This window comes from Sander vitreus, chromosome 7 (genome assembly GCF_031162955.1).
Source record: "Sander vitreus isolate 19-12246 chromosome 7, sanVit1, whole genome shotgun sequence".
NCBI lineage: Eukaryota > Metazoa > Chordata > Actinopteri > Perciformes > Percidae > Sander > Sander vitreus.
The window spans coordinates 28,892,637-29,180,994 of NC_135861.1; the positions used below are offsets into that span (position 1 = coordinate 28,892,637).

Here is a 288,358-nt window from a genome sequence, read left to right on the forward strand (position 1 = left end):
GGCATTTTAAAATTAATCAGCCATATCAGCTATAAGCCTGACATCATCGACCCAGCCCGCTAAGGCAGTGTTTTATTTTTTTGCCATTGGTTGAGCTAAGGTTGTTGACCCCTGGTCTAGCATGTTAGCATGCTAACATTTAGGCCCACAAAGTAAAGCTGAGGCGGATGGGAATGTCATTTGTATAGCAAATATTGGAGGCATCAAACATTTTATTGATGATGGTGCTAGAAAAAAAGTTAGGAAATCACAAAATGTATACAATTCATGCCGTAGTAAGGGAACATGATGTCTGTACCAAACTTTCATGGCAATCCAACCAATAGTTATGCAGACATTTCACTCGTTTGCAGTTTAACAAAACAATTCTATTCGGGTTAAGGCAATACCCCCGTTTTTTCAAATGCCATGGAACACCTTACCCCGGCTAAAATGGGAGTTTTCATTTCCCGGTTTACAGACCTAGATAACTTCTTTAGTAACTATACACCTTAACCGGGGTGCGAAATTACGAATCACACTATGGCCACGCCAAGACCCACCCTACGAAGCAGCTTGATTGGTTGGGGTTAGGCATTTGACCTTGAGTGGTTAAGTTTAGGATAGCTGATTGGTCAGGGGATAGGACCTGAACAAATGTGGTTACATTACCTTGTGTAAGCATGGACGCCTGGCCAATAAATGCTATTGAAGGGCGGGTGTTGACGTGGCCATAGTGGGATTCGTAATATCACAACCGGGGTAGGCTCAGGTTACGCGTCTGTGCATGCGCCGTAGTGGTATTTGACGCGGAAATAGATGAGAGCTGTTGGAAGCAACAGCGGCAAAAACAACAACAACAACAACACAAGCTTTAAACCTTTAAACCCACGGAGGACTTTGCCCTGGCAAGTGCTACCAAGAAGACCCATTTCTGGACGGACGAGGAGACACAAAAGTTGTCCATGTTCTCCCCACTCTCCAAGGTGTTGTGATTATGACAAAGGTCAACTGAAAAAGAAAAGCCTTATTTCAACCAGTTGTAGGTTGGCAGAGCACCACCTACTGTACCGGAGGTCATTCTTCCCTTTCTTCCCAACTCATGTATACGGGGCGAACTAGCATAACCCGGTTATTCACTTAACCGGGGTAAGACCATACCCTGGTTACTGCTGCATGTAAACGCACTAACTCAGAACCACAAACGTTAACCTCATGGATTAGAGGATTGATCAGAAGATTACCAGAGTTACTGCAATTCATCCTGAAGGGACCATGAATGTGTGCACCAAATTCCCCAGCAATCCATTCAATAGTTGTTGAGATATTTCAATAAAAAACTAAATGTTAATGACATGGTGGTGCTGAGGAAAAGTCAGGGGATCACCAAAGTCATCGGGATACATCGTCTGGGGACCATGAATGTATGTACCCAAAGGGCAATCCATCCGATAGTTGTTGAGGTGTTTCAGTCTGGCCCACAGTGGTAAACTGACAAACCAACTGGGTCAACATTGAGCGCCATGCCAATAATGACAGAAAGCCAATGCATCACGCACCTGTGAGAGCCAGCCCTCCACGTGCCACTCCAAAAAGTGCGATTTCTAGGTCCAGTTGTTTCTCCTTGCTACAAATTTTAGAGATTTTTTTTTTTCCGAAAAACTAGAATGTCAAAAGACTAGGGCAACTCCAAAACAAATGGTACGGAGTGGCTTCATCCTGATGGCAGCGGCGGGAACAGGTTATTAAACTAGATTATGTACTATGGTGCGAAGTGCCTCTAACATCTGGCGTGCAGATGTTGAACAGACATGCAGACTTCTCGCCTGTTGTCATTTTCACTGAGTGCAGATGACACATGTCTCTCCGTGATGAAGGTCAGACACATTTCACAACTCGCACATCTGACCTCACTCCCTCCTCTTTGGCAGTAAAGGGACGAGGTCAAAGGGCAGAGGGTTTCAGACACACACACACAAACACACACACACACACACATACACGTTAACCCCTACAACCTCTCACTTTGGAGCTTCATGGTCAGCGTCATGGTAGGGGGCGAACATGATTGGAGGGGGATTCTATTGAGCCGTTTCGTCTAGTAAACCTTATCTCCCAGTGTTCAATAAGGGGAATTCCATGTGTAGCCGTGCTGCTGTCAAACAATGCCTTCCAGCCATCACATGTAAGGATCAATATTTATTGTAACAAGCCACGCAACACCAACCAACCACTCTTGTTGTTTAATGTTCAGTCACATGGGAAATATTTGAATGTTGATTGATGCTGATTTATCTTCATTCTGTATCAGGAATGAGCATGGTTTTGATTTGATTGATTTGATTTGATTTATTTTGGATTTGACATCCAAAGGATAACATGTTAAAGTGTGAACACTTATTTCCAACATGGTCCTTGGTGTTAGAGCATTTAACACATGACAAAGACCTATTGCAGGACAAAGACAATAACATTTAAAATACATCATCCAAGTTGCAAGAGCATTCTAAAATCAGAAAATCACAGATCACATAAAATAATCAGTCTACTCTAAAAAGATTGGTTACTCTAGTCCATAAAAATGCCTTAACCTGATGTCTAAAAGCCCCTCTGGTATTTACAATTTTGAGGGAAAGCGGCAGATTATTCCACAATGTTATATCTGTATAGAAAAAAGCACTTCTGTATCAGGAATGAGCATGGTTGGAGGTCTTTTTGAGAGAGTTGGTAGATAGATAGATGGATAGATCTGTATCTGTGGCAACACATGCAGACCTCATGTGATGTCACAAGCACAGTTTCCCCTACAGGGAATATTTGCTTCACTTCTTGCCCTAGAAACCCGTGCCCTTTTACCCAAACAAGCCCTAATCTCCAAAAAAGTGATTTCAGTAGCCTCATGAATATGCATTCTGTCATCACTGTGGGAGTTAACCTGGCTCCATTAGTGTTTAAATTGCAGGACGTGCCCTTGTCTTTCTGCCTGCAAACGCCTGACTGGGGGAACACTGAGGAAAAAGTCAGAGCTTGGGGTCTGCTGCAAAAGTGAGTATCTGCCTCTCAGTATCAGCATTTTATGTTTATAGTTTTATTTTTTTTTAAAGGATTTCCAAAGTAGGCTACTTTGTTTTAACACTATATCAAAAGAGTTGTTTCAAGTTACATGTGTTGCTGCTTTTTCTCTATTGCACTTCACACTTTTAGTATATTTACTATGGTATATGGCATTGTGTTTATTTATTATATTTTCTACTTGTCAGAACTAATCCTCATGCTTTTAAATTGCCCCCAGGGGATAAATAAAGCCATGTCATTATAATTGAATTGAATTGAATTGAATTGAATTGAACTGAATTGAATTGAATTGAACTGAATTGAATCGAGAGTTTTTCTGACAATTTTCTGTAACCAAACTTCTGTGTTTTTTTTCAACAGACTAATTGCACACTATGGAAACCATTGGCGAGATCATCCCCTTCGCTAAGGAGATGCTAAACCAGAGGCCAGGCCGGAGCATGTTGAAGATCTACATGCTTGGCTCCACTCTGGCCATGCTCGGAGTCGTTGGCGGACTGGTGGAGACTGTTTTGCTGCCATTTGTGCAGGAGCAGGAGACTGTTGATGAGGACACGTCAGCAGAGCGGATTGGGGAGATGATGATGAAGAAGGAGAAGCACACTACCTTGGTTAACCCTGAAGGTGTGGACGTGCTGGAGACGGTAGAGATCAAGGCCAAACATGTGGTGACTGCTTGGCAGAGAAACTCCAACCGCTTACATGCTTCTTAAAGAAACCCTCCCCTCCTGGTGTAAATGGACACAACACTTGCAATGTTAATGCTAATGGTGGTAAATTAAATCACCACATTGAACGGATCACTTTGTACCCGTTCTTTTATGTCAGATTTGGTTGAATATGCAATTTGCCCCCGTTGACTGGAAAAAAATGAGGAGATACACTGAAAACTGCAGGGTACAGTAATGTCTGGCTGCTGGGCAGCAGATATTTGTGGATGTGACTTGCTGAATGTGTTGGGAAAGAAATGGAACTTGTGTGATTAAATTCATTTTGCACTCTAATAAAGCTATTTTTCGGCTAGCAACAGTTTCAGATCTTATTTTAGAGTAATATAGCCCTTTGTACATGTTGCAAGAAAATCAAAGATGTATTTATAATGACATGTCATACATTTCTAGATTCCGCTTTAGGGGCTGTTTAACTAAACTACATTTAACCATGGCACATTTGATCTTCTGTGTGGGAAATGTAGGCTATGCTTAGGATAGAGATTGTTGTTAAAATTACAACAGCATAAAAATAAAAACAATAGAGTCATACATGTAAAGTGTATAATGAATAAAGCTAACACCAGTGCCTGATAGAATCACTACAAAATAAGTAAAAATGTAGTTTAATAAGTAAACTAAAATAGAAACAAAATATCCTTGTACGCTGATGATATTCTGTTATTTATATCCCAAATGAAAGTTACTATGCCAAATGTTTTATAAGTTATTAAGCTATTCGGCACCTTTGCTGGATATAGGATCAATTGGGGTAAAAGCGAACTGATGCCCTTAAAGCTAGAAGACTACAACTGGCTCAGGTCCCTCCCTTTTAAGATAACATCAGAAAAATTCACCTATCTGGGAATCGTCATTACTAAAGAATTAAGCTCTATATTCAAAGAACATTTTCTTCCCCTTTTAGACAAACTCAACAATAGAATTCAGTTCTGGAGGACTCTTTCATTATCCCAAGTGGGCAGGGTGAATACAATTAAGATGTTTTTTCTCCTACAACTACTTTACCTCCTCCAAAACATATCAATATGTCTCTCAAAGTCATACTTTCAAAAGTTAGACTCAATAGTTCTTCTCTTTGTCTGCAATTATAAATCCCATAAAATAAAAAAAAGTGTGCTGGAGATTGAGCGAGAGGACTGTCTGCCATACTCAATCGGTGCTGTAATTTTATCTCCGATTCCTCTTAACAAAACATGTTACAAGCCCAACCCGGTAATACCTGACACAATAAGGACTTGGAAACAGATATCAAAGAACTTACAACTCAGAGCGATCTCTCTCTGGTTGCCAATAGCAGCAAACCCTTCCTTCCCTCCTTCTTGTCTAGACACAGCCTTTGATATGTGGAAAGAGCTCGGTGTACGTAACGTAGGGGATTTATATATAGAAGGATCATTTGCATCTTTTCATCAGCTACAACAAAAATATGGTTTACCCAAACACCATTTATTCAGATTTTTTCAAGTAAGAAATTATGTAAGAACACATCTTCCTCAGTTTGAGAAAGCAGGGCCAGATAAGCTGGATGATTGCCTAGGTGAGTTAGGGAGGTCAGATCACAATATATCCTGTTTATATGATAAATTGCAAGAGATAAGCCGCCCAACTACTGCTACTGTTAAAGCGGATTGGGAAATGGAGTTGGGTACGAACATACAAAATGACCTATGGGATGAGAGTTTAGCATATATCCACAAATGCTCCATAAACGCACGTCATTGTCTAATACAGTTTAAAATCCTACATAGGCTACATTATTCCAAAGAAAGTTTTTATTTATCCTTATTTCCATTCCTTATTTTTGTTTTTATACTGTAAAAAAGAAGCACTGTAATAACAATTTTGTAACTTGATTTTTGAAATTAAGCTTCATAATAATAAAAATATTTGAAACGAATAAGTAAACTAAAATAGAAAAGTAATATTGCCCATGATGTTGAAAAGTAACAACATAAGAATAAAATCATGTGCACTGATATTGCCACGTGTTTTCCGACGTATGTTACTAATGAGAGGAAAGGCATCTGCATATTCATATCTGTGCAATATTCATTCCCCCCCCCCTCTCATTGTATGCTGTTTCTTAGCACCAGCATCTCTCACAAGCAGGTTTGGAAAGAAGTGTTCTAATCCTTTACTTAAGTAAAAGTAGTAATGCCACACAGTAAAAATACTCCAGGTCCTGCATTCAAAACCTTACTTAAATAAAAGTAGGTAAGTATCATAACAAAAATGTTGGCTACTTAATGTTTTAAAAGCACTCATTCTTCAGAAGCAAATTCTCCCTGTATGTGTTTAACTATTATATATGATGGTTTTTAATACTGCTGCATTATTGTTTATGTTGTATTTTACTGCATTACATTTGTTTAAGGTTGCACTGATTCTATTACTATTTATAACTACTTTATATTGTTTAAAGTTTAATCTACAGCAATGCAAAGTACATAGTAATAAAGCTGTCAGACAAATTTAGTGGAGTACAAAGTACAACATTTGCCTCTAACTAAGATGTAGTGGAGTAGAAGTATAAAGTTGCATCAAATGGAAATACTCAAGGAAAGTACAAGTACTTCAAATGTAAAAGTACAGTACTGGAGTAAAAGTACGTTTCATTACTGTCACAACAAGTCTATCGATACATTCAGTGATGAAAATCCATATTTTGATTGACTTCTTGAAAATGTAGCAGGTGTAATTCTACATACAACCACTAGAAAGCGGTAATAAATAAAGTGCGGGTTAATTTTGACTTCCGCCCCAGTGACGGAAACGACGACATAAATTCACACCGTGTTTACTAATGGCGGCTAAAACGGCCGTCGGAAAAATTACGTTTTTTTCACTACAGAGTTAAATTAGTTTACTCCAAAGAGCAGAGTACAAATAATCACTTATGGCGGATCCTGTGGTTGCATCTAGAGGTTCCTTGAATGAAGGAGGGGTATGTTAAGAGACGGTTTTCTTCTCCCGTCATTAGCAGGTTGTAGGCTAACGTTAGCTAACTTATCCGTAGGTTCGCAGTGTTTAGCTAACTGTTGGCAGTCAGTTGGAAGAGACTCGTCTGTACTGAATGTGTCTCAAGGAGTAATTTAAATAATTACTCTTGAAGCCACAATGAGCCTGCTGTACTTTATCACAGACGACAAGGTTAGCTACTTCATCGTTTATATAACGTTAGTTAATTTGTCTGTAAATGCTAACGTTATTGAATGATTATTTACCCGTCTGGACAAATGTTAGTATGTGTTAGCTAGCTTAATTTGCATGTCGTGGTCATATTTCTGTACAGACTATAACCGCAGTTACCCGCTAACAATATGAATAGCCTGCAATGTGTAATACGTTTGTGTTTTATTTGTCTGTATTTGTTAACCCTAACGTTACACCTGCTAATGCGTAGCTACATGTGCTGCTGTAAATGCAGCCTGTCAATTAGCAGTGGCGGAAGGTACATTTACTCAAGTACTGTATAATGTTAACAGACTTGTAGTTGAGTATTTCCATATTATGCTACTTTAAACAATACATTTCATATGGAATTATTGTGCTTTTTACTCCACTACATTTATTTAACACTTAGCTATAATTATTGTTTACTATGGCTGCACGATATGAGGAAAATATCTCATTGCGATTATTTTTGACTGATATTGCGATATGATTCACGACATTGGAGGGAATCATTCTTTTTGTATCGTTATTCTCATTTTCATTGTAAAAATTACAATGATTAGTGTGAGTTTTGTTTTTTGCGAGGATCTGTACCAAACAAATATGTTTTCTTATGTTTTATTATTCTGTAGGACAGGATTTGTAGGCCCGGGCTGTCTCTGCAGAACCACAATACTTCATTCAGTATAGTTTGACACAAATTTTTGCCATTAACAAATATTGCGCCCCCTGTGATTTGGTTATTCCAATAGTCCATATTGCGATTTCGATAAAACTGTGGTTAATTGTGCAGTCCTACTGTTTACATACAGAATTATATGCTATCTAAAATTGGCTCCACATTGACCAACTATAACATTACATGTTGGTGATAAAAAACAAAATAATATAATATTCTATAATAATAATAAAATAATGTGAAAGATGGAATGTAACCAAATACATTTACTCAAGTACTGTCATCAAATTTGAGCTGCTTGTACTTTTTTATGAGTATTTCCCTTTTAATGGAACGTTATACTTCTACTCCACAACATCTTGGAGGCAAATATTGTACTTTTTATTCCACTGACAGCTTTAGTTACTTTTCAGATGGCAGTTTTCCATCCCCTATGCTGTCCAGTGAAAACCATGTATCTCCAAATGTGTTAATGTTGAATGTTTGTGATAAACTGAAGGATGAAGTGTTCCTTTTTATAGGTTGAGAAAAATCTCCCTCTTCTCAAGCTAAATAAAGTCTTTAAAAAGCCTCCTGGATCAGCTGGAAAATGCATTGTCACAAAGCTGAAAACAGGGCTGTTTTTCTGACACCATGAAGAGTTTTAAATGTTTTTAGCGATACGTGATTCTTACAGGACCGCAACGCTACAAACATATGATGATTTTATAGGAAAATATTGTTAATAATTGCGATTTTTCTTCCAGATATTGCAATTATGCAAGGATGAGAACATAGATATGAATTGCCAGCAATAAGTGTTTTTCTTTTAATAAGCATGGACAGAAATGTATTACAACAGCAGCATCTACATATTGCACTTTCTATGATCATGTTAAATAACATTTTTAAAATAATAAAATAAAATGGTCCACTGAAAATAGGATATTTCTGTAAAGAATCTGTAATATGCAACATTATTCCAGCATTTAACTTGTGAAAAAACAGTAAATAAAATAATAAAAAGAGGAATAAAAAAATGTTAAAGATATAGTGCATAGTTTCTGTCGCCCCCATGAGGAATTCTAAGTAATGACAACAAAGCCGTCGGCTTTGTTGTCATTACTTGTTTCATACTTTAAGTACATTTTACTGATAATACTTATGTGCTTTTACTTACATTTTAAATCAGTGCTTTTACTTAAAGGTGCTCTAAGCAATGTTGGGTGACTTTACTTCTTGTTGACGTTCGAAGTATTGTCAAACAAGCTCGCCCCTCCCTCCTCCTCATCCCTTCCGCGCACTAATACATCCATGGCACTAACCCCCACCCCCAAATCCTTCTTGTCGGTTATTGGCTGGAACACTCTTTGTTATGTTTGGCGGTGCAGGTTGGCCAGTTTGTTTTTGTTGCCGTTTGTGGAGCCTGGGCTGTCTACAGAGACCGCGTTGTTTTTTGTTTTTTTTACAGTGTGTTCAGGGGACAGGCAGCTAGCTGATAGTGAGGAGAGATTTGCTGTATGTGACAAAAAATGTTGTGGCCTAAAAAACGCATCCCATCGCTTAGAGCCCCTTTAAGTAAAGGATCAGAGTACTTCTTCCACCACTGTCAACTAGTAAAGGCTGACACGATGAGGCACATTCACTCCAGCATTTGACTTATTGTGAGAAGGTCTCGTGACGTAAATAAAATACTGAATTACTGTTAGACCAAAAACTGACACACCCCTTGTTTTTAAGAGTTTCTCGTAACTCGGCCAAATAGGAGATGCAAGCCTTTTACGTAGCCTAAATGGTAATACTGTGTTAATGTTTTTATATTCTCAATTCATTTGATTGTTGTAAGAGCTTTGTACCTTCATACTCAATGTTATGTTTGTGTGTTTCATGCTGTAATGAGCCTGTTTATTCTGGTTATTATTGTTTACTGTTCTAATGCATTTTGTCTCACCTACTATATTTTTTCATGTGTGTTTTTCAGCGTGGGAGTAGTGGTAAAGCAGCTACCAGCCCTGCAGAGAACTACCACCTGGCCCGACGTCGCACCCTGCAGGTTGTTGTCAGTGCCCTCCTGACAGAGTGTGGCTTCGAGAGCGCGGAGAAGGCAGCAGTGGAGACACTCACTGAGATGATGCAGAGCTGTATGTATCATTCCTAAAGTAGATGTGCCCTTGTTCATTTTCCTCAGAGCTGCATATTTTAATATTTGTGTGTTAAAATTAAAGGGCACAATGCTTTATTCACCAATTGGTTTTGTGAAACAGTCTTTTATCAGTTTAGTCCTCAAAGCATAGACTGTAAAAAAAAAAAAAATAAATAAATAAATAAAAAAAAAAAGATGGACTATGCATCTCCACTTTCTCACACTCTACAAAAGTGAAGCCAAAATATCCCGGATACGGGCACTGCCATCTTGTTGTTTTGTCCTGCTCTGGCTCTTCCCTCTGCCGATGGGTGGTAGATCTTTAATCATGTCAGCAGGGCGATGAAGATTCTGTGTAGATCAGGGGTGTGATTCTTCCGGTAAACACAATGACCGGTCACTGCTGTCAACGTTTTTTGTGCCTCTGATTCATATCACTCCGCAAGTGGTCCATTAATTTGTCACAAAGACTTCATTCAAAGCAGAGTTCCACCAAAGAGCCTGAAATCGTTGCGGAAGGTTATCTGAATAAGACTTTTGGACGTGTGGGGGCGAACTATCTTCTTAGCTGAAGCCGACAACGGGACAATATTTTTATTTTATGTTGGCAATGCAAGCTGAAGCGACGTAGCAGATGACGTTGAGAAGTTGCAGTGCGGAATATTTTAGGAGCACCATTTTCGGCAGTGCAGAGAGGTAGTGGCCCACACTAACTTAACGTTGAGCTGGGAAACATGGCTAAAGGAGCTTTACAGCGAACAGATGTGCTGGGCGAGCCGTCCGTCGGTGGAAGCTAACAGAAGCTAGCTGGCGTAAGCTGACAGCTGACCAACGCTACCAAGTGATCGGCGGCAGGGGCGGATTGGCCATCTGGCATTTCTGGCAAATGCCGGACCTGCTGCTGACGGGCGCAGAGCTCCGCCGGAACTCCGACTGCTGTCTGTCCGCGCGGCCGTCTGACGGCATCAGCATTAAATTGAGAAACGTTTCGTTATCGCGTTAAATAGTAGTCTAATTCGGTACAGTTGGTTTTAACGCCTGATGCGAAGTGTAGGCCTATAGGAGTACACATGAAAACCCTGAACAAGCAGCGTCGCTCTGCTCCGTCTTTCTGCTGTGCCCCATTCATGTAGTGTTTAGTTTTACACTATGAGTGTTTAAACTCTGCAATTAATCCGCGGTTCACATGTATACATGAACTGTGGTGGTCCGTTACACTGTAGGCTATATTCAACATCACTGATTAAGTAGCCTAAGTCAATCCTACATTTTTCAACTTGGGAGCAAAAGATGCTCCTTGGGGGAAAAAAGTTACCATGAAGCCCTGTTCATGCTAGTTAAACAACTGGACTTTGGGGTCAAGTTTTGTCGTATCCGGCCCACGTCCCAGATGTGAAAGCCCCCTTACTGGACTACTGAATATAATAATATTCCATTATATTTTGTATTTTGAATTGTTACCTGCCACCAGAATTTTGTGATTTCCTTGCAATAAATATAGACATTTTTACCATAAATTGTTGCCTAAAAATGTATCAGAATGCAGGAATTGAAGTCTTTTACCTTCAAAATTTCCTGGGGGAGGACCCCTGTACCCCCCTACTTTATGTGTTCCCCCAAAGACCAATTGCGAGCAAGGAAAAACCCTGAAGTATAATCACAGACAGCCATAAAAAACATTAAAATTATAAGTTAGAGAGTTAAAACTGATGAAAAGATGGAGAACCAGACAGACAATATTGAATGTACAGTGTCAACGGAGAGAAACACGGACAATCGAACAGATGGACAGTGACAACAAAGAACAACATACTGTAGATAATGACAGCATACAAACGGCATAAACAGACAGTATGTGTACATTTGTTATAAACGTGTGCTCTTTAACATTAGTAACATAGTTACATAAGGTACTGCTTATATTATTTCACCATCTGTACACAAATTGAATTCATTCATTCAATTTTATAGCATTTGAAAAAAAAATGTAAATGGTTTTAAAACAGTATCCTGACTTTAACTTAAACTTTAACATACACCAGTCTGTGATCCACTTGTCAAAATAATTCATAATTTCTGCTTTTTTTACCTAAACAAAATGAGGTATAATGTCATATAAAATCGGTTTATTGACCATGAATAAAGAAAACTTTTTTTGACAAAAACATTTTTAAAAATTGCCAGAAAAAAAACGCTAAAAAAGTGATTTTTCAATTTTGACCCGGAACATACATGTAGTAAAACATATAATTTCATAAAAACATCATGTGAATTTTTATATACACACATATGGCCACAATTTCTGTACCTTCCTTTTCAACTAAACAGTTAATTTTATTATGTGGCGCTAATGACATTTTTCCTCAGGTATTTGGAGAAACCAACAAAAATCTGTATATTCTCAAATAGTATGGTGTTAGCCACTGTTAGTTGTTGTTCCAGACAGAGTGAAGAAAACATTCAGATAGATAAAAATCAGTTTAAAGAGTTTTCATTTTTGCCTAAAAACCTACAACCTAAAGTGCTATTTGCTAAATCACCCATCAACGGTACTATTACACATCTCATAAAGAACGTGTGCTGAGTATGCAGGTTAACAGTCTGGCAGATGCATTCAGTAAGTCTAAGCCTTCTAGTGGGGGGAGGGGGGGTGTGTGTATATTTTCCTGCATTTTTGTCCTTTGCCAATCACACCTATGGTAGATATAGTTTGAACATTGTAGCTGCAGCTGATACATCACTTCCTGCATATGCGTCAATGTATTATTGCATTTTAATGTGAAAGCGGTGGTATGCCTTTACTGTGAAACTAGAGCTGTTGATAAAAAATATTCTGTTTAGTTTTTCTAATAATACACATTCAGAATGAGATATTGCAGGGTCAAAATAGTTTTATTATATACGTTTAAGAAGGCATGAAGGAGAGTGTTTCAGAAAATCAGGACTGACATTACATCTTATCAAGACAAGGAGACAAGAGCCATGCACAACGGGTACCGGATTGGTAGATGCCCTGAGTTCAGGTGTGTCGGCACCGTGAACTTCCACGTTATTTTCTAAATCCCAGAGTTTCTTTTGCCTCTTTTACAGATATAACCGAAATAGGTCGGTGTGCTAAAGCTTATTGTGAACACACAGCCAGAAGCGTCCCAACCCTGGCAGATACAGTGGTCACACTCATTGAAATGGGTGAGTACGGGAGGACGCCAACGTATCACTGAAGCCTGGCTAACACAGAGGACATCATTTGATCTGTTTGTGTCACTGCAGGTTTCAATGCCGACACCCTGCCTGTGTATGCCAAGAGATCACAGAGGATGGTTATAACTGCCCGTAAGTAGGCACTCTGCTTTCCACTGTTGGTATGGATTACGAAATAGACTAGTAATGGTAGTTTCACTTTCTACATTGGTTCGATAACTGAAAAAAAAATTGACATAGATGTGAACTTCTTTTTTTCTTGGTGATTGGATTTTATAAATTTCAGCTCCAGTGACGAACGCACCTGTGACTCCCAAAGCCCTGTCGGCCGGACAGAAACGCACACATCCGGCTTACATCCCCAGCCACTTCCCAGAGTTCCCGGACCCTCACACGTACATCAAGACACCCGTGAGTCAGAACTTTTCTTGGTAGTTTTAGAGATCCTTAACCAAACCGGGAACTAATGTTCTAATTGGTAATATTATATGTCAAGATAAGATGTAATCTCCCTGAATGACATGGAAACACCCTTCAGTTTCTCCACTGCAGTCCTGGCATGAATCAGCAAGCCGTTCATTATGTGTAACATATGAAATTCAGAAAGGGAAGTGTGTGTGAGGTGTGTTTTCCTTTGTGCCCTTAGACGTTCAGGGAGCCTGTGTCAGACTACCAAGTGGTGAGAGAGAAGGCAGCAAGTCAGAAGAGAGACGTGGAGCGAGCGCTCACACGCTTCATGGCCAAGACAGGAGAAACTCAGAGCCTCTTCAAAGACGACATCACTGCCTTCCCATGTGAGTGATTCCACCAAGTGGACATTTATTTATAAAAGCGGTCGTAAGATGTTGTTTACTAGGGGTGTACGATTCAGAAAATGTCACGATTCAATTACGATTTTTAGGCTCACAATTTGATTCAATATCGATTCAAAATAGATTCACAGTATGTACACGTAGTTACTTTTCCCATGTATGTAAGCTTAGTACATTCATGTGGATTTTTTATTTAGTATCTTTTATTTTCCATATTATTCATGTGGATTTGTGGATTTTAACATCCTGTTATGATGTGTGTGTGATACTGGGACTTTGAATTTCATCAATAAAGTATCTATCATGTGATTGCAGTAGACATACAATTTATTTAAAAAAAAAGAATCGATTTTTTTTGCACACCCCTATTGTTTACACATTCAAGTCTGTCTTGTTCCCTGTGTGCCTGCATGTCTGTCCAACTACTGAAAGCATGTTTTATTTATGAGTTTTAATCCCTGTGAGTGTGTTTCCAGTGATCGCAGCACAACCAAGCAGCATCCCATATCTCAGTGCCCTCCTGCCCTCGGAACTGGAATTGCAGACTCTGGAGGAGACAGACTCCTCGGAGCAGGACGACCAGACAGACAGTGAGAACGCAGCAGGGAACCTCCTCAATGTAAGTCTTTACTACAGTGTCTGATATAGTGTGTGTTTTTCTACCGTCTGGGTCTCTCTCTGAGTTCCCAGAGATTACGTCCTGGGGCTTGGCCACTGTTTCCACACATTTGTGCACATTAATTCAGAAAGACTCATTTTGATTCTTTAAACTCTGATTTACTTATCAGTACCAAGTATCAAACCTCCAGGAGCTCTATTTAGGTTGGCTTTGGAAAATGTCATGTAGAATATACAGAAGCTCTATTATGAAGATCTTCAGTAGGTTTGTGTGCCAGGAATTTAAATGTCAGTATTACTGGGAATTGGTTTAATAATTTGTATCCAGAGACATTTATTTGTAAATGTACAGTGTATGACCATGTTAGTGCTGACCTGAGATCATTACTGGTTGAAGTGGAAAAGAAAGAATATCCCTCGCAGCTCAGCAGAAGGTTGATCCAATTTTATTAATAAGTTTGAACATCAATAGAATCAATGAGGTTTGGAGAAGGCATCTTTGTTTCAGTACATGAACACACAGATGCTAAAAAACAACAAACAAATCAATCCTGTCTTCCTGTGGGTAATTTCCCCAGGAACTGGGAGCAGGTTTTTAGTAAAAATTTCAAGGAAATACTGGGATCCATATTCCTGGAACTCAAAACCCACTGCAGATGTTCATAACAGGGCTTTTGTATATTAAAATGCAAGTTTCCAAATTAAGTAGTGCTCCAGGAAGCCATGGTACTGCCAAGTAAATGTGAGTTTAAAGAATCCAATTAGCCTTTTCTAAAACCATTTAAAGCAATAGACATTTTGTGAAATAAGCTTGTTCACTTTATTGCCGAGAGTTGGATGAGACGATTGATACTACTTCATTATCCGTTTGAATGTCGCTAGAGCCAGGAGTAGTTTAGCTTAGCATACAGACTGGAAACAGCTAGCCTGGCTCTTGACAAAGTAAAAAAAAAAAACCTTCCTGAACCTCTGAAGCCTGCTCATTAACTCATCATATATCTCACTTATTTAAGTCATACATTTCCTGGCGTTGCATGCTGTTACTATTTCTTTGTCGGGAGCAGTGACTTCCACTGCTGTACTGATATTACTTTAGAGCCAGACTAGCTGTTTCCCCATTTCCAGTCTTTATGCTAAGCTACGCTAAGCCTGCTGGCTCTCATGCTATACTCAACCCACAGACATGAGAGTTGTATCAATCTTGAAGAAAAGCAAATAAATGCATGTCAAATTATTCTTTTTAAATGTCATGTGCAAGTATGTAGTGTTCAATGATTGCTGTCACTTAATGCATCTGTTTCCCTCACTCAGGATGATCCAGGAGGTGACAAAGAGAACTCCATGCTTCCTCCCAGTGGCGTTGTTCCCTCCGCAAAGGCCAGCGAGGACAACGTGATCGACAACCCGTACCTTCGGCCGGTCAAGAAACCCAAAGTGAGGAGGAAGAAATGAAACCGATATGAACCAACAGACACACTTGCCACAGTGGTTGGCGCTTTCAGCAGTGCAGTGATTCCCTCCCCAGAGAGGAGAGGAGAGGGGCACGGCGTTGAAGCGCCTGGGACCAGCCCCGCTGTTGGTTTTTTGTATATTGACTGACTTCTTTTGAAGAGACAACTTTTTTTTTTTTTTTTGTTGCGTTACGTTTCAGCAAGCACCAACTTGGTAAGAACAGAAATCAGTCAGTCATTTTGTGAATAAAGATAATTAGTTGTTTGTTTTTTTACTCTGAGATATCTAACTTTTCTTCTGACAATCCAGGAAATGTCTGTAAATAATTTGACAAAGGCACCATTTTCACGTCAGTATCGCGGTTGGAATTTCATCCATCAGCTTTAGAGTTAATAGTACAAACTCAGGTATGCCACCTTGCTTCTGTGCTTCAGGAACTCATTTTCTTTGTTTAGCTGAAGGAAAACGAAAAGAGCATTAGATGTGTTGCTTAACATGATGAATATATCCAACCAAATACAATTCCTATGGAAAATAGTGCAATTATTTAGCAGCAGCTGTGTGTAAGTTTGGTGCAGAATTTGGGATCGTTAACAAAACATGCATTTTTATCTGCACATTAACTTTTTTTTACAGAACTCCTCGACATTTTGGGAAACACTTATTGGCTTTCATGAGAAGACTGATCGCACGTTTCTGTATAGAAAGTGGTATAAAGTAACAGTACGTTCACTCAAGCACTCTTAAGTACAAATTTGAGGTGCTTTACTTGAGTATTCCCATTTTATGCTACTTCTACTCATTCACGACTACATTTATCTGACAGCTTTAGTTACTTTCCAGATTACAATCTTTCATGCCCTTCTTATCCAGTCAAGTATATCTACAAACTTGGTGATTCAGAATTTCAAATGTTTCAGATCAACTAAAGGGTTCCTTTATGGGTTGAGACAATTCTCCTACTTCTTCAGCTAAATGAATAAATAAAAGAAATGGGTTTGCAAGAACCGACTGCCTCGTTCAGTCTGTTTTACGTTTTGGAGTTCAAACCTTACCTTCACCCTGAGTGACTTCTTCTGCGTCTGAGGCAGTCTGGACCAGTCTGGGTTCCCGAAGCACATCGGCCAGCTCACTTTCCTGTTTGTCACTGCATCGTGAGCGTAGGTCCCAGGCCTGTATCACAAAATGACCACGTGTCAGCTCAGTCCCGCACTGTTACATTGGAGCTGTGTGTCTCTGTCTCACCCTGGGCTGTCCTCCGCTGTACAGGACATGCTTCTGAACCTCTCTCTGGTTGAGTTGAAAGGTGTTTTGCCGGGAGGGGGGACTCTGGACCGGCTTTGATCCTGCTGGTACTGCTGTGGGGAGGGCGTCGCTGTCTGGGGATAAAAATTGTAACTAATTAAAATAAACTTGACATGAAGAGGTATTCCTGCCATTTAGCACTTGCAACTCACAAGAGGCAGATTTAAAAGAAGAAAAAAATAAGGTCATATCAAAGCAGTAGTGGTTATGTTCTGATCTTAGTACATCTATACTTTACACATTAAGATTTTTTACATACAAATCAAGAGCTTTTAAAATATGATGCTTTGTACCAATTAAACTATCCAACAGTAAAAACAAGTACAGCTGAAACGATTAGTCAATTATTTGTAATCATTTAGAATTTTGTACTGTTGGATGGTCAAAACAAACATTGGGAAGGCATCACTTTAAAAGAAGATTGATCTATAATGAAAATCATTTGCCATTTTATACAAAACATTTAAAAATGAGCTCCACCTCAACCAACAACAGTAAAAGCCTGCTTTTACATATTAATGTGTATCTAATAATCTAATGATACAATATATAAAAGTAAAACAGTCAGGGGACATTTTTCTGCATTGAGTACTTTTACTTTTGATACATACATTTTCCTAATAATACTGACACTTTACTTAAATAACACTTAACTTAGTACTGTTAGTAAATGATCTGAAGACTTCCTCCACCACTCATTTATTCCCTTTCATGGGTCAAGCTCCAAAAATAAAACAAATTCCCATGATGCAACAAAATAGTATCTTTCATCAGACCCTTTGCGACCTGGTAAATGCTCACTTCTTCCTAACCTCACACCATCAGTTTGTAATGTTTTTTTAAAAATTCTATTAAAAAAAAGTCAAAGCTGGGGACAACCAAGCTCTGGAAAGTGCCCTTAAGACGATATTATACAGCTGTTTCACAGGACGAGTAGACAAATAAACAGCTCCACTGATCATTTAAGTTGAATGTGCTTGGTGTACCTTGCTACAGGGCGGAAAGCGTGCTGCAGTCCTCGCAGAGAGACCATATCCTTTCTTGCTCCCCGGTGTCCTCTGTAAGTCGTAGAGTATGGTGCCAAACTGCAAAGGAAATGAAGACCTCTTTTAGTTATAATCATACAACATAACACAACATGACACAGGGCTGTAATCACCAATTTAACATTGAGGGGGAGACCATTTTCAATTTAAACTTCACTGAGGACTGAGTGCCATTTTAGGAGCCAGCATATGACATTGGCATATGGCATTTTCCCAACAATATTATACTATTTTCAACATACTACAATATGACCTGTTTTTATGACTTTCAACATGCTATAGTATGACTTATGACTTTTTTCGACATACTATACTATGATTTTTTTGTGACTTTTTTCAATGTATACTATGACTTTTCAATGTATACTAGCATGACTTTCTTTGACATACTAGGACTTTTTTTCAACATACTATAAAGTACTATGACTTTTTTTCGAAATACTATACTATGACTTTTTCAACATACTATACTATGATTTTTTGCAACTTTTTTTCAATGTATACTATTGACTTTTTTTCGACATACTATTATTTTGTATTACTTTTTTCAACATTCTAAGTACTATGACTTTTTTCAACATACTACACTATTTTTTTGGACAATCCATACTATACCTTTTCGACATACTATAATTTGATTTTTTTCGAAATACTATACGACTTTTTTTTTTTTTTTTAACATACTACACTATCTTTTTGAAATACTATGACTGTGACTTTTCAAAAATACTGACCTTTTTTGACATAGTATACTTTTATTTTTTTCAACATAACATAACATTTTGACTTTAGAAATACTATACGACTTTGACATACTATACAGTACTATGACGCACTGACTTTTTTACTTTTTAGATAGACAGCCCATATCTATCTATCAAAAAATGTAATCTAATTAATTACATACTCTGATTAATTAATCGCATACATACTTTTTAAGAAAGTAAAAAAAGAAAAGAAAAAAAAGGTACTAAACAACAGTTGGTGACATTAAAGAACGGCTTGTTTATTGCTAAGGCCATATGGTCAAAATTAAATGATTTAACAATAATGTATAACAATAACTTATTTCACTAGTAAATTGCTGTTGAACGACAAAAACAACCACCAGATGGGAAACGGACAATTACAATAACTTCAAATGCATCACGAGACTGTAGTTTACCAGTTTCATTGAACGCACCGGCTGTGTTGTTTCTCCAACAGCAGCTGCAGATTGTTACATACCGGTGTTGAATCCTCTACAGTAAAACAGTCAAACTTTACACCGTTTAGCGTTAGCTGTCAGCATTTTAACCGTGTTTAATCCAGCTACTAGCTACAGTAACGTTAATACAGCATGTCGGACTCGGAAGAGTCCGACATGCTAACGGGAGTCAGAGGCACCGCAGCGTTCGCTAACGTTAGCTTCTTGTCTCATCTGGGCTCTGATAAACAGTAAATTAATCAACTTCAGTGTCCACAATGCTATTTTCCAATAAACTGTAGCTGTCATTAGGCCTGTCGCGATAATAAATCAATTAATCGCACGATAAAAAGAAATTAGCTTGATAATTTTCATGCTTTCGTTTTCCTCGTCTCTCTACCAAAGAGACTGGATGGCCACTCTCGGTTCCTTAGCGTAACGAGGAGTGAATCCTCTTGTCAGTCGCATGGTCTTTCTCTAGGGAGGAAGGACTCCTGGGAGAGAGAGAGAGAGAGAGAGAGAGATGGGTTGAGAGTTGAAGCAGGGTTTCCCGCAGCACTTTGCGGTTAAGGCGCCGTCAAAAAAAGAAGTATAAGCGATAGCCACCGTGTTACTCTGCGTTTTCTCCCTTTCATTCCAAACCACACAGTTGACAACCTGCAAGTGGAGGCGGTGGAGACAGGCTCGGATAAACGCCACGGGCTGCTTTGTACTTGTCAGTCAGTCTCGAAAGCGGTTTCAGGAATGGGCTGCACGTGTCCGACAATGCACAGAACATTAACCTACAGCTGTCAGTGTGTCAAAGAGGCTCCCGGACGGTGAACTGAGACTCCGTTACCTGCTTGTCAAAAATCGCCACTTACTAGCTAATGAATTAGCCTGAGGTAAACGCTAGCTATCAGTAAACAGAAGTGACATGGTGGCTGGCGTGTGTGTGTCATTATATTAGATGAAAATGGTCTCGGAACGACAATATTATCCTTTATCGCAATCATTTCTGGGACAATTTATCGTCCAGCAAAATTTGTTATCGTGACAGGCCTAGCTGTCATATTTCACAGCAACCGCGTGAGTGCGGATTTCATGTCGCGACTTTGCCTAAGATTGAGTGACAAGTGTACTCACCCTGTTTATTTGGTTGCCATGACTTTGCGAGTGATGACGTCCTGTCACTGTTCCAGTTGCTCACCCTAAGGGGCCGTGGCAGAGGGGTTCAGTAGCTAGAGCAGACGGCTCTGCAGAGTCGTGTAATTACGACTTTAGGACTTTTCATTAACAGCTGAAGGAGCGGCGGTGCGCTGCTGCTACATGTACGTAGCGGAAACCCTGTTGTGCGTCTGCCCTATTTCTGATACTGTGGCGGCAGAGGAAAACAAGCACGCAAATGGAAATTATCGGGGCCGGAAAAATGATCGAGCTCATTTTTATTTATCATGCGATTAATTGATTTATTGACTATCGCGACAGGCCTAAGTACCATGACTTTTTTTTTTTTTTTTACGACATACTATACTATGACTGACTTTTTCCAACATATTATTACTTTTTTCCCAACATACTATACAATACCATGACTTTTGACAACTTTTCAACATACTATGACTTTGTGACTTTTTTTTCAACATGCTATACTATGACTTTGACATAGTACACTGATTTTTTTGCAACTTTTTTCAATGTATACTATGACTTTTTTCGACATACACTATTAATTTTTTCCGACATACTACACTTACTTTTTTGAACATACTACACTATTTCTTTTTTTCGACAATCCATACTATACCTTTTCGACATACTATACTTTGACTTTTTTCGAAATACTAAACTATACCTTTTCAACAATCTATACTATGACTTTTTTAATGTAATCTATGACTATTTTTAGACATACTTTACCATGACTTTGTGACTTTTCTAAATACTGAGCTTTTTCCACAGTATACTTTAATTTAACATACTATACTTTAGAAATATACGACTTATTTTCGACATACTATACCATTACTTTTTATTGCTTTTTTTGTTCAACATACTATACAGTACTATGGATTTTTTTTTAAACTTTATGACTTTTTACCATGACTTTTTTCGACATACTATACTATGACTTTTTCAACATACTATATACTATTACTTTTTTCTAACATACTATACAATGACTTTTTTCCAACACACTACACTTTTGTTACTTTTTTTCTAACGTACTATAACTTCCTGGTATGGGAATTGTACAGAGGGCGACCAGAAAAGTCTCCAGAGTCATAAAAACTGCCGAAAAATTATTGGACTCGCCCTGCCCTCTCTGGAGGACACCTTCAGGACCCGCTGCCTCCGCAGAGCTAACAACATCCTGACAGATAAGACCCACCCGTTATCACCTGTTCTGTCGGATACCCACTGGGAGGCGTTACAGAGCACTCAAAGCTCACACCTACAGACTGAAGGACAGCTTTTATCCAAGAGCCATCATTGAACTTCAAAAATCAAAAAAATCAAACATTTCCTTACCTTGGTGTCATGAACTATATTTGCAATAATACAACCAATGCAATGCTGTTCACATGCTTTTAAAATGCTTGTTCATATATTTATTGACTGGGATGACTGCATGCGTGTATGTTAGAGTGTATGTTAAGAGTATTTATTTGTATATTTGTTACTTTTGTACTTTTATATTCAGGTACGGCACAGCAAATTTCGTTGTACACAAGCTTGTGGAATGACAATAGAGTCTATACTACTACTTTTCCCGAAATATTATACCATGACTTTATGATTTCTTCTGGCAAACAATACTATGACTTTATCCGACATACTATACTATTACTTTTAATCGACATACTATGACTTATTTTGTAATACTATACTATGACTTTGACATTTTTCGACAGACTATCCAATGACTTTTGTGACTTTTTCCAACATACCATGACTTTTTTTCAACATACTTTACAGTACCTTGACTTTTCCCGACATACAATTGTAACAATTCTGCCCTACAGGTCTTATGAACAGCGCTCAGATTTGTTTACGTACACTCAATGTGAATGCTCTCTATAATGTATGTCAGAAATGTGTTGAGTGTGTGACTGTCTACTTGCATAAGAATAAAACACTGTAAATGTGTGGATGATTTCACTTGCACTACACCATTAAACCCATATAAACAATATACCTTTACAAAATATACTTTACTGCACCTTTAAAATTAGTAAATTAAAACAAACCTAAATAGGTCTCAGAAATGACAATGGGAATAAAATAAAATAGTCTAACTGCCAAATTACCAATCTCAGGAAAATTTCACCAAAACAAATGCAGCAGTTGCAGTTTTCAACCTATTGCCCTTAAGTCTAGCAGCAAACGTATAATAACGGCACTTTAAACACCCTCACCTACAGTTATGTCACTCAAGTTATGCCCCCGATGAAGGCCTGGCGTGCGTTGGGCCACAGAAAAAGTCGGCCGATGAATGTGGCCGCGATTGTATGGGTTACTCACCCCGCTGATGTTCAGGTTACCTCGGTAGCCTACTAGACTCAGTCGTTGTCGGCGGAGCTGGTCAAAGGTAAACACTCGAACAGTCCGGTAAAAAGAGACTCTCTCATACGATGTCGCCAGAGGTGCAGCTGGGCTTTACCTGGTCACCCAGTGCGCTACCTGGTTCTCTGTCGTCTTCTCCAAAGCTACAAAACTCGCTGATGATTAGCATCTGAGCTAACGTTACTGAAGTTCATGCAAGCTAGTGGCGGCGTGGCTTGTGGCTAAGTTGGCGGCTAAACACACGACTCCTTCAGTAAACACACTGCACTGTAACTCCTAATTAACAGCGGCTGGAATTTTATCTTTCACTCGATTAGTAGGGGTATTACATAAGTCTATGCAAAACGTAAGCACTTCGATATACGCTTTATGAGTTTTCTTGTCGTCTTCTCTCCGGTCTTTTCCTCCTCCCATAGCCGAGGTGGCTGGATACCTAGAGAGTCGCGACATGAGATGCACCGACGAACTGCTCTCACACACAAACCTTCACTAGGTGTTTTCCCGCCCCCCAACCAATCAACAGCTAAGGGACATTATGATGTCTAATGACTGACTAATTAGAGGTTGGATACACAAACAGCATGATAGGATGCGAAATTCATCAGGTTAGGTTTTTAACACACCATGTGTAATTACCTTGTTGCATTCACAGTCTTTAGGAAATTCACTAAGACTTTTTGTCTACATATGTGTTCAGCTCTATGTTACGTGACAATAAATATTGTCAACAAGTTTTTGAATTGTACTGAATTAATTTGATTTGACGGTCAGTTATTGATTACATTCAGATGTTGATACAATTACTAGGCTACTTAAATATATATAACACTAAATTGTTAGACATTATGATCTTCCGGACCTTTGCTTAAAAACATTTTCTCTAACTGGACCTTTTTTTCAACACACTTTACCATGGCTTTTTTATCACTTTTTGGGACATATTATGCTATGGCTTTTTTATCACTTGTTTCGTCATACTATACTATGACTTTTTAAATCCTTTTTGACATACTATACTAACACTTTTTTGTGACTTTTTCAACATACTATACAGTGCCATGACTTTTTTGACATTCTATACTATGAAATTTTGGGACTTTTTTCAATCTACTATATTACAACTTTTTTCGACATATACTATGACTTATGTATGACCTTTTTTGGACATACTATACTTTGGCTTTTTTATCACTTTTTGGACATACTATACTATGGCTTTTTTGGACATAATATACTATAGCTTTTTTATCCCTTTTTGGACATACTTTACTATGACTTTTTTCAACATATGTTTTTCGACATACTTTACCATGGCTTTTTTATCACTTTTTTGGACATAATATACTATGGCTTTTTTGGACATACTATACTATAGCTTTTTTATCCATTTTTGGACATACTTTACTATGAATTTTTTCGATATACCACGCTATGACGTTTTTATCACTTTTTTTCGAAATACTATACTATGGCTTTTTTCGACATACTATACTATGGCTTTTTTCGAAATACTTTACTGTGGCTTTTCCATTTTTGGCATACTATACTATGACTTTTTTATCACTTTTTTGGACATACTATACTATGACTTTTTTGGACATAATATACTATGGCTTTTTTATCCCTTTTTGTTTTCTACTTTACTATGAATTGTTTCGACATACTATACTATGACTTTTTTAGACATACTATGCTATGACTCTTTTATCACTTTTTTGGTGGACATAATATACTATGGCATTTTTTATCACTTTTTTTGGACATAATATATTATGGCATTTTTATAAAATATTTTGCCATGCTATATTATGGCTTTTTTTTATCACTTTTTTCAAAATACTATAGCATGGGTTTTTTTTAATCACTTTTTTCAAAATACTATACTATGACTTTTGTATAGCTTTTTTAGCACTTTCTTCAACATACTTACTATACTATGACTTTTTTGGACATAATATACTATGATTTTTTTGGACATACTATTCTATTGCTTTTTTGGACATGCTATGACTTTTTTATCAATTTTTTCGACATACTATACAATGACTTTTGTCGACATACTGTGCTATACTATGACTTTCTTCGCCATACTATACTATGGCTTTTTATCACTTTTTTCGACATACTATACTATGACTTTTTTTCGACATAATATACTATTACTTTTCAACATACTATACAGTACAGTGCTATGACTTTTTTGACATATTATACAATGACAATTTGCAACTTTTTGCGATATACTATATGACTTTTTGTGACTTTTTACTACATGCTATACCACATTTTCGACATATAATACTATGACTTTTTTCGACATACTATACTATGCTTTTTGTGACTTTATTTGACATACTTGCTATTACTTTTTTTGACAACTATGACTTTTTGTGCCTCCCCCCCAACATATTATACTATGACTTTTTCGAGTTTTTTATGACTTTTGGCTAACTATATGACTTTTTTCCACTACCATGATTTTTGTAACTGAAAGTTTTGATGACTGGGTGCCATTTTAGGGAGCCAGCATATGATTGAGGGCCACACAGGACATTTATTATTACATAAAACAGTCATGAAGTCCTATGACTGTTTAATGACTTTCCATAATATGTCATAAAAATGTCTATGCCGAATGGAGCGTTTTGAGAGACAGATAACTTGCGTTCACCGTTGCGCTGGAAATGTCTATTAGTGACAAATGTTATATAAAAAAAAGTCGGAATCGTTACGGGGGGGCGCAACAATTTCATACTTGTAGTCTACTCCTAGCTTGTAATGGCTACACGTATCATCATAAAGCAAACGACCTTAGCTATATAGCTAGTCTTTGCGTGAAACCCATTGACTTTCGTTTCAAAATAAGTGACAAAGACAAATTATTCTGAAAAAATTATGTGTGGCAGGCGCAGATATTAAAGACACGAACCTCGTGGTTGTCATAGCAGCCAGGGCCGATGTGTGGCGCTGGCTGTCGAGCCATTTGGTTTCCCAGCCGGTCTGGTGCATGGTGGAGGGGAAAGAGTTTCCTCTCCTGAGAGGTGCCAAAAAATACTCTCTGAACAGGAGCTGCTGACATTTCGGAAACAACTTGTAGGCAAGAAACTTGCGAAAACTGTACCAAAAAAAGAAGAGTTTCGCAACCACACAGTTAGCTCAGGCTCGACCTGCCATGACGTCGTCGTGTTTTGACTTGATGTAACTATGGCAACCGTGTTGGTACGGCTGTTCCTTGTTTGCGTGAAGGATTACACATGACGTATGGTGTGTCTTACCATTCAAAACAATTTGAATCACAATTTATAGACATCTTTATTTTCAATTACAAGACAATTTACATTTCGTGGCAATTGCACATTAAAAAGCAGAACTGAGGCACTGTTATTAAATGAAAGGGCGAGCAGTGAAAGTCTTTTTATATGAATAAATAACTTGTCAAGAAAATATTGGATTTAAGTGGTGGCACTTGAGTTGGATAGTCTGTAAGAGTGAGAACAGAACTAATCCCATTTTAAGTATTGGCATATTTTTCTAAGGCAATTCCAAAACAGTCACAAATAGCCATCTATTCTTTATACACAGGCACATCTTTCATAAGCAGTAGTCTTTAAATTACAGTTGAGTTGAAAAAAAGAAGTAAGAACTGAGGTCTGAAACGGTCCTACAGCATCCAGCAATCACATTCATGTTAACACAGAAGACATTCTCTGGTACGAGAAATTATTGCTAATTATTTTAGTGAAAATAGCCACTGTGTACGGCCAACAGTGGCACAAGAACATGTCTTAGCACATGCACTCACAACCAACTTGTATAAAAAGGTGCATCCACTTTGGCACTTGCAAATGGGGAGAGATGAAATGGAATGCGTCTTCAAGACAACAGTATCCCAAAGACAGTTGTGGAAGGATTTAGGAGAGAAGTCTACAGGAGAGGTTATCAGAGGGAAGGTCTATCTGCCGGACAAATATCTTCAAAGAAAAAGGCCCAAACTCACACAAGCTACAAGACAGGGAGGGACTCTCCTAGCAGGCACTGAAGGACTGAGGAGTGCGTGCGTGTGTGTGTGTGTGTGTGTGTGTGTGTGTGTGTGTGTGTGTGTGTCATGAAGCACTTCACTCCGACTGAGGCACTGAAATCGATGGACCTTTGGGGTCGTCGAATCGATCCATGGTGTTCAGCTGCATGATCATGTGCAGACCGTACACGAAAATTAACAGCATGAGCAGAGAGGTCACCAGTCCCATCCAAATCCCTGGGGTGAAGAAGCCTGCACAGTCACTGGCATAGGAGAAATCTGTTCCGTTGGACAAACCGAAGCCCTGAATCTGTATCAGAAAATGCAGGAATGAACAGGAAGACACACGTGATTATTAAAAACACTGCAGGAATATGGAGTGGCAGGATGTAAAATGCAGCGGTATATTCGTACCTGGAAGTCGACAAAATTGAGCCTCCACTGCGTGGTGTTCTGGTTTGTGTTGTTTGGCACTAGCAGAGTATCTCGGAAGCTAGTGACGGACTGGCAGTGGAAAGAATACTCTGCAGGGGCGTAGATGTTGCGTCTCCCAATGAAAGACGCGGTTAGGCCGTTTGCCTGCAGCTGCACAGTGTCCAGGGTGAACCAGTTCCGTCCAGACACAGGAAAGAACCGCTGAGTCATGGCAAACCTGGAGATCAACAGAAGATAGTTGCTGAGCATTTCCAGGACAGCATGTCAATGTAAAAGACTGTAAAATGCAAGAATTGTGACAAATGGTTACTATTGGCATTTTACTGCATTGCACATGCACATCAATCATTGCGCTTTTTGCCTGTTGGGCTACTTGATATGCAGGGGAACTGTAGATATATTCTCACTGTACATGTTTTTTTACTTTCACGCGTTTCCTTTTTGTGTGCGTTGCTGTAATGGTTTATGGTGCCTGTTTGAATCCTTTTATTTTATGCACTGGAACTGAGCTACCACGCTGTACCAAAACAATAACCGCTAACACTGTTGCGCAGCAATCATATCTAATCTAATTAATATATGGCTTAATTGTTTAATAAATTACACCCCTGTGCGTCGGATCTAAAAATTCCTGACCAAACCGTAGTATCAAAAAAGACTGAGACACACAGCTTTACATTGCACTAACCCTGGCAAATTTATATACAATTAATTTAACATTTAACATAAGAAATAAGTAGTCTAAATGTGAATTTTGCTGAAGAATATGGTCTACAATTTACAGGGGCTGACACAACATTAAAGGCCCTAAAAACATGATGAAACAGCTGAGATTTTGAGTGTTAAACTCTTAATAAATATTACCTAAGGATGATGCTTTTTAATCAATAATATTTACCATACCAGAGAAATACTTAAGATTTGAAGTGGAGTTTTCAGTGGCTTTAAACAAGTGATTAAAGTGATATACTATAGTGAGTAGTTTCTGTTGCACCCATGAGGAATTCTAAGTAATGACAACTGTCGGCGCGTCCACATGACGCAAGCCTTCAGTGATCGTGCACCACCCCCCGCCCCTCCTCCAAGCAGTTGTTTAAGGAGGACACAGAGGATTACAAAACATGATGGACTCTTCAGAAGAGGTAATTATCTGGTAACTGTTTTGTCCCCTTTGTCTCCAGAGTTTAACGCTGCTGTTGTCCTTTCTCAGCGGTGACGTAAAAACGCGTCACTCGAGCTGCTGCGTGCGAGAGTCGCCGGACTACACCATTTAGTAAACATATCCATACTGAGGAATACAGAGATAGTTTTGTGGAGCTGATAGGCTTGAATAGCTTTGTATCAACTCATTTGGCAATGGCTTGAATGTAACTGACATCCATTAGTATAAAATAGTTGCGCACTACAGCTTTAAAGAAATTACACTTATTTGCTGTATTTCGATTAGAAGATCGATACCACTCTCATCGGTTAGCTTAGCTAAGCATAAAGACTGGAAACGGCGAAAACTGCTGGCCTGGCTCTGTCCAAAGGTAACAAAATCTACCTGCGAGCACCTCTAAAACTCACCAACACTTTTTATGTTGTTTGTTCAATCTCTGAAGTGTAGTGTAAACCAGTGGTTTTTATTGGGGTTAATGTGCGTGGGTCTATTTCTTGGCCAGGCACAGGGGAGTCTCTGCTGGTCGTGTGCCGAAGTCACTGTGCTCGGCCAAGAATCACAGTTTTTACACTTCTGTTGTTGAACCGATTAAACAAACGAGATATAACATGTCCATTAGTGAGCTTTAGAGGGGGAGGAGGATTGTGTCACCTTCGGACAGAGATAGAATAACAATTTCCAGTGTCTGTGCTAAGCTAAGCTAACCAGCTGCTTGCTGTAGCAACATATTTAAAACAGACAGATAAGAGAGTTATCAAACTTAAAAAAAATAAATAAATAAATACGAGTTCCCAAAATGTCCAACTTTTCTTTTGAATTAAATGAGTGCCTTACCTTAGTGTAAAGTTTGCATAGCTGAGGACCAGCCTAAAGTGAGAAAAGAAGAACACGTTTAAAATGACTGTTTTTCCTTTAAATAACACGAAAAAACACTGACGGTCTCTTGAATTAACAGAAAAAAAGGCTAACATGCTGGCTATCTCACAGTGAGTTGCTGTTGTTGCACAGGGATCCTGTCAGGGAAGGTGTTTGTGCAGCAAGATCTGTCCACTCTGAAGTGCTTGACAGGCTGACGCTGAGATTCTGAGCCCAAAGCATTATGCAAGGGCCACTGCCGGTTCCATTAAACATGATGGGCGCTTTGACATCGGGAACTACTGCTTGGAGCAGGGAGCGCCCCGCAGGCTGGCTAGAAAAAGAGGTCTCTGATATCACCTGCAGAGATAAGGAATCAAAATGAATAATGGAATGCTTTACGTCTTCATATGACATGCCTGTTGCCCATTAATATATTGTACAATTCTGGTACATGATGTGCTGATTGGAATATCTTACTCGTGATGGCTGGAGTCCTGTGTATATCGCAGTGTATGGGACATTTTTGTCTTTCATGATACTCAGAACTTTCCCGATAATTTCATCTGTTGAAAGCAAAATATACTTGAGTTACACATTGCATACGTCAGAAACACACACACCCCACACACACAGTTCCTTAACAGTAAAAACTTACCATTGTCATGTAGGACTTTCTTGCAAGACTTGTCCAAGCTATAAAAACAGTAAACATGTTTACTTTCACATTTTTATTCGTGAAAATTGTCACAAAAAAAAACTGTACTTCCACAGACTGATATGCTGCAGAACACAAGTCTCACCCACCCAGTACAATAGGGAAGATTGATGAGCAGCAGATTGCTGGCAGATGTGTTGACGCTGAGATGTGACAGAGTGTCGGCGTCGACGAGCAGAGGCGAGACAGCGAGCTTCTCTTGCAGCAGAGCCAGGACGGCAGAGGAGTCCGACCACTCTAAAGCAGGCAGCGTCACTGACGAGGAAGAAGACTGCATTGCAGCCTGAAGACGAGTGAGTGGAAAGACTTATCATTATTATTAATCGGACAAAATCATCTTCATTTCAGACCCGTGTATATTTTATTATACATAAAAACCTACCTCAAGGTTTTGAAAGGCACTGTCCTGCTTGTTTCCAAACACTCCACCAAAGACTGTGAAGTCATCTTTGCTTAACTGAACACAAAGAGGGACAATAAAAAGATCATAATTGAATTACACGAGCAGAGAAATGGAAAAATGTGCAAACGCTAAACAACTAAAAGATAAATCGGTCCCACTGAATCAGTCACAACAATGAGGATCCACCACAGAGAACAGACCCCAATGATGTGTTGAAGAGGAACTGCCAAAGGGGGAAGTAATGCCAAAGCTCATTGTCACACCAGAGTGAGAAGACTGTTACACAGAGTCACAGTGCAAACTGCACATGACTCATTACTACCCTGTTTTACACAACTCTGTACATATCCAAGGGCTATCTTTCTAATAGAAGAACAGTAAAAATTAGGGCTGCACGATATGAGGAACATATCTTACTGCGATTATTTGGACTGATATTGCAATTGGGATATGAGTAACTTGGAAGGGAATCCTGTTGCAAGGATCTGTACCTAACAAAGATTTTTTTCTTAAGTCTGTATAATATTACTTTAAGGTTGGGACATCTCTGCAGCACCGCAATTATACTGAATTCAGAATGGTCTTTTGACACATATTTTGCCCCTGCGATTTGAATATTGCAATAGTCCATAATGCAGTTTCAATAATAACTGCAATTAATTGTGCTGCCCTAAGTGAAATCTATAAAAATCTGTCCAAGCTGCTGTTTTAGGTACTTGTGAACCTTAAGCTGCAGACACACTGACCAGACGGCCGACCCTCGGCAGAAAAGGCAGTTGGACTGATCAGTCTCCCAGAGTTGGTCAAAAAAGTGCCTCAGAACACACCAAAGCGACGAGACGTAATACGTCTCCATAACAGCAGGCGGCGCTAATCGGTATTGTCGCCCAAAAATGAAAACCGGCAGCTGATTGGACGAACGCGTCACGTGGGTCTGGTTTCTCCGGAAATTCAAAGACAGACTGTCACGGCGGCTTGTTCAGAATACGATCTCATATTGTACCAAAATAGTTCACCGAAACGTGTTTCTGAAAACATTTTAAGCGAGAAATAGGCCGTGCAGTTGCTGAATCTGTCTTCATTTCAGATCGACAAAGGTCAGTTTAAAAGATTTTCGTCAGATTTTGAGAGACTCTAGTCACGCTCATTCCGCTCCCCGTTTCCGGGTTAGCACTCCACCAATCAGATGGGTCATTTGAGTCTGACTGCCGGCAGTGCCCGCCCCGCCGATTATACATGTCAAATCGGCCAAAATGAAGGACGACGGCCCCTCGGACGGACGACGGCACGGAACACACCGAACAGACTCGAGTCACTGACCTCGCCGGACTGTCCGACGGCCGATTATCGGCTCTGTGTGTCAGCGCCTTTAGTCTGTCTTCCATAAGCTATGTGAGAGTGTGAACGTCTGGTGAGCGGGTAAATGGGATGGGTACAATTATTTCTGCCCGTCATCTTCTGTGCAAAAATAAATAAATAATTTGATTCAAATCTGTACAAGCCGAGTCCTTCTCCTCAACACTCTTCACCCTTAGCTCCAATGTGTTTAGTGACTGTAAGCATGTTTGCTGTAGAGTGTCTCGGGTCGGGGACTGACCTTGTCTTGCAGGAACAGCAGCACAGTGTGGGGGCCAGAGCCAAAGGCAGAGGTGAGGTAGGCAGTCAGCTGTTCATTGGACGTGATGTGACCAGCTGCAGGTGAGGCCAGTGGTGGTAAACTGAACACACAGGAAAGATGAAGTCAAATTGTGATATCTTATGCAGTTGTCAGAACATTAAAAGCACAACCATCACTTCAAATCAATTCATTTGTCTTGCAAAATGCCATCACTCACTCATAACATTTAACTTAAATACACTCATTAACCAGTTCAGCACTGCCTCAGAAACGTAATTTCTGTTTAAGCCAAGCCATCAAGGGAACTGTGTCAATATAACAGATCACACTGAAACTGAGTTGTTGCATTTAATTCTTTATCAGACTTACAATAACTAGGGCTGGGTTCCAAATTCGATACATTTTTTTCAGGCACCAACCGAATTGCCTCCTTAGTATCAAATGCCTTGTCATTCAATACCACATTTCAATACATAGGAAGCTAATCTCATCAGTGTCAGTGAGCCAATAAGCATGCTTCTATCAAGATCTAATCTATTTCATCTCTGATATTTGTCCTTACAATGCAAAACACTTGTTGGCATAGTGAGACCCTCAGCTAGTTGTGATGTCTTCTTCCTCTGACCAAACTAGAGATGGTCCGATACCATTTCTTGCTTCCCGATACCGATTCTGATACCTGAACTTGCGTATCGGCCGATACCGAGTACCGATCCGATACCAGTGTGTCATATATTTTATTATGTTTTAAGAACTGTATACTACTATCCCTGTATGGATGATATGATGTATAACAGCTGTATACTACTATCCCTGTATGGATGTGATATTATTTCTATCTTTGTTGTCGGTCTGTCTCAGGTTAAACTCTTTGTGATACATGAATGCCACAGAACGTTCTTTTATTCCATCAGTTATAACGGAACGTTAATGTATTTTTTCTTTAGGGCTTTATTACGTGGTATCAGATCGGTGCATAAACTCCAGTACTTCCCGATACCGATACCAGCGTTTTAGGCAGTATCGGAGCCGATACCGATACTGGTATCGGAACATCTCTAGACCAAACCACCTCATACAGCAGTATACTTTCATATTTTCCTTCCGTATGAGCAGCCTGTCTGTTTGCTCAATAGATTAGGGAACTGTGCTACCTATGATATCCGCTCCTGTAATGTAAATGTGTTTGAGTCCCTTTAGTTTACAGGTGGCTCTCAGTTCCATTTGACACTACAAGAATACTAACCATTTATGTCACAGTGTATTACAGTGTAAGGTTAATTGTATTTATCCTGGGAGAAATTGAGAAGTGCATCTATGTCCTATGTTCCCCAGCTCAATATCCCATGAATATAACTCGTTAAGAAGACCTTTCAATGGGTTTTTATGTTCTCAGCAATGCTTTTTCCCCCTAGGTCAAATGTTCAACGTATGTTTCCCTGGGTCAGTTATGTTGAAGTCTGCCAGCTACAGCTTATAGCCTACTGATGTTATACTTCTGGAAACCTGTGTCCTCAAATGTGCAGATAGACAGTTTTCTTCACTTCAAATATTGATATCTCCACAGTGGCTGACTGGATTTTTACCACTTAAACTGTATTTGAAACATCCATCTCCCTTTCCTGCTTTTGCTATTTGATCTGCGAATACAGCCCTTGCCAATCTCTTACAATGAGGACCCTGGAAACACAGGGATGAGCCCGTATAATTGCTGTGCAGCAGTTGCAATACAAAGTGACATGAGCATGCGGATAAACATGTCTGAGAGCAATACAGACCATTAGAAAAGCAGTTTAATACACTTAGATCCCAGAGGCTAACTCACTTCATCACTGGATCATTTAAATATGTATAGAAGCAACGAATAAACGCATTCAATTGAGAGACATTAACTAGGGATTTATACATTGTTTTGAGATGCTCGTGTTTTCGTTCGTTGTACCAACTTAACTGAGAACAACGAGTCAAAACAAACACATTGTTGTTAGACTTAAAACTATGAATTTCAGCTAGCCGAGATCGACAAGCTTGTCTCATCTGGATACAAGTAGAAACACAGTTAGCAACAAGTGTTAGCATTAGCAATGACGAACAGCCGTGACTGTTACAGTGAGTCTTACTTGACAAATTAATAATAATAATAATAATAAAATGACTTATTACCCGTCACTGGACCACATTAAAAGTGGCACTTGAGCAGCAGAGCTCCGTGTGGCGAAAAGGGCCAAGAAAAGGCCAATAACAGCCATTACTGGCACTCTACTCGAGCTCCTTGAGCCTGACATCTTTCCTTTTTCCGCAACGCTAATGCTCACGTGACGCAAACCAGCTGACAGTCATGTGCAGCAGCCGAAAGACAGACAGAAGGAAACTACTTCCTGCTTCTTTTATTTGTGCCTCAAGTGATCCTGATCCGGATCCATGGCCTGCCCACAGCTGCTGTCCTCAACAACACCACAACGGGCTGCAGCTTTGCTCACTTTGTTGAAATACTCAACAATAGTTTAATTTGGATACAGCTAGTTAGCATTAGCTCTCAGGAACCAACTGTCACTGCTGCTTTGTTAGCTACTCAGAATCAGAAAAGGGTTTATTGCCACAGTAAGTTTAACTTTCGTGGAATCTGCCTTGGTGATTGGTGCCTACATGCACAAACAAACATATTAAACATTAATAAGAAATAATTACAAAATAGATGTTTAGCATAAGAAAAAGGAGACTGAATGGGTTGAGTGCAGAATGCAAAAAATATATAGCCTACTTTGTGCAATGGCCAGATGTATAGTCCAGGATGAAGGTTAGCGCAAAGTGTAGTGGAGGGGGGGAGGGAGGGGGAGTCAGTGCTTGTCAATGCTAATGCTTGTTAGTGGAATGCAGCTAAGTACATTTACTCAAGTAGTATAGAATAGAATAGAAGGCCTTTATTGTCATTGTACAGAATACAATGTAATTAGGAGCGCCTCTCCTGATCAGTGCAGCTAAAGACACAAGAAAAACATTATCAAAAACAACTTGCGCATACATACATCCACAGCTGACAGCACAGGTTCAATAAGTAAAATAAATGAATCCATAAACAGCCATACATACAGCCTACACAATGTCTACAATGCAGCTGAACTGCGCTTTATTAATGAATGACAAGGTACACCTTGGCAACTGTCCATGGTGCTGATACACACTTAAATTTGGGCATTTCACTCCTCGTGTCATCACGTCCCCTCCTCCACATATGATGATTTCACAAGCACTGTGAAACAGAAACAAAAAAAAAGTTTCGAACTGTTATGTCTATTGAAAAGGGCCTTCGTGCGGTCAGTCAGTAAGCAACTCCCATCCACACACACACAGCTGTGGTGGCGGAGGGATACCACTGCCTGCGTCCGCGCAGCACTGCGTCTACAACTGGAAAGGAAGGATAGAAAAGGAAATAAAGAACGCACAGACTTGGACAAAATGTGTTTAAAATGACATTACATGTTAAAAAGTTAAAGTATGAAACTGAACATGTGTTTATCGCTCGGTAAAGCTAGCTCGGAGTGGGGGTTTCCTATTCCACTCAGCTTTTCAGTTGGGAGTCCATTGTGTGGCAGGATGGGATGAGAGAGAAGGAGGATGCGCACTATTTCCCGACGCGCACTAACATTGTTCTAGATTGCTCCACGATCAGGGCCATCTTTGGTCGTCCTCGCCGGTGACAGTGTGGACAGTTTATTCCAGTGGTCATTTATGCCTCATGATTCATTGATAAAAGTTCATTTTGAACGAGCCGTCTAAAAGCACTCGGGAAGAGAAAAAAGGGAGCCGAATCCCCGTTTTGTGTGGATTCACTGGTAATTCCTTCATCCAATACCCTTCATTTCTCAAGGCACGAAGAGGGCGAGACGGGAGAGGCGGTGATACAACATGGATGAGGAATATGATGTGATCGTTTTGGGCACCGGACTCACAGTAAGTAGTCAAGCTTCATTTGCGTTTTGCACAGAAACTCTTGATTGTGCGAAACTTCCATATGGTTATTTTATCCATTTAAATACTCTTCTCTATCCGAGCCCAGCAGTGAAAGCCTGCTGCATCCCTGTACGTGTGCTTGTGACATAAAAAAAAAAAAAAAAAATAGCATTAAAAAATATATATATCAAAATGTACTTTGACCAAGCATTTGTTCACGACAGGAAGCAAACGGTGCTTCCAGAGTGATTGGATTGTTCTCCCAACCGGCCCAGTGTTGTGTTCCACCCAGTAGCATCTTTTAGGCGTAACCCCAATGTGTCATGGTCCTCTTTGCATAGACAGGCCTCCATCCTGAGGTTGGCGCAGGCCTGAGTATTCAATGACTGAGCTCTTCACTGCAGTTCCCGTCACTTATCACACCCAAATGCGGCAGAAACATGCCCGATACATTTATGTGGTATTAATCTAGGTTTTCGCGTACATAAAAGGCGACATTTTTCTAGGTTTAGGCTATAGCAATTGTATCAAATGTCCTTTTTGTAAATGCATAGACATAGGCTAATCCATTTTATTTTATAATGGGATAATGTCATAATGTTCTTAAGGTTAAACACTATTGTTATTATTACCATTATTATTATAATCATTATTATTATTATTACAGATACATGGGTGAAACGATCTTATCGCGCATGCGCACACCGTCCCTTCTATCCTCCCTGTATCCTTCTATGAAAACCTCCCAACCGGTGTTCATGTCCTCTATTAAATCTCTCTTTCCTTTTCCTCGCTAAGTTTACTGCATTTGCAAATTATGTCATTGGCGCTGATTTTGGGTGTTAAATCTTGTTTTATGCAGGAATGCATTCTGTCCGGGATCATGTCTGTGAACGGGAAAAAGGTTCTGCACATGGACAGGAACCCCTACTACGGCGGCGAGAGCTCCTCCATCACCCCTCTGGAGGAGGTAAAGGGCCCCTGGGATCTATGAAAGCGATCAATGTCTTTGATACCCCTCAGCACATCTCATTGCACTTTCCCGTGCCATTGTGCATCAGTTTTTATTGCCTTCATTTGCTCAGCGCCTTTGTCCTCCGTGATGCTGTAGCTTCTGTCGTAGATTTCATCCTCCCAGGATGTTGTTTATGTCGCTCTTTACTGTCGTGTCGTTTCCCACAGCTGTACAAGCGCTTCAGTCTTCCAGACACCCCGCCCGAGTCCATGGGCAGAGGGAGGGACTGGAACGTTGACCTCATCCCCAAGTTTCTCATGGCCAACGGTCAGTCCCACATCACTGGTTTTTGTCCATAAAGCTATGAATATATCACCATAAAACTCATCATTTACTGAGGAGATAGATGGACACTTAGTACATTATTACTATTCCTGAAAAGGCCAAGGAATAAGGAATGAACCATTCAGACTAGGGCTTGGCAATATATTGATATTGTATCTTTATCAAGATATGGGACTAGATATTGTCACAGATTTTGGATATGGATGTGGTAACATCGTAATTAGTCATAAGTGTAAGTAAGTGCCTTACATTAAAGTGATGTAATGTTCTGAACTTACCAGACTGTTCTATTATTTGCCTTTACCCAGTTAGTCATTATATCCACATTATTGATGATTATTTATCACAAATCTCATTGTGTAAATACTATATTTTGTGAAAGCATCAACTGTTAACCCTACGATATTGTTGCAATGTCAGCATCGAGGTATTTGGTAAAATATCATGATATTATACATCGCCCAACCCTAGTTCAGACTAGATGGGCGAAGTGGCATTCTCTGTCTTGATGCTATCACGGCAGAATGTTTGATTGTTGGAGGAAACAAAGAGACGTGACATGTGTTTGTCTGTGTGCTCGCAGGTCAGCTGGTGAAGATGCTGCTATACACAGAAGTGACACGGTACCTGGACTTTAAAGTAGTGGAGGGAAGCTTTGTGTACAAGGGAGGAAAGATCTACAAGGTGCCATCGACCGAGACGGAGGCACTAGCTTCAAGTAAGCCGCTCCAACGTGGAGTAGAGTATTGAAATCGCATTCAAGTCATCATGTACTACATCATAACGCCTTTTGTTTGAATTTTTCCAGATCTGATGGGAATGTTTGAGAAGCGAAGGTTTCGGAAGTTCTTGGTCTTTGTGGCCAACTTTGATGAGAATGACCCCAAAACGTTTGAGGGCGTGGACCCCAAAACCACAACGATGAGGGATGTTTACAAGAAGTTTGACCTGGGCCAGGATGTCATCGACTTCACGGGCCACGCCCTGGCCCTCTACAGGACGGACGAGTAAGAACAACAGCATCATGGCAAACATGACCTATTGTCAGCTGCATTTCAAATTTGAACATGGAATAACTAAATAATATATGCTTTAATGAAGGTTTACTGTAATTAAGATTATTTTGAACAAAACTGTATGTAGACTACCTTTGGCTGTGAATATGCATAGAATTAGAGCAGAGATCTTCATCTCAGGGGGTCCACTAAATTATTGTTTGAACCTTTTGAAGGTTTTTTCAAAAATTAAAATGTTGAATCCAACATATTATTGGCAAATATAAATCAGCCTATTTGTGAAGAAAGGTAAGGTAAGGTAGTCACTAAGATAGCCACCCACAGATACAGTTAATCCTATAAGGATTTTAACATTAAAACAGGATTTGTTTTTTTTTTAAATCATGCCAACAATTATTTTAATAGCTTAGTATTCTATGCACTAAAAATGTAGTTGTAGAGGCTTTAGGCCACCCACAGGTTATTGTAGGCCCAGTTTAATATGCAACTTAATGTTATACAATAATTGTAGTAGGGGGTCCCTGATGTGTGTCTCTCTCAGTTAAGGGGTCCTTGGCTTAAAAAAAACAACCATTTAAGACCCCTGAATTAGTTCATTCATTATCTTCCTTTGTTGTTTTCTGTTCTCCTTCAGCTATCTTGATGTTCCCTGTTTGGAGACGATCAATCGTATCAAGCTGTACAGTGAATCGCTGGCGCGGTATGGGAAGAGCCCCTACCTCTACCCCCTGTACGGTCTAGGAGAGCTGCCGCAGGGATTCGCCAGGTTATTGTTAACATATTTTCTATCTAATAGTGCTTTTATACTAAGCCAATATTTCACTTTCATTGATAGTTAACAGCTTGTATTTAATAGTAAATACAGAAGTGCAATCCCACTCCATAATTTAACAGTTCTTACTGTCACTTTAGATTGAGTGCAATCTACGGGGGGACCTACATGCTGAACAAACCAGTGGATGAGATAGTGATGGAAGGCGGCCATGTTATTGGAGTGAAGTCTGAGGGCGAGGTATGGTGATTTATTGTCCACGATTATGCAAATTGAACAATGGCATCAACTTTATTAACTTATTTTTCAACCTGGACCCTATTTTCTAGGGGTCGATACACCATAGCATCGCGATATTTTCCGTGGCAATACTCTATCCATACACGTACCAAGTATCGATCTTTTATTATATAAATTGCACATGAGAATTTAAAGTTTTTGGTACTAGAATAACAACATCAATAGCTTTTTTTTTTAGTCCACTAGATGGAAACTCGAAGTGAGATGAACAAACAGAGAAATGTCTTTTGGGGGGCATAACTTCAAGTTGGATAGAAGGTTGGGCCAGTATTGAGCAGGAGCTCTGCAGCCGCAAAACGGGGGAATTACACACCGTTAATGTACGTCCACTAAAAGTGCTTGTTTATGCCACTGACTGGCTCAGTTTAAAAAAAAATTATAAGTGTCTTCCTACATTTTGGAAAGGACCCAGCAGAGAAATAAGACGTTTTTCTTTAGCTTTCGCTTGTTTGTTATTGTGTCTAACAAATTCTCTCACACACTGTTTGCACCACTGTCTTATGGCAACAAGTCACCTCTCGCGGGATTTCAGACTGAGACTTCTCCTTGAGCGAGACTTGGTTAGACAAATCGGATAAAGCGACAAAGGTAAAGAAAAATGTATCATTTCTCTGTAGGGTCCTTTTCCATAATGTAGTCAGACACTTATAACAATAATCTGAGTCTGTCAGTTGCAAAACGAGCACTTTTAGTGGACGTAAATTACCATTGCATAATTTAGTGGAAGTAAATTACCAGTGCATAATTGACTCGAAGGATTACATTTCACCATCTGCTGCAGAGCTCTTGCTCAATACTGGACCAATTTCAAAAACTGTTGTCCCCGTTTGTCATGTAGGCACACAAACATGGGAAAATAGGGTCCAGGTTGAAAAATACTGAAGTTTTACCTTGAGTTTATTCACGCAGAGGGGATAAGAAAGTAGGTCCTTTAAAATGCTGCATGTTGTGTCCTTCCCGCTGCAGGTGGCCCGTTGTAAGCAGCTGATCTGCGACCCCAGCTACATCCCGGACCGCGTCCGGAAGGCTGGCCAGGTGATCCGCGTGATCTGCGTCCTCAGCCACCCCATCAAAAACACCAACGACGCCAACTCCTGCCAGATCATCATTCCTCAGAATCAGGTTAACCGCAACTCAGGTAAGAACCATTTGTCACTGTTTAACTAATCAGCTAAACGCTAGAGCGCTCGGTTCTTAGGAAGTGGAGCAGAAAGATCAATAACAAAGATGGCCTTCCTGTTAAATGTAATTGGGGGGGGGGGATAACTGGAGATATCAAGGAGCCACTTTATAAAGGACATCTCCATATCTCTAAGCATTATAAAAACATGTTCGATATCGACATACTAGCATCTTTCCTCACTCTGAAAGCGGCTGTAATCAGTGTTCTTATATTAACAATGGATCACTTGTATGTGAAAGGGGTCGCTCTCATAATAACTCTACAGTTCCCCTCAGCTCGCCGGAGTGTTTTATCATCTTTCAGTTCATTGTTTGGGTTTCCTGAACCAGAACTTAATTGATTAAGATTCTGGTTCACTTTCAGCGCTAGCATCAGCTAAAAACCAGCTCTACTGTACGCTTCCTGCCCAGCACCACATGACTGACAGAGTTTGCAACTACAATGGTGAACATAGTGGAGCATTTAGCAGCTAAAGAGCCAGACAGAGCTAAAGGGATAGTATGGATATTGGACTTACATTCATCACGACTAGGAATAAATGCTAATGTTGCTGCCTATCTGCTGGGTGTGTAAATAAGCAACTGTTTGTTAACAGGTTGACCATAACAGCTTTTAAAGGGGATAATACATTAGTGTTGTGTTTACAGTAGGGCTGAACGATTAATCGTTTTCAAATCAAAATTGGGATATTTAATTCAATTCAATTTTATTTATAGTATCAAATCATAACAAGAGTTATCTCAAGACACTTTACAGATAGAGTAGGTCTAGACCACACTCTATAATTTACAAAGACCCAACAATTCCAGTAATTCCCCCATATATGAATATGAAAGTATGCGTTTAGCTAAAGGTGAAGACCGCGATTAATCCAATGTGAAATATTTACATTTCATGTTTGGTTGTAACATTTGATTTATATTTACAGATTTTTTTTACATAAGATACATACTGGAATCATGTTACATATAACAGATTGTTTACAGTAATGTCCTATTTTCAGGTTGTTTTTTTTTATTACTTTATTTAACATGATCGTAGAAGGTGCAATATGTAGCTAAACTAGAATCACAAACCGAATCCTAATCACAATATCTGGCAGAAAAAAAACCCGCAATTCGACCCCCCCCCCCCCCCCCAATCGTTCAGCCCTAGTTTATAGCTTGTTTCCACTGCCCCCAAGTGGTGAAAAACCAGTGTATGCAGCTTTTAGGTAACTCTGAATTGACTTTGTCCTCCTCTTAACCCCTTTGTTTTTTTTTCGTCACTTCTCCAGACATCTACGTGTGCATGATCTCCTATGCTCACAACGTGGCCGCCCAGGGGAAGTACATAGCCATCGTCAGCACCACAGTGGAAACCAGCGAGCCCGAGGCGGAGATAGAGCCGGCCCTGGAGCTGCTGGAGCCCATCGACCAAAAGTCAGTCATCTAGTCATCAATGATTCAAGAAAACTAAACACGACAATGTGATATAAAAATATTTAAGAAGCCTTGTGATTAATAACCAGGTTTATTTAATGGTGTTTTTTTTTCTTCTTTTTTACAGGTTTGTGGCTATTAGTGACCTTTATGAGCCCACAGATGATGGTACTGATAGCCAGGTAAGACGAAAAAAGTTGCAACTATAAATAGCTGAAAAATAAATGTATATGATGTGGATGGCAATGTCGGCCTGAAATATCTACAACAGCTATTGGATGGATTGCCATGGATTGTTTTTTTTTTTTACATATATTCATGGTCACCAGAGGATAAATCCTACTGACTTTGATGATCATCTGGCCAAAATCTCAATTTGCCCAGTACTAATAACATTCCCACTGGCCTCAGCTTTGTGTTTAGGGTTAATTGGTGGAAGATAGGAATGCTTACAGGCTAAAGTAAGATGGTGAGCGTGGTAAACATAACCCGTTTGAAGGACAATTCTGGTGCAAAATGAACCTAGGGGTTAATAACACTAGTACCGAGTCGACCGTTCTCTGGGTTATGTTTTCATGCTAATCAAATGTGTCTCTGGCTTGAAACAAGCTAGCGCAAACAGCTGATTAGCTTATAACGCTAGTCTTCGGGGCACTGGTAGAGTAAAAATAAATAGCTATTTCTATTCCACTTACAAGGCTCAAAATAGCACCACACTTCAACAGTAGCATAATGAGGGTCCCTACATGCATTGAGAACTTCGTAAGTGTACAGACAGTTTATTAAAAAGATTTTATAAAGACAGTACCGTTCGCGTGTACAGGGAGGCGCCATCTTGGGTAAACAGTCACGACCAGTCGAACCACGAATGCCGTGCAACCAGTAACATAGCTCAAGCACGGCGTTCGTGGTTCGACTGGTCATGCCCGTTTTCTCAAGATGGCGCCTGCCTATATACGCAAACGGTAATGTCTTTATAAAGGTTCATTTTGCGCCGGAATTGTCCTTTAACATCAGTATGTTAGCATTGTCACGGTGAGAATACTCAATGTTAGCATTTAGCTTACAGCACAGCTGTGCCTACGTCTCCCAGAGCCTCTAGCGTGGCTGTAGATTCTCAGTCGGCCCGTTGCTTTCTCTTTCCCAGGTCTTCGCCTCGAGGTCCTACGATGCCACCACTCACTTCGAGACCACCTGCAACGACATCAAGGACATCTACAAACGCATGACCGGGAGCGACTTTGACTTTGAGAACATGAAGCGCAAACAGAACGATGTGTTTGGGGAGGATGAGCAGTGAGCGGTAGAAGGTCTCCAGAGAGAGGGGGCGGGGCCGGGAGAGGAGGCGGTGGCGAAAAGGAGCAAAAGAGGCGGCAGAGCCTGCAGGTAGAGGGCCGGGGGCTGCCTGAGCAGTCCTTTAAAAACAGACGGGTGGGAGTGGGGCGGATTGGGGGGGTGTCTCTGGGCTCTGCCTGCCCTCAGCTGTTTGCCTCCTTTTCCTTACGTCCCTCTCTCTCTTGACACACATTCAAACACATAAATGCTCACAAACACACACACACACACACACACACACACACACACACACACACACACAAACACACACTCCTTATCTCTGTCACTGAAAAGCAGGGTTGATATGGTCTTTCATTCCATTGTAGACTTTACAGTATAATCATGTCTTAACTATGATCATTAGAGGTGAAGTTATTCCTTGTTGTTGGCGATTTTCAAAGCATTTCATTCTTTCTGTAACGTCTTTCTTCTCATATCGGAGGTTGGCTGGATGGATGGAAGATTGAGGGCATTGAGAGGTGTGAACTGCGAGCTCTGACATGAGAGATCTGTAATGGCTTAGTGTAGAATCCTCTGGAAGGGTCCCCTCCAGTTGCATGCATCTTTTACACACGGTAGTATTGTACATAGACTCAAAATGACACTGCGGTATGAAGGCTGGACCATTCCACGCATCGCTCCTGTCAACCCTGCTTTCACTTTTCTCTTACTTGGTCTTTTACCTGTGTTTCGTCAAAAGACACCGCTCCTTTTGGCAAAATCTGTTGGTCAGGCAAAATGTAATGAGAAATTACATATAAATGGGCTGTTCTGTCAACTGATAGTGCTCACTTTGCAATGCTGTTGTGTTCCCTGTGCTAGCAGGCAAGTTAACCAGTGGCTATTAACTGTCAACCACTCCCCCGCCCCCCCCAAGAAAAAAAAATGTTCCTTTGTTTATCTCTGTGTGATGTCAATTTTGAATTTTAATAGTTTACTTTCTAACATTTTTAAGTTATTGAAGAGTTTTATTTCTATATATTTGGTGCACATTTCACTGGCTGAAGTTATGACGTTTACAGATCCGAGGTTGAAACTGTGGTCTTCAAAAGTTGAACATAAAAAAAAAGGGAAAGTCAGGAGCAAAAGAGGCACAGAGAGGATTGTTCTAGTGTAAGGCGAGGCTTTCTACGAAGTATTCTGGAAGATTTGGAATGAGTGATGAAAAACAAATTGACTATGGAAAATTGTACTTGTTGAGATGCGAGGGAGTGTGGCACGGAGGGAAAGAATGTATGTGGGGAATGTTTTGGATTTTGGAAAGTTTCACTTTTGAGTGAAGAGGGTGAAGACTGAAATTTCGGCTCAAAGTGAAAGCACCAGATTGTGTCTTGGTTGTTTCAACCCTTGTGTATGTCATGTAGGTGAGTCATTCCTATGAAAAACAGTAGTCGTTAAACAAGCTGGATACTTTAAAAGGTATGGAGCCACAGTTGCAGGTTGCCGCCCCACAAGAACGAACCAAGATGCTTTTATTTGATCGTAGCCTTAATTTGGGGTCTTATTTAAATGTTTGGGCCCTTTGCAAAAGTTGCAAAGGGCTAACTAACGGCTAGTGGCAGGTCAGTCTAGTGCCAAAAAACGGTGTTGCTGTTATTGGCAAAAGTTCCACACATGTGAAAAGTGCAGTTTGGTAGTGCTTGTTGCTCTGCAGATCTGACTGAATACTATAGAAGGGATGGGCTGTTATTGTACACCTGACTGAAGGCTCATATATCTCTGCAGTGGACACTCACTCACTCACTCACTCACAGCCAGACTGATCTGTGGCACGTTACACACCCACAACAGAAAAATCATTCGCACATCTACTCACATTATACATAATGGGAGACAGGTGCGTCGGAGGGGGACGAGTAGGTGAGGAGTTGCAAAGAAACTCCCCCAAACTGTCTAACTTGAATTCAATAGCTGGCAAGGTTTCGGTACTAGACCTTTATCAAGCAAAAGGGATGTTACACAACAGACAGACGCCCTGATCGTTCTCTTTAAAACACTGACACAGTTCCAGCTCACTTCATCCAGCTCGACAAATCCCTTAGCAACTCTATACAAAGTTATGGCGTGTTCGGCGTGTTGACGTGTCTTATTGTTATGCTCTATTTATTTGAATTTCACTTCCGTATTGTGGAAAGAATTTATGTCAAATGCTGAATATGCTATGCTGTTAGATTATGTTCTGATACACAATATAAAATGGATTTTAAAAGTGATGCACACTCAAATAATTTTGTTTTTGTTGCTGTGTCTTGTCATTTGTTACGTCCCCCTTATTCAGTGATCATTCCAGTGTTGCGTCGCCATTTAATACGGTTATTAGCATTACTAAGACAGGTTTTGATGGAAGGATAACAGCAACAGTCGGTCACGGAGCGGAAATCAAAATCTATACAGCTGTGTGTCCAACGTTTTCACACTGCATTATTCGACATTGTGTGTGCTCTTCATCCTGGAAACATGTTAACTGATAAAAACTGGAATACTGTTTACTCTGAGCATATCTGAAGCCCTCCCTCCCCTGCCCTTCCTCAGCATCAGATACTGTCCCCTTTTCTTTTTTTATTTATTGAAAAAGAAAGCCTCATGTGTGGTTGTACTCTTTTAATTTCCATCCAGTTTGGCCTTTTTGGAAACCACTATTGACAATATCCCTTGAAATTGACAAAAGTTCAAAATAGTGTCAGGCTGAGTAGTAGAAAACTTACTGTCCTTGTTTGATCACTAGTACGTGAGCAATGCCTAATGTCTTGTGTAACAAATAAAATGAATTAAACTATGAATGAAATGATAGAACAATAAAAAGCACATGGCAAACCTGGAAAGACCCGGATTTCTGGTTTGTGTTTCTTCTTGAACATCCAGGTGAGTTTTGTGTCTATACATACATACATACAATAATGTTTTATATACACTTGTACTAAAAACATACAACTTACAGAATGATACAGTTTGAACAATGACAAGAATCTGGCTTTTGCCTAATAATCATTCCACGATGACATATAAGAATAATCTGATAAACATCTTCGAGGTTGTGAACAGAGTTAGTGTGCGAGACATTACGGATGAAGCGCAAACTGCTGCAGCACAAATGGACATTTTGTGGTTGCCATGCCAACTGCAGGACACTGTGTCTGTTTCAGATACCGAACGCACGGCTTGAATCAAAGTCCAACTCACTGACAGAGAACAGCAGCACTGTTCAGCCCTTAGCCACTACATTAGTCGAACCATACTTCTTCATTAGGGCTGCACAATTAATTGCGCCTGGATAGCTCACCTGGTTAAGCGTGCGCCCCATGTACAAAGGCTCAGTCCTTGACTTCCGACCCTTCGCTGCATGTCCTTCCCCCTCTTTCTCCCCTTTCCTGTCAATAAAAGGCCTAAAAATGCCCCCCCAAAAAAAAAAAAAATCACACTACAATCATTTGAATTTTAATAATTTTCAATGAAAATGAGAATAATGATACAAAAAAGGTTATTCCCTCCAATATCTTGAATCATATCGCAACAGCAATATCAGTCCAAATAATCGCAATTGGATATTGTCCTCATATCGTGCAGCCCTATTCCTCATTACTCCTTCATAAAGTGTCACCCTCTTTTGTAAGCACACCTGTGTTATTATTATTATTATTATTATTATTATTATTAGACAATGTGTGGCATGTGACGTGTCATTTTAGCCTCACGGAGTCCCAGTTCTTGTTCATGCTTTTGTCCATTAACAACGCCATGAGAATTGCTGTGACCTGAGCTGTGCAGCAGAGAGGCAACAAGGCGGAGCAGACTCGGCTAGAATTACCCATGATTCACCACGTAGCTCTCGTACGGGTGACCCAGCAGTCTCTCTATCTCTGCCTTGGGCACCACCCAACACTTGCCCATGTGGCGTTTCCGCACCGTGTCTTTCAGCGTCTTGTCCTGCAAGGTGAGCGCCATGCTCTCCGATCCCCACCTCAGGATCCCCCTGGCTGAAACCGCCTCATGGCGAGCACCTCCACCCAGATAATCCTTCACCGCTGTTACACGCATGTCAGCGTGCTGAAACTGGCCTGTGGGCAGATAAGGGACAGGAGGAGGAGGGGGTAACTAAGTGCATTTACTCAAGTCCTCTATTTAAGTATAAAACAGACTTGTACTTATTTTGTCTTGTGTTCTGAAGGGGAATTCTATTCTAATAAATGCAACATCTTTCCAAAAGTCAGTGAGTAATCGTGTTAAATAATCGCAATTTCAATATTGACCAAAATAATTGTGATTAAAATTTATTCCATAAATCGAGCAGACCTATTACATAGGCTACTTTTACTTACTGTTTTACAACAGCTCTGTATGTATGTATGTATGTATGTATATATACATATATATATATACATACATATACTATATATATATATATATATATATATATATATATTATATATATATATATATATATACATATATCTTAAGCTGTTTACATTCAGTTTATTCATATGCAATTACTGTCTTATTTATTTTACTTTTTATATTCTATTGTTCTATTTATTGATCCCTTATTTTATCTTGCACTATTTCATGTTCAGATTCTCATTTTGTTTTCACTTGCGTGATCCTCTTTTCTTTTTTTTTTTAAATACATATTTCATTAGCAATGTTGTAAGGAGTCTGAGACTTGAGATTTTTGATTCCCAATGACTACTTCTCTGAAACGAAAAATAAAAAAATAACTTAAACTTGAATTTGGATGTGAGTTGAACAGTGAGAGTGGACATTGAGTGTGTGTGTGTGTGTGTGTGTGTGTGTGTGTGTGTGTGTGTGTGCACACGGTCCAAGATTTTCACCATTTACAGCCAAATGCTGGTAAGATGTTAAAGTGGCTGGTAGATTTGCTTCACCCACCAGTCAGAAAAAAAAAAACATTGTTAATCAATTGATTGGCTGGCTGGAAAATTTTTTGGTGGGCGAAAAAGTTAAAGGACAAATCCGGCGCAAAATGACCCTAGGGGATAATAACACGTGTACCGAGTTGACCGTTCTCTGGGATTTGTTTTCATGCTAATCGAATGTGACCACTTTTAGCGCAAACCGCTAATTAGCTTATAACGCTAGTCGTCGTGGAACGGATAAAGTAAAAAGAAATCGCTATTTCTATACCACTAACAAGGCTCAAAATAGCACCACACTTCCACGGTAGCGTAATGAGGGTCCCTACACGTAAACCGAAGCACTGAGAACGTTATAAGTGTACAGACAGTTTATCAAAAAGATAGTTTATAAAGACAGTAGCGTTCACGTATACAGGTAGAAGTCATCTTGGGAAAACAGTCACGACCAGTCGAACGACGAACGCCGTGCAACGTGCATTCATTTCAGCTCAAGTTGCACAGTTATAAGGTACTTAGCGGTTTGCGATAAAACTGGTCACATTCGATTAGCATGAAAACATATCCCAGAGAACGGTCGACCCCATACACGTGTTATTAACCCCTAGGGTCATTTTGCGCCGGATTTGTCCTTTAATATTGAACCCTGCCATACAGAATGTCACTGAGCTGGTGTGTGCATACGTACCCAGCAGGCCTTGGCTTGAAGCAGACAGCCCCCGCCCATCTGTGATGTAGAAGCCCAGGTGAGCCATCTGCAGGTAGCTGGGCTGTTTGTAGTGGTGGAACAGAACCAGGAAGCGCACGTCCTTGGCCAGCTCGATCCAGCAGCTCTGATGGTTGTCCACGGCAACTGTCACCCCCTGCCTCATCACCGACCCCTGCTGATTGATGGGAAGATGGTCCCGCCCTTCCCCTTCCACTACCACAGCGTCCAGTGACAGGGTGATCATGATGTCACCGGAGCCGCCCGTGGCCGAGGAAATGGTGAGCCGGTCGAAGTATGTCCGCGTGCGCTCTTCAGCACCGTGCTTGGAGGGAGCGCCCATTAGATGGCCGTCAACAATGATACCTTGTGGAGGAAGGGGACACACATTTAGAAATGGGGCTCGGGTTCGACTCCGACCCGTAGCATTTTGCCCCATGTCATCCCCCCTCTCTCTCCCCCCGTTTATGTCTTCAGCTGTCCAATCAATTAAAGGCCAAAAAGCCCCCCCAAAAAAAAAACTAATGCGTGTATCTTGTATGTTAAAGGTGCTGTAGGTAGGATTGTGAAGATCCAGGACTTAACCAAAAAATTTGAACATCAACAACTTCTCAGTCCCTCCCCCCTGTCTGCTAAAGTCCAAAATGGTCTCCTAAGCCCCTCCCCCCACAAGGGAGAATTAATGCGTGTGCATGAGCAGTGATTGACACGCAGTTAGACACCCCCCCTGGCCCTGATTGGTGCATCTGAACAGGGAGCTGTGGATTTTTGCAAATTGCACTACAGCCTGTTTTTTACAAAAACGCTTGCTACGGGGCCATAACGTGAGGTACAAGGTAATGGAGCCTTTTATACATTGTTGTGTTTCTTTAGAAATAAACAATGGACAAATAAAGTCTTTAAACGCTTCAGATGTAAAGTTATTCGCTGTCAAAGTGGCGCCAAAATGAATGGCAGTCAATGGGATGCTAACGGTGATGGCTTGTTAGCATCAAAATGGCGCCATAGGAGCTATGCGTTCCGAGGAGAAGCTTACCCCCTTGGCAACAGCCTAACCCCTTGTCAACTTCCTGTCAGATGATATCATTTACACAGGAACAGGAAATCAACTTGGGGCCATTTAGAATGTTTATGTTCACATATATGAAAAGGTCTTCTGCAAATATGTATAATGCATGTCTAATATATTATATATTATTGTATTATAATACATTTAACTTGTGTTGTTCTTTCGTACATACAATTCAAATGCTTGCCCATCTTATCTATACCTGTTGGTTAAATCACATATTCCTTAATGTCCCTTATATTTGTGTGAAGTCCAGAGAGGAAAAAGGCACATTCATTTTAGAGTTTATGGGAGTGTACAAATGTAACAATTGACCCTTCGCTAAGCCACGCCCGAAAACCGACACAGGCCAATCGTGGCTTAGCAACCGTAACTAGGCGCGGGAGGTCTGTCAAGCTTTCGAGCGAGGGAAACACCGTACGCCGAAGCGTTGTGCAAATCTGATACCCGATATCCTAAAAATTTGGACGGGGTGGTGGAATTTTTTCACTTCCCGAAACCTAAAACCCAAGGGGAGAAAGGTTGGCTCAAGCAGTGTGGGAGGCCCCATTCACAACTAGCTAGCTAAATGTCGACAGTATTAACAAAAACACATACGTTTGCTCCAAGGCAAGAACACGCTAATGTTAGCTAGCTAGCTAGCTAACTCAGCACAGCATTGCTTGGAAATAATGACAGTTCTTTGTTCATAATACATATATTTGAACGTAAAATAAAGGACAATTCCGGCGCAAAACGAACCTAGGGGTAAAATAACAGATGTGTACCCACTCGATCGCTCTCTGGGACGTTTTCATTCTATTCGAGTGTGTTTGGAGCTTGAATCAAGCTAGCGCGGACCGCTGATTAGCTTACAACGCTAGTATTCGGGGCACAGGGAAAGTAAAAACAAATCGCTATTTATACAACTAAAAAGGCTCAAAATATCACCACACTTCAATGGTAGCATAATGAGGGTCCCTAAATGTTAACCGAAGCATTGAGAACTTTGTAAGTGTACAGACAGTTTATTAAAAAGATAGATTATAAAGTCGTGTTCTCGTATACAGGCGGCCGGCGTCTTGGGAGCTACTGTTCATGTTTAAAGCAATCTGAAAATCTCAATAAAAATATGTTTTAAAAAACAAAAAGTAGATTTTTACACTTAAAAGGTGCAGTAGGTAAAACTAACTTTCTGTCATATTTGCTGAAACTGAAAGGGGGGAGGGACTGAGTAGTTGTTGATGTTCAAATTTTTTGGCTAAGTCCTGGATCTTCACAATCCTACCTATGGCACCTTTAAGTGAAATGAGAAATATTTGTGAGCATACCTCTCTCTGGGTCCTCTACCAGTCTGAGGACATCATTAGCTCTGCCGTCCACGGTGAAACACAGGTTCTGATGCAGCTTTGGCAGCTGGACCACGAAATGAGGATCTCCATCAACTACAACAGACAACATCGAGCATTAATACAACAAGAGTACATCAAATATATTCAAACACATTTGACGGTGTAATAAAAAAACATGAACAGTAAGTTGTTGACCTGATGAGGAGAAGACCCGGATGGTGCTCAGTCTGGACGGAGCAGCATCTAAAAGCACAAGACATTCAACTAAAGCACTGGTTCTCAAACTGTGGTACTAGTACCACTGGTGGTACGCGAGCTCCCCCTAGTAGTACGCGGATGGAATCTTTGATATATTTAAAAAAAATGAAATAAAATAATTTAAAAACAATAATAATTAAACTATAATCACTTAAAAGTAATTTAAAATGAGGGGTTGTATAACTAATATTTTTTTGTTTTGATTTCAGCTTGCTAACGTTACACAGTTACATTCATGAACGGAGTGCGCACACATCCATAATTAGTTACGAGCTGGGATGGCGAGATAGTAAGCAGAGGTAAAATGAATGGTTCAAAAACACTGCAATCGTGGCTCCAAATAGAAACTATTAGGAAGAGAAGTGCAGATAAGGGGGGAATATTTCGAGCAGCCTTGTTAGTGGACGAGGGTTAGTTTTGGGTTAAAACGTAATGCCCGGGATGGGCGCTGCGAGGGGACCACTGGTGTGAATAAAAAACTTAAAAACCTCCTTAAAAAACCACGTTCGGTTATATAAAAGCTGTTTAAAAGAAAGCCAGATATTAAAAGCAGGTTAAAAGAACCACTGGACAGGACAGACAGCGGGAGAATACAACTTTAAATAAAAGGTCACCTCCACACCTGCCCTGGCCTCTCTCCTGGAGAGATTACAAAATAAATAATTTAAACAAATAAAAAAATATATAAAATTATGAAAATAAATGCCCCGGCGTCGCAATATAAAAAAATATTCTCCCAATGTTAAAGGAATATTATTTAACATTAAAAAGGACTAAAAACATTTAAAAAGTCTAAAATACTACCTAAATTACTTGCCCTTGTGGTTAAAAAGTATACATACCATTAAAAATTAGTAAATGCTGAGGTTTAAAAGTGCTTAAAAAGTAAAAGTGCCACACAATAATGAACCATAAATATTTGTATATAACAATAGATAATTTAAAATAAGGGTAAGCAGTCGCTGAAGTCTCCACAGCACCTGCTAGAAGCAAATGATCCAAAACAGTAAGGAGATATGACCCGAGTTACCTCAAATTTGGATTCAGTTAGCAGGACGGAGCAAGTACAGCCTGGCTGTCAAATTGTAATAATTGTTTTTAGCGTGAACTGTCCGTTGCTGAAAAGGGTAGGCCTATGCTACTCTATTTTAACGTGGACCACGATGGTGGTACTTACAGCGTCTAATCATATCTGAAGTGGTACGTGGTGTAAAAAGTTTGAGTAACACTGAACTGAAGGACAGCCCTTCTCAGTGCAAAGCACTGAAACCAATGACAGGACTATGAACAGATATGCAAGCAGTGTCTCTACAATAAATCACATATTATTTATTGTAAATAACTCCCACTAAATACCAGTGGTAGAAGAAGTATTTGTATCCTTTACTTAAGTGAAAGTAGTAATACCACACTTGGCATGAAAACACTCCACTACAAGTAAAAGTCATGCATTCAAAACATTATTTAAGTAAAAGTACGTAAGTATTAGGGCTGTGCAATTAATACATTTTTTAATCGTCATTACCATTTCGGCTCCTAACGATCACAAAAACAATGTATTTGAGGGAAACGAGTTTTCTGCACGTTACGTTTTGCAAGTAAACTCTTATATTGTCTTGTTCTTTTCCTATGGGGAAAAGTATTTTGGAAAATTTCACAGTTCAAGGTGTGTTCACTGTTGATTTGTTTACACTGTTTTTTAAGTTCAATAATTGCAACATCTTTCCAAAAGTCAATGAGTAATCGTGTTAAATAGTTGTGATTTCAATATTGACCAAAATAATCGTGAGTATGATTTTTCCATGGTCGAGCAGCCCTAGTAAGTATTATGAGCAAAATGTACTACTTAAAGTACCAAAATACAAATGTAGTGGAGTAAAAGTACAATATTTGTCTCTATAACGCTGTGAAGTGGAAGTATGAAGTATAAAATGGAGTACCTCAAATTTGTCCTCAAGTACAATGCTTAAGTAAATGTATTTTGTTACATTCCAGCACTGCTAAATACTTACCAAATGATCCGGTGTCTGCAGTATCATCCCCTAGAAATAAGTCAGAAAATGTATTTGTAATGCCTGAAAAGCAGCTGCAGTACAATTCTTGCCTCTAATGAGAATTTGAAACTCACAGGCGTCATAGTTGAGATCGTAGTCGTAGTCATAGGTTGCATCATAGTCTGGGAAAATAGAGGCAAGCAATGAGAACACAAGTTTAGGACACGTCCCGCTGCTCAAGAATACATTTAGATTTGACAGAAAACGACAGGATAAGAAGCATTAATAGCGATACACTCACCTTTTACAAGATCGATATCTATAGGAGATAGAACACAAGATAGATTTATATTCAGTTCCAATGCTGTCATGTAGCTGATTAGCATGGTATATCATAATCAAACACCTCTCAGAGTATATCATTACATTTTAATACATTTTTGTATCAGATAAAATGAGATTGAAAGCTCAGAAGAACGTGATCTGTCACTGCAAAATAAAAAATAAAATTCAGCTTCACCTTTCCTCTGAATGAAAGTGGAGACATCTGGTGGAGAGATGAAGAACATTCAGTTAGGAATAAATATACAAAAGTCTGCTGAATATTCAGCTTGTAACTTGATTGATGATAGACTCGACTGGGTGTAACCTAGTCTGGATCAACGAAGGTACATTTCCAGGATAGTTGCCTGACATCCGGCAAGTCAAACTCTGTTCACTTGGGGAAACAGCAAACTTCGAGCTAGCAAGCTACACGCTGAAAATGGTAACCTACCCAGAAGCCCTGCTGCTTCCCACAGCCGCGGCCCATCTGTGACACCAGGCATTGGAGCAAAGGTGGCCGACACAAAGGTGGCGATGCTCAGGTCAGTGTTGTTGTCGTCCACAGCCGGAGCCGGTGCCGGGGGGGGAGAGGTGAGGGGAGACAACAGTTTGTGCAGGGCGGTGGTGATTTCAGGCACATCTGGAGCAGATGTGCTGCTGTTTTCTGCCTCTGTGGAGGGCACAGTCACTTTGACAGGAGGCAGGGCTGGCCTCGCTGTACTGGGCTGTGGGGTAAGGGGTCTCCCTGGAAGGGACGCAGGGGCAGTTGTGACTGAACTGAGTGGAGGTGCGGTGCTGGTGGTGAATGTTAGCATTGTGGTGGTTGTTGAGGAAGTGGTTGTTTTCAAGGCTTTGGGCTGGGGGGTGGAGACTTTTCCAGGTGTAGGGGGTGGCGCTGTTTTTAGAGCATTAAGCACAGAGGTGGGTATCTTACCCGCAGGAGGAAGAGGGGGGGGAGGGAGAGGGACAGCTTTGGATTCATTTTGAGAAGGAGTGGGCTTTTTACCAGAGAATGGAGCTGGGGCAGTTTTGACAGAGCTCGGACTTGAAGTTGTCGTGGTTTTCTTGGATGGGGGTGAAGTTGGGGATGAGTGTTTTTTATTCTGCTTTGGCGGTGGCTGAGGAGGGTCTGGTTTTCTTTTGTTAGGCCTGGCGTTAAAAGGTGTGCTGGGCTTCTTTGCCGCACCGGCAGCAGATATTTTGGTGACGGCAGTAGTCATTGCTGTCGTGGTTGTAGTTGCTGCCGTGGTGGGTTTTGCGGTGGTTGGAGTTTGAGCTGCTTCATCTGCATCCGGTTTAACTACGACTAAAGAAGTGACTGGTGTTACAAAGTTGTACTTCAGGGATAGGTTGGTGGCCTTGTCCGCCAGTAGCCTTTGAGTTGCAGGGTCAGTAGCGTTCAGTTTGGCCAGGAGCAGCTCCTTGATGGTGTAATACGCCCAGAGACGGTGCACAAAGCTGGAGATTCCTTCCAAGTCTCCTGAGCAGTCGGGTAAATCTTCACTCCCGTTCCCCTTTGCATAGGAAATCAACACATCGTTCTCCAACTTGACGTGTTGCTTTGAATCAGTGGCGGACATTGACACCTTAAAATCCTTGACCCCTGGTTTGACTCTCCCAGCCACCACCAACTCTGAGCCTTGGAAGTAGTTGGGGAAAAGGGAGCGGGTGATGTCAAACGCCTGGTCATCCAGGTACGACAGCTGGATGTCTGATAGCAAAGGGCTGGCTACTTCGTCGTAGAAGCCCTTCAGCTGCAAGTCTGCGTCTGCATCCTCGTACACCATCCGAGCCACGCCGCGGTTATCCAGAGACAGGCGTTTCAGGAGGAGGAAGTCGGCGTCGTCTCCAAAGGCCAGGCCAAACAGAGAGGAGGAGCCCAAAGCTTTCTTGGCGTTGTTAAGGATGGTGTCACCAGCCGTCACTCCGATGGTTGCCTCCCCGTCCGTAAGGAAAATGACCAGAGGGACGCGGTGCGATGAGGGGTGGCTGGAAGAGGCAGAGGATGGAGGGTTGACCAGCTGGGCAGCTGAAAGCAGAGCTGCATTGATATTTGTCCCTGATACAGAAGAGTGGGACAATCAGTGTTAAAGGAAGAGGACAAACCAAACATAAGGAAGTTGAAAACAATCAACTTCAGATGAACTATTGGAGGAAGGTTCGTCCAGTATACAAAGCTGCTCCATTAGCTCTAGATACAGATTCATTCAATTTAAAGTCTTACACAGACTGCATTACTCCAAACCCAAATTTGGACAGATGTGATATCTCAGAGGGATCACAGTCACACTTAATTCTGGCACTGTCCAGTATTAAGTAATTTCTGGATTGACATATTCAACTATCTTTCAAAACAATGCCAGACAAATATTCAGCCAGATTGTAATATGTCTATTCTTGGTTGCTCTGACAGTACTGAGGCCCTTCCTCCCCATCATAAGGCAATTATTAGAACAGGCAAGGTTGCTGCTAAAAAATAAATAATACTTAATTGGAAGTCTCCACTGTCCCCGTATTATAGGAGTTAGCTCAATTTTGGCTACAATGCCACAGCTCCAACACTATGTTGATGTAACAAAGCATAGTGAGTTGGTTAAAAATCCATATAAATGTGTTAAAGGACAAATCCGGTGCAAAATGAACCTTGGGGTTAATAACACATGGGTACCGAGTGGACCGTTCTCTGGGATATGCTTTCATGCAAATCGAATGTGACCAGTTTTATCGCAAACCGCTAATTAGCTTTTAACGCTAGTTGTCGGGGCACGGGTAAAGTAAAAAGAAATCACTATTTCTATACCACTAACAAGGCTCAAAATAGCACCACACTTCCACGGTAGCGTAATGAGGGTCCCTACATGTAAACCGAAGCACTGAGAACTTTGTAAGTGTACTGACAGTTTATTAAAAAGAGATTTATAAAGACGATATTATAAAGTCGAACAACGAATGCCGTGTAACCAGTAACCAGTAACATAGCTCAAGCACAGAGTTCGTCGTTCGACTGGTCATGACTGTTTTCCCAAGATGGCGCCTGCATGTATATGTGAACAGTACGGTCTTTATAATCTATCTTTTTAATAAACTGTCTGTACACTTACAAAGTTCTCAATGCTTTGGTTTACATGTAGGGACCCTCATTATGCTACCGTGGAAGTGTGGTGCTATTTTGAGCCTTGTTAGTGGTATAGAAATAGTGATTTCTTTTTACTTTACCCGTGCCCCGACGACTAGCGTTATAAGCTAATTAGCGGTTTGCGCTTAAACTGGTCACATTTGATTAGCATGAAAACAAATCCCAGAGAACGGTCGACTCGGTACACGTGTTATTAACCCCTAGGGTCATTTTGCGCCGGATTTGTCCTTTAAGGTTACAACCGGTTTAGATTTTTTTTATAAATGAATCGCGATGCAATTTTTAAACAGCCTAGGACATAATCTACTTTTGATTCCACGTTTGTCTTCAGACGTCACTATGTGTTCTTAGTTTAGAGATTTATTTATTTAGTTATTTTGATGTGGGATTTGGTTTAAAAATCATTATTATTTTTTCCTTTGCTATTTAACTAACACACAATCTCAGTTCAATTTTGATAAGAAGACACATATGTAGTTTTGAACAATTTATATTACTAAAGGAATTTTTTTTCAGTCATTTGTCTGCAGCTTATTCTGTAAAAGAATTGTGAGAAAATAGTATCGTGAACTTAAAATCATAATGAGTCAGGAGTTAAATGTATCCCTATCAAACAATATCACATTTCAACTCACATCCTTCTGCAATAATCCTCTTCACAAAGTCTTTGGCGTCTCGTACATTCTGCCGAGTCGCCCGGACTGTTCGTCCTTTCTTCCAGGTGTGAACTTTGTCTGAGAAGGTGATGATATTGAAGTGGTCTCCCTCTCTCAGGTCCCCGAGAATGGTGCCCATGGCCTGCTTGGTCTACTGACAGAAATGTTTAGAATTATTGACAGAAATACCACATTCTTTTTGCAGAATGAAGATAGATAAACCGTGCAGAAATAATGTGATACTGTAAATATATTTTACTATTTATTCTCTTAACTTATATTTATTTATTGTTTGTTTATCTTTAGAGTGTCTTGTACTTTCCCCCCCTTTCCCTTGCTGCTGCAACAGTGTGAATTTACCAATTGTGACATTGATAAAGGATTTTGAATCTTGAATATTGTTATTATATTATATTTTATCTATCTGTCCAATCTGAGTTTTCTGTTGCACGACTAAAACAACTTTTGAACGTACACGTTCCACCAAAACAAGTTCCTTCCCGAGGCTATTTTGCAGAGGCACCGTTGCTCTGTCCGGCACTTAGCACCGCCCAAGACGATTGTGATTGGTTTAAAGAAATGCCAATAAACCAAACCATCCCTGATAGCTGTGTGGACTAGCCAGACCTTCCTTTGCAGCTCAGCGGTGGAGGAAGGTCTGGCAAAGCGAGACTACAAGATTAGTAATGCTGTTTATGCCATATTCCTACCTACGTTATGGAACTTAAAAATAGAAACATCAGACAAGTTTTGCCCCTTTTTAAAGGACAATTCCGGCACAAAATGAACCTAGGGGTTAATAACACATCGGTACCGAGTCAACCGTTCTCTGGGATTTTTTTTCATGCTAATCGAATGTGACCAGTTTATTTATTAGCTTTATTAGCTTTTAACGCTAGTCGTCGTGGCACGGGTAAAGTAAAAAGAAATCACTATTTCTATACCACTAACAAGGCTCAAAATAGCACCACACTTCCACAGTAGCATAATGAGGGTCCCTACATATAAACCAAAGCATTGAGAACTTTGTAAGTGTACAGACAGTTTACTAAAAAGACAGTTTATAAAGACAGTACCGTTCACGTATACATGCAGGCGCCATCTTGGGAAAACAGTCACAACCAGTCGAACGACGAACGCCGTGTAACAAGTAACCAGTAACATAGCTCAAGTAGCTCAAGCACGCCATTCGACTGGTCATGACTGTTTTCCCAAGATGGCGCCTACCTGTATATGTGAACAGTACAATAAAACTGGTCACATTCGATTAGCATGAAAGCATATCCCAGAGAACGGTCGACTTTGTACCCATGTGTTATTAACCCCTAGGTTCATTTTGCGCCGGAATTGTCCTTTAAGGTGTCAGGTGTGAAAAGGAGTACTCAACATTTGTTGTGTTCTGGTTTCAGACAGTTGAAAAACAATAAGATACAGTACAGGATGAAGGCTCTACAGGATGATTCTTTGCCTTGGCAACTATCATGTTTTTCCCATATGACGTACAGATTTGTTGGCATATTATTATCAAATGGCTTGAAAAATAGTGCATATAGCTGCTGCCGTAAATGGAGCACCGGACCCCGCCCCCTAGGTTTGGGCTGAGCCCCGAATGTTTACAACCTCTGGCTCCATGTCCCCATGTCCACTTTACCTGTTTCATCTTAGTGCCTATCATTGAGCCACTGACATCAATGACAAAAATAACATCCTTAGGAACCACAGGAAGCCCTCTGGGAGCAAAGTAATGCACAAAGTAGCCGTCATACACCTGAGAGGAAAAAAAAAAGACAACCTTTAGTATTTTTGTATTGTGACAAACAATCACACTCATGTGTATTTGACAGGCCAGAAGTAAAAATCCAATGCTGCTGACCTGGACTTCACCCATGAGGTCTTTAAGATCCACATCATACTGGATGATGAAGTCTGCGTTTAGACCTTTAGAGGAGATGCTGTTCTGCTGCCGTAGAGTAGGACTGTAGCGAACCTGAGCACAGCAGGCGCTCTGCTCCACATGAGTGGAGGCAGGAGGCTCTGTGTCACCTTTAGGAACATAGGACAGGGTTAAACCCATGTAGCCGTAGTCTGAAATGGTTAAAGTAATCATCTATAACATTTCCATTTTGAGAAATACTCTTATTTGGAGTCCACGCAGCATTCCGGGATGGGAAAACGTGCTCTGGTTTATTGGCATTTCCTTAAACCAATGACAATCGTACGGAGCAACGGAGACTAGCAAATAGTATTATAATAGTTATTATAATTATAATAGATTTACCCTGCAGAGATCTGAGGAGCAGTTAACCATAGTCCTCAGAAATTCACTGGAGTTTAGAGTGTAAAATGCCAACACAAAGAAAGCCCAAGGCAATGTATATGCAGCCTAAATGAGTGAAATCCGGCGGAATTTCCGTCTGCAACAGAGCAATCCCGGAAGTGGAACCATCGAGGATATAGACTACCTTTGGATAGAGCTAAACTGAGCTAAGCCAGCTGCTGGCTGTAGCTTCATATTTACTAGGGTTGTAACTCACACGTTTTATCACGATACAATATTATATCAAATCTTTGGACAATGATACACTATTTACTGATATCACAGTCTGCCACGACACGATTTATTCGCTTTAGGGCCCTGCGACTGATACGAGACGATACATAAGCCCATTTAACACAATAGTTTACATTTATTTACAAAAAGCGACCCAAAATATGATTTGACAATTATATTACTAAACTCTTCCATTTACATAAAAAAAAATACTCTATTTAATAAAAAGTTAAAAAATTGGGAATTTCAAAATATAGGGGCATCTTAAAGATGATGATACTGTATGTAGAGGCTAAGCCCAAGCTTTAAGCCCCTGAGGTGCTGTTCCACGGGTAGAGTAATTGACGCACTTCTACCTTCTTGATCAATAAAAGTCCAAGTCATATTTGCAGTTAAAACCTTTGGTTCCATTTATTTCCGTGAGATCTTAGTTGGGTTTCCAGACAAATCACTGCTTGTATGTATGCCTGTGTAGTGTTGTGGTGTTGGTGTGTTCAAAAACTGTATGTGCTTCCGGGTTGCGCCCGAAGGAACCAAAGATTGGTTCCTATTTATACCAAGGGCACTAATTGGCTCTTACACTGTATGCATCGATATTTTCACTTTGTATTGATAATATTGGATCGTTGAGGATTAAATCGGTATATCGATGCAGATCGATGTATCCCTGATGTATCCCCCTAATATTTACTGTACAAACGTGAGAGTGGTACCTGATGGTCGGTGTCCCTGTACTTTAAAACAGTGTAGAAGTATTTTAAGATTTCTTCTTTGAAAGTTGATCATCCTAATGACCCATCTCAAAAATATACAGTATATCGACGTGTAATAACTCAGATTTTACCTTGAGCAGTGTTGGAGAGCAGTCGGTTCGTCTTGAGAGGAAAGGCTTTGATGAAACTGATGCCCGTCCGCTCCATTATAGTGACGTCTAAGGTGAGGTTCTGCACAGGCTGTCCCGGCCTCAGACCCAGACTGAGCTCGTAGCGGCCGAGCCGCCGAGGCAGCAGCTCCTCGTAGCTCAGGGAGAAGGACATCCGAGCTCCCGACGGCACGCTCACCGCCACACGGAACTTCTCAATCTCCCGCTCTCTGGAACACCGCACAGTAAAAAGGGAAGGAAAACTCACAATACTGGATTGTCAGTCTCTGTGTAAGAACAGGTTCACATTAGAGCTGGGCGATATGGAGAAAATCAAGTATGTAATATCATTTTGACCAAATACATGAATATCAACATAGTAGGGTTGACAATTGGTGCTTTCACAAAATATTTACACAATGAGATTTTTGGAAAATAATTATGTGGATATAATGACTGAGTGGGTAAAATAATAGAACAGCTAGAACAGTCTGGTAAGTTCAGAAAATCACTTTACTGTAATGTAGCCTTTATCTAGACGGTATCTAGCCTCATATATCGATATATCGATACTGTATATTTCCCAGCTCTAATTCACATTCAAAAATGTTATTTTGTGGAAGCTAAAGAAATAAGAACAAATTTGGGACTGACTTGGTAGCAACAAGTCCGGCTGTTTTTCCTTGCTTCTTAGCGGCATCGTAAATCTTCCTGGCAGCAGCTCTTTCCTTCACCTGGGCCACATACACCTTGCCATTGGAGGTGCTGATGGGATGGAGGAAAGAGGAAGAAGAAATAGCTCTCTGTGTGACTCACAGTGGCCAGATTATATTTCAGTCACAAACACGCCTGGCCTGCATTGATTGATTTTATTTTGCTCCATGTATTTCCAGAGTGATCACAAAGCTGCTTCACAAACACGCATCATGCTTGTTTGCAAATGGAGTTTCTACCATGGGAAAAGGGGGTGGGGGGGGGTCATAAACAGGGCGAGGAGTGGAAAAGAGTAATTTCCCTCTGAAAACAGCGTTAATGAAGAGAGATCCTGCAGGCCGATGACGCTGCGTGCTACACCCGGCAAAACCCCAACCAAAACCACCGCTCCAAAGTGGGATCCAATTCACACAGTGCACTTCCTAGACTTCGGTGACCGCTGATGGCACGTGACGAGGTGCTAAATTAAGGTCAAGCCCTTTGAACAAATATATCCAAAGAGAAAAAAACATCAAGGGTTTACTAAAATAAACCCACAGGCTTGAAGCGGGTCTTGTTTGAGAAACAGAGCAGAATGGCAAGAGTGGAAAATGGAGCCGCTTGTATTTATATGTGTGGCTGCCGGCCGGCTGGCTGAGGGGGTAAAGGAACGGCTGTACATCAGTTACTTACACATAGAACACAGAGTTCTTAGTTTCAGACACAGAAATGCCAAAGAACTAATGTAACACATTTGCCACAGCTTTTTTTTCCTCCTTTGGGGTATTTGGTGATGTGCTGACGGCTGTATAGGTTCTGAGTGTGAAAATGTGTGTAAGTGAGTCTGTGAAAGACAGAAGCCAAGGATTATGGTTGTAAAAAATAAAAAACTGTACCAACTCCAGACTCACACATAGTTAAAAAAAATCTAAGTCTACGTCCACCTCCACGTAGGCACGCATACTGTATGTACATTTAGGCGTGTGTGTGTGTGTGTGTGTGTAGCGTATCTAAACTGGCAGGCTGCCTCAGTAAACTGTGCGGGGGAGAAAAGGGGAACTGGGCAAACTCCTGTCATTTTCTCTATTAACTTTCTGACTTCCATTTACAAAGCCTGGTATTCATGTGCCCTGAGGTTCCCCCTCCTCCTGACCTGCTTCCGCTCCCAAACCCAGCTCCAAGTTTGGGGTTTGGCCTGCAATGTTGACTTGTTTGTTTTGTTTATATTTAGCCAGTTTTGAAGAAGAGCGGTCAGCAAACCCTCTCGGTAATCAAATTATGCATCTCTCCTCCGGACCGGAATTCTAGTCCCTTACATAATTCCTCTGAAGTTTTATTTCTGGATTCTGCCCAGGAACGAGAACATTACTTTTATTTATTGCAATTCCCCCCCCCCCATATAGCAGGGACTTATTATTTAATGCTTTTGACTCAGTGGGTTTGAATAAAGGGTTTGTTGTGAGGAATTATCATCCAAAACACAGTAAATGTAACTGTGATTGTTTGCATTTCCTGGCTTTCAAGGCAATGTTAGAGATTAGAAGTACAGGAAATGAAAGGACAGACACTCAGGCTATATCTACACCACTATGTTTTCATTTTGAAGAAAAAAAAGATCTCCGTCCACACAAGAGTTTTAGCTCCAGTAGCAGAACTAATCTCCGTCCATATAAACACGTCTGACAACACATATCACATGACCATTCTCATGCACTGGGCATGTGCGTGCTGGTGTAAACAGGAAGCAGATTGTTGGACATTACTCAGGTTGGAAATCATGGATGTATAAGTTGAAAACACAGAAAATACTTTGGAGAAAGAACACTAATGGTGAAAAGTAAGATCAGGGATTTATTAGCTTGGAGCGACGGCGAGGTGGAGCTGTACTGTAATCCTACCTAAACGATAAGACTGACTGATGTGCGTCGCTGTGTCCAAAGGTCTCCGTTTGTGCCCGTCCAGACTACAAAGCAACGCCGGAGTTTTCAAAGCAAAACCGGGGCAGCCGAGTTTCCAAATGTCTCCGTTTTAGAGGCTCGGAAACTCTGGAGTAGTGTGGACGCGTAAACATAGCAAAAGATATTCGTTTTTAAATCAAAACGTAGTAGTGTAGCATTCAAATAATACACTTATAAACAAATACAGGAAGTAGTGATGTAGAAGCGCTGTCTACTGTGGAAGTGAAAAGACTTACATGGTGAAGTTGGAGATGAAAGCAGAGGAGGGCAGGTCCACCTCGAAGGCAGCCTCCTTGGTGATGGGCAGCTGGTTCCAGACTGAACTCTGGACTCTGGTAACAGCGTAGCGGGACACCACGGAACACCTCACATGGTAGTCTGTCACCTTCAGCTAGTGACATCACAAACACATGCACAAATCCCTACAGAGGCTGGAGCAGAAAGCACTGGAGCTGAGGAGGCATTACAAGACAGCACAGTGGCCCAATGGTTAGCACTGTGGCCTCACAGCAAGAAGTAACCGGGTTTGAACCCTGATCATCTGTGTGGAGTGTGCATGTTCTACCCGTGCTGTGTGGGTTTTCTCCGGGTGCTCCAGTTTCCCCCACCACTAAAAACACATTCTCCCTCTGTGTGTGGTGAGCCTCTGGCGTCATAAGGCTGTCGTGAATCACCCAGGTGGGTGCTACACATTGGTGGTGGTAGAAAGTAGTCACCCCCCCCCAACCCCCCCAAGTGTCTATGATAAAGCGCTATATAAATGTAATGAATTATTATTACATGGAGGGACAAGACCAGTGGTGGAATGTAACTAAGTACATTTACTCAAGTACTGTACTTAAGTACAAATGTTGAGGTACTTGTACTTTACTTGTCTTTTCGCGCCACTTTCTACTTCTACTCCGCTACATTTCAGAGAGAAATATACTTTTTACTCCACTGCATTCATCTGACAGCTTTAGTTACTTTACAAATTAAGATTTTTGCACACAAAACACATGTAGTTTATAAAATCTGATGTTTTATTCTAAATAAACTAGCCAACAATATAAGGACCTACAAGTCCAGCTGAAATGATTAGACCATTAAACACACAACTGTCTGGATCCTTTCCAGTCTCTAAAACGGGAAGATTTTTCTGTATCGAGTACTTTTAATTTTAATACTTAAAGTACATTTTCTTGAGGATACTTACATACTTTTACTTAAGTAACATTTTCAATGCAGGACTTTTACTTGTAACAGAGTATTAGTAATTGTACTTAAGTAAAGGATCTAAATACTTCTTTCACCACTGGACAAGACACATTATTGTCATCCACTGAATGCAAGAAAGGTGGTCTTTGAGGGCTGATGGCAACGGTGGAAGAAGTATTTAAATGTTTTACTTCAGTGAACGTACTAATACCCCACTGTAAAAATACTACAAGTAAAAGTGTGCAAGTATTATCAGCCACATGTACTTAAAGTATCAAAAGTAAAAGTATGTATCATTGTGCAGTGACGTGTTCCCTGTCAGTGTGTTCCTCTTCTATCTGATGTTTCTGGATTAATATTCCTGCTGCATTCATGTGTATGTTGTATTTTACTGCTGTAGATGTTACAGGTTGTGCTCATTTGAACTCCTTTATATACTGTTGATAGTTTAATCTACAGCCATGCATCATATTCTATAAGATCATCATATGTTTGTAGCGTTGCTGTCCTGTGAGAACCACGTATCTCTAAAAAGTTTTTAAAAAACTTCATGGTGTCAGAAAAACAGCCCTGTTTTCAGCTTTGTGACGGTGTATTTTCCAGCTGATCCAGGAGGCTTTTTAAAGACTTTATTCAGCTTAAGAGGGAGGAGAACTTCCTCAACACATAAAGGAACACTTCGTCTTTCAGTTTATCACAAACATACAACATCAAAACATCTGGAGATGCATGGTTTTCACCGATCAGGAAGGGGATGAAAAACTGTCATCTGAAAAGTAACTAAAGCTGTCAGAGAAATGTAGCGGAGTAGAAGTATAAAGTTGCATAACGTGTAAGTAATCAATTAGAGTACAATCACATTGAATTTGCACTTAAGTACAGTATTTAAATACATGTAGTCACATTCCACCACTGGCTGATAATGTCGTTTTGCAACTTATTAAATCATATTTATTTAGTCATTAAGTCATCCCCACAGATCCTAACTTCATGGCACATTGACACACTGCTGGGAGAGCACCAATCAGATCTGAGTATAACAGACAACTGTGATTGCTTACTTAACCCCCCCCCCCCTTATGCGTAGGGAAAACAAATCATAAACCTCACACACAACTTGTTCTTTGTTTTGTCCCACACCGCGGTCGGCCCTGCGTCGCTCTGACGAGTCAACCAAACAACACAAAGCATTTCCCTGCATGCCGTCTCTGTCCTCGTTTACTGGCGTGAGCCAATCTGGTCAGCGCTGGCCACATTACTGCAGGACGAGGCCGGACGAGGCCGGACGAGGCCGGACGAGGCGACAGGCAGCAGGAAGAGAGCCACATCAGCCCTCCTGCTCACTGCTATTTAGGAAGGCTGTGGTCTGTGCTGTACAGACTGTATTACTGTGTGTTTTCAGGGGATTGCTTCACAGTTAACACTGAAGCAAAGTGAGGGGAAACCACAGTGGAGCTACGTATGACACCATGGAAGCTTGGTCTGCAACTCACTTTGTAGGCCATCACTGGTGGAAAGTAACTCATTTTACTTAAGTACTGTACATAAGTGCAATTTTTAAGATGCCTGTACTTGACTTAAGTATTTTCATTTTATATTCCATTATACTTTCACTCTACATTTCACAGGGAAATATTGTACTTTTTACTTCACTGCAAAGTACTTTACTTGAACTAAAAGTAAAGTTACTTTTCAAGTAGTTTTATACAAAAAAAATGTTTTTCAAATACAATTTGTTAACGCCAGCTGGTCTAGTTTGTCCTCATTGTGTCAGATTGTTGACTTTTCCCCTCTAAACTCTTCAGAAAAAAAGCTTGAATCCCAAAGAAATCAAATCAAAAATCAAAGATTAGAGAAAAGCTTAATACAAATGTGTGTAGCAGAGCTTAGTTTTTTTCCCTCTCTCTCACATTTGTAGATATAATAAATGTTTAACAGGGACTAAGAAATTGTGTCTCATATGTTGTTTCATGAGGAGCTCCAATCTTACACTAACAGTCAGATTCATATTTGACATTTAACGGCAGTAACCGGATAAACTTACCACTGCTTTTGTTGGTTTGCTTTGACGTCTTACTCTCTGGAAAAGAAACAAGACAAGCAAGTCACTCAAGTGCATGGGGAGTTTTGGCAAATGTGATTTTAAGAGGCCAACAGCACACTGTGGTGATGTGACACATAATACAATGTATTAGTACCACTGTTTGTTCAAAACTCCTCCTTTTTGAAGAAATCTCCACAGTCTGCCTATGTGAGGGTTGGGTCAAGATTTTGTGTCGAGATAGTCTGAATCTAAGTCATTCACGAATGGAGGGGAAGTGGAACTGGAAATAAATGCTTTCACTGTACACAGGGCCAGTGAGGGTTGCACGATTTGCTCTCAAATGTTAATTTTGCACACAAGTCACTGCTGTGTCAATACATTACCACATATCCTGGTCATTGCTGGGAATCTAACATTAACAAATATGTTTAAAAGTGGAAAACCTTTAGAGGAAAACGTATAAATCATATCATTTATATATATTTTTTAAAATATTTTATGTTCTGGCCCAGTGAGTATTGGTTGCAAAATCTCACTTTGGGAAACATATACTACTCTTAAATTCTGGGTATGGTCACTAACAGCATTTTGCAGTGTTACCAATAGTTTTAATTCTGCAGAAGTCTTACATTATATTTGCGATTAGGGTACAGATATTATTCACATACAACATACAGTTCTGTGTTATTGTTACACTGTGTTCCTGCCTCGACTCAGCCTGCTTTAACAGAGGGGTGTGTTTCACAAAGTAGCATAAATTGTAGCCATCAATGATTTTTGACACATTGAAAAAAAGGTAAATAAAGAAAAATATACCTGTAAAAGAACACTTGCTCCCAGGTTTGCTTCATAATCCCTTGTTAATCCCTCTTGCACATACAAAGTGAGGAACACTAGAATGCACTGGATCCGGAGGTTCATCATGTCCATGATAATTCAGCTTTTAGGCTCTCAGATGAGGTGCTCTCAGGTTCTCAGCAGTTGTGCACATACCTCACATTTTACACAAGTTCTTTTCTGCAAGGGGCCGGCTTTCTCCTCCCTCACCTCGGCTTAGTTTACTTCCACCGCAGTGATAATGAAAGAAGTTACGATACGAGTAAAACATCCGTCTGGTGTTGTGGGGGGGAAAAAAAAAAGCTTAAAAAGCATGAAGTTGAGTCAGAAAGTTGCGTGAGTCCCACTGGCTTTAAAGAAAGCAGCTCCCAGCTTGTATGCTTGCATACTGGAAATTTCGCAGACTGCTGCCACCGAGGTGCACGAGAGAAATGAGGGATTGTTAACCCCTGCTCGGCTATTTGGGGAAAATACACCGCTACCAAAACACCTCCCCTTCCCCCTCTCTGTAGGAGTGCTCCTAAAAAATGCTGAGTTTTATTCCCTAAATTACTCCCAAATGCGTGTTTTCATTTCCCCTGAGAGCTCTTTCCCAAAGAGCCATTATTGGCTGAATGGAACAGAACATTGGTGTGCTGTGGTACTTTGTTCAATTTAACTTCTCTGCGGGGGAGTTAAAAACATAAGAAAGCTGCCAGGCAGCCAACACAAACAGGACTTGAGAAGTGGACTCCGTTTCCTTTATTTATTTATTTACATTATTTCATTCAAACCCACCTAAAGTTTGGCGTCTTATCTACATTTCAAACATTACAGTCAACATCTACAACATGTTTTCTTTGTTTGGGTGCTGTCCATGGTGCTGGTTCGCATCTTTATACTTAGATTATCAACAACATATTATCTGGGCAGCAGTTACACTAACAACCTCCCTACATAATCTTTTTTTTATTTATTGTTTTTTTACATAATTTCCTCTTAACCTCAAAACATATCAGGGTACCCCCAGGGTTCTCCACGTTAAATGTAAGACTTTTAAAGACATTTTCAATACCACATAGGATGAAATTTAATGCCAAGACGTTTTTTTAAACTTCTAAGACCCCGTGGGATCCCTGAATATTATGCAGTCTTTTTTCTCTCTGTATCATTTGTAAACAACTTTTAAACTGTAGTCAGATAAGACAACATTTCACAGTCATGTTGCAAACAGAAGCTCCTGTATGAGCCATGTCCTGTCCTGTGCAGCAGGAGTCTGTGTGCTTCTGGAGTAATGTTTCCACAACCTCGTCCCATTTCTACCATCTAGTCTTCCCCTGCCTCAAAGCCCCATCGTCTTTCTGCTTTCACACAATCAACCTTTAACTGGAGTGCATCTCTAACATTTAGTGACGCTAACAAGTAGCAACACATCCCGCTTTACATGATTGCGACCTCTCTCTCTCTCATAAAACCAGCATTTATATGTGGTCAGGAACAGTCTGCAGAGCATCCTCAGGATTTCTGTTGACGTCGACATTCTGCAACGACAGCAAAGACTATTGGCATGTCTCAGATCCATACTACACATTTATTCTAAGCAGTTCTTTTAGTATTTGGTGTGTCCACACTGGGAAAAGTGACAGAATTAAGTATACTCAAACAAGACACCATGCAAAATATGGTTTGCACTATTTTCCCATAATGCAATGCAGAAATAAAAAAAAAAATGCAGAAAAGCAAACTGGAAAATAAATCTGGGGAAACAGTTCCAGAAAAGACTTCGGAAAACAACAAATAAGTTATCTTAAAAAAAAAGAAAAGAATAATTTGTCTAAGTTGCAGTCATTGGCCCTCATTTATCAACCTAACGTAGAAACCAGCGCAGATATGAGTGCAGAAATCCTCTTACGACAGGCTTCACGTGTGATTCATGAACCGTTCGTATCGCACCAATCAGAGCATGAGGATGGTCGAACATTGATAAATGCAGCGGCTGGAAACGATCGTAATTTCAATTTCACGCCCCAATATATTCTGGGTTTTGAGGCCTCGCCCCTACAATTTACGACACGGCGAAACGTAATCCGGCTGAGAAGCGGCACTTTTCAGAGGTGGAGATTGAAACCCTGATGTCTCAGGTTCATTTGCACCAACGTGTGTACTATTTGGCAGCCTGAAAACTGGTATTAAAGGCTGTAGAAAGAATGGGGAATGGAAAGAGATCACTGATGCAGTCAACAGTGTTGCCGTGGTAAATTGGACTCCAGCTGAAGTTTATTTAATATACAGGCTTATATTGCGATCTCTTAGGCCTATGGTGTACCTATATTTAAATAAACACACAGTAGCGGAGTTTATGCAGTGTCAGTTTTTTTTTCATCATTCACTTGTGGCCATTAACGACACTTTAAAAGAGAAACGAAAACCTGAAGAATAAATACAAATGTTGTGCATCGTCATGTTTCCTGTATTGAGTATCATTGCCAAACATAACACTATACCTTTTAAAAGTGAGGAATACTATCCTGTCTCCTTCGTATAGCCCCCAGTTGGGGCTGTGCTGGACGCTGCTCTCTGGGCATCGGCTCATCTGGCTCCATCACTACATTTATGGCACCCTGTTTTCCTACACGATGTTGTGCAGAATCCCACAGGCTAAAACAATGTTGCAGATTTTTTTCTGCCGTGTATAGTAGGGCCCCCCCCCCCCGCTGATGCAAGACAGAGCCATCTGCCCTTAATCAATCCGATGGAGCGCTCCACCGTGGCCCGTGCACGTACGTGTGCACTGTTGTATCGGCGCATAGAGGTCCTCTAAAAGAGCCAGATCTGCCATTGCTGATAAGTGGTCAACTGATGATTTCTCCTTCTCCTGTTAAACTGATTATATGCTGCACCGCAAGTCCACACTGACTCGAAAACTTGCGTACACGAGTTCAGACCAGACGTGAGATTTTATCGCAGCCTACGCTCACGTTCAAATTGATTACTGCCTTGCTTTGCGTAGGAATCGGCGTACGCCCGTCCTACGCCTGTTTTAGGTCGTAAGCACATTTCATAAATGAGGGCCATTGTGTGTTCACATTTATTCTACTGCCTACACTGTGTATATCGGACCTGTAGTGTATTCATATCACACCTCCAGCAGTTCATTCTGTAATCTGCACTATATTTTCACTGCACCGCTGCACATGTTCTAGTGTTAATTATGTATATCCATATCACACTGTCCATACGGTTTATATCAGACCACTTATTCTTTCACCAGCTGTTCGAGTACAGCCCCTTTACCGTACACTAGCTACCATAAGCTACTGGTCATACCAGACCAAGTGAGGCAGCAAACATCAAAGTGTGTACTCAACTTCAATAAGTAAGAGTAAGATTTTGACATTTCTTTTTTTCCCAAAGCTAAGTAGTTTTAAAACCTGAGAAGGTGGTGATTTTCACTTTAATTCTTTTGCTTCTAATCATCCTAATATGGAAACCAAAAGGAAAAAATATCAGTTCAGCTATACATTTGCTCATTCCTCACCACCACACATATTTCCTCAATACATACAAATGACTAAACATTACTGGCTGCCATTAGATGTATGTACCACAGAATAGTTGGCAAAGCTAAGTGTCTATTAAGACGAATGTGTGCTTGTGGAAACTCACCACTGGCCTCTCTCGGTGTGTGTTGACTGCTTCGATATTGAGGAAAAACGACTCAACTTTACAGCCTGAAATTGAGACGAGAGTCAGACTGTCTGAGAGAGATTTACAGAGATATAATTATGTCACACACTCAAGCTTGTACCACCTACCATAAGCTATTGGTGTGAGTTTGAGCACTGTGTGGAGGGGGCATCTGAGATAAGGCAGCTCATCTTCACAGGGGGGGGAATAAGATTATTCAGAATCAGGAACGGTTTATTGCCAAGTACACATACAAGGAATTTAACTTGGTGATGATTTAGTGCATAACAATAAACAGTGCAAACGTTTAAAGACATAATATGAAATAAAAATAAGAAAATGTATAATAGAATATGAAATTTGTTATTAAAGTGTCTGCTTTTAATGTGTACAGTTAATTATTAAACTATTGAGGGGGTGTAAGAGTTGACAGTATTACGAGTGTTTGGGGTTTTGAAACGTCATCACATACTGTTTCAATGTATTTACAAGCCTGGAGGTGTGTACCTGCAGGTTTGTCCAGGAAGTAGGCCAGCAGGCAGCGAAAAACAGCTTGGTGGCAGATAACCAGAACGTTTTCCTGCCTCTCCAGCTCCATTATCACCGGCTCTAGACGATGGACAAGGTCCTCATAGGACTGGACAAGAGACAAAAATGATTGAAGAGTTCATCAATTATTCAAAACAGACTCATTCAATCTTACCGTCTCAGTCCATTTGACATGGACATGTGTACTGTACAACTCCCAGAATTTGATATAAGTCATTTTATATAATGAATATGTCTGACAGGATACATTTGGGTGGGAAAAGTGCCCCTTGAACTAGGCATACTTGTCTGTTAAATATGAAGACGGGCAAGAAATAAAACTATGTATTCAAAATATTTTACAGATTCAAATACTCTTAGCCCCACAGTTGTTTATATTGGGTCTATACCCAGATAATTTGAAGATTAAGAAATATCAACGAACATTTGGGGACATGTAAACAGTGGCAGTGCCTAAGATTACAGAAATATGTTTGTTTTATTCTTTTTTTTTCTGTATAATGGACCAGAATTGACCTGATTCCCAACCAAGATTTGGAATAACTTTAGCGGGTGGGGGTAGCGGGGGGTGAGAGAGAGAGAGAGAGAGATGGGGGGCAGACATGTAATTGCATTTCTTTGTATTGCTCTGTTATGTTATGAAAACAATAAAAACAATGTTGGTCAAAAAAATTATGAAGACGGTTAGCTTAGCATAGATTCTACAGCTGCATTTTTGAGAGCATTACTGCTACGCACCGCAAATGCCTGCAGAGAGTGGTGAAGACTGCAGGGAAGATCGCCAGGACTCCACTGCCCTCTCTGCAGAGCATCTACCACCGCAGGGTCCATCCTCAAGGACCCCACCCATCCCCAGCACGGACTGTTCACACTTCTACCCACAGGCCGAAGGTACAGGAGTGTTAAATGCAGGACCTCCAGACTAAAGAACTCTCTTTCTTTCCTACTGCCATCAGACTCCTTAACAGCGGACAGGAGTTTATACTCATGGTCTGCCTCATAACTGTACTCGACTGTTTACATTTTTACACAGGAAGAATTTGACTGTACAGGGAAACATGTTTCCTTACTGTGCATATGACAATAAAAAAACTTTGAACTTTAAAAACAGCTAGTCTGGCTCCAAAAGTAACAAAACAAATCCACCATCCAGCACTCCTAAAGCTCACTAATTACCTCATTTATTATATCTCATTTGGACGTGGACGATATCCAAATACACCTACTCAAGTACGGTATGAAGTACAACTGTGAGGAACTTGTACTTTACTTAAGTATTTCTATGTATTTTATGCCACTTTATACTTGCACTCCACTACATTTCAGAGGTCATCTTTAATTAACGATGACAGACAGATTATTAATACATGTCATCAAACTAATTCTGATGTATTATTATAGATTAAGTTACTCAGCAGTATTATACACATCAATTAAAGTTAGCTCCACCTTTAACAGCTGCGAGATAAAAGTGTATGCTTTCACAACACGTTCATAATTACAGTCAGGTCCATAAATATTGGGACATCGACACAATTCTAATCTTTTTGGCTCTATACACCACCACAATGGAGTTGAAATGAAACGAACAAGATGTGCTTTAACTGCAGACTTTCAGCTTTAATTTGAGGGTATTTACATCCAAATCAGGTGAACGGTGTAGGAATTACAACAGTTTGTATATGTGCCTCCCACTTTTTAAGGGACCAAAAGTAATGGGACAATTGGCTGCTCAGCTGTTCCATGGCCAGGTGTGTTTTATTCCCTCATTATCCCATTTACAAGGAGCAGATAAAAGGTCCAGAGTTCATTTCAAGTGTGCTATTTGCATTTGGAATCTGTTGCTGTCAACTCTCAATATGAGATCCAAAGAGCTGTCACTATCAGTGAAGCAAGCCATCATTAGGCTGAAAAATCTAAACAAATCCATCAGAGAGATAGCAAAAACATTAGGTGTGGCCAAATCAACAGTTTGGAACATTCTTAAAAAGAAAGAACGCACCGGTGAGCTCAGCAACACCAAAAGACACGGAAGACCACGGAAAACAACTGTGGTGGATGACCGAAGAATACTTTCCTGGTGAAGAAAAACACCCTTCACAACAGTTGGCCAGATCAAGAACACTCTCCAGGAGGTAGGTGTATGTGTGTCAAAGTCAACAATCAAGAGAAGACTTCACCAGAGTGAATACAGAGGGTTCACTACAAGATGTAAACCATTGGTGAGCCTCAAAAACAGGAAGGCCAGATTAGAGTTTGCCAAACAACATCTAAAAAAGCCTTCACATTTCTGGAACAACATCCTATGGACAGATGAGACAAATATCAACTTGTACCAGAGTGATGGGAAGAGAAGAGTATGGAGAAGGAAAGGAACTGCTCATGATCCAAAGCATACCACCTCATCAGTGAAGTATGGTGGTGGTAGTGTCATGGGGTGGGCATGTATGGCTGCCAATGGAACTGCTTCTCTTGTATTTATTGATGATGTGACTGCTGACAAAAGCAGCAGGATGAATTCTGAAGTGTTTCGGGCAATATTATCTGCTCATATTCAGCCAAATGCTTCAGAACTCATTGGACGGCACTTCACAGTGCAGATGCACAATGACCCGATGCATACTGCGAAAGCAACCAAAGAGTCTTTTAAGGGAAAGAAGTGGAATGTTATGCAATGGCCAAGTCAATCACCTGACCTGAATCCGATTGAGCATGCATTTCACTTGCTGAAGACAAAACTGAAGGGAAAATGCCCCAAGAACAAGCAGGAACTGAAGACAGTTGCAGTAGAGGCCTGGCAGAGCATCACCAGGGATAAAACCCAGCGTCTGGTGATGTCTATGCGTTCCAGACTTCAGGCTGTAATTGAATGCAAAGGATTTGCAACCAAGTGAAAGTTTGATTTATGATTGTTAATCTGTCCCATTACTTTTGGTCCCTTAAAAAGTGGGAGGCACATATACAAACTGTTGTAATTCCTACACCGTTCACCTGATTTGGATGTAAATACCCTCAAATTAAAGCTGAAAGTCTGCAGTTAAAGCACATCTTGTTCGTTTCATTTCAACTCCATTGTGGTGGTGTATAGAGCCAAAAAGATTAGAATTGTGTCGATGTCCCAATATTTATGGACCTGACTGTATAATCCAATGATATAATATTCTTAAATGGGCAATTCTGCACGATGAGAACTTTTACTTTTGATATTTTAAGTATATTTTGATTCTACAATTATTGTTTTCCGTCAGATCATATATAGATCTCGACATTTCCGACCACACCTAAAGGCCTAATTTTACGGACAAAGAGAGAAGAGAGGAGGATCCATTTTATTTCTATGGGAGGGAGGGACTGTGCTGATGCTTGTTGCAGGAAACAGTCAGCTGTCGTTTCACAAACTCCCGGGCAGTTCTGTGCTTGCGTTTCATTCTTTGCCCTCATAGTGTTTTAAAACATTCTTGTGGCAGCGATAGAGGCAGTGATGTTTCCCGTTTCCTGTACGGGATTCTCACACCGCCTCAAAACGTACTGCCAAGTCTGATCTCCGGTTACATGATTGGCCACCGCAGCGTGACGTTAGGTTGCGTTTCTCCCAAAGTTGAATCGGGCCCGAGTTTTTTTCAGTTCCCCATCCTGCACTCCCAGCCGCAGCCTAAATGAAGTACCCACATTCAAAATGAATGGGCAGACCTGTGTTTTTGCCGCACCTTCTGACGGCTGTGAATGCAGGCTTACCAATCGTTATGCTAAGCTAACGGTCTCCTCACTGAAGCTTTATATTTAACAGACAGATATCAGAGTGGTATCAATCGTCTCATCTAACTCTCTGCAAGAATGCTAATTGTTTTTTCCCCCCAAAATGTTGCATTATTACTTTAAACCAACCCGTGCTCACTGGCCAACACATCAGACTGTGGTTGAACTGGGCAGCTTACCGGTGTGAACACAAAAACTTCCAGTGATACTGGTACAGTGGTTAAATAAAAGTTTTTAAAAGTCACAGTATCTTCAGGGGAGCACTTACCTCACCCTTGGGGTAACGATAACGATACTTGTCCTGGTCTCTTAGTGCAAACTCTTGTGGTAAATTCTGCTGAATCTCCTCGTAGGTTAGCTCCTCACATACACCCTTAGTGAGAAAAAGGAACATGAACATCACTGTACTAGATAAAAAGCCACTAAGAAAGCAGCTCAGAGTAGTGAATAAACTCACGGCGTCTATCTCGTTGAGGGCCTTCCACTGTTCATACTGGACTCCCAGAGCCTCTGCAGTCTGGATGGTCCTCTTCATGTGGCTCGTCCACACCTTCAGCTCTCTGATGTTCTGACCACGGATGAAGGCCGCCAACGCATTGGCATACTGGAAACAAGTAAGTGCACAGTTTTAACATTTTTAAATTAATCTTTGACTGCTTTAAAACTGTTTTAAAGCTATATAATAGTGCGTAGTTTCTGTCTCCCCCATGAGGAATACTAAGTAATGACAACAACACTGCCGATGCATCAACATGATACAAGCCTTTAGTGACCGCGCACCACCCCCACCCTTCCTCTACGCAGTTGTTTGTAACCAAGGAGGACACGGAGAAAAACATGACGGACTCTTCAGAAGAGGTCATTGTCTTCACTCAAGTTTCTGCGGGCGAAAGTCGCTGGACGACACAATCTTCTGAACACAGCCATAGAGAGAGTTTTGTGAAGCTGATACTCTTAATTAGCTTTATATGAACTCATTTGGCAATGGCTTGAATGTAACGGACGTTCATTAATATATATTAATATATATATATATAATATATCATTTATATATCATTATTATATATATAAATAGTTTTCTGTTGTACAACTAAAACAACTTTTGAACGTACACGTTCCACCAAAACAAGTTCCTTCCCGAGGCTATTTTGCAGAGGCACCGTTGCTCTGTCCGGCACTTAGCACCGCCCAAGACAATTGTGATTGGTTTAAAGAAATGACAATAAACCAGACCACTTTTTTCTCCCATCCCAGAATGCTGTGTGGACTAGCCAGACCGTCCTCCGCAGCGCTGTGGAGAAAGGTCTGGCAATGCGAGACAAAGGGAACAACAGCCAACAATACTTCCTCTACTGGTACAGTGTAATCGCCTCACCTTCTGTCCTCGAGGGGAGAGGCCTGAGTCTCCCCCGATGCGACCTGACAGGTTGAGTTCGCTCTCTCCGTGGCGGCTCAGGTAGATGGATCTCGGTGTGACGTGGATGTTCATCAGGTAGTAGACTATCCTGCTTTGAATGTGGTCCTGCACCCGGTTCACCAGGTATCTACTGCCCACGTCGAAGATCTTGATGTAGGAGAGCTTCCTGTTGAAAGTCAGTGTACGGGGGGGGAAACAAACTACATGAATTTGTCGGACATTTGTGGAATAACAACTGTTTTGTGAGACTATGCTGTCCACCACCCACTTTCCCTTTTAATCTCACAGGAAGAAAAGCATTTGGGTCAGTACCTGTCCTTCTCATCGTCTATAGGCATGTAGCTGGCCCTGTAACAGTCAATGCGCTGGACAAAGTCTTCCATGGCCTCATCTACGTCGCGATCCACGTAATCTGGACTCCCAAATTTTACTTGCTGTAAAGGAAAGAGCATTTGGGAATTTAATTGCGAACACTACATCACTACCGCCTCTGTAAACACTTACATAACAAAAAAAAACAAAAAAAACACATCTCTTGACTGACCTTAATATTCTCTGCAATGATTTCTGGGTCATCACAGATTGATTCCACAAAGAACACCTGCATACAAGAACTCATCATAAGTTGGATTGATTAAATGAATGCGATATATATTCTTTATCATCCAAACAGCCTGCTTGCTCTAGCTTCACATTGAACAGACACATATGAAGTGTAATATTAGTCTCATCATCTAACTCTCTGCAAGAAGGCGTATAAGCATATTTGTAAAATGTCCAACTTCAACATATATACTCACTTTGTAGCCTCTCTCTTTTGCATAACTCAAAATGACTGCCCTCCTCTCCCTGGTGGTGTTGGTAGCATCGAATACCTGGATGGGACAGGACTCAGCTGTTATTGATATAGCTTTAAAATATTGGCAAATAAAGTACAAGTACATTATTCATAACAATTGTTAACAATTATTTTAAATTGTACAACAAATAATGAGCACACAACAATTTAATCTCAACCTTAAAGGGACACTACAGGGATTCAGTATAGTTAGGGCTTAGGGGACTTGAGAGATATATAATTAAAGAAGAATGGTCGATATTTGTGCCACAGAGGCTGAGATATCCTGGCTTTTAGGCCCCAGAATGGGCCAAGCTCTAAAAATACTGAATCCTACAATTCCCATAATGCAACTTAAGATAGTGCCTTTCATTAGATCTTGCCTGCCGGGTACATTTCTAAATCTTCACCCACAGACAGTTGTAAAGTTGTAAAAATTGTAAAATAAACTTGTAGCCTTTAATTAGAAATCCAAACTGGGACAATCCTGATGACATCACTCTGACGTCATCAGGATTATCCACGGGAGACAGTGCTGAGCAAACGGGGGCGAGGAACGACTGGATATAATCTCATCTCCTTCTTCTAAAATGCATGTTTGATGCTTTCATATGTCAACACTTTGACTAACGTTAGCTTGGGAAACTAATTTACCTGTTGGGCTACAGACTAAAGAAAATGACAGCGCCCAAACTAGCAGTCAGTCCGACGGGGGGTGACATGTTGCTGTTCGTAACACTAGATTTGGTTGATCAAAGACACTAGCAAAGCAACACAGGACGGAAAATAAGTGCAGCAGAGACAACGGATAGGTCGGACCTCCGTGTTCAACTATATACCTTTAAAGTTAACAGTTAAATAACAACAGAAATAAACAGGTTGGCCGATTTCAAAGTCAAGGTCAACTTTATTATCGCACAAGGGGAAATTCATGTGGTCATTCATTACGCGCCCTTGTCACAACATATTCTCTAAACATATAGACACCACAGACAAACCAATAAACGTGTATAGAGAAGAGAATAACAATACCACAGAAATGACAATGACAGAACACAAAAAATAAACAATGCTACAAAAATGACAAAGACAATCCGACATCTGACGTTTGCGAAACATTAAAGTGCCCATATTATGAAAAAAACACTTCTTCTGGGATTTGGGGTGTTCTTTTGTGTCTCTGGTGCTTCCACACGCATACCAACTTTGAAAAAAATTCATCCATGCTGTTTTGAGTGAGATACGGTTTCTGAATGTGTCCTGCCTTCAGTCTCTGGGTGAGCTGTTCAAAATCGGCACGGCTTGAGACTTCACAAGCCGAAACGAGCTGGCTAACCGCAACCATTAGCTCTTAGCGTTAGCATGCTAACGCTAATGCTAACGCTAGCATGCTACCTCGTTCTCAATAGCAAAGCACTGCTACAACACCCACAAGTTCACCATAATATACAAAAGAACTACTTACATGTGCGCCCTCATTTAGAAGTCTCCCAGCTAATCCTGCCTTGTAACTGACCGCTAGCTAGCTGACATGATCTACATCTGAGCTACTGCATGTGCGAGTGTAATCAAAGATAGTACAGAAGAAGAAAAGAGGTCTCACTCTTTAGCTAAAACAGAGACCAGGTGAAAAGGACATCTGCAGCAGTGCAGGACAACAAAAATATGGTGTTTTTTGAAAATTAAACCATGTAAACCTATTCTGGTACAACCTTAAAATACAATTATGAACCTGAAAATGAGCATAATATGGGCGCTTTAAAAAAGAGAAAATGACTAATATTATCAGGTAGCTAAAAATGGAAACAAAAAATAATAACTAGGAGTGGTTGTCAAAAAATTGAGATCTACCATCCAGTTAAAGTGCCAGTGTGGGATTAAAGTGCTTGGTCATCATACAGTCTGATCGCTGTAGGCACAAATGTTTATTGTACCTTTCTGTTCTAATTCTCTGTTGTAAAATTCTACCAGTTGACCTATTGCTTCTCATAAATTTATGATGAAGAGGGTGAGTGGGGTCATTAAGGATTTGGTCAGTCTTTTTTAAGATAAGCTCATTGTACAGCTGAGCTGCGGACACCTGGTCAAGTCCGATGATCTTACTGGCCATCTTGATCATGCGCTGCAGTCTCTTTTGGTCCTTAACATGCATGTTACCAAACACGCAGATAAGGCCAACACTCTGGAGGATACTTTTATAAAACATTACAAGGATGTGTCTGCCTAATCTAAAAGTGTTTAGTTTCCTAAGGAAAAACATCCGCTGGTGCATTCTCTTAGTTTTGTCATTAAAAGTTAGTTTAGAGTCAATTTCAAATATTTGTAGGTTGAGACTCTCTCTACTAGTTCACCATTGATCTTAGAAGGGGGGGCTATAATTCTATTTTTGCTCAAATCTATGACCATCTCTTTTGTTTTCTTCACATTGATTTCAAGAAAATGATCAGAACACCACTGAGTAAAACCCTGGAATTCCCTTTGGAATTCATTCACAGAAGAAATGTCAGATTTTAAAAAGCCAACCGGTGCTGTGTCGTCAGCATATTTAAAATAAGTGTGGGCTGAAGAGGAGGCTTGACAATTATTGGTGTACAATGTGTATAGAATAAGCGACAGATTTTTTTTTTTAAGGATGATATACATGAGTTGAATCTGACTTGCTGACTGCGGTCCATCAAGAAGTTACAGATCCATAAGATCAATTGGGGATTTACTCCCAAATGCACCAATCTTCTCACCAGCAGGTGGGGTTCGATTGTGTTAAAAGCGCTGCTGAAGTCAATGAACACAATCTTGACCAGGCTCTTAGCATGCTCAAGGTGCTCATGAGATAATCAAAGATAGCAGCGCATCCTCAACACCTCTCTCTGCACGATAAGCAAATTGATTTTGGTCTAAACGAGGGGAAGCCTCATGGAGAAGTTGTTTTAAAATGATTTTTTCAAAACATTTCATTGCTGTAGATGTAAGGGCAACAGGGCGCAGATCATTGAGTTCCTTAGGTCTGTTGTTTTTAGGCACAGGCACTATTAGGGATTTTTTCCATAAACTGGGAACAACGCTAGTATCTAGTGACCGCTGAAACAACCTGTGGAAGGGCTGTGCCAGCTGATCAGCACACACCTTTAGTGTCCAACAGCTGATTCCAGCAGGTCCACAAGTTTTACGGGGATTTACACGTCTAAAATAAGATTTGACATCATCCATAGAGATGTCAATATCCACACCCTTCGTGTCTCTTACTGCTGTGATGGCCTCATTAGGTTTAAAATCATGTGTGTCAAATCTACAGTAAAAATCGTTGAATCGATTTGCCACGTTAAAGTCGTTCTCTGCTACCATAGGGTGCTTCTTGGGCTTGTATCCTGTGATAGATTGGACTCCCTGCCAGGCTCTTCTAACATCATTTTTGAAAAAGCTTTCTAACGTACGTTTGTATGCTGCTTTGCGGTCATTGATCTTGCTTTTGATCTTTTTCTCTTCTCTACTTCCTCCTGATTTAAACAGACGTTTTTTCCCTCATTGTTTGAGTTGCTTTAACTCTGGAGTGACCCAGGGCTTGTTATTTTATAAACACATATCTCACATATCTCCGCAATTTAAATCCACCGCCAGTTGTCTACCTGGAAGGGATTTTTCTGTTAGCGGGACGTCGCGGTGATTCGGTCTATATATGATGGATTGATGAGAACCACAGGCTGAGTGGTACTCTCCATGACCAGTAAGCTGATCTTTATTTGTAAAATCGATTCCCCTTTAATCTCAGTGAGACCTGACCGAGAGAGTAAAAAACACACACACACACACACACACACACACACACACACACACACACACACACACACACACACACACACACACACACACAGTGTGTGATTAAGGGACAGTTTCAGGTGTCCTCTTACTCACGGCTACTTGTCCGTGTTCCTTTGAGAAGTAGGCAGCGACGTCTTTGAGGGCGGCTGCTGCACAGGCCCTGAGAGGGAATGAGGAATGTGGCTTGAAACTGACAGTGACAGACAAATCAGACAGCATCAAACTGATAATATTAATATCTAACTCTTGTCCGTTTTGACATTTATCACCCTTCTTACTTGCGGATCCTCATGGCCTCCTCATTGTCCGGTTTAAAGAACTCAAAGTTCTTATAGATCTTGACAGCCTCCCTGCGGTACTGGCCCACGTTGAACACTGGTTGGATTAGAGAAACAGAGGGGTTCACACAAATATACATTCCCTTTTAGGTAAAGCTGCAAAAATGAATCAATTCAATTAACCATCAACCATTTTGATAATGATTAATCGGTTTGAGGTTGTTGTTTTTTATGAGAGAAAAAAGAAAATGTTTTGATTACAGCTTGTTAAATGTGAACACTTTCTAGTTTCTTCACTCCTCTGGGACAGTACACTGAATATCTTTGAGTTGTGGACAAAAGACATTTGAGGACACCATCTTGGGCTTTGGGAAACACTGATCCACATTTTTCACCATTTTCTGACATTTTATAGACCAAACAACTAATCCATTAATTTAGAAAACAATCAACAGATTAATCGACTTTAGTTGCAGCCCTACTTTTAGGGCAAGAACAACAGATGGCGTTCACTATGTTATTAACTCATACTGTAATGTCAACATTAAAACAGTCAATTCCATGTCTAATCGAGATTTAGGGATTCACTTTGAAAACTGACTTTTTGTAGGCACTCCGATCCAGTTCAGGTAGCGAGTGAGCTTCTTGGAGATGTACGTCTTCCCTCTGGCTGGCAACCCCACCATCACAATCATCGTGGGAGAGTTACAGAACTGCGGCACCGAGGCTGCGGTGACAACAAACGCATGACAACATGACGTCATTCAGCAGAAGAGCACTAGCCTTGAGCTCAAATGGTTAAATGCTGCAGGACGTGGTGAGTGTGTCGCTGCCAGGGTAATCTTCATTAACAGAGAGAATAAGAGTGCCAAGGGGCAGCTCAGATGTCTGCAAACTAGTGTAGTGAGTCACACGGCTTATCGGCATGTCTCTGGCAGCACGTTTTGACACAGAAATCTGTCCAACCAACTACAAACAAAATTAAATAAACAGACACAAAAACAAGAAATTGAAACAAGGACATTGGGAATTAGTCGAATACACGCTTAAAAGATGTGAATGACAACTTTGACGGACCAGAGGATTCTCCTCCTCCTCCTCCTCCTCCTCCTCCTCCTCCTCCAGAGCAGCACAGTGTACTGCGCCATATGGCCGACAATCACAACAACAAAACACCATAATCTCCAAGTCTGTTAAAATGTCAGTCTCTTCCCTGCAAATTACAAATCTGCTCAGCTTTACGCAACCAATGTTCCCTAATATGACACCATTATTCTTCCAATCTAAGGCTGTGGTTCAGACTGTGTCACTATTCACAATTATTTAACAATGAAGCTACAGTGAAGAAGAGAGCGGCACCGCTTTAGAATGACCTCGGACATCAATCAGCATTCCCGGCTCAGACATTTCCACACAAACTCAACATAATGTAAAGCGTTTGTGTGTTTCTTACCGAGTCATGACCCAGTTGTTGCATGCTTGTCTTTCTCAAACAATGCCAGTAATTTATAAAAGGCAGACTGCAGGGTTGCTTGCCAGTTAGCTGTACCCCCAAAAAGTACCCGGATGGCCTGTGTGTGCATATACAGGGATAGGGAGAGCCTCCAGGCCGTTCGATTATGAATGGAGTATACTGCGTCAGCAAAATGCTGAAAGGACCACGTCAGACACGGAACAGAGAGCCAACACGGACCTGGCTTGGTCCAGCCTGGCTGTCGTCCCATGACTGACTCCTCTGCTGCCTGAACTACCAGCATCCCCCAGCCAGAATCAGGATTCAGCAGCATGAAAACACACCTATTGACTGCTGCGAGTGTTAAAGCAAACACCAGCTTTATCTGTTGAGACAAGAATGAGTTAAAGACAGAATACAGGCTTCTTCTCCTAGTCAGGCTGTACTTACATCCTCTCCTGCGGTTCAGGTTGCAGCCCATCCATGGCACCCAGATCTTGAGCAGAGGAGTCTGTGTGAGTTTCTTCTGCTCTGTGTTAATGCGGAGAGCCATGAGGCCCGAGTGGCAGGTGAATGACTGAGGCGCACAGCTCTGTGATCCGTGTGCATGTATGTGTGCTTCACTGAACACTCCCTACTGCAGGTCAGCTGACTGTTGCTAAGGAGAAGTACTTGGTAGGCAGGAGAGGGGAAGAGAGGGGGGGGGGGCGCTGAGGCCATGCTGCTTGTCTGCCTCTCAGCCTGTTTGTTACATGATTTAAAAAGGCCTGAGGAGGGGAGCTGCCAAAATCTGTGGTGATGTCAGACAGCGGAGAAGCATTCAAATCTGTACATCTGTTGTGCTGACACAGCTCCTTTCTCAGTTAAAGTAAGAGCAACAGAGACATGTGAGACAAGTGTGGTGAACGGTGTGCGCCTCATGAATTCAGATCAGAGAACAGTTGGTGCTGTACAAGCTGTTCGTTGTTGCTGTGACGAGTAGAGTGGGGTGTCTCCTTTCTTACCACTAGAGGGCAGTTTAAGCAAAGCAAGCAAAGACCTGGGATACTCTAAGACACGTGTCAAACTCAAGGCTCGCGGGCCAAATCCGGCCCCTCGCACATTCTGATCCGGCCCGCATATCAATCTAGGTTCACAATATATTTTGGCCCACCTATAGTTGCATGCAATTACGCGACACTCAAAGCAGAATTTGGCAAATTTGCTGACTTTGAGACTCAGAAGTTCCCCCAGAAGCAGAGAGTTTTCATATTCAGGCTGTGAAAGAGCTTGTTGTGAGTCAGCTGTGTGGTAGCCTACTTAGAAAATGTAATCATTGTTTTGCTTGATTTGCTAAATTCTAGGATGGCTTTGGAACTTTTTTTGCTCACTTTTTTAGGGCTTTATGTGGACCAAACTGTAAGTGAGAAGACTATATGAGACATGCAATAATTGAGTCAAAGATATTTGACTTTTTCGATGAAATAAAAGCATGTCAATACACTATACAGGTCTGACCCTTGATGTGATTCTCTTTTTCCAGTGTGGCACTTAGTGACATTGAGCTTGACACCCCTGCTCTAAGAAGTTATTAAAAAGTCACTGCACTGATAAAAGTAACACGTTAGTCATGCCATTTCCCCAAGGCAAGGCAAGTTCCTTTATATAGCACATTTCAGCAACAAGGCAACTCAAAGGGCTTTACATAAAACATTAAAAGGACATTAAAAAAGAATCTCAAACTAAATCATTTAAAGAGAAGAAAAAAAAAGCTGAAATAGAATGAGACAGGTATGAAATACAAGACTTCAAATTACAGTGTAAGAAATTAATTATTATGAATGTATATGAATTATTTCATTTGATTTAATAAAAGGGAGAGTCAGACAGAAAAGTCGTCTGCCTTTATTTAAAAGAACAGCTGCTTCCTGCTTCTCCATGTTTAGTTTGCACTCTGGGAACAGAAAACAGAGCTGTCCCAGATGACTTGGGAGGTCTGGATGGCTCATAATGTAGCAGCACATCAGAAATGGATTTTGGCCCTAAACCGTTCAGGGCTTTATAAACCAACAGTAGATTTAATATAAGAGAGAACCTGTCAGAGAAGCCATCACTTAACAGGGGAGGAGGTCTGTGACATCCCTTATCCCCTACTTACAATGCCGTCCTTTCGTCTCTCCCCAGGAAACTAAACACACTCATATTTGGCCACATGTGAGAATGCCAACGATGATCGTTCAGACTTGGCCTTGGGTGTCTCTAACGACCACGAACACTGTTGTTGCAACAGCCGGGAGCACTAACGAACAAACTGGGTTGTCACGTTCACAAGAATCGGACAGACGGACGGACAATTGGAAAACATAATGCTTAATTTCTCGGGCCACGGCTGTTGCCGGCGCAACTCCCCATGACAATGTTAGGGCGGACTGATTAGATAGCGTTATTTTCCCAGTACAGTAACAGAACTTTTGCACGACTGATTTCCCAGTCCAGTCAAAGAGACTGGGGAGAAATGACAGTTGAAGGTATTTTAAAAACCAAACGATTCGGGGCTTTTGAGAAAACATGTATTTCATCACTTTCCACAGTGAATGTAATTTAATGCTTTTGAAGACCAGATGTGTCCAGACATCAGCTGTCTGAGCAGACAAACAACCTGGATCTTTTCCATAAATCAATGCTTTTGGTTACCCTTTACGTCTGTCTGCGTGTTTTACAAATATTTAAAGAGGGATGAGGTGATTTTGTCAGACTTTGACGGGGACCATCACCTTATCGTGGTGGAGAGGTTTGTGTGTCCCTATGAACCTGAGGGCTGTGTTGTCTGGAGCTTTGTGCTCCTGGTAGGGTCTCCCAAGGCAAAGTGGTCTCAGGTGAGGGGCCAGACAAAGAATGGTTCAAAAACCCTATGAGTGACCGAGGTAGAGATGGAGTGACCCTGCCCGGAGGAAGCCCGGGGCCCCCGTCTGGAGCCAGGCCCAGATGGAGGGTTCGTCAGCGAGCGACTGGTGGCCGGGTTTGCCACGGAGCCCGGTCAGGCACAGCCCGAAAAAGCTATGTGGCACCTATCTCTCCATCCCATGGGCCCACCACCTGTGGGAGGAACCGTTGGGGTCGGGTGCGCTGCCATATGGGTGGCAGTGAAGGTCAGGGGCCTCGACGGACCAGACCACCTCTCTGTGGGGGAAGGAGCCAGAACTTGTGTGGGAGGTGGAGGGCTACCGGTTAGATCTGGTGGGGCTTACCTCTACGCACAGTCTCGGTTCTGGAACCATACTCCTGGATAGGGGTTGGACTCTTTTCTTCTCCGGAGTTGCACAGGGTGTGAGGCGCCAGGCGGGTGTGGGGATACTCACAAGCCCCCGGCTGAGCGCCGCTACGTTGGAGTTTAACCCGGTGGACGAGAGGGTCGCCTCCCTACGCCTGTGGGTTGTGGGGAGGAAAACTCTGACTGTTGTTTGTGCATATGCACCAAACAAGAGTTCGGAGTATTCGGCCTTCTTGGAGACCTTGAGTGGAGTCCTGGGCTCCAGTCGGGGACTCCATAGTTCTGCTGGGGGACTTCAATGCGCACGTGGGCAATGATGGAGACACATGGAAAGGCGTGATTGGGAGGAACGGCCTCCCTGATCTAAACCAGAGTGGTTGTTTGTTGTTGAACTTCTGTGCTAGTCATGGATTGTCTATAACGAACACCATGTTCGAACATAGGGATGCTCATAAGTGTACTTGGTACCAGAGCACCCTAGGCCAAAAGTCAATGATCGATTTTATAATCGTTTCATCTGATCTGAGGCCGTATGTTTTGGACACTCGGGTGAAGAGAGGGGCGGAGCTGTCAACCGATCACCATCTGGTGGTGAGTTGGGTCAAGGGGTGGGGGAAGACTCTGGACAGACCTGGTAAGCCCAAACGGGTAGTGCGGGTAAATTGGGAACGTCTGGAGGAGGCCCCTGTCTGACAGACTTTCAACTCACACCTCCGGCGGAGCTTTTCGTGCATCCCTGTGGAGGCTGGGGGGCATTGAACCCGAGTGGACAATGTTCAAAGTTTCCATTGCTGAAGCTGCGGTGAGGAGCTGTGGTCTTAGGGTCTTAGGTGCCTCAAGGGGCGGTAACCCACGAACACCGTGGTGGACACCGGTGGTCAGGGAAGCCGTCCGACTGAAGAAGGAGTCTTTCCGGGATATGTTATCCCAGAGGACTCCGGAGGCAGTTGCAATGTACCGAAGGGCCCGAAGGGCTGCAGCCTCTACCGTGAAAGAGGCAAAGCAGCGGGTGTGGGAGAAGTTCGGAGAAGACATGGAGAAGGACTTTCGGTCGGCACCAAGGTGCTTCTGGAAAACCGTTCGCCACCTCAGGAGGGGGGAAGCGGGGAACCATCCAAGCTGTGTACAGTAAGGATGGGACGCTGTTGACCTCAACTGAGGAAGTAATAGGGCGGTGGAAGGAGCACTTTGAGGAACTCCTAAATCCGACTAATACGCCCTCTATGGTAGAGGCAGAGCTGGAGGATGATGGGGGGATTGTCGTCAATTTCCCTGGTGGAGGTTGCTGAGGTAGTTAAACAACTCCACAGTGGCAAAGCCCCAGGAATTGATGAGATCCGTCCAGAAATGCTTAAGGCTCTGGGTGTGGAGGGGTTGTCTTGGTTGACACGCCTCTTCAACATTGCGTGGAAGTCTGGGGACGGTGCCTAAGGAGTGGCAGACTGGGGTGGTGGTTCCCCCTTTTTAAAAAGGGGGGACCAGAGGGTGTGTGCCAATTACAGGGGTATCACACTTCTCAGCCTCCCCGGTAAAGTCTACTCCAAGGTGCTGGGAAAGGAGGGTTTCGGTCGATAGTCGAACCTCAGGTTGAAGAGGAACAATGCGGATTCCGTCCTGGTCGTGGAACCGGACCAGATCTTTACTCTCGCAAGGATCCTGGAGGGAGCCTGGGAGTATGCCCAACCGGTCTACATGTGTTTTGTGGATCTGGAGAAGGCGTATGACCGGGTGCCCCGGGAGATACTGCGGGAGTACGGGGTGAGGGGGTCCCTTCTCAGGGCCATCCAATCTCTGTACAACCAAAGCGAGAGCTGTGTCCAGGTTCTCGGCAGTAAGTCGGACTCGTTTCAGGTGAGAGTTGGCCTCCGCCAGGGCTGCGCTTTGTCACAAATCCTGTTTGTAGTATTTATGGACAGGATATCGAGGCGTAGTCGGGGTGGAGAGGGGTTGCAGTTTGGTGGGCTGGGGATCTCATCGCTGCTTTTTGCAGATGATGTGGTCCTGATGGCATCATCGGCCTGTGACCTTCAGCACTCACTGGATCGGTTCGCAGCCGAGTGTGAAGCGGCTGGGATGAGGATCAGCACCTCTAAATCGGAGGCCATGGTTCTCAGCAGAAAACCGATGGAGTGCCTTCTACAGGTAGGGAATGAGTCCTTACCCCAAGTGAAGGAGTTCAAGTACCTATGGGTCTTGTTCGCGAGTGAGGGGACAATGGAGCGGGAGATTGGTCGGAGAATCGGCACAGCGGGTGCGGTATTACATTCAATTTACCGCACCGTTGTGATGAAAAGAGAGCTGAGCCAGAAGGCAAAGCTCTCAATCTACCGGTCAGTTTTTGTTCCTACCCTCACCTATGGTCATGAAGGCTGGGTCATGACCGAAAGAACAAGATCCAGGGTACAAGCGGCCGAAATGGGTTTCCTCAGGAGGGTAGCTGGCGTCTCCCTTAGAGATAGGGTGAGAAGCTCAGTTATCCGTGAGGAGCTCGGAGTAGAGCCGCTGCTCCTTTGCGTCGAAAGGAGCCAGTTGAGGTGGTTCGGGCATCTGGTAGGGAGGTGTTCCAGGCATGTCCAGCTGGGAGGAGGCCTCGGGGGAGACCCAGGACTAGGTGGAGGGATTATATCTCCAACCTGGCCTGGGAACACCTCGGGATCCCCCAGTCGGAGCTGGTTAATGTGGCTCGGGAAAGGGAAGTTTGGGGTCCCCTGCTGGAGCTGCTACCCCCGCGACCCGACCCCGGATAAGCAGACGAAGATGGATGGATGGATTTGAGAATATAGCTCAATTAAAAGATTTCAAATTCTCCTTTTTTTCCATTTTCTTAAAAGGTCCCATGGCATGAAACTGTCACTTTATGAGGTTTTTTAACATTAATATGCATTCCCCCAGTCTGCCTATGTTCCCCCAGTGGCTAGAAATGGCGATAGGTGTAAACCGAGCTCTGCCTTTGAGATAATGAAAGCTCAGATGGGCCAATCTGGAATCTTCCCTTTATGACATCATAAGGGGAAAGGTTACCTCCCCTTTCTCTGCTTTGCCCATCCAGAGAATTTGGCTCGCCCATGAGAGAGAGAGAGACATTATGGCTTGAAAACAAGCAAAGTGGCAGTTGGTCAAGGCCACACCCCTACTCTCCACCTTGCCCCCCCCCCCCCCTCCTCCTCAATAGCATTTAAAGCTACAGACACAGAAATGGCACATCCTAAGGAAAGCTCATTGTGGGACTGGCTCTAGTGGCTGTAATTCTGAAAGAGACTTCAGATACAGTATTAGGAGACCACTAAGGCCTATATAAAAGAGACTTCAGATACAGTATTAGGGGACCACTAAGGCCTATATAAAAGAGACTTCAGTTACAGTATTAGGGGACCACTAAGGTCTATATAAAAGATACTTCAGATCCAGTATTAGGGGACCACTAAGGCCTATATAAAAGAGACTTCAGATACAGTATTAAGGGACCACTAAGGCCTATATAAAAGAGACTTCAGATACAGTATTAGGGGACCACTAAGGTCTATATAAAAGAGACTTCAGATACAGTATTAGGGGACCACTAAGGCCTATATAAAAGAGACTTCAGATACAGTATTAAGGGACCACTAAGGCCTATATAAAAGAGACTTCAGATACAGTATTAGGGGACCACTAAGGTCTATATAAAAGAGACTTCAGATACAGTATTAGGGGACCACTAAGGTCTATATAAAAGAGACTTCAGATACAGTATTAGGGGACCACTAAGGCCTATATAAAAGCATCCAAAGAGGACCATGTCATGGGACCTTTAAGAAAAGCCTGACAGCGACGATATGAAACTGATCCTGCTTGATCTCAAAAGAAAGGGTCACTTCAAACATAATGTTAAACCCTAATGCCATTAATGTCAGTGCTTCGATTAACTTTAAATAAGGAGCATCATGTACCCGGTTTTGGTCAGTGTTGAAAGTCTAAGGGGCCAGACTGATCTCATTAAGTGGCGTATGTATTAGAGGTATCCGACGGGCCGGCCCGGGATCGGACAGATAGTCGGGTCAGGCTCGGTCACATCAGCGCCCTTTAGGTGCCGGGTATTATTTTAGTAAATACTAAATTTTGACACCTACGTTTCAGAAGGCTCTGGCTTGAAAGTGATTTGAGATAGAGACAAAGTGTAAATGAGACAAATATTAAGAATGACCTAGAGTTTATCTAGGGAGTAAATTCTAATCTAATTTGCATATTATGATGTCATATGGCGGCGGCCATATTGGATTATGTAATTTCCATGAAATACCTGATATTTTGAAAGAGAGTTGAACTTATTTAATCAGATTTACCCCCCTCCATCCATTTATGTTGTCCACATATCAAATGAACAGGGAAAAAGTAAATTGTAAGCCAACAGTCATAAACTAGAACTATTACTACACCACAAAACAGTAGGCGTTTTTTTTTCTTTTTTACCCACCACCACGCTATTGGAGGACACTTTCTTTTCTTTTTTCTTCTTCATTATTATTATACAGTACAGAGACTATATGAACAATATTGAGACCACCCACGCCCCCTCCAACCACATAGCCTAACAAATGGACAGGAAAACTGTATATGGTAAAACCAACAGTTCAAAATTATGACTACTGTGCCATATAGTAGCACACACATGTAAACAGAAAGTTGTTCATTTGCAGCCTGGACGCGGAGTGCTGTGGGTCTCCTCTCTGCTCTGACGGCAGGCTGGGACTGCTGCGCAAGGCTACTGAAACACTGACCGCCTGTGAGTGCTTTTGGACGGGGGAGGGGCTCACGGCAGCACCCGCTCCTCGTTGAGCACATTACTGCAGAGTGATACGTGCTTTCACGAGTCTCCAAACACCACAAAAGTCTCCAATAACACCAGAAAAATTTGCTAGTCGCTTTTGACAAAAAAAGTCAAGTTTGGGATTTCCTCGGACATTTTGCATTGAAGCATGACGTATTTCTGAGCTAAGGTCTAAGTAGTGGAGTTGTGTGTGTCTCCTCTTGCAGGCTGTGACTGCTGCACGAGGCTACTGAGAGATTGACCACATGAGAGGGCTTTTGGACGGGGGAGGGGAGTAGGCTACGAATGACATATAACACCAAATATGACAAAGCAAGCAGCCCCCTCACAGAAGACATCTTTCTCTTGTGATCAGCTGTCAGAATCCAATCTTAATATCTGTTTTTGTTTGATGCGAGTTGCAGGGCCTGGTTGCAGGTCCAATGCTCTTTTACGGTCTCATACATTCACTCTACATTGTTATCACTCATGCATGTAAGTGTGCAAAGTATTTATTACCTGTAAACAAAGCAAATGAGAGGAAATATAGAGAAGCAGCAATGAAGTCCATCAAATAACCAGCAACTCTCTTAACTCATATGTGTGTTGCACTCAGTATGAACATATGGCCTGCATATTTCACACTCACATATTAGTAGAAACCTTGCTGCAAGGTGACTTTTATGTATTGCTTTGGCATGCTCTATGCAGAGAGTGAGCTCACCTGCGCTGTCACATCTGCGGAGCCTCACATGTTCCAGCTGGGGAAGCTCCATTCTGCGCTGAACTCCAATAAAGCAACCAGCAGAGCGGCTAAAGACCGTCGACACACTGGATTATGCGGCCTGTGGCAAGTGAACTGATGCTCTTTTAAAGAAACTAAACCCCTCTGCTAAAGTGTTCTTAACCCTCCCCCTGCGAGCCCTCTTTTCATGCCACATGTGACATATGATAGCAGCAGACTGGGCTTGTCCTTTAATGTTCGCCAGGGCCAGAGTTCACAACGTACACACACTGTGAGGGAGAAGCTGCACTCAGAGGGTGCGTCGTAATGAGTGCAAAGGTCGCTAAGAAAGTGACTGTTGTTGCACAGGGAGACAACATTTACGCTTACAAACCACAGTCACTCATCGTCTGGTTTAATGAACAGCAGTGAGGGTGTTGTTGTCAGCTGTGCCAGGTCACTAGCATGCCATACACTCTTCAACAAATAGGGAGAGTGTGATCTGAGATCAAAACCCAAAGGTTCAGATATGACTTTGAAATGATGCACTATTTATTCTTTATAGTAAAGTACGGAACCATCATGGTGGCTTAAATTTAGCATATAGCTGACTGTGTGAGACATATGGCATATCCCAAATCCATACTACATACTTATTCTTTACAGTTCATACATTCATTCTGTCGCAGTGTACTGTTGTAAAAGAAAATGAATTACCTACAAAGTCTAAATATTCTGTTTCACTGATCAAGTCCTTGCTGTTCTTAATGACATTTCTACTGTGCTGAAACTTTTTGACTTAATCAACTGTTCGTGTATCCTGATTTAATTAAGTCTGTCTGCCTTTGTCTTAGGGGGCTTTCACACCTATCTTGTTTGGTCCGGACTTTCGGACTTTTCTGTTTGAGCCGAACCAAAATTACATGTGTGAAACCTCCCCCAGGACCACGGTCTGGACCAAACAGCTGAAATTTGGTCCGACCAAAAGAGGTAGTCTCGGTCCGGATCAAGCTGAACCATGGTCCGGTTCATTTCTTTTGTGAAAGCATTTACTGGATGGTTCGGACTTTCGGACCAAATACAGGAGGCTCTGGCAGGCTATCTTCCTGTTATAAGACCGCGGAAGCTCCTTTAAGGAATAGCTCAGTGCTTAGTTTTGTACGTGAGAGAGTGCGACAGTAAATGAGCTCAGTAGTGTTAATTTCGTCAGACGAGACAAGTCTAAATATGTTTGTCAACAACCTTTTTTTCCACGACTAAGACAAGACGATGACGAGACTGCATCACTGTCCAAAAACGCTAAGACTAAATTAACATGCATTATTGTTGACGAAGACTAAAATGTTTTGCATAAAATAAAAACTAAGATAAAATCTCTCTTCACTTTCGTCTACGATCGTCTCTACTTTTTCGTCATGAGATAGAATATTCAGCTGTGGCACCTTAAAAATATTCCGAATGAGTTTGTGCTGTTGCTGCGAGCCTGTGGCTGCAACACGACACTACATGGAGCAAGAACACAACACCCATAGACAGTAGCGAACACCAGAGATTTCTGCCAGAGTGACGAGCGCCGACGATTTACGACGCATTTTACGTACAATGATATTGAAAAAAAGTCCGAATGTGTCATTATAATTGACGGGAAGCACTGCGGACAAAAAATATCGGGGAAAAACACCACCAACCTTAAGTGACATCTAAAGGCTAACCACCCACACATTCAGGTAAGTTAACTTAAATTGAGCTTTCTTTTGACTAAAACGAGACTAAAATGACGAGACTTTTAGTCGACTAAAACTTGACTAACAAAAAAAGATATGTGAATGACTAAATATGACTAAAACTAACAAGGACATTTGGCACTAAGACTATATTAAAAATAGGTGGCAAAATTAACACTAGCGCTCAAAGCAGACAGCGGTTGTCTATCAGAGCAGAGAATACATCAGCAGTTCACTTGTTTAGCGGTAGTAAATGTACAGTGTAGGTTTCAGTTTGTCTCTGGATAAATGCTGCAGCCTCTCAAACCCCAAGTAAAGTTCCCGTGTCTTGCTTCTCAACAACGCAACAAAACAAAAAGAGCAGCGGCAGCACGGGGAGAGCAGCAGTCAGCTGGAAAAACTGAAGCAGAGAGAGGATATGAGAGGACGGGGGAAGCGCGTATACAAACCAATCAATTACAACTGTCGGGAGACGCAGCTCATGTATGTGATGACGACAGGATGTAGTTTTGTCACGTACAGTTCTTTAGTGCGCTTGCATAACTGCAGTGTGAAAACAAAACTTACCAGATCAAATAAAAAAAAAAAATAAAATAAAAAAAGAGACCTTGGTCCGGACTTTCATGTGTGAAAGCCTCCTTAGCCTGGTGTCAAAAGGAAGCAATTCGCTATGATCACCGAGTGAGACCTTTTGTTCAAAGCCCAAGTTGGCTCCAGCAAGAATTCACACCTTACCTACAGTAATCTAAAGAAATGTTCATTAGTTTGAGTCTTGTGAACTTCTGTCCCCACTGCACAGTGAATAAAACTCACCTGAAAGAGAACTTTTTCTTCCACGCTGAGAAAAAAATATTTTATACCAACAGGAAATTCTACTATAGAACATCGGATGTCAAATGACGACTTTGTAATATTGTGAGAGGTGAACTCAAACCAGACAACATGCATAATACTAAATATGGTTTGTCCGAAGATTTACAAGATTTCTTCTCCTCTTTCTGAAGCCAAATGACCATATATGTATATTAGGGCTGTCAGCATTAACGCGTTAATCGCGATGCAATTAAGGGCCGAGCATAATGCGTTAATTTTTTTTAATCGTATTAATCGCATGACGCCATTTATTAATTTATTTTCACTTCACTCGGCTTTGCGTCGTGCCTAACAGGCTACTATTTTGCCGTACTTCCTCGTAACACATCCTGCTGCTGCAGGAATAGCAACGCGGATTCCGGTGCCTCATTCCGGTGCCACTGATATGCCTGCACTTCTCTCTGATGCTCTGAAACAGACGTTACAGGAAACAGAAACATCGCTGCACGTGACGCTAGTTAACACTATACTCGACAGCAGCTAACGTTAGCCTACCGCTAGCTAGTAGCTGGATTAAACACGGTTAAAATGCTGACAGCTAACGCTAAACGGTGTAAAGTTTGTCTGTATTTCACTGTAGAGGATTCAACACCGGGATGTAACAATCTGCAGCTGCTGTTGTCGGAAAAACACAGACGGTGCCTTCAATGAAACTGGTAATTTACAGTCTCGTGGTGCATTAAAAGTTGTTGTTAAATGCCCTTTTCCCATCTGGTGGTTGTTTTTGTCATTCAACAGCTATTTACTAGTGAAATAAGTTATTGTTATTCATTATTATTAAAAATTTCATTTTGACGATATGGCCTTAAACAAGCCGTTCTTTAATGTCGCCAACTGTTTAGTACCCTTCTTTTTTGTAACTTTCTTAAAAAGTATTGGTTCAGGCACCGTTAAGGCACCAGTACCGTTTTAAAAGTACCGCTTTAGCACCGGTATCCAAACCAAACAATACCCAACCCTAATATTGACTCTAGATTCAAATGTGTGACTAGATTAAATATATAATAAACAAATACAAATCTTAAAATCCAGCTCATAAAGTCACTTTCTTTGCATTCATTTGAATCCCAATCAAGATACACTGGTAAGAATTGCTTTCCATTGTTAATATGTACTTAAAAACAGTTCTGAAATGCTAAATAATAGAATTTTAATCATGTGATAAAACATGCAATTAATCGCGATTAACTATAGAAATTCAACGATTAATCGTCCATCCATCCATCCATCTTCATCCGCTTATCCGGTCGGGTCGCGGGGGTAGCAGCTCCAGCAGGGGACCCCAAACTTCCCTTTCCCGGGCCACATTAACCAGCTCCGACTGGGGGATCCCGAGGCGTTCCCAGGCCAGGTTAGAGGTATAATCCCTCCACCTAGTCCTGGGTCTCCCCCGAGGCCTCCTCCCAGCTGGACGTGCCTGGAACACCTCCCTAGGGAGGCGCCCAGGGGGCATCCTTACCAGATGCCCGAACCACCTCAACTGGCTCCTTTCGACGCAAAGGAGCAGCGGCTCTACTCCGAGCTCCTCACGGATAACTGAGCTTCTCACCCTATCTCTAAGGGAGACGCCAGCTACCCTCCTGAGGAAACCCATTTCGGCCGCTTGTACCCTGGATCTTGTTCTTTCGGTCATGACCCAGCCTTCATGACCATAGGTGAGGGTAGGAACAAAAACTGACCGGTAGATTGAGAGCTTTGCCTTCTGGCTCAGCTCTCTTTTCGTCACAACGGTGCGATAAATTGAATGTAATACCGCACCTGCTGTCCCGATTCTCCGACCAATCTCCCGCTCCATTGTCCCCTCACTCGCGAACAAGACCCCAAGGTACTTGAACTCCTTCACTTGGGGTAAGGACTCATTCCCTACCTGGAGAAGGCACTCCATCGGTTTCCTGCTGAGAACCATGGCCTCCGATTTTTTGGTGCTGATCCTCATCCCAACCGATCCAGTGAGTGCTGAAGGTCACAGGCCGATGATGCCATCAGGACCACATCATCTGCAAAAAGCAGCGATGAGATCCCCAGCCCACCGAACTGCAACCCCTCTCCACCCCGACTACGCCTCGATATCCTGTCCATAAATACTACAAACAGGATTGGTGACAAAGCGCAGCCCTGGCGGAGGCCAACTCTCACCTGAAATGAGTCCGACTTACTGCCGAGAACCCGGACACAGCTCTCGCTTTGGTCGTACAGAGATTGGATGGCCCTGAGAAGGGACCCCCTCACCCTGTACTCCTGCAGCACCTCCCACAGTATCTGTGCACCCGGTCATATGCCTTCTCCAGATCCACAAAACACATGTAGACTGGTTGGGCATACTCCCAGGCTCCCTCCAGGATCCTTGCGAGAGTAAAGATCTGGTCCGTTGTTCCACGACCAGGACGGAATCTGCATTGTTCCTCTTCAACCTGAGATTCGACTATCGACTGAACCCTCCTTTCCAGCACCTTGGAGTAGACTTTACCGGGGAGGCTGAGAAGTGTGATACCCCTGTAATTGGCACACACCCTCTGGTCCCCCTTTTTAAAAAGGGGAACCACCACCCCAGTCTGCCACTCCTTAGGCACCGTCCCAGACTTCCACGCAATGTTGAAGAGGCGTGTCAACCAAGACAACCCCTCCACACCCAGAGCTTTAAGCATTTCTGGACGGATCTCATCAATTCCTGGGGCTTTGCCACTGTGGAGTTGTTTAACTACCTCAGCAACCTCCACCAGGGAAATTGATGCCAATCCCCCCTCATCCTCCAGCTCTGCCTCTACCATAGAGGGCGTATTAGTCGGATTTAGGAGTTCCTCAAAGTGCTCCTTCCACCGCCCTATTACCTCCTCAGTTGAGGTCAACAGCGTCCCATCCTTACTGTACACAGCTTGGATGGTTCCCCGCTTCCCCCTCCTGAGGTGGCGAACGGTTTTCCAGAAGTACCTTGGTGCCGACCGAAAGTCCTTCTCCATGTCTTCTCCAAACTTCTCCCACACACGCTGCTTTGCCTCTTTCACGGCAGAGGCTGCAGCCCTTCGTGTGTGTACTGTGCGTAGAGGTAAGCCCCACCAGATCTAACCGGTAACGCTCCACCTCCCGCACAAGTTCCGGCTCCTTCCCCCACAGAGAGGTTACATTCCACGTCCCCAGAGCCAGCCTCTGCTGCCCGGGTCTGGTCCGTCGAGGCCCCTGACCTTCACTGCCACCCATGTGGCAGCGCACCCGACCCCAGCGGTTCCTCCCACAGGTGGTGGGCCCATGGGATGGAGAGATGTCCGCCACGTAGCTTTTTCGGGCTGTGCCCGGCCGGGCTCCGTGGCAAACCCGGCCACCAGACGCTCACTGACGAGCCCTCCATCTGGGCCTGGCTCCAGACGGGGGCCCCGGGTCACTTCATCCCTTCCTCGATTTTTCATAGGATTTTTGAACCATTCTTTGTCTGGCCCCTCACCTGAGACCACTTTGCCTTGGGAGACCCTATCAGGAGCACAAAGCTCCAGACAACACAGCCCTCAGGTTCATAGGGATACACAAACCTCTCCACCACGATAAGGTGATGGTTCCCGGAGAAGACTATTAATCGTGATTAATAAAATGTAATCGTTTGACAGCCCTAATGTATATACATTTTCCCAGCTGTGAACAACTCCATTTCTTTGTACTCTGTATCGCATTGTGGGAGAGGAGTGTGCATCAAACTGTCTGGTTTAAGTATACTTCACTTTCAAAGTGTGAAATCACTGGAGGCAATTTATCAGGCTTTGGGCATCTCCCTCTGGAGTCATAAAAAGGCTTTTCTAGAACTTTCTTCACATATGCATCACCAGGGTTTCCCCTGCCTCTGCCCCTGGTTTAGGTGCAGCACCCGAGTCGCTTTGGGCAGCACTAAAGCCGAATGAATGTAACTGAAAGACTTTTCTCAGATCTAATGATTGTAGTTGGACTTCTTCAGCTTTAAGTTTTATCCTTAAGCTTTTTGAGTGTTACTGATTTATTATGTGCTCTAGCTTTTCCAACATATAGGCACATACTGTATATGGTGATAAAACCAGTCCACAGTGATGTGAAAAAGAGACGCAAAACTACCACAAAGGGACACAAACCAACTATAAAAGGGACGCCAAATGACCACAGAGATCTACAACAACCCCAAAGAAAACAAAAAGAGACACAACTGGGTACAACAAGATATATATATTTTTATATATAGATTTTTTATTTTTTTATTAAAAAATATGAATTGATTTTTCGAGTTCTATGAATCGATTTTTAATCGGTAGAGCTTGAAACGCACTTCAGATTTCACTCGGACTCAAGCTTCATCAACAACCTGTTTTCATGCAATTATTGCTTTTTAAATCTAAATGTATTCATGTATTTCTATTTTCTTTTACTGGTGCATATACGTTGGGGAAACGTATGACGAGTCCCCTGCCCTTTGCCATAATGTGTAACGTAATGCATATCAAAAAATGCATTGACGATGGCGACACCAAGTCCTCCTGGAATTGTGCCTTTTGTCATTAGTTTTGCTTTCAATAACTCCGTAAACAGTGGCAGTAAGCCAACAGCTACAGGCAAGGTGTGTGGCACCAAGATAAATGATGCCGGATCAACAACATCGAACTTCATCAGGCATCTCAAAACGCACACAGGTAGGTCAGTCACTTGCTAATGTGAAAGAGACGTTACATTTAGCATATATCGTCACAGGCAACAAGCTAACCATCGCAAAGTGTTGCGCTAATGCTGGGAACAGGCAAATTGTATCTTTATAGTTGTATCCATATGATGTGACAGACTTAGGTTAATATTTCACCAGGTCTGAGGGCTAGAGGGATGTGTTAAGTAGCAGAAGATTAGACTATACAATGTCCGAAACCAGAATGTTGAAAAATACAGTTATGAAATTGATACTGTACTGTATGGATGGTAGCTACAGGACATGCTTTGAATTCATAAGATTTAACAATACAGTGTTAGGGACAAATCAGATGACCAGAGACTTGAGACTTGACCTGAACTTGCCCCTCAAAGACTTGATTTGGACTCAAGCTCAAAGACTTGAGACTCGACTTGGGCTTCCAAAAATCATATCCATTCGGCGTTTGGTGCAGAATAGCAGAAAAGTTGGAACAGGGGAAAAACGGGGGGAGTGTTTAGAGAGGAACTCCACATAGTTACATTTGTTTGCATTAACAGGCAAGAACAGGCTAAATGGTTTAGTCAGGGACATGTAGTAGTTGTACATTAACTTCACCAGCAGCTCAGCAGGACTGTTCATTAATAACATCCAACACTGGATTCTCTTGGCTGCAGAGGTGAGAAGCTATTTTACCACCAAATGGCGTGTTGCTCGCACGGTGCAAAATTAACCTTTTGTCCACCAGCCAAACAGCTAGTGATTGTTCAAATTTTACCAGCCACTCAGTAGACTACCATTGGTTTTTTTGGCTGGTGTGTGAAGCAAATCTACCGGCCACTTGCATATTTTACCCGCATTTGACTAGTGAATGGTGCTAATTCTCTACCCTGGCTGCATGGGTTTTCAGTTTTTACCTTTTTATGGACAAGGGTTTTTTTTTATCTTAAGTTTGTTCAGAGGAGTTTCAGCACAGTAATGCCATTACATAAGCATGCCTGCAGACTTAGAATTTTTACTGTAACAACTGCTGCTAAGAAAGACTTTACTTGCATAGAAAGATTAAAAGCCACAAATGGAATTTTTTTTTCAAAACTTTCATGCCCTACTTCACTTGACATTTAATCTCAAATGACATGTCATTCAGGTGCATCTATGGTTTTCCTGTAGCCTGTGTACTGCATTTTGCAATGGTGTGTGGTTGTGCCCTACATTAAAATTTAAAGATGGGGTGATTTTTTTTCTGACAAATCAACCAGACAAGACTTTGAGACCAGATTAATCACATATTACATTCGGGTACTGCAATGTTTGTTATGTTACATCTATTGGCTTTTATTTTAGTCTAATAATTATAATATTTTACATTATAACTTGCTGTGCACACTGTAAAGACTTTGCAACACAACTTCATGCTTAGATAGAACAGGGCACTGATGCATGACAGTTCCATGTTTCAATTCTATAAGGACTTTGACTTAATTGGTACTAAACATTACTTAACAGTTCCAGGACAAATAACCGACTGAGACACTGGACATGTAGCACATGGTCCAGATTTAGAAAAGACAGGCGGAAGACTGAACATAAACAAAGCAAACATTGATTAAAAGTCAAATTTGTAGATGTAGAGTAGTTGCAAACATTTGAGAATGCCATGAGTCATTGGCAGGGCAAAAAAACATGAGCCAAAACATTGATTTTCTTTTGAAGTCACCCCTGTAAGGTTTAAAACAGACGCACATAGTTCACGTTTGTCAAATGTTTGCCAAAGAGCCTATTGTCCTACTTATAAACATGGAAAGGGAAGCAAGAAAAATATGAATTTGACAAAAACACAAGGACTGAACACTTCTTCATCAATAATGTAATTACATTAATTTGTCACCTTTATTGAAAGTCCACTAATCAATTATTTTCATATTATCAATTAATCAACGTGAGATATAACCCAACTCTGCAGCTCTACCGGGTTTTTATTCTCTTTTGCTCAGTGGTTTGTTTCCAGCAGTGGGAGAAAGCTGTTTAAGTATACAGATTCTGAGCTATCAGAGTTGGAAAGTGCTATGGTCTCGGCCAAATCTCTTAAGGGGCTGATTTCAAAGATTCATTCTTTACTGCTGTACTACTTTTGTTAGGCTACTCTAGCTTTCTTTCTTCATGGAAACCGGCTTCCTCGGTAGCCTAGCTAATATCAGTCCTCCGCTGCCGCCGTAGCCTACCACCAACTACAGGGAACAAAGTATAACTATTGCAATGCGATGCAAGGGTAGTTTTATTTCTAACATGATTCTATCAACACAGACATTTACATCGATAGTCTGGCGTTATAATGTATTTGCCTCGGGTGTACTGTGGAGTGGATAAAACTGTTTTTAATGGCAGGCTAGCAGTTACTGTTGACTTGCGCTAGCCTAGCACCAGCGAACTCTGCAACTGCAAGGACTGGATGAAACGTGTTGAAAACGGTCTCCACCGATTAATAACACACTGGCTAACTTGGAGAGTTATGAGGTCCTATGTCCACAATTCTGAACGATTGAAGCCCCCCAAAAGTTATCACACACTAGCTAGTAACGTGTGAGGAAAGTTAGCAAGCTAGCAAAGTACAGATAATAGCAGCTTCAAATCATAGGGTCAAACATTCAGTATTCATTTCAGACTGAAACAACTCAAGAATAGCTTCATCTGCTGCAACACTAGCAAAATAGAAAAGAGTACAAACTTACATCTGAACGGGCAACTATATTGAAAAGAAACACGACGCAATCTCGGGATTTCTTACGTAAATTGGCACGTAATTGGTACGTAACTAACGTAAACACACTAACCTACACAGTCTCCGTAGCGTGAGGAATTCACAACAGTAACGAGTAACGATGCAGCACATAAAAATATCTATCGGAGTAAAAGTATTAAACTCATCGAAAAATATGTACTCAAGTAAAAGTGGAAGTAGGAGAAAAAAATAATACTCCAGTAGAGTATAGATACAGCCTTTAGTACTTAAGTAGAGTAGTGAAGTAGTTCTACTGCTACATATACAGCTCTGATATCGTCTCTTCTCCCTTTGGAGAAACTGACTTATGACCTGGAGACTTTGGAGACCACTGCATTCCTTCCTGCAGAGACTCTGACTTCACTGTGTTTGGTTTAATCTGTATGTACTTTTTTTCCCATACTTCTTTGAACTTAGTTTGAAGACAATGCAGCGTCTGCTGTTCGTTTTGGGTGGGATTTTTCTGTTGTATGTATGTATGTGTATATATATATATATATAGGGGTGTCACGATTCTCCAAATCCTCGATTTGATTACATTTTCGATTCTAAGGTCATGGTTCTCAGTCCGCTAACTTGTTGCTCTCCCTAATATAACCAATATAAGCTGCTCTGTTTAGGCTACAAAACGTGCATGCATGCTGAAATTCAACCGTGCGGTTTTGTCTGGTTTAAGCTATAAACAGAGGAAAACTCCGCTAGCTGCTAGGCTAATGTGCAATGGTAAAACACAGAATATGGTACACGCACATAGCAGAGCTTGCAAACAGTGGCTTTCTTTTGTCGACAACGCAAACGTTGTCAACATAACTCACTGGAAATCCAAAATACTTCCACACTGGCGACTTCAGTGAAAGAGGAGGGGGTTCTAGTTCTGTCGAGGAGGTTGACTTGCAGCACTTTTTCCGCTTGACAAGACGACCGGGCGTGACATGGGGGGCGTGGCAGCATCGAAGAGTCCATTTGTTTTATTCGAAATTCGAGATTGCGACTTAATTCCTGTCGATTTTGTTTTAAAATCAAAACCATGACACCCTTTATATATATATGTACAGTACATATACTTTTTTTTCTGGTGTTGGTGTGTCTGTTAAATGAATAAATAAAGTATAAAGGTTCTGATAAAACCGCTGTATGCTACCTACCTAGCACCAAATTGCAGAAAAAAAGTTAGTTAGTTAGTTACTAGCTATAGTTAAAAATCTAGAAAGCAATTTTTTTCCTCAGACGTTGCTGGAGACCAAAACAACAAAAAGTTTTACAGTATTAATTCATTTCTCTTTTTGTCCACTCAATTCTGTGTGGGTTCGTCACTATGAGCCTCTTTTACATTACATGTAGTAATTTGACCTGTTGACAATCAAGAAAACTCATTGCAATAATGCTTATTTCCACCTTATTCATGGCCACATGATACCTTGAGTGAAATATAGGCATGTCATTTGTTGTTGTTCTTTAACTGAACTGGCATCTGCAAGACTCCGAAATATGCCACAGGTGTCTTCCCTTAGAGATTTATTGAAATAAACCCAGCCTCTCACACCCTAAATGAGATTGGTGCAGTTTTTTTAAGAGTGTATATTATATTAACAATTGTAAGGTTGCCCAAAAAAAAACTCCAAATGAATGCTGATGTTCCTCCATGTGTGCTATTTGTATAAATGGTCGATTGTTTGCCGACAACTTAAAAACTTTTTAAGATGATAATATGCAGAGTTCTACTGCAGCTTGAGCACTATGTGAATGCAAATATTTGTTGAGTAAAGTTCTGTTTCTCTTCTACAGTGATGGGGTCATATCCAGCCCTGGCGTCAGTCTCTGCTGTTTTCAGCTACTCTGTCCTCCAGCTGTGATGGTGGAAAAGTATTGGTTTTACCCTTATAGATGGGAGCCACTGGCTTAACATGAAAATCCTGGTGGAAGCGCTTCATTCTCAGGGCCATCAAATCACTGTACTACGTTCCTCCACCAGCTGGCACGTTTCCGAATTCCCGCCCCATTACACCTCCATCACCATCACCCAGGAGCAGTCCCAAAACTTAGAGAGCCAAGACTTCATGACCTCTTTTTTGAAGAGGTCAATAGAGATCCGTCGGAATAAAGGCTCACTATGGGCGTTTCTGGACTTCTATAGCAACCTTTTCAACATGATGGGGGAGAACCAGATTGTTGTGGCAAAAATGGTTGTCAGCATCTTTGAGAATAAGACACTGACTAAGGAGCTGAAGGAAACTAGATATGATCTTTTTCTGACTGACCCCCTGCGTTTCCAGGCGGAGTGCTGTTGGCACACTATCTCCAGCTTCCCTTGGTTTTCAATGTGTGCTGGCTTTTTCAATGGAGAGGCCCACTTCGCCATCGCTCCTTCTCCTCTGTCCTATGTCCCTGAATTGTTCACTGACCACTCTGACAAGATGGACTTTTTTCCAAAGAATCCATAATATAATCCGTCATAGCATGTTGGTTTACATGTGCCACTATGTCTCAAATCCGCCTTACCAGGATGTGTGTGATCATTACTTTGGACCCGATGTCAGCGCCATGTCTCTAATCCAGGGAGCTGATCTATGGCTAATGCGGGTTGACTTTGCATTTGAGTTCCTCGTCCCAACCATGCCCAATGTCGTCTACATTGGAGGGTTCCAGGGTAAGCCCTCCAAGCCTCTTCCATCAGATTTAGAGGATTTTATGCAGAGTTCCGGTGAACATGGGGTGGTCGCCATGACTCTTGGTACCATGCTGAGCAACCTTGGCCCTCGAAATATCGGAAATTGTCGCCTCATCATTTGCCAATCTCCCTCAGAAGGTCGTGTGGAGACACGTTGGGAAAAGACCCATCACTCTGGGAAACAACACCATACTAGTTGAAGGGCTGCCTCAAAATGACATACTAGGTCACCCTAAAAACCAAGGTTTTTGTCACGCATGGGGGGTACTAATGGAATTTACGAGGCCATCTACCACAGTGTCCCAGTTCTGGGCATTCCTCTCATCTTTGACCAGTACGACAACATGGTACGTCTGAAGTCACGGGAGTAGCTGAGATTGCTGAAGTGACAACCTTGGATGTTGAGTCTCTGACAAGTACCCTGAAGAATATTATAGACCCAGAAAAGCCATACAAACAGAATATGCTCAAACTGTCACGGCTTCATCATGACAAACCAATGAAACCCCTAGACAGTGCCATTTTCTGGATGGAGTTCGTCATGAGGCACAAGGGAGCGGCACATCTGCGCACTGAGTCATATCAGATAGCCATAGTCAGATGGCACACCTATCACTGTCTCGATGTGATGGCAGTCTTTGTAGGACTTGGTTTGCTGATCATCGCATTAGTTTGTGTTTCCTGTAGATGTCTCTATTGGATGTTTGATAAGGACCAAGAAGTCCATATCCAAGTCCAAGAATGAATAGATAACCTCATAATGAAGCAACCTGGAGACTGTTGAAACGAGTGAGGTCAGAATTAAATAGGATTTATTGCCAAGTAACACTTACAAGGAGCGAGCTGATATGACATTACGTGCGTACGAGGCAAAACTCCGCATCAGCTCAAACATGTCACTGACGTTACCACTTAACGTTACTTTACTTACCCCTTCTCCATCACATTTATTCCTTGGCAACATGTTGCGCATCTCCCTGTGACAGGTGCCTCTTGTATAGCAGCTCCTCCAACTTTTTAGAAACACCAGCTAGCAGGGCCCAGTTTCTAAACTTCTTTTTAGGAAGGAACACTGTTGTTGCCAATTTGGTCTTTGTTTGTGGTGTGACTGATTCACCTCTAGTCTCTAATCTTTTAGATGAATTTAAATAAAAAGGTTGATGACTGATCATATTATCATTTTCAAAACATTCAAAACTGTTACTGTTATTTCTGTTTTAAAAGGCAGCAATACATAACACATAATCTGGTGTTCATGTGATTTCATACATTAGCAGTAAAATTAATTAATGCAAAAAGTGTATTAAAAGTTCATTAAAAAGAGTGCAAAAGAGAGGATGGACCAACAACAAATGAATAATCGTCCTAGACATAAGCCTACTTCTTCAGGAAGTGGCAGGTTCTTTATGAAAAATAGCTTTTCTGAATTCTCACAAGAAAGTCAGTTCCTTGTTACGAGAGTAGTAAGTTAGAGCGAGAATGGCACATGCGTTGACTAAGTGACATCAGCAAGTGTGTTGCTAACCAAGGAGAGCGAGCTGGCAGTGAGAATACCTGTAGCTACTTAGCACTGATTAATTGGAACACACAATTGGTTTGGTGAGCTCATTAAGCCTTGAACTTCATAGACAGCTGCATCCAATCATGAGAAAAGGTATTTAAGGTGGCCAATTGCAAGTTGTTGTTCTCTTTGACTCTCATCTGAAGAGTGGCAACATGGGGGGCCTCAAAACAACGCTCAAATGACCTGAAAACAAAGATTGTTCAACATTGTGGTTTAGGGAAGGCTACAAAAAAGCTATCGCAGAGATGTAAGCTGTCAGTGTCCACTGTGAGGAACATAGTGAGGAATGGAAGTTCTTGTTAAGGCCACAAGTGGCAGGCCAAGTAAAATATCAGAGAGGCTAAGGCGAAGGATGGTGAGAACGGTCAAAAACAGCCCACAGATCACCTCCAAAGACCTACAACATCATCCTGCTGCAGATGGTGTCACTGTGCATCATTCAACAATTCAGCGCACTTTGCATAAGGAGAACTGTACGGGAGAGTGATGTGGAAGAAGCCTTTTCTGTAGACACGCCACAAACCAAGTCGCTTGAGGTATGCAAACGCAAATCTGGACAAGCCAGCTTCATTTTGGAATAAGGTGCTGTGGACTGATGAAACAAAGATTGAGTTATTTGGTCGTAACAAGGGGTGTTATGCATGGCGGCAAAAGAACACAGCTGAAAGTTACGCCGGGGCTGGATATTTCAACAAGACGACACAAAACACTGCTCAAAATCTACCCGGGCATTTATGCAGAGGAACAAGTACAATGTTCTGGAATGGCCATCCCAGTCCCCAGACCTGAATATCATTGAAAATCTGTGGGATGATTTGAAGCGGGCTGTCCATGCTCGGCAACCATCAAACTGAACTGGAGACGTTTTGTAAGGAGGAATGGTCCAAAATACCTTCATCCAGAATCCAGACACTCATTAGAGGCTATAGGAAGCATCTAGAGGTTGTTATTTTTGCAAAAGGAGGCTCTACTACATATTGATTTGTGATTTTTTTTTTTTTTTTTTTTTTTCTGTTGGGGTGCCCAGATTTATGCACCGGTCTAATTTTGTTATGATGCATATTGCACATTTTCTGTTAATCCAATACACCTCATTTCACTACTGAACTATTACTCCATGTCCATCAGTTATTTGATAGATCAAAATGAAATTGCTGATCCAAACACTCAATTATTTATAAATGAAATTCATGGAAATTGTCAGAGGTGCCCAAATGTTTTCATACGACTGTATGTATAAATATAGTTATAGGTCAATAGTGACCATGCATGGTTCTGGGCTGCGTTCACCAATTGGCCTACATTATTATGTCCTTATTTCAGTTTTGAAAGAAAACTGACACATCAAGAGCTGTGGTTTACCTTCACTTTTTTTTATGTGGTAATCACCTCATGAAACAGAAAGATCACAGCACAGCATGTACAGCAAAAAAACTTTTAGGCAAAGAAAGCAACTCATAAGAGAAAAAAAAGAATTTCATTTACATTGTAATCAGTTATATCAGCTATATATTTATTACTATAACAGCTCATGTTAAAATCCTAACTCTTGTTGAACCTCATCTGCAGTTTGAGACACAGGCACACAGCCGGAGTTTGACAGAAACAACTGGCTGAACATTGGACGAGCTTGCTGGAGCAGCTGTCTGAGCTGAGCAGGAATATCTTCATTTCCATGGAGGTAAACCAGAGGGTTGAGAGCACTGTTCAGACACACAAGGCCACGACTTATCTGATGAGCAATGTAGACTCCATTAGACCATTCACGGCATATCTTCTGTTTTTGCAGAACTCTTGACCAGAGGTTGAGGTTCTTCAGTACATGATAGGGGATGTAACAAACAGAGAAGAGAAGAATCACGATGAACAACAACTTCAAACATCTCTGTTTCAGTACCTTGTCAGTGGTATTTGTGCGGCAGAGAACGACAATCACATGTCCATAGCAGCCCAGTGTGATGAGCAATGGGATACAAAACCCAGTGAGTGTCCATCCAAGGCTGTATTTCAGGTAATCATCCACAGATCTCTTATTGGTAGTATCATAACATTTCCCAGACTTGTTTCCAAATGTTTTGCTGTAGAGCATGTCTGGAAGACTTTGAACGCTCACCAAGAACCAAACCATGACTGAGATCCCCACAGAGTGAGTGACAGTTATTCTTCCCATCACTCTCATTGGATGGACAATAGCCAGGTACCTGTACACACTTATACAAGTAAGGAACCCGATGCTGCCATATAAATTCAGGTTGAAACAGAATCGTGTTATCTTGCAGAATGTGTCTCCAAAGATCCACGTGCTCTTCATAAAGTAGTACACCACTAAAAAGGGGAGTGTGAGCAGGTACAAAATATCAGCTAGTCCGAGGTTGAGAACAAAGACATTAACGATACCCAGTTTCTTCCATTTCTGCAACAAAGGCTTCATTCCCCATCCATTAGCTAACAGACCGATGATGAAGACTAAGATGTAAACAGGAGGCAGGAATCTGTGTTCAAAGTCAAAGTTGACGCGAGTACAGGAGGATTTATTCATTCTGTCTTCTGAAAAGAAATGAGTTCCTCTGTGGCTGGCTTATGAGATGTGAAACATAATATGAACTACTCTTTGCTTAAAAAAAACAACTTCCGCCCTGTGGTGAGACCACAGGGCTGCAGACAGTGGCGGCTTGTGATGCATATACAAAACAGTACTTTAAAACTGGGCAAAACAACCACCACATCTTAAATAACTATGTATTTAAGAAGAGCAAGACAATACAAACATAAGAAGATAGTGATACTGACTGAGTTTTTTTTAACTATAGCCTCCCACCCACTACCAAAAAGCAAGCAAGCAACTACTTGAACATACATTTTGCTCTCCTTTCCTTCTGGCCAACAAATTTCTCAGTGACTCTCTGATTAAAATCAGTCATCTCAGTAACAAGTCTCTTTTCCGTGGACAGCATGGCCAGTGCATTCAGCCTCTCCTGGGTCATGGTGTTTCTGAGAAAAGCTTTTATTCTTTTCAAGGTTGAGAAGCACCTCTCAGCTTTAGCCGTGGTCACGGGTGACAGTGAGAGTGACAGTTTTGGAAAGGACTTCAAGATTATTTTCCATAAACAGCTGGAATAGCTCCACAGCACCACGGCAGGCTTTGAACTCTTCCTTGCTGTAGATGAGACTGAGCTCTGTCTTCACTTCACTTGTCTGGACGTCGTTGATTCTTTTTTCTCTTGTAACAGACAACATACAGTCCAGAAGCTTGTTCTGTATAGTTTTTAACGTTCCCATAAATACGCTGTCAAGGTGCTTCTTTCAAAGCTCCATCAAGAGAGGCAACAAAATCCACCAACCTTTATTATTATTTGGTTATCTGAGCTCTCACTCACATCATGGCCAGGTATAGCCAACTCAAAGGCTCCACAAGATTTTCACATTATAAATAATTCACATTATTCTGGACAGAATGTCGATTTTTTTTGTGTCATCTCTTCGTTGTGCCTTCTAATGCCAATCCTGTAGCCTTTATCTAGTTGTTCAGCAATGCTAACTCCAGGATTTCCACTGGATGCGGTACGTCTGCGGACCGGCTCCGCTGCGGAACGGCTGCGTGCTCCGCCGTCCGTCAATACCCACCAGGTCCGGATTTGTTGTGGCACGGCTGCGGCCATGACTGACAGCTGTAGTCACGAGGACCCACAATATCTCGCAAATTCACGTAGAATAGAACCACAAAACCAACAACAGTTTGTTTCCATCCAGAGGAGTAGAGGGGAAACAACTCTGTGCTGTGTTTTCAAGGTGTAGTGCAGGGAAATATGATCCGCCGTGAGCACGGTGTATTTTATTTAGAAACTTAACCGGATTTTTATTTTGTTTCTGTGCTCGACTTCCTGTCCCGCACTATCTGCCCTGTGCTGAATTGCTGCGGAGCTCTCCGGCGTCCGGCAAAAATAGAAGCTCTGCGTATCTGCTCCGGAGGGCTGCGGACCGCCGGAGCTGTGCCAGAGTCGGAACGCAGCCGTTCCGCAGTCAGTGGAAATACACACATTGACTTTAATGGAAACCCAGTGACTCCGCCGACGTTCCGGAGCGGATCCGCAGACGTTACTTCTCGTTACTTATAGCTTCATGCTATTATCAAGATGGCTGTGGCTACTTTCATGACATTTGCATTTTTCAGAGACATGTTTTAGGTCTCTTACCCGCGTTGTTGTCCACAAAACCTCAGTACCGACACTTAAAATAAAAAGACAAGGAAAGCAAAAAAAAACAAAATGTCAGCATTGCTAACATCACATCCAGCCAACCAACTCCGGTGAAGCCCCGGGCGTAGCTTCGTCCTCGGTCACTGGCCTGCTGCTGGATTTGTAAATCGGGTTGGTCCAGTCCTCTATCCTCTTTTTTTCTTCCAGCCAACGTCTTGTGAAAGTTTTTTTTTTTTGTAAATCAGTGGCATAATTTGGTTTAACTGCTGCCATTATCTCTACGAAAGTGATTTGTGCGATTGTCAGCTTGCAAGGTTTTGGCTCAGTGACGGTATCACCTGCGCGAGTAGCGGTCAAGAATGTAAAGTTGAATGACAGGTGTCGAGAATCAATCAAATTGCATAAAATAACATGTATCCAACTCTGATTCGCCAGGAGGAAAATCTTTAGGAAACCAATTAGAGACCAGATTCAGGTCACATGCTTGACGAAGGTTTAAGGACTTACATAGACATTCATTTGTCCAGCGTCCCTGCTCATGAAACTGCATGAAACATATTGAAACATAGAAAATAGTTAACCGATTAAAGCCAGTTTTTATTTAATGGTGAGGTTCTTACTACCAGCAGGCACATTGTATGAGTAAACTAATTTATTTTTTATTTTTATTTAATTTTTATATAATTTTTGTGTTTTGAAATGTGCTGTAGGTAAGACTTATAAAACTAACTTTGTCATATTTGCTGAAACTGACCCTATGTTCCAGTAGAACTACATGAAGCAGGTCATTTAAAAAAGAAAAACCGGCTCCTCTGGCTCCACCTACAGCCTGTAGTGCGATTTGCAAAGATCCACAGCTCACTGTTCAGATGCACCAATCAGGGGCAGGGGTGTTGTGTAACGAGCCTACGGGCGCGTCATGTAGTGGGCCAGCACCATGCATGGTCCGTAGGCTCACCGCTGCTCCTCAGTCAGAAGTGACTGCAGCGGCTGCAAGAGAGAAAGACCTCACGCTCCAGAGTCTTATACAGAAAGGCTCTATAATTGTTGCTAGTTGCTTTTTTGAAGAAAAAATAAAAGTTGCTAAGGGGTCTGAAAAGTTTCTCTAAGAGACTCGTACAAAAGAGTGTGACATCTTTTGCGAATGCGGGATCTGCACCCAGAGAATTTGGCCCACCCATGAGAGAGAGGCATCATGGCTTTCAAACGAGCAAAGTGGCAGTTGGTCAAGGCCACACCCCCACTCTCCACCTTGCAGTTTTTTTGTGGCCTAATTAGATCAGAAATCTTTAGAATCAACAAGCTGTTCAGATTTGGCTCCCCATCCTGTCACATGCAGGTTCGTGGGAAGATACCGCCCCGAATAAACTTGTCATCTAGTGCCATCATCAGGACAATCTTTTATTTGTTCACTTTGGTTTATGACCAAACCGATGATGACATTCCTGTCATCCTCACATGCAGTTTGTGTTAACACTAAACTAAGATGTGCAAGCATTTAGCTCAAAGCACAGCTGGGCCTAAGTGCAGCCTCACGGAGATGAAACAGGATGGCTGTAGACTCTTTGTCTTGTTACAACATTTGCTCTAACTCTTGTTTATGGTGTCTTATTCTTTTCCTGATTTGTCATCACCACCATTGAATTTGTTGTACAATACTGTTTTCCTGAACCCATGCTTTATCAAAATGTAAGTAAGCTCACTAAAGTTGGAGGGATTTTGCACAACTATGCTGATAGCTGTTAATCTGTGTTGTTTTCACATTGTGCTTGATCATACCAATATTGACACGAGTCTGCCGTTATTCTTTTCGTTTTTCTTCCTTTGCTACCCTTTGATGTGCAGTTGCAGTCAGTGAAGCTCATACAATTTGCACCCTGTTTATTTTTACACTTTCACACTATGAACTTCCTGTTTCAATCCAAAGAGATAATGCATAGCACTGAGCCCCCGATCACAAAACATGGTCCCGTTCTCTCAGCAAACCTTTCTGAAAGTGAACAGTGACATTTTCAAATAATAATAATCATAAATGAAATTCCTTTTTTTTAATGAGTCTTTTTGACCGTGTTAATAGCAATATGACCATAAAATAGACCCAGAACAAGATGCAATACAATAATTCAATTTCATTCACATATTAGACAATTCGACCAGTAGAACTTGACTAGGGGTGAGACGCATGACAGCTTTACGAGCTTGCTGGAGCAGCTGTCTGAGCTGAGCAGGAATATCTTCATTTCCATGGAGGTAAACCAGAGGGTTGAGAGCACTGTTCAGACACACAAGGCCAAACAAAGATCACAGCACAGCATGTACAGCAAAAAAACTTTTAGGCAAAGAAAGCAACTCATAAGAGAGAGAAAAAAAAAAGAGAATTTAATTTACATTGTAATCAGTTATATCAGCTATATATTTATTTCTATAACAGCTCATGTTAAAATCCTAACTCTTGTTGAACTTCATCTGCAGTTTGAGACACAGGCACACAGCCGGAGTTTGACAGAAACAACTGGCTGAACATCAGACGAGCTTGCTGGAGCAGCTGTCTGAGCTTAGCAGGAATATCTTCATTTCCATGGAGGTAAACCAGAGGGTTGAGAGCACTGTTCAGACACACAAGGCCACGACTTATCTGATGAGCAATGTAGACTCCATTAGACCATTCACGGCATATCTTCTGTTTTTGCAGAACTCTTGACCAGAGGTTGAGGTTCTTCAGTACATGATAGGGGATGTAACAAACAGAGAAGAGAAGAATCACGATGAACAACAACTTCAAACATCTCTGTTTCAGTACCTTATCAGTGGTATTTGTGCGGCAGAGAACGACAATCACATGTCCATAGCAGCCCAGTGTGATGAGCAATGGGATACAAAACCCAGTGAGTGTCCATCCAAGGCTGTATTTCAGGTAATCATCCACATAGATGTTAAAGGTGGTATCGAAGCATTTCTCAGACTTGTTTCCAAATGTTTTGCTGTAGAGCATGTCTGGAAGACTTTGAACGCTCACCAAGAACCAAACCATGACTGAGATCCCCACAGAGTGAGTGACAGTTATTCTTCCCATCACTCTCATTGGATAGACAATAGCCAGGTACCTGTACACACTTATACAAGTAAGGAACCCGATGCTGCCATATAAATTCAGGTTGAAACAGGATCGTGTTATCTTGCAGAATGTGTCTCCAAAGATCCACGTGCTCTTCATAAAGTAGTACACCACCAAAAAGGGGAGTGTGAGCAGGTACAAAATATCAGCTAGTCCGAGGTTGAGAACAAACACATTAACGATACCCAATTTCTTCCATTTCTGCAGCAAAGACTTCAATCCCCATCCATTAGCTAACAGACCGATGATGAAGACTAAGATGTAAACAGGTGGCAGGAATCTGCCTGTAAAGTCAAATCTGATATCTTGACAAGATGCGTTCGCCATTGTCTTCTCGACAGTTAGTACAGTTCCTTCTCTTGCCGGGTGTGAGATAGAATAGATAGAAACAGAATCAAAGGATCTATTTTTCAGAGAACACTTCCTTTTCTATGCCTCACCCTTGCCATGTGTTTGATTTCCTGCACATGCTGGCTTCCAGGAAACAACATAGGTTAGCTGGTTTGTCAGATTATTTTTAATTAAAAATATAAAATGAAAAGTCATCTAAGGGAATCCATGCTGAGCCCAAGTAACAGCTTACACTACAATTAAAGGTTTATATAAGCTTGTGCTGCCCTACATGTAGATTTACTTTCCTTTTCTGACTCATCTGACAAAACCTTATTAGAAATAGAAACTGAATGTTTAGCTCTATTTAGTAACCTATGCTTTTAATTAGCACCATTTCTAATGTGAGAGTTTTAAACATTTAGGGTATGCCTATTATAGTTCTGTGTCATGAACCCCTAATAAGTAGCCAGCTTGTAGTCATTCAGATAAATTATAATTTATCTGAAATCTTGATATAATTATATCAAGATAAAGAAGTTTTTACAGAAATAAAATAAAATGTTTACACTTTATAGTTTGCAGTTTGTGTATTACACGCCTTTTGCTTGCAGGTAACCTATTACAGTGACAAGAGGTGTCAGATTTCGTTCTCTAAATACGTTATTTGGTTAGAAACTAAGGTTTGCCACTTCCTGTGGTAAGGTACTTTCTGTTGCAGCTGCTCAACAGTGAGCTGATGGTATCTTGATACTGTATGTTATCGATAATATTACAGGGATTGTTTATTATAATCCTTTTGTAATATCCTATTGTAAAAAGGCATCGGATTGTATCTGTCCCTATTCAAATAAACAAAAAAAAAAAAAAAAAAGAAATAAAGCTATAGCAATGCCCTCATCCCCAGCAGTAGAGTATTTTGTCCACAAGATGTCAGGATGTCTCATCTGGAGTGACTGAGGCACAGTGCATGCTTATGTGCAGAATTGTACAGACATCAAAAACAAAAATCCATTAATAGTAATACTAGTCTTTCATTTGGCTTAATTTGTTTTATGATATACCAAAAATGACTTCTGTGGTGCTGTGCATTTCTGTAAGCATAACATTTAACAGTTCATTTACAAAAGGAAGAAGCGCACTGCACAGCAGTTATTGATGAATGAAGTGAAATGTTGGGAAAGGCTCTAGTATGTACAGCATGACTATAGTACGGTGGCCCTGAAGTGCAAATCACAACAGCAAATAGAAAAACGCAACAGCAAATCATAAAACACAACGGCAAATAGGAAAACACGACAGCAAATAAGAAAACACGACAGCAAATAGGAAAACACGACAGCAAACAGGAAAACACGACAGCAAATATGAAAACACTTCAACAAATATGAAAACACACCTTTTCCGATAGAAGTTAATGCCGTTTTGTTTTCATATTTGCTGTCGTGTTTTCCTATTTGCTGTCGTGTTTTCACGTTTGCTGTCGTGTTTTCCTATTTGCTGTCGTGTTTTCCTATTTGCTGTTGTGTTTTCCTATTTGCTGTCGTGTTTTCCTATTTGCTGTCGTGTTTTCCTATTTGCTGTCGTGTTTTCATATTTGCTGTCGTACTTTCCTATTTGCTGTCGTGCTTTCCTATTTGCTGTCGTGTTTTCCTATTTGCTGTCGTGTTTTCCTATTTGCCGTTGTGTTTTATGATTTGCTGTTGCGTTTTTCTATTTGCTGTTGTGATTTGCACTTCAGGGCCACCGTACTATAGAAATCTGTGAATACTATAATATGAAAAAATATAAATCAAAAAACACAAAAATCATTGAGAGCAAAAAATGCAAGACATACAGTATGTAAGGTATTGAGACATGTTTCAGTATACATAAGAGACCTCCGTCCAGAATTATTTACAACAAAACAGAAAATACAGAAATAAGTGCAATGTCGGAAGACTACAAACACACAAAAACAAAACTGTACAAGCTAAGAGTTGCACTGCATCACGTCAGAAAACATTTTCTGTCAACACAAAGGTTGGAGTCATTCTGTGTCAGAACTTTCTATCAAACAAACACATTTTTAAGACATTGACATTTGCTCTTAAAGACAGATGTTGTTGGTAAGCAGTGTAAATATGTCTTTAAAAAATATCTTTATGACCAAATTAACATTATGGCCAACTGTCCTCAATTCACAACTTGGGTCTTTTAGGTGAAAAATCTGTATTTGAATATCAAGAAATAATTTTCTTCGCCCAAATACGGTAATGCAGAATTACACAAATTGAATTGACCCACCGGCCTACATTTTTTTAACCCAGTATAAAAACCAATTTTTTGGTGATGATCCCAACCTAAATTCTGAGCTCCATATGAGCCAAAAGATTTGGAAAAAGTCAACCATGATTTTATTGTACCCGGCGTCGACTACTGGATAGTTTTGTAAAGGAGCCTCAGCATATTTTCTCTTTTGCAACCGATAATAGTCCAGAACTCAGCAGCGATGCTTATAACAAAAATTAAATAAAAACCACACATGACACCAGCTTTGGTGACTCTCTATTGGCTCCCTGTCATTTTGAGGATTGCTTTTGGCATACAACTGCCATTACATGATCAGGCACCTTTGTACTTAAAGGGTTTGCTGTGGCCTCTGACCTCTTGGAGGGAAAGTCTCAGAGGGAAAATCAGTGCACATCTTTCTTAAAAAACACTTGTGATTATACCTTTTTCTTTTAGGGGTTATACACTTATTTCTCCTTGTTTTTAATATTTTCTTCTCTGTCTTATCTATCTCCTCTCATTCCCTTTTCTTGTTACTATAAAGCACTGTGTAACTTCTGTGATTAAAAAAAAGTGCCAAACACTGTAAATTACTTTCTCTACATTTGCCAAATCATTTTGATTCCTGAATAAGGTAAAAGAAAAAATATTAAAACACCAGTATAATGGCTTCCCAATGTGTGGGAGTATAAAGGAGTTGTGAATAAGTGCAGTTTGAGATTGTACATGTGTGAAGATCAACGTTCATCCCAAATCAATCACAGTTTTTATCGACAATTGTCATTTTGTCTTCCAAGGCACATTGATCAGAGGATGCCTGTGTGATACGAATCAGTGAAGTCTTACTGTTCGGGGTCATCAGGGCCTGTATCCCCACAGAGCAGGGTTACTGTAAGGTGAATAGGGGCAGTTGTTGTGACAAACACATGAGTGGATCATCATCACAGCTCGCTGCAGCAGTCTGCCTGTGGGGCAACGGAAGGTCACCTCAGCCGTGGTGCTCTGATAAGGCGTGCAGCAGCGGGAGTCAGTGCACTGTCCGCAGTACCGCAGCTGGTAGGCCCGGGTGCTGTAGCAGCCCTGGTGAACCAGCCGAATGGGCCCTGGTGACGTGTAGCTAGCCCTGCACCGTCCCTGCTGTCCCCACTAGGAAAACAGCATGCATATACAAAAACTTAACAACAAAACTTCACAGGGTACCTTTCAAATGGTACCATTGTGCACAGTAGCTCTGCATTGGAGAAATATTTGAAGTTCACCCTAATCACAATAAGCATATACTCACACTTACCTTTTGTTGTAATTAGCCATTTGCCATAGCTATTTGTTTCCCAGAAATTATAGTTCCAGCTTCAATTGTCTCCAAACTCAGCACATAACACCAGAATCATCGTTTTGTAATTTTTTTTTTTTTTAATCTGGACTGTATTTTCCTATGTTTTTGTGTCTACTATAAGTGACTGATGTGAACAACAATCGGCAGCGGCAATACAAGCTATAATGTAAGTTACTTTATTGGGCAATTGCGCACCTTGAATTTACGTCCACAGAAATGCTTGTTTTATCACTGACATGCTCAGATTGTTGTTCTAAGTGTTTGACAACAATATGAAAGGATCCATACAGAGATAGACCTTTTTGTTAAAGAGTAAGATCCTTTTTGTTTAACATGAAACTGCCCAGAAATCGCTGGTCTGATGGGTCTGGTGGGTTTGGCGATTCTGGTTAAACAAAAAGGATTTTACTCTTAACAAAAAAAGTCTATCTCTGTAGGAATCCTTTCCATAATGTTGTCAGACACTTAGAATAATAATCTGAGCCTGTCATTGACAAAAACAGCACTTTTAGTGGATGGACTATATTGACGATGCACATTTGTCCTATAGGATTGCATTGCAGTCCGGTTCGCGGGTGCCGGTTACAGCATTCTCACTCAATGCTGGACCAATTTCAAAGATACTTGTTCACATTAGTCACTTGGGACACCTCCAGGTTAAAAAAAATACCTGTTAAACCATCAATGGAACCAAATGGGATGTGTGAAGAAATAGACACAGAACATACAGGCAGTAGACATAAACGAAAGCTCACCATGGGTTTCCTTGGGACGGGCGGAACTGTATGGCAAGGCCGCACTTTACAAAGTCGAGTTTCCATTTGCAGCTTGCAGGCTGGGTTCTGGTTAGAAACCCGTGTGGAGACCCCGGCCCCGCAGCTCTGGGAACAGGCGCTCCACTGGGTGCTCTTTGCTGTACAGGTGGAGGCAGGTGGGATCAGTTTGTTTAAAGGGTGATCCATCGGGAGAGCTGGCCACAGCCTGCTGGGTCTCATGGCTAAAGAAACCAAATAAAACACAGAGAAGCAAATTCAGATCACATCCACAGTTCAAGTTGCAGCATGTACAATAGCAGGTTTTATGCCTATATTTGTTCATATTTTGAGAAATTGGCAGCACTAAAAGTATGCTGAATTAATTATTACCAGTTCCTGTTTGGAATGTGTTCATGGATGTCCAGACTAGAGACGTTCCGATACCGATACCAGTATCGGAAAAGCCTCCGATACTGCCTAAAATGCTGGTACTGGTATCGGAAAGTACTGGAGTTCATGCATCGATCAGATAGCACCTTATTTAGCCCAGAAGAAAATCTACTTTAAAGTAGTTGATTTATGTTCTTTTTCCATTATGACTGAGTGTCAAACCGGATAATAAAAGAAAGTTCTGTGGCGTTTTATTGTTTGTGTTTGTTCATGTTTCACAAAGAGTTTAACATAAGCCAGGCCGTACAACAATGACAGCAATCATATCACATCCATACAGGGTTAGTAGTACACAGCTGTTAAAACACAATACAATGTATGACACACTGGTATCGGATCAGTACTCGGTATCGACCGATACGCAAGTTCAGGTATCGGAATCGGTATCGGGAAGCAAAAAATGGTATCGGACCATCTCTAGTCCAGACACTGGATTACTTTGAAACTGAAGAAAACTTAAAAATGTGATGATTTCCAGGCAAGTTCTGGAGCCTTAAAGTTAGAGAACCTTGGCACTAAACTAAACTAGATGCTGATCGAACTCATTCACCTCAGTGACTCACTTCCAGTAACTTTAATGTCTAATCTGATTGTTTTTTGCTCACAAAAATGTCCAATTCAAAACTAATCCAATGCTTTGGATTTTTGTGAAGATAACAAAAATTGTGTTTCCCCCAAGACTAACATGTAGAAATCATAATAATCAGCTGATCTTCAGGAATGACATCGCAGGTTTTGTATCCAAGAACAAAATGTTCTATTGCTGCACTCGTAAGGTTGTTTGACTCCGACAATGTTTGGAATTCCAGATGTTTTTAGAGTGGCTTCAATTCCCTAACACTCCCTCTCACGTACACACACACACACACACACACACACACACACACACACACACACACACACACTTTTAATGGAGTAATAGTCTCTATATGGCTTCATGTTTAATTGTTACACAGCTGCCGTCGTTGTTATGAAACTAGGAAACGGAGAAAAAAAATGTTTTGACTTTTCCAAAGTGAGTTATATTTGGACTTTGGGAGTTTTCCTCTGGCCGGACACTCCCCAGTTTAATGCAAAAATGCGCCAGTAAAAACTTCCAGACATGACCACCAGTGACAGACCTCATTAAAATGATGGAACGATAATGTTGCCATACGGACTGATCGTCAATGTATCTGTAGCTGAGAAATCCGGTGATACTGTATATGGAAATACATCTGACTCTGGAAAATATCTTGTAAATACCCAGCTCTGATATCAGGACGAAATGAAAAGGAATAGTCTGACATTTTTGGGAAACGCACTAATTTGCTTTCTTGCAGAGACTTTGGCAAGAAGATCGCTACCACTCTTATGTCTGCTCATTAAATATGAAGCTTACAGCCAGGAGACAGTTAGCTTACCTTAGCTTAGCATAAAGACCGGAAACTGGGGGAAACAAATTGTTTTGTTGTTCACTTTGGGTTTTGTACGGATTAAACAAGTTAAAAGATGGTAATCAGTGAGCTTTAGAGGGGCTGTTTTTTTACCTGACGGTCCGGACTAGTTATGCTAAGCTAAGCTAATCTGCTGCTGGATGTAGCTTCATATGTACTGTACAGACATGAGAGTTACATCTATCTACTGTGAAGCTTCTACTGTACTCCACTGCTGCTGCTAGTATGAAATCTACTTTATAACATAAATATAGGCCTGCAGTGGAGGATGTTTGATGTGTTCCTCCTCTAAGGGTTGATTGAACCCTCATAAGTCCTGCCTCCACCTGTAGAGTTTACCTGTAATGGCGTCCTGAATGACTGTGTTCTCCAGGTTTTCACACACCCATTCCTTGCAGCATTTGCCCGGTAGCCGGATATGTTGTGGGTTGGGACAGTCCGGAGTGGGAAGACGGAAATTTAGAGGACAGGCTGGGACACAGCTCACCCCTCCGCCTCTGCAGTGGCAGTAGGTGTCACATGAGGGCTGAAAGGACTGGCCATCACGGTAAGTGATGCCGTTGACTTTGCAGCGCAGATCCTCCTGACCTGTAAGGACACACACAGCACAGATGCCGTCTTAACTTCCTCCACCACACCTGCACCTTGGACTGACGCGGGAAACTTAATCAGGAAGTGAAAGAATTGGATTAGCGTGAAGGGAGAGGGGGGAGGGGGGAGGTGGATGGACGCAGGGGGAAATGAATGAGAGAGAGAGAGAGAGAGAGAGAGAGAGAGAGAGAGAGAGAGAGAGAGAGAGTGAGCGAGAGAGAGAGAGAGAGAGAGAGAGGTGAGGACACAGGAGCTGCTGTCCCTGCCAATGGTTGTGTAGTTTTAAAGGAAACCAGGCCTCTCCACTGAGTAACTGCCGAGTCTGTTCTTCAATCCGTAAGTGTTGTCTCTGCAATTTATCATGCTGCTCAAAGCACAATCATTAGAGCAAACGTGTCAACAGCAGTCCTGGAAATAGAAGTTGAAAGGTTTTGGAGTTCTGGCAGAGCACCGCCGCCCGGCAGGCCGTCCCTGAGCTCGGCTGAGCACACTCTAAACATGAAGTGTCTGTTTGTCCCGCTCATGCAGACTGACTGAGGCTCTATCACCTCCTCCCTGTGTGTCCACTTCACTCTGTCCTACCCACCCAAACATGGCCCCGGGTTATTTGCTTGTTAAAAGAGGCACTCACTGACACACTCCCCGGGGTCTCCGGGGAAGCTGGCGCTGTAGTCGCACTGCAGTCCTCTCTGGCTGTCGCAGGGAAACATCTCGGTGCAGGGCTCGGCCCGCTGCCGGGCACACACCTGGCAGCAGCGGCAGCCATCCAGCACCAGCGGGACTCCTGAGGGACACTGGGGCACATAAGTGGGGCAAAGGCAGGGCCTGTCACACAGCTGGCACAACACCTGCAGGGACGACACACATGGGAACAGAGAACATCATTATCATCATACCAATTCTCATAATCATGAGCTGAATCATTATCCTCATGAGTAAGGAAAATATTATTGGTATTCTTAGAAACTGCCTCCGGTATCCAACACAGTCAGGCAGGCCAAACCACTGTTTCCAATTACATGTCTCTGGTGGAGCCAAAACACAGGCAAGAGCTGGATGAGCCCAGTTTCACCTAACCAGAGCAGGTTTCGTTGCTTCATGACACTGTATAGAAATACAGACCGAATTCAGACTCAACAAGATAATGCTGCTGTATTGTAATTTTACAAACACACGCTGCAAGAACATTACACATTATTTCTTTACTGTTAATCAGCTTTAAACCAGAGAGCAGGATGATAATGTGGAAGAGAAAAATAAATATGCAGACAATCTGGTGTTATGGAGTCATGTCGACAAGTTAATTTGCGTATCTTTAGGGCTGAAATAATTAGTCAGTTACAGAAAATGAATCGTCAACAATTTTGATATTTCTCACCCTTTTAATTTGGTTTTCAAGCACAAATGCCAACAATTATCTACTTCCCTTCTCAAATGTGATCATAAACTAGAATATCTTTTCGGTTTTGTGACGGCTAGTCGGACTAAACAAGCAACTTTATGATATCACCTTGGGGTGTAGTTAACTGTGATGGGAATGTTTCACTATTTTCTGACATTTGACAGGCCAAACAACTAATCAAATAATCAGGATAATAATGAACAGGTATTAAAAAGTTACAGTTAAGAAGTTAGAATTGTTATGGTCCTACTCTTTTATCATATTTCCATATGTTGTACACTGTGACCTTACTTCTGTCCAGGCAGGATAACTATCATCCCTCTTTTCTTCATTTCAAAACAGGGTAGACAAGCAGATGTTCCTCCACACATAAAACAAATAAAATAACTAGAATAACTTATGGATAAATGATCACACTGTCTGTGATTTCCTGCACAGAAATGTTCTTTAGAAATATGATTCAATCTTGTAACAATAAAGTGAGCCTAGAAAAATCACACATCTTTCAGACCTATGGTCACACACACACACACACACACACACACACACACACACACACACACACACACACACACACACACACACACACATACTAATCTAATTCAGAACCAACTACTGTAAGGAAGCAGGACTAGGCCTCACCTGTGTAGCCACACACAGCAGTCCAGCCAGAGCTATCACACAGTCACACAGTAGTCGGTCCATGGGGGCTTGTGTTCGTTGCTGATGGAGCTCCGTCTGTCTCACTAACCTGTGTGATGCTGTTTGCTAACTGCTCATTCTTGCGCCTGCTGACATTTATAAAGTCTGGACTCTGATGTCACAGTCTGACTACCGTGTAAACAGCCGCTGGACCGGCATCAGAAATGTTTCACATTCCTCCTCCCTACTGCCCATTTCCACTTCCAGACAACCACACACACACACACACACACACACACACACACACACACACACACACACACACACACACACACACACACACGTCCACCCCCAAGTCTTTCCCCTCGTTTTCCTCTCCTCCCTCTCTTTCCAGTCTTGTGGCGCTCTAAGTTTACACAGCTTCACACGAGCTGAGGGGAGAAAAATACATTAGCCCAGTTGTCTACAAGTCAAACAACCTCCGAGGCTTTTGTGGTGACGATTCCTGATTTAAGTCGACTGTATGGTGAGTCAGATATAGTAGATGAACTTTTCAAAGGACAGATATAGAGCAGATATTTCCACTATTTCATTTTCATCCCCAAACCTAAAATACTCCCTAAAGTCCCTAGTGTGTAACTTCAGCAAGACTTCAAAGAGATGAAATCCTTCTCTTACCCTCTGGTTTACATGATGTAAGGGCAGCATGTCTGAGGTTAGCTTAAACTTAAATCATCGCAATATCTCTTCTATTGTGAGAAAAGCTTTCCTCTGAAGAGAATTTAAACAGGACACATCTTGCTCAACAGTGTGTTTCCGGAAGGAAAAATCACATTCATTTTCTCCATAAGGATTTCAGATGATTATCAGTCAAAATGTCTAAACCCTCTGAGGTAGCTTGACCACGAGCTACGAGGTTGTAAACAGAAAGTTTCTGGTCCTGTAGAAGCTAGAAGTCCGTATGAAATCAACCTTGTTTTAAGAAAAACATGTTTTATACGCATTTTGTTTCTTTAGAAATATTACACTACCCACAATCCTAAGCATAACAGCGACATTTCTAATTTTTAGAACTCGCTGTTACCATGCAAATGTTTACTGTACTCGCTGACCTGCAAACGGCAGGTTTTCAAAATGATCTTTTGCGCCAAGGTTTTATGGTCATGATTAATCTCGTAGCTGGTTGGCTTGGTTCCAGGCTTAAAACTATTTATATAAGCATTTAATGAAACATCAATGGAGATATTGAACGGGGGTGACAGTCCCTGTTAAGCTCTATTAGACACACAACAGAGCTGAGCTGCTTCATTACTAAACAGTTACTGCAGAGGCAGCAGAGCTAACAACGTGACTGAAGCAGTTCAGGATACACAGTTTAAGTTTTAAACAGCCATCTTTGTTAGCATGTGTGTTGTGTCTGAGACTGTCCCAGAATAAGACTCTACAGCCATGCTAGCAGCTCCGTGAGGCTGTACTAAGGCACAGCCAGGGGCGTTTCTAGGACTCGAGGAGGTTCAGGGCTTAGCCTGGACCCATTTAACTTAACTGAATGCAATGCAAAACGGGGATTGGCTTGCCCAGCTTGTTCATAGCCAGTGCATGTTTATTTTAGCTGCCCAGTAGGCTATTACAATAATAAAGTCACTATATTTCAGAAAATAATCCACCTGCACCATAGTCTGCAGTGCATTATGTGATTGGTCTGCTGATACGGTAGATCTCAGACCTTCTGACAGACACAGAGACCCGTTTGGGTCTCTGGTCTCTGAATCTGTGAAAAAGCTTAGGGAAGTGGTTGTACGCTGCTTTATATTGGAGGTGGAAAACCAAAACTACGGCAGAAATACACGGAGCACAAACGCATGCTGAAGCTGCACAGACCACAGAAGGCGCGCTGCTAATCTCTATTTTTACAGCGAGAGTGGACACTAAGCGACGCACAGGTCTGCTTCAGAGCTCTGTGTGTTTGAGTCTGAACCATGGACTGGAAACGTCACGTCACAGGAACTTCAAACAAAATCATTATTGCGCTCTTAAACTTTGTGTTAATGGCATCAGTATATTAGACTGATTTGGCTATGAATCCTCCGAAAATTACACCTTTCACAGCTTTCCTCACGTAGAGACGGTTGCTAGCAACAAAAACAACATGTTGGTCAGACCCCGCATGTAGCTGCCTGTTCTATTCGCCTCGGAAAAATATACTGGACAAAGTTACAGTTCTACTATGAGTTCTACAAAAAAGAAAATGGAAGAACTGCGAGTGCCTCGGAAAATACTTTTGCATGTGCCATTCTGGGGCTTTTTATACTTATTTTTGTTAAAAAATAAATAAATAAAGAGACAGGGCGAGAGATCTGGGGCTATTCATAAAACATTCAGGGCTGTAGCCGGGCACGCCCAGGCCTAACGACTCCTCTGGGCACAGCAGTGCTTTAACACGTGTTACAATGACAATGTTAATAGGTTGATGTTTAGCAGGTGTAATGTTTACCATCTTAGTTTACTGTTATAGCATGCTAACACTTGCTAATTAGCACTAAACACAAAGGACAACTGAGGATGACGGGACTGTCATTTGTTTTGAAGGTATTTTGTTTTTGACCTGACGGTGCTAAAAGAAAAGTCAGGGGATCACCAAAGTTATTACAATTCATCCTGAGAGGGGACATGAATGTATGTACCACATTTCATGGTAATCCATTCAGTGGTTGTGGAGACATTTCACTCAAAACCACAAATATCAACCTCATGGTAGCGCTAGAGGAAAGATCAGAGGATCACCAAAGTCACTGAGATACATCCTCGGGGACCATGAATTTCTGTACCAGTTTTTGCTCTAATCCATCCAAGTAAATGTTGAGATGTTCCACTGGATAAGTGACATTTCTAAACTGCTGGTGGCACTAGATAAAAAGTCAGATGATCACCAAAGTCATATGGATTCATCCTCTGGGTACCATGAATGTCTGTACCAAATTTCACGGCAATCCATCCAATAATTGTTACTGTAATGAACCAAATTGATGGAGCGAAAGACAGACATTGCCATCCCTAGATCAGCTTGTGGTGCTCAAAAACTTATAAATAAAATTACATTGAAAAAAATACAGCACAACTACGTACATGTCATACAACATGTTACAAGGATGCCGTCATAGCCACAATATGCCTGAATCTAAACACTATAGCAAAAGGGCCGCAGTCACTAAAACAGAAAGTTAGCCATTCATGGTTAAGGGATTCAGTCAAGATTCCTAAATATCAACATCAGCCATTTCTCACAGAGCTGGGTGGGCAGTGAAGACATCCAGCGATGAGTTATAAATAGAAGGAGACAGACAGAAAGATAGAGAAGAGGAAAGTATGTGTGTCCGGGCCCCAGGCAGGTGGGCTCCATGTGGCCATCCAGTGTAGATGTACTGCAAGGCCTCAGCTTTCTCTGAAAACTAGAATGTTCTGGCCAACGCTCCATGTGTTTTCCATGCTCTCCAAGAATGACAGAGGCTGGAAGGATTGCAATGTAATGGCTACACTAAAACATAGCACTAGGAAGAAGAGCTCAAGCTATTGTATATAACAAATACAGCTCACTTAGACTATTGTTTTGTATGAAAAAGCCTCTCTCCGTGCTTAACATTCTAAATGCAAGCTTGAATGATCCTAAGTATACTTGGTAGGACACATTTTATGAATAGACTGTTAGTGTAGCTTTATATTGCATTATGCATCATGCTAAAAAAGATGTAGCCAAGTCATAACATGAATGTGAAATCATACAGTATTTGCCAATTTCAACCAAGAGTGGCAGAGAACACATTTTTCCAGAGCACACAGATGTTGGAGAGCTCCCAGACAGTAAAGTATCACTCTTACTGACAGTGGACACGTTTGAAGAAACCCCCAAAATCCTGTACAATGACTCTCATTCAGTATGAGCGAATATTGTTTTGGTATGTGATGGTATGTAGGAAAAGCCCATTGGGATTCCTTGTTGATTTGTGAATGCAAAAACTGCAGGGCAAAGTAATAAAAATATTATCTGTCCTGTAAATGTTAGAAAAGAATGCATTGATCTAAAGGAAAATCACTCTACCAAATCTGTCACTGCAGAACAAAAATGTCTAACACATGTTCAGAAAAGTTGTCCAACAACCTAAAATACCTCAGACTGGAAGCAGAACAAAATACAGTGTAGACTCAGACTGTACAGGTATGCAGGGCTGAAATCACATTTACAGATGTCAAATCTTGCTGTTCTGTTTTGTCGAAAAAAAAACGTACAATTGTAAAGATTAGTTTCACTGTGAAATTAAACAGTAGTGCTGCTGATTGAATATCCAGTGTCTGTCTGTCTGTCCACCACTTTGGTCCAGACTGAAATATCCTAGTAACTATTGGATGGATTGCATTCATGGTCCCCAGAGGATGTATGCGTCTGACTTTTCCTACTGACCCTGACTTATCCTCTAGCGTCTAAATGAGGTTGAGAATTTGTGGGTTTTTCACATGTCTCAACAACTATTGAATAGCTTGCCATGACACATTCTTTTCTTATCATTGTGAGCATCTTAGCATCCTGGCATTAGTATTTAGATCAACGTAGAGCCTCACAGAGCTTCTAGCATGGCTTTAAGCTCTTATTAAGTATTCAGACAGAATGCAAAGTTTCTGTGAATCTGAAGTTGAACACAAACACACAAGCATAGCTGGTTGCTAGCTATCTTACAGCTACCATACAGTTCATCCATTTGCCATTTGGGACAAATAAATATAAAAAATCCAGGTCACATTTGTGGAAAATTTGCTTTGCTTTCAGTCTGAACACAGTTTTAGTCTTGTTTCTCATTTGTTGAAAAGGCAACAACAACTAAAATCACAGAAATCAGTGTTGGTATTTGAGAACTGGTACAATCATATTTATTTTACAAAACACAGCAGATTAAATACTCCATATGTTTTTTATTTGATCTAATTTCTGATTTGATCGAACAAAAGACACTGCTACTACTCTACACATTTTGAGGTTTATGCTTTTTCTGAAAAATACATTTTTGTACAGTACTCCCAACATTAGCCAACCTTAGCAAACCCAGACAATATTCAAGTTGGCCAGTTTGTTGGTTTGGGTGGTGCCAACTAGCTGTGACTGATTTGAGTGTGACTCAGAATAAACAGTGTGGACTGTAACAGCCACAAATAATACTCAAATCCTTTCCCAGGACAATATTTGACACATGCATTACATGCAGAGCAGCTCCAAGTGCACTTGGTAATTGGTGTCTGAGGTTTTGGCACCATGTGGCGCTGAAAATTTTCCAGTCTTTGGCAGGTTGGCTGTGCCAGATCTACAGGTATCCTTTCAGTGAAGAGAGCAGATTAGCTGTGGCTGCTGGAACAGTCAGAAACAGCTAAAAGTATGCAAGTGGTCCAGCTTTGCAGCCTTGAGTCAGAAAACACATAAGTTGTAGTCTGGTTATGATGTTGATGTACGGAGTTATACTGACTCACTGTTCCAGTAAGGATTTTGGGAATGTGATGATCGGCATCAGTGGATCACCACCACACCCTGCAGAGGTCACAGACAGAGCTCTCCTTATCCATTACAACATAATAAAAACTCAAACTGCACTGTGTCTGTTTCACTTCCATCTTCCTTCCTATGTCTGTCCTTCAACACGCCTCAGCTCAAAAAGTTTTCTCTTACAAGGGCATTAGCAAGTTTCTTTCAGTCAGCACTGTAGATATCTTCTTTCATTTACACTGGCTTTGAAATCAAATGGCAGAGGTAAATTACTTCTAATTTGTTAACTAAATATTCACTAGATATTTGGACTTTATGAATATTGGCAGTAGCCTGAAAAGTGAAGGAAGTGCAGCTTTTAACAAGGGATGAACTTTTAAGCAGATGGAAAACTGTGAACAATGCACAGAAGGAAAAGCACTTAGCCACTAAGATGGCCATTTCCCTTTGAAATCGCTCTTGTGAAATTGCAGAGGAAATAATACAGGTTATGCACAGCTGTTATGTGATGTAATATACAACTTAAATTGTCCTGAGTGGTCGAAATATACCCAAAAGAACAAACTGAGACATGACTTAATTGGACCTAGCCACTGAGCCAGAGAATAAATACGATAATTACCAACATTCCACACACCAAAAGTCTAAAAATGTCCTGGAACAGAATCGAAAACCACAAAATGAAAACTCTCCAGTGAAAGAGAGTTTTCTCAAGAAGTGATTGTGTAAGTCTGTTGTGCATGCCATGTGCATATTACAGCCACTTAGATTAATGTGTGAATATGTGGTCTAGGTGTAAGCAGCTACAGTAGGACACACACACACACACACACACACACACAATGTTTTTCCTAAAATGACACCTACAATTCCAGACATTCTAGATTGATGTGTGAAAATCCCACAGTGTTGCCACAGGTAGACCCAGAGCCGACGATAAGGACATACCAAACCAAACCAAAGGTCAGACTCCTGACGTACACGGGGTTGAGGTCACTGCCGTGTCTACTGTGACAAAAGAAAAGCACGGATCGTCCAAGCCGCTCATTCACACCTACTCATCATGACAGCTGCACAGACAGATGTGCCAGCAAAGGTAGAAACAACTGTCTGTGGGACATCACAGGACTGTCGAATCAAAACCCAAAGAATGTTGCTCTAATGACAAATAACTTCTTCACCTGTGCAGCTTCACATATCAGAGCTCAAAATAAAGTGCTGAAAAAGAATGTTTGGACAGGTACAATATGCTGTAATAATGGAGAAAAGGATCTCTTTGAATATCCAAACGTGAACAATTTGTGCGAATAAATTGCACATTAAAAATTAGAACCCATCTATCTCTATGAGCCTATCCACACCGAATCCCAAATTTTTGGAATACATTTTCCGCAGCTGGTTTGACTTTTGCAAATTTTAACAAAATAAAAAACAAACACAAGCCAACCAATTAAAAATGATGGCTTTTGCGTTACAAGTGATATCAATCCATTTGGTCTTGCAATATACTGCCCTTTTTTTCGGAAAACAGAGTAAAGATTGTAAAGACAACGGATATAAAGTGAGCATCCGAAGAAGGATAGCAGTTGAACTCGATTGTGATGGTGAGTAGCCTACAAAAGACGGGGAAAACATTTTAGTTGTTGAACCATTAATTTCCAAGTGCAATAGCCAACGTTAACACAATGCTGTGGACACATGTGTCAGAAATGACATGTGGTCATTGTGAAAGGTATGCTATGAAACCTGACTATATCAGATTAGCGATCTGGGTGGAATGCATGGAACGTGCACGTTCGTGTCGGTTGTGGTGTGAACGGTTTGAAACGAAGCGCAACCTTCGGTGCTGAAAAAAACAACCAATGTGAAGTGCCAAAAATCTGCAGTTCATCGAGTGGCCACTGGAGGCCGGCTCCAAAAGGGAGTCAATCCCCTTACCCCCCACACCCATGTTAAATTGTCAGAGTCAGGGTGCCTGGATAGCTCACCTGGTAGAGGGTGTGCTCCATGTACAAAGGCTCAGTCCTTGCTGCGGCGGCCGCATGTTCGACTCCGATCTGCAGCCCTTTGCTGCATGTCATTCCCCCTCTCTCTCTCCTTTCACATCTTCAGCTGTACTATACAATAAAGGCCTAAAATGCCCAAAGAATAATCTTTTAAAAAAATGTTAGACTTTACAGCAGAGGGAAACATGTTTACAGCCTGGAACAAAAAAAAACAGTTTTGGTTAAGGCTTAAATGTCGGCATAATAAAGGGCGTGGGCTGCCATCACAGGAGGCGAGCAAGACTGTAGGCTTCATTTGGCCTGCCTTAGCTTTATCCACGCTCCACCTCTGTGCTTCATTTTGGCTCTTTAGAAACCTATAGGTGACATCACAGAGACTACAGTACATCCATATTTTACAGTCTATGGTTTGAACGTGGAAAATCATCAACAAATACTCCTAGATTTCTTTTTTCCTTTCATCCCTGGTGTGTTAAGGGCCTTTCCACATCTGAGATTTCTCTTTGGATTATTTCTTGGTCTGTCTGTCCCCCATTTTGGTCGTATTTTTCCTCCATTGACGGTGCTATAAACCCCCCTGACACATTGCTTGACTTGCATGTTGCTGTCTCATCATCCTCTCGATTATGTAAACTTTTTCTTGCCCAGGCACGGACACGGGTTCAGGAGGTGTTTGTGGAAAGATGATTGCAGCAAAACAACGTGGAAATAGCCTCCAGCATTCGTTGACACACCTAAACCAACAACACATCCATTTCTAGCTTCAGTTACTAAAAATAAATGAGAACAAATAAATAAGGAACAAGGATCCAATTCATGATGGCACCCACTTCCTAGCATGGTACACGGTGTCAATATTTTTAGCTGAGATTGTGCGCTAACTTCAGGTAGAGGAAAGAGATATTCTGCAGACAGCTGGAGACTGGAGATCTGAAACACAAGATCTCACTCAGGGATTGTCTATATTCTGTCATTATGCCCCTGCTGGTGAACTAAATAAGGACAACATTATTACAAACACATCTACACTGTACTGGTAACCATCATTTGAAGATGTTGACACATTTGATGGGGAGAGCGAAAGCATATGACACACTACCGAGAGAATGGACATTTAAACAAATTTAGAAGGAATTCTGCTTACATTTGCATGATTGATTGATTTAATCTGCTTTCTGGGGCCCAGATGGATCATGTCAGACTTAATTGCTCATATCCTACAGGAGCAAACAGTGTGAAATATTCCCATCCATTTCCAGAGACAACACCCATAACATTTGAAGTACGGTTCAGAGTCCATGAGTGTAAAAGTGGTCCACCACAGCTCTGAAATAAACAGTGAGTGTTGAGCACACCACGGTGCTTTATAACTGAATTATAGATGAAATGGTTCAGTAGTGGCATGAAGTAGCAGTTGCCAATGTGTGGGAGTGATCAGGAGTGGTGGAAAGAAGTCTTCTCCTGTGTCAATGCTCCACCCAGTGGCCAAACACAAAACTGCACATGTACATTCACGTCACCAGCGTGCTATATCAACCAAACAAAGTTACGTTATGGCTCCAACAAAATGTATAGTTATAAGTTAAGATACAACTTTTTTTTGATCCCCAGGGGAATATTCAAAAAATACCCAGCAGTGTGTAAAGTCATTCAAATACGCCCCACCTAAACCAACTGCGACATCAAAGTGATGTACACCAGTGGTACATTGTACACATTAATCTACCCATAATTATACCCCATTCATATAATATATATATGTATTATTCTGAAATGGGCCATTCTGCATAATAAGTACTTTTTCTTTCAATACTTTTAGTACTTAGGTAAAATTGTAAATGCATTACTAGTAGGTTTCTACAGGTTTCACCAAGTCAACTCTAAGACTTTTAAAGACCTTTTTAAGACCATTATGAATGGAATTTAAGACCTATATCATACAATCAAAAAACGACAAATGTTCACTGTCAGTTTGCCTCCACTAAAAGTGCTGTTTTTGCCACTGACATGCTCAGATTAATATTTTAAGTGTCTGACAACAATGTGAAAGGATCCCTACAGAGATAGACCTTTCTATTAAAGAGTAGGATCCTTTGTGTTTAACATGAAACTGCCCATGAAATCACCTTCACCAAACAGCCAATACAATTGCAGCGGGGCAAGCTTTGGGCATGCGTTTTGTTGTTTTCCCACACTCTGGCTACTTGAGAGCATGCGACTATCCCCTTCTTATGATACGTCGGATCCTATCGAACTATGAACACCATTTTTAAACTGTTATATATGTGTTCTCTTAATACATCCATGGTTATTTCAGCCACTGACCTAAATAGTAGAAAACATAAATAACACCAGCAACCGATGATTATTATTATGACATGCATTAATCCAGAATTATAGGCCTATATTCATTTCTAAATTATTCAGTAAAAAGGTAAACCATACCCTTTTCTGATGTCAGCAGGTGGGGCTTAAGACTGATGGCATTTGTATGCAATTGTTGCATGCAAAATGTTGTATGCAAATATGTTTCAGTTATTTGCATATTATTTTTCTTTCGTTACATTTTTCTTATTTACTCAATGGAATAGCTGGTTCCACAATATCTGAAAAATGCCAGACATTTGTAAATGCTGGGAAGATTTGAGCTATTGTGACCAAGACACTACTACTACTACTACTACTCCTATACTACTATACTACTACACATTTGTTTCCAAACTTGTGATGCAATTTTTTTGTTTATTTTTTTAAATATAATGCCAAAGTCCAAACTGCAAGCACAAGTGAAAACAAAGTTCTCAGATAAGAAACAGATTTATGTTAAGGGTCATTACTTGCACAATCTCTCTTATCCTTATTAATGCTATTAGAAAGAAAAACAACTACTAGCTGGATTGTTTAAACATTAATTAGCAGGACAAGTAATGGACGCTTGTTGTGCAAAGGCCAAAAGAGATGACAAGCAAAGGAAAATGACAAAGGTTATTTTTTTCCCCAATACCACAGCAGATTTATCAGAAGCCACAACACAAATTACTGTTGACAAAACTTTGCAGGCTTCCTGTGAGTTACAAACAAAAGGTGGTGCTAACTGGCAAAATATGATTCGGTGGCAAAGAAACTTCTGCTGTGGAAAGTAGTAGATGATGAAACAGTTTGAATCTAACTTTCCGGCTTGGAGCACCACAGATAACATTTTACTTCCCTCCCAGTGTATTTAATTGGCAGCAGGAAACTCAAAACCTTTGTAGAGGAAAATTAAACTGATGTGACTAGTTATCTCTTGATGTAGGCTAAGAGACAAAATATAATTTATTTTTTGTGACTGATCCTTTAAGGAAATAAAGGACCATTGACAAGAGCTATAGAGGGACTTTTATAAACGTTTTAGTTCACTTGGAGCTCAAAAATCCCTTAAGATCTATTGAGCTCTGCAACCCGTTCTCACTCCGAACTCGTAAAATACGGACGTTTGGACAGTGGCTGTCAGCGTCTGAAGCGTCGAAAGAAGGGCCTTTCTTCTTTTACCGTGCCGTTATTCCCGCGTGTCACGGAAGCATAAGCCCACCCACGACCTTTTCCTAAACTCAACCGTCCCATTCCCGCGTGTCACAGACCTTTTCCTTAACATAACTGTATCAAAAAGGGACGCCAATAGTCCCGACCAAGCGCGTTTAGTTAAAGCGCGTTATATGGCGCTAAAGGAGACTTTTAGCGTCAATAACAACGACAAAGGCACCTGACCAAGCGTCCGTATTTTACGAGATGGGAGTGAGAATCTGTTGAGGTCTGAGAGGAACCACTGCAGCTGTTTCTCTGTGTTACAAAGCAGAGAAATAATTATGCCAAAGGTTTCATCTGTCAGTAAACAACTTACATCCAGGCAGTGGAAGTGGAGGAAGAATGCAAGGCAATGGTGCTGATGGAGTCAGTTTTAGCAGAGGACACTCTCAAATCGTAAATCTGCAGCCAAAGCAGACTAAAGTTTGGCATGTTAACTGATACCAGCTGTTTAGACTTTATGGATTCTGGAGTAGTCATGTAAAAATAACAATTTAAACGTTGTGTTTTGTTGATGTTGGTTTTACTCCCTCATTGTTTGGGGTCCTGCAGATCCAAATGCTTTATGTGTAAAAGTAAAAGCAATAATGACTTTTTTATATATATAAATATAGCCAATGTTAATAAAACCAAATGTGTAGAAACATTGAAGTGTAAATCCTTTCTTTTTTTTGTGGGCTTGCACATTTGATGGTACTGAGCAAAGATGAAAAATGTAAAACATTTAAAAACTTAAAACATTGTTATTACTCCATATATCATACATATCAGGTATTCAGCAGAGTAGCAGCTTTATTGGCAAAGAATGTGTAAACATACAATAAATAATTTTTTTCATTGCTCTCAATGTACTTGAAATGAAAATACAGCTCAAAACAAGGACAACAAAGCTGGATAAACAGAAGTGAAGAAGAGACAGGACTTTTATGTGCATGCGAATGCGAAGAAAATAGTTATATAAATAGATATATAAAAAGCACCAATGACCAACAACAAATATAATTCTATGTCTGAGTCTATGTACAAGTCTAATGATTCTGTAAGCTCTACACCAAATAGTGCAAAGAAATAAATATTGAATAGCATGGAGTGGGTGATTATGTACAGTATGTGTACAGATGTATGCAGGATTATTATTAACCCATGATGATACATGTAAAAGGTTAAAAACCTTTTTTCACTGTGAGTGGATGTTTTTATGTTACATTATTGGCAGTGTATGACTAAATTAAGTCTTCACATCATATATATCTAAATAATATAGATCCATAACTGGATTATAAGTGATATATTATGATTTATGTACATTTATATGTTGTATTATTAATCTGAACATGCAAAAGCTTTAAAATAAATGTACTGAAGTAAAAAAGTAGGCTACATTATGTACATCTAAATTGTAGAATTGTAGAGTTAAAGTAGCATAAAATGGAAATATTTTAAAGTACAAGTACCTCAGAATTGTATGGCCACAGCAGTGGTCCCCAACCTTTTTGGTCTAGCCTACCCTGTCAGATGAACTGACGTAGCTTACCCCTTCATTAATTCCCAATGTATGTACCAAATGTATGCAACACCGCTGCAGTTGACACACCTGTAAACACAATGTTATATAAAATAAACAAATACAGAAACGTCCACATAAATAGTCCCAGAGAAGTCCCATTCACCATGTCTCACTTCACCGTCAACGGAAATGTTCAGTTTAATGTGAATTAGAGCAGTCGCTTGCCTGCTAGCTCACTTAACAACACCTCAGCTAATGTTGTGTCAACCCGCAGTGATTAAAACAGCAGCTGGGTTAATGAATTTGTCCACCTATAGCTAGCGATAGCTAGCCTGGCTCCGCCCTCCTATGTACTTCCGCTCAATTTTCATTTTCCTTCAGTACTCCGGCTGGGTTTGCGGTATATTCTTGGGTTTTCTCCGGCCAAATATTTGGCAGTCCAATCAGTGAACAGAGGGAGTGGCTGAGAAAGATGACGTTGAGTCCGTGCGCTAGTTTGAGTTGTAGTTCCGTAATGGCGGCGGAGAAAGATGTGAGTGAAGGCATTCGGTCCGTTGTGGCAACGCTGCCGAGCAGACGTGTCAAGTAACGAAGTACAAATACTTTGTTACCTTACTTAAGTAGAAATTTTGGGTATCTATACTTTACTGGAGTAATTATTTTACAGCAGACTTTTTACTTCTACTCCTTACATTTTCACGCAATTATCTGTACTTTCTTCTTCTTACATTTTAAAAATAGCCTCATTACTCCTATTTCAGTTTGGCTTGTTTTCATTCCGGCTTGTCATTGTTCAAAAAAACACACAAAAAAAAACCTATCCAGATAAATTGGCAGCAGGTAACGTTAGCCTACCGCTAGCTAGTAGTTGGATTAAACACGGTTAAAATGCTGACAGCTAATCGGTGTAAAAGTGTCTGTATTTCACTGTAGAGGATTGTAACATTAAATTAAAACATAAAATTTTGACCCTGTGGCCTTAGCAATACACAAGCCGTTCTTTAATGTCGCCTTGTGCTCATTCTTTTTTTTTTTAAGATCAACTTTTTATTGTTTTATATTTTTGAACATACAGAACAGACAAATACAATTGAACAAGGTGCTCCTTTTTTGTGTGGAGGTGGGGTAGTGCACTGTGGCCTTTGTCCTTAATGGCATTTTTTTCACCCTTACATTACTTTTACTTTTATACTTTAAGTAGTTTTGAAACCAGTACTTTTACACTTTTACTTGAGTAAAAAGCTTGAGTTGATACTTCAACTTTTACAGAAGTCTTTTCAAACCCTAGTATCTATACTTCTACTTGAGTAATGAATGTGAATACTTTTGACACCTCTGCTGCCGAGTATCCAGAAGTTAAAGCCCGAGCAAGAACAATCTTTGCTGAGTTTTGTTGGTGGCCATGATGTGGCCAAAAGTTAGATTTTCCAGCTCGTTAGTGTTGAAGGAGTTGGCTAAGGCGAACGCTAGCGATGCTAAGCCGACGTCACGACCAAACGTTAGCGATTGGTTATGGCAGATCCAGAGTGGCTCTGGGCAGATCCAATAGTTTTAAACTTCAACAGAGTACCCTCCTTCAAGGAAGATAACACTTGTCAATGGAGAGTGGCCAGACTCTCTGTACAAATGAAATGTACCAGAGTCTGGTAGGACCAGGCTAAGCAATAGCACGGCAGCACCCCATAACAGCCCGACTCATAAAATATACGGCTACTACCACAGCCTGTAAGGGTGGGTAAAATGCGGCCTGTATTATTATATTATTATATTATAAATGTTTTTGCCAACCATAGCCTACTCTTTAGCTCAATAAGTAAGTTAACTCACCTAAGGCCTTCTTCGGCCAATCTCCTCTGAATCGTGCTGGATGACACACCAAACAGATCCGCGATTTCTTGGGTTGATAGACTGGACAACACAAAGTTAGCCAGCATGTCACCTGGAATATCCAGAGGCGGGCGTCCAGCACCTGTGCTAGTACCAGTGGTAAGGTTGACTTCTTGGACTTGGACATCTTCCACACGAACATGGTGCTCAGTCAGTCTTAAACAATTTAAAACTTTGTTGTCTATGTATATTTCTTGAAGAGCACTTATCCGCCCTAGTATTTCCAAAAATTCTTCAATATGTGCCAAAATTGTATCTGCTGATAAACCATGTTGATCAATTTGATCTGCTAATGATAGCATGCTATCTCGGAGCCCACCGATGTCTTCCATTATGTCCGCACTCTCACTTCGCCAGCCTTTTTTTTGCACACGGCTCTGTTCTGAATGTGAGCGACAGCCACGCCCCCTGATTTGCATATAAGAACTGGAAATAAATAGAGAGGGAAATCAATAAATTTGGCATTAGAAAATAAAAGTCCACCGAAATAAATAAATGTGGATTTATGAAATAAAAGTCTCTTGAAATAAATAAATGTAGACTTATGAAATAAAAGTACCATGAAATTAGTAAAAGCAAAACCTTTTAATATATTTATTTAACTAATTGATTCATTTATATATGAATATTTACATTTATTTAATTATGTATTTATTGCCTCATTTATTTATGTCATGATGTATTTCAAAGGCATGTTTATTTATTTATTCATCTATTTATGTATTTATTAATTTATTTAATACTGAATGAAACGACATTCCATAGATGTAGAACGCCAACTTTTGGTGAATTTAGGAGAAATCTACAGACGCAAATAGACAAAGTATAGTAAAATAAAGACCTAAATGTGTATTTTGGACTTTGTTTTCACCACAAGTCCGAAAGAAGACATGTTATGGAAGACCAAAATTGACCAGTGCATTAAAAACAATGTTTTTTCCTGCCATGTCGCCCCTTAAACTTCTGTGCTCGCTTCACTATATATACTACTACTATATTGTTTTAATCACATTATTAAATTAAGGACTCACTGGCCTACTAGTACTTGAGTAGCCTTAAAGGTCCAATATGTAATATTTTTACTGTATTTAATTTAAATTAAAAAAAATGACCACAATATGTCATCAGATATTAAGGAAACATGCTCAGTTGAAATGATACTATCTTCTCTGACAACAATGCTAACGTCAGTATTTTTCCTTTTTCCTTTGAAATTTCCATTCTGGGACCAAATGTCTGTTTTTATTTTTGGCCTGTGTGTTTACTGTAAATGTTATCAACTGGATATAAGGGTAGGCTATTTCAACATATTCTCCATGGCCATTATAGGCTATAGAATCACAGCTGTTTTTGTCAGCCTATACATGCAGAGTAGGCTACTTTACGTAAATACGAAAATTTGCTTGGTGTTCCCCGGTTTGACATAATGAATTAGCCCGGTAAAGCTCTCATCACATGGGTGCAAAGCTGCTGCCATACCGGGCCGTTAATCCTTCTATCTCCTGCAATCTCCATGTGTTAATGCACACTGAACCTGCAGCGCTGTACAGCCCTTACAGTATACCCTCATAATTATATTATATTATATACCCCTCATCATTAAGTATACCCAGGTATAATTATAGCACTTAGTTCCTGCTTTTTTGCCCCTTTGATAAACGAAGGCGTGTACCGGAGCCATGCATATAATAGCCAGACGAGCTGCGATTGGCTTCTGCTCCTCAGTCCTCAGCACTCTGTGCACCAGCGGACTCACTGGCAGCCACAGCCTCTGCACCATGGCCGAGCTCTCCTCCCAACAAGTGGTATTCGACAAGCCAAAGGTACGTTATCAGCCGCCAGTACACTGCAGTGTGAGCATTATTATATATATATATATATATATATATATTAATGGAAGGGTTGGAGAATTATTGAATGGCGCGCTTTTCCTAATTTTACGCAAAGGAACATGTGGCTCGTTGGTTTTACGCATTACGACTCCGTTACATTATTTGTGTTCTCGTGACAAGAAGAAGAAGAAGAAGAATGGTTAAAAATATAAATAAATAACTCAAATGTCAGACAACATTTACCGCTGTCGGTGTTGTGCTTGAAGCCGGTAGTGAAACACGGAAGTATGTATGTATTATTGCATAGCCTACAGTTTCACATGTGACAACCGACTTTAAACAAAAATCCAATCAAAACAACATCCATCAGTCAAGCAGCACAGTGAAGAATGAAATGAGATGTTTACATTATATCATTCATACTGCCATGCCATGGAGCAAAGAAATGAGTGTGATTCCTGAACTTGGATCGTGCTTTACAACAGTTTGTTCTGTAGTCCAGGTAATAGGTAATACTGCATGAATGCGTGCTTGTGGTGGAAGAAGTATTTCAGATCCTTTACTTAAGTAAAAGTACTAATACCACACTGTTAAAAAATACTCTGTTACAAGTCTTGTAAATGTTACTTACTATGTAAGTATCATCAGGAAAAAGTATTAAAAGTAAAAGTACTCAATGCAGAAAAAGCCTCACATTTTAGAAACTGTAAAGGATCCAAACAGTTAATGGTCTAATCATTTCAGCTGGACTTGTAGGCCGTTATATTGTTGGCTAGTTTCATTTTAAATAAAACATTGTATTTTATAAACTACATGTGTTTTGTGTGCAAACATCTCAATTTGTGTAACTAATAACTAAAGCTGTCAGATGAATGCAGTGGAGTAAAAAGTACAATATTTCTCTCTTAAATGTAGCGGAGTAGAAGTAGAAAGTGGCATGAAAAGAAAAGACTCAAGTAAAGTACAAGTACCTCAACATTTATGTTAAAGTACAGTACTTGAGTAATAGTAGTTGAATAGTTACATTCCACCACTGGATGAAGGGATTCACCTTTAATGCATGCCAGCTTCTCCTCACTGTAATAGAAACACACACAGAAACACCACTTATTATTAGTTCTTTCATTAGCTGGCATAGAGACAACTGGCTTTCATTAAAAGCCTTACAGTGAAATGCACCGTTCATTTTCAGCTAATTTCACATGCACATCAGGCACACAGGCGTGAAATGTATATTCACTGACTGGTGCCCTTTGGAGTCTTGGGTCTGGAGCTGACAGCTGATAAGAAGCCAAGAAATTACATATGTGTGTGTGTGTGTGTGTGTGTGTGTGTGTGTGTGTGTGTGTGTGTGTGTGTGTGTGTGTGAGAGAGAGAGAGAGCGAGAGAGAGAGAGAGCGAGAGAGAGAGCTCATGAATTGTAAAAGGAGAGGCCTCGGGGGCTGCATGCAGAATTAATCTGATTAAATATTAATTTGCTGTTGTGGAAATGATACCACTGATGGGGGTTTTGTCTGTTGCAGTAGCCATCAGTTCACCATCCATGCTTCATATGCTAACAGCACAGTATAGTAAGGTTATTACAGTCAGTGTGTGCTTATGTAATAAGTGGAGATTATTCTCATGATTGATTCATCTCCTGATTATTAACAGTGAGACGTGCTCATCAAAATTTCATAAAATCCACATTTGACATCTTCAACTGTCTGCTTTTTGTCCAACCAGCAGTCCAAAATTAAGAAAATATTCAGTTTACGTTAGGGCTGCAACTGACGATTATTTTCATTGCGATTAGTCCGTCCATTATTCTCTCGATTAATCGAGATCAGTGTTTCCTAAAAAGCCCAAGATGACTTCTTCAAACGTCTTGTTTTGTCCACAACTCAAAGATATTCAGTTTACTGTCACAGAGGAGAGAAGAAACTAGAACATCTTCACATTTAACATTTAACAACTTGTAGGGCGGCCTAAAGCCTTTCTACATACCTTTTCAGCATAGAATGCTAAGCTATTAAAATAGCCTAATAATTGTTGGCATGATTTCATAAATCATGTTTTAATGTTAAACATACATGTGGCACAGTGAATCCTTAGGATTAGGAATAGACCGACTATCGGCCCTGGCTGATTATCGGGCTGTTTGTTGGCTGTTTGCAGATTATCTGTATCTGCGTATTATTTGCCTGATAACCGATAAAGTTAATGAATTAAAAAGTGGTCTAACTTTGGCTCGGCTCCAGCTCGGTGTCTGTCCCTCTGCTTCGGTTTCACCCACCACTGAGTCTGACTTAATGTCCCGCCCACAACCCTATCTGGCTCTCTTTTACTGTGTAGTATGTTGAAAGTTTCTAATATTATTAAATAAATGCTTAAAGCATTTAAAAAAAGTTTTGCGTAGGAGTTTGTTACATTCCAAAATCTTAATTTTGACTTTCATTTTCACTCTAAATGCAAATCGGTTCCAAATATCGGTTATAGGTGTCATTAACTACCAATAATCAGTTTCCATATCGGCCTTAAAAACCAGTATCGGTCGATCCCTATTTAGGATTAACTAAATAGGGATGGTGGCTATTTTAGTGACTACCGCCAGTAAGCAGTGGGGATTTATATTTGTTAATACTATGTTGGATTCATGTTAAATGACAATTCTGGCACAAAATGAATCTAGGGGTTAATAACATTAACACGATAGCAAGCATAACAAGCTCAAAATAGCACCACACTTCAACGGTAGCATAATTAAGGTTGTTTTACATGTAGGGACCCTCATTATGCTACCGTGGAAGTGTGGTGCTATTTTGAGCCTTGTTAGTGGTATAGAAATTGTGATTTACCCTCTTCCCCGAAAGCTAGCGTTAGCAGCTAACCCCCGGTTTGCGGTACACATATGTTATTAACCCCTAGGTTCATTTTGCGCCGGAATTGTCCTTTAAGACATTTCCATTTTTGAAAAAACTTTCCAAAATTAACAATAATTTGGAAGCCCCCATGCATTGACTCTGAGGACCCCCTAGGGGGTCGCGGCCCGCCTGTTGAAGATCCCTGCTGTATATAAGTTACCACTATGTAGAACAGAAAGTGCTGTGTGTACTGAAAGAATTACCACAGGATGTCCTGAAGTTCCAGCTGTGAACCATCTGACGCTCCACCACATCAGGCTTTTAGGGGAAGAAAATCGTTGTAAACAAGCAGTTTGCAGTAACACGCATTACTTCTTGTCTTGTTGTAAACATATAATCTCAAGATTTTCTTTATTTTACAACACACAGCTGTTCAACGTTTGCTTTCTACGAAAGTAGTGAGGTGATAAGAAAGCAGGTTGGAATAGCAGTTGGTCATAATTATGGCTTATTTTCATTATCTTTTAACAGGTTATTACAGGGTATTTTTTTTTGATTATTCAATGAATCATTTTGCCCACACATCATCAGAAAGTAGTGGAACATTACCCTTGATATCCAAGTGATCTCTTCAAGTCCAAGGTGGTGTCTTCAAATGGTTTGTGTTCAACCAAGAGCACAAAGATATTCAATTTACAATGACATCAAACAGAAAAAAAAGCAGCAAATCTTTACATTTGTGGATCTGGAAGCAGAGGATGATGGAGTTTTTGCTTGAAAAATGACATAAACGATGAATTAATTATCCAAATAGTTGCTGAATTAAAGTTGAAAGTTGATTGATGAATCGATTAAATGTTTCAGCTTTAGTTGTAATACCCTAGAAAGGTTTGGCTTATTAAAAAGCTGGTGGTTGATTCTTTTTTCTTCATTGTTTTTTTAACAAACGAGATCCACATTCTGAACACATACTGTAGAAAAACATTCATGTTTTTATTGCACGGCTGTAGAAAATAACTAAAAAAGTGCACTGGAAGTTGAATGTGTGTCTAAAGGGGAACTCGTGGAAGGAACATTCCATTCCCTAAATGATGTTACCATTGGAAATCTAATACATTTCCTTTGAGTTGTGATGACTTATGAAGGATTTCTCTTCAGGTTCTGAAGCCTGCAGAAAGCCTGAACGATGCTTTGATTCAGGGCATTTGACCAGAGACTGTTAATATAATCTTTGAGCTGTTGTAGCTCTTGTAAGTTGTTTTGAACATTATACACTTCTCAGGATTCAGGATAAAAATATCAATAAAGTTTAGAGCAGCTTCATGGCCAAAAGGTGGGGGCATACACTTAATTTATTAGCTCCACCAAAGAGGTTATGTTTTCGGTTTGGTTTGTCTGTCTGTTTGTCTGTTAGTCTGTTTGTCTCTCTGCAGGATTATAGAAAAAACTACTGGCCTGATTTTCATGAAACTTGGTGGAAGAGTGTAGCATGGGCCAAGGAAGAAAACATTAAATTTTGAAGCGGATCGAAATCACAGGCCGGATACACAAATTATTTTTCACTATTGTTAACATTGCCAGAAATGGCCTGGCCGAGGTCTGGGCTCTCCAAGGGCCAGACTGATGAGAGAAGTTTTGGCTTCAGTTGTTGAAGGAGGAGCACAGATTTATTGGTTTCATCTGCCTGAATAAATCACGGCCCGCAGTGCTTGAAGGAGAGCCAGGACACTTCATCTTCTTTGGCCTTTTCACCACTTGTTGCCCAGTCATGTGCACTACATTAATGATGACCAGCACCACTGTGCTCTCCGGTGGCTCTCTTTTTAAACCCTTCCCAGTATCTGACATGCTTCGTTATTCTCCTCTAAACTAAAGTTTGCAATCCGACTCAGATATATGGTCTTATCTGTCGATTTGAAAGAAGAAGAAAAAATGTTTTAGTTGATTAACAACAACTGGATCTTTCTCATCCACAGGTTGAGCTGCATGTGCACCTCGATGGAGCCATCAGGGTGCAGACTCTTCTTGATGTTGCCAAGTACGTTAGTTAAGAGATAAGAAGATGTCATTGTTCCTTCCCAGTTTTGTTGATTAACTGTACTTGTGAATATGAATATTTGATAAAGTAAAATAGATAACTGATGAATCGCCCCGAGCAAGTGTATCGGCTGATATTAGGTTATCGCAGATATATTGTTCAGGCTGAGAAGTACCCCAAAAAATTGCAGTAGTTCAGTAAATGCAAGAGATATGTTTGAAACATTGTCGCCATTAGAAAAGTGATATCCACCACAGAGCACAGATTTGTTTTACCGACTGCAAAACATGTTCTGAACATACTGTATCGTGGTCAGAATTCTTAAATAACCAAAATTAAGGGATTCTTCACTATTTGAATACAGTTTTTTTGTTATCAGAGTTCATATGAGTTCATATGGGGAACATGTAAGCAAACAGTTGCCCATGTACTTTGTTTCTGTCCACCTGATGAATGTAAGTCCAATATTCACTCTCCTATTAGCTTGGTTTTGGTCTCCTCCAACTAGTGGGGAAAATTTCAGTCCCTAAGTCTGTCTCTGCCGCTAAGTACTCCACAATGTTCACCAGCCAGTTGCTAACTGTCTCAGCTTGCCAGGCAGGTATCAGAGTATTTTTGCCAAAAACAATCTGCCTGCACCATCTGAACATGGCGCTAATGAGAGCAGTGCGACTGAACCAAAATATTAAAGTTGCGGACCACGAAACCCAAACAATGAGCTAAAAAGACGCTGAAACGCTCCGTAGAGCTGAGGGGAACTGTCGGTTTCAACGTAACACGTTGTCATCCGATCCATTGGTAATGTAAAACATAATAATAGATTAGAGCAGCTTTAATACTGCATTTTCAGAATATAATAGAGCAATAACCTTACTTTCTTTTTCTATTTTTAAGATTCTTTTTTGGGGCTTTTCCCTTTATTTGACAGTGACAGTGGATAGACAGGAAAGGGAGAGACGGGATGACACTCAGCAAAGGGCTGCAGGTCGGATTTGAACCTGCGTCGCTGCCAAGGACTCAGCCAACATGGGGCGCACGCTCTACTGGCTGAGCTAGAGGTTGCCCCAATAACCTTTTTCGGTTACACTTTACTTGAAGGTATCTACATAAGAGTGACATGACACTGTCATGAACGTGTCACAAACATTATAAACAAGTCATAAACGTTTATGACATAACGCTTCTTTTAGTAAGTGTCATTCGGTTTTTGTCATGACAAGTTAGGGTTAGGGTTATGGTTAGGGTTCATGTGTCATGACTGTGTCATGACAGTGTCATGTGTTCATGACAATGTCATGTCACTCTTATGTAGCTTCCTTCAAGTAAAGTGTTACCCCTTTTTAATTTTAAGATAGCAGAGCAAATCAGGTAAACTAGATTTAGAATTTGGGGTTTAAATGAAACAAAGAACACATTTCCATTTCCTTTCTAGGAGACGCAACATCCCTCTACCAGCGAATACGGTGGAGGAGATGAGGCAGATCATTATCGTCCAGCAGCCCGCCACCCTCACCATGTTCCTGGGCAAGTTCGAGGAGTACATGCACGTGGTTGCGTAAGTGCCGACAGGTCTCCTTTGATGATTCCGTTTCATAATTACCAAAGGTGTTTTCCTTACTCAGCAGGTGACAGGGATTGCAAAGAGCTGGGGCCTCATGTATAAACGTTGCGTACGCTGGTTTTCACGGACACTTTGTGATGTATAAAAAATGTACTTGACGTGAGAATGTGCGTGGCCGTCCGCAAAATCTTTTCTGGCTCTGTAACGTGGCGAATTTTAACTGAAAAGTGCCGAAAATCACCAAACATTACAAAATAAAGTTTCCACTTCATTTACTGGCACACGTCTGTGACATTGTCTCTGAAAAAACATAATTATATCCACTGATACTCCATAAAAGTTTGATCATTTATGTGGATAATGTTTCACATCTTTCACACTATTAACTGTTTAATTTGCAGGCTATTCAACCTCTGTTGAACGTGAGGACGGGAAATGAATGAAAAATCCACTTAGAAAATACTTTCAGTCATCCTCTGTATTTCCCATAGATGAAATATCTTATTCACTGTGCAACAAAAAGATCGGCCCGGAAAAATGCAATAGTGTCTGTGAGTCTGTAGTTGCTGAGGCTCAGACATCCATGGCGCACAGGAGGTTGGACGCACGGATCCATCTCCCCAGGAACGAACGCTGTGTCGGGGGGGGGGCAAACTCATGTGATGCATAATTGATCCCGTGGATGATTTGTAGGCTATTAAGTGAACAAGGTGTACCCGGTCCACCAAACACTGCGCTGTCTTGACTGTCTTAATTCTGCACATAGCCTATTTCTGTTGCTGTAGTCCTATTTACTATTTCATTATTTCATCCATGCCTGGACGCAGCGGATCCGTGCGCACTGTCACCTGCCGTGGAGACGCCTCACTAACCTCTCCTCCTCTGAGTCGGACCTCCGTCGCGCTGGACTCCGTTTCACTGAGCCTACTAACACGTAGAAAATAAATAAATGGCATTACATCAGTGAGTTCAAACTGCTTATTGTGCGTAATTTGGACTGACAATGAGATGCATGTTGTTCTGTAACTGGTGTGCCGCTGACACTATTCTCTTGATTTCCACTTCGACATTGGACTTTTTTTTAATTTTTTATTTCTGCAATGGTTCGGTGCGTTCACTGACCGGTCACCATTTGCTATTCTGGGCATTTTCTTTTATTGCTTATCCAAGATAACAAACCTCCAAACAGAACATTTTTGTTCTCGGCTCTACCTCCGCGATCAGCACCTCAACCTCACAGTCGGTGAAGTTTTTTTTCCGTCTGGGGGCGCATTTGTAGAAATTTCCATATTAATTTATGGGAGGAGGCAAGGCGGGGTCGGTGGCTCGTTCATGTGCGCTCGATTTCACGTTGATTGTGATGTATAAAGGAAAGGTGCGCAGGACGTGGCGTACGCCCGGTTTTATACATGTGAATATTTCTGTGCGTAGGTACTTTTCAAGTTTTGGCCGTACGCCATCTTCTGGTATGAAAGCTGCGCAATCTTTTATACATGAGGCCCCAAGACTTTGGAGTGATTAAGAGTCAGGGTCATCACCTCATTACTGTCGCAGGAATGTTTTTACCCCAAAGTCTACCATGAGGTCAAAGTCCAGGCAGTTATGTTATACAATTATGATGCATCCAAAGTCTGAGCACCAGAGTGTGTAGTATAGGTTGAAGGTCTGGGACAATATGCTTTTGTCCCGATTTGATTCTTTCACGATACATGGCTGCCGATTCCATTTGTACTGCGATTTTCATGTATTGCAATTCTAGAAGTATTTACTGCTGCCACTAACGACTCATTTTCTAACTGTCTGGGCTTTCACCTTAACCTTCACATCAATATCAGCCTACTTTTGTTAGAAGCTCATTAAGTAAACTGTTCAAAAACATATGTATTAACAATCTAAGCAGAAGTATCTGCATTTCCATTAGGTTATACCATATTAGTCAGAGTCTGGACTAGCCTACTACCCTTAGCTCAGCTCCCCACGCTTAGCTCTGCCTAATAATGAATCGCGCTGAAAGCAGGCAGGCATGCAGCTATGCTGCTCGCGTTTACCCTTGCATGCATGGCGGGGTTTAAAACATGACTGCCAAAGTCTAAGTAGCCTGTTGAACATCCAAAGACAGTCATTGTACTTCTCAAGCTAGCTCGCCGTTTCATTAATCATATACTTAGGTTGTCTTTTCCTTTTTTGTGGGCACATCTTGAACAACTCCTGTGTGTTTCCTTTTTAGGTGCTCGTGCATTGTGGTTGTGCTCCTGTGATAAGCAAGTGAAGTTTGACAGTGTACAGATCACTCTTTTACCAGTTGGCCTGAAATACTCCCATACTTTTGAAGCTTTTGGTCTAATTCTCGGACTTGAATCGGAGGACTCACCTGCCTCCGCCATTTTTCATATCAAAGCAGTTAAGGCGGGGGGAGGGGGAAGAAAGAGGATAGCAGCAGATTAACCAGCAGGGCGCGCACAGCACACAGACTGGTGTGGAGGTGAATTACAGTGAGCCGTTTGAGACGGGAGACCAAAAATAAATAGGGGGTCAATAGGTAAACGCCACGTCGACCTATATTAATGGTTGATTACGTCGACTTAAGTCGACTAATCGCTGCAGCACTAGAAGTACTGCGATTCGATAGTATTGAGTATTGCGATTTTCTTTCCCTTCTTTAACAAAACCAAAAGTTGAATAATCCACTTCTAGAGACGATATATCCTGAGACATTTCTAAAAACTGATTGGTTTCTAAAAAGAATGCACATCACGTTAGTCAGTCAGTCAGTCTGACATTTATTTCAGTTGTTAAAAAAAATGTAATAAATACATAACATGGATTTTCTGCATTTTCTGCTTTTGTTCAGAAAACGGATATGATATGATATGATGCAGTACCGTAGTAACAGAAAATAACTAGGTCAATCATTGTTAAAAAAATATACATACTGTATATCAATTCTAGGTAAAAGAATCGTTTTTTTTTGTTTCCCCCACCCCTAATAGGCTGTGATTGATGGTGTTGGGCTGGATTTAAAATGCCAGACATGCAGAACAGGAACACATAAGTATTAGAGCTCAAGTGTCGACTTGGCAACCAAACGGAGGAGAGTAAAGTTGTTCAGGGAGCCTTTCCGGAGTCTTATATCAAGCCCTGCCGTGACGCTGAACTGTTCAGAAAATACCAAATAAAGACACTCCACAGCCGTGAAAGCTTTCCACAATGACGGTCTGTAGAGAGGCCGGACTGCAGCGCGCAGTTGTGCTGAATGGACCCTCTTGGATCGAGGCTCTTGAAAGCCTTGTGTGCTTCAACAACATAGGGAACTTGCTAGCTGAGTTTAGCTGATTTTTTGTTGTATGAGCTCAGTGGGGATGTGTGTGTTTGGGTGGGTGGGTCGGGGGTTAATGAGAGGATGCTGGAGAACAACAGGCATTCAGACCTGTGTAAATGCTGGAAGCTGTGTTGTTGTCCGTCATGTGATGTGGGGCGGACAGTGTGCTGCTGAGTCTAAAGGGAAGAGGGAAAAGGAGCTGTGAATAGTTTCACAACACTGCTGTGTATTGTCAGTAGGGCTGGATTTCCATACATTTTAGGCACCGACCAAATTGCCTCCATAGTATCGAGTATGGTAAAAATGCCTTTTCATTCAAAACCACATTTCAATACCTAAGGAGTAAATCTGTGGAAGTGGAAACTATTTTTTAATGAATCACTTTTAAATTTGAAATAAGTCAGTCTGACATTTATTTCATTTGTTAAGAAATACATAACATGGAGTTTCTGCATTTTCTGCTTTGGCTCTGTTTTGATGGAAACAGATATGCTGTAGTACCGTATAAACAGAACATATTTAGGGGGATCATTAGTAAAATAAAAAAATAAAAAAATATTGATTCTAGGGAAAATTAAAAAGAAATCACGATACATACGTGAATCAATTAGTTTCCCACCCCTAGTACAAAGGAGAAGTGTAGGAGGTGTTTAAATGAAATTAATTATATCATATCAGTAATACTCTGTACATGTTTATATTGCTCATTTTGTAAGCCATCATTGTTTAGATAATGGATTAGCAGTGACTAATGGTTTCATTTGTACCACTGAGAAAGTCATTCATTTTGTGTTTTTCTTTTGTTTGTTTTCAGTGGAGACAGAGAGGCCATTAAGAGGATGGCCTATGAGTTTGTGGAGGACAAAGCCAAGGAGGGAGTGATTTATGTGGAGGTCAGATACAGCCCGCATCTGCTGGCTAACACTAAAGTGGATCCAATTCAATGGAACCAGAGAGAGTAAGTCTTTGGTGAACCCTTGTGTTAGACAGGGATGTATTAAAGGGTAACTTCTGGATTTTTCAACATGGACCCTATTTTCCTATGTTTTTGTGTCTGTTGATGGGAACAACAGTCTTTGAAATTGATCCAGTATTAAGCAAGACTGCTGCATCCGTGCAAAAATTGCTGTTGTTGCCACTGTCAGGCTCAGATTAATATTGTGTTTGACCACATTATGGAAAGGATCCCTATAGAGTTAGACCTTTTTGTTAAAGAGTAGGATCTAGGCCTGCACGATAAATCGCGATCTCGATTCACCCCTGTTCACGATTTAATTTTTAAATGACTTCAATTTTTTTTTTTTTCCTCTCTCCTTCAATTAATTTATTGAAAGCATTTGACATTGACTTTGACATGTTTTAGTTATGTAAAGACATGTTCAAGGAGTTCAGATAGAGCCTGTATCAGGGCCATATTTAGTTCAATGTGTTATATGTCACTATTTTTGGTAGCCAACTGTACTTAAATGGCCATTATGTACTTTATTTTCTTTATTCATTGAAGCCTCTATGTGTACAGGCTTGTGGTGATGCGCAATGTGCATGTTTGGTACTGCCAATTGGTTTTGTTTTGTCATGGTTCATGTGTGCAATAATATTACACTTCGTGAGAAAAAAAACATGGCAGAGAATCATGAGAGTATCAATGTTTTTTTAGATTATTTTTTGGGCATTTTAGGCCTTTATTTGGATAGGACAGCTTAGACTTGAAAGTGAAGAAACAGAGAGAGGGAATGACATGCAGCAAAGGGCCACAGGTCAGAGTCGAACACGTGGCCGCTGCGTTGAGGAGTAAACCTCTATATATGGGCGCGTGCTCTACCAGGTGAGCTAACCAGGTGCCCGAGAGTATCAATTCTAAGCTAAAAAATCGTGATTCATATTTTTCCCCGAATCGTGCAGGCCTAATAGGATCCTTTTTGTTCAAAAGCCGTTTTGGTTCGTCTTTCCACTGTTCCAACGACCACCACTCTGGTTTGGTTGAAATAAACCCATTTACATGTGGCTCTATACACGCTAAAAGTATTGTTTATTTAAATGGAGTCTGGTAGGTTTGGCGTTGGCGATGGCGATTTCGAAGCCGTTTCTGGTTAATCAAAAAAGACTTTACTCTTTACCCAAAAGGTTCGTCTCTGTAGGGATCCTTGTCATAATATTGTCAGACACTTAAGAATAATAATCTGAGCCTATCAGTGGCAAAAAAACAGCACTATTGTGGACATAAATTGACAGTGAACATTTGCCCCGAGTGGTTACATTGCAGTCCGGTTCGCGGGTGCCGATTACAGCGTTCGCTCAATACTGGACCAATTTCAAAGATTCTTGTTCACACGAGACACCAATGCATGGGGAAATAGGGTCCATGTTGACACTCATTGTATGTTTTCTGTCTTCACTCAGAGGTGACCTGAGCCCAGATGAGGTGGTGCACCTGGTTAACGAAGGCCTCAGCGAGGGGGAGAGGGCCTTCAATATCAAAGCCAGGTCCATTCTATGCTGCATGCGCCACATGCCAAGTAATGAACTGTTCATGCTCTTGTCTGCCCAAACAACCTTGTGAGATAAGGCTCCTTACTGTACTGTCTCAAAGCTCTGCCTCAGTTGTTCTTATCAGAGAACTGAACAAATCACTGTGTACAGTCTAGAAGCTGTAACTGTTACTGTAACATAAGCAGTGGCTGCCTCAGCAGCAGCAGAGCCTGTAGTGATGAGTCTGTTGCAAATCTGCTTTACTCCATTTATGCAGCTGTTTCCTATGTGACCCAACAGCCAAGTGCAAACCAAACCTGTCATTACATGCTACATTACATCACTTGCAAAACATGCTGTAATATCACCAAGTGCTTACATCTTTATGCAGGAGACTTCCTGAACGGCTGGAGGACATCTGATTTTGTTATTATACTGTAGATGAGAAGTGCTATTTTAGGAAGATTGTACAAGCTGTTGCATATCTGTATGCAGTTAGATATGTGTATGTTTAAACAGAATGCAGTCTAACACTTTAATGCAGCATCTAAAATACGCTGCATATTCATTCAAAGTCTGTATGATGATCTGGGACATTGCATCATATGTATGTAACTGTTATGGTTTTGTGAAAGTAGGTTGTTTTCATACAGTGGTAAAAGTCAAGATGCCAATTAAAGGAATAGTTACGCTTATTTGCTTTCTTGCCGAGTTAGATAAAAATACTGACACCACTCTCATGTCTGTATGGTAAATATGAAGCTACCGCCAGAAAACAGTTAGCTTAGCTTAGCATAAAGACCGAAAAAAGGGGGGAAACAGCTAGCCCGGCTTCGTCCAAAAGTAACAAAATCAGCCTACATTAAGCTAAGCTAGTCGGCTGCTGGTGGTAGATTCATATGTTCCGTACAGACATGAGAGTGGTACCTATCCTCTCATCTAACTCTCGGAAACAAAGCAAAAAAAGCACATTTCCCAAAATGTCGTGGTTACTGTCAGCCAGATAAACACAGTTACTACGGCATGTTGGGTAACGTTGTCTTGTGCTTGTCATAGCTGTAAGCTTGACGCAGATGGATGTAGCATGATTCTTGGACTGTATCATCACATTTCATCCACACATCATCTGCACAGCGTCGTAGTCGAGTGTAACTGTTGAGTCTGAGTCGAGTCTCGATTCCCCAGTATACCAGTCCAAGTCGAGTCGCCATTACCGGCCGTTTGAGTCCAAGTCATCTCCCCAATTGTGCGTTCACACGAACTACAGTCGCAGGTGCAGGACACACGCCATGCCCCCGCAAAAAAAAAAAGTTACAGACTAAATGTATGTCATATCTTACATCAGATTGTTATGACCTTTTGCACATAAAAGTAGTCGGAAACGTTATCCAACTTCAGAGTTGTACAAATTTTATGAATGCTAGATTTCATAAATCGTCCAAGTAATCAGTCAAGTCAACTCACCAGTCCAAAAAATAGCGACTGGAGTCTGAGTCCAGTCCACTCGAGTACCCCATCTCTGTGTGTGTGTGTGTGTGTGTGTGTGTGTGTGTGTGTGTGTGTGTGTGTGTGTGTGTGTGTGTGTGTGTGTGTGTTGTCAGGACCAAACATTGTAGTAATATATATGTTTTTTTTAACTCTCCAGGCTGGTCCATGGATGTGGTGGAGCTGTGTAAGAAATATCAACACGAAGGAGTGGTCGCCATCGATCTGGCAGGGGACGAGTCACTCAACTGTGAAGCCTATCCAGAACACAGGAAGGCCTATGAGGTGAGCGTGTGAAAACATCTATGCAATACCAACAGTCAAGGCCGTCTTTGTCAAAGCATGAGGGAGATTAAAAAGTCGGGTCTTGGGTACTTTATTCGCAGCCTCACATGCCAGACACATAACAATAACTGGTATAGCAACAACAGCAATAATTGGGCTTAATGGCAACTTGAGTGGAGTGTTTTGTCCCCTTGAATGCGTTTTTGAAAAAGCCTGGGATTTCTTCAACCCTTATGTTGTCTTTCTGTCGACAATGCAACTTGTTGGGTCAAAATGAAATCTTAACACTTCTTTTGGCGTTTCCAATGTTTTCAGCCATTTCTTTTTTTCACTACCACCAGTATTTACACTACTATCACCAAGTTATTACCACTATAGTTTTATACTTAGTTTTGAATTCATGGTCAATAAATCTCATTTATATGAGTTTAAAAAAAGAGAGAGGGGGAATGACATGCAGCAAAGGGTCGCAGGTTGGAATTGAACCAGCGGCCACTGCGGTGAGGACCAAGCCTCTGTACATGGGGCGCAAGCTCTACCAGGTAAGCTACCCAGGCACCCCCCCCCGTGTTATTTTTTTGGCAATTCGGTTGAAGGAAACCCAAATTTCTGTAATAGAAACTTTGAAAATGGGTCAAATTTGACCCCGAGGACCACAGCAGGGTTAACAAGAAGTGTGATTGCTGGAGAAAAATTGCTGACAGTGTAATTACATAAGTAGACTCCTACCTTGGCATTAAAGCACAGTCATCATATTGTTTTTATTGATACCATATTGCAGCATTATGAGGTTGCAAAAAGTTTTTATAGTCACAGGCAGAGTCCACCTCATGTTCCCACAAGCTGCATGCTGATGTAAGTATGGCTGCACTTTATCGCCCCAGCAATTTTCAGGAATCCTTAGAAAGAATGTGAAGCTTTGTTTTGTAGCTACGGAGAGGGCAGATACGGCTCTAGGGATGGCTATGGTCCAGACCCAAATATCTTGACAACTATTGGATGGATTGGAGTAAAATATTTTAAAGACATTCATTGTCAGCAGAGGATGAAGTACACTGACTTTGGTGATTCCCTGACGTTTCCTCTTGGTGAAATGTCCCGATAACTTTTAAAGGGACATTTTGGTGCAAACATTCATGTCCCCCTTCAAGATGAATTATACCAGCTTTGGTGATCTCAAACACATGCAAAACTACATTCCCATCAGCCTCAGCTGTACTTTGGGTTCAGTGCTGATTAGTAAATGTCGTCATGCTAACGCGCTAAACCAAGAAGCTGAACGTGGTCAACATTATACCTGCTTTACATCAGCATGTTAGCATTGCCACAGTGAGCGTGTTAGCATTTAGCTCAGAGGATTTTTTTGGCCTTGGCTGGACAATAAAGTTGTATTCTATTCTAAAGCCCTCCTGTGTCCAAGTTCAGCTTCACAGAGCCGATAGCATGGCTGCAGACTCTTAGTCTTGTTAAACCTTCATGTTGTCCTCGGGTCAAATTTGACCCATTTTCAAAGTTTCTATGTCATAAATATGGGTTTCTTTCAACCAAATTGCCCAAAAATAACTCGGATGGTTTCAAACACGAAACAGGCTGTGATTATCCATCAACATACGTTCCTCTGAACTCACTAAACAATTAGTCAAAATAATTCATAATTTCTGGGGGGGGTTTTTAAATAAAAAAATAGGTATACTTTAATATGAATGAGGTTTATTGACCATGAATTCCATAAGTAAGTGTAAAACTAGTTGAACTGAAGTTGGCTAAGAAGATATAACACAGAATTGGGGACTGTCTATTTTCCAAGAAAAATGGATCCGTTCCAGACTGAGTATAAAGGGCCCTCAAGTGAGGAGGGCCCACAAACGATAGCTGTGGATGTGGGGAGGGGCTCATAGAGAATGCCTACTGTATGTACAGGGTCAAGACTTTTGTGCTACACCCCTGATAAACGTTACAGATGAAGAGGAATTAAATGTCTTTATCTGTAATCAACGCAGTACGGCAGTAAAACCTAAAACTCTCAAACCTATTTCCTCCTAAGCACTGACAAAAAAAAATCCAATTTGGTTAACAGCCAGTATTTATTGATTAATTCAGAGAAAACCACAGTAGGTAATCAATTTAGCCTATCAGACCATAATGAATGCGGTAGATTAATCAGTTAATACGCTACAGCGCTGGACGTGGAACAAGACTTACCTGAAATGAATTGCATGGATAAAGGATGGGGGGGAGGTAACTGCATGGAGACAGGTTAGAATATTTCAGCCCATTTCTTTTATACATTTTTCAGTCTAATGTGAGAATAGAGGAGGTAATTGTCCTTATAGACCGCTGACTGTTTCTCCTGATTGCTCATTTCTTATAAAACTAACTTTCTGTCACTTTCTGAAAATGACTGAATGTTCCAGCACCATTGAGTGTGTTACTGTAGTTTCGAGGTGGTCAGTTGCCTGTTAGTCACCGATACTTGAGATAGCAAACATACCTCACTGACCATACCACACATACCATACAATAAGTGTGTGCGTGTGTTTTAACAATGAAATTAAAACACAGCCGGTTAAAAGTCATCAAGTCAATTTAACAGCTTGGTATGGCAACCTGAATGTGAAAGAAAAAAAACAAGCTTTCCAAAAGAGTTAATATTGCAGGGAAGGTGATTGGCAGGCCACAAAAGAAGCTCGATGATGTATTTAAGTCATGTTTCCATCTGATTGTCAAGTGAATTTTAACTTTTAAAATGTCACAATAAAAGACGAAAAAAAGAAAATGCAAATTAGAAGCGTTTCCATCAACTGGTTTAGAGCAAATAAACTAGACTACGCAAAGCGTAGTTTCGTCACAATTTGACGTTAGGCGTCTGTAGTGAAGGAGGTAAGCCGTTCAACAATAACACCAGACATTTCTGCACGGGGTGTTATGTGAGGACTTATTTGCTACAACAATTCAACTAAACAATGAAGTCACGCACTGACAACAGAAAATAGTAAACTGTTATTACAGGCAGAGAGCCAAAAGAAACATTGCAACTGTTGTACGTTTAATGTTTGATAACTTGTGATGTCATGGTTGTATTTGAATGTTTTGGAGAAGCCAAAGACAAATAAAGTATAATCTAATAATTCATAAAATTGCCATACATTCTTAATAACCCAGTTCAAAGTATTTTCAGCTGTTGCACATATTTAGTTGATTAGCTCCCTATCAATCAAACATTAAAGATGTCTTTGTTTTTGTTTTTTAAAGGCTTTTTATACAACCTTATTTAATTCTGGTTATTGTGTATTTATGTGTACGAAATACATTTTCGTGAGTGTTTAGTCAAATTTAGGGTTGACTTTCCTCATGTGGTATGCGTACAGTTTATGATTTGTGTGTTTATTTTCCTGGTATAGCACTGTGTAATATTTGGTTTTAATATGTGCCATATTAATACACTTTATTATTATTATTACCATACAACTACAGTATATTACATATAAATTAGGGCTGTCAAACGATTACATTTTCTTAATCGCAATTAATCGTTGATTTTCTATAGTTAATCGCGATTAATCGCATGTTTTATCACATGACTAAAATTCTATTATTTAGCATTTCAGAACTGTTTTTAAGTACATATTAACAATGGAAAGCAATTCTTACCAGTGGATCTTGATTGGGATTCAAATGAATGCAAAGAAAGTTACTTTATGAACTTGATTTTAACATTTGTATTTGTTTATTATATATTTAATCTAGTCACACATTTGAATTTAACAATAACTTTGAATGCACCACGAGGCTGTAAATTACCAGTTTCGTTGAACGCACCGTCTGTGTTTTTCCGACAACAGCAGCTGCAGATTGTTACATCCCGGTGTTGAATCCTCTACAGTGAAATACAGACAAACTTTACACCGTTTAGCGTTAGCTGTCAGCATTTTAACCGTGTTTAATCCAGCTACTAGCTGGCGGTAGGCTAACGTTAGCTGCTGTCGAGTATAGTGTTAACTAGAGTCATGTGCAGCGATGTTTCTGTTTCCTGTAACGTCTGTTTCAGAGCATCAGAGAGAAGTGCAGGCATATCAGTAGCACCGGAATGAGGCACCGGAATCCGCGTTGCTATTCCTGCAGCAGCAGGATGTGTTACAAGGAAGTACGGCAAAATACGCAAAGCCGAGTGAAGTAAAAAATAAATAAATAAATAAATGGCGGCATGCGATTAATACGATCAAAAAAAATTAACCCATTATGTTCGACCCTTAATTGCATCGCGATTAACGCGTTAATGCTGACAGCCCTAATATACACACAGTGCTATATCATATTCAGTTCTCCAGAGATGTGTTTTCACCATCCACAGTGTGGAGAGGTTCTGAAATCCTGTCAAGCTGAATCGATATTGATGAAGAAAATAAAACTTGCTTTAATTATTAACAAGAAGCAGAACTCAGAGAGCAGAGTCCACGGTAATATTCAGGGTTATCTTCATAACTACGTGATCTTTAGATACACTGCAGATTAAGCAACCCACACTTGGTGTGTCCAAGGTTAAGCATGCCAAGATGAAAACAACATAATCAAACCAGAGGAGTGCCTTGGTTTGACTTTAGTTTTCCCTCTAGGAGAAAAATATCCATTTCATTCTTTTATTTAAAAGGTGCAGTAAGTGATTCTGCGCAAAGATTGTTGATATTTGAACTCAACAGCCAAACAAATTCAACCCCCCCCCTTCAGAAGTTCCACCTCCCAGATTCATGGACAGATAACTACTGGCCGGCCGGCACATTCATAAAAAAATGTTAACGCACACAGAAAATAGAGAGCTAGGTGACCTTGAGGAGATATTCAAAAAGTGTATTGGATTAACATCACTTACTGTACCTTTAAGTGTATCTCCAAGTACCAAAGCAAACAAAGCTAGTGTGCACAAACCCTGTCTAAATAAGCAGGACCTCACTAGGTGCTGCAGTATCGCAGATGTGAGAGCCAGATGTTTGACTGTGTTGTTTGGTTGCCGACGTTTTTCCTGATCGATGTTGTTGACAGGAAGCAGTGCGTTGTGGGATCCACAGGACCGTTCACGCAGGAGAGGTGAGCCCGGCGTCTGTAGTGAAGGAGGTAAGCCGTTCAACAATAACACCAGACATTTCTGCACGGGGTGTTCAACTAAACAATGTAGTCACGCACTGACAACAGAAAATAGTAAACTGTCATTACAGGCAGAGAGCCAAAAGAAACAAGGTGTTGGCCAGTTTCAGGTTCAAGTCTGTGTGGGAGAGTCCAGTAAACTGAACAACAAATGCACAAAGGAGCACACAAGTGCATACATATACACATACATACCAATTTAGCTTGGATATGAAAGAGATTCTCAGAGAACTTCAGTTGTAAGCTGTACAAGCAAGAATCAACCCTCAAATATTTTTTCATAATGCACCAGGTTAATGTTCACATTAAGAATTGACCCTCAAAAAGAGGGTTCAGTTCACCAAATCCATGGTGAAAAGGTATATATTCAAGTGCTCATATTATGCTCATTTACAGGTTCATAATTGTATTTAGAGGTTGTACCAGAATAGGTTTACATGGTTTAATTTTCAAAAATCACTATATATTTGTTGTACTGCACACTCTTTTCACCCTGTGTGTTGAGCTCTCTGTTTTAGCTACAGAGTGAGACATCTCACTTCTGTTCCATCTTTGTTGGGAGTCGCACATGTGCAGTACCTCGGTAAGGACTACTAGCCAGTCAGAAGCATGTAGAAGTATGAGGGCGTGTCACACTAGCAGCTAGGCGAGCATTATAACGCGTGTTACAAAGTGACGCACGTTGGCTGGACTACAACAGAGCTGTTTGGAGCAGTTTGTGAACAGTGTTTTCTGTTGGAGATGGTAAGTCCCTTTGGGGTGGACTTTGGGTTTTTTCACTTTGTAAACCTATAACGTGCACAAAAAAGATATATAACACAATAAAGGAAAGGGGAAAAGACAAAATCATAATATGAGCACTTTAAAAGATTGATTCCTGGATTTCATTATTCGATATCAGATCGCTCAAACAATTGATTATTTTAACCCAGCCCTAGGTCCGATTTTGCGTCGTTGCAGTGACAGACCATATTCGATTATTGCCTACTGATGTTATTTGTTGAAGCATGTGTCGTGATATATAATAACTTTGAGGAGGTGACGCATCGTGAGGCATCGTGATATCGATTCAAATCGTTGACAGGATAATCCTAATCGGATCATGAGACCAGTGAAGATTCACACCCCTAGTATAGATGCATTATTATTTTCTACCGTTTTTGTCCATCTCAGCTGCTGTTTCTCAACTCGACTGTTTACAGTCAATGGTCTCAACCACTTGAGTGTAAGAATGTCTCACTTCCATAAAAAGTGGCCGCTCTCTGAGGAAGTCATCCGTCAAAGTGACAGTTCAGCTACCGAGTTGCAAGTCTAGAAATAGCCCGCAGATTCTGCAGACATGTACAACATGGAGGGATTTCTTTTATGCTTTATAACATTTTGCCTCGTGACCCCTTGTCTTGATACTTTTAGGCTGTGGAAGTGCTGAAAACTGAACGGATCGGCCACGGTTACAGAACATTGGAAGACCAAGTTCTGTACAAAAAACTGCTGGCGCAGAACATGCACTTTGAGGTGAGGAACTATCCAGAACGATCACCATTGTCATCAAAGTGCTGCATCACCGACAAGACTATTAATCTCTGCAAAAATGTGCCTGCCACCTATGAAACATACTGTGCCCCGTTCATCCACATACTTAACATTTTCATCATTACGAACTGGGATTGTTTTAGCAGGAAATTATAGAAAGATAGTTGAATGTATTATTACAGTATCTACCAGTAGGAACAGAGTGATACGCTGACCTCTAGTGGAGCCTCTGGTATCACACCTGGAAGAAGAAAGATGGCAGTAATGAGTGCTGCCTATGCTGTTCTGCTTGCAGATGTGTCCTGTTTCCAGTAAGCTGACAGGTGCCTGCGACCCAGACTTCACCAAGCATCCTATCATCACGTGAGCTGCGTTTTTATTACATGACAGTCTGGCAATTAACCTGCATTAAAGTAGAATTGGGGGCTTAAATCATGTTTTGTTTGGATTTTCACCGCTTCCTTTGTTCAGGTTCCGGAAGGACAAGGCGAACTACTCCCTGAATACAGACGACCCTCTGATCTTCAACTCCACCCTGCACCTCGACTACAGCACCGCGCACAAATACATGGGATTCACCGAGGAGGAATTCAAACGACTGGTGAGATCAAATGCATGAATAATTACAGCAGTGGTTCACAGGATGAAGGCATTTGAACATGGTTTGAGATGATAGCATGGGGCGAACATGCCCTGTGCATGGTAATGCCTTTCTCAGTTGCTAATTAAAGCAGGGACAAAGGCCGACATAAAAGAACTGTTCCAAAGCCTCAGATCCTTTTGATAATTACTATTCATAATGTATTTTAAACAGAGTGTGAAGAATTGTGCTTTACATCCAGGCTCCATCAGGTTTGCATTTGGATTGATCATTAAGAGAAGGTAAGAAGATTGATATCGAGGAGGAAACAGCGGGCCTGCCTCTGTCCGAATGTAACAAAATCTGCCCACTGGCACCTCTAAAGATCACTAATTGCCCTCTGTAGCTTGTTTGTAAGTGTAAAAACAACACTTGGTTTTACAGACTATTTCATGACCGGGAGCCATTACTTGTCTCGTCAGCGCTGTGAAGTTGCCAATGCAACCAGCGGTGGCTAGCTGTTTTTTCCTGGTTCCAGTATTTATGCAAAGTTAAGCTAAGCTCCTGCTGTAGGGGTGAATTAAGCGTTATTATGGATCCCACTGCATCTCTAGGCAAGACCCGCCCTACGAAGCAATCCGATCAAGTTGTTAAAGGTTAGGATAGCCGATTGGCCTCAACATATCAGGTTCCGTTACCTTTAACGAGCATGGACGCCTGGCCAATCGTAGCGCGGAATTTGCTATTGAAAGGCGGGTCTTGCCTAGAACTGCAGTGGGTTCCATAATAATGCATACATTACGTATCCCTTTGCTGATTTGAATCGTTTCATTCAGTTGAGCTTCAAAGATTTGTTGTCACTGCCGTTTTTTTTGTAAGCTACGCGATTAAATCCGCTGTTTCTGACTTTCTTCGGTTCAATACTATGTTCAGTTTGTTGCGGTCTGCTTCAGTTCAGTACAAAACTAGCCTATACAAGCTCTGTTTACAGGGTTAATAGCCCAGCGGCCTACTATTTGTAACGGTTATCACATCGTGATTGTTTCTGTGGATTTTCAGTCTTTTAATGAGCTTTTAAACGAGGGAGTAACATACTGCGATTCCTAACTGAGCTGACAACAACACTCTCAGTCACCACTGAGAAGCTCCACTACAAGCTTTTAATTCTGTCAGTGACCGTGGTGATTCAGTTCAGTTCAAAGATTCATTGTTAAAGATTTGTTGTCCGTACATGTACTGAAAACCTCCCATGGTTCCTTTGTACTAAAGGTTAAAGGTTGGACTGGCTCGTACAAACGTGGTATCAATCTTCTAATCTAACTCTCGGCAAGAAAGCAAATAACTTTTTTCCCAAATTGCTGAACTATTCCCTAAAGGCCCCCATATTGTAAAAAGTGAGATTTCCATGTCTTTTTTTAATTATAAAGCAGGTTGACATGCTATATACAGTGAAATTATCAAAACGCTCAATCCACACAGCCTGTATTCAGAAACTGTGTCTTTAAACAAGCCGTTTAACGTTTAGTATGGTTGTGATATCACAACTATATATATATATATATATATATATATATATATATATATATATATATATATATATATATATATATATATAGAGAGAGAGAGAGAGAGAGAGAGAGAGAAACAGTGCCGATACAGTCATTCCCCGGCTGCAATGACAGTGCACAGACTCAGAGAGTGCAGATGCAGAAGACCCAGAAACGCTGACCAATCAGAACAGATTTTTTTTTAGGGAGGGGGGGGGGGCTTAAAGAGACAGGTGCTAAAACGAAGCATTTTAGACAGAGTGTGAATACAGGTATATTCAGACAGACCGTATGAGACCATTAAAGCATGTACACATGTTCTAGTAGAACCCCCAAATACAAGTATGAACCTGAAAATGAGCATGATATGGGACCTTTAAAGTGAACTCGTATTGACTTCTTGTATCTTATAGAACATCAATTCTGCAGAGTCGTGCTTCCTGCCCGAGAAGGAGAAGAAAGAGCTCGTCAACAGACTGCGTGAGGCGTATGGGATGGTATGCAGCACTGCCTTTTAAAGTGAATGAAGAAGGAAGTCTAAGGAGGAAATGTGACCTAACCCAGGGACAAATTGCTCTGAACCCTCAATCTCCCCATCTGACACAATGGAATGACAGAATAACATGCTGTTTATCATATAGCTGCTGCCTTCATCTCACATATTCTGTACATTACCAGCTTGTGTTTTATAAGTATTCCATCTAAGATACCTTTTTAATACTTTAGTGTGCAGTATCCAGAGGATGTCATGGTGCTCTGAACGCTGCAACAAATGTGGGCACGCAAGTGTTATGTGTTTATGAAGCAGATTTTGTTTATATGACCACAGTCTGGATACATGTTTTCATCTTGTGTTTACATCATGGGGTCATTAAGAGAATCAGGTTTTTACTTTGTCAGCATGTAAGGGAAGGATAAGGGAGGTTATTTGTCGTTCATCTTTGGGTGAAAGCATGGAAGGGGGGGGGGACCCAGTGTCTCAAACGTGTGTGCTTGTTGCCCTCCACACGGGAAACCGGTAAAACAGCTCAATACCAAAAGTGTAGTATTATATTCGAACACTAGGGGGCACACCACGGTCACCTATACACTACTCCAAAGGCTTTTGATCTATACATTTATTTTAAATATATATTATAAAAAAACTTCCATTCATAACAGCCACATTTATGACACTTATAAGAGCATCTTTTGACCATAATAAAAGCTATTATAAAATGCATCTGCAGCCTGTTTCTTTATGCCAATAATCTGCAGTATTTTCAAATATCTTTTCTAAGCCAGTCCTTGTATGTATGTATGTATGTATGTATGTATGTATGTATCCTCATTATAATATAAAGTCACTTTAGCACACAGCTTCTCGAGTAATTACTATTAAAGAGGGAATTAGCTCAAGCCTGACACTAAGAGATAAAAAGAATCACAGCCTTACAGATAAACTGCTCTGTCATGCTCGGTTTCTTGAGTGAGTGAGTGAGAGAGAGAGAGAGAGAGAGAGAGAGAGAGAGAGAGAGAGAGAGAGAGAGAGAGATACATGGCAACATTGGCACCATCCATGGTGGAAATGTAAACACTGGCTTCCTGCAGCCAAGCTAATGTACACAAAAAGCTGCATTCAATAATATTTATGGCTCTGGAAGGATTCAGCAAACTGAACCCATTAATCCTGTTTGACTCTGCAGCTCCTACGCCCGCAGTGTTCGACAGAAACCTGCAAATTGCCTCGTGTAAAAAGCGAATTACGCTCGCAAGCATAAAACACAAACAGTGACAGTAATTCATACGGGTTTTTTTTATTACACAAAGAAAATTGCTATCACAAAGTTATCACCGAACATTAAGCAATAAATATGAAGTCCGTACACAACAGTATAATGGCGACTACGGTTTTGTTACAAAAAAAGAAAAAAAGAAAGATAAAGGACAAGAGGGTCACAAACACACACGCACACAGAAAGAAAAACTGACAAACGGATGATTATGAATACAACCTCTGTGACAGTTCCCTATTCAGGTTGGAACAAATGTTTCGAGTGTTAGAAATGAATTCAGCTCAGTCCATCTTCACAGACGTATACGCAAGGTTTTCTGTGCTTTCTTCGTCTCGTCGGGAATATAAATGACCAACAGAGAATGAAGCAAGAGAGCAGCATCTAGGCTGTCAGTTCTATTCTGTTCTGCTCTGCATGTTACATTCAGATCCAATGAGAAGGCGTACATTTGGGCCGCTGAAGCTCCAAACAGGCTGGCAGTGAGCGAAGGTGTCCTCGTGTCCAGATAGGACAACCGATACACTCTCCATTTCCTTTCTCGACATCTCTCCACTTTCACTTGCTTCCTCTACTTTGCACTCCTTTCCCTCATCCCCCCCCCCCTTCGGCCTCTGGCTGAGTTTAGGATGGGCCTCCGCCTCCCTGGGCATCTTGGCTGGTGGAGCCCTCTGCCTCAGGGGCTGGGGAGGCCCCTGGGTCTCCTTCTGGAGGGGGTGGGGGGAAAAAAAAAAAAATCAGTCAAAGATGTGTGTATATTATTAAGCTCAAAAGTGGTTTGGCATTGCTAACAGTGGGAAATAAATCTGCTTTCAGGTTCCCAGAAATAAAAATAATAATGAGGAAGGAACTACAACTTCCTGTAGTGACACAGTGCCAAGCATGATATGAGATTATTGCCAAATTTTTAGGCTTCCCACCAGACCAGTGTTAGCAATTTCATTTATAGACATCAGATTGGGTGTAATGTCATGGGAAACTTGTCTTTGGGACTGTAAAGAAAAGTCAGCAAAAACAACAATGCAGCACACAATGGTCAGACGGGGAACATCTGAGTCATTCAGACTCCTCACAACTTGACACAACAGAGTCTCACAGAGACCACAAGCTGAGCAGTAGCACCCTGTGCCCACCTTCTAACCCTGCCCCTGTCCAGGAGGGGCTGTTTGCTCAGCTTGTTTCTCTGATCACTTAAGATCCAGACTAAAATCCTTCATCAGGTTAAAATAAATAGTTAAAAATGACCAAGATCCAAAAAGTGTATCGTAAAAATGCGCCTTAAAATGGGATAAAAAGTTAATTTATGACAGCTTCTGGCAGACAACCGCAACGCGGACGCATGCACAGAGGCGATATGACGCAATTCACAGGTGAACAATTGTAACGGACCAATAAAATTACAGATTTCTCTGGGTTTAAAAGTTGTTGGAAACATTTGGGATTGTGCAAGTAAATGACAACAAAATATACAAAACAGGTACTCGTTTCTTGATTTAAATGCGGAAAAGTTCCGTATTATACATGTCAACGATTTTGAAACAGTCTGAATTGCATTAGACTAATAATCTAAGGGCAAAATTAAAACTAATCTAGCACAACGGACCAGTAAAAAAATATAATATCTCTGTGAAACTGTCCACAGGTCCTAAGTGTATGGTAGGCCTGTTACAATAATTACATAATTGTCTAATCGCAATTTTTTTACGTAATCGCTGTGTCTTTGTTTAACCGCAAAAAGTTGCTACCATTAGCTAAGGTCTTAAGGGGTATGACTGTTGATATTAAATGTCAATTTTATGTTCATTTAAGAAACAAATACGTTTTATGATAATAGACGTTTACTTCATAGGCTGTGCACTTGTGTTATTACATCATCTGGGTCACATGGCAGTGATATAACCAAAAGATGCATCCTGGGATTCATTCAAGACTTTATCATTTGTTTAAAAAATAAATACATAACAGGGCTCAATGCTGAGGCTTTTTTTTTTTTCTTGTCCGGTCGGGCAAGTAAAAAAAAAAAAAAAAGAATTCTACTTGCCATTAGTCAATTTTTACTGACCCCTATACAATTTCTTTTTTTTTTTTCTTCGAGGAAAAATGTCCCAAAAAAGTTTGAAGATAACGTAAAAAAACTGGTAAAACAAAGCGTTGGAAAAAACGTAAAAAAGATATAATATATATATATATATATATATATAAAAAAGGTCAAACGTCGAAAAACAGCACAAACACGTCAAAAAAATTGAAAGCATCAAAAGTGTAAAAACAATGTCAAAAAAAACCATCAAAAGCATCAGGCGCCAGCTCAATTCTGGATTGGCAAACAACACATTCAAATCAAATCATCAACAAGCGTTCTCCGACAGGGCAAGAGAACAATATCATCATTTCTGATATGATGATGCCCGAACGGGGCAAGTAGCTTGTTGGATTTACTTGCCCGACGTGGCATTTTACTTGCCCCGGGCCATCGGGCAACCCTTATCGATGAACCCTGCATAAATAAATATTTTTAAAATGTGACTGAAAGAGACAATTATATCGTTAATCGCAATTATTTTTGAGACAATTGATTGTACAGCAACATTTGGAATCGTTACAGCTCTAGTGTACGGCATGCTCAGATGCTTTCCCGCTGCGTTACCCGTGTACCCGGCCGTGGGTTTACTGACCTGCAGCCTTCAGGTCCATCTCTGCCAGGTCTTTGGTGAGTTCACTGGTGCTGGCCGCTGCCTCTCCCTTCCCGGCGATGTCGGGCACTGCGTTCCTGCGGCCTGTGCGATCACAGTTGATGAAGTCTGAGTACGACGTCTCCACGTCCATCATCTGTCCATGACCAGCGCTCTCATTACACCTGTCAAGACGGAGGGGGGAGGGGAGGGAGGGAGGAGGAGATGTTAGACGGCTGCGGAGGTGTCGCGAGAAGCAGATACATCATGCTGCTGTCCGTCTCCCTTCAACGATCTGCAGGACCCGTGGGAGGACACATCACTGTGTGCTGTGAATTTCTACTGTTTCTACTTTCTACTGTGACACGCAGGAATACAGGCTAAAGACCATCACACAGTTTCCTTTAGGAGGAAACTAGGGACGAACAATGCAGAGTGAGAGAGAGGCAGAAAGGGGGAGGGGGGCCTTCAGATGCATGTCCACCACCTGAAAGGCCGACAGCAGCAGAGTATGAATAAAAACAAGAAGGAAGGTGTTAATAATTCCTATTCCTGCACAGTGATTAATGGCACTACAGACAGACCTGATAAGAGGTTGCCCTAATTACATCAGGAAAAACAAAAAAAAACAGACCCAATCTCTCCAGCTCTCATAAAGAGATGTTCCAGTACTGATACCAGTATCGGAAAAGCCTCCGATACCGCCTAAAATGCTGGTATCGGTATCGAAAAAGTACTGGAGTTCATGCATGATCGGATACCACGTAATTTAGCCACGAAGAAAATATACTTTAAAAGTAGTTTATTTATGTTCTTTTTCCGTTATAACTGACTGTCAAACTGGATAACAAAAGAAAGTGTTCGTTGTTTGCGTTTGTTCATGTTTCACAAAGAGTTTAACCTGAACCAGGCCGTACAACAATGATAGCAATCATATCACATCCATACAGGGTTAGTAGTATACAGCTGTTAAAACATAATACATGGTATTGGATCGGTACTCCGTATCGGCCGATACGCAAGTTCAGGTATCGGAATCAGTATCGGGAAGCAAAAAATGGAATCGAACCATCTCTAGTCTATACTGGTTGTCTAGTCAATTTGTCTGTCCTAAAGGTATTGACACAGCAAGGATTAAGATAAAAAAAAAAGGAGATGGGGGCTGTAAAGAGCCCTGATCAATATGGAAAGAGCAAAGGAGCTTGAAAGCATTCAAAAGGACAAGCAGAGGCGCGGCCAAAAAGAACCCTGGCTAAATAAGCTCCCATTAGCCATTCATTCCTCTTCAGTTTCCTGTTCTCAGTCCATATTTAACTAGGTCATGGATCCTGCCAACCACTAAAACACTATACAGCTGGTAAGTCCTCGGAGAGAAGAGAACACAGAATAAGACTGCTCCAGAAAAGAAAGAATAGAAAAGATTTAAAAGTAGTAGGAAGTCGTCCTCTGATGCAAACAAAAGGAGAAAGAAAACTAGAGACACTGTAGACAGATGTTCCTCTGCTACAGCGTCAGTCCCTGAACAACAGTGGTGGAAGAAGTATTCAGATCCTTTACTCAAGTAAAAGTACTAATACCACACTGTCAAAAAATACTCAATACAAGTAAAAGTCCTGCATTGAAATTGAATTTCAAAGTTGTATTGTCATATACATGTTTCCCTGTACAATGAAATGCTTCCTTTGCTGTCCACAGAATGCCAAACAGTGTTACCTAAGTAAAAGTATGCAAGTATCATCAGGAAAATGTACTTAGAAGTATTAGTAATCAATTTAGTGTTTAATCAACTAATCATTTCAGCTGGACTTGTAGATGGTTATATCGTAGTTTAATTTACAATAAAACATTGTATTTTATGATAAAATATATAATTGTATACAAGTTGTAAAGTAACTAAAGCTGTCAGATGAATGTAGTGGAGTAAAAAGCACAATACTTCTCTCTGAAATGTAGCGGAGTAGAAGTAGAAAGTAGAAAAGACTCAAGTAAAAGTACCTCAAATTGTACTACAGTACATGAGTAAATGTACTTAGTTACATTCCACCACTGCTGAACATCCAGCACACATAGATCATCGGACATCACTGCAGCTTAACTGACTACATTACAGGCTGCACACCACACATCCCCTCCCATAAAGCGTGTAACACGACAGAACAGCTGAGCGGCTAAGCTACCAATCTTTAAAGAAACATGAGTGGGGTTGGAGTCTCGAAAGGGAAACAAGAGAAAGAACGAAAGAGGAATAAAAACAAGCTGGCAGACACAGTCCTGACACGCTGACCCAGGGTCAGTCTGTTCCCAAACGCTTTAGCTCACATTCTTTTAGTATCATTCAACAAAAACAAAAAGGTCCCACGATTGTTTTCTGTGTACAAGCGCCATGCCAAACAGGATGCAAACCCAGGGTCAATCCCGGAGGGGTTACGAGCCACACAGATGTAGGCGACGCTGTTTGGGAATGTGAAATTTGCAGAGAAGGCCGAACTTTAAGCCCCTGTAGGTAAGAGCGGTACCTCAGGAAATGTCACTGAGTTCTGGGCCGCTGGCATTTCCCTGAGTGCATCTACTAAACACAAGAGCCGCTCTGTTATACCGACTGCAGACGGTGCTGTGAGCCTCTGATAGAGTCTCATCTAGATAGAAAGTACAGTCATCAGGGAGCCAAATCACCGTGGGAGGCCAGCGCCTCACAGGTTCATAGTTACACCTACAGTACTAGCTTTTCCTCAACCTTTAGTTCCAACATCTGAGGCTTTTACTGACTAATTCAGTGCTGGAACAATTTAAGGGAAAATATCTAATTGCGATTTCTGTGACCTATTTTGCGATTGGGATGATTAAACTTTGGTCCGGGCCTGTGTTTGTGGTCTACACAGTAGCATACAGTACCTTTCAGGTTATTCTGGAGAATATGCTAGACAGTATTATTATTGCAACAATCCAAAACGATGACCAATAAACATTTGCATAAAGTAAGGACATTTGTCTGCTCCCATGTTGATAAGAGCATTGGAAACCTGAGCTTGAAAAACATCCCTTTTAAAAGTACATTTACTTACCAAAGATAAAGAATTGTGTGATTAATTTCCAATTAAAGGCGAGTTAACTATGGACAATCATGCGATTAAATCAAGATTAAATATGTTAGTCGATTGACAGCCCTAATAAAAAAAAACATTTAGCCTTACTAGCAATCAATGCATTTCCTACATTGACTGAAATACTATTAAAACAAACAACCAGCACCGTCTGTGCATCGAGTGCAGCAACTAGCTCGTCTGTGTTGTTTGTCTTTTTCTACTCCACTGGCCCAGTTGTTACGTGGCTTATGGGAGCTCCGTCTAACTGCCAGTTTGTTTAATTAGTCGGCTTGCCTGCACATGTGGATCAAACCCTACCCTGAGATCATTAGCAAGTTTCCATTGAAGGATGATGATGATGATGATGATGATGATCTGCCTGCTGCTCTCGTCTGGCAGGTCTCAGCTGGTAGAGGCAGTTTAAGGGCGCCGCATTTTAAAATCACTTTATCCCCCCGATATCCACAAAGCACACCGCGATGATGAACTTTTTTTGTTTTTTGACGGACTGAAGCAGCATAGTGTGTTTTTGATGTTGATGATTTGTATAATGCAAACGAGCATGTAAAGTGACTTGTAGGCTGTGTATGGTCCTGTCTGTAAAAGACACTGATGGCCTTCTGTTTGACTGAACTAACTGCAGCTCTTGTTTATGGAGTATAATCATGCACTCCATCTCCATTATACTCATCTTTTATTAATCTATGTCGATACGTTGTTCAGTCTATACGATAAAATGTCTCGTTTTGTCCAACCAGCAATCCAAAACTTTAGAATGTATTCATTTCACAATGGTATGAAACAGACAACAGCAAAAATCGTCACATTTGAGAAGTTGGAGCCTGCAAATGTTTTGTATTTTTGCTTGATAAATAACTCAGATGATTATTGGATTCTCTAATTTGTTGCCACTTTAACCCTACATTCTTAAATGGATGACATGCATAGCGCTGGGTACCAAATTCAACACTTTTTAGGCACCGACCGAATTGCCTCTAAAAATATTGCGTATCAAAAAAAAAAAAAAGCCTCGTCATTCAATAGCCAATTTCAATACCTAAAGGGGTAAATCTCATCAGCGTCAGTGAGCCAATCAGCATGCAGCATGCTTCTACCAAGATCTAATAATGTCTGTGATTGGCTGTCTGACGTTACACGTCGTAGAGACACGCAGGAAAAACTCTACGTTACACAGAGACGGGGCTCACGTAGTAGGAGCTGGAAACATAAATGAAAAGATTTGTGCCGTAATGTGTTATGTTGTAATTTAGTTTTGTTAAAATGGATTTTATAAAATTGGTATCGAAGAAAAGTATAATTTAGGAACCGGTATCGAGAAGTTGTAAACGATACCCAGCCCTGGACATACATATACATCCTCTTAAAAGGAATATTGTATGTGTAATGTATTTGACCGGTTACACAGATATGATGCCAGCCATGCGTCATTCACAGCTTTCTTCCTGAAATCTCCACATCGTCTTACACCACATACCAGAAATGATGACTTACCCCTATTTCCCACTGGGTGTGTCTGCGCTGCGTTCCCGAGGCTTCGCGACCCCCGTGATCAATCGCAGCCATTCAAGTCAATGTTCAAGCCACGGTGCGTCCCACAAGAGTGCGTGAAGCGGCCTCCGCTCCGCTAAAGATACGGGCCAGGTCTATTTTCACGCGAGCCGCGGGGCGTTCGGACCGCCGGGCAGGAAGTGAAACAGTGAGGGTATCCACTCAATTAACCAAAAGACACCCCCCCCCCCAATATCGTAAATGTCTCCTTTACAACACCACGGACGACGAGAGATTCATCTTCGAGGTTGAAAACCACCTGAAAACGTCAGAAAAGAGAAGGCATGGAGTTTAACTGCAGGAGTGCTTGGAGTGGAAGGTAGATACTAGCTTAATAAACACCTGATTGTTCTGTAAAGCACTTGTAGAGACAACAAAATCTGTGAGTCGGGCAGCAAGACGCTCCGCTTCTGAGACGCTCCTGGCGTGGTATGGCACGCGGCGGAAGACGGAACAAAACCGGAACACAGCACAGACGAGCCCAGTGGAAAATCGGGGTTACAGCTCTCTTTAAAGTGTTGCGTCCTAGTTAAATAAGAAGGGAGTCTTTATGTGAAAAGGCCACGGTGTGTATACAGAGGGAAACTTGACACAGCTGCAGCTGGAAACACTAGCACAAGACAAATGTCACAGGTGTGTATTTTCACTCAAGACAATAACAACTCAATCCTCAAAAGGGAAATGGCTGCAGCTCAGCTCATGAGCTGAACTGCTCTTCGCCTCGCTCGCTTTCCCCCTCCGCCTTCCTGCTCTGCACTGTGTGTGTGGAGCGTTTCTCTCTACAAAAGTTATTTCAGGAACTTATTCATTAAATTGATTCTGGCAATTCCTCCATTCTGAGTTGTCATGTGGACACAAAAAGCACCTCATTGTGAATGAAAGCAAAGCTGCACAACAGCTGTACATCCACAGTATGCGTCCATGACAGGTTTGAACATGAACAGTGACCACACTGGGCGAGGTGACATGTAATGGGAGAGGTTTTGGCATGTAGATATTAGGAACAAAAACCTCTGAGATTACAGGGGGAATATGAGTCAGCAGCGCCACTTACACTGGGCCCATTAGAGAGGCAGGCTCACTGCTATTCCGCAGGAGCCTTTTAAGCCTGATGTGTGTGTAATAAACTCACATTATCTGCAATAACCCACACAAAGACTGGCTTCTTTGCTGATTTGGACGCCCATTAGGGCCGTCTACAAGTCTGTTAACTAATTCTGCTGAATTTATTGACGAGACAAAAAGCCTCCATGCTTCTCAAAGCAACTAAACTTTTCCATTGGGTTGTTTTTTTTAAAACCCTGATTACTTAACTGACAGCCTTTAATACTCCTTTCCCACTGGTCATAAAAACCCACGTTAGAAGTTGTATTCATTCCCAGGACAAATTACTGTCTGCGGTAGGCACCGGTATTTCGGCAGTGATGGAAACTGGACACCCGGGTAGATCAGCCACCCTCAAACAATGCTCAGCCTTTCCGCTGACTTTGTCCAGTGGCCATTGGTGGTATTGCAACGAAAACTCCCAGAAAGGATTTTCCCCGTAGGCCACCACTGTAAAAGAGATGTGTGTAAAACTGCTGCCAAGACACCTCCAACTGCAAACAAGGTCGGTTATGACTCTTTCTATTCTGAATTTTTAATCCATGGACTTTCTAGGTTTGAAAAACCTCCCTCGAGCCGGGAAAAGCGATTTAAAAACCTGTGACGTCACTGCAACGTAGCCGAGCGGGAACCCGCAGGCATGCGGGAGAAACACTACAGCGCATATTCAGTGGGCCGCATGTCACAGAAATAAACCTTGAAAGCTCAGAAAATATGTTGGCTGATGCGCCACTGAGCAACTTTCATAGGAATGAACGGGGCTCCTCCGTTAAAGTTGCATCCAGGTCTTATAATCATAGACAGTAAAATAATGGACACAGCGACGCCTTAGACTTCGACGGAAACCAGTGAGGTCAATTAGAAGAACTTTTCCAGTGATGGCCGAGTGTACTACGCAGCCTCAAACTGAGCTTCACGACGTAGATGTGACGTGAGCAACCTGTCTGAAAGTTGGAAGTCTTCTGGTAGCTGTGCCAAGAGAAATGTCATTCATTCCCAATCTTGCAGAGACAGAGAACATAGGTATATGTAAGGAGATAACATGGACACAGGCTAATTATTGCTAACTAAAATGCTAGTTAACATTAGTAATTAAACTTAAACAGCTAATGTAAGTTGAAACTGCCTGCAAGCTTCTCCTGTACTATACGGTAATTCCTCTACTATGCGACAGTAAGTCGCGTGGTTATGACACAATCGTTAGCCTATTTTTACAAAAACCTCTGCTACGGGGCCATAACGTCAGATACAAGGTAATGGAAGCTTTTATACATTGTCATGTTTCTTTAGAAATAAACAACGGACAAATAGAGTCTTTAAACGCTTCAGATGTAAAGTTATTCGCTGTCAAAGTGGCACCGAAATGAATGGCAGTCAATGGAATGCTAACGGCGGGTGATGGCTTGTTAGCCTAAGAGTCTCCCCATAGGAGGTACGCCTTCCAGATGCTCGCTTACCCCCTTGCTTGTAATACATCCATATGCTAATTTCCGCCCCTTTTCCGGCGCGATGCTGCGACGTGCGTTGCCTCGGTTGGTTACTTTTGTCATCTTGGCCACAAATTCCGTCTGTCTCAACCCAAGCTGCGCTGGAACATCAAATTAGTCGGCACCGAGTCGGATAGAGAGACTGAATAAGTAACAGATATAAAAAAAGAAGTCTGCTATCTACGGTTTACTAACCCTATGTTGTAAGACTAGCGTAGCAATTGAGAGAATGACAATGAATGCTGAGCGATTGGTCGGAGTGGAGGACAGTTTAAGTTTATTAGCTTAGATATCAAGTGAATGTACAGCAGAGTTTGCAGTTTTGTGCACTATATTGGTGACGCTGAATGTGACACACCAGAAAAAAAAGACAGGCACACTCGTCTACTGGCAATGGGACAGGAGTCTATCAGCTAGTTTTAGCGGGTTTACCGGTTTACCCTGAATACACACAAATTTTGAAGAATGGGTGCAAGTTTGATGTGACCAAATTGAGAAAAATCACAAAAGTAGGCAACTAATGATTATTTTCATTATCTATCATTTGGTCTATGTCAATTATTTATTTGATTATTATTATTATTATAAAATATTATTTTTTTTACAAATTGTTAGTTTTAGTTATTTTTAAGCAAGAAAACCAAAAATGTGCTGGCTTCAACCTTATTTAAATGTGAGGATTTCATGCTTTTGTTTGTCATGCATGATAATAAACTGAATATCTTTGGGTTTTGGACTGTTGATCACAAAAAAAAAACAACCTTTTTAAGACATCACCTTGAGCTTTGAACGGGCATTTTTCACTATTTTCTGATATTTTACAGACAGAATGACCAATTAATCAAGAAAATAATCGACAGATTAATCTCTAATCATTCGCCGTTAAAAAAATGCCCTTCACAGTTTCCCAGAGTCCCAGGTGAGGTCGTCATTTGTCTTTTTGTCTGACCAACAGTCCAAAACTCAAAGATATTTAATTTACAATGATATAAAGACAGAGAAAACCATCAAATCCTCACATTTGCGAAGCTGTGACCAGAGTATGTTCAGCATTTTTGTTGGAAATATCACTTGAGTGTTTAACCGAGTATTGCAATAGTTGCCGATTCATTTTTTGTCACTCTACTAACTGAATTAACTCTATCAGCTCTAATACAATCTTAGAAACCATCCCGCTTCTTCATGAAAGATTTCTTCATCAAGTTGCAGTACACAACAGAACAAAGCTGTGCGATATGGAGAAAATCAAACATTACGATATTTTTGCCAAATACCTCGATGTCGATACTGTGGCGATATTGTAGAGTTGACTATTGATGCTCTCACAAAATATTAACACAATGACAGTTTGGATACATATTCAATCACCAATAATGTGGATATAATGACTAAGTGGGTAAAGGCAAATACTAGAACAGCTAGAACAGTCTGGTCAGTTCAGAACATTACATCACTTTACTGTAATGCAGCCTTTAAAGCCAGGAAAAGACACCACTTATGTCATATCACTGTATCCAAAAATGTAAGACCATATGTAGCCTCATATATCAATGTCGATATAATATCGATAAATTGCCCAGCCCTACAACAGACACTCAACAGCTCTCAGTTATTACAGCGCTCGTGGTCGAAGGATGCATCCAAAGAGAAATCAAAGGGAACTCAAAAGTTAACAACAAACCGTCTTATCTTACCAAACTAGTCAGAGTTGCTTCATCTGCTCTCGGGTGCCTACAAGGAGACCCAAACTGCTTCAGACAAATTCATTCAAATCCATTCCCCCTCCAGTGCTAAGTGTTTCAGCCCAGCCAGAGCTTCGTACAGCCAGTGTGCCTGGGCTCTTTTTGCCCTCCTGCTCGCTGCCTCTCAGCCCCTGATGAATGTGGTCCGGCCACAGTCTATTCACATGATGTCAGCAGCTGCTCGGTTGACAACGAGCCCACTTCAAAAACACAAGGGAGCCGTGTTTCCTCGTCGGGATTAGCATTGTTGTTCCTCTGCAGTCCTCCTCCTCTCATAAATAAATAAAAGCCCTGTGCATTCAACTCCAGTGTATATATTAGCCCTATATCCTTCCTCTTCTTATGGGACCCGGGCCATGGGTGTGAAGGCCTAATTTCCCCTGGTGAAGTGAATATTGCAACTAGGGCTGGGCAATATATCGATATTATATCAATATCAATATATTAGGCTAGATATCATCTTACATTTTGGATATAATTTGACTTTCTGGCTTCACTTATACAGTCTATGCATCTGCCCCTGGTATAAACACAGAAATGATGTACAGTATGTTAGGGCAGGTCAATATATCCATATCAATATCGTGATATAAGACTAGTTATCGTCTTAGATTTTGGATATCGTAATATGGCATAAGTGTTGTCTTTTCCTGGCTTTAAAGGCTATATTACATTAAAGTGATGTAATGTTCTAAACTTACCAGACTGTTCTAGCTGTTCTATTATTTGCCTTTACCCAGTTAGTCATTTTATCTACGGTAGTGAGGATTATTTATCACATATCTATTTGTGTTAATAACCCTACGATATCAATAATGGTATTTGGTCAACAATATCGTGATATTTGATTTTCTCCATATCGCCCAGCTCTAATAGCAACTTGCCAAACAGCTAGCTTTTGCTCTTCAGTTCGACAGCCATTTACACCCGACACTGTGAAAACTTTCCCTGCTGAGGACACGAGCACACATAAATTTAGTGGTTTCCACCACCTCGCTCTCGCTGGGACTTTGAGTTTCACGCTTACTATTTAGTCGCAGCAGAAGTCTCCATCTTCTCTGTCAGACATGCAGAATTATCACTGATAACACTGGATACTCACTCGCAATCTTCTATCTCCTTCTCACTGAGCCGAGATTCTGAGAATGATCACTGCCACTCTCACATAATTGCCATCCTAAATGAGCGCACTGAGCTCTTGCGCCTGAAGGCATTATGAATCAGCCGGGGAACAAGAGATAAGAAGCCTGACGAAGGCTATTAGCGTCAGCTGCTGTGTGGAAAAGTCTTGCCTGAACTAATGAATAAAACAAAAGGCCCGGCCGGGCAAAGGCTGCTCCTTCAGAAAGCTACAGCTAAATCAAAAATCAATCTGGCCTGGACAGATGATCTCGGCAGGCATGGGCAGTGTGAGTTGTGTTTCCCCACTTTACAAGTCGGAGCACTTCAAAGATCAATTCCCAGCAGTGGTGTCTCATGAGAGATCAGTGATGGAGGACTAAATACATATGAATGGCTTGGCTCCCAAAAAAAAATAAAAGAGTTCCACCATTAAAACAATTTTGACTGCTTGCATGTTGAATAGATTATTATCTGTGGCTTATTTTCTCCATTAATCAACTTGTTTAGTTTGTAAAATGTCAGAGAAGAGGGGACAAACCATTTCCCAAAGCCTGAGGTGAAGTCTCGTCAAATGTCAAAACCTCAAACACATTAAGTTACAAAGAAAACAACATATCAAATCAGCAAATGCTCACATTGAAGAAGCAGCGCTGTGGAACGTCTGGCAATGTGAGACTAGGTGCCTATGTACAGAAGCTCTTTTTGACTTTGTTCTCCAGGTTAGCGTGACCAATGTGGCAGGTGCGCTGCTGTTAAACAGTGAAAGAATGCTAAAGCAAGGCTAACATGGTCACACCCAGGATTTAGTTAATAGCTGTTGTGCTGTTGAGTTCTGCACTTATTGCAGACATTGCATATAACATTTTTTGTTTGAGAAAATAGCTCTGTTTAACTCTTAATTTGATAATCAAAACAGTGATTAGAATAAACTTCCACATGTTTAACAGACGGCTAATTATTATGTAAGAGACTGAAGAAAACTGAGTTTTAAACAGCCAACAAAGAAAGAACATACAGTTATTGATGTTTAATGGGAGAAAACTGTGGGACGTCCCACCACTGTGTGAGAGGGATTTCAGGCTTTTCTGACTTCATATAGCTGTGTTGTTGTGCACACAATGACTTGTTGTGTCTGTGAATAATAAGACCTAGTGGAGGAATACAGATAGCGAGCGGTAATACAGAGGATGGGACCCTTGGTAAAAGCAGAAAGAAGAGTGGAAGATGCAGAAGTATCCACTGAAAGGACAGTGAGAAATGAAAGGCAGGGCGTACCATATATGCAAGACATTTTCCTGATCAATTGTATGCTGCAATATTTGTTTTCTAAATGGATTTATGTTGATAGATAATGCAACATATTAGCCAAGAGCTAAGTAGATGTTAATCGTCAACAATATTGGTCATAACTGTTTTAATAGTACGGATGGGTTTTTTTTTTTGTTTTTTGTTTTTAAATCGACTTTCCGATTCAAATAGATTTTCATTTGAATGATCCAATATGACTTGATAAAATCCAGATTTGACTGCCGTCCAACCCTAACCCTGTGTCATATGAAACTAGAAGACCTGAGGAATCCATTGGTACCAACTTTGTCATGCTAGCTTGTTGTGAAGAGAGTTAAAAACGCTACATTAGGCTACATTAGGCTACATTTTGGCGAGGAAAAAAGTGGCATGGCCAATTTAAAATGATCTCTGACCTCAAGATATCGGAATGAAATGTCACTCAATACTCACTGACTGTAGAGTCTGTAGAGCTGCACTTTACTGTGTAGACTGCTGTAGTGTGTTCATGTTAAATAAAAACTACATTAATGTAACTACTTCGGGGTCACTCCTTAAAGCGTAACTCTCGCCAAAATCCAACCTAGGGTCTTTTTGTGAATGTACCTGAGTCAAACTTTCGTTTAAAAGCATATTCAGGACGGAAGCGCCACTTTTAAGATGTACCGTATTTTTGTTTTTTGGTCAAATGGCCTTTTGAATGGGAGTGCTAGGGGCACTTTTATGCTAGCCTCAAAATAGCAATTTTTAAAACACTAAGAAGGCTCGACACAACATGAGACTTTGCTCCAAGTATGACCAGGGGCTCTACACCTTAACTACACCGGTGCACAAGGGATATACTAAATCTGTGGCTACTTGTTTTGATATCGACTTGTTTTGACTGCCGAGGTGGTAGCAGCCGGAAACAACAAGAGCTATGGTGAGTTGTTCAAAACCTCTCTTTTTAGTAAACTCTGGGTACACAAACAATGTTCTCAATGCTGGAGTTCATGTGTAGAGCCCCTGGTCATACTTGGAGCAAAGTCTCATGTTGTGTCGAGCCTTCTTAGTGTTTTAAAAATAGCTATTTTGAGGCTAGCATAAAAGTGCCCCTAGCACTCCCATTCAAAAGGCCATTTGACCGAAAAACAAAAATACGGTACATCTTAAAAGTGACGCTTCCGTCCTGAATATGCTTTTAAACAAAAGTTTGACTCGGGTCCATTCACAAAAAGACCCTGGGTTGCATTTTGGCGAGAGTTACGCTTTAATGTAAACACTGATACTTTTAATAATGCAGCAGGTTAGAGGGAACCCTGTACAACTGTAGAATCTCTTTCATATCCAAGCAAAATATGTTTTGCAACTGAAATATCCCAAATCGACATAGAATCGGAAATGGAATCAAATAGAAACCTCGGGAAATCAGTGGCGATACCCAGCCCTATTTAATAGTGCTGCAGTGTGATACTGAATAACCTGCAGGAATAACTACCCTTTCATTTCTTAGATGTGTGGTAGTTATTCTGTACAGGATACACATTCAAGCAGAACAATCACTATAACATGAGTTAAAGAAATTGTTCGACATTGAGGAAATAGTTGTACGCGTCTTCCTGCAGAGAGTAAGATGAGAAGATTAATACCACTCTGATATATATGTCTGTTCAACTGGCTACAGCCAGAATATGGTTAGCTTAGTATAGAGACTGGAAGCAGGGGGAAAACTGCTAGCCTGGCCCTGTCCAAAGTTAACAAAATCCACCAAACGGCTACTTTAAAGCTCACTAACTGACACTTGTTCCTTTAATCTGTATGAAAAGGATAGTGGAACGTTGGGGTTTTCAGGAGCGTTATGTGCTGGTGTGACAGGGTCAAAACCACTTCATCATATATCCAGTAGTGTAGGCTTACCAGTGCTCTCTATGTTCTCCAAATGAATGTGTTATGTTGTGACTTATTGAAATGCTACTAAGAAAGGGCATGTGTGGCTGTAATGCATTTTGCAGTGTTAAACTGAGCATATAATGTGACATAGTGCACTCAGCAAACTAACAAGATTACTGAACAGGCCTACCAGATAAAGGGCCAGTCAATCAAAAGACCACAAAGAGAAGCAAAATAACCACAAAGAGACACACAGTGACCACAAAGAGAAGAAAACTGCCACAAAAATATGCAAAATGACCTCAAAGAATTGTAAAAATGACTAGAAAACAAAAGAAAGAGAGAAAACGACCACAAAGAGGTGCAAAACGACTACAAACAACACAGTGGGAGCATTTTCCATGTGTCCCGAGTCCATGGCTGTAAGCTATATTTGGAGTTAGAAATAGTAGCTATTTTTGATATTTATTAGAGTATTTAAAGTTGTTTATTTGGCATTCATTTATCACACTACAACAACGTAGCCGTTTTTCCTTGTATTTTTTGAAATACGTTAGGTCCATATGTGTTTGTGTTATGTCGTGAATGTGAAAATGAACCGCTACCTCCTCTGTCAGCTCTAGCCACTGAAAATAAATAAGCGGAGAAATCAGGACAATTATAAAAGCTGGTCAGTCTGACGTGGTGGTGCCTGAGCTCATTACTATTCATTAGCTCACCCAGTTGCGCTGGGTAAGGGATGCTGATAGCCAGGCTCTCATTGGCTAGCTGTTAGCCAATCAGAGTCAAGCAGCTTAGCTCGTTGAATATTAATGAGAACTGGCACAAATCGAGCTGAGTCTTCCTATACCACGCTAGAATGGCTTGAAACAAGGTCACCAAGGCATTTTTTCCACAAAAAAATGTTACAGACTCCATGGTAGAACTTCAGACATTACCACAAAAGTAATGAAATACGTGTGGCAGGGCACCTTTAATAATGTACAGTTTATTATTGCCAAGATCCAGAGACTTAAATGTGAGTCTTAACACATTACTCATTTTAAAAATGTGCCACCTTCCATTGGAAAGTTTCTAAAGCCTAACCCTGAAGGCAGAGTCAGGATGTTGCTCAACTAGCCGGTTTCAGCACTGTCAGTCTGCAGCTGAGCTCGGTTACTTCTTGTTATGCTGCTGCTGGACTATTTCTTGGTCGGGTGCAATGACTTTGTTGAATGCTGGCTGGTTGCTTGGACACCTCACAGTGACGACAAGGCTCTTCATGTTGAAGAGAAAGATGTGAGGAGCGGTATCCACCTTCTTCTAATCTAACTCTCAGCAAAGAAAGCAAAAAATAACTTTGTCAACAAGTGATTCCACCCAGATGACCACGTTACATTCGTCAGACCAGCCTCTGCACAGGAAATCCTTCATAGCTTCCAGTTAACACGACCCAAAGTGGTCACCACAGCTGAAAAGTAATGCTGACTAATGCTGGAAACATTCATATGACATATGTAGTGCTGCCGCAGTTAGTCGACGTAATGGACCATTAAAATATGTCGACGGCAATTTTTTTTAGTCAACGTCGTTTTACTATTGACTGCCTATTTATTTTTGGTCTCCCGACTCAAACGGCTCGCTGTAATTCACCTCCACACCAGTCTGTGCACTGTGCGCGACCTGCTGGTTAATCTGTTCTCCTTTTTCTTCCCCCTCCACCCCGCCTTCACTGCTTTGATTTGAAAAATGGTGGAGGCCGTACGAGTTGAGCAGAGGCTGCGGCACACCATGCCGCCGGATGTGAACTTGCAATGTATAACTACTATTAGACCGGCCCTCGTGGCCTCGAAAAACACTACCGGCCCACCGGGAAAAGTCCCGACTCCGCCTCTGAACGTAAGTATATGATTATTAATGAAACGGCGAGCAAGTTTACTACAACTGTTTATTAACTCTTGACAAGTACAATGACTGTCTTTGGATGTTAAACAGGCTACTTAGACTTTTGCAGTAATGTTTTAAACCCCGCCATGCACGCAAGTGTAAACGCGAGCAGCTACACACTGCGTGCGTGGTGTGAGCGTGGTGTTTCTGTTGTGTGTCAGCTGCGTGGATTTTTGTCTTTACACACCAGAAAGGTGTCTGACGCTGCTGCTAGCCTTGTCTGTACACATGGATGTTTCTTGATTTACTGCACTCAAGCAGTAGTATACGTCATGTTAAACATAACTATATACTGATTTGATCACAGCAAAGACAATGTCGGCAGTATTGACGGCAAAATAGGCTACAGAATATTTTGTTCTGTATTGACAGGTGCAATATTTGAAAATCGATAATTATTTATAATCTTTTTTAAATTACATTTATATCTGCATTTATGTCATTTTTTTATTTGGTAACATTTAAGTTATTTATATTGTTTATGGCACAAGTGACTTTTTATGTTTTGGCCCTTCAGTTGAGTTCAAAATAAAATGGAAATTTTTGCACTTTTTTAAATTAGTCGTTAAGATTAGTCGACTAATTGAAAAATTAGTCGAAAGATTAATCGTTAGTGGCAGCACTAGACATATGCATATAGAGTAAATATCAGGGTTTCCCCCAGAATGTTGTTTAGCCCAGTGGCAAGTGTCTTTTTTTCGGCGAGGGCCCGGGTGGGGCCAGTCAGGCAGCATAACGTAGAGCCCAATAGTTTCTGTGATAACAGAATCATGGATGGAATCGCGAAATTGAGAATTTAAAAAAGCTATAAGACAGATTCCATAGGGCCCTATATTAAGTCAGTGCTAAAAGCTAGCTTTGGACTTTGGCAACTGTACCCGTCTTAAAATACATTAAAAAATAATTCCCAGTGGTTTAGGCCTGGTGGGGGGCAACGGTGGGCCACCATTCTTGCAATACACTGGGGGAAACCCTGGATATACTGTATACGATTGATTGATTGATTGATTGATTCTTTATTTCCGTCTTATGCGCACAAAGTGCTTAACCCTCAGGGGTTTATAAGACCACAATTTCAGTTGCAGTGTTTAAACATTTCACAAAATCATAGGTTATTTTACAGCTCGTTCTGAAAACAAAGTACAAATACAAAGTATTCCGTCTACTCTCCCAAATACAATCTGCTACAAAAAACCTTCCTTTCTTGAAGAATAACTCAAATGTTTCATAATCATCCAGCCGTAAATATGTTCTGCTTAAAGCAGACAGCGCCTCTCCTCTCAGAGACACTGACTGAGCACGAACTAGCAACCCAAAACGCCAGATTTTGTTAATCTACTAAAGCATCTAATCTGTTTAACAGATGACGGAAGGGCATGATAAACAATGAAGAGACAAACAATAATTTTTACCACAGACCGTGTTCCTTTTCTCAGCATAGCGAGCTTAGCAACAGCTGGGTCAATTAATACCAGCGAGAGAGCATCATAATGTCGCTTCACACAACACAGAAGCACAGCAAAAGTAACCGTGTTTGGAGGTAAGTGAAGGTTACATTACCAGAGGGGTTACAGTAGACGTACAAAAACTGTGTCCCGTGTGTGCGAGTGCCCCCGTTGCCTCAAAAACTGCAAACAAGCTGTGATCGATCGAAGCTTTCACAACGCAGCACAGACGAGTGGCCAGACTGCCAGACATATGAGACTACCAGAGCAGCATGCCCAGCCTCCAGCTACAGGGAATCCCCTGGTTTGTGTGTGTGTCAGTGTGTGTTGGAGGGGGGGGCGGATAGGGTGTGGTGTGACTGAGTCTTATCAACCACCCATGATTCACAGCTGAGTCAGGAGCAGGTGCTTCGACTGGACTCTGAAATGAGATCGGGATTACAAACCCCCCCTAAAAAAAACCAAAAAAAAAACCTTTGCACATCTCAATCTCCATATGGCGTCACAACTGTTCCTTTACAGTCTCATCTTTCTCGAGGCTCGTCACAGGAAGTGTCTCAAACACAAATGTGTGTCGAGAGAAAACGGATTTTATCACGACCGCACAAGAAAAACGAACACAGATAGCACTCGCACGCAGTGGTGGAAAGTAACCAAGAACATTTTGAGATACTTTGCTTGAGTATTTCCAATTCAGAGGCAAATATTGTACTCTTGACTTCACTACATTTTATCTGACAACTTAAAGTTACTTTGCAGAGTCAGATTTAAAATAGAAACTTCAGCTACGGACTGACGTTTTCAACATTAAAGTGGACACCGATAATATTACACCGACTGACGGCTTCTCCGTAATCGGAGGGGAGGAGTTACACAGGTGTAGTCTAGGTATACAGATGTGACTGGTGGTGTATATGTGCATGTAAAGTGATGATTCAGTCTACAAACTGTCCTTGTCTTCTTTGATCTCGTTTCCCAACGGGCATATGAGCCGGTGTCTGGTTACACACATGGGTGACTAGATTTGGTTATAATGTGATTAAATGGGGGTCTATGTCTGTGATACCTCCAGGACTATAGAATCTGAACAAGATAGGTTGATATGAATCCTAAAATGTATTATGTGATCTGTGTACCATGTTTGTTTATTCATATATGATTGCTTATGGAATTAAAAAGTTAAGCGCAAAAAAAATACAATCAATTGGTAATCTATTCGTCATTCAACAAGTGAGGCCTATATATTGTTGGGTAGTTTCATTGAGAATAAAACATTGTATTTTTTTAAACCATGTGTTTTGTGGACAAAAGTCTTCATTTGTGAAGTAACCAGTAACTAAAGCTGTCAGATGAATGTAGTGGAGTAAAAAGTACAATATTTCTCTCTGAAATTTTGCAGAGTAGAAGTAGAAAGTGGCCTGAAAAGAAAAGACTCAAGTACCTTAGGACTTTTACTTGCAACTACTTCTACGCTGTAGTATTGCTACTTTACTAAAAGATCTGAGTACTTCTTCCACCACTGCTCGTGTAACATTTTCATTTTCTCACGATAAAAACAAGTAAAAGAGATTAATGTTCCTTGAGACAAACATTTCTGAACAGTTATTCTCTTAAAAGCAGCTCTAAAAAGGAGGACTTTTTTTATTTATTTTTTTTTAAATGCTACGTTGAAAGGTAAGTTGAAAATATTTAGATGTGGGTGCCTGTGCTGTCTGGAAAAGTACTGAGGGAGCTGAAAAGACACATAAAATGCACTTTTTCAGACACACGTTCTGAAAGTTGTATATATTTGGTCTGTTCCTGTTTATTCCATGACGTTTACATTGTGCTTTAAATCATTTCAATTAGAGCAGACAATTTTCATAATCAGGTCAGTTTTTAAGCAAAAATGCCAAATATGGTATTATCTAGTTTGAGCTCCTTCAAATGTGAAAAATGTGCTACATTTTATATTTGTTTAATATATCAACTGTTGGTGGAACAAAAATGAGTCATTCAACAATGTTATGTTGCACTCTATGAAATTATGACAAACATGTCAAACACGTCTTTCTAGAAAATGATCTGTAGATGAATCAATGATGAAAAGGTGTGTTAGTTGCGTGGCCGGGTTGGATCAGTGGGTAGAGCAGGCGCACATATACTGAGAGGCTTACGCCTCCACGCAGAGGTCCAGGGTTCGAGTCCGACCTGTGACGATTTCCTGCATGTCTTCCCCCTCTCTCTCTCTCCCCCTCTCCCTTTTCTCACTTAGCTGTCCTATCGAATCAAGGCGGAAAAGCCCAAAAATAATAATAAAAAAAAATAAAAAAAGAATTGTTAGTTGCAGCTTTACATGTAAAATCAATTTGTAACGTGTGATCAAATGTGCTAATTTGTATAAGTCTTAGCAATAAATTAAACAGATACACAGTTAAACAGTTACAGTAGCTGGATTCATTCATAAGTCCTCGAGTGTCACTTCTAGAGGCTGATGTGATGTGCTGGTCCGTGATTTTTCCCCCACTGTCCATTCTATCCATCTATTCTAATTCTATTGCAACGTTGCCCGCTTCTATTTCTGTGCACACATTTAACAACACAAGACCTTGGCAGGAAGCAGGTGCTTTGTTTGCCTGTGTTGCTTATGCCCCATCTTTTCCGAGGCTCTCTACGCACACACACGAGCACACACGCACGCAGCCATGCACGCGCACAGCGGGCTGTGGGTCCAGAAGACTGACATTTTCTCCAGATTACATGTAAATCACGCTCTACTTGGCCCCTCCGCTCAAACCCATCCACCCACACCAAACAGTGACCCGCCACTGTCCTAACCCTCTCCCCCAAGTGTTAACCTTCTTATCCTAAAACACACATTATAAGAGGAGGACATGGGATTTTTTTTTTTTACCTTATATTTCTGGTATTGTGATATCCGTAGTTACCTCTATTGTGTTTTTTTTTTTTTTATAAATGTTCAAATGTTTACATAAAAGGAATTAATGTTTAAAGTGTTGGTGGTATCGGTACAGACTGCTAGGTTTTTGGTATCCTGACATCCCTAGTTGAGGGATCAGGAAAAAGAGAGAGATAGCATGATAACGAAAAGGAAAAAGAGGGAGGATGAGCGAAAGAAGGAAGGAATGCATGCATGTTTATTGTGCTTTCTAAATAAGGAAATATCCCTCACTGGCTCCAGTGTTTTTACTACTTTTAAAAAAAGAAAAAAAAAAAAAAAAAAAAGAAGAAGAGAGTTGAGAAACATAATACATCCTCCTCGGCTAAGCTGCAGCGCACGACCATGTGGCATACTGGTAACAGAATATATGATTTGATTGCCGGCTACGTACCTCTGCACCACCTGGTAGAGGGATTTCACCCACAACTCCCTCAACAAATCTGAAAGACTAAGGGGGTCTGGCTTGAGTAGTGAAAACGGCCCAACTCGAGGGGCGGCACCAAGCATGCATTTGAAAATATCACTGCACGCAACACTACGACCAATCACAACAATACACGGGGTGATGTATCCACAGCCCCGTACGCTTAGCTACCAGCGGAGCTAACTGGTAGATTAAACTCTTGCCGTATCCAGTCGGCAAAACAGCAAAAACGTCCTTCTTGCAAAAACCGATTGAAGCGCCGTCTTCTGCTCCTCTTTTAGATAAAAAGCCAAGTCTAACTCGTTCATTGTAGCGGCCAAAGCCATTTCAAACAACTGGTGCTCATCCTTAGCCATCTTGCAATGTTTACTAATGACATCTGTAAATCGCCTCTGGCCCGCCTATACACCGATGTGATTGGTGCAGCTCGGCTCCAAGCGCATAGTTAATGAGCATCATTACTGAATGCCAGAGTGACTCGCTGAGCTAATTCAAATTGTGATCTCGCGAGAGCTCTGGACTTCCAGGGTATCAACTCCCCTGTCCATCCACTCTAATGAAAACAGCCGCCAACAGAACGCGCATTCAGCCAAAGGATGCTGACTTACAAAGCAAGATTTCATCACTCCAATATGGGATGAGATATGGCTCATTAAGTTTGTGTGGACAGATTGACACTTTGTGTGTAATCTGTAAATATAAAACGCATTCCACAAATACAAAAATAAGATTTGTAAACTCACTATATAATAATTTGCAAATATAAAAAACGGAAAATCTGACATATCTAACCACAGCTGCTCTTTACGCTGCCCCTGAAACAACCTGAAGTCTCTCCTCTCACCTGCGCCGATGACGACCACACGGTGAGTCGGAGGTTTGCCGAGTAAATCCACGCAGCTGCATCGTCACACTTTTCTCCCACAAGTCTCGGAGGATGTGGGCGTCACGTGATTCGATTTGCTGAGTCGACGGTGATAAAAAGGCACAAATGTAACCCAGAGGCAAACGTCGCACTTTCCTCCAGACCTAGATAGGGAGACCATCATTCATGTTGGTGTGTACAGGACAAACGCCTTCAGTTATTCTAATGTACACCGAACCTACTGTAACACCACTGCAGTCCAGGAAGTAGTCCGGTCCTTTACTCAAGTAAAAGTACCAATACAACAATGTAAAAATACTCTGTTACAACTAAAAGCTACTTCATTTAAAACCCTACTATTAGGGATGTAACGGTATGAAAATGTAACCTCACCTTTATAGTGACCAAAATTATCACGGTTTTCGGTATTATCGCGGTATTTTTAAAAGTGTGTTCAATATGTTCAGAAAGCACCGATAGGCCTACACAAGCTGAAATAGTTTCAAAAAGTGTAACAGTGTTTATTATATTACAGAAATATAGGCAAAACCTAAACTTTTAACATAAAATGTCCTGAGCTCTGTCATCTCCTCCATCCGCCATGATTCCAACTTCAAGAAACGCACCAGAGTAGGCTACGCAGTGCGCCTGCACGGCAACTTCAGGAGACTCGGACGAAGCTGGGAAGCCTACTATATGTTAAGTACAGAAGCAGCAAAATGTACCTAAAGTAAAAGTACTCGTTCTGAAGAAAAATGGCCATTCAGTTATTATCTACTACATTAGACGGTAAATACTAATGCATCGATGCATAAGCAGCATTCAAAACAATCCACTGTTTGGCGTATAGAACACAGAAACTAGTATTATAGAAATGCAGACAGTCCAAGATGATGTCTTTAAACAGTGAATGTTTGTTACTTTTGCTTGGAAAGAAATAATCAATTGACAAAATACTTGCAGATTTCTGTCTATCAACTAGTTAATGAATTACTTGTTGCAGCTCTACGTTACGTACAGTTAGGTGAATGAATCCAGTAGTTCCCGACCTTGGGGTTGGGCCCCCTCCAAAGATAAATCTGATGTCCGTCACCTTCCTCTGTCTTTGTGTTGCCGTTCTAAACTCCGGTGGATTTCTGAGGACTATGGTTAACTGCTCCTCAGATCTCTGCAGGGTAAATCCAGACAGCTAGCTAGACTATCTGTCCAATCTGAGTTTTCTGTTGTCAGACTAAAACAACTTTTGAACGTACACGTTCCACCAAAAAAAGTTCTTTCCCGAGGCTATTTTGCTTATCGCCGCCCAAAAATTGTGATTGGTTTACAGAAATGCCAATAAACCAGAGCACGTTTTTCTCCAATCCCAGAATGCTGTGTGGACTTGCCAGACCTTCCTCCGCAGCGCTGTGGAGGAAGGTCTGGCAAAGCGAGACTATGAGATGAAGTTCTGCTGCACGAATTTGTATTATTTTTTTGACTTTTCACTAATCTTCGCTTTTCGTGAAATATTGGTTCATTTCATCTATTTTGGCCTCAAATGTTATCTAAATGAATCTGAGAGGTTTAGAGGGGAAATCTTTGGTGTAAATGTTACTTAAAATGTGGAATACAATGATGCCTTCTGAAATGTAGTAAATAACAGAGAAGGAAAACAAATACCGTAAGAATAGTACCTCTAAAAACGTAAACGAAAGCCCCGTCTTTAAAGCCTTCCGTTGACCAGTCAGTCATCATGTAGTGTTTCCTGACAGGCCATTTAACAATACCAATTTGTCTAATTAAGTGTAACTAACATATTTGATGAATTAGGTTTTCCTCTAGCAACGGAAAGGGTCAAGTGGATTTTAATGACAATAATTTGCCGTCTACTTCCTGTGGGCGACATCGCTCAGTGTTTCTCCTCCTCTGGGACTTGGATGAAAACCTTCTCAAAAAAACAATCAAAATATTTCAAAGCAAACCGAGCCTGAGAATTCCCAAAGTGGATGAAATCACAGCATTAAGCCGATCACGAGCTTACGACTCCGCATCAAAAAGTGAAGGTCACGTCGTTTCCTTTTACCCTGCAGCATTTTTCTGTCTCATCACTTCACATGGAATTTGAAATGGGCCACGCCACCCAAAATCATCACAGCTCCGTTTCAGAGAGATTCTCATCAAATCATCTTCCAGTGACTTGCGAGACCAAAAGGGGACTAAAACAGGTCTATTTTACTTCCATACCGATTCACATGGATGAGATTGCATTTACATAACAAGGCTTGATTAAAAATTCTCGCCAGATAACCAGCGTTTATTCAACACCTCGACCCTATCTGTGAAATGTAACTCGGCTTTGCTCCATTAAATCAACTGGCTTAACGCTGAAAAACGGATGTGTTGCTAATTTGAAGAGCAACCTCACCAAACTGTCGTTCATCAGGAAGAGGAAATAGATTTGGGTCTTGTAAATGTAAAAACAATAAAAGATTGACTAATGGATATGTAATATCCATCTATTTTCTGTAGCCACTTACTCTTAGTAAGCCCCATCTCCACAGCGCTGTGGAGTAACTTCTGGCTACACCACAGATGCATTCTGGGATAGGAGAAAACACCAATCGTCTTGGACGGCGCTTATCTCCGGATGCAATGACGGTGCCTCTGCTAAATAGTCTCGGGAAGGAACTTGTTTTGGTGGAACATTCGCAGCCCGCAAAAGAAACCGCCACATACAATATTAAATGATGCATGGGTTAGGGCACAACTCCAGCCATAAATAGGAGTAGTCATGCCCTTCATCATCCGTTTTCATATCAATACTTCATCCTGCACCACCACTCCATTAGACCTGTCAGCTATCATTACACACGACCAATAGCCATGACTGTGGCTATTTATAGCGCCTGTGTCATTATTTCATTAGGCTAAATGTACCATCATAGGCTGTGATGTCTCAATCCTCATCATTAAACGTCAGAGAGAGAATCAATTTCAATTTACTTTATAGCGCCGTTATCCAAACAGTGTTAACAAAGTGCTTCACAACAAAAGGATAAAATGAAAGGAGCCTTAAAACAGGACAATACAATTGATGCCTCCAGAAAAAGACTGACAAAACTGCACACAAATGAAGTTCATATGCCCCTTTCGTTGATACTCTGCAACAACTACACACATCACTGTGTAGACTGCAAAAATATGAGCCAATGAGTGAGACTTGCTAACAACCTAAACGCCCTCATATTTCATCTTGTCATAACATCCAACTGGTCTTCTTTAAATTTGTGGGAAACGATGTATGCCTGGTTTTTGTGCGTACATGTGGTTTATAGATCTGACCCCAGGAATGTGAATGGATCAAGAAAATAAAAACTAGAAATAGACCTTTGGCTACACAAAATAAGAAGTTACAGAGGAAATAACCATTTCATTAGCATAACCTGAGTATCTATCCAGTGTTGTAGTCAAGATCATCTAAACCGAGACCAAGTCATCACCGAGACAAGAGTGTACCGAGACAAGACCAAGACTTTGGGGTGGCGAGACCGAGTCAAGACCAAAACAGGGCAACTGAGTCAAGACCAAGACTTTGAGTGGTTGAGACCAAGTCAAGACCAAGACCAAGGCAGGGCGAGACCGAGTCAAGACTATGGCTTGGTGGGGGCGAGACCAAATCAAGACCATGGCAGGACAAGACCAAGTCAAGACCAAGGCTTTGAAGGGGCGAGACTGAGTCAAGACCAAGACCAAGGCAGGTGCTAACCATAGGCTTGATCTTAATAACATTTGAGGTGGTCTCAGCCGTCTCAGTCAGCATTACATTGCTGACAGAATTGAAACACTGCTGTGCGTTTTCTTTTAGATGTTGTTTTGCTAATAAACTCCTTATGGTTAAGGTAGCCAGATTTTATTACCGACGATTTGGCTGACATCTCCCAGACAGCCAGAGCTTCTCCCGTGCGTGTTAAGGGGGACGGGGAGAGGGAGTCAACAGTAACTAATTTTAAAATTAGAAATGAGTCACGTTATTGGTTGCGTTTGAAGCAGGAAGTTTTTACATCCAATCACAGTAATGACGTTATAAATCAGACAATGCACAGGCAATTTAGTGATATGCCTCTTTATCGGAGGCCCGAGACAAGGCCGAATAAAAATGCAGTTGATTCCGAGATGAGACGTTGAAAAAGTAGTCTTGAGACCAAGACCGTTCTCGAGTACTACAACACTGTCTCTCACAGTCTCTTTGTGTTTCAGAAAGCCTTTTCTGTCTGGTACATGACACACTGAAGGCCGGGGTGTTCTGACGGCACTCATTTTCACCTCATGGGGAAGTCAGGGAGGTAAAAACAGAGGAGCTTAAGTCCTCTGTACACAAGGCATAGAATACAGTTGGAGGTCAACACAGTTGAATGGACAAATCCCTGTCCACAAAATATGTACACATTAAACCAATGATTATACAGAGGGAGGCATCCAAAAATAGACCCTGAGCAGCGTGTTCACATGGTACCAAAAGCCTGCTTCACTGTTACAGACTACAGGACTGTTGTTTTCTGATCCCCGTCATCAAAAGGTCTCTGGGCAGGCGGCCGATTGCGGACATAATCTCAGAGATATCTAGAAGGCACTTGAACCAATTCTGAGAATAGATTGCTATTTTTATCTTAAGCATGTTTTGTCCCGTCCGTACTGCAGAAAAGCTTTGAATCCAGCTGCCTCAGATTCCCATTAAAAAGGACAGTGTTCTCAAACTAGGAATACAATTATCTACTAATATATTGATGAAAGCTCTTAACTTTCAGCAGAACTAAAAGTGGAGTACAGAAGAAATAGAGCTACAAAGATTAATCAACTAAACAATTAGTTGCCAACTATTAAATTAATGAGTTGAGTCATTTTTAAAAGATAAAAATTCTTTGATTCCAGCTTGTTAAATGTGAATATTCTAGTTTCTTCACTACTCTGTGACAGTAAACTGAATATCTATGTCGGACAATAATTAGCACTGACCTCAACAGCATTGGTATTGTGTATGAGGCCAGAGCCACACAGAGGGCAATGGCTATTTTGGCTAACATCACTCACCCACTACACTGAGTTTTGCCTCCTACCATCAAGAAGGAGGTATACCTCCCGAAAACGTGCCAGGTCTAACAGATACCTGAGATCATTTGTACCATCAGCTGTTGGGTTTCTCAACAAACTATAGGTCATCTGCCATCCCTGCCCATGTCACAGCCCATATATTTTTTTTTTAGTATAGTATAGTGTACATGTGTATTTATGTTCTTATCTATTTATTATTTCATGTTTTTATGTGTTTTTTACCATTTTCTGACATTTTAAAGACCAAACAACTAATCGATTAATCTAGAAAATAATCAACAGATTTATTGACGACAATGAAAATAATCGTTAGTTGCAGCCCTACAGAAAAGAAAGCTGTCTGGCAGGACAAAAAGACCTGATGACCACTTATGGTAAAACAACCACACAGTAACCGACCGTTCCACCCCCCGCTGTGTATACTTAATGCAGGCTCTCAGCACCAGGAAGCTAAAGGGGTCCGAATATTCTCAGAGTAATCATGTTATTGTTGGCAGCCCTCAGCAGGAGCAGATATGACTTCCATTTACTGAAGGAGTTGCAGGAAGAGAGCAGTGTTGGTGAGAGTGTTGGTCATACAGCACTGCAGATAACAGCACAAGTAGGATCTGATAACTCATGATTTAGCCTAGAAGCTCTCGGAATAACCGCAGTCACAGATAAGACGACACAAAGCACAAAGGCCTCCGGGGACCAGCCTTCATAATAACCAAAACATGCAGCGCATGAACAGTCTTTTCTTTCCACGCAGACTAGGGCCGCACAATACATCGTTTTTTTATATCAACTGGCGCAATAAAAACATCGCGAAAGGCTGCGGCACATCGCAAAAGACACTCAAGAGTATTTTTGTGTTAGTTAAAAAGAGAATATCAGCAGAAAACTGACACTCTTTTTTTTGTGATGCCTTTTACTTTCAATTCAATGTTCAATTTCTTTAATAAAAGAGTGTTAGAAATGATTTCCTTTCATGTTTTTATGTGTTTTTTTACCATTTTCTGACATTTTAAAGACCAAACAACTAATCGATTAATCTAGAAAATAATCAACAGATTTATTGACGACAATGAAAATAATCGTTAGTTGCAGCCCTACAGAAAAGAAAGCTGTCTGGCAGGACAAAAAAGACCTGATGACCACTTATGGTAAAACAACCACACAGTAACCGACCGTTCCACCCCCGCTGTGTATACTTAATGCAGGCTCTCAGCACCAGGAAGCTAAAGGGGTCCGAATATTCTCAGAGTAATCATGTTATTGTTGGCAGCCCTCAGCAGGAGCAGATATGACTTCCATTTACTGAAGGAGTTGCAGGAAGAGAGCAGTGTTGGTGAGAGTGTTGGTCATACAGCACTGCAGATAACAGCACAAGTAGGATCTGATAACTCATGATTTAGCCTAGAAGCTCTCGGAATAACCGCAGTCACAGATAAGACGACACAAAGCACAAAGGCCTCCGGGGACCAGCCTTCATAATAACCAAAACATGCAGCGCATGAACAGTCTTTTCTTTCCACGCAGACTAGGGCCAATACATCGTTTTTTTTATATCAACTGGCGCAATAAAAACATCGCGAAAGGCTGCGGCACATCGCAAAAGACACTCAAGAGTATTTTTGTGTTAGTTAAAAAGAGAATATCAGCAGAAAACTGACACTCTTTTTTTTTTGTGATGCCTTTTACTTTCAATTCAATGTTCAATTTCTTTAATAAAAGAGTGTTAGAAATGATTTCCTTTCATTTTTTTTTTTTTTTTTTAATTCAACAATCATTTTGTTGTATTTCAGCAGAGTACTTGCAGAACTGAGTACACTTTAATATCTGTTTATCAGAATCAGAAAAGGGTGATATTATCGCGATATTCAACAACGTTATCACATACTTCCTCATATCATGCAGCCCTGTTGCAGACTTGTTTTGATCGGTAAATTGAAACACGGTAGGTTCTGCAGGGATCTGCCCAAGGTTAACGGGGCATGTGTGTCTGTAGTAGCAGTTCTTTGTCTTGTGTCGCTGTGCTCTCTGTTCTGCCACCCCCCCCCCCGCCGGTCCTCTTTTTGACCACTGAAGAATAACAGACCATGTTTGGTTAACTGGTACAAAGAGAGGAGACGAGGCAGTTAGAGAGCTGAACGAAAAAAAGACATATCTGACATCAGACTGCAGATTTTCATCTTAAATTCATCAAGTGGCTTAATCCCCTACGGCATGCGAGTTTTCCACCGATATAAAAACTATTATCTGCTCTTTGATGTTAAAATTATGTCGAGGAATGATGTTTCCATTTGAAGTATGGGGAGGACAGATTCGCCTTCAGCTGCAGCGTTTGGAAACATATGCAAACATGAAATGCATTGTGCAGCATCTTACTCGAGCTGAAATGATTAGTCAAAAATAATCTGCTGCTACTACTTTGATCATTGAAACCATTGCTTTTCAAGCAAATAATGCCAAATATTCTGGAGTTCCAGTTTCTAAATAATGAAGATCTGTCAGTTTGCTTTGTCTACGTGATAGTAAGCTGAATATCTATAAACGTTTTGGAGTGTTGAGAAAAACAATCCATTTATTATCATCACCTTGGGTTTTAGGACATTGTGATTGGCATTTTTAAGACGAAAGATTAGAAACTTAGACGACATCAATTCATTTCTGGTTTAATTTAATCAATTCAATTCAATCAATTAAACTGGATAATTAAATCGGCAGAACAATCTAAATAATCAATAATGGCATCCCTACATATTACCCTAGTTTTACTCCTTCATGTTATGTTTGTACCCAGACATCACATAGTTGCTTGCTTTCCTTCCTAAAATGTGGATTTTAAAATGATGTGAAATAGTAGTCCTTGAGCCATGAAATGCCAAATCAGAACATATCACAGTCCCAGTCCCATCTTGTCAAGACAAGCCACAACCCAGCTGACACTGGTCTGAAATAAAACCGCTTGTTATATTGCAACACTGGTATTTAAATGTAATCACAATTGTTGGTATATTCTTTTCTATGTCTTGTCTTCTAGATTACATGTTAGCCCTGCACTGTTTTGGTTACAGCGAGCCAGCCAGTCCACATGGAAGCAAAGCACCACAGGCAGGCAAGCAGCCAGTGTTTCTCTTCACCAGTGCCCATGCCCAGTAACGCTGGCACTTGCCCAGCAACACTCATGCAAAATGGGGGGTCCCAGGCTGCTCCCCAACCCGCCTGCTGCTGAATCTCCATCCAGCCCCGTCGGTTCACAAGAAGTCAGCTCCAGAAAAACAGGACTGACACACACTCTCTCTCTCTCTCTCTCTCTCTCTCTCTCTCTCGTTACTGCATGAAAACCCCCGCTGTCATCGCTGCGGTTATCAAATCGGGTTAGGAAATAGAAGCCCAAGTTGATTTGTGATTACAGGGGAGGAGGGTTGGTTGGTTGGTTGCTGGCTGGACGCATTCACAGAGCAGAAAAGCACCGTTGATGAGAGCGGAGATGAGAGCTTTCGAAAAGCTACCCAGTCATTAGCTCCCCTAAATGCAGCAGCTAATGTGTGGGAAGGACGTGCATGCCAGTCCTTTAAAACTGTACACACACACTACACACTACACACTAGCATAATACAACTGAACGCTTCATACATTCGAGGGAAAAATGTGATTAACATAACTTAATTCACCGAGGGGAGTTCATTGTATCCGTCTGACATATTCAATGTGTGTAACGTTACAGTGGGCACTAACGGCTCTGCAAAGATAATGCATTGTCTATGGTTAGTCGTTGTGCTGGCTGGGAAAATGCCTTTTTGAAAAGCATGTTTTAAAAATATATATATATATATATACTCGCTTCGTGACTGTGCAGCTCCCTGCGACCCGGCGGAACAATTTTATACACATAAATCCACACATAAAGCCGTTTTCCCGTCGCACATATTTCAGTAATATTGCCACTAACCTTGGTCGGGTCGCCTCCTGTTATCCACTTGTTACAATGGAAACGTAACACCATGGATCCCCCAGTTAAGTTTCCTGGCAGTCGGACAAAAGAAAACAGCAAATAAGCCGAACTGGACCGATAGTGTGGATTAAAAAAAAAAATGCGGTGATAAGAGAGGCGTGTGTGTTAAAAGAACTGGGTGTTTTTCTCAGGGTACCGTCTGCAAACAACGAGAAAAAGGTTGTGTCTTCAAACAGCTGTTTTCCAAAATGGAGTTATCCGTGTCCCAGCCAATCAGAGCGAGCCTGTGGAGGCTCCCACTCCTCTGTGGGCTGGAGGCAACACCACACTGCACTCTGAAGATCCAACACTTCCACATCATGCATCTCTGTTTTCTTTTATGATTCATTTTTACTGTAGCTTTCATGTCACGGAAGCTTTATTTAGACGCACTTTAAACCACCAGACAACTGATGAGATTTCCTTGCAGGGAACTCCTAGATGTTTCTTGGTTTTAGCAACGGTTGAGGAAGTATTCAGATCCTTTACTTCAGTAAAAGGAGTAGCCTACTAATACCACACTTTAAAAATACTCTATCACAAGTTAAGGCACTGCATTAAGTAAAGTTATATAAGTATACTTATATAATATAATATATATGTATTAAAAGTAAAAGTAGTAATGCAGAACAATAGGCTATGTCCCATGTTAGCATTTCTTAACCAATCACCAACACTTCGTCAGTTTTAGGTGGGATTACTCTGCTAAATAGTCTCGGGAAGGAACTTGTTTTGATGGAACATTTGCACCCCGCAAAAGAAAACTCCACATACAATATTAAATGGAGTTAACTGTTCACACAATACAGTAACGTGAGCTATTTAAATTAGCTGGATACATGGTTAAACCTCTTTAGCTCTTCGTCCACAGCAATCCGCTCATATCGGTCCCAAAACGTCCCAGTTAGTAAATGCCGTAAACATATTCTTTGTACATTTTTACAATCATTCCCTGAAAGAACCAAGCAGGCCTGCCTTGTTGCACCATCCACATTTTCTTTCTAACTTGCCATTTTCAGCGAGTAGAACAGAGTTTGAGAATGGCCACGATGTCAGGGAGTAACATTAGATAAGTATTACATGCATTACTGTAAAAGTTGGATTTACTGTTGTGGTTGGTTGAGCTGGAGCTCATTTAGAACTATTAACTAATGAGTATTTTCATCAAGGATTTATCTGCAGATTTTTTCTCCATTAATTGATTTAGTTTGTAAAACAGTCCCTCCAGAAAAACGCGATTATGCGATCGCATAATTCAATGCATAATCAGCCAAAGTCAAAGCCATATTTATGCGGGGGCCGCATTTTTTCAAATACGCCGCACTTTCATCGCATAAATTGCCAATTTCCGATTTCTGCAAAAATAATAAAAGGAAAATCAGCTAATTTTCACATTTTGTAAAGATGGGAAAATGAAATGTTTTACATAAAAAATTACTAACTAAATACTAAATAGTTGCCAATTAATTTTCTGTCAATCAACTAATTGATTAATCTACTAATGGTTTCATCACATTTTACAAACTGTATGTGTATGTTTTGTGTGCAAAAACCTTATTTTTGTAAAGTTTTAGTCGGTCAAGCTCCTAATGTGCTGGATCCTACATTTCCCATAATGCAACTCTTTTAATTTCTATCCATCAGACTCTCCTGGCCCGTGTTTGTGTGGTGTACAGTGATGCTTACATTTCAGTTTCTCTGAAAAAATATAAATACCAGGCAATCTTTGAAAATTACATGTAACCCTTTAACACTGCTCTAAAAATGTATTTCCAGAATCATTAAAGAAATATTTTAAACTTGTTTCTAAGGCTGAACATGTTTCCCATCCAGGTAGCCGGAAATGACATATATACACAGTTGTAGTGAGAAAATGTAAAGACTCAATCACAACCCTGATGACATCACTATGAGGTCATCAGGGTTATTTTTCCAGACAGTGGAAATCTTCCTACAGAGTCACAGAAAACATAATACAGGTGTTTTCAAAGGCTTAACAGTACTCGAGTAAACTCAACCTCATGTGTAAATTCAGTGGAGTGCCCATTTCATTGATCTACCTTTTTAAGCCGTTTATCCGTCCATCCGTCCTTCCATCCGTCCATCCGTCCATCCGTCACATTCTTGTGAATGCAATATCTCACCTTAAAGTGTTCATATTATGCTTTTTGGCTTTTCCCCTTTCCTTTATTGTGTTATATATCTTTTTGTGCATGTAATCGGTTTACAAAGTGAAAAAGCCCAAAGTCCACCCCAAAGGGACTTACCATCTCCAACAGAAAACACTGTTCACAAACTGCTCCAAACAGCTCTATTGTAGTCCAGCCTTTACTTCTGTGACGAACGTGCGTCACTTTGTAACACGTTATAATGCTCGCCTAGCTGCTAGCGTGGAACGCCCTCATACTCTGCTTCTGACTGGCTAGTAGTCCTTACTTAGTTACTGCACATGTGCGACTCCCAACAAAGATGGAACAGAAGTGAGATGTCTCACTCTGTAGCTAAAACAGAGGGCTCAACACACAGGGTGAAAAGAGGAGCTGCAGCAATGTGGAGTACAATAAAAAGATGGTGTTTTTTGAAAATTAAACCATGTAAACCTATTCTGATATAACCTCTAAATACAATTATGAACCTGAAAATGAGCATAATATGAGCACTTTAAGGGAATTTATTATTTTTTAAGGGAATTGTGACAAAAATTCACACAAATGTCTAAAAGGATAAAATAATGAAGTAATGACATTTTATATCCAAAAGATCAAAGGTCAACTTCAAGGTGACATCATAATGTTCTGCAAAAACCTTTGGCCATTTGTCAACACCATAACTCAGGAACAGAAGGGGAGACATTTAGTCTGATAATGTTGGTGACACTAATCTTGAAACTGTGGTGATTGTAAAGATATTCTGTTGCTGCTGGGTGTGAAGCATCCACGTTTCCCCAAAAAAATACCTTTTATTATATTTCTTCAAAGTCTTCACTACATATATATATATATATATATATATATGAGTCTGGACAGACATGGATGTAAACTGCAACTTGACTGGTTGGTGGTGGGATACAACTGTGAGGCGGTGATTCTAGTTTATTTTTGTTTTGTTTTGTTTAATATTGCTCATATTGTTCACTAAATCAATGTCATGTAAACTGCAGACTAACAAAATCCAGCAAAGCAGGCTGTGTGGAGCTAAAATAAAATGACTCTCATGAAAGAGACAGAAACTAAAGAGCTCTGTGTGCAGTAAATGTTCCAGATGGAAATGATCGAACCAGCCGGCTCACATGCCCAAACTATTTTAATCTTGACTGTAAAACACAGCGCTTCATTGTTGAAAAATATACTTCCATATTTTCCATTCAGCTTTTCTAATTTGTAGCGAATAGTTGCATTATTCGATCTATCGATATTATTCTTGATTAAAATATCCTATTGTCAGCTAAAGCTTGAACCCAATGATCATTTAAAGGGACACGTGTAATCGTAATTGTTTACTAATATGCTGCAGCTGTACATGCATGTACAAAAAATGAATCCTCGGGAGCACTCATAGTAACACGATCTTTAGCATATTGTTTATTTACCTCTGCCAAGGTGGTTATGTTTTTGGTTCGGTTTGTCCGTTTGTTGGTTTGTTTGTCTGTCAGAAGGATTACGGAAAAAACTACTGGCCTGATTTTCATGAAACTTGGTGGAAGAGTGTAGCATGGGCCAAGGAAGAACCCATTTCATTTTTGACTGGATCTGAATCCCCGAAACGGACATACAAATTATAAAAATGTTCAGAGCAACTACAATGCATGTGTTTAAAAATGCAAAATGGTTAAATATGTCATGAGCATGTACTTAATGCTCTGGATTTATTTCAGAACTATGTAGCAAAAAGAGATTTGTACAAAAGGGCTATTTGACCTGGCTTGTATTAATATTGTATGGTACAAATAGCTATTATACAGACTCAAGATCTTTTATGACAAATACATTTATTGTACGTTGATTTATCTTAACATAAAAATCTTGTTACAGGTAAACACCTTACAGTTACAGGCAAACGACTTACAGTGCATCAGTTGTTTTGACTTGTTAGGCTTTTCTCTCTTTCATGCACATAAGTCAGCGATTAGCATTAGCATGGCCACATGGAATCTGCAGATGTAATAAATTAAACTCAGAATGTTCACACATCTCCACCGCAAGCAGAAAATCATGCACTGAACTATGAGCCCCTTACTGTTGACGGTTCAACACGAATACACAAACTGTTGCCAAACAGTGAAATGGCATTTCAATGAATCCTTTCCCGCAGGTCATGGACAGCCACTACTATATCCGAAACCCTTCCCACATGTTTTGCAAGAGTATTGCTTCTTACCTGTGTGTGTTCTCATGTGAGCTAACAATCCACTACTATTTCCAAAACCTTTCCTGCACGTTTTACAAGAATATCGCTTTTCACCTGTGTGTGTGTTCTCATGTGGACCAGTAAGCCACTACTATTTCTAAAACCTTGCCCGCATATTTTACAAGCAAATCGATTCCCATCTGTGTGGGTTCTCATGGGGACTGTCAAGTTACAATTGTGTCCGAAACCTTTCCCGCATGTCTTGAAAAGGAACGGCCTAGTCTTACCTGTGTGGGTTCTCATGTGGAGCGCCAAGCCACTAATATATCAAACCTTTCCCACATTTTCTGCAGCAAAATGGCTTCTCATCTGTGTGGGTTCTTATGTGGGCTGTCAAGTGACCACTATATTCAAAACCTTTCCCACGCTTTGCAAGACTATCGCTTCCCACCTGTGTGGATTATCACGTGGACTGTCAAGTCACGACTGTGTCTGAAAGCTCTACCGCATCTCTTGCATGTAAACGGCCTCTCACCTGTTTGTTTTCTCATGTGGGCCAATACACAATCATATCTAAAATCTTTCCCACGCGCTTTACAAGGAAATGGCTTCTCACCTGTGTGGGTTCTCGTGTGGGTTTTCAAGTCTTGGTTGATTCTAAAACTTTTCCCGCATGCTTTACAAGGAAATGGCTTCTCACCGGTGTGGGTTCTAATGTGGCCATCGTGGGAATACAGTGACGATCAGTCGAACGCCGAATGCCGTGTAACCAGTAACCCATAACATAGCTCCAGCACGGAGTTGGTCGTTTGACCGATCGCGCCTGCCTGTATGCGCAAACGGTACTGTCTTTATAAACTATCTTTTTAATAAACTGTCAGTACACTTACAAAGTTCTCAATGTTTCGGTTTACATGTAGGGACCCTCATTACGCTACCGTGGAAGTGTGGTGCTATTTTGAGCCTTGTTAGTGGTATAGAAATAGCGATTTCTTTTTACTTTACCCGTGCCACAACGACTAGCGTTATAAGCTAATTAGCGGTTTGCGCTAAACCTGGTCACATTCGATTAGCATGTAAACATATCCCAGAGAACAGTCGACTCGGTACACGTGTTATTAACTATTCCCACAGGTTTTGCAAAAATACAGCTTCTCACCTGTGTGGATTATCAGGTGTCTAGATAATTGGGCCCCAACCTTGAAAGCTTTTCCACAAATGTGACACAGGGAAACCGTTTCTCCTGTGCGAGTCTCACGGTTAACCTCTGACAAGTTAGAGTAGTTTACATTGTTACTGGGACTTTGTCTGCGGCCTTTCTTATTTTTGGGCTCTGCATTTCTAGTTGATCCTGAGTCTCCAAGCTCGCCTCTGTTCAGATCTTGGCTCTCAGCTACATAAGAGTTGTGAGAGAGGAGCTGCTTCTCACCTGTGTGGGTTCTTCTCATGTGGACTATCAATGCACTGCTTTTTATGAAACCTTTTCCACATGCTTTACAAGAATATGGCTTCTCACTTGTGTGGGTTCTATTGTGGACTGGATTATCAGGTGTCTAGATAATCGGGCCCCAACCTTGAAAGCTTTCACACAAATGTCACACAGGGAAACCGTTTCTCCTGTGCGAGTATCACGGTTAATCTCGGACTAAATGCTTAAATAAATGAGTAATTAAATAATCATGGAATTTCATGCTTAATGGTCACCATCAATACATAAATAAAAATAAGTCAAAAATTAAATAAAACATTTAAAAGATATGTTGTTTGATATGTTTTTATTTATTTAAAGGTGCAATATGTAATAGTGACAGCTAGCGTTTAAAACGGGTAGAATGAATCTATCTCCGTTGATCCCGTTCGTTTGTTTGCTGCTTCCATGGCTCCACTACAGCTGTAGCGCGCTGGGTTTTGGGTTTTTACAGCTATATCTGGCAACCCGGCCTGGCTGTCAAACTGGGCAGTTGATAACAACACACAGGCCAAAACACAAACAGAAATTCCGTCACGGAACGGAAATTTCACAGGAGAAAATACTGGCTTTAGCATTGTTGTCAGAAAACTAGATATCTGATGACACATTGGGGTCCTTTTTTGATTAAATACAGTAAATATATTACATATTGCACCTTTAATCATTTCATTATATATATTTACACATTTGTATATTTATTTATTAATTCATATATTATTTAATTCACTTATTGACACATGTGTTAATCTATTTATAATTGTATTTATTTATATATACACATTCATTTATCCATAGTGTAACTTGCTGCAGCAAAATAGATAAATGTTTATCTCCATGCGCAGTGGAAACTTGCAAATGCCATTGGGAACACTAGGGGGAGGCAGAGGAACAGGATTTTTTTCACAGATGATCTGTCTCATGTGCTACTACTTTCAGCCTTGTTGAAACGTTACAACCTTCATGAAGGTAGGATTTATTGTGGGACTTTTGTATTAGACTGCATTAGTTTTAGCTAGGTGTACCTAACAAGTGTATATTTGGCAGAATAAATTATCTTTATTTAAGAACAGCTCATACTTTCACTATGACCTTGACCTTCTGTCTACTGGGTTACACTGTATGCAAGTCAAACTACACAGCAAAATCACACTCTGATTGAACCAATCTACAGTGCAGTTACAGTAATTAGTGTACTTAAATAGCATTCTTTGGCCAACTTTTCTTATAGAGAGAGGAATTAGATATGGTATGAAAGCCCAAATCTGCACGAGTAATTTTACTTTAAAAAATGTAAGCACATTTTGTGGCTTTTAAGGCTTCTGTATACTTCTCATAAGTACATTTTTGAATTAAGGACTTCTACTTGTAACGGAGCATTTTGTAATGGAGTATTTCTAAACTGTGGAATTACTGCTTCCACACAAGTAAAAGGATCTGAATACTTGTTCCTCCACTGTACTTATTATCTCTTTGGGGACCCATGAACCCAGTAACGCTGCTAATATAAAATCCAATGTGTAATAAAATAGCCACAACTTCCCCAGAGCACGCAGCATTCCACCACACACTGCCAACATCAGCATCCACAGCAGCACAAACAAGACACAAATAGCACTTTCTCCGTTTGAGTTTACTGACATTACAGTCTTTACTACCAACAATAAATATCCTGCAACACAATGTAGCTTATAGTCACAGACATGCTTCAAATAAAAATATAAAAGACAAAAACTATTCAAGTTAGCGTTGGGCTACCGCAAGAAAACAGATCCAACATTATTGCACATTTCTGTACATGGCCTGGTGGGAAATTTGGCAAACCAGAGAAAGTCAGGACTAAATGTTGTATTTCACATGTGACTCCTGTGATCAGTGATGGCCCCATGTTAAGACTGAGTGGTGAGAGTAAACAGGTGAACTAAGGTCAAAAATAAACAGACAACAATAACATAAGGCAGATTATCTGAAATTAGAAAACAAATAATCCTCTCAGAAGATTCAAGTTAGAGAAAACTAGGCTAAACAAAGGCCCTGAAATACAGTGCAAGAGGTGAGCAAAAACATTTACTGGTAAATCTATTGTATTAATATTCTTTCTCTCAGCCACAGCAGCCATCTATTTCCACTTTCTAACAAAGAAGTATATCCACTCTTATGTAACACGAGCCCTGACAATACACACAACTATTGCTTTGGTGCACACGATTCCAACATGAGTTATGATACATAGGGAAATCTACAAATTAAGGCAATGCATTAGACTGTTACATACACAAAACACTGTATCTATTGTTTCTTTTTTTGAGTTGTGGGGTGATGTAACCATGCAGACAGAGCATTAATGGCCAGTATGTGACTGACAGACTGTATGTAGATACTAAACAAAGTTTGAGAAACTTTTTTTTAGAACTCTTTCTCAGTGGACAAATATGAAAGGATAGGTTCACATTGTTTCATGTCAAGAGAGGGTATGAGTGCCTGTACAAGGCAGTAATCAGAACAATAAAAAAAAACATGTTTCTAATTGTTTTGCAGCGGTTATGTTCTTAAAGCACAAATGCACAAATACACACACACTTGTTTCACTATCTTTGTGGGGACCCGTCATTGACATAATGCATTCCCTAGCCCCTTACCCTAACCTTAACCATCACAACTAAATGCCTAACCTTAACCCTAACCTAATTCTAACCCTAAAACCAAGTCTTAACCCTCAAACAGACCTTTAAGTTTGTGGGGTCCAGCATTTTGGGCCCCACAAGTATACTGTAGTCCCTGGTTTTTGGACCACACACACACACACACACACACACACACACACACACACACACACACACACACACACACACACACACACACACACACACACACACACACACACACACACACACACACACACACACACACACACACACGGCATTGTTGAGTGAAAGCAGAGCTTCATCCTGTCCGTTTCTGTGTGTCTGTCAGTTAGACTTGTGCGTCGATATGAGACACTGAGGGGCAAAGCGGCGGTTGGGAATGAGAACGGGCTGCACACCCTGCGCGCTGTTACTGGCTGGGGGTTACACACCCACGCGGGGCCCAAAGGCTCTTTGACCACGCCCAGAACCATCCCTCACACAGCAATGTAAAAAATAAAAGAGAAAATACAGGCAGAGGGCGGGGCCTCTGCAGATACAGACACCACCACGTACTTCTAGTGGGTCACAAGTGATGACTGAGAGGGATTACTTTTGTATTAGTCTATACATTATCAACTTGATATCATGAATTCGCGTAAACATACACGCCACTTTCTTAAGCCAAGTGGTATGTTATCTGTATGCATTTTGAGCTATCCGCGTGCATGTTTACGCCAGATCGGGACGTGGCATTTGGAGCTGTCCGCGTGTACAGCGGACGGGTTGGGTTTAGGAAAAGAACAACGGGACGGTTGGATTTAGGAAAACAATAATGGGACGTGGGACAAAAAACGGCACGGTTGGGTTTCAGAAAAGAAGAACGGGGTAGGGTTTAGTAAAAGAAGAAAGTGACAGTTGGGTTTAGGAAACGTGACACACGGGACACAATCCCCGGTCTCCTAGGTGAAAGTCCACCCCCCAACCAACCTCCCTATGTGGATTTTGGCCCTTTCATACTACTTGCTACGGCGTAAATTGACACGCAATCGCAAGGTAATGTAAGTCAATGGAGGCTAAACGGTGTTGATAAACACGCTACAAAGCGAGTATGCATCTTGATAACACGCCAAAATGGCATACAAACTAGCGTGTCATACATACACCACTTCATGAGATCAGCACCGCATATTATACCTTTAACGTGCTGGGGTACAAATCCAGATTCCGGGTTCTGTGCAAAAATGTATTTCAAGGTTTGCTAAACCGGGAACCTCTGAGCAACGCTACATGCTGAAAAGTTGTGAAGAAAAATTTGGATCGTGCAACAAGGCAGGCCTGCTTGGTTCTTTCGGCAAATGACTGTAGAGATTTACAAAGAATATGTTTACGGCATTTCCTCTCTAACTGGGACGTTTTGGGACCGATTGGTGGGATTGCTACGGACAAATACACACAGCGATACACTTGTAAGAGCTAATGAGGTTTAACCATGTATCCAGCTAATATAAATAGCTCACGTTACTGTATTCAATTGTGTGAACCGTAAACTTCTCTAATATTGTATGTGGCATTTTCTTTTGCACCTAAACAAGTTCCTTCCCGAGAATATTTTTGCAAGAGGCACCGTCGCTGCGTCCGGAGCTTAGCGCCGCCCAGGACGATTGTGATTGGTTTAAAGAAATGCAAACAACCCGAGAGCATTTTTTTTCTCCTATCCCAGAATGTGCTGTGGAGACAGGTCTGGCACAACAAAAACTGTGGAATTTGTCCCCCATCTCTTACATTGGAAGCACATTAGGAAGGGATCCTTTAACAGTCAGTATGGACAAGAGGAATAATTACATGTTTCAGTGTACATGACCTGACTATTGAAAAAATGTGAACTTATCCTTTAAGTACCAGACACACTGTAACTTCACAGAAAGGCCACCAATAATGGCCAAACATGCACCGGCGCATGTCAGAAGCCTCTTTGCCTGAGCCTGCAGCTGCCTTCGAACCATGATTGAATGCTGGGCTATGTGTAAACTACAGAAGACTATATCTACCTTTGTAGTGCTGCTTAGTTAGTAAAATAAATCATGTATACTATTGGCAACTTGCCCTGTAAAGTCTACACACGTTTCAAATGAAACGGAAGATGTCCTCTCAGTGGTGGGCGTGTGTGCATCAGTAACAGTAGTAGAGTTGCGAGCGCAGCCCCCTGAAGGTGTCGTCGTCCTGCCCGCTGGCCTGCTCTCCTTCAAACAGCATGGCGTCTGGAAGCACCACGCCCTCTAGTGGATCCGGCTGGCAGAACTCCACTATGAATTCCTCCTCACAGTTCAGGAGCACTCTCGACCACGCACACGAGTCCAGCTGGGCCGCGATGCCGCCGTACTCCTCGGGCAGAACCGAGCGGGGGATGTTCCGGTGCAGAGAGCGCAGGTCCGAGCCGTGGAGGATGTACTGTGGGAGGAGACAGCACAGAGACTGTCAGTGATGTCATCGGCCTCAATGTCACATTCATTATTCAAAGTGGCTATTAGGGCTGCACTATATATATATATATATATATATATATATATATATATATATATATATATATATATATATATATATATATATATATATATATATATATATATATATATATATATATATTCTTTTTTTTTTATTGTTATCGCCATATCAACTTGCGCAATAAACACATTTCTCAAAAGACACTCAGAGTTTTTTTTTTTGAAAGAGAGTTATCAGTGGAAAACTGCAATTTGAAATATTACTGTCAGTCTTTTTTTAACGGTGCTTTCTATGTTCAATGTTCAATTTGTTCAATAAAAGAATGTTGGAAATGATTTCCTTTCATTTGTTTTAAATTCAAGCAATTTGCTGTATTTTAGCAGAATACTGAAAGCACACACAATCTGTTTATCGCGATGTGTATATATATATATATATATATATATATATATATATATATATATATATATATATATATATATATATATATATATATATATATATATATATATATATATATATAACAACATTATTTCATGTTTTCCTCATATGGTGCAGTCCTAGTGGCTATGATCAATATTTCATGTCAACTTAAAGCTGTTGCTCATTAAACCCACAAAGAATTATCACCCAACTCTGCAGCGTCATCTCAACTCTTGCTGAGACTGATGGCTTCTCTCTGCCCGTTGTTTTGGTTTTTACAGCTTCCACAACTTTACTAATTTGGTTTACTCTCATAGCAAAGTTTTCGGCCATAGCCGGCAGCTGTTTTCAGTTGAAAAGCTCTAAAAACCAACTGTACAGCAGCCAGACACAGTTAGCAGCTAGCTGGTGAACATATGCATGGTAAGGTGCTCTATGAGAGGGTGTGTCATGGTGCTATTGGACTTATTTGCACTATACCACCATGACGCACACTCTCATAGAGCACCTTACCATGCATGCTGAATCACAGGGTCAGTCCCTGCCCTGTCACTGCAAGCGTCTCATGCTTATACATCCCTTAGTACATTCATGTGGATTATTTATTTAGTATCTTTTCTTTTATTGTCCATATTATTCATGTGGATTTGTTATATTATCATCCTGTTTATGATGTATATCAGAGCTACACTAATTACTGGACATACATTCAGAAGTAAAATTAATGCTAATTTTGCTCTGTGTCTGCTGATTGGAAAAATAAATAAAAAAAACTGTATTCTAAAACATTTTCCATATTTACTTCCATATAAAGTGACAAGTCAGTGATGTGCTTACAGCTCTGTTCTGCTGCCCACATATAAAACCCAGTTACTGCAGGTTTAAATGAACACAAAGGAACCCCCGCTCAAGAGATTTCGGAAAATACAAGGTTGTTTGGCTCGAGTTCAGGCCCCTGAAAAGAAAATGCTCGGTCTTCTATTTTGCACATGATTCCAAATAGTCCTTTGTTTCAAACAAAAAGAGTCAGAGACAATTCGAGCACAATAGTTACCCTCTCTGCCATCTTCTCCTTCAGAAAAGGCTTTATTATAGCGAAGATGCCTTTGAAGATCATGGGCTCGTTTATTATGTTAACGGCCTTGATTCGGATTGGAAAGCCATCCTGTGAATTAGAAGAGAAACTGCATTCAGAACAGTCACAGCTGGTCCTGTAAATATTACACACTCTGCGGTCACGACAAAAATCAACAGCCAGTGCTCGTGTAGCCACTGGCGTAAATTAACGGGGTGTTTCCTCATGTGTGTTAAAGAGATAGTTCGGCTTTTTTGAAGTGTGGTTGTATGAGCTACTTCTCCATAGTCAGTGTGTTATTAGTCTCGCACTGCCAGACCTTCCTCCGCGGCGCTGCGGAGGAGGGTCTGGCTAGCCACACAGCATTCTGGGATGGGAGTAAAAACGTGCTGTGGTTTATTGGCATTTCTTTAAACCAATCACAATCGTAACAGAGCCCTGGTGCCGCTGCAAAATACCCTCGGGAAGGAACTTGTTTTGGTGGAAAGTGTGTACGTTCAAAAGTTGTTTTAGTCGTTCAATAGGTAGTCTAGCTAGCAGAGTTTAAAATTACACAAGTTCACACAATACAGTAGCGTGAGCTATTTAAATTAGCTGGATACATGTTTAAACCTCATTTGCTCTTACCAGTGTATTGCCTTGTGTATTTTTTCCATAGCAGTTCCCACCAATCAATCCCAAAACGTCCCAGTTAGTAAATGCCGTAAACATATTCTTTATAAATCTTTACAATCATTCACCGAATGAACCAAGCAGGCCTGCCTTGTTGCAACATCCAACATTTCTTCAAAACTTGCCATTTTCAGCCTCAAATAGTTATTTGCCAACTTCATGTTTGAAATACGTTTAATTCAAACAACATAAAAAGAGTCGTTAGATCACCCGATGTTAGATTTCTCACCTGGAGGATGCTTACAACTTTTTTGGCGAGGAACGGGCCTGGATTGGACGCTTGGGACATGCCCACTCCGGTGTAGTCGGCTAAGATCACAATACCGTTCACCTGCGTCTCCTCCGGCTGGATCAGCTTCTCCAGAGTCAGATAGATGGCCCTCACATTGTCAACAAATGGATAATCATTTGGTTTCCATTTCCCTGTCAAAAGGAGATTGAGTGGAATAAGCGCACATCATGAGTAAAGCCTGTCCTGGAAGAATTACACACAGTATGTACTTAGAGATTTGAAAAAGTACACAGAGTTCGAGGTCTACTGAATAGGACAGCTAAATGGAAAACAGTATTCATAAACTGCTTAGTGTGGATCGTCAAGCCAGAGCGTATTTTTTTTCTCCTATCCCATTGGTGTAGCCAGACCTTACTCCACAGCGCTGTGGAGATAGGTCTGGCAATGCGAGACTATAAAATGGTTAAATCATTATAAAACTGCTGAACTCTCCAGTGAAAATGAAGAAGTCACCAACCTGGCCGGAGACAGAGGATGTATCTCCCGTTGGGGTCGGGCTGTGGCAGGACTGTGAGAAAGCCCAGGTCCAGGACGTGTTTCACTGTGGATGGCTTCAGGTCCTGGAACACCTCCGGCCAAGCCTTCCGGCCGGCTTGGTAGTTGAGCAGCAGCTGCAGCGCACGGTCATAGTCAAACTTCCTGGCCCGCAGGAAGCGCAGCAGGAAGGCGTCGTCCAGCCGGGTCCTGAGGTTGGGCTGTTCCTAAAGAGTGAGGGGGAAGAAATATGAGATCAGCGCTAGGGCTGGGTACTCAATTCACTACTTCTTAGGCACCAGTGCCTCTTCATTCAACACCTTAGGAGTAAATCTCATCAGCGTCAGTGAGCCAATCAGCACGCAGCATGCTTCTACCAAGATCTAATAATGTTTGTGATTGGCTGTCTAATGTTACACGTCGTAGAGACACGCAGGAAAAACTCACCAACTAACCCACGTTACACAGAGACGGGGCTCACATAGTAGGAGCTGAAACATAAATAAAAAGATGATGATTTGATCCTATTGACAAGTATTGTCTGTGTGTCTAAATCCTGATATATCTTATTCCTCTGTGCCATAGAGCTCTGTTGATGTCCATTAAACACAACAGTGAGCCACAGTTGTATACGCTCTTTATTACAATGAATATGAGCAATGGAGTTTATTTGAAATCAATCCCACACCATCCTGCTGCTGTAAATACTCACTAGAGCAATACGTCTGCGTCTGAAAACAGTCCCTAAAAAGCACTTCTTTAAGTAACCTCAAGTAACATTTGCCAAAAACTAAAGTGCCCAAGAGTTTTATAAAGATATTTTTTTTTAGGTGTATATTTATGACCCATTTTGAAAGACTCCACAGGCTGGAGAAATCAGAAAGTATTTGAGACGAAGTAACATATTGTTGATTTTGATCTTTCCGTGGGATTTGTTTGCAATAACAAAATTACAGTATTGCAAGCCTTAACTTTAAAAAGATCGGTCTCTTCTTTAGACTACACATTGTGATTAATAGTTACCATCTTCATTATCATGTTGATGGTGTATACAGTGTGTAATTATATTGTACACTGTTGGCTTTTGCAAATCAGCCGCCTTTTCTTCTGTTTGTCATATTTCTAAAACTCATAGCTGTAGAAGAACATTGCTGGCTTATGAATACTTTTTTTTTCTTTTGTTAAATGTGATCAAAAAACAAGCATATAGATGGTACGCAAACAGGAATGAGAGACGGTAATACCTTCAGTATCATGTCTCTCAGTGCTTGGACATCCCGGAGACGCCACTCTGGTTTCTCCTGGAGCTCCTCTCGTGCCTTGTGCACCAGCTCGGGGGTCAGGGTGCAGGAATACATGGGTGGAGGGGGTCCGGGGAACCAGCTGTGTCCTGCAGCTGCTGATGGGTCCAACGGAGGAGACCTGAGGTCGATGGACTCATGCTCGTCGGCCATGGACGGTCTGGGTGGAGCTGTTTGGGAAAGATCCCAAAGTCAAAGTCATGTTAGCTGCTGGCAGCTTTCACACACAGTGGTGGAAAGTATCTTAGTACATACTCAAGTAAGTACTTAAAGCTCGCAGGGAGATCCTCCTACAGCTTCGGAATAGATATTTGGCAACACTGTGTAAAAACTTGCTCGGTCAGTCTGCCGTTTCCTCTTTCTCTGTTCCTCCGAAAATGCTTTCCTAGCTTTCTACTTCTTTTTTTTGCCGGCTCAGCCATGACGATAGTGTGAAAAACTCCATCGCTACCTTGTTCTTGCTAGCCGGTTCCTGGATGGGGGCGTGTATGTGTGCAGTGCCTCAATCAATTCGTTACATCGCGAGACCTGATATCACGCGATACTTCCTGACGCTGAGGCCGCCGGCCAAAAGTTGCAAGGGTGGTTTTTCCGCTCACAGGCGCTAGGGGGAAGCGAGACGACCACCATTCAACTCGAAAAAAGTCATATAACCATTCCAATGACTCCGAAGCTGTTCAGTTAAGGTACATTAAGCTATAAAAAAACGGTATAGTTCCCCTTTAAAAAGGTGCTCTAAGCAATATTGGGTGACATCACTTCCTGTTGACATTCGAAGTATTGTCAAACAAAACGGAGGCTAGCTCGCCCCTCCCTCCTCTATCATTTTTTGTATATTTATGTATGTATGCATGTATGTATTTATGTATGTGTGTTATGTTATGTTTATAAATAAATAAATAAAAGGAGTTAAAATGAGCACAACCTGAAACATCTACAGCAGTTAAATGCATACACATGAATGCAGCAGGAACATTAATCTACAAACATGAGATAGAAGACGAAAACACTGACAGGGAACATTTTACTGCACAATGATACATACTTTTACTTAAGTAACGGTTTGAATGCAGAACTCTTACTTGTCGTAGAGTATTTCCACAGTATGGTATTAGCAGCCTACGTTTACAGAGCATCTGAATACTTCTTCCACCACTGCACATATACATAGTTTATATCCATTGATACCAGTTTACCCAAAGTGGACAACATATATTGGAATTAAAAGGTTCCCTATCTGAGAAGAGTAGGAGAGTTCCCTACAACAGCACAAACATGCTAACCGTAACGCTATTTGTTCAGCATTGAGTCAGAGCCTCAGTCGAATCGTAGCTAGTTAATATAACCTGCTACAGTGCAGAAGGGATGCGACAAAACTAAAGTCAGAATAATGACTGAATACCAACCCGGAGATGCTTTCAATGTTAAACGACTAGGACATACATAAACGTCTTTTATCAGCATCCATTGGCAAGAGATAAAAATGTCCGAAAAAACACAGCGACGACCAGAAAAAGTGTCAAAAAACACAACAGACCTGTGAGGGAAATCCTTTTTCCGGGTAGAGAGATGGCGCTCTCTCATTTGTCCATATTGACGCACGAGCGCGGTCGAGTTTGACGTCTATTGTTTTGATGGCGATGCTGCGTTCATGAGTTCCTCGGAAATAAGCCACTGAACTGAAAGAAAAATGGACCTTGTCAAAGTTTTTTTCGTGCGCGTTTCGTGAGTTTCTTGTTTTTGTTTGTTTTTAACTTAAAAAAAAATCTTCCCAAACGTCATTTTCACAAAAGACTAACTGACGTGGCAATTTTTATTTGCTAAACACTTCATTCTACGACTCTTGTGTAAAGTATTTTCGCACAGTTTCAGTGCACTTAAACCTAACATGTTGCAAACTAACATAATAAAAAAAAAAAAAAGAATTCATACTTGTACACACAGTATTGATCACTATTACTATTGTAACTATTAGGCTCATTTATACGACACCACATGATGGCATTACAAAAAATAGAGCCTGTGTGTTTTTATAGTAGGCTGCATATTGCATACTGCGTGGAGTTGTAGGCCTATTGCTGCATATTTACATATCTTTGTTCTGTTTTTGATTTGTTTCCAATTAGTTTATACAGTACTTGAAAGCAATACTTGAGTAAAAGTACAAGTACCAGAAAATAACTTTGGTAGAAGTTAAGTCACTTTCCAGAATAGTACTGAGTAAAAGTCTTATTATTAATATTTACTGTAGTCTACTTAAGTATCAAAAGTAATGTTCTGATATTAAATATACTTAAGTATTACAAGTAAAAGTAAAAGTAAAACAACCTTTTGATAATGGCCGAAGGTGTGTAACGTTATCTTCATATCACAACTGTCGTTGGGGTGTTCATCGTCTGTTACGTTACCGTGGTAAAGTTGGTTTTATATTGGACGTTGGATATTCGACATGTTCGAAAAATCTATTATGCTGCTTGACCTTTTGACCTATCCATCTCAAAACACATCTGGCGAACTCAGCTAACTGCCCTACACATAACACAGCTTCTTTTTTCCATCCTTGGATTTGTAATTTTATTTCTAAAATCAAAGGATTTTTTTGAAAAAAGAAGCTTGAGATTGAGATTGGAACATTGGATTTCGAATGTGTCGCCAACGTCCAATATAAAATCAACTTTACCACGGCTGTTACGTTGGAGGCAGAGCCTGCAGCAGGAAATATAAATAACGAAGTAAAGTACAGATACGTAAAAATACTACGTAAGTACAGTAACGAAGTACAACACTGGATTATTCTTATGTTCACCTTGATTTCTTTTTTTGTGTGTGGAAAAGATCGCATGTAGCAATTACACTTGAATACGGTAGATGGCAGATGTTGCCTTCATAGTACTGCTGTCAGGATCCATCGTCTCAGGATCTGGCAGGTATGTTTTCTACTTAGAGTATACAAAGGAATTCTTAATAATAATACATATAATGTATGCTAATGTATTCATATGTATGCATTCTACGTTGTATGTTTGTAAGACCAAAGTAGGCTACTCTATCTACTCTACAAATCAGTATGACTTTCATGTCAGAAGCTTCCACTTGTTTTCTAAATCAAACCTCATGAATCTTAATCCAATAGTCGAGTCTAAATGCAGCACATTGATAACAGCTGCGGATTTATTTCACTGGAATGTGAAATAAATCCTTGAAGTGTCCACCCTCCCTCTCCCTCTCCGAATCAGTGCTATATCTGTAATGATTTTATGGCACTTTATCAGTCTGAGGCAACATGTTGCATTAGGTTATCAGTGAACAAGCAGCACTGCCACGTTGGACCTATTTTCCAACATGTCTGATTTCTGTATGTAGTTGTCAGAGAATGTGCAATCCCATTCACTCCTCAGAAAACCCTTGTCTCATAATCGCATATATAGTGTAAAATATGGTCTGCAGAAAATGCAATGTAAAAATAAATCTTGAGATTTATTAATTCATGTTCACATTTTAAGGCGAAACATTGCCTGTTTTTGTAAGGCAGTACAGGTTACAAGGCCTCATTTATTCCATCAGTTAAACCATGACAACGTACTAAAACAAAATATATAATATATATTTTTAAAAACCAATACAACACACTATTTGGGAAACTTCCTCAGTGTGTCTGCCTGTGACTTTTATAAAGTGGCACCACAGAGCTCACTATGTGTAGAAAGATTCCTTGGTGTACATTTTAACATGTTACATTTTACTACTGTCAATGTGTATTTCCAGTACATAAAACAAACCACATATATTTTAGTCTTGTCACAGAATGTTTGAAAGCTGAACTCGTTCAAGTGATTTCCTTTAGCTTTGATAAAATGAGAATTTTCCTGGAAGTTGACAAAACGTTATTACTAATGAAAATAAAATAAAATACTGTGCAATACTAAATACATGACAATGTAAGGCCTCCTGTAACATTCATAAAATACTTACATGATCACGTCACCATGTCTAACATGAGCCTTGCTGCACACACTGACGCCATGCTCAAGGAAGTGATGTTACCCAATAATAAACTATATATATACAACAATGTACGTCTTTCTACGTGCCGACCGGATAGCCGACTGGATAGCTTTGATGCTTATAGTTTTGTCTGGCTTTCGCTGAGCTGTAGAGCTCAACTGCAGCTGCATGTGTGAACAAATAGATCCCTGAAGAAAAACAGCAATCTGCAAGGGACATAATTGCAATCATATTCTATTATATATTTAACAACTTTATTGTTTCAGTCAAGTTAACAGCTTCATTGCTGTTAATGTATAAACTTATATATAAAGACCCTGGTTTAACACAATAAAAAAAAAAAAAAATAACTGAAGGAAACAGGGTTCAGAGGATTGTTAGATGGCCTCTTGCTTTGTAATAGTAGGCTGAGGGATGGAGGTTGGCTGCTTGGGCACGGTGGCTATGACCCCCTGAGCCAGTTTATAATGTTCTGAGCTGGAAGCAGTAGGCGGAGATGGGATTGGGGTTTCAGGAGTGGCTGAAAAGTAGAACACAAAAGAACAGGAGCGAGTTAGAAACTGCAGCATAAGAAGGTGTATTTTTACCATTCTGTGGTATAACATGTTTTGGGTGCACAACACCATTTTCAGATAATGGAATAAGCACTTTTGTGAAATTTCTCAGAGCATTAAACATGTTTAGAAACAATAACAGAAGTTCTCTTTGACAAAATAAGCCAGATTAGTTCCCATGAAGAATTTAGACTAGAGGATTATTCTGCCAAGCCTTTGCAAGTTTGTCCTTCCAGCTACCAGGCTACCTAACTGCACATGGAGCTGGGTTAGGGAGACTTGACTGTTAATCCAAGTATGTTTGATTGTCTGTTCACTTGGATTCATTCTTCTGATCACACTGATCAAAATTGGATTGACAAAAACGTCCCAGTTTCCCTACTGTATGTATGGGCCGGTGAAAAAAAACTTAGACAGAGAATTAATATTAGATTAGAACAGTTGTACTTGACATTTGTGTTTTTGTCCTTACAGATTTGACAGTTATGGATGGGCGTTGGCATGTTGCTGGTCACTATGATGTTGCTGCTGAGGTGCTCCTGAACCAGGTGAGGGTGCAGGGAGTGAGGTGCGTGTGGCGCCTCATTGGCAGAACCTGAGAGACAAAACACACAAATATACAGTCAGTCTCAATTCACTGCATCATGCATATGGGACAACACTAGGAATGCCACAGGGTTCTCTATAGCCTATATCAAGGCTGCCCAATTTGGGGCAAGTTTGGCCCGTCCTCCCTTTGTTTTGTTTTTTGACATTTGACATGCTCATGCTAATTCTCCTCTTATTTTAAAAGTGCTTTAAAAAGTATTTTTTAAATCCTAACCGTTATGACTACAAAATGTACATTTTCGTACAAGTTTTACGGGAATGTAAAAGCACAGCGCTGGTGAACTTCCACTCTTCATTACAAAGGCGGACGATACTAGCCTGACAAGCCAGACCCACATCCAGATGTTGGGTCTGGGAACTCACCATTGGCAGTGTTCAATCCGAGGGGCGGGATAAACGGTTGTCTTTCAAATTCCCTCTGCACGCAATAAGATAGAGCTACAACCAGGCAGAGCAACGCTAGTTCATAGATTAAACTTATCCGGTCGGCAAAACTCCGAACACATCTTCCTTTTTTAAGAATGACTTCAGTGCCGTTCTTTGTTCTTTTCTCAAAGAAAAGCTTAACTCCAAGTCTTCCAGAGTCGCGGCCAAAGCCGATTCCAAAGACCGCTGTTCGCCGGCAGCAGCAGCCATCTTCTTTGTTTTCAAGTAGCAGGGAATTCACGCGGAACCGTCGCAACTCTGCCGTCATTATGTTAAGCCCGCCCACCGACTCTATACACGATGTGATTGGCCTGACTAAAGTTTGGTTTTTCCAGCTCGCAAGCCAACGGAGAGTTGCTAGACTGACCCTGGCTGCAAATTACATTTGCTGCCGCTACGGCGAGTCTAGATTTCTAGGCTAGGACGATACAGCTGTTTCAACTTAATGTTTCAGTCAGAAAGGTGTCTTTCCTTTGAAATATGTTCTTGCTCCCGAAAAGAAGCACATAGATCATCTCTGCAAATTAATGAAATGACCGAAAGGCAGTGTTATTAGGGTTTCCGCTGGGTTTCAAAATCCACATTTTAGGCCCTTAAAAGTCTTAAATTCGCTGAATTATTGTGTTCTATAGGTCTTAAATCATTTTAAACAGGTCTTAATCTTCCTATGTCCATGTAACGCTACCTCTAATGCTTATTAAAATGTTTTTTTTTTTATTCCGTGGTGTTGTAGTTCTTTCTATTGATAGTCCAAATATAATTTGCTGTATATGTACAGATTTCTATTATTGCGTGTCGCTTTTATTCCATTTGAATAAATGTATTTAATTCGCAAGTACTTTTGTGACTCATTTCGTTGTACTTTAATGTCGTGATATAGGTCTTAAATTTCATTTATAAAGGTCTGAAAAAGGTCTTAAATTTGACTTATTTAAACCTGCCGAAATCCTGGTTATTATTATCGAAGTTCGATTTTAGATTTAGAATGTTAATATCCTAAATATATTACATTTTAACGTAATGTAATTTCACATTTATTTTGAGGCCCGTGGCCTTCCATCCACATAAATATTTGGCCCTACATTATGAAAGAATTTGGGCGCCTCTGGTCTATGTACACATGAAGTGTGTATACTGACCCAAAGCCTTTAAGGTCAGAGGTCATGGTTGGTTACCATTGATGTGAAGGGGCTCACCTCCGAGAAGCATTTCCTGTAGCAGGTTGTCGATCTTGGCCATGCCGAAGAGTTTAACAAACTGGATCTGTTCGATCATCTGCCAGGTGATGCTCTGCAGCGTGGGCAGCAGGAGCAGCAGCTCCCCGAAGCGGCCCCGCGAGTCGTACTGCCTGTCGTTGATGTAGTCTTCCAGGCTGACCTGGACCTGGTATCGCATCCGCTTGATCTTTCCAGGGTCGCTCAGACCTTTAGCATCTGTGGGCAAATAAAAGCCGGGGGTGGGGGGTTGTTTACAAAGAGTTATTGGGTTGTAACTTTTTTGTCTGTATGTATGATTTTCTTGAAAAAAGTAGCTAACACATGGAGGTGGAACAACAAATCACAATTACTCACGTGACTGTAATTGCGTGGTTTTTCGGTGTACTTTTCCTTTTTAAAGTAGTTTTTTTTTATTTATTTATTTTTATCTGTAATGTTACTTTTACCTAAGTAGGTTTTGTTTGAAATATTGTTCTTTTGCTTTGCTACATTTTAAATCACATCCGTTACTGAGAAAGAAAAAAAAGTGAGTGCCCTCATCAAATCACAAAAGACTGCGATTTAATTGAATAAGTATAAAGAAGATATTAATTAAGTATAAATATTAAAAAGTATATCTCCCTCCCCCCCGCTGTTAAAGAGTAACTTAGTAACTTTTACTCTGATTACATTTTTTCTTTTTTTAGATTCTTTTTTGAGCATTTTAGGCCTTTATTATATATGACAGCTGACAGATGTGAAAGTAGAGAGAGAGAGAGAGAGAGAGAGAGAGGGAATGACATGCAGCAAAGGGCCGCACCTCAGAGTTGAACCTGTGGCCGCTGCGACAAGGACTGAGTCCTTGTACATGGGGCGCACGTTCCACCAGGTGAGCTATCCAGGCATACATTTTAAATGAGCTGCTTTTGACTTTTACTTGAGTCGATTTTTATACCCGTAATTTTACTTGCACTTAAGTAAAAGTTCATCAAAGTAATAGTACTTTTATTTAAGCAGAATATTTGTGTACTCTTTCCACCTCTGCTAACACAATACAAAAGATGAGTCAGTAATAGTACCTGGGTCAAAGAAAACTATGGCTTTCAAGCAGGCGTATTCGTTGTCGTCTATCTGGAGGTCCTGGAAGGGAAGCACCAGCTCATCCAGGATTCTCACCGCTACCCGGCCCAACTCCAGCTCCGGGCAGTTCCTGGGAATGATGTGGTCATTTCCTGTAGGGACAAGACATTTTAGGTTTTAGTCCAGGATGAGACTGAATGCTTTTTTTTGTAACATAATTGGGCGATATGAGTGGGGTAAAATACTCCTTCATGTGTCACTTTTACCTAATAAGAGGATGTCTTTGTAAAGCATGGACCTCTTTGCAACGCCGAGCAGGAGTTGTTCCCCAGCATGAGCTCGCAGCAACGCCACCTGCAACACGGTCAATTCATGGACGTATTAGTGTGATAATAACTCGGCCGTCCTCTACATGTTTATGTAAATGCAGCATGTGGTGGAAGACCTGCATTAAAAATGGTACTTAAGTAAAATGATGCAAGTATCCTCAGGCATATGTACTTAAAGTAGTAAAAGTACTCAATGCAGAAAAATCCTCCCATTTTAGAAAGTGGAAAGGATCCAAACAGTGGTCTAATCATTTCAGCTGGACTTGCAGGCCGTTATATCGTTGGCTAGTTTCATTTATAATAAAACATCAGATTTGATAAACTACATGTGTTTTGTGTGTGTAAAGTAACTAGTAACTAAAAGCTGTCAGATGAATGTAGAGGAGTAAAAAGGTACAATATTTCTCTCTGAAATGTAGCGGAGTAGAAGTAGAAAGTGGCACGAAAAGAAAAGACTCAAGGAAAGTACAAGTACCTCAACATTTGTACTTAAGTACAGTACTTGAGTAAATGTACTTAGTTACTTTCCACCACTGAAATGTAGTTCTGTATCCCTCTCTTTTGAAGCTCGCCCTGGCAGAAGACTCCCTCAGTGGCATAACATATAACATCAGCAAATCAGTTACCAAGGCCTGGTGATCACACTGTTAATGATTCAGCGCCTTAATCAAGAAAGGATATAACTTTAAAACCAGCTCATCCTATTCTAACTCAGGATTTAAATACATTAACCTGGTTGAAGAGTTTGAGGTTTTAAGTTTAATAAACCCACGTTGTATTGAATGCATATCCCCCCCCCCCCCCCCCCTCCCACTACATCTGTATTTATTTTGGAAGAACATATCCCCCCCCCCAAGTGTATACTTGCGTACTCCTGCAGCCCACATTATGGTTTTTGGAGCCGACTGGTTGATGAGTGACCAGAGTGTCTATACAACTATGTACACTGAGTCTTACCTGGTCATCCAGGGCCAGGTCACAGAAGGCTGGGATGTACTTGGCCCACTCCACCAAAACCAACAGCTGCTGTTTCATGGACTCGCAGACATCTGTGATGGCGGCGATCTTTTTGGTCCTTATGTCGCCGTTGAGTATAGGAGCGGGGGAGGTGATCTGGACGTGCAGATGTGGAGTTGAGTTTTTAGTGTATATTCGCTGTTGTATGTTCATTTTTATCAGGCCCCCCACCCTCTCCGAAAAGCTTTCATTAGCTGATTTGGGGTTCCCCATTCCACGCGGCCTATACATATGATCATTGTACCTTCTGAAATTGTGTTTTAAGGAAACGATGATGACGCGTGAATAAACGATGAAATAACCCTTGTGTTGTCTTCCAGCGTTGTATGGAACCATCCACGTTCTTTTTTTTTTTTTTTGGTTGAAAGAAACCCAAATTTCTGATATAGAAACTTTTTGAAAATGGGTCAAATGTGACCCCCCCCCCCGAGGACAACAAGATGGTTAAACGATGTTTTTGTGATTGTGTTGGCGATCATTCCCAGTTAGATGTGCTTCCATAACATGAGTCAGCAGGTCTTACCTGTCTGGAGAGTACGTCTGCCTGGATGAGTGCATTGATGGACGGTAGACTGCTGTCTTCGTAGCTGGATCTCCTGGTGCTGATTCTGTCTCGTTCATTCTGCACAGCTGAAAAAACACACACACACACACACACACACACACACACACACACACACACACAGATTTATAGGGTCAGCACTGCTGCTGCAGCTATATTCTTTTATTATTTTTTGGGGCATTTTGAGGCCTTTATTTATAGAGGACAGCTGAAGACATGAAAGGGGAGAGAGAGGGGGAAACGACATGCAGCAAAGGGCCACAGGTCGGAGTCGAAACCCACGGCCGCTGCGTCGAGGAGCAAACCTCTATATATGGGCGCGCGCTCTACCAGGTGAGCTAACCAGGCCCCCGCTGCAGTAAATCAGAAAACGCATTAAAACTATGAAAAATGTGGACTTTTCTCCATTACTTTGTTACACAAAGAAGACAGGGTCATTTAAAAGAAAAATAAGTCTACCCTAGGTTGTCATGTTTATCAGTATATGGCTATTATTGCCTGGAAATGTTTGCTCAGCATAAGCTGGTTAGAGACTTCAGCGCTCCACTGAGTGATCATTAACAAAGTAATACTCTCGTGGGGATTGCAACACACCCGTCGAGTCACGTCAATTCAGCGGGGACAGCTCACACTGAGGAAGTGGTTTGCTAATTAGATGGGGAAATCTCTTTTTTTCCCACAAAAACATGAGTTTACAGATTGAGTGAGTGTCCTTGGAAGACATAAAAAAAGGCTCCTACCTTCTTTCTTCATGCCGGCTCTGAAGCATTTCTTCAGTCTGCAGTATCTGCACTGATTTCGCTTGTCTTTGTCCACGATGCATTGTCTGTTGAACCTGTAAAATGAGGGTCATAAGTTTGTTTGTGCTGCCACATAATTAAAAAAAACTTGGTCGATTCATTGATTGCCAGGAAAGTAATTGCCAACAATTTTGATAATCTAAGAATCGTTTTAGAGTTTATTTTAAGCAAAAAAAAAATGCCAATAAATGTGCTGTTTCCAGCCTCTCCAATGTGAGGATTTGATGATTTTCTTCATAGTAAAAATGAATATCTTTGGATATTAGACTGTTGGTCAGACAAAACACGGCTTTTGAGGATGTCGATTTGAGCTGTGGGGAATTATAACAGGCATTTCTCCCTATTGTCTGACATTTTATAAATAAAATAGATGGATGAATCAAGATCTGCAGATTAGTTATAGCCAATTTACTGAGACAAGCAACAAGTTCATGTTTTGTTTGTCTCTCTTTCCCTCACATAAAAAAAAAACAACACACAAACATCAGTTGGGAATGGCTCCACTGACAGGGCTACATGTGCAGTGCCATCGACAGTAGCAGAAACTTTGTGGTGCAGGTCTGTCCTCACCTGCACGAGTACATGTGGTTTTTGCGGACGCTGCGTCTAAAGAAGCCCTTGCAGCCGTCACAGCTGGAGGCCCCGTAGTGTTTGCCGGTGGCTCTGTCTCCACATATGGCACACAGGCTGCCCGCCCCCAGGTGGCCGCTCGCGTTCATGTTGGCGCTTTCAGTCGGCGAGGAGTCTGACACACAGAGTGACAGAGAGAGAGAGAGAGAGAGAGAGAGAGAGAGAGAGATAATAGAACAGACTTTATTGTCATTGCACAAGCTTGTGTACAAGGGAATTTGCTGTGCCGTACTCTTTACACAAATACTCTCACACAGAGATCTTCAACAGGGGGGTCTGTGGTCATGAATCCAACATATTATTAGGAAATATAAATCTATAAGTCTATTTGTGAAAAAAAAAACCCATTAATGATAGGCTTACTGGCCTATAGGTAAGGTAGTCACTAAGATAGCCATCCACAGATACAATTAATCCTATAAGGATTCACTGTGCCACATGTATGTTTAACATTAAAACAGGATTTATGAAATCATACTAACAATTATTTTAATAGCTTAGTATTCTATGCACTAAAAATGTATGCATAAAGGCTTTAGGTCGCCCTACATGTTATTGTAGGCCCAGTTTAATATGCAACTTCATTTTAGTCAATATATTTAGTAGTGGGTCCCTGAGCCGTCTCTCTCTCAGTTAAGGGTTCCTTGGCTAAAAAAACGTTGAAGACCCCTGCTCTGACATACACTCCTGCAGAGTCATCTCATCAGCTCAGCTGGTTTTTAGTTCATCAGTTTGAGACCCGAAACCAGAGCAAGAGTGCTTTTATAAAAGCTGAATTAGATGGCATCAAGAAATATGGTTGATCTGCTTTGATTAAAGAAGGTGTGAACGGCTCAAGAGTGAATACAGTGATCAGCTCCATTGACGGCTGATCAAACCCAGCTGTCAGGAGAACCTGTAAGGATCTGTCAACCCTGCCTGAGTAGCTCAGGCAGAGTCAACAGAGCAGTAATTGACGTCGGCTTGATTGCCTCAAAAAGGCAATCACTGGAGACAGTTTTCTTTTTAGTCACAGTCTCTGAGTCACCAGACCTGGCTCAATCAATCAAGGAGCATGTCATGCTGTAGATTAAAGATGTCAGGGCTGACTCATGAGACGTTGTTATAGAGTAGGAACATGTAAGCGATGGGAAAGTTGAGTGGTAAGTAATGTTCCCTGTGAAGCTCCCCTTTTCTTGAGTCTTGTTGGGAATTTTAGAACCAGGATCGCAGCCAGATGTCATGGGAGACTGCATATATAAATAAGTTGGGTGTCATTGTGAACCCGTTTTCTCCACTTTATAGACTCTGTGGGAACAGGCCATTTGTAACAGGAGACGCATGATCCTGATACTCAAACCACTGCTTCATCAGAGGATGAATATCAATCCAGTGCAAACCAATGTGACACCCCCATCCCCCCCACAAGGACCAAATGGTCCGAGTGCATTGGGGAATACAGATCGGAGTCTCGTAAATCAAGGTCTCTTAATGTGTTACTCATGCGCCCAGTCCAGAGGTGATTAAAAGAAGAAGAAGACCACGGCACGGGATCATCCCTCCGCGAGCAGATGGACAAATGACCCCCCTTTTTATCACTTCACTGCCACAACTCCCTCTGTCCTCTCCTGACCAAAGTTTTAAATCAGTAAAAGTTTCAAAGTTCACCACCAGAGTATGTGACTCACCTGAGCCCAAGGGGAGCACTTGCATGTTTTCGAACTCCAGAGTGGTGTAGGCCGGGTCCAGAGCCTCGCTGTAGTCTGCCATGTCCATGTCTGCTGCCAGCGCTTTGGACAAACAAATTCTCAACTAACCTGACAGTGGGGCAGAAAGACTTGTCCAAGAAACTAATGTGCCCCCCTCCTCCTCCTCCTTCCCTTTCCTTTCCCACACCCCAACACACCTCCACTAACCCCCCTCTCAGTCTAGCTCCGCCCAGTACCAAGGTAGCCCAGTTGAGTGTGATGGGGACATATACTGATGTCAGAGAGGAGACCAGTGACAGACAGCGGAGCCTCTAACCGGGGGAGAGGTGGAGTGTCTCTCTCTCTGGTTGATGGTTAACTAACCCGTTTCACTATTCAATCACATGCTTGTTGTTTTTTTGGAAGAGATAGCTCAACTTTGATGACTTTTGATATCTCTTCTTGGTTCTCTTGCAGTGGTGGAATGTAACTTAGTACATCTACTCAAGTACTGCACTTAAGCACAAATGTTGAGGTACTTGTACTTTACTTGAGTCTTTTCTTTTAAGGTCACTTTCTACTTCTACTCCGCTACATTTCAGAGAGAAATATTGTACTTTTTACTCCACTACATTCATCTGACAGCTTTGGTTACTTTACAAATTAAGATTGTTGCACACAAAACACATGTAGTTTATAAAATCTGATGTTTTATTATAAATGAAACTAGCCAACAATATAAGGGCCTACAAGTCCAGCTGAAATGATTAGACCATTAAACACACAACTGTTTTGATCCTTTTGGATTTTTCTGCATTGTGTACTTTCACTTTTAATACTTTAAGTATATTTTCCTGATGATACTTACGTACTTTTACATCAGTACCATTTTCAATGCAGGACTTTTACTTGTAACAGAGTATTTTTACAGTGTGGTATTAGTACTTTCTTCCACCACTGGTCTCTTGTCAGTAATGTTTAAACAAATCCTCCATGAAAGCTAAATCAGGACAAGCCTTTGCCAAATCACTCCTCCGCCACTTTAAACCAGCTCATTTTTTTCTTCCAGCCAGCACCTACTGTAGCATGCTGTTATCACATGCACACACATTTACAGCTCTCACATTACATTATAAAGCAACCGAGACCAAACGAGGGTGCAGCTTAGCTCCGTGTGTCTGCAGGGAGACCCAAAGTGATACCTGATTTTATTGCAGTGCTGTACTGGTAATTGCACTCGGGTATTTCCATTTCATGTAGCTTTATACTTCCACTCCACTACTTTTCAGAGGGAAAACATTGTACTTTTTTTTGCAACACTACATTTATCTGACAAATGTGCCCCAACTTCTCTTAAAAAAGGAGTGTGTCTTTCTCCTTTTTGACTGAAAGAGACACAAAATGTGTGTATTGGTTTTTGACATTTTGCAGGTGAAGCAGAACTCACTGGTGGAAAAAAAAACTGCACCTGAAACTTCAGTATTTAGTTCACATAGGAGAGTAAGAGTCTGTCAAAAAATCTTCCTGCCGCAGCAGATCCACACTGACGCTCCTCTGCACAGATATAATACAAAATGCTACAAAACACTATAGGAAATATTATAGGAAACCAAAATGAAAAAGAAAAGATACAGGTTGTAAAAGTGATTTAAGTTACTTAAATTGTATTGTATTGTATTGTACTTGAATGAAATGGTGCTGTAGCCTCAGCATGCTGTGCAGCTGTAATAGGAATTTAAAAATGTATTTGGTTGACAGACACTTAATGTACAACATTAAAAGGCTGATCAGTGGCAAAAAACATGATCAATATATAGCTAGCTTTTAACCAGATCTGTGACTGTTAAGATTTTACTAACAACACACAACCTATGATACAGTATTAGAGATGAAACTACCCAACAATATATAAAGTAGTTTAACGTTAGCTCCACTTTGACCAACTGCCACATTGAAGTGCTTCTTATATGTTAATGCATCAATAATAATAATGAGTACTTTTACTTTTGATTCTTAAAGTACATTCTGTTACATTCTTCTCTGAGGTCTAAGGGCATTTTTACATTTGTTTTTAAATTCACCTTTTGAGGGTATTTGCATATTACTGATCCCTGTGCTCCGTGTCAAGATGTTCAGAAGAAACTCAGCTTTCTGTAAAGTGACGCCCAAATTTGTTCCAGGGCAATGTGTAAAGAGATCATTTGGCCCTAAATCTGAAAAGTTGAGGTCCACTTTTAGAAATTTCTCAAATCTCTTGTGCAAAACATACCTACACTCAATTGTTTTGGTGCTTGAAATGAGTTTACAAAAGTCGTGGGTTCACAAAAGTAGCATAATATATGAATGAAATAGTAAATAAATGTCTAAAATGAAATTTTGTAATATCGCTTTTTGAGCAGGAGTGTTGTCAAACATCTTTTCAGGAAACCCAATGGCCGGATCATATCAGTCGGTCACATTCAGACCAACTGTACTTCCATGTGTAATACGTCGCTGGTAAATCGGAGTTAATTCCAGCATAATTACCAGGGGAAATAACTTGCTAAAGCAAAGTGATGCCTTTATGTAAAAGATTTCACTGTGAGAATGCCAGGGCTGATCCGAGACTTGTTGTTGGAAAGGCAGCTGCTCCTCAGGGAGACAGCCTCGACGTTTCACAGCATGTTAAAAATGCATTTCAGAAAATTAGAAATCGCAAAAGCTATATTCTTCAGTAGGACGCGAACCCAGGTTTATTACATGAGTTATTTTCTGTAGTTCTTTATCATAAACATGTCTCAAAGAGCTCCTCCTGTAAATCTATCACGTTATAAAAATAAATAAAAAAACAGAATGATGTATTTAACAGGGATTCCCAACCGGAAGTATTTGTACACCACTTCTGCAGTTGTCACGAGGTACAGTGTGTGGAAATATTGTGGAGTCGCTCAACAAATGTGATAAAATGAAAATTATAATGGTGAAATATACACCATTATATATGTATGTATGTTTGTGTGTTCAGGAGGAATATAAACACACAAATAGGGTCACAAATTAGTGTGAGGCTAGTCTCGCACTGCCAGACCTTCCTCCACAGCGCTGCAGAGGAAGGTCTGGCTAGTCTACACAGCATTCCGGGATGGGAGAAAAACGTGCTCTGGTTTATTGGCATTTCTTTAAACCAATCACAATCGTCTTGGGCGGCGCTATGCCGCTGCCTCGATGTCGTCTTAAAATGCCAACTCCAAAGGAAGCGGAAGGTGAAGGGCATCCGGCCGAAAATGAGGGACAGCCGGTGGAATTTCCGGCGGCACTTGACCAATCACGGAAATCAAACGTTGTTGATGTAGACTAGTGTGAGGCTGATCTTTAGGATACCGCAGGTCGGATTCAAACCCGGGCCGCTGCAAAGGACTCAGCCCACATGGGGAGCACACTCTACTAGCTGAGCTAGAGGTCGCCCTATCTTCAGTACATTTATTGTCACAATAAAAAAAGTCCAAATATATAGCTAAACGTTGACATTTCCGGGATCATCATGTCTTATGTGAAAGAAGTTGATGACACCATCAACTTTAATATGTTTATGAAATACTGTTCAATACAATCCAGTTTAATATCAACTTTAATCTACACTTGTTATTTTGCATGTAGCCTACTTATTGGTGTGACGTACATCAAGTTTATTTATTGTTAATGTTTGTGGCTGGGATTTAGATCTTCGACATTTGGAACAAATATCCCCCCACGTACTATTAATCCAAAATGAAAACACTTCTCACCAGTAACACTTTATTTTAGTGTTTATACATTGTATTTAAACACTTCATATATGGTTTCTTCATACACGATGACACACGATGATGTTTTAAATGGACATAAGGAATTCTAAGCGGGATGGATGAGCACATAAGAATGAAGGGGTGCCGTCAATCCAGGAGTGGGCTTGTGAGAAGGCTAGGGTGGCGGCGTTTGAAAAAAATATATCACATAAACGGTTTGCCAGATTAGATGTCTATACTAGAAAATGGGGAAAGTACCTGAGCTTTCTGGAGGGAACCTACTAAGAAGCTTTGTGCTATGGAGAGATGTGTAAAATGGGCTTATGGTGTTGGCATTTATACATATGTTTATTTGGTGTATTGTCTTTTTTGTTATTATTTTGTTGAATGGTCTTGAATATTGTAGTTACAGTGACGGGGGGGGTTAATCCAACTATTATAACTCCCATGAAGCATAACTGTAAACAAGATGATTGGAAATATAAGTTGTAATAATGAGTTAGTTAATAATAATATTTATATACTATATACTCATTTATATGAGTGTGTACTGTGAAGTACTTATTACAATAACATTGATGAACTCACACCTGTGAATGATTTGTAAATGTGTGTTATCATAAATCATGAAATGCCATTACAGTATATGTTATGCTTTGATATCAATCATTCATTAACTGTTAATAAGCCAGTTATGGATGTGTTACAGGAGGAGTTATAACTGTTGACAAACACTTACAAATGTACTTATATCTGCTTACAACTACATTATAATGAGCTATAAACTATTTGTTTATTTTTATAACGCTAAATAGGGGAAGCAGTGTGTTACTTTTTCATCTAATATATCATACTTATACTACTATATCATACCTTTTGTCATACACACCTATTTAAACTTGCCTTTGTCTCATTTTTGTTTATTTATAAGTTTTATTTTACGGTTTTTATTTTGTTTCTATTGTTATTTTATTCTTTTAGCTTGTTCTTTTTACTGTTTTAGGGTCTTATTTTTTTTAACAATTTTACTCTTGTGAAGCACGTTGTGACTTTGCTCTGTAAAAGGTGCTCTATTAAATAAATAATAATTAATAATATTGTTATCATCACTTTGTTCACTCTGGAGTGAAATGTGCCACATTTTAAGTGAATGCTGAAATTATTTTCTAAATATTGGACAGTTTTTGGGGTGGTTTTCTTTCACATGTGACTTTTCTAACATACTCCTGAATCCTGAATTTGTTTGTTTAAAAACAAAACAAAAAAAAATATCTCTGCTTGCGCAAAGTGTGCACCTCCCTACATGTCCCACAGCAAACAGTAGTCCTGTATTTGAAGAGAAAGTGCCAGTACATAGCAGCAGGTCAACGATCCCAAGTTCAAGCCAGACCTCAGAAGCAGTAAACCCCACATAGGTGAACCTGTTAACCATACACTCAAATTATACTGGAGGCTTGTAAAATTACTTCTCTTCCAACATCATAACATTCCCCGCGGGCTCCTGTGCACCATTCTGAGATGATCTGTTCAATGATTCTATTTCTCTTAAAGGTAATCCAATCAGAAATGAAAATGGAAGTGATCAATGGTTAAAAGATGAACTATTCTTTTCATTCTGTCAGGTACAATCAGAGATTGGAACTGATCTGGAGATCTTTAACAAACTGATTAACTCAATGGAACCTACGCCCATGATCAAAAGATGATTAGCGGCTTCTTCACACACTCCTACAGCCGAGGGTTTAACTTTGGGTTCTACATTGGGCGGGGTGGGGGGGGGGGGAGGTTTGGGGGGGGTTTGAGATATCCACTTTTGAGCAAAATTGAAATTGTATATGTCAGACACATAATTTTCTGCATTCTGGTGAATTTCTCTGCAACAATTTGTGCCTTTTCTGCATCAAGTTACGGTGCAAATGTCTTTATTTACGTAAAGGAAGTTAGAATAGGTTTTTGGGGTTTGGTTGCACTGGCCAGTTTTGATTATTGATCAAAACTTTGTGAATTACGCCTATGCCTACAGAGCTCACAGATGATTATTCTGCATCCACTGTGCAGCTCGGTTGGAGCACGTTGCTCCACTTCGGTGTACAGAGGTCACCCATTACAACATTTCTTCACGTTCGATCCGTGCTGCTCTTTTTGCAATGCCCATATTTGCTCAAGAAGTGTGCTGATTATTTCAAAGCAATAAGCAGAGGGGGTTGGGGATGGTGAGGATTGGAGAATCAGTGTAAAGCTATGAATGACTCACTCAGAGCAAATCTTATCTTCCCCGTCATTAAAGTGCTTTTTATCGCTGCTCCCATCTTAAATTTCTGTGAACTCCTCAAGGAACAGTCGTATATACAGGACTATAAAGTATAATCTGCATGGTTATAGCTTTCTTAATCACACACACTGACAAACACTTCTGATGCGTTAGATACAGTGTAGAGGTCAGGTTCGCTCTGAATTCTCCCATTACTTATCTGCATTTTGAGGTGTGTGGGTGGTGGTCCGGGGGGGGTTGTCTTAACATACTTTATCGCAGCTGTTTATTCTGGTGACACATTCAAATGTAGTCCCCCATATTCATTCATTCATATGCACACTCTGTAAAGTTCTGCTGAAGACAAAACTTTCAGCTCCTGCTTATGGGGGGTTTGCTCATAAGTCTAATGCCTGTCTAAATAATTTATATTCTTAAAGGAAGAGCTTGACATTTTGCGGAATCATTTTATGACAACAAAACCTTCGGCGCGTCCACATGATACAAGACTTCCGTGATCGCGCACCACCCCCACCCTTCCTCCACACAGTTGCTAGTGGCCAAGGAGGACACGGAGGATTAAAAAAACATGATGGACTCTTCAGAAGAGGTAATGTTCTTTACTTGAGTTTCTGCGCGGAAAAGTCGCCGGACGCCACAATCTTCTGAACATAGTCATACTGAGAAATCTAGAGAGAGTTGTGTGGAGCTGATAGTCTTAACTAGCTTTGTAGCAAATCATTTGGCAATGGCTTGAATGTAACAGACGTTCATTCATTTCAAAAAGTTACGCACTAAAGCTTTAAGACTGTCCGCCGAAGAAAAACGCCCTCATAAGTTGTTTGTTCAAGCAGCAATTCTCATATTTACGTTTATAGTGGCGGCGCCCTCTAGTGACTGTAGTAGTTATGACAGGAGAGAAGCAGGAAATAAGGATAAAGATAAAGCTTATGCTAAGTTCCGCAAAAGGTTGGTGTGGTGGATTGGTCATAAAAACACAGGACTTTCACCTAGAAAACTACGGTTTGTGTGTTATTTGAATATATAAAAGTAACTTTAAGGAAACAAACAGAGCTACTGTCATGTTCTGTGTCATGTGTGTAACCGAAAGTGAAGTAATGTCCGATTTTAACCCAAACCAACAACAACAACCTACACTGTTAGAAAAGTCCGTAGAAATATGGGCTAATATTCTGTGTTATATGAAGGAATTTTTCCGTATTTAGATTTTTGGATTAACAGAAATGTCCAGGACAAGGGATAAAAATACTGTGCAGTTCCCCATAAAGCGGGACACCTGGTCACCCGAGACCCATGTCACTAGAGTGACTAAAAATGACATGCAAAGTCAATGTTTGGATCAACGGAAGTACATTTCCAGGATAATTGCCTGACATCACACGCAGGATGTCCCTTACCTTCCGCTCTCTGTGTGTTGCCGTTCTCAAACTCTGTTCGCTTCGGGGTAACAACAACAAACTTCGAGCTAGCAAGCTACACGCTGAAAATGGCAAGTTTTGAAGAAAATTTGGAACGTACAACATGGCAGGCCTGCTTGGTTCTTTCGGGGAATGATTGTAAAGATTTAAAAAGAATATGTTTAGGGCATTTCCTCTCTAACTGGGAGGTTTTGGAACCGATTGGTGGGATTGCTGTGGACGAACTACACACGGAGATACACTGGTAAGGAGGTTTAACCACGTATCCAGCTAATATAAATAGCTCACGTTACTGTATTGTGTGAACAGTTAACTTCAATTGATATTGTATGTTCTTTTTCAGGGTGCAAATGTTCCACCTAAAGAAGTTTCTTCCCGAGACTATTTAGCAGAGCTACCGTCGCTGCGTCCGGAGCTTGCAATGCGAGACTATTGATGGTCTAATAGTCATACATAACCTTTTTTTTAACACTTTTTCAATCATTAAAATGGTTAAACATTGCTGGAAAGGTTACGTATTTAGCAGAAGATAAAGTTCTTTTGGATTGAAATACTGTGTGGAGGCCAACCTTTAGAACAGCTGACAAAATGACGTGAAATACTCAACATGTAAGCATTTAGTGGAAAAGGACAGTTTTGTGCATGTAGTAGGTTGTATAATAGGTAATACTGACAACTTTGAGGTGGGTAATGAGGAAGAGGCAGTAGTGTAGTGTAATGCAGTAGTAGTCTGTGATCTGGGATGGTCAAGATGGAAATAAGTTATATTACCTTTTAGTGTTTTTATCCTGTGCCATGCTTCAATGTTATGCATAAAATATGTTTTTTTATTTTATTTCATTTTATATTTTTTGTCTGTGTCCCATGTTGGATTGTGGGTTTCTTTGTTTCTCTGTTTGCGTTTTTTTTTTCCGGTGAACATTTGAGTAAAGGGGTTTATGTGTATGTTGTTTGTGGCATAATAAAATCATGTTCGTCTTATTGTAAGCTTTGTGAGCACAAAATAAATCGGCGATAAGCAGTTATTCAAGCTGAAGCAGAACTTTTGGCTGCAGCTGACAACAACTGGCTGACATGAAGCTGTCAAATAGCTGCTAAATACAGTAGGAGGCTGGCATGTTGACATTTTTTGATGGGCCAGAGTGCTGTCTTATAATCAGTCACCCAAACTCCTGCCCCGGGGCTAAAAGTCAAAGGATCGCTGAGACCTGATGTAACACTTGTGTGATTCTCCCCTTTGAAACTTCAAACTCCAGTTTGTGAACAAAGTCCTATATCTTCTGAATAGGAATCTCCGACCACTGGCCAAACTCCATTTGCAACCACTGCCTATTTGTACCTTCTCCTCAATGATTACATTTCATTTCCCCAAGTCCGATCTCAAAGGCAGGCCGCAGGAAAGCAACATAAGTAAGAAAAATAATAAAAACAGGAACCAGCAGCTGGGAGGAAAAGAGGATTATGGTGGCCTAGTGGAGGAGTCAATAAGATATGGAATATGCGCTGTCTGGGGACTTATTTGGTTTCTTTCTGAGAAAGCTGCAGCACATGGGGAAATGTGAGTGTTTGTGCAGCACCATCCAGGAGCGTGTTGATGTTGATAAGAGTAAAACAGAAGGAGACAATGTGTTGGCTGCAGCAGGTTTGAGGCTGCTGCTCTGCTCTGCTCTGCTGCAGTAGATGGAGGAGATAGGTGAGTAGGGTGTCATGGCAAAGACCTTGTCAACAGATAAGTATCTGCAAATAACACCGCTTATGCAAGCCCCTGTGGCTGACTGCGGGAATATCATGTTTTTTCTATGCCACTGGAATATTGTCAATTACTTTCATTGCTTCCAATGACACAGATTTATTTTTTATTTTTTTTAAGATCAAATGACCTTTTTTATTTATCTGTATATATATATATATATATAAGTTCCTAATAGTGTGACAGAGTCTGACAGATTGTGTTAAACCCTGCTTTCTCCTGCTTCCATAGTGGAAACTACTTTTGTACCGCTCAGCTTTTCTTTTTCTTTTCTTTTTCTGTCAAATAATTACTCTATATCTCCAGTGAAGTTAATCTGACCTCAGAGGCCAACACACCATGTTAACCAAAACCAATTGTATCCCCATTTAGTGGTAGTTTTTAGGGTTTTGTGCTAAAATGACAAATGTAAATCACAGTTTGCCAATCAGAGGCCTTTCTATGGTAATTAAAAAGATCAAAATGTACCGTGAAATGTTTTTGGGTTTCTCTTCAGCCATATAACCTTTTAAACCTTTTTTAAGGGGATGTTTAACAGAGTTTTAGAAAGATGATTTCAATAAACTAAAGATGGAATGACGTCGAAATCGTTCAAATGGTTTCAATGTGATTTGGTCTCAGGGTAATGATAGCCCGCTTTTGCCTATTTAGTTGTTCAGTATCTTTTAATATTACTGGGTGATACACAATTAGGTAAATAAATGAGGGAGGTAAGGACAATATAATACTATGATTTTTTTTGTGTGCTATGTCTTTGTGTCTAAAATGTCCTTACACAATATATGTACAGTAACAATGCATTTCAGTGCATTTCTTTAAAGTTACTAACTTTTGCAGGAGAACCACAACTTTAATTCTCATGCACAATCACTTAAAGTATTTCGTTATGTCACATATTTCCCTTTTTTTTCAGGCCAAAATAACCCCTCAACACATCAACTTTGTGAAGTTTCAAGCCAAAAGACAATATTCTCCAGAAAAAAAATCTCTAAAAAACATGGTGCACGTAAGTCAGACTGAAAAACTCAAGTAGCCTCTGTGACACCAAATAAGTAAACAATTGCTTCAATAAACACGAATACCCATGCAAGACGTAAATCAATCACAGCATGTGATAAGGCGCTGTAATCATTAACTTTGTTTTGCTGAGGATTCATTTTGACTGCCGGCCCAATCAGCCTCTGTCAGCAGCTCTGCTCTGAGCACGTTTATCTCTGGGATTCTCTATGAGGTCCTTGGGTCAGCACACAATCCATTAACATCGTTTAACCTCCACAACTTGAATAACAAGGCACTAAATATTTGGGAATTCAACACTGTTGCATGTCAGCACACAGGGCCAAAATCTATAGGACGTTAGAAATATAAAAACTATGATTTATAAATATTTTATTTATCAAAACTATAATTATTTATACACATTTGTGATTACTTTGCTTAATTCAAGAATGCAAACACACTATAATGGAATAGTCTGCTGCCCAGTGGTGGAATGTAACTACCGTAAGTACATTTACTCAAGTAGTTTGAGGTACTTGTTCTTTACCTGAGTCTTTTCTTTTCATGCCACTTTCTACTTCTACTCCGCTACATTTCAGAGAGAAATATTGTACTTTTTACTGTCAGATGACTATCTGACAGCTTTAGTTACTTTACACATTAAGATGTTTTGCACCCAAAACACATGTAGTTTATAAAATCTGATGTTTTATTATAAATGAAACTACCCAACAATATAAGGACCTACAAGTCCAGCTGAAATGATTAGACACACAACTGTTTGGATCCTTTCCAGTCTCTAAAATGGGAGGATTTTTCTGCATTGAGTACTTTTACTTTTAATACTTTAAATACATTTTCCTGATGATACTTACATACTTTTACTTAAGTACCATTTCCAATGCAGGACTTTTACTTGTAACAGAGTATTTTTACAGTGTGGTGTTAGTACTTTTACTCAAGTAAAGGATCTGAATACTTCTTCCGCCACTGCTGCTGACTGCATCAGTAACTCTGATCCTCCTTTAACATTTGCTCAGACAGTTTAAACACTCGTTAGCTCTTTTTTTTTTTTTGCTCTCTCTGACCGTCCATTGGCTGCTGTCTTTCTACCAGCTGAGGTCGCATGCTGCTCTCTCCTGGTCTCTATATGCAAGGCTAGAGTCCAGGTCCAGGAGGATGTCGCACATCACTCCAATTTTATACTCATTACGTTGGCTTCCGATCAAGTTTAGGATCCAATTAAAGGTTCTTATTCTGACTTACAAAGCTTTGCATGGTCAGGCACCTGCTTATATCTCTGACCTGCTCCATCCGTACACTACTAACAGGCCCCTTAGGTCTTCTAACCAGGGATTACTGGAGGTCCCACGCACTCGCTTAAAAACTAAAGGTGACCGTTCCTTTGAAGCGGTGGCTCCAAACCTGTGGAACGCCCTTCCTATTGTCTTATGTTCTGCAGTCTCTGCTGAAGCTTTTAAAAAAGCAGCTGAAGACGCACTTGTTTAAATTCGCTTTTGACTCATGTTTGTAACTTTGGGTTTTAGGTTTTAATCTTTTAAATGATTTTCATTGGTCTTTCAATTCTTTTTTCCTTGCTTATTTTCTGTTGGATCCTACTGTATTTTTACAAATGTTTATCATGTGAAGCACTTTGTGACTTTGTCTGTAAAAGGTGCTATATCAAATAAACTTATTATTATTATATTATCTGTTTGAACAAACCAACTCTCTTATTTTGCATTTCAATGTCACAGGCCTGTCAACAGCGGTGGAGGAAGTATTCAACACTCTTTCTCAAAGCGGCGCCAAAGAATTTCTAATAAGGGAAGAAGTTCCACTCCCTCGTTACTTCCGGCTTTTCCGGTTGCAGTTCCACCAGAGTTCCACATAGGGGGCGCTCACAGGCCAGTGCAGAATGAATGGGACTCTATGGAGCTATACCCCTCAAAATCCACTTTTCTCAGGATATCATTTTTTGTCTAATAATTTGAATGTTGCATTCGAAAGGGGAGGCTAAGAAAATACACACTGCTGGGTTAAAAAAGCCTTTTAAAATGTCAGTGACGTCATACACATTGTACGGCCAGAGATACTGCTTTACGGCAAGCTCTGAGTCGCTTCCTTTGTTCTCTCGAAGCATCGACAACACAGCTGACAGGTTAGACTCTCCCTGTCAATACACGTGCTAGAAAGACGTTTGCTAATGTTTTAAAGACCACGCCGAAATATTCACTCTGACATTCTGGTTCCGCTTCGGATGCCGATCTCCGATCGTAATCAGTCCTTCACTGACCAATCAGCATTCATTAGCAGAATGCTAGCGTGTTATGGGCAACAACGACTCAACCTGTAAGAAATCGAAAGGGCACAAGTACTCGTTCATTCAACTTTTGACCTATAATCCATGTTGAACTTGCAAAAACTACAATCAAATCTGAGATTTCTCAACGACAATCAGGCGAAAGAGACAAATTTAGCCGTCTAGCTCCATAGAGTCCCATTCATTTAGCACTGGACCGCGATCACCCCCAGTGGAACTCTGGTGGAACTGCAACCAAAGTAGGTACAATGGGGCTGAATAGGGAGTGGAACGGCTTTCCGTAGACGGTCTTTGGCGGCGCTATGCAGTTTTGGTCATTTCTTTGTTGTTTTCTCGCTTTTTGCTCGCAGGTTTCTCTATAGAGCTCCCCCTACAGCTTCGGAATAGATATTTGGCAGCTCCTACGTTAACTCATGTCTGACTCCTTGCTCGGTCAGTCTGCCGTTTCCTCTTTCTCCGTTCCTCCGATAATGCTTTCCTAGCTTTCTGCTTCTTTTTTGCTGGCTCAGCCATGACGATAGTGTGAAAAACTCCATCGCTACCTTGTTAGCCGGTTCCTGAATGGGCGTATATGTGCAGTGCTGTGAAGCAATTTGTTACATCGCGAGACCTGATATCACGCCATACTTCCTGACGCTGAGGCCGGCGACTCGCCACACCCAAAGTTGCATGGGTGGTTTTTCCACCATTCAACTCGAAAAAAAGTCATATAACCATTCCAATGACTCCGAAGCTGTTCAGTTAAGGTAAATTAAGCTAAAAAAGCTGCATAGTTCCCCTTTAAGTGAAAGAAGTAGCACCACAGTGAAATAATACTTAATTACAAGTTAAAGTCCTGCATTCCAGTTGATTTTGTTGCGTAAAAGTGCAAAATGTGGATGTGCGTTCATTCTTTACTTAAGTAAAATTAGCAATACTGCAATGTTAAACTACTCCATTACAAGTAGAAATCCTGCGTTGAAAATGTCATTTGAAAAAAGTGGTTTTGTTAGCAAAATATACTTAAAGAACTAAGAGTAAAAGAAAAAAAATGCTCCTGTCAGTTTCATGAATTAGATATTATATTTTATATGGTAACTTAACATGTAAGAAGCATTTGAATGTTGTAGCTGGTCAAGGTAGAGCTCATTTTAACTTCAACAACATTATAAACAGTCGAGTCGGGTTCTATCTATGCATCTATAACAATGCATCACATTTTATTAGATCATGACGGGCTTTGCATGTGAAATGAAAGTAAGTCAGAACTTAAAGCTGTCAGATTGGGCGCCTGGGTAGCTCACCTGGTAGAGCGTGCGCCCATATACAGAGGATCAGTCCTCGACGGCCCTTCGTTGCATGTCGTTCCCCCTCTCTCTCCCCTTTCATGTCTAAAGCTGTCCTATCTAATAAAAGCCTAAAATGTCATCAATCATCAATCAAAAAATTCAAAAAAGCTCTCAGATTAATGTAGAGTGAAATGTAGAGTAAAAAGTACAATATTTACCTCGGAGTTGAAGTATCAAGCAGCATAAAATGGAAACACTCAAGTGAAGTTCAATTAGAATTAAGTTCAGCACACATCATTGGGTTGGGGGGGTTTGAGATCTCCACTTTTGAGCAAAATTGAAATTTTTAGCATATCAAACACTTTATGCATTCTGGTGATTTTTTCTGCAACGATTTTTGCCTTTTTCTGCATCAATTCATGGTGCAAATTAATTACGTTAAGGAAATTATTGTTAGCAATTGTAACCCTCCCACACCCCCTGTAAATTACACCTACTCCAGTACATTACTTAAAAGTACTTTGTTCCTTTCCACTACTAAGTAAAGTACCTGAAACGTATACTTGAGTCTGGTACTTGGGTGTTCTAAATTACCTTCTGCCCCTGCCAGTGAGACAACATTAAAATCATGACTTATGCTGCCATCATGTGGACACGTAGCACACAAAGCCCACACTCAATTCACTGCACTTAACCAGCCTCAGACTACAATGTTTTAGCCACAAACTGTTGAGTCACTGACTTCAATATTCATCACATAGAATCCAATAATGGACCTTTTTCACAGCAGACATTTTGACTTGTCATAGTATGAAAAGCACATCTGAAACTGATAACCTTAATGGTGGCTCAGTTCCCAGTGTGTCCCAGTAAGCTAGTTCAGTGAGTCAGCATGAACAATACCAGGGCCTCTCCTAAGTGGAATGCAGCCATCATTAATGGTTTTGAATACACCTGTGCTTTTCCTACTATGACATGTCAACATTTCTGCCGTGAAAAAGGTCTATTGGGGTTGTCAAGATATTGTAACGTATTATACATTACTTAAACATTTTCCTCGATGAAGCCGCTCTTGCAAACAGTCAACATTTAAAGCTTTCCACTTGTACAGTGCATTTCTGTCGAAGGATTCAAGCAGCAGTGAACCAGAAACACACAGTGTACTCGTGTGTTTAGTCTGTCAGCTTCCAGCAGCTTTACTTCCCATAGCTCAACGGTTTTAACGCACGATAACAGAAGCTTGTTGTTTGCCCTCCATTCTGGGAATAATCTACACAATGATTCCTGATTCTCAAAGCTCTTTCTCTCTAGGTATCCGTTACCTGTACCTGGGTCGATGAAGTGCAGCGTCCCATCCTGGCCATACATCCCTCTGAAGGCCAAGCCCTGACAGTGAGCCGGCCAGCTGAGCGAAGGCCCATGAGCCTCAGCGGCTCTCTCAGGCCCGGCCAGGCTGAGGCAGGCTGGGAGGAGAAGCAGGGCCAATGTTACTGGATGGTGCCGTTTGCCGGGGCCACCGGGCTGGCTTGTATGGGCCCACAGCACCCAGGGATAATCCCCCTAATGCCTGTCACAATGAGATTTGATTGGAGACTTGAACACCCGGATTAAAAGTGTCAAGTAATACCTACCCTCCAAACATGCTGCTAATTAGGCTAAACACCGGAGAGGCACTTCTAGATCATATTTTTATTACAGTACGGATTCAATTTCACTTCATTAGCTGAGTGATATGTCCACCAGGACACTATAACACAAGCTTTATACTTTCTATACGGCATCATGACGGGCTTTGCATGTGAAATGAAAGTAAGTCAGAACTTAAAGCTGTCAGATTGGGCGCCTGGGTAGCTCACCTGGTAGAGCGTGCGCCCATATACAGAGGATCAGTCCTCGACGGCCCTTCGTTGCATGTCGTTCCCCCTCTCTCTCCCCTTTCATGTCTAAAGCTGTCCTATCTAATAAAAGCCTAAAATGTCATCAATCATCAATCAAAAAATTCAAAAAAGCTCTCAGATTAATGTAGAGTGAAATGTAGAGTAAAAAGTACAATATTTACCTCGGAGTTGAAGTATCAAGCAGCATAAAATGGAAACACTCAAGTGAAGTTCAATTAGAATTAAGTTCAGCACACATCATTGGGTTGGGGGGGTTTGAGATCTCCACTTTTGAGCAAAATTGAAATTTTTAGCATATCAAACACTTTATGCATTCTGGTGATTTTTTTCTGCAACGATTTTTTGCCTTTTTCTGCATCAATTCATGGTGCAAATTAATTACGTTAAGGAAATTATTGTTAGCAATTGTAACCCTCCCACACCCCCTGTAAATTACACCTACTCCAGTACATTACTTAAAAGTACTTTGTTCCTTTCCACTACTAAGTAAAGTACCTGAAACGTATACTTGAGTCTGGTACTTGGGTGTTCTAAATTACCTTCTGCCCCTGCCAGTGAGACAACATTAAAATCATGACTTATGCTGCCATCATGTGGACACGTAGCACACAAAGCCCACACTCAATTCACTGCACTTAACCAGCCTCAGACTACAATGTTTTAGCCACAAACTGTTGAGTCACTGACTTCAATATTCATCACATAGAATCCAATAATGGACCTTTTTCACAGCAGACATTTTGACTTGTCATAGTATGAAAAGCACATCTGAAATTGATAACCTTAACGGTGGCTCAGTTCCCAGTGTGTCCCAGTAAGCTAGTTCAGTGAGTCAGCATGCACAATACCAGGGCCTCTCCTAAGTGGAATGCAGCCATCATTAATGGTTTTGAATACACCTGTGCTTTTCCTACTATGACATGTCAACATTTCTGCCGTGAAAAAGGTCTATTGGGGTTGTCAAGATATTGTAACGTATTATACATTACTTAAACATTTTCCTCGATGAAGCCGCTCTTGCAAACAGTCAACATTTAAAGCTTTCCACTTGTACAGTGCATTTCTGTCGAAGGATTCAAGCAGCAGTGAACCAGAAACACACAGTGTACTCGTGTGTTTAGTCTGTCAGCTTCCAGCAGCTTTACTTCCCATAGCTCAACGGTTTTAACGCACGATAACAGAAGCTTGTTGTTTGCCCTCCATTCTGGGAATAATCTACACAATGATTCCTGATTCTCAAAGCTCTCTCTCTCTAGGTATCCGTTACCTGTACCTGGGTCGATGAAGTGCAGCGTCCCATCCTGGCCATACATCCCTCTGAAGGCCAAGCCCTGACAGTGAGCCGGCCAGCTGAGCGAAGGCCCATGAGCCTCAGCGGCTCTCTCAGGCCCGGCCAGGCTGAGGCAGGCTGGGAGGAGAAGCAGGGCCAATGTTACTGGATGGTGCCGTTTGCCGGGGCCACCGGGCTGGCTTGTATGGGCCCACAGCACCCAGGGATAATCCCCCTAATGCCTGTCACAATGAGATTTGATTGGAGACTTGAACACCCGGATTAAAAGTGTCAAGTAATACCTACCCTCCAAACATGCTGCTAATTAGGCTAAACACCGGAGAGGCACTTCTAGATCATATTTTTATTACAGTACGGATTCAATTTCACTTCATTAGCTGAGTGATATGTCCACCAGGACACTATAACACAAGCTTTATACTTTCTATACGGCTGCAGTCATATTCTTAATCTTTTTTTTATAATACATTATTTCAGAGATGAATTTCATGTTGCTGTTACTGTCTGATCACATTCACGCTGTCACAAGCTGGCAAAAGGGAAAGCAAAAGCAGCTCGCCATTGACACAGAGACTTCATTACTGCAGTAAATCGAAACAAATAGAGCTTACATTCAAAATCAGTTAATCCAGATGACAAACATCAAGAAAAACGTTTTTAAGGTCTTAAACACATTTTAAAATGGGTAAACATGCGTAAAAACACTCCATTTAGATCAGATAAGGCACATGGAAATAAAAAAGTTACATAATTATACGCCTGGATGGGTGGTTTAATTCAGTAGCCAATTCCAGGACCCTGAGGCGGGCAGGAAAAATTGTAGCTGACCCCTCCCACCCTGGACACAAACTCTTTGACCCCCCCCCAACTGACATGGACTCTTATCCCCCCCAATACTGTAGGCACTACACATTTCATTAATGTCATCACATCTGTCTATACGAGTTACATCATTGCTCATCTTTTTGGACTATTTTCTCTGTGCATTGCATATTCGTTTTTTATCTTAAAAGGTCCAGCGTGTAACGTGTTTAGTTGTTCATTATCAAAATCTGTGTTGCCCGTTCACAAACTTGTCCTTTTTCATGAATATTTACCACCACCATCAATTCCAAGTATTCCTATTGGCTTGAAATGTCACATTTGCGTTCGCATGAACTGGGGTAGACGCTCCATATTCATGCGCCATCTTGAAATACGTTAGCCAGTAAGGGACATACAGGACGTACTGCTCTGCCTTTCGCCTTTTCACTGTCACATGATAAACTCACAGGTTCTGCTTATGCTGCTGATGGGTATCGTAGCTTCCCGACCCCGGCAAGTTTGAAGAAGGAAACATGGAGGACCACACGTATTCAAAATCCAAATTTCAGGAACAGGAGTCTTCTTCTTCGCCCAGAAAAAGAAAAAGGATATTGAAAAGAGCAAGAGACCGGCTTTTTGAAGCATGAAGGCTACCGTAGCTGTAATACGTACTTTGAACTGTGTGGCGCGAGAGTTGATTGCGATATATTCTAGGGGATGTGCAAAGGTTGACAGTATTAAAGGTCCAATGTGTGGGAATTTCTCCCATCTAGCGTTGAGATCATATATTTCTGCACACTCCTGCCTAGCTATTTCATATTAAAAAGTTACATTGTACATCTTTTTTTAAATATTTTTATTGTAATTTTCTACATTCATGTTTCTTGTTATGCACCATTACACCAAAGCAAATTCCTTGTATATAAAAAACCTACTTGATTCTGATTCAATTTGCGTGTGTATTAAGTGTATTGTGTGGGTTGTCAGCATTAGAAAACAAAGCAAGAGTTGCAAGCTAAGACATTCGTGAAAAACGTGGAAAACAGCAGTTGACTAAACACTCTCTCCACATGGACGAGAAGTCCTTTAAGTGCTTTGAGAAATGAATTTGAAGATTTCCATGACAATTGGGCAACTCCATCTGCTGAAGAAGAGTACAGCACAGTTACTAACGGACCTTTTAGTGAGACTGATCTGTCAACAGTTTATAAAACTAGTTAAAACCCATCTCCAACATAGCGATCTAAAACATAAAAATGCTGCTTACGCATCAGTAATTATGATACAGTAATAGAACACTGACAAGGGCCATTTTGCCACCCAATGAGTACTTTTACTTCGGCTTCCTTAACTACACGTTGCTGATAATACTTCACTTTTGCTGATTCCGTAAAATCATGAAGGACTTTTGCTTTTGCTATGTTTACTGAATTAAAAGATCTGAATACTTCTTCCACCACTGCCTTCAGTTCAAATTCATTTCAGTCAATCAATGCAAACATTGAATACATTTTTTTAATACGTTTTTTAAACACATTTTAGGTACTATAGATATAGGTTTTCTCATGACAAATCATCCTGACCCACACAGCAGCATGCACCATACATGCCACAAACGTTATTCGTAATAAGTGCCTGTGCAACCTTGCTGTGTTGATGTTTTTGTGAGTCATTTGAACTGTTAACTTAGTCTCTGTCACTCCGATGGTGTGTGTTAAGGAGCCTCTCTGTGCCCCTCTGTCAAGTCATTCAGCTTTGTGGGCAAACAGATATCCGCCGAGGAGCTGTTGAACGGCTGCCGTCATGTTTGCATTCACCAAGAGATTCTGCAAACAGCAGAGCTCGGCAGTTTGTCCAGGTTGTGACCGTTGGGCAATTAATCCCATACGTCTGACACAAGTTGTGTGTGTTGTAGGAAACCCTGCTAAAAATGACTGAAGACACTCAACACCCTCTCTTTCCTAAATATGAACTTCTGCCATCAGGGAGAAGATTCCGTGTGCCGAGATGTAAAACAAACTGACTTACTGTAAGTTATTGTTTATCCCAACCTCTATCAAGCTGCACAACAGAGCAACTTGCAATAAATACACCAGCACCTTTTGCACTTTAATTAACACAGTCACTTTTTAAGATGTCACATTGACATACAGTCATGTGTGTCCTTCCTTCATGTCCTGAGATGCTTTGTTGATTTTATGTTGTTTTTATGTTGATTTTATGTCGATTTTAGAATGGTTTCTCTGTTACATGTTTGTGTTGTGAAGCGACAGTTTGTAGCACTATGCCCAACACAAATTTCCCCAATGGGACAATAAAGTCTGTTCTATTCTATTCAGATGCGATAATTTTTTTTTAATCGCATTAATCGCATGCCGGCATTTATTAATTTATTTTACACTTCACTCAACTTTGCGTCGTGCCTAACAGGCTACTATTTTGACCCTTTGCAGCACCGTTACTTATCATCAAGCTGCCACTTCCTCGTAACACATCCTGCTGCTGCAGGCTGCAGGCATGATGGAGAAAGACAGCAGCAATGAAATCCTGAATGGAGCTTTTTATTTTCCAAAACTCCCGGACGGCTCATAGACAAGTCGAAAGCCATATTAAAATTATTTATTTCCCAGTTATTATTAAAATATCACCGAAGCATGTCAAGCTGGAGCTACCACCTACGGAGCTAAGCTTAGTAGTACAGTTAACGTGATGCTACCCGCTAGCATGCTACCCACTCAGGCAAAGCACTATTTTGGAGAGCGCTACTTGCCGACCTGTGGATGAAACCAAATCCCAAATAATTATTACAGCTCTTGAGAAACGGATGGCAACTAACTGCAGACCTGTCAGCATCGTAGAGGACTCGGGTCTTAAAGACGTACTACGGTTGGCATGTTCTGACCCGTCTCGTTGCCGTCGAGGGGGGACAGCAGCCCCCCCCCCACACAGCCTGTACGACACGGAGAAAGCAGCCACACTGGAACTGCTGCAAGGTGCTGCAAACGCTGTCTCATTAACCGGTGATCACTGGACGTCAGTGAGTAATCAACATTATTTAGGAGTTACTAAACACTATATTGACTCTAGTAAGGATAGGGATTTTTAGTTTTTTAGTTAGGTACTTGGAGGAATTGTGCAATAATGACAGATTCACGCATTTTTCTTTTGTTTACAGTAAATAAATAATTACGAATCTTAAAATCAAGTTCATAAAGTAACTTTCTTTGCATTCATTTGATTCCCCATCAAGATACACTGGTATACATTGCTTTTGATTGTTAATATGTACTTAAAAACTGTTTGAAATGCAAAATAATAGAATTTTAATCATGTGATAAAATATGCGATAAAAAAAAATGAATCGTTTGACAGCCCTAATTCTATTCTATTCTATTCTTAGAGGACGGTCTGTCAACTTGTATCTGTAGCGGAGTCTCAAAAGGCTGTTTTGGTAGACATAACTACCAGACATCACTCTGATTTTGTAGAAATTGATCAAAATCTTTGACAGGCTTGGCTTTACTCATGGACATGTTGAATTTGCAATGCTTGCTAGAGTCATAATGTCAGCACAGGTTGGGAGAAAACAGTGTTTGTTTGGACAAAGAAGCATAGTATAACCCGATCTAGGCCAAAAAGAGGCTTAGTGTAGGCAGCAGCCAAAGAATGCATTCGTAACATAAATGTCCTGCTTTTGGAAGATTTGTTGAGCATACTGTATACTGGATAAACAAACCCTTTCAGAAAATGTTGCTATTTAAAACAGTGCAACTCAGCAGTTTGAGAGACAATTCATGGATGACAGAGGTGGCTAATCAGCGCTTAATGCAATGGTCACTGGCTTTAAAAATCAGGGGTATATGATACATACATAAAATGCAGTCAATTCTCTAGTTTGGACTCATTTTTTATAGCATGTAGTTTAAAGAATAAGGCAAAAACAACAACATGTTAGTCCATTTATAAAAACTCCCTGGCTTCCCTGTCTGTAGCCCATTTGTACCTACTAAAGACATATCCTTAAAATCAGGTCATGAATGTCTGCTTTCATGGTAGAAAAGGCTCAGTTATTTCCCAAAACATATGGGCACTGTAGTTTCTAGCAAAAGTTACTCAAACAGAGTGTTTGTTGGGAACTATTTTCAGCGACGGATTAATACACAGTTAATGCTCTAGTGAGTATTTGGGGCAGCAGGATGATGTATGTGGGATTGAGTCAGAATAAAGTACAGTGTGTGTTCATGTTGATGAAGGAACCCAGAGCAACAGTATGGCTTTTTAATAGTTTTTTGGAAAACAATGACTAAGAAAAATAAAGAATATCACCACCAGACATGTCCACTAAGTAAAGACGAGATGAGTGCTGAACCGTACAGGCATTAACGGTCTCTTGGCCTCTTCACATGATCGTGTTAAACAATGCCTCAGATTGTATTTAATGAAATGTGCAATAAATACTCAGTAGCTGCCATAATTTAATAGTGAGGATTAACACCAACATAATCAGATCTTTGTGTGGTTCTTCATGTCTTGTTGATAGAGATATTGTCACTTTTTCCCTCAATGTAGTATTATCATTATGTTGAATGTGTGAATGTAATTACTGGCATCAGTGGTAGTTCAATATGGAAGATTTAAAATGCCTAATAAACACAAATCAAAATACAATACATGGTATGTGCATGTCCTTTTTATGTAGCGTATATATTTACGGTGCCTGTCATGTCATTTTTTAATTACAATTATTTAGCCTTTTGTCTTTAATAACTGAATGAACTGAACCTCCTCTGTTGGAGTAGCCTACAATCTGCTCTACAACAGAGGAATTGTTTGCAGACAGATGATGATGCAAATACATCTTTTGATATGTACATAATGATGAATACATCTTCTTAGCATCTGAGCTAGCAAGCTCGTTAGCCTGGAAAGCTATCATCAGAGGCACTGTACCTTCGTCCGGCACTTAGCGCCGCCCAAGACGATTGTGATTGGTTTAAAGAAATGCTAATAACCAGAGCACGTTTTTCTCCCATCCCACAATGCTGTGTGGACTAGCCAGACCTTCCTCCGCAGAGCTGTGGAGGAAGTTCTGGCAATGCAAGACTAAGTGCCGCCCAAAACGTACAGTAGATCACCAACTACCATTGTGAGCAGTCCCAATGTCACAAAACTAGAACCAAATGTTTTCGCGCTAGTTATTTATCTTCTTAAACTTTTTTTAATATATTAGTTCTGAGGTGACGTTTGGATGAACAAGAATACAGTGCCACAAACTGGCTAAAGGTGTAACAAAAGCGCCCGAGTCAATTTCTGTTCCCGGGCCTTTAGCAGGAGTGATGAGAGTGCAGAGAAATGGGGAGAGCAGGTGTAGGATACGGCTAATAGGTGGATTAACATGACCAAAAAAAAAAAAAAACAACAAAACATCTCTCTCCGGGCTTCCAGAGTAACATGGATCACACAGCAATATCTGTTCAGGGGCGAACCAACTCTTTAGCCACATTAATGAATATTTGTGTCATTGTTTTCTCATTTGGCCAGAACTTTGTAAAAATGTGCATTTCCTCATCCCACTGTGACATGCAAATCATTCAACGAATGACCACAGAAGTGAAAACCAAACTTCCACCAACTGCTTTGTTTGAAAGTGAGAGGCAGCGCTGTGCAGTGAGGCCTTCACTTTCACTGAGATAGTTCATAACAGCCATCACAGGAGGAACGTACTGCATGTAGTATGCAGCAGCAACGTGAAGAGAGATGTGAGAGATGGGGATTTCTCTGTTTGTACAGCATCATATACTGGAGCCATAAATAAAATGTAAGCTTCATCAAAATTTCATATTTCAGGCTTTACAAAGAGAATGTTTTCAGCCCTTCAGGTTCCAGAATAAAAACACGTCTGACTTCATCCAGTAACGCAGCTTTTCAAAACTCCTTTGTGTATCAATTGCACCAACAACATCAAGCTCAAATCCTTTCAAATCATCCTCTTATCCTGTGGTGGAATGTAGCTAAGTACATTTACTCAAGTACTGTACTTAAGTACAAATGTTGAGGTACTTGTACTTTCTTTGAGTCTTTTCATGCCACTTTCTACTTCTACTCCGATACATCTCAGAGAGAAATATTGTACTTTTTACTCCACTACATTCATCTTTAGTTATTAGTTATTTTACACATTAAGATTTTTGCACATGAAACACATGTAGTTTAAAAAATATACTGTTTTATCATAAAGTAAACTAGCCAACAATATAAGGACCTACAAGTCCAGCTGAAATGATTAGACCATTAAACACACAACTGTTTGGATCCTTTCCAGTCTCTAAAATATGAGGATTGTTTTGCATTGAGTACTTTTACTTTAAATACTTTGAGTACATTTTCCTAATAATACACAAACTTTTACTTAAGTAACACTTTCAATGCAGGACTTTTACTTGTAACAGAGTATTTTTACAGTGTGGTAATAATAGGCATCTGACATCTCAAAAACCTTTGAACCATCATCACCGTCAAGCCCAGCTGCCATGGCCTCCATCTCTCTGACACACCTCCTGGATTACAGCCGTGTGAAAAGGGCAGACACAAATGGCGATGATATTTCCACCCTGAGTCTGCAGTGATCCGGCAGTGCTCTGGAGCCGCTGCACAAACCACCAAAAAAGAAAAGAAGAAGCAAGCAGCTGCCACACTCAACCTTTTTTCCCCCTACTGAAACCACCGGGCCAAGGTGCTAAAAACAATACCGAAAGTGTGTACTCACCAAATGGAAGTTCCATACTTGAAGTGAGTTGTGTGTTTACATTGACCATTTCGTCCTCTGCTTCCTCTCCAACATGTGTTTAAAATCCTTTTTCCTCCCTCCTCATAAGGTGTAAAATGTGGAAGTTTGGTGCAGGTTGCTGTAGTGGGAGAAGGCTTTTGTTGGTGCAAGGTAAGGCCGGTGTTGCTGCTGTTATCTTATTGATTTTCCTAATCTGGGCAAATGTGGGTGGGGAGGTTAAACAGTAACCAGGCTCGTATGGACACCAATCTATATAGCAGCTGTAACTAAGGCAACATGATGATAGAAACTCAAATAAACATGAAGTTATTATGTGCGTTTCCCTCTTTCTCATCACCAAATAGCAGTTTTTCTAGATACAGATTAGTGAGTGAATAGGAGCGCTGACTAAGAAACTGAATTTATTCTAAAAGGAGAGAGAGAAAGCTGGAGGGTGGAGAGTGACATAAAAGACAGAGGAGTGGAGAATGTACCAAGGGTGGCAGCGGACAAACTGTGGATGATGAGTGACGTCACCAGTTTTATTTTGACCGAGGGGAAAATTTTGCTGACGGATACAGAATTGGGCCTGAATCACCTGTTGATGGCAAAATACCCACCGTCATCTAATTTTAAAATCTTATATTTTCAGTCTCCCGGCTGAAATGGAAATGTCCCACCTGTTTCACTTCATAATGGCAAATGATGCACCATGCAGTTCCATCTGATACAGTTTACCAATTTCACAAGCATGTGTACACGTTTTCTGAGGTGTTTAACATAATTTACTTGTACAAGCGTGTAAATATTAGACATGATAAATTAGACATCGGATTGATCACTTTCTGTAACATCACAACAGCATGAAAACCAAGGCACTCTTGCTGAAGAAAATATTTTTTAAATCCTTTATTGATGCGACTAATGCATAGCAAAAGGTTAAAAATACGCACCAACGCGTTGCGGCACACAGACCTTCAGGCTGACTAACCAGAAGTATGATGTTTATGTAATTTACAGTCTCTTGATGAATCATTTGACACCTTTTGCTTTCTTACTTAGAGTTAGATGAGAAGATTGATCCAATCTCATATCTCTTGTACATTAAATACAAAGCTACAGCCAGTTAGCTTAGCTTAGCATAAAAGCCGGAAACGGGGAACAGCTAGCCTGGCTCTGTCCAAAGGTAACTACCTGCACCTCTAAAGTTCTCTTATCAACACGTTACTGCTCATTAATCTATAAATTGTGTGTGTGTGTGTGTGTGTGTGTGTGTGTGTGTGTGTGTGTGTGTGGGGGGGGGGTATGTGCCGGACTACTTCTTGGCTGGCAACCTCAATGTGACGACCAGACATCAGGAGAAAAAGAAACACAATTTGTCTTTCAGCTCCTCATGTAACTCTTAGCAAGAAAGCGAATAAGCGTATTTACTAGGGCTGACAATCGATTAAAAAATGTAATCTAATTAATTACATACTCTGTGATTAATTAATCGAAATTAATCGCATACATAATTAACGGTGCCTGAACCGATACTTTTTAAGAAAGTAAAAAAAGAAAAGAAAAAAAAGGGTACTAAACAACAGTTGGTGGCATTAAAGAACGGCTTGTTTATTGCTAAGGCCATATGGTCAAAATGAAATGATTTCATAATAATGTATAACAATAACAATAACTAATTTCAGTAGTAAATTGCTGTTGAACCATCAGATGGGAAAAGGACATTTACAATAACTTCAAATGCACCACAAGGCTTTAGTTTACCAGTTTCATTGACGCACCGGCTGTGTTGTTTCTCCGACGGCAGCTGCAGATTGTTACATACCGGTGTTGAATCCTCTACAGTAAAACACAGTCACACTTTACACCGTTTAGCGTTAGCTGTCAGCATTTTAACCGTGTTTAATCCAGCTACTAGCTAGCGGTAGGCTAACGTTAGCTGCTGTAGAGTACAGGGTTAACTAGCGTCATGTACAGCGGGGTTTGTGTTGCCTGTATCGTCTTCAGAGCATCAGAGAGAAGTGCAGACATATCAGTGGCACCAGATTTCGGTAGCCAGGGTTGGCAGGAAGACGATTTTTACAAGTAAATGTTCCAATTAATAATCCAGGCAGAACATTCTCGTCTCCCTCCTTCATTTTACAGTCCAATGGTGGCTAGAACGGCTCCGGGTCAAACGTCAATATGGAATGGATTAATCTGCGTTATTTTTTTAACGCGTTATTTGTTCTCAGATTAATTAATTGAAATTAACACGTCATTTTGACAGCCCTAGTATTTACCAAAATGTCAAACTATTTCTTTAAGTGTCTGTGGATGCATTAACTGGTGATGCCAACTTGAACACTGCCAGTCGTTTTATAAAGTGATTAAAAACAACAGATGAACCGTTTTCTTCCGATTTCTTTGTGTTGGCATTTTAAACTGTGGGTAAACGGTGGATTCGTGAGGACTATGGCTAACTGCTCCTCAGATCTTTGCAGGGTAAATCCAATCTGAGTTACACGACTGAAACACCTTTTGAATGTAAACATGTTGCACCGAAAAACAAGTTCCTTCCCGAGGCTATTTTGCAGCAGCACTGTTGCTCCGTCCGGCGCTTAGCACCGCCCAAGAGGATTGTGATTGGTTTATAGAAATGCCAATAAACCAGAGCACGTTTTTCTCCCATCCCAGAATGCTGTGTGGACTAGCCAGACCTTCCTCCGCAGAGCTGTGGAGGAAGTTCCGGCAATGCGAGACTATGTGCCGCCCAAGACGTACAGTAGATCACCAACTAGCATTGTCAGCAGTCCCAATGTCACAAAACTAGAACCAAATGTTTTTGCGCTGCAGTTATTTATATTCTTAAACATTTTTAATAGGTCTTTCAGAGATCAAGTTCATGTTCCACGTCACTGTAACTGTCTGATTACATGTTGACATTTGGATGAACAAGAATACAGTGTCACAAACTGGCTAAAGGTGTAACAAAAGCGCCCGAGTCCCTTTCTGTTCCCGGGCCTTTAGCAGGAGTGATAGCAATAAGTTGCTGCAGTAGAGTGTAGAGAAATGGGGAGAGCAATGCTGTGTGGACTCGCCAGGGTCTGGCAATGCAAGACTACAGTATACATAATTCCCGAACTTTACAGAAATGTAAGTAAGCTGTCAAATAAACGGTCATTAAAGTCACCAAAGTGCTGAGCTCTGGTGCTCTTTACACTTTTGTTTGTTAGGAACTTTGTTTTCCGGTTGAAAATGGTTTCCATATTTAATATTTTACATGTTTGCTGAGAGTGTGTGTGTGTGTGTGTGTGTGTGTGTGTGTGTGTGTGTGTGTGTGTGTGTGTGTGTGTGTGTGAATTGGTTGGAGGCCCAGCTGATTTCCTCATATTTTCGACCATAAAAGCTGCATTAGCCTCCGGTTTTATGGCAGAGAAAGTCTCCGAGGGGTAAATGGAGAGACGTAATGAGGGGAAAGGCAGGACAGAAAATGTCCTGCAGCAGCAGTGAGTAAACACAAAGTAGTGAATGGCAGATTATACATAGGGATGATACCATATATATGGATGATACTGCGTTATCGGTCATTTATAACTTCATTAATGTTGAGTCACGGCAAAGCGTGAATTAAACATATTCACTAGACTGATTTGACACACTGAAAATATTAATTTAGGTTAGAAAGAGAATCAATAACACATCCAAGGTTATAGTAAATATAATCTGTACAAAAAAAGTGCTTCATTTTTTGGTCAATGCCTCTCAAAGTCACTCAAACCAACAAATTCATCAATAAAAAAAAGTGCAAAAAAACTCTCCGTAGATGTCTTCAAGAAGTATAAAAAGTATTTCACCCAATAAAAGAAAATTACTTCTTTAGTTTTCAATATTATTTTGTTAGTAACCAACAGCGATAAAAATATAAACATTTATACCACTACATTAACGTGTGTAGAACATTCATTAATTAAGATTTCATTGGAACATAGTGGTAACTGGACAGCTGCATCATTTTCTTATGTAGCCCTTGTGTTGGTAAAACTTTACATGGATTATGACTTTGTATTTTTTCTCTGTCTAATATTAAAAACACATTTAAAAACCCTGTGTTGTGTTAATTTCTTGCGAGTCTTTTGGGCTTTCTGTTTGGTGAGCATTGGTTTCTCCAGCAGGAGCCGCCATAGCTGGACGGACAGACGGAACAAGGCTTACCGCTCTTATAGGGAGCCTCTCCCACCCAGTTTCCCCTGAAACACAAATGAACATAATGTTAGCTATAAGGTAGTGTTGGGCTTGATGTTTGACGCGTTCAGGACCAATACCTATTAAGACAACAACAACAACCCATAAAACAACTACATTCTCACTGCCAACTCGTCAAACACGACGCTTGGTCAGAACCCCTTGGCGTTTTAACACTCTGGGAATCCCTTTGGCGTCATTTTTCAACATGCTTGGTCAGGATCCTCTGGCGTGATTAGTTAGTTAGGGTTAGGAACAGATCATGTGTGGGGTTAAAAGATGTATGTTTTAAGTGACACACAAACAGGGACACAAACAGGACATCAACCCCGGTCTCGGGAGTGAAAGTCCTGTGTCTGTTTGACCCATCCACCACCCCAACCTGCCTCATTATACGGAGCTTTGGTGTATTACAGCGTAGCACTGTATCCCTTTATATTACCTCATCTAACAGCGCCACAGTCGAGCAGCTGCTCTGCCATGGGTGTATACCAAGACTCTTATTGGATAGTGCCTCGTTTGAACCGAAAGTTGTTCTGGCCATCCTTCGTAAGGGCCGTCTCAAAGCTCTTATTCCTGCCGAGCGAGGAGGGAGCATCGAGGAGGGATCTCTGAGGAGCTATGATCGAGGATACGCGAGAGCAGCCTTCCGGAAGCCCTACAGCTGAAAGCTGTTGCTAACTCCGCCCATTCAACAGAATAATTGTATTTTTCCAAAAAGTCAAACTTTTCCTTTAAGCTCTTCTTACTTTATAGAGTAGTTGCAGACCAGCAGCGTCGCCTCCCTCCAGGTGCTCCCGAACACGTACATGTTAGAGCACTTCCTGACGGCACATCCCACTCTGTTGGTGCTCGCCCACACCATCTGAGGGTAAACACAAAACACATTTTAATGATTATACCTATAAATTGAAATCTTACATATGTTCACATACACAAAAAAGTAAACTCAACTGATGTCATGCTCCGATGAAGGCTTTAAGCAGATTTGCCAGTTCATCCTTTGTTAGGGACTGTACAGAAATGATTGAGGTGGGTTTATGGAGCTGGATCTTAGATGTATCGATGAAAAATGACAACAATTAATATTTCCTTTGGCCCCTCCCCCCAATATCTCAAAACAAGATATTTATGTCAAACGTGGGTGAATGTGTTCAGTCAGTCTCCATTCATAGCTACATAAAAGGTTGTACAGCCAATGAATGAGTGACCTGGGCTCAGGCTGCAGCTCTTTGGGTGCCCCTCCTCCGAATTTCAAATACTCGAAATACATTTGATCTGATGACACGGTAGTCGGATATGCTTAAGGCCCGCAATTTGTGATGCTCCACCTCCCAAACACACGTTGATTCTGTTCATTCTGGACATATTTGTCTTTCTAACTAGCTACAGAGAAATTATAGTTATCCTCTCTGCTGTATATCATCCACACCATACGTTTAGAAAGCTGCTAATCTGATTGATGTCTTTTTATTTATTTATTTTATAAAAGAGATCACAAGAAAAGAATAAAATATACTAAAAAAAAAGTACAAAACTGGGATGAGACAAAGGTGAAAAAATGTCAGGCCATCCTCCCTTCAGCAAGAAAAAAAATATTATATATATATATTAGTGCTGTCAAACGATTAAAATATTTAATTGCGATTAATCGCATTAATGTCACAGTTTACTCGTAATTAATCGCACATTTTTATCTATTCTAAATGTCCCTTGATTTCTTTTTGTCCCATTATTTTTTCTCATTTTAATGCTCTTATCAACAAGATACGACTTTTAAAATGGTGCCTGAACCGAAAGATTTATTTTATTTATTTATTTATTTAAATTTATTTATTTATTTTTATTTATATATATATATATATATATATATATATATATATATATATATATATATATATATATATATATATATATAAATAAAAGGAGCACCTTGTTCAATTTTATTTGTCTGATCTGTATGTTCAAAAATATAAACCAATAAAAAGTTGATCTAAATAAAAAAGGAGCACAAAACGGCAAAAACAACCACTGGATGGGAAAAGGGTATTTTACAATAACTTTGAATGCACCACGAGGCTGGCGAGGCTGAGTCTGTGTTTTTCAGACAACGGCAGCTACAGTCTGGTGTTAGAAATCCTCTCCAGTGAAATACAGTCACACTTTACACCGTTTAGCTGTTTTAACCGTGTTTACTCCAGCTGCTAGCTAACGGTAGGCTAACGTTAGCTGCTGCTAAGTGTAGTGTTAACTAGCGTCCCGTGCGGCGATGTTTCAGTTCCTTCTAACGTCCGTTATCGGAGCATCAGAGAGAAGTGCAGGCATTTAAGTGGCACCTAAATAAGGCACCGAAATCCGCGTTGCTATTCGGTCCGGTAGATAACGGCCCGGTGCTGTATTAGCACCGGGTCTCAGACCCCCCCCCCAAAAAAAATAAAAACTCTTCGGATCTACACGATTCACGTGGATGACATTTTCCCATTCAAAATGGTGATTTTCACCGAAAAGCGACTAGTTTGCAGGTATGTACTACTCTTTGGCCGACTCGCAAGCCCAAACAAGTGTGTGCGGCGTGCCTGTTGTTTTGTTTCCGGTCTAGCTAGATCCTGTGTGGTGTTGTAGTTTTTCGAACGTTACTAGTTGTTGCAACAGCATGTGAAAAAAAACTACAAAGTTTGCTAGGCCAAAAAGAACGTTAATCTCGCAATAAAAAAATTGACGCCATTAAAATAGGTTAACGCCGTTAATAACGCGTTTAACTGACAGCACTTTATATATATATATATATATATAAACACCCCCACTCCCTTTTCTGCATCCCCCCACCCTAATAATTGTAATACAGTCCCTAAATAAAATGAGGTGATTCTTTGCCATCTTCCTGATCTGTTTTGGGGTAAACATACACTGACGGTCTTCAGTGTTCAGAGCACTTGAATGTAATTTTTAGGAGAGAGGGTTTAGTTAATACTGTATGGTACAGCATCCTACAGAAGCAAACACATGAGTATAGACTTATGTAATTGGGAACTCTAAACTCTCTTTGAACGCACAAAAATGAACAAATGCATCTGGAACCCCTCTTTAGTCCAAAAGAGAAACTCTACCTGAGTGTAGTGAGAGCACACTGATCCGCTGCATCTGTTCGGGAAGGAGAAGTGATGCCTCTCCTCGTACCAGGACTGGACCAGATCAGTGATGGACTGGTACCTGTCACCAGTGGTGGAAGAAGTATTCAGTAAAAGTACTATTACCACACTGTAGACATACTGTTACAAGTAAGAGTCCTGCATTGAAAATGTTCCTTAAGTAAAAGTATGTAAGTATTATTAGGAAAATGTACTTAAAGTATTAAAAGTAAAAGTACTCTATGCAGAAAAATCATCACATTTTAGAGACTGGAAAGGATCCAAACAGTTGTGTGTTTAATGGTCTAATCATTTCAGCTGGACTTGTAGGCCGTTATATTGTTGGCTAGTTTCATTTATAATAAAACATCAGATTTTATAAACTACATGTGTTTTGTGTGCAAACATCTTAAAGTGTAAAGTAACTAAAGCTGTCAGATGAATGTAGAGGAGTAAAAAGTACAATATTTCTCTCTGAAATGTAGCGGAGTAGAAGTAGAAAGTGGCATGAAAAGACATTTATACTTAAGTACAGTACTTGAGTAAATGTGGTGGAATTATATTCCACCACTGCCTGTCACATCCAAACACACACGGTTTTATCATTATATAACCTGTATTTAGTGAATATTAAGACCCATCAGCATCGACAGCTGATTCTCTGTGAGGAGCTCTGCAATACCTTCCTGAAGTGACTGACAGGTTCTGGCCCATGTATCTCATGACTTGTGTCGGACCGTGATCCCAAACGCATCGTGAAGCCCAGGAGTCGGCTGACTCAGCGAGTCCCTCATCCCAGAGCTGGAGAGCCGCGAAAGAGAGAGGAAAAAAAGAGAGAGAAGCAGGGGTTGTTCATTTCACTCTGTTCTGAAAGAAAACAAAACTAAATCGACTCTGCTGTTGGACTTAAAATAGACTAAAACATACATCTTCTTACTGCTGTCTTTGAAGCTTTTTGTACCACAAAATGAGCAAGAACGTGTTTGTTTTGTGTTACTTGCAGTATCAAGGAGAGTTTGGATGCACAATACATTGTAAGCATCTGTGGGATCAGCTGTTGATTCGGTTTTGTTATTTTTTCACTTGAGATTGGCTGTGCGTCCTCATTTGTTGGGGTCAGATTCAATAATAAGAATTTAACTATTAATCGACTTCTACAAACAATAATAATACTTGCAAAAAAAACTATTTCTTAGCTCATTAAGACCCACTGTGTAGAAAGGTATTGACTTGGCTTTCACATTGAATGAAGGTCACAAAATAGGTTAATAACCATAAAGTGTAAACTTAAAGTAAGAAAATATTATATCTTTTATATGTTATGAGCTTTGCATGAAAATATATATCTCCAATAGTCGCCTAAAAGTCTTTTACAAAGAAAAAACAAAAAAAAGAACAGTATGTTATCCTACCGTACATAGTTACGGTAATAATTAATTAGTTAAGTTACATGTATTGATAAACTGAATAATGGACAGAAAAAATCAAATAGACTTATTTGGGACGAGTAGTGGTGCGTAAAAAAAGTACAATCATCAACACCAATTACAGATACAGAGCATTTGCAGTAACTGTATTTAACCATGTGTACATGACTTTAATGTTGCAGCTACTTTATACACTGCTGGATTATTTGACTTAACTCAAGCCTTAACTGTATCTAGTAATGTATTAGAGCAAAAAGTATATTTGCCTCCACGATGTAGTAGAGTAGAAGTGTAAAGTAGCATAAAACGGAAATAGTCAAGTAAAGCCAAGGACCTAACTTTGGGTTCAACATTGGGGGGGGGTATTGAGATATCCACTTTGAGGCAATTTTTTTATTTTGAGCGTCAAACACTTAATTTCTGGTGAATATTTCTGCCACAACTTGTGCCTTTTCTGCATCCATTTATGGAGCAAATGTCTTTAATTATGTACAGGTATTTATTATTAGATATTTGGGGGGGGTTGCAATGGCCATCTTTCATTATTTGGGCGGGGGGGAGGGGTTGAAACCCCCCCATCCCCCCTGTAAATTAGGCCTATGAGTAAAGTACAAGTACTTTAAAAATGTTATTTGAGTAAATGTACTAAGTTCCATTCTACCACTGGTCCCTGGTCTGATTCCCAGAGTTTCCTCACCATGAACTCCATATTAGCGGCGGGGGGGAAGACCTGAGAGCGGACTCGGTTGTGGTAATCCAGCAGAGCGTTAATCTCTCTGGATGAAATGGCTCTTTTCCGTCTGCTGGCAGCTCCAGTGGGCATCCTGAAGTCTGACCGCGTCTCAGCTCCAGCCCGGGTCATGTTGAGCGGCTCTGCAGCAGCAGCTGCTCCCATGTGAGGCATCATCCACAGGGTGGCAGCCATGTCAGGCATCATCCACAGGGTGGCAGCCAACAGGAGCTGAACACAGGCAGCACCCATCGGAGGCCAGCACCTCCCTGCACCACTCTGGGGAAGAGACAGGGTTCAGTTGAAACACTCCCTAGGAACACGCATTTCAAGTCTTTTTTTCCCCCCTGGGAAGCAAACCACTCCCTGGCTTGAAAGCCCTGTGTTTTATGACCCACCCTCCCACCCATCTACCCCAACCTCATCCTTCAGCTCATTTTAGATGGAAAATGTTGAAACAGGTGGTTAATTACCTTGATATATTAACGAATAATGACAAATCTTGGAATATGAAATGCATTACATTTCACCTGCTGACAAAACAACATGCCAGTCAAGTCACATAGCTCCTTTGGTACTAACACAAATTGTCATTCATTATCGCTTTATATACCAGCATCCAGTTATGGATACTATTACAGTAGGAGTTATAGTTGTTGATTAATAAACACTTAACCAGACCTGTATATAGGCTACTGCTTATGACTAAATGCTAAATAGGGAGTTTTTTTTTGTGTTGCCAGAAGTCTTGATCTTAAAATGGAAGTAAGGACACTGTACAGGTATTTGAATCCTTTATTTGAGAGGTTGAGGCTGCCATGTGAGCCATGTCTGTGCTTGATTCAGCTCATTTTAGATGGACACTATTAAAACAGGTGGTTAATTAACTTGACATTAAAAAAAGGAATGACAAATCTTGGAATATAAATGCATTACATTTTACCTGCTGACAAAACATGTCAGTCAAGTCACATACAGTAGTACCTACGGTCCTTTTGCACTAAAATGTATTTTAAAAAGTCACACAGGATTAGATGGTAAGACAGGATTAAAGTGATTCATCTTTCTGATCATTGAAATTTCCTTTAACCCTCTTCTTTTTTTAAAAGGATATTACACCCGATTCTTTAGGAAGATTGAGATCCTCTGATAATGTATCTGTGGAACCTCAGTTGCTTTTGGAACAGAGAGAAGCATCAAATGTATTGCACCCTGCATTTGCCTTTGCACAAGAAATAAAAGCTGTATTTGGATATTTGCTTGTGCTGCGGTGATACTCAGATCCTTTACTTTAGTAAATCAGTCAGGTCTGATGAGAGTGCTGACAGTGATCCAAAAAAAGTAATAATGTAGTCTATAAAAAAATAAAAAATAAATTCTATCTATCTATCTATCATTAAAATGGAGGTTTCCCTAGTCAGTAATTGTCCACAGATTTCATTACAAACAATGAAAAGTAACATACTTTCCAATATATTAATTTAAGTATGGTGGCAAAACTCTCCTAAATAAATGTGAATAGTTAATTTTGCAAAAGAAATTAATCAACCAACAGCGTTTTGATTGATATTTCCTAGAGTACACAAAAAAACATGACTGGGGAAAATAAAATAAATAGAACAGAGATATATGTTTTTTGCAAATGAACCCTAACTGTAAAGATAAATGAAAGAACACACTGAGGGGGAAGTTATAACATGCAGTCACAATCTACAAGAAAAACATTTAAAACGTGTGCAGTCAATCAGTAAGACTGTCATCAGCCAGCACATTAGTTACATAAAAAGAGGGGAAAAAAAGCTGAGTCTCATACCTTCATCAGTGGATCCTTTCACAGAGAGAAGCAGAGGAGATCCTCACTTCAACATCAGTCTTCACACACAAGCCAAAGTCCTGTGTGGCAGAGAGTTTTAACTGGCTAACCCAAAATCCTCCTGTAGGCTTCTTCTTCAGTTATATAGTCTGTCTTTTTCTTTCTCTCCACTGGAGAGAAAATCACAACTACAGGAAATTGCCTTTCAGAACAGAAGTCCAATGACTGGCAGCAGTGGCTGCCAAAGAAAAACTGTAAAATAAATGTACGACACCCCGCTGTCAACAATACATTTACAGTCATATTCATTCAAGGTTTTGGAGCAAAACACTGTTATTTTACATTTATTTTGGTATAATACTTAAAATAACAGTTGGGTTGTTCATTTACGTATGCTGTCCATCATTTTACAGACTTTTGTACACAATTTCAAACAACTGAAAACTACTGTCAAAATGTTGAGTTATTTTCCGTAAAATTAGGATTTTTGTTTTATTCTTTTTTAGTGTAGAGGTTCAACATCATGTCTGATTTGCTGTATCAAAGAAATGTGCAACACTTTACTTCATCACCCGCCTATTAATCTTAATCTCACTTTATAGACATGAATTGTAAACACATTACATCATGATGTGTGTATAATGTAGATTAAAGGATATTTTAATTGTTTAGTAATGTACAGTATTTAACATTTCCTATAAGGACATATTTTACATAACTACATCTGTATAAGATTATATTATATTGTTGAAGGTTCAGCTTTGTTGTATTTTTATAATACAGGAATGCACAATGAAACGTAACTGCAGCCGCCTCCACACTACACACACAAATGTGTTTAATTTGGGGGGGCATTTTAGCCTTTAATAGACAGGACAGCTGCAGACAGGAAAGTGGGGAGAGAGAGAGGAGGAAGACATGCAGCAAACGGCTGGACTCGATCCCTGAGCCGCTGGATTAAGGACTGAGCCTCTGCATATGGGCGCCCGCGCTACCAGGTGAGCTATCCAGGTGAGCTATCCAGGTGCCCAGATATTTATATAAAACAGAATAAAACAACCAAATAGGCAATACAATAAAACAATGTAGGCATATATATATAGGAAATAAAAAAGCAAACTTAAAATCATATTCACAAGGACATATTCACATATATACACAAACAATGTGAAATAATATGAAGAGAAAAGTGCAATATCAGTGTAATACGAGTTGAAGTGCAAACAGAAAACGTTGGTTATTGGGACGCTAGTGCAAAAGTATAGTAATGTGAAGAATTGACATTCATTATCTGTTTATACACCAGCATCCAGTTATGGATGCTTTTACAGGAGGACTTATAGTTGTTGACAACTACATTAATAAACAATTAACCAGACCTTTATATAGGCTTACTGCTTATGACTGAATGCTAAATAGTGAGTTGGTTTATTTTTTTTTTTAAATAAAGTGTTACCAGATGTCTTGATCTTAAATGGAATTTAGGACACAGTATTTGAATCCTTTATTTGAGAAGTTGGGGCTGCCTACAGGAGCATATGTTTTGGCTTCTCGCCTGACCTCCCTTGTGTTTTAATAAAACACGAGAAAAAAAAAAAAAAAGGTTTAAATAAGCACGCCTTGGGGAACAACTGAGCAGAACGCATATTAAACAAAAAAAGAGAAAAGTGGCTGCGGAGTCAGCATTCAACTGCAGCGGTGGTTGGTTCCAGGAAGGAGCACAGATCCCCTGCCATGTGTAATATATACTCTAACAAGAGACGGGCCCAGGACACTGCCAAGGTCCACTGCGAGCAGAGCACAGGGGAACAACTGGAACATCAAATGAAAGCTATAGGATACAAGATCCATTCAAACAATTATCATTAACATCGCGTGATTGGCTCCTTTTGGAAACCCACTGCAATCATGTATTCATGCCGCCAGTGCCTTAAATTATATGTTCCTAACCAACCAATGCCCACTCAAACTTCTGCAATGTGTGCGAGATAATTGGAAATGTCATGTCGTGTGAGAAATCTCAATTTGTTAAAAGCTCCGCGTGCACAGAATGAAATGAACTCTTGACTTTTCCAGTTCACCGTTTGTGGACGAGGAATCCATGATCCATGTTGGTCCAACACTTACAGACGTCAAATACAAAAACATGCAACATTTGTCCCGGCATGACAATCATGAATACAGTAGGAATCAAACAGACATGAACATGAATGTAAGAGGCCAATTAACATTACATTCTTCAGTCATTTTGTCACATTGCAGTTAGCCAGGCCAGATCGTAAAGTTGGTTTAGCAATCCATTAAATAGAGAGAATTTCTGTCACAAGAAACTGGACATAGTGTAGGGAAGAGCCTGAGTAAAACATACACTTTCATGGTTTTCAGTCTCGTATCTGTTAGTCCACTCATTTCCATAAGTGAGTGTTACACAAAGGCAGGCAGGCAGGCAGGCAGGCAGGCACAGGCAGGCACAGGCAGGCACAGGCTCCAGATTTAGGGTAAAGGGTTCAGGGTGGCTGGAAAGTAAGGCGTAAGATGTTTGAGGGGTTATATAGTGCAGGGCTGATGAGGGAAAGTGGAAACAGGTGAGCAGGTGGGTGGGGCAGACTGGTCAATGAGACATATGGGAGAATCTAAGTGCATCTGGTGGATAGATGGAGAATTGACAGAGTCCTGACAGCTCAGCTGGTAGACAAGGAGCTTTATAGTTTGATAAGATTGTGGGTTCACTTGGACTGTTTGTGTTTTCCTTCTGTCGACCCTCAGAGGACTTTGGAGGAGGTTTCATAGAGGTGTCTGTTAATGGGAAAAGTCTTGAACGAGTCAAAGAAACTGAACCAGTATCAGTCTGTTTTATAAAGACACTCAGGGCCAGAATTCATCAAAAACATATCAGAGGAGGAAATCGGTCCGAACTGGGTAAAAGTTCTCAGACTTTGACTTTGAGGACGAAGACTAAAAGCATTTTCTCAACTCATCTAACTTGCGAAGTGACTCATCTCTCAGCTGAAAATGTCTCAGTGCTGCAGTGGACTTTTAACCTGTCAGCAGCTGGAGCTCCCACTGATGACATTAAACCTATTGAAAGATCTTTTGGACAAAAAGCAGAATAAGTCTTTACATTCGTCAATGGGGAAAACAGGTAGAATCAACCTAAATGTAGAGCTGTAACAATTCCAAATTGTACTGAACAATTAATTGCCTTAGAAATAATTGCAATTAACAATATAATTGTCTCTTTCAGTCCAGTTTAAAAAAATCTATTTATGTATTACTTTTGCAAACAAACCACAGGATCCATCTTTTGGTTATATCACTATATATGTGACCCAGATAATGTAATACCACAAGTACACAGCCTAGGGAGTAAACCTCGCCTCTTTATTATCATAAAACATTGTGTTTTTTCTTAAATTAACATAAAGCTAACAATTACCATCAACAGTCATACCCCTTAGAACAGTCAAACTCAAGGCCCGCGGGCCAAATCTGGCCCCTTGCAGATTTAGATCCGGCCCGTATATCAATTTGGGTTCACGATACATTTTGGCCCGCCTAGTTGTGCGCCAAACCAAAAACACAGGAAAGTGTTTTTTTAAACAACAAATTTACAAAAAAGTGACAAATGTCTGAGAAAGCCACAAAAACGTTGGAACAAAAACAACAAAAATGAGGAAAAAAGCTACCAAAATGAAAAAAAAGTGGCATGCAGTAACAAAAGCACTTCAATGTAAAGTTTACATGTCTGGCCCTTGGTGTGATTTTCTTTTTCCAGTGTGGCCCTTAGTGAAAATGAGTTTGACAACCCTGAATGAAGAAAAAGTCGCTCGGGTGAGCTCTCTGAAGTGGATTTTTCAAAGGCTTCAGGCGGCAAACTTCCACCCACTGCAGGCTCAGCAGAGCGCCGTCAGACTTTGGGACTCTGTGTCTAAAATGCACAGAGGGCTCCATCAAAGAGCCTCTGAGGGCCTCTGGCATACAGTAGGTCAACAACACTTCAGGTTCACCTAAAACTCAGTCAAGCTCAAAGACCTGTTGTTGGTCTTTGAGCTCTGGTTTTCTTTTCCATTCGCCTGAAGGACCCCTTCACATAAAGTGCTTCTTTATTCTATCTTTCTTTATATTCCTGTTTTATTATTGAGAGAATTAAGAGCATGTATTATTTTATTATTAATATTATTATTATTATGGGTTTTAACAAGTTTCATCAGCTTGACTTAGTCAGTTATCTGTGAATGAATGAATGAATGAATGAAGTTTCAAACTTAACAATAATACAATAAAGGCTAAAAAGAACAAGCTCAAAAACAAAACAAACAATATTAACGTAACATGTCCGAAAAGGACTCGAGTTTTGAGTTATAAGTGAACCCTTGTGCCTGGAGAATCAGACATTTAAATTTAGCCGTGGCCACATGCATGTCAGTTCTGTCACATAGTTATTATTTCTATCATCGGACATCAAAGACGGGGGAGATGTTAAGCAGCAATAGAAAACCGATGGATCAAACTGGTGAAGCTGTGCGGACAGAATGACAGATGGCGGAGCGAGTGCAGTATGTCTGGCTGAGGAGTAACTGCCCTTGTGGAATTAACATTTTTGAAAAAATCTTTCCTGGATGATATGAAAATTTGAAGGAAAAGTCAAGCGGTGCAGCCAGAAAGTAAATTTACTCAGTGAGTTAGCTGCTGCCCACTGACACAGAAAGAATACTGTACACACAGAATGTACCAGGTTAAAAGGACAGGAAACTGCACAAACTTTCAACTAAGCACTTATTTCAGCGGAGAATGACGGGGATGCCATTCGTTTTGCAGATATGAATAAAAGTATTGGACCCATAATAGCGCTAAATAAAAAACTTAAGGGATCACCAAACTGAATATTGGAACCAAATTTCACGGCAGTCCGTCCAATAGTTGCAGAGACATTTCTCTCAAATTAGTTTATATCAATCCTTGATATTATTATTCTTAATCCTTGACGTTCCACTTTGGGGATTGCTTCGTTGCCGACGGAAATTCAACCAGATTTCACTCATTTAAGCCGGATATCTGTTGCCTTAGGCTTCCTTTGTGTCTGCATTTTAAACTCCGGTGGATTTCTGAGGACTGTGGTTCCTAACTGCTCCTCAGATCTCTGCAGGGTAAATCCAGACAGCTAGCTAGACTATCTGTCCAATCTGAGTTTACTGTTACACGACTAAAGCAACCTTGGCGGAACGTACACGTTCCACCAAAACAAGTTCCTTCCAGAGGCTATTTTAAAGCGGAACTGCGGCTTTTCCCAGTGCTTAGCGCAAACCAAGACGATTGTGATTGGTTTAAAGAAATGCCAATAAACCATAGCACGTTTTTCCTCCCATCCCAGAATGCTGTGTGTACTAGCCAGACAGGTCTGGCAAAGCGAGACTACTCTCAAATCAACAAACGCGAACCTCATGGTGGCGCCACAGGAAAGGTCCGGGGATCACCAAAGAGTCATTAGGATACACTTTGCCAATCCATCTAGTAGATGTGGAGCTATTTCACTGGATAACTGACCTTTTCATTCATTCAACGATGTATCCTCGTGAGATCATTGAGGGGCGACCCTCTTTTTCAATGTCATTGAGTCCGATTACAAAGACAAATACAGAACAACAACAACACAGAAAGTGTAATCATAAGAAGTATAGAAAGACAATGAAACATTCGAAAGTTGAAAAATGATTTGATAAATAAATTACGACAATGGGGATGCAAAAGAGACCTGCTGGTGGCGCTGCAGGACAAGTCAGAGGATTACCAAATTGCCTAGGCTTCATCCTCTTTGTAGTATGGATATCTGTAGCAGATGTCATGATAATCCATCCCATATAATATAATATTAATTCACAGCTTCAGTTCCTTTTTCTTAAACACACACAGTCAGAAGAATTGCAATAATTAAATTTTCCTTTTCTACTGTATTGAAAATACTAAAAAACAAAGCAGTCTCCAGCTGGTTACGGTGGGTATTTCTGTAGGAATGAGCAATTCAATCTGAGCAAAGAAATTCTGAAATGAGTCATATCTGGGAGAGGATGATTCTCCGGCCGGGCCACACCAGACCAGACCAGACCAGAGATCCGCCCTCACCCTCTGCAGCATGACATCATCTGTCTGGTTGGAGACGCTGCAGGGCAACAGCTCACTGTGACCTTGTCCTGACTGAAAGGTAGAGAAGAGAACTCAGTGGCTTGCTGTATTAACCCGAGAGGGAACATAAAACAAAACCTTGTACCAACAGTGTTTGAGGTCCCTGATCCGCAGCTTTGCAGGTGTCCGCGGGCTTTTAGACTGTCTGAGTAACAGCGCAGCAGCTGGTGCTCTCACAGATGTTAGAGTCCCGCGACACTCCGGTACTTTCACAGCAGCACTTAACACCTGGATACAATGAATTAGAAGCCAGGGTTTCTGAAAGTGCTTTGTGTCAATTAAACAAACAATCTATACAAATGGTGTCAGTTGTGGGTAGTTTCGCACAGGAACGTCTGGCTAGTCCAGACAGTGCTCTGGTTTATTGGCCTGTCTTTAAACCAATCACAATCGTCATGGGCGGAGCTAAGCGCTGAGCGGAACCACGGTGCCTCTGCAAAATAGCCTCTGGAAGGAACTTGTTTTGGCGGAACATGTGTACGTTCAACAGTTGTTTTAGTCGTGCAACAGAAAACTCAGATTGGACAGATAGTCTAGCTGGCTGTCTGGATTTACCCTGCAGAGATCTTAGGAGCAGTTAACCATAGTCCTCAGAAATCCACCGGAGTTGAGAACGCCAACACGAAAGAAGCGGAAAGTGACGGACATCCGGCGGAATTTCCGGCAGCACCTGAACAATCCCGGAAATGAAACGCTGTCGATATAGACTAGTTGTGGGTGAAACTCACTGCATTTGACTCAGACATATAAAGAAGATTCATCAATGAAGACCTGAAAGAGAATTCTCATTCGCCTCTGCAGTTCCTCTCGGCTTCACGGAGCCTTTAAGAGTCATTCAGCTCATTTTTGGGGTTTTCCAGCAACTTTACTGTTTTGATTCACTGTCACCTCTCTTTGATTGACCCTTTCCAGCAGCAACAGGCAGCCGTTTTTAGCAAATAAATGAGTTACCTGCTTAGCACCAAACAGCAGACAGACAAAGTTAGCAACTAGCTGGTGAACATAGTGGAGCTGGTAGAGACTAAAACCGAGCTAAAAGGAGAGCGAATAATGATCTGCTGACACAGGCAACTTCCTAAGGCGACGTGTCGTTGTTGCCCCGCCCCCGAATGACAGGAAACATTTCATTAATGCAAGTTTAAAATATGGGTTTATATGTTTCCCTAAAAATCTGTCAAAATAAATAAATAATTTCACAATTGTTGAGATGTTGTAACCAGTCAAACTTTGAAGCACCAGCGTCAGCAAGCAGCTGGACGGTAGGCTACAACAGCGTGGTCAAGAGTGTTGGAATCATCTCAGAGCTCAGTCCGAGGAGTTTGTTTTAATAATTCACAGCAAAATTTTCCACTCTGCACAGCAAAGCCTCAGCCTTTTGATCCACCAGCCGAGACGTCTGCAGGAGAGTTTTCCAACGTTTCAACCCGTTTCTCATACTTGCTTGAGATTTTCATTCTCAAAGAGGGTCCCTCCAGTGTTTGCATTTAGCATGTTCACACTGGGGATATCTGCAGTCTGGCAGCAAATTGTGAATTGTCGATATTTTAGTATGCATCAAATGCGTTGCGTTTTTTTCAGTCTAACCACAGATATCCAATTTAAATCCTTAACTTAATACTTATATCTGCGAGATGTCTGAACTGTAATATGCACATTTAATTTAAATGCATTTATTCATAAATCAGTGCTCAAAGAACAATCAGCCAAACACCAAGCGTGCCTGGAAAATGTTATTTTAGAGGCTTGTTTGCCAAGTCAGAGTGCATCAAGGACAAACTTTGTTCTGCATTCAGCTGCTGTAAGGGACATGATTTCTCTTCCTCCAGTACAATCATAATGACTCAGCAAGTTTTCCATCACCAGCACCTGACAATGAATTTGAATTTTGCACAGAGCCAACAAACATGTATGCATCTTATTTATTTGCTATGCTTTATTTAATCCTTTTTTAAAGCAGTTGAGATCAAGATCTCTTTTCAAAAGAGACTTGAGCACAGACCACAGACTGTATAATATTAATGGACAGAGCATGTGTGACGTCACCCATTGGTTTGTGGAGATCTGCTGTGATGAGTTTGCCGTTACGGCCGCAGCCATCCTGGTTGCGGATGTGACGATTTTAGACGAGAGGGAGGAGTGAGGGAGGAGCTGCTTACACTCTACGTTACGTTACACACTTTCACTGGCAATCACATCATAGCCACGCCCTAAAACACCCCCTGCTTTATCGCCCATTTTAAAATCACCGAGACCATAATTAAAAAAAAATTAACATCATTCTGTGTTGCAGAAAACTGAAAACTAGCGATTGAGACCATAAACTCATTATGAAAATGTTTACTGAGGTAATAAATCAAGTGAGAAGTGGGTCACTTTCTCATAGACTTCTACAGAAACAGAACTCCTTTTGCAACCGCACGTGTCGTCCCCCTGCTGGAATTCAGATAGAATGCAGGTTTAAGGTACTTCCGCATTTGCAGCACTTCGCTGAACCGGATGCTTTGTCCATTAATATGACACAGTCTATGGGACAGACACAGTAATTCACAGCATCATTTACATACACATTAGACATTAGTTCCACATTAACGTTTTTGTAACTCATTTTATTTTTAAGGAGCTCCTGCATTCAAAATTGTACTTAAGTACAAGCACAATCATCAAAATACAACAAGTAAAGTACTCATTATGCAGAGTGGCTGGTTCAGTACAGACTATATTATTGGATTATAGTTATTGAAGCATTCATCTGTTTATCACATTAATGTTGCAGCTGATAAAGTACAGAGCACCAACAAGTCTGCATAAATATCAGCATACATACATAATTATAGATTGAAAAATTGTCTTTTTTTCATTTAAAATTTATTTGGTAACACTTTACTTGAAGGTATCTACATAAGAGTGACATAACACTGTCATGATACATGAACCCCAGCCCTAATCCTAACTTGTCATGACAAAAACCAAATGACAATTGATGACAGAAGCATTATGTCATAAACGTTTATGACTTGTTTATAATGTTTATGACACATTCATGACAGTGTCATGTCACTCTTATGTAGATACCTTCAAGTAAAGTGTAACCATTTATTTGAATAGGGACAGATGCTAAGACAAAACTATAAATAATTGCTGTTAATTTACAGAAGGATTTCAACAGTATTAACCTTCTTATTGTTGAATACAGCGCTTTACTGTTGATACAAAAGAGAATCTGTTCAATAACATTCTATTTTTTAACAGAACTATAACGTATTCATAAAATACAGCACTTTACTGCTAGTCAACTGCCCAAAGTATCTTAGTTAACAATATATCATGCAGTGCTTTTTTGCATTTTGGTAAGAGAAACTTCACCTGAAGTGCACATGTGAAGCTGGATTTGTTCTTTTCTTCATCCATCCCCATCTTTCTAATTATTTAATGAGTAGCAATTTTATTTAATTCATAAATCGATGCAAAGTCTGTCAGGGATGTTTCCAGTTTGTTTGCATACTGTACTGAATACGTTTGTGCATGTCATAACAGAAGTATTCAGCAGCTGGCTAGAATTTCAGAGATTATAGCCTAATCAGAGAACACAAGGAGGTAAATGTTGTCTAGGTTAATGTCAAGTTGTCATAACACAGAGCTTGTTGGGTAACACTTTACTTGAAGGTATCTACATAAGAGTGACATGACACTGTCATGAACACATGACACTGTCATGACACATGAACCCTAACCCTAACTCTCATGACAAAAACCAAATGACCCTTACTAAAAGAAGTGTTATGTCCTAAACCTTTATGACTTGACAGTGTCATGTCACTCTTATGTAGATACCTTCAAGTAAAGTGTAACCAATTGTTGTCTTCGTTAAAGTCAAGTTGTCATGACAAAGACATCTCGGAAAAAGCTAACTTTGCATTAAAAGTGTCATAATCTACCCAATGACACTTAATGATAACAGTCATGAATACTCAAAACGACTCCTTCATGTTCATGACAGGAGTCATGTCATTGTAATGACAGTGTCATGTCAGTCTTATGAACACCCCTTCAAATAAAGTGTTACCACAAAAGTGTCTTTAATCGTATGTTGTGTGACTAAATGTGTATAATCTGCTTTATTTGGCTAAAAAATTACAAAAATAAAGAGATAAGTCAACTGTAAGATACTGTAAAAGAAAAAGGGAAAAAGCAGGTACAGTATATAATGTACTTTTAACTTTAATTAACTGTAGAATACTGTGAAAGTAATCAAAAAATCAGTTCACACTGTATTTTCCATTAACAGTACAAAACCGTACATTTTAGTGACAGTAAGAGAATGTTCATTTTACAGTAACATAATGGCAACCCTGCTGCCAGTTCTTTTTTTTTTTACAGGAACATGCAGTGTAGACATTTGTGCAACAAATATCCAATCTACAGCATCACAGCATTTATAGCTATTGCTACTTTCCAATGCCTGGGCTTTTAAACAGTCACAAAAAAACATAAACATAAACATACAAGACACCCACCCACCACCACCACCACCCCCCACCACCCATGCATGCCAGCCCACCCCTATATGTGACTACAGGTCTGATAATCAATTAAAAACGTCTTCAGTTTCATTTTTAAAAGCTTATGATTTTGTATTGCTTTAAGCTCAATGGGCAGCTTCTGACCATCAGAAGAGAAACGTGAATTATTTGCAATTTTTATTTTTTTATTATTCGAATTTTGACTCTCACTTCGTCCACATGGGTCCTAAAAGCGAGTCTGTTATGCAAGCAAGATCTCTGCAACATTAAAACATTTCAATCTGTTTACATTGTGTCTGTGACTGTGGTTGCGTTGCATCGCGGTGGCCTCTTGTATTGAGGGTCAGCTTGTGCCACAAAACCTGACAAACTGACCCCCCGACCACGTGATCCACATGCAGGTGTAAGTCCGCCTGAGCAAACATGACCCAGAGCAGAGGAGGGTCTGAGTGAGTCTGTAGCTGAGTCTCTCACACAGGAGCGTAGCACAAAATTCTGGCCCTGTAGAAAGGCATTTTCTATGGGCCCCTCCCCACATCCACAGCTATTCATTCTAACTTCTTTTTGGGCCCTCCTCACATGAGGGCCATGGGTACTCAGTCCCCTTACCCCCCCCCCCAGTCCGACGCCCCTGCTCTCACATTTTCAAATATTTCAAACTACGATCCTGAAGGATGCTGTGTTCCTTGTTATTCCCTACATATGATAGTTATCTAACTGTTTTTATTCTAGTATGTTGTTTAATGGAGCGGAATTAGTACAAGTACAAATTTGTAGTTGAGTACTCAGTTACATTCAACCACTCTATTAGCCTCGTCCTGATTGAGATCATGGTTTTGGCTGTTTGGGGGAAATAATTGTGTTTCTGGGTGCATGATTTCTTTATTTGTTTAAATACATATAATTTATGTATCTTCAATTACACTGGTGGAATGCAAATAAGTACATTTACTTAAGTACTGCACTTAAGTAAAATTCTGGGGTACTGGTACTTTTGTACTTCCATTCTATGCCTCTGTATACTTCTACTCCACTACAGCCTGGAGACAAATATCCACTACATTTCTTTTAAAGCTTTAGTACATTGCAAATTTAGATTACTACTACAAACTATAAATCCGTTAATAAATGATGAAATATTCACTTGTACCTGAAAATGTACCATCTTATTAACATGTAGTGCGACTTTTAATATTCTATCAAGATCTCCATCATGGATCATCCATCCATCCATCCATCTTCATTAAAAAATACATGGATCGTGTATTTTTTATTTTAAATAGTTTTGTCTCGTCTCTTATAACTGCTCTGCGTATGATCTGTGTTGCTTGGCTGTGTTCTGAATGTGGATACTGTTGATGTATTACTGTACTAATGTCTTGTTGCTTCCTGTTGCTCTGCATGGCTTCTTGAGAAAGCTTCATTTTATGCTCTTACTGTCTTTATGGTGTCTTGTTGACTTCTGTCTGTAAATTTGAACCGGTACTAAGGTCTTGCTGTTTCCTGGAGCTCTGGTTTTCAAAACATCTCGCCAAAGGACCACAGTTGAGAATTAGGCTAACGCTGGCACATTTACAGAAATGTTGACTCAAATGTATTACGACAGGTGTAGAAGAACACGAATGACCTTACAGTCATAGTCTCATCTAATCCTCATATTCTCTTTCCGAGGACTGGGTACCGAATTTGATACTTTTTAGGCGGAGACAGTGAGCCAATCAGCACGCAGCATGCTTCTACCAAGATCTAATAATGTCTGTGATTGGCTGTCTAACGTTACACGTCGTAGAGACACGCAGGAAAAACTCTACGCTACTTCTTTTTTATCGTTTAATCGTCCATGTATTCCTCAAATAGGCTGTCTTTGACGTGAGGCCATTTGGATCTAATTGTTATATTTTTTAAGTAATTGCATTGTTTGTATCAGTACCACACTTTTCCATACGTGGGGTCAAAAATGACCCCGAGCATTTTTTATTTTTTTTTAATGGAATTTCAAAGGTTAATCCTAGGAACCTTTGATTTTTATCAACTGTGACTGTCAGGTATACATTTACTGTCGGGGCTCACGTAGTAGGAGCTGAAAAATAATTAAAAAGATGTGTGCTGTAATGTTGTCATTTCTTTTTGTTTTATAAAATTGGCATCGAAAAAAGTATCGTTTAGGAACTGATATCAAAGTCATAGTATTGGTATCGGTACCGGTATGTTCAATGTTTGAACATCCCCAGCCCTACTCTTCCCTGTTCACTGATTAAGTTCCTGCTCTTCTGTATGACATTTCGACTGTGCTGAAAACTATTTTACCTGATCAACAATCCTTAGTGTATGCTGAATGAATTAAGTCTGTCTGAGTTAAGAGGAAGCTTTTCACTTTGATCACTGAGTGAGACCTTTTGTTTAAAGCACAGAATGGTTCTGACAGAGATACTGTACACACCTTAACTAATCAAAGCACTTTCTACAGCTTCTTGTTAACATCTGTCTCAGCTGCACAGTGAATGCAACTCATCTGAACCAGCCACTGAGTTGGACCTGAAGCTAGCAGCAGTATATAAAGTGAGCAAAATGAGTCCCACGTTTAACAACTGCAACATTAAAGTGATGAATACATACATGCATCAATAATTATTATCCAGTAATAATATGTATTATTCTGAAATGGACCATTCTGCATAATGGCTACTTTTACTTTTGGTACTTTCAGTACATTTTGATGAAAATAATAATAATAATAGTAATAATAAAGAGGAAGGTTTTAAATGCAGGAGTTTTACTTGTAACACTTATGTAAGAGCCATTTTCATTGGTTTGGGTGTAGGACACAAAGTGTCCACTGGTGGCACTGGTAGGCATATGAGTGACGTCTATATAGGTAGGAACCTTTTAACAGGTAACTAGGGGTGCTGTTAAGAACAAACAGTTGTTTGACCGCATCAAATCGCTACAGTGCGCAACGCTCATGTGGATGATGAAATGTTTGTTGATGGAGCTTGATGGACACGTGGTTTCTTGCACGTTGAAATGAAGAACATTGTGATCAATAAATGCCCAGCAAAACGCAACGATGTCCATTGGTTGTCTGTGATTTCAACAGGAGACTACTGAGCGGTGTCCGGTAGAAGAGAGCGCGTCAGCTAGTTTACTAGCCATAGTTTACTAGCCATAGACTGTTTGTTTGTTTGTTTGTTTGTTTGTTTAAGTCCGCATAGCAGCCCCTCAGTGGCTTTAAGTTTAGGCTTAGCCATTATAACTTATATTTTTACACTGTTGTAAGTAAAATATCTGAGTTTACATAGTTACAGTATATATCACAATATAATAAGCATTTAGTCACGAAACAACTGCTCAGTATGGTTTGGTACAGTGGTGTAGTCTACGTGATACGCAGGTATACGCAGTGACCCCAAACTTTTGACCGGTAGAATATATATATATATATATATATATATATATATATATATAGTATACCCACTACAATACATTAGACTACACCACTGATTTGGTATCAGGTATACACTGTTCCGTACAGTAGGTGGCGGTATGTACCTGGATGTAGAGGCTTGCGGTCCGCCGTTTTAAACTAAGAGAAGAAGAACACCGGGCCGAGAAGCGTTTTTTGTTTGTTTTTGTTTTATAGAAGCCTTATTGTTATATACCTGACCTCAGAGTGTCTCCTTCCCCTGGCTGCGATTTTGCGTTTATTTCTCGAAATGCATTCTTGTTGATTAAGCCAAATGCTTATAAGATAGAACAAGAAACTCTATCTCATCTTTTCTATGGTCGTTCATTCTGTATCCCATTCTGGAAGGACTTTGAGAATGACATACTATAACAACACATGCAATCGCCATTGGAAGGAAAATGTCCTTACTTACTTACTTCGAATGTAACAATGTATGTACCATTGTAAAATGTTATTAGGGAAGTTTCATATTCACAAAGCTAAAGTCAACCCCATGTTTTAAGTTATTCTAATACAATTGACACGTCACTTACATTCTTAACGAATGAGAAAAGCATTTCAATAACTCAGAACTAAGCTAACACCTTCTGTCAATTCTTTTAAAGGGGAATAGGGGTTTCCTATTCATTTATTTATCTCGCTTCTTTTATATTTATTTTTACCATTATATTGAGTCAATTCTATAATTTATGTTCATGAACTGGGAACTTTGTAAATGAAATTCTAAATAAAGTTATTTTAAAAAATTATTTTAAAAAAGAAAAAAAGAATCGATTATTAATGCGATCTTATTACTTGCAAAAGCTCATATTCATAAATCTAAATTTTCCAATCATGAGCCATCCTTTTTAATTTTTTTGGAAATGAAATCAAACTTTAAATCAATCCTATATTATATAAACTAGAAAATCCTGAAACTGTGTACCCTATATTACATGTTTAAGAACTGATTTTAGATGTATGTCCATGTTCTAATCCCTTGGCATTTTCTGTTTTTGTCAATAAATGAATAAAAAAAATATGATAATTTGCATTTCCTAGGATAGCGAAGCCATGTCCCGCCCTACTCTGCCTCTGATTGGCTTACACATGTGCGTTTCCTAGGATGATAGCGGACCGGTCCAGCAGTCGTTTCTTAATTCATGCTCAACTGCCCCGAATTATACACGAAAACTTAAATTTTAAAAGCCAAAGAAATTAAAATAGTAAAGCAATTTTTTTTAAATAAGCGAAAGGACCTCCTGAAAGTACAAGTTGGGACCTTAAAGTACTTTAAACCGAACATGCCGAACCCGGTGCCGAGCGGAAGGCCTGGAGCTAAGCTAGGCGCTTCCTCAAACCAAGCAAACAGATGGGAGAGCGACTACTCGCAGATGGATGTTCCAACCGACAGCCCCCCTCCTGTTACTTCAACGAAAACTCGGGCGCCCCCTTCAAAGGAAACGCAAATGTGCAGCCCAGCTCGTCCGGTCAGTGGTGTCAACATGGCGGCGGTAGATGTCATTGTGGACAACTTGGTGACACTCTGGAGGATACCGGCTGTCCGACAAAACTTCCCCTTGATATTTGTACTCATTTCGGTCGTGGGGTCGCTTCTGAAAGAGCTGCAGGTCGTCCCGCAGACATATTTCAGCAGCAGCGGAAATGCCCTGAATGTGTGAGTAACGTTAGTGCTACTGTGTTGTTATGCTAGCTGAGGGTTAGCTCACAGAAATAATGAATTTTTGAGCTCACCTGTCGCTTACTGTACTGCTGGTGACAGACAGGTGAAAGGGCCATCATTTGAGAACTGCTCTGATTTTCCGGACCGTGTTGTAATGAAGTTAGTAATGTGGGTCAAAGGTAACGTTAGCTAAACGGTGGCTTCATATTTGCTGTGCTGATAAGCGTTACATGTCCCCTTTATTATAACGTTGAACAGTTAAAAAAAAAAATGACACAAATAAGGCAAATGCTCGAGTTATCCCAGTAAGGAAAGCAGTTTTATGTTCCTTCATACACAGCAGACACATTCTTCATATTACAAATGAATTCATACGCAATACAACTCCCCATTTCTCAATTCAATACACTGAGGAGTTTCGCCGCTCCAAAAACTGAGTGTCCCAAATGATGAGGGTCTTATTTGAGACAGGTTAGGGTAGCACAGGTGGTTTAGCAGGTTCATAATGAATTAAGGACATTGTATGTGGAATTTGGGACACTAAAATGCATGTATACCTTCGACTTATTTATTGTCATATGCACAACAATTACAGAGAAGCAATTTAGATTTCAGGCTCCCTCAAATGCTCATTAAATAGGTATAAAAAGAGTATCTAAAGACATACAATTGGGCAGAAGTTAAAATACAGGGATAAACTATAACATATAAAATAAGATATATGTATTTGTGGTAGACTTTTAAACAGGGATGTAAGTAAGATTATTTAACAGTCTCTTTAGTAGAAATGACACACCTCTCTACCTCTACAATACTAATAATGAATGCTATTAGCTGAGTGCTAATGTAAGAGCCCCTGTTCCTCTTGCAGGTATTTTGTCAAAGTGTCCTGGGGCTGGACATTGCTGCTGCTGACCCCCTTCCTCCTCCTGTCCAACTCCGCCTTCAACAGGAGCGTGTCCTTCCTCTCCCGGCGACTGCTGTCTCTGTTGGTGGCAACGGCCGTCTGGTACGCCTGCACCCAGACCTTCTTCTTCATCGAGGAAGTGACCGGTTCGTGTTATGAAACCGGCACCAAGGAGGTTCTCATCAAGGAGTTCACAGCCAAAGCCAGCTGCAGGCGGGCCGGCTTCCAGTGGCACGGCCATGACATCTCAGGGCACTCCTTCATCCTGGCCTACTCCGCTCTCTTCATCGCGGAGGAAACGGCGCCGATGGCCTCCCTAAGGACCGCCGGTCTCTCTGCACTGCCCAGGATGGTCCTCAACCTGCTGTACGTGGCCTTGAATCTGATAGTGATCGTTTGGGTGTGGATGTTTGCCTGCACCTCTGTTTACTTCCATCACACATCTCACAAGTTGCTAGGGACCTTATGCGGCCTGGCAGCGTGGTATCTTACATATCGGGTTTGGTATGTCAAACCTTTATCACCAGGGCTCCCCCCTCAGCGCCACCCGAAAGAACAGAAACAAAACGCCTAAGCTGCAGTCATACTTTCCAGTACAACATTGTCACTAATGTTGCAGCCATTCTCGAAACAACACACTACAGTTGATGTTATCTGTCTCCAGGTCCAAGCTGGCCGTGCTATTTTAAAGCCATTTTAAGTTATTCCCTCCTCAAAGAAAGGTTGATTTGTACAGGATGGTTGTTGGCAGCTGCTGTTCCCAAAATGACTCGCGGTAATCCGAGCTAAAAGCAAGACGCTGCTCTGCTGCCCAGCTTCTGCCTCTCACCTTCAGCTTCTGAGGCTCGCATGCTTACGCCAGCGTTTGTCCCCTAGTTTGTTGCCTTCAAATGTTTTTATTTGTGGATGATTAATCAGAGATTTTTAGATGTCTGAATGGGAACACTTGAGAATGTTTACAGCTCCAGTTGTATTTTTGCAGACAAATGTAAAGAAGCTATACATTGTTTTTATAGGAAACTACCATCAGAACAAAGTCAGATCAGACACCGTAACTACAGTGGGCCTAAATGATTTACTGACTGAAATAGTTATGGTTTGGGGTCAACACTGTATGTAAAGTTTGCTCATATGATGTCGAGCTTGAATAGCAGATATGACCATCGTTTTAATGTATCATCATACATAGACTGAAGTTGTTTTGTATGTTTTTGAAGTATATGAAGTATTATTAAAATGCTTTAAAAGGTTAAGGCTGGAAATATCTACGATTGTTTTAAATTTGCTATAAATATGCGTCCCAATTTCCTAATGCACAAGGTGACATTTAAATGCCGTGTTTTGTCCAGGCAATAGTTCAAAACCCAAAGATATTCAATTTCCAATCACATAGGACAAAGGCCAAGCAACACGTCCTCACAACTGTAAAGGTGGAGCCAGAGAGGTTGACCTTTGGGCTTGGAAAAATAACACAACTCAAAGCAGTTGCAGATTAGTTTTCTGTTGATGGACTAATCAATTGGTCAACTAATTGTTTCAGATGTGGTTTTATTTATTGTCAACACTCTGAAAAGACAAAATAACCAATTAAGTGTTGCCAAAGCCTGATATATTACATTCTTCTGCGCCGTAGAGCTGCATTGTTGTCCAAAAACTATTAAAAATACATAAATGATGAACATGGGCTCTGACGTTTATTTTCACTCTCGTATACACCGTTATATCCTACCATAAATCCTCACTAGATTACCAAATCTGTAAAAATCCACTTCTGGAAATAGTCACCAATGAATGCTCTATTTACTCCCGTTTCAGTAACGATTCCTAAAGACTACAGTGCCCAACTGCCAGAAAATGACTTTGATTTTTAAAAGTGAAAGTTTTTCAGTAGGAACCAATGGGCTTTTGGCTGAGTGCTGCCTGCAGACAAGGTGGGGAAGTATTAAAAGATGCGGGTCTGGTTTTTGGTCTTTTCATGGAATTTGTAGACAATAATTATAATGTAGAATAACACCAGACTTATCCTATAATGGTGGATATGGGGAAACTCAAGTACATGTAAATCCTAGCAGTATATTTTTAAGAATATTCATTTTACAACGTCACAAGCAAAGGACTGTTTTCTAGCATTGATGTGTGCATTTTCGTGGCGTGTCAAATACACAAATAACAAGCTCTACAGGGCAGGGAACATGGCGGGTTTTGGTCAAATAAAAACCAGGATCTGTGTATTCCATTTTCATTATTTATTTGTCATTGATGGCAACTGAATAAATTAAGGCTTATGAACAAACATCATAAAAAGCACCATAAATAAATGCATATAGAAATATAAAAAATAAAAAGTAAAAAATACTATAGTGAAATATAATGGCCACAAATCACAACTAGGATTTCTCGACTTGAACTCTTTGTGTGTGTGTTCAGAGAAGTACAGATCCAGCCCCTCAGGCAGCAGGATGTCAGTCAGAAGAAGCAGTGGAGAAAGCGTTCACAATGATTATGCTTCTGAAGTTTTTTTGATGACGTGTCCTGCCCCCCCCCCCCCCCTCCCTGCAGTGTCATCTGCTGTTGTCAATTAACAAAATAAGTGAATGTCTGAGAATCAAAAAGTCAACATAAATAACAATGAAGCTAATGTTATGATTAAATCACAATTCAGATGACTATTCAGCTATATATTTTCAAATCTTCTTTTGTACCGTTAACATCACTGCTGCTCGTGCGAGAACAGTTTAAAACCTAATAACCTCCCCGTTAAATCTATATGGCTATACTGCTCTCTCCATAGCAAACGTGATACTGAACACAATGAGCCACAGCTTCTACACCTCTATTTTCTTCATGAAAATCAGATCGATTATCAGATGTGAGTCATGTGACACAGCAAAGGAGATGCTGCTATTAAAGGAGCATTGATCGTTGTCTTTGGTTCAACGTTTTCTGCCACCGCTGCAGCTAACCACCGCCTGCAGAGACTGCTAACTGGAAACAAAATGAACTACCATCATTATGCACGGCTTGAGCTGTACAGAAACACTGTACCGTGAGTCCTTACTGAGAGAAATGCCTGTATAACGAGCCATTAAAAACCAAAAGCAGCTTACAACCCCAGCCAGTAACTGACATAATGAGTGAAAACCTCAGAGCGCACGGTTCATGAGCAGAATTATAACACGTTAAACCCCGGAGGGCTGACTAAGAAAAAAAGCAGAAAGGCTTCCATTGATGGAGAACAGAGTGTGGAGCGACAAAAGTACACCATCAACAAACTAGCCGGGTGGGTGGGCGGGGGGGAGGGTTGAGTCAGCTTTTCCTCCCGTTCCCCTTATTTAACCTTTGAGCTCATTTAAAATTCAGCACGGTAAAATAAATGAGACAATGTATAATTAAAAATATCTATCTGTAAAAACAATCTGGCAATCTGTCAGGAGTGAGTCAGCGACACACAGACAGCAGTAAAATCCAGCCATTTTCTTCTTTGCTCAGTATTGCTGAGGGACAGTGGTGTAGTCTACGTGATACGCAGGTATACACAGTATACCCACTAAGAAAGCTCCAGGATTTCCATATACCCTCTTACAAATGCCCAATGACACGCAACAACATACTTTCCACTTATATTTTTGACGTATTTTGAATTGTCATCTGTGTTTTTCTTCTTCGCATAGACTAAATAAAGGTATTTCCCCCGTACATTGGTGAATAAAAGTTATTCGAATGCAGGAAATGAAGTCTTTGACGCTCAAAATGACCCCCCCCGAACACTATGATGTGGCCCCCCTCCCCCAAAGGCAGATTCTGGCCCATATATATAGGCCAATATATTTATATACTGTACAGTATACCCACTACAATACATTAGACTACACCACTGCTGAGGGACCATCTCCAACACACTGTACAGTGCAGGTGCTTCAAAGGTTACAATTAGCAAGAGAACGTTTAAGAAATTGGTGGTTTCCATGTTCAGTAGTGATCATAAATTCTGCCTCTGGGCAGTGTCCATCTGTCACGAAACGTTTACACAATAAGACCCATGCAATGAAATATACACCCTAAACCTAAAGCAGCACTACTGTGCCATAGATGCAGAATTTACAATTTGTCTACCACTTCAGCCAAAAGTGTAACTTTTCAAACACCCACGTTTTGTGAACATCTGAACTCCTGCTCGGCGACCAAGAGAGTGACAGTGGACCAGTGTGAGCGGTGTGATCCGTGGTGCTCTAAATAAACCGAGTGTGTCTGTGTTTACTGTGTGTAGTGTAGAGTGTACAGTTAGTTGAAGGAACAGTTTGACATTTTGGGGCAATGCACTTATTCACATTCTTGCCGAGAGTTCGATGAGAAGATCGACTCCACTCGTGTCTGTCTGTTCAATTTAATGCAGCTGTTTGTTAGTTTAGCTTAGCATGAAGACAGGGGGGAAACAGCTAGCCCCAATTTGTGACTGTCGTGAATATTCGAATCACAGCGCTAAGCATCTGCTTTTCCTGAAAAATATACAGTGCATTCAGAAAGTATTCAGACCCCTTCACTTTTGTCACATTTTGTTATGTCGAGGCCTTGTGCTGAAATTGTTGAAATGCATTTTTTCCCTCATCAATCTACACTCAATGCCCCATAATGACAGAGAGAAAACAGGATTTTAGAATGATTTAAAAGGAAAAGTTAAATATCACATTGACTGAAGTATTTAGACCCTTTGGTATGATACTTTGAAACATTCTCGAGCGTCTTTGAGAGGTTTCTTTGAGTTTGACCAGGCAGCCAGCTCTAGGAAGAGTCCTGGGCTGCATCTCATGGCCCTTATCTGATAGCTCCTTGACTCCTCGGTCCTCGGCTGAACTGGAAGTTGTTCTGTTCCTCCACGGTGAAGGCCGTCTCAAAGCTTTTATTTCTGCCCCAAGGACAGAGGAGCGAGCATCGAGGCGGGATCACCGAGGAGCTGTAGGCGAGGATACACGAGAGCAGCCTTCCTGGAAGCCGTGCAGCTGAAGGAGTTGCTAACTCTGCCCAAACAGCTGACGAATTCACGTGACGCTTCAGAGGAAAGGACGTCTCATCCCTCTAAAAACATATTTGCTCGTTGCCTCTCCTCCCGTTCCTCCTCGGTGGGAGGGACTAAAATGCGAGGAAGGGAGGAAAGTGGAGGAGTCGAGGAGACAATTTAAGGGTTATGAGATGCAGCGCTGGTTGTTCCTAACAGAATTGTGGAGGCCACTGAGCTTTTGGGAACCTTCAATGCAGCAGAAATGTTTTTGTGGCCTTCCTGAGATCTGTGCCTCGACATAATCCTGTCGTGGAGCGCTGAATGTCTTGAGTTTCCGCTCTGATGTGCATTGTCAGCTGTGAGACCTTCTACAGACAGGTGTGTATGCCTTTCCAAATCACGTCCAATCAGTCAAGATGTTGAGACATGAATGGGTCTGACTACTTCAATGTGGTATTTCAGTCTTTTTAATAAATTTGCAAAACACTTCTAAAATCCTGTTTTTTTTGGGGTTATGAGTTATTGATTTTAAGGCTGCAGCATTACAACATGTGAAAAGGTGTATACCAGGAAATCTTAAAAAACTGATAATCATTTAATAACACTTATTGCTGTTCCCAAGACATTTCATAAATAATCAAAGACTCTTCTAACCCTCTGGAAAAAAGAAAGTTTGCTGCCCAATACAAAAAAAAATACATGTTTAACCGGCTTTCCAAGTTGCACCTCATTTTGCTAAAGCAAACTAGCCGGAATCTAAAATAAATAATGTTTATTCGCCTATGTCATTTTTGGCTACCTGGATTAGAAAATACAGTCACATCTTGGAAAACAGATGAAATATTTTTCATCCAGAGGGTTTTAAAAGAGTCTTTGAGCATGAGTGTGACTGGAAATACTTGGGTCAAACTGGGGCTTGCTGTTAGCCCTTGTTTCCAGTATTAATACTAAGCTAAGCTAACCAGCTGCTAGCTCTAGCTTAAAAATTAACATACAGACAGAGTACCTTACATTTGGCAACGATTAATGGGATTATTTTTGTTCAGAAGGCTAGCTGTTTCCCCCTGTCGCAGTCTTTACGCTAAGATAAGCTAGCCGTCTCCTGGCTGTAGCGTCATATTTAACAGACAGATGCGAGAGTGGTATCGATCTAAGTCCCGGTGAGACGGTAAATAAGCGGGTTTCCCCAAAAATGTCGAGCTACTCCCTTGAACTTTGCCTTCATCCATTTATCATTTCTTCTGGCAGTTTCTGGCAGCACAGCACTTATCAGAAAGTATTTGTCACTGAACATTTTCCTGTGGTTTTTACTGGTTAAAACCTGGTGTAGGAGCAAAGAGCAGCTATGAGTTCTGACTATAATAGTGGCATGCGAAGGTCAGTTGGTGGTACTGTATTTAACATTTTGCCTGGGTTTCTTCTTCTTTAAGTTTTCTGCACAAGAAGACCCGATGCATGCCTCCAACAAAAAGTTAAACAAGGACTTGCCGGCCGCAAGTTGCCAGAAATTAAACTCGATGAAGGCGTCGATTACCAGAAAATGTGCTGTCAAGAATTTCTTATCATGGAATGTTTTAATATTCTTTGTTCACCCAGGTAAGTAATAGTGTTCTCTATATAGATTCATTATGTTTTCCTGCAGTCATAAAACATTACAGAAAAGTTGAAACATCACACAAATACACAGACATTTAACACAACAAGACGGCATTCACTACATGTATTTCTTTTTTAAATACCAGTAGGCAAAGTAGCCCATCCCTCCCAGCGAGCCCATGAGAAAAGAGGCCCCGAAGAAGGACGGTGGCTTCTTTTTTACCATCCGGAAGGCGTTGGGTAGGACCGCCGACAGAAGGGTCGTGTGGATGTCGCCCAAGACCCTGCGGAAAGCGTAGCGTTTTTGCACACGCACAAAAAAGGACTGCAGGTTGGGTCGGCTGCCGTCCTCCCAGTATTTCTTAGAAAGTCCCAAGAACTTGAGCCTGTGCAACAAGGCTCCGAGGCAGACGTCAGCTAGTGTAAATTCAGGTCCACATAGCCACAACTCACACTTTTGACCTGCAAGGGAAGGAAAAGAAAGAAAACTTAAAAATACTCAGACATTGTTGGAAATATTTGGAACATGTTGTGGTTCTGTTACGATAAAAGATAGTCATGATTCATACCTTGATACTCTAGTTTTCTTTTCTCCAGCTCGGCCTCCACTTGATCTAGAACCATGGCTAACTCCCCCAGAATTTTCTTCAGGTAGTTCACATTATCATGGTCCAAGATTTTTGCCTGACAATCATTTAAGAAAGGGTTTAAACAAATACTGGAAGAGGCAAACCAGCATGTATACCTAGGAATTCCTAAATTCAAAATGGAAAAAATAAAAAATGGTTAAACACAAAGTATGTAAGACTCCCCCAGTACAGAACCCATGTTAATTAAAAAAAAATGATAAATAACTGATGTGTTATAGCCATGCAGAAATAAACAAGACGGAGGGCACAGTCACACATGCGCCAAATCAACCTTGGTGATTATTGGCCTCCTATTCAATTCCATTCTATGCAAGCTAAGGGGCGAATAAAACGTTCGCTTCTGGTGGCAAAGCAATTTCCCAAATGTGCATGTTTGCGTCACGTGGAATTCAACTTTGAGGCAGCGACTTTGCTAGTCAAAATTCACCAAACGACCAGCAAAGAAGTGTGTGTGGTTGACCCCACTTGGCTGTCGTTGGCTGTAGTTTTCTCACTGAGCCAAGATGGAGGAAACATTGATTTTTGCTGTATCTAACAAGCCGGTATTGTATAATATTGGCTACACAACTGCACTAGACTTTAGACTTTATTGTCCCCAAGAGCAAATTCTTAATCACAACACTGTACATTATAGACTGCGCGCTTACAGAAAAACTAAAGTACAAACATAACAGAATGACACAAAATAACACAGACAGATAAAGGCCCTGACACACCAACCCGACGGCAGAAAAGGCAGTCGGACTGATCAGTCGGCTCCCCGAGGTCAAAAAAGTGCCTCGGAACACACCGAAGCAACGCAGAATTGAGTGTACTTTCTGTGCGTGTGCGAGACGTAACCCTAATCTGTATTGTCGCCCAAAAAATGAAAAACGGAAATGACAAACGCGTCACGTGGGTCTGGCTTCTCCCGAATTTCAAAGCCTACCATTAATGGCGGCTCGTTCAGAATACTATCTCGTATTTTACGAAAATAGTTCACCGAAACGTGTTTCTGAGAAATAGGCCATACAGTTGCTGAATCTGTCTGTTTTTTTGATCGACAAAGGTTTGAAAGATTTTCGTCACATTTTGAGGAAACAAGCTAAAGGGACCTGCCACAGTTTCTCATGCGTCCCAGAGCTAGGCTTGAAGCTTTAGAGCATAACTTTTATATATTAATAAATGTTCGTTACATTAAAGCATTGCCAAATGAGTTGATACAAAGCTAGTTAAGACTATCAGCTCCACAAAACTCTCTCTGTGTTTCTCAGTATGGCTATGTTCAGAAAATGGTGTCGTCCGGCGACTTTCACGCGCAGAAAATCGAGCAAAGATAATTACATTTTCTGTCCTCCTTGGCTACAAGCAACTTCGTGGAGGAGTAGTGGGGGTGGTGCACGATCACGGAAGGCTTGCGCCGTTTGTTGTTGTCACTACTTAGAATTCCTCATGGCGGAGACAGAAACTACACACTATAGCTTTAAGGTGATTTTATGTCAATATCTTGGCATAACACAAACTTGACAGTGGGGCTAGAGATATATGCATCAGGAAAAGACAGAGACCCTCAGAGTTGAGGAAAACACTGCAGAATAGCACATCTGTCTGTCTACCCTAATCTGCTTGATCAAGATCATTAAATGCTCATGTGTAAGACATCAAAGTCTCTCGAACCTTCATGTATCCAGAAGAATACGGAGTTTTTCCATAACACGGGCGATGGTCACTCACCTGCAGTCGTGCATGTGTGACCGACCATGCCCTAAGAGTTTCCAGCCACAAGGCTATACTTCCCTCCTACTATTTCCCTTAAGAAAAGTCTGAAGACTTACGGAAAAGTGTGAAGAAAAGGCTCAAACAGCCAGAGAGCATTCTAACACTTTTGCTGATTTCCCAGTGTATAGTTGTTGAGATATTTCAGTCTGGTCAAAGTGGAGGATCAATCAACCAATCAACACTCTGCCATGCCCGGAGCTAACCATGCTGACACACACTCATCTCTGCCTCATTGATTCAAAGCCTCACATTTACACAACACTGGTGAACCGGCTGTTTCAGTCAGTGCGCAGGGATATATTTTTCTCCAGGGGATATGAGCTGTAGTCAGGTCAAAGGTACAGTGTTACAGAATGTGCACGCTGCAGAGCGTCCCTTTTCTTTTTTCAGCTCTTTAGTAATAAGAGGAAACTGCTGAAGGCTGTTCATGATGAAATTTCCCTCAGCTACAGACTTAGGAATTATATGTCTGTGCTCCTGTACTGTACTGTTCATGGGTCGGAAATATTTTCAGGTGCAAGAATGACATTTAAGGGATTTAAGCCCTCGTTTGGGCTAAAGTTTTGTTGTTTTAGATAATAATAATAAAGGTACCCCTTAATTTGTAACTTAAAAGGATCCACATTTTTCAACGAAGATACTATTTCTTTCTTCCCAAATGTAGGAGTACTTAAAGGACTGTAATATGTTAAGGGGGTTCATTATTACAAACCATTATTTCCCCCCCTTAAGTCCCATTAAAATAACTTAATTCCATCATTAGTCATGCATATATTAATGGAAATTTCAGGTATAAAATGATGGGATTCAGTTTAATAAGTGTTGCATCTCCCTTATACACAACATTACAATACATAACGAGGACATGTAATAAATGAATGCATTTTAATCACGTTAATGAACACATGAAACTCACCATGAGCTTCTTCTGCTTCGACAGGTACGGTTCTGTCAGCTGAGGATCCTCATGGTCTAACTTCATCAGCTCTGTCGCAGCGTTGGCCAGGTGTCCTGAACACACACACGCGCGCGCACACACGCACACGCACACACACACACACACACACACACACGCTTTTGGTCTTTTCATGGGATTTATCACAAAAATAACAACATCACAAATATAGATAATGGCCAGTCTCATGCTTTTAATGAAGAAAAAAGAACATTTTATATCATTATACATTTACCTCCACCTGTTTTCGGTTTTGTCTGTCTGTCTGTCTGTCTGTCTGTCTGTCTGTCTGTCAGCAGGATTATGAAAAAACTACTGGCCCGGTTTTCATGAAACATGCTGGTAGGGTGTGGCATGGGCTCGGTAAGAACACATTACATTATGGAGCGGATCCAGCACACAACTTATTTTTTTTCTTTTGTTAACATTGCAAGATAGAGCATTTGTGCTGCTTTCATGGCGTCGGAATAATCCGAAAAATCAGTTGCTGACTGGTAAAATTTCACACTGCATTAACACCGTGAGATAGGACACGCCTTGGTGGAGGTCTGCGCTCTCTGAGTCCTCTTCTAGTTTATTTAGTTTATTATCAGTATTTATTGTTGCTGCACTGCAAATATGTGACCAATTGGGTGTTTTTTTTTTTACATTTGGTCATTAATCTACTGAATAAGAACAAAAACAAGATGAACCCAGAACTATTAAAATACTGCAGCATAGGTATACATTTTAGCCTCAAATTTGACTTTGACAAGACTGATTTAATACTAGAGTGATACATGATTCAATGTAAAACAAACCTAAGTGGTTAATCACATTAGAAAATCACAGATGCTTTCCATTAAATACTCCATCAGGTTGGTTTTAAAGATACAACCCAGACTGACCAGAGTTTCACTGGTCCTTTGATGGGATTTACGCCGAGACTAATGACCTGATGGAAAGAGCGCTACAGAGGCCTGGTATCAGCTGTTGGGATGTATAATCCATGGCATCACTACAATGTGCTGCATTAAGGGTTCTTTGGTAAACTACACACAGTATGCTAATCGA

General features: G+C 40.7%; 17 protein-coding genes and 1 pseudogene across 31 annotated transcripts in view; 6 read left to right on the plus strand and 12 right to left on the minus strand.

Moving 5' to 3' along the window:
• The first annotated feature begins 2,966 nt into the window (after positions 1-2,966).
• g0s2 (G0/G1 switch 2) lies at positions 2,967-4,068 on the plus strand. The gene is made up of 2 exons (XM_078254055.1): positions 2,967-3,024; positions 3,415-4,068. Exon 2 carries the CDS (start codon positions 3,429-3,431, stop codon positions 3,765-3,767), a length of 339 nt encoding a protein of 112 aa, XP_078110181.1. The 5' UTR covers positions 2,967-3,024; positions 3,415-3,428; the 3' UTR covers positions 3,768-4,068.
• Positions 4,069-6,553: 2,485 nt separating this feature from the next.
• On the plus strand, positions 6,554-16,121 carry taf8 (TAF8 RNA polymerase II, TATA box binding protein (TBP)-associated factor). Of its 3 annotated transcripts, XM_078255828.1 has the most exons (9): positions 6,554-6,729; positions 9,358-9,412; positions 9,599-9,758; positions 12,851-12,949; positions 13,031-13,093; positions 13,248-13,372; positions 13,608-13,755; positions 14,250-14,392; positions 15,703-16,121. In XM_078255828.1, exons 2-9 carry the CDS (start codon positions 9,410-9,412, stop codon positions 15,841-15,843), a joined length of 882 nt encoding a protein of 293 aa, XP_078111954.1. In that variant the 5' UTR covers positions 6,554-6,729; positions 9,358-9,409; the 3' UTR covers positions 15,844-16,121. The 3 variants fall into 3 exon arrangements, with proteins under 3 accessions (XP_078111954.1, XP_078111951.1, XP_078111952.1); XM_078255825.1 differs by lacking the exon at positions 9,358-9,412; XM_078255826.1 differs by lacking the exons at positions 6,554-6,729; positions 9,358-9,412 and adding an exon at positions 6,736-6,935.
• Positions 14,822-26,020, minus strand: LOC144521303 (ciliary microtubule-associated protein 3). Of its 2 annotated transcripts, none has more exons than XM_078255829.1 (5): positions 25,856-26,020; positions 18,135-18,233; positions 17,089-17,222; positions 16,899-17,016; positions 14,822-16,298 (listed from the first exon to the last, which is right to left on the minus strand). In XM_078255829.1, exons 1-5 carry the CDS (start codon positions 26,003-26,005, stop codon positions 16,233-16,235), a joined length of 567 nt encoding a protein of 188 aa, XP_078111955.1. In that variant the 5' UTR covers positions 26,006-26,020; the 3' UTR covers positions 14,822-16,232. The 2 variants fall into 2 exon arrangements, with proteins under 2 accessions (XP_078111955.1, XP_078111956.1); XM_078255830.1 differs by lacking the exon at positions 25,856-26,020 and adding an exon at positions 19,360-19,702.
• A 199-nt stretch (positions 26,021-26,219) lies between these two features.
• On the minus strand, positions 26,220-34,462 carry atp6ap1b (ATPase H+ transporting accessory protein 1b). The gene is made up of 10 exons (XM_078255831.1): positions 34,299-34,462; positions 32,115-32,235; positions 30,497-30,571; positions 30,204-30,397; positions 30,055-30,092; positions 29,877-29,962; positions 29,527-29,756; positions 29,376-29,408; positions 27,359-27,596; positions 26,220-27,254 (listed from the first exon to the last, which is right to left on the minus strand). Exons 1-10 carry the CDS (start codon positions 34,418-34,420, stop codon positions 27,042-27,044), a joined length of 1,350 nt encoding a protein of 449 aa, XP_078111957.1. The 5' UTR covers positions 34,421-34,462; the 3' UTR covers positions 26,220-27,041.
• A 1,081-nt stretch (positions 34,463-35,543) lies between these two features.
• gdi1 (GDP dissociation inhibitor 1) lies at positions 35,544-44,152 on the plus strand. The gene is made up of 11 exons (XM_078255833.1): positions 35,544-36,086; positions 36,949-37,056; positions 37,269-37,368; positions 37,970-38,104; positions 38,195-38,393; positions 39,037-39,168; positions 39,315-39,414; positions 40,441-40,612; positions 41,934-42,078; positions 42,206-42,260; positions 43,226-44,152. The coding sequence occupies exons 1-11, from the start codon at positions 36,042-36,044 to the stop codon at positions 43,376-43,378; spliced, it is 1,344 nt and encodes a 447-aa protein (XP_078111959.1). The 5' UTR covers positions 35,544-36,041; the 3' UTR covers positions 43,379-44,152.
• A 1,847-nt stretch (positions 44,153-45,999) lies between these two features.
• itih6 (inter-alpha-trypsin inhibitor heavy chain family member 6) lies at positions 46,000-68,362 on the minus strand. The gene is made up of 17 exons (XM_078255832.1): positions 67,877-68,362; positions 67,061-67,096; positions 64,056-64,210; positions 61,823-61,933; positions 61,151-61,398; positions 59,629-59,798; positions 59,407-59,523; positions 57,735-57,906; positions 54,415-56,022; positions 54,160-54,186; positions 53,941-53,958; positions 53,774-53,821; positions 53,658-53,687; positions 51,583-51,630; positions 51,367-51,480; positions 48,970-49,353; positions 46,000-47,468 (listed from the first exon to the last, which is right to left on the minus strand). The coding sequence occupies exons 1-17, from the start codon at positions 67,988-67,990 to the stop codon at positions 47,215-47,217; spliced, it is 3,654 nt and encodes a 1,217-aa protein (XP_078111958.1). The 5' UTR covers positions 67,991-68,362; the 3' UTR covers positions 46,000-47,214.
• Positions 68,363-68,601: 239 nt separating this feature from the next.
• Positions 68,602-84,316, minus strand: pfkfb1 (6-phosphofructo-2-kinase/fructose-2,6-biphosphatase 1). Of its 2 annotated transcripts, XM_078255834.1 has the most exons (14): positions 84,121-84,316; positions 82,819-82,944; positions 82,218-82,314; positions 82,033-82,099; positions 78,086-78,160; positions 77,830-77,886; positions 77,598-77,719; positions 77,244-77,451; positions 76,326-76,472; positions 76,137-76,241; positions 72,071-72,200; positions 71,692-71,754; positions 71,543-71,607; positions 68,602-69,417 (listed from the first exon to the last, which is right to left on the minus strand). In XM_078255834.1, exons 1-14 carry the CDS (start codon positions 84,221-84,223, stop codon positions 69,358-69,360), a joined length of 1,425 nt encoding a protein of 474 aa, XP_078111960.1. In that variant the 5' UTR covers positions 84,224-84,316; the 3' UTR covers positions 68,602-69,357. The 2 variants fall into 2 exon arrangements, with proteins under 2 accessions (XP_078111960.1, XP_078111961.1); XM_078255835.1 differs by lacking the exons at positions 82,033-82,099; positions 82,218-82,314; positions 82,819-82,944; positions 84,121-84,316 and adding an exon at positions 79,589-79,605 and having other exon boundaries at positions 68,606-69,417.
• A 19,904-nt stretch (positions 84,317-104,220) lies between these two features.
• Positions 104,221-105,911, plus strand: LOC144521309 (UDP-glucuronosyltransferase 2B20 pseudogene; annotated as a pseudogene).
• Positions 105,912-108,017: 2,106 nt separating this feature from the next.
• On the minus strand, positions 108,018-109,257 carry LOC144521310 (P2Y purinoceptor 1-like). The gene has a single exon (XM_078255836.1). The coding sequence runs from the start codon at positions 109,202-109,204 to the stop codon at positions 108,200-108,202; it is 1,005 nt and encodes a 334-aa protein (XP_078111962.1). The 5' UTR covers positions 109,205-109,257; the 3' UTR covers positions 108,018-108,199.
• A 3,961-nt stretch (positions 109,258-113,218) lies between these two features.
• Positions 113,219-114,558, minus strand: LOC144521312 (P2Y purinoceptor 1-like). Its single transcript, XM_078255839.1, has one exon. The coding sequence runs from the start codon at positions 114,301-114,303 to the stop codon at positions 113,299-113,301; it is 1,005 nt and encodes a 334-aa protein (XP_078111965.1). The 5' UTR covers positions 114,304-114,558; the 3' UTR covers positions 113,219-113,298.
• Positions 114,559-115,996: 1,438 nt separating this feature from the next.
• ccn5 (cellular communication network factor 5) lies at positions 115,997-123,434 on the minus strand. Its single transcript, XM_078255837.1, has 5 exons — positions 123,190-123,434; positions 121,777-121,993; positions 120,894-121,142; positions 118,669-118,910; positions 115,997-117,723 (listed from the first exon to the last, which is right to left on the minus strand). Exons 1-5 carry the CDS (start codon positions 123,250-123,252, stop codon positions 117,436-117,438), a joined length of 1,059 nt encoding a protein of 352 aa, XP_078111963.1. The 5' UTR covers positions 123,253-123,434; the 3' UTR covers positions 115,997-117,435.
• Positions 123,435-139,341: 15,907 nt separating this feature from the next.
• Positions 139,342-162,916, plus strand: ada (adenosine deaminase). Its single transcript, XM_078255840.1, has 11 exons — positions 139,342-139,500; positions 144,329-144,390; positions 145,823-145,945; positions 150,085-150,228; positions 151,671-151,786; positions 153,385-153,509; positions 158,547-158,618; positions 160,062-160,163; positions 160,477-160,544; positions 160,653-160,782; positions 162,722-162,916. Exons 1-11 carry the CDS (start codon positions 139,357-139,359, stop codon positions 162,824-162,826), a joined length of 1,191 nt encoding a protein of 396 aa, XP_078111966.1. The 5' UTR covers positions 139,342-139,356; the 3' UTR covers positions 162,827-162,916.
• Positions 162,917-164,088: 1,172 nt separating this feature from the next.
• On the minus strand, positions 164,089-196,886 carry pkig (protein kinase (cAMP-dependent, catalytic) inhibitor gamma). 5 transcript variants are annotated; one of them, XM_078255842.1, is made up of 3 exons: positions 196,642-196,886; positions 166,756-166,937; positions 164,089-164,787 (listed from the first exon to the last, which is right to left on the minus strand). In XM_078255842.1, the coding sequence occupies exons 2-3, from the start codon at positions 166,907-166,909 to the stop codon at positions 164,705-164,707; spliced, it is 237 nt and encodes a 78-aa protein (XP_078111968.1). In that variant the 5' UTR covers positions 166,910-166,937; positions 196,642-196,886; the 3' UTR covers positions 164,089-164,704. The 5 variants fall into 5 exon arrangements, with proteins under 5 accessions (XP_078111968.1, XP_078111969.1, XP_078111971.1 ...); XM_078255843.1 differs by lacking the exon at positions 196,642-196,886 and adding an exon at positions 183,502-183,654; XM_078255845.1 differs by lacking the exon at positions 196,642-196,886 and adding an exon at positions 175,690-175,710.
• Positions 196,887-205,257: 8,371 nt separating this feature from the next.
• Positions 205,258-213,478, minus strand: ttpal (tocopherol (alpha) transfer protein-like). Of its 3 annotated transcripts, none has more exons than XM_078255848.1 (6): positions 213,402-213,478; positions 211,808-212,034; positions 210,547-210,790; positions 210,027-210,220; positions 209,105-209,215; positions 205,258-207,573 (listed from the first exon to the last, which is right to left on the minus strand). In XM_078255848.1, the coding sequence occupies exons 2-6, from the start codon at positions 212,015-212,017 to the stop codon at positions 207,295-207,297; spliced, it is 1,038 nt and encodes a 345-aa protein (XP_078111974.1). In that variant the 5' UTR covers positions 212,018-212,034; positions 213,402-213,478; the 3' UTR covers positions 205,258-207,294. The 3 variants fall into 3 exon arrangements, with proteins under 3 accessions (XP_078111974.1, XP_078111973.1, XP_078111972.1); XM_078255847.1 differs by lacking the exon at positions 213,402-213,478 and adding an exon at positions 213,308-213,395; XM_078255846.1 differs by lacking the exon at positions 213,402-213,478 and adding an exon at positions 213,271-213,395.
• A 2,768-nt stretch (positions 213,479-216,246) lies between these two features.
• On the minus strand, positions 216,247-224,851 carry hnf4a (hepatocyte nuclear factor 4, alpha). Of its 2 annotated transcripts, none has more exons than XM_078254057.1 (10): positions 224,740-224,851; positions 223,013-223,187; positions 222,383-222,477; positions 221,604-221,710; positions 221,021-221,176; positions 220,001-220,088; positions 219,734-219,886; positions 218,655-218,891; positions 216,896-217,018; positions 216,247-216,389 (listed from the first exon to the last, which is right to left on the minus strand). In XM_078254057.1, exons 1-10 carry the CDS (start codon positions 224,825-224,827, stop codon positions 216,247-216,249), a joined length of 1,365 nt encoding a protein of 454 aa, XP_078110183.1. In that variant the 5' UTR covers positions 224,828-224,851. The 2 variants fall into 2 exon arrangements, with proteins under 2 accessions (XP_078110183.1, XP_078110182.1); XM_078254056.1 differs by having other exon boundaries at positions 216,863-217,018.
• A 28,537-nt stretch (positions 224,852-253,388) lies between these two features.
• r3hdml (R3H domain containing-like) lies at positions 253,389-259,053 on the minus strand. The gene is made up of 5 exons (XM_078253893.1): positions 258,769-259,053; positions 257,327-257,445; positions 256,624-256,726; positions 254,266-254,381; positions 253,389-253,521 (listed from the first exon to the last, which is right to left on the minus strand). Exons 1-5 carry the CDS (start codon positions 259,051-259,053, stop codon positions 253,389-253,391), a joined length of 756 nt encoding a protein of 251 aa, XP_078110019.1.
• Positions 259,054-275,869: 16,816 nt separating this feature from the next.
• fitm2 (fat storage inducing transmembrane protein 2) lies at positions 275,870-279,029 on the plus strand. The gene is made up of 2 exons (XM_078255849.1): positions 275,870-276,437; positions 277,315-279,029. Exons 1-2 carry the CDS (start codon positions 276,064-276,066, stop codon positions 277,922-277,924), a joined length of 984 nt encoding a protein of 327 aa, XP_078111975.1. The 5' UTR covers positions 275,870-276,063; the 3' UTR covers positions 277,925-279,029.
• A 2,120-nt stretch (positions 279,030-281,149) lies between these two features.
• The window catches only part of gdap1l1 (ganglioside induced differentiation associated protein 1-like 1), a 23,695-nt gene continuing 16,486 nt past the window's right edge, over positions 281,150-288,358 (minus strand). For 3 of the 4 annotated variants that reach the window (XM_078254060.1, XM_078254059.1, XM_078254058.1), the window contains 3 exons: positions 287,267-287,361; positions 284,512-284,626; positions 281,150-284,404 (listed from right to left, as the gene is read on the minus strand). In XM_078254060.1, coding sequence (XP_078110186.1) covers positions 284,061-284,404; positions 284,512-284,626; positions 287,267-287,361 — 554 coding nt within the window. In that variant the 3' untranslated portion in view covers positions 281,150-284,060. The remainder of the gene's footprint in view (positions 284,405-284,511; positions 284,627-287,266; positions 287,362-288,358) is intronic. The other variant, XM_078254062.1, reaches the window with a different exon arrangement.

What these genes read in the sequence shown, in the direction of transcription:
- pfkfb1 (XM_078255834.1), bottom strand. Translation starts at nt 84,223, where the DNA reads ATGGCTCTCCGCATTAACACAGAGCAGAAGAAACTCACACAGACTCCT. An exon ending in GAGGCCATGAGGATCCGCAA is followed by an intron (nt 82,100 to 82,217) that starts GTAAGAAGGGTG and finishes ATTCCCTCTCAG; the next exon opens with GGCCTGTGCAGCAGCCGCCC. An exon ending in ATCGTTACCCCAAGGGTGAG is followed by an intron (nt 72,201 to 76,136) that starts GTAAGTGCTCCC and finishes TCTCTTGTCCAG; the next exon opens with TCCTATGAGGACCTTGTCCA.
- g0s2 (XM_078254055.1), top strand. Translation starts at nt 3,429, where the DNA reads ATGGAAACCATTGGCGAGATCATCCCCTTCGCTAAGGAGATGCTAAAC.
- taf8 (XM_078255825.1), top strand. Translation starts at nt 6,682, where the DNA reads ATGGCGGATCCTGTGGTTGCATCTAGAGGTTCCTTGAATGAAGGAGGG. An exon ending in GTTCCTTGAATGAAGGAGGG is followed by an intron (nt 6,730 to 9,598) that starts GTATGTTAAGAG and finishes TGTGTTTTTCAG; the next exon opens with CGTGGGAGTAGTGGTAAAGC. An exon ending in CAGCAGGGAACCTCCTCAAT is followed by an intron (nt 14,393 to 15,702) that starts GTAAGTCTTTAC and finishes TCCCTCACTCAG; the next exon opens with GATGATCCAGGAGGTGACAA.
- atp6ap1b (XM_078255831.1), bottom strand. Translation starts at nt 34,420, where the DNA reads ATGTCAGGCTCAAGGAGCTCGAGTAGAGTGCCAGTAATGGCTGTTATT. An exon ending in CAGGACTCCAGCCATCACGA is followed by an intron (nt 29,757 to 29,876) that starts GTAAGATATTCC and finishes TTATCTCTGCAG; the next exon opens with GTGATATCAGAGACCTCTTT. An exon ending in TCAATTTTGTCGACTTCCAG is followed by an intron (nt 27,255 to 27,358) that starts GTACGAATATAC and finishes TTTCTGATACAG; the next exon opens with ATTCAGGGCTTCGGTTTGTC.
- LOC144521303 (XM_078255829.1), bottom strand. Translation starts at nt 26,005, where the DNA reads ATGTCAGCAGCTCCTGTTCAGAGAGTATTTTTTGGCACCTCTCAGGAG. An exon ending in ACAGCGGAGGACAGCCCAGG is followed by an intron (nt 17,017 to 17,088) that starts GTGAGACAGAGA and finishes TTTGTGATACAG; the next exon opens with GCCTGGGACCTACGCTCACG. An exon ending in AGAAGTCACTCAGGGTGAAG is followed by an intron (nt 16,299 to 16,898) that starts GTAAGGTTTGAA and finishes GTTTTCCTTCAG; the next exon opens with CTAAACAAAGAAAATGAGTT.
- r3hdml (XM_078253893.1), bottom strand. Translation starts at nt 259,053, where the DNA reads ATGGGTGCTGCCTGTGTTCAGCTCCTGTTGGCTGCCACCCTGTGGATG. An exon ending in CTGTCAGTCACTTCAGGAAG is followed by an intron (nt 256,727 to 257,326) that starts GTATTGCAGAGC and finishes CACTGGTGACAG; the next exon opens with GTACCAGTCCATCACTGATC. An exon ending in GTCTGCAACTACTCTATAAA is followed by an intron (nt 253,522 to 254,265) that starts GTAAGAAGAGCT and finishes TTTGTGTTTCAG; the next exon opens with GGGAAACTGGGTGGGAGAGG.
- LOC144521312 (XM_078255839.1), bottom strand. Translation starts at nt 114,303, where the DNA reads ATGGCGAACGCATCTTGTCAAGATATCAGATTTGACTTTACAGGCAGA.
- fitm2 (XM_078255849.1), top strand. Translation starts at nt 276,064, where the DNA reads ATGCCGAACCCGGTGCCGAGCGGAAGGCCTGGAGCTAAGCTAGGCGCT. An exon ending in AGCGGAAATGCCCTGAATGT is followed by an intron (nt 276,438 to 277,314) that starts GTGAGTAACGTT and finishes TTCCTCTTGCAG; the next exon opens with GTATTTTGTCAAAGTGTCCT.
- gdi1 (XM_078255833.1), top strand. Translation starts at nt 36,042, where the DNA reads ATGGATGAGGAATATGATGTGATCGTTTTGGGCACCGGACTCACA. An exon ending in CTGCCGCAGGGATTCGCCAG is followed by an intron (nt 39,169 to 39,314) that starts GTTATTGTTAAC and finishes CTGTCACTTTAG; the next exon opens with ATTGAGTGCAATCTACGGGG. An exon ending in CTGGAGCCCATCGACCAAAA is followed by an intron (nt 42,079 to 42,205) that starts GTCAGTCATCTA and finishes TCTTTTTTACAG; the next exon opens with GTTTGTGGCTATTAGTGACC.
- ccn5 (XM_078255837.1), bottom strand. Translation starts at nt 123,252, where the DNA reads ATGGACCGACTACTGTGTGACTGTGTGATAGCTCTGGCTGGACTGCTG. An exon ending in AGACCCCGGGGAGTGTGTCA is followed by an intron (nt 121,143 to 121,776) that starts GTGAGTGCCTCT and finishes GTGTCCTTACAG; the next exon opens with GTCAGGAGGATCTGCGCTGC. An exon ending in CATTCAGGACGCCATTACAG is followed by an intron (nt 118,911 to 120,893) that starts GTAAACTCTACA and finishes TGGTTTCTTTAG; the next exon opens with CCATGAGACCCAGCAGGCTG.
- itih6 (XM_078255832.1), bottom strand. Translation starts at nt 67,990, where the DNA reads ATGGACATGATGAACCTCCGGATCCAGTGCATTCTAGTGTTCCTCACT. An exon ending in GCAAACCAACAAAAGCAGTG is followed by an intron (nt 64,211 to 67,060) that starts GTAAGTTTATCC and finishes TGATGTCACTAG; the next exon opens with CTGAAGGTGACAGACTACCA. An exon ending in GCCGGACTTGTTGCTACCAA is followed by an intron (nt 61,399 to 61,822) that starts GTCAGTCCCAAA and finishes GCGGTGTTCCAG; the next exon opens with AGAGCGGGAGATTGAGAAGT.
- pkig (XM_078255841.1), bottom strand. An exon ending in GATGGACCTGAAGGCTGCAG is followed by an intron (nt 164,788 to 166,755) that starts GTCAGTAAACCC and finishes CACCCCCTCCAG; the next exon opens with AAGGAGACCCAGGGGCCTCC.
- ada (XM_078255840.1), top strand. Translation starts at nt 139,357, where the DNA reads ATGCATATAATAGCCAGACGAGCTGCGATTGGCTTCTGCTCCTCAGTC. An exon ending in CTGCATGCGCCACATGCCAA is followed by an intron (nt 151,787 to 153,384) that starts GTAATGAACTGT and finishes TTAACTCTCCAG; the next exon opens with GCTGGTCCATGGATGTGGTG. An exon ending in CGCAGAACATGCACTTTGAG is followed by an intron (nt 160,164 to 160,476) that starts GTGAGGAACTAT and finishes TTCTGCTTGCAG; the next exon opens with ATGTGTCCTGTTTCCAGTAA.
- hnf4a (XM_078254056.1), bottom strand. Translation starts at nt 224,827, where the DNA reads ATGGACATGGCAGACTACAGCGAGGCTCTGGACCCGGCCTACACCACT. An exon ending in CAGACGTACTCTCCAGACAG is followed by an intron (nt 221,177 to 221,603) that starts GTAAGACCTGCT and finishes CTGCACGTCCAG; the next exon opens with ATCACCTCCCCCGCTCCTAT. An exon ending in CATAGTTTTCTTTGACCCAG is followed by an intron (nt 218,892 to 219,733) that starts GTACTATTACTG and finishes ATTTGCCCACAG; the next exon opens with ATGCTAAAGGTCTGAGCGAC.
- ttpal (XM_078255846.1), bottom strand. Translation starts at nt 213,328, where the DNA reads ATGCTGATAAAAGACGTTTATGTATGTCCTAGTCGTTTAACATTGAAA. An exon ending in TGAGAGACATGATACTGAAG is followed by an intron (nt 210,791 to 211,807) that starts GTATTACCGTCT and finishes CTCACTCTTTAG; the next exon opens with GAACAGCCCAACCTCAGGAC. An exon ending in AAGTTGTAAGCATCCTCCAG is followed by an intron (nt 209,216 to 210,026) that starts GTGAGAAATCTA and finishes TCTAATTCACAG; the next exon opens with GATGGCTTTCCAATCCGAAT.
- LOC144521310 (XM_078255836.1), bottom strand. Translation starts at nt 109,204, where the DNA reads ATGAATAAATCCTCCTGTACTCGCGTCAACTTTGACTTTGAACACAGA.